The sequence below is a fragment of the Balaenoptera physalus genome, assembly GCF_965194825.1.
Source record: "Balaenoptera physalus genome assembly, chromosome: 6".
Lineage (NCBI taxonomy): Eukaryota > Metazoa > Chordata > Mammalia > Artiodactyla > Balaenopteridae > Balaenoptera > Balaenoptera physalus.
Genome location: NC_138885.1, coordinates 134501561 through 134789918, shown reverse-complemented (window position 1 = coordinate 134789918; position 288358 = coordinate 134501561). Strand labels below are relative to the sequence as shown.

The 288358-nt window shown below is 45.8% G+C and overlaps 2 protein-coding genes and 1 long non-coding RNA gene across 9 annotated transcripts; 1 reads left to right on the top strand and 2 right to left on the bottom strand.

Annotated features, from left to right (window-relative positions):
• Positions 1 to 54246: 54246 nt before the first annotated feature.
• ACKR3 (atypical chemokine receptor 3) lies at positions 54247 to 66573 on the bottom strand. Of its 3 annotated transcripts, none has more exons than XM_082466328.1 (3): positions 66430 to 66546; positions 65185 to 65280; positions 54247 to 56375 (listed from the first exon to the last, which is right to left on the bottom strand). In XM_082466328.1, the coding sequence occupies exon 3, from the start codon at positions 56347 to 56349 to the stop codon at positions 55261 to 55263; it is 1089 nt and encodes a 362-aa protein (XP_082322454.1). In that variant the 5' UTR covers positions 56350 to 56375; positions 65185 to 65280; positions 66430 to 66546; the 3' UTR covers positions 54247 to 55260. The 3 variants fall into 3 exon arrangements, with proteins under 3 accessions (XP_082322454.1, XP_082322453.1, XP_082322452.1); XM_082466327.1 differs by having other exon boundaries at positions 65238 to 65280; XM_082466326.1 differs by lacking the exon at positions 65185 to 65280 and having other exon boundaries at positions 66430 to 66573.
• Positions 66574 to 115066: 48493 nt separating this feature from the next.
• Positions 115067 to 287284, top strand: DRC11 (dynein regulatory complex subunit 11). 5 transcript variants are annotated; one of them, XM_082466347.1, is made up of 19 exons: positions 115070 to 115443; positions 124142 to 124466; positions 127855 to 127974; positions 131767 to 131958; positions 134409 to 134480; positions 154889 to 155094; positions 180753 to 180837; positions 190990 to 191112; positions 205645 to 205720; positions 212790 to 212896; positions 213061 to 213162; positions 232091 to 232158; positions 235891 to 235973; positions 243394 to 243501; positions 247768 to 247967; positions 261902 to 261988; positions 272167 to 272344; positions 279841 to 280079; positions 280815 to 281596. In XM_082466347.1, exons 1-19 carry the CDS (start codon positions 115433 to 115435, stop codon positions 280941 to 280943), a joined length of 2511 nt encoding a protein of 836 aa, XP_082322473.1. In that variant the 5' UTR covers positions 115070 to 115432; the 3' UTR covers positions 280944 to 281596. The 5 variants fall into 5 exon arrangements, with proteins under 5 accessions (XP_082322476.1, XP_082322473.1, XP_082322474.1 ...); XM_082466348.1 differs by lacking the exon at positions 280815 to 281596 and adding an exon at positions 281603 to 281922 and having other exon boundaries at positions 115071 to 115443; XM_082466346.1 differs by lacking the exon at positions 280815 to 281596 and adding an exon at positions 286698 to 287284 and having other exon boundaries at positions 115073 to 115443.
• Positions 226384 to 232069, bottom strand: LOC309663047. Its single transcript, XR_014265089.1, has 2 exons — positions 227581 to 232069; positions 226384 to 227541 (listed from the first exon to the last, which is right to left on the bottom strand). It is a non-coding gene; the product is annotated as an uncharacterized lncRNA (long non-coding RNA).
• Positions 287285 to 288358: the final 1074 nt, after the last annotated feature.

Here is a 288358-nt window from a genome sequence, read left to right as displayed (position 1 = left end):
TCCAGGATGCACTGCGGGTGCGACGACGGATGGGCAGGGCCTCAGCTGAGACGGGCACTGTCCCCAGTGCTGAGACCGCATCACTGCCCCACACGCGTCACGATTGCTCCTAGAGAAAGAGCTAGTCTCCGTGCTTCCTCAGTGAAAAGGATGCAGCCCAGACAGATTCGGCGGCCTGTCAAACTCTGGGCCTGGGCCTGGGCCTGGGGCCAGGGGAACGCTGCCCTCCTGACACACTTCCTCCCCTCATTCCGCCCACTTCGCCGAGAAGATGCTTTCCTGGGCCGAGTCTGTGCTTCTGATTCAGGCCCTGGAGGAGGCCCCGGAGCACAGGGCTGGTGTGCCCAGTGGCTCATGTCACAAAGAAACATGTTACAGACAGCGTTCTGCACGGCCTGAGAATCTTCTCCAAACACACTCTCAGAAAATGCTTTCTGGAGGCCCTTTTTAAAGGCAGGATTTTCTGAGGTTTACAAAAGGATTTGCTGAGAAAGAATGAGCCATCAGATGAGAAGGATAAATGTGTGGATACACGAGATTGATAATCTAGCCATCACACACACACATGCACACGTGCGTGCACATGTGTACACACGCAGGACCTCCTTGTGACTCCTCACCAAGTCACCAGCGGTGGACTCTCTGTTATTCTGACCTGGATTCTCCTTCTTCTTGGCTCTGATGATCCCAGGCCATCTGAGCTGAAATCATTCTGTGTTTAAAACCTTACGACTATCTGAAAAAAATTGGGCAGACTTTGATCTGAAACTGCTCAGATCCCCATTTACATTCATTTTTCACTCGGAGGTTTCTACAAGGCTCAAGTTTGCCAAAGAACTTTTCACAGTGGAAATCTCCTGCCTGCCCTGCGGGCTCAGAGATGACCAGTAGATTAGGAAGTGACCAAGCAGCCCTGCAGCCCCTTTCTCTATTTTTACATTAGTCAGCGTCTGCCCTGCCATGTGGGAAGCATTGCCCTCCCCGCGCTGGAGCCCCTGCTGAACCAGAGCCCCCCGTGTGGCGGAAACGTGGGCACGTGGATGCCCCTTTCCAAGTCAGGGCGTTAACCACCAATCCGTGTCGGGGCCCTTGGCCGCGGCAGCTCTAGAGAGCTCCTGTGAACTGATTTCATTGTGAACTTCACCTAGGCCACTCCAGTAGCTCTCGAACACCCCAGAAAGCATTTGAAAGGCCCTTTCCAGAAGATTCTGATTCACTTGGTGTGGTGGGACTCAGGAGTCCACAGTTTTTAAAATGTCCCATTGTCCAACCGGGGATGGGAACCCCAGGCCATCCTGTGATAAAAGGTGCCAGGAAAGATTGTGCCGACCCCCAGGGTGAACTCTGGCCTTCCTTGGAGCCATGTCACTGTGTCACATCAGCAGGACAGAGGCTGAGGTCAAGGTGCCTGTGGTGTGTTGTTGTAAACCACCTGCTAGTCTTGGGGCTGAATTCATCACCCTATGAATCTACGTACACCCAGGTCAGCCCACAAAGGGTCAGCATGGCTTGTCACCCTCCTCGCAGATTTTTTTATAATAGAACGTTAAAATACTCAAGAATTGCAAACAGTTTTCTCCTTCCTGGCTCAGAGGGTCAGGAGAAGACTGGCTGCCGGGGTGTCTGAGCGAGCGAGGTCCCCGTGGCAAATACCAGACAGCGGCCCCCAGCCTGGGTCTTGAGGTGTCCTCCATAAAGCCCCCGGAAGGGGGAAAACACTGACTGGGAGGGGAGGGGAGGGAAGATAAAGAATAATAACTGGTCCAGGCTCCGAGCCAGACCTACTGTCTCACTTTGTCTTCTCATCATCCCCACGGGAGGAGGGGACCGTGTGTGCCTGTGTCCCAAAGTACCACAAACTGGATAGATGAAAACCACAGTGATTTTCTCACACAGTTCCAGAGGCCAGAAGTCCAAAATCAAGGCAGGCCACGCTCTCTCTAAAGGCGCTAAGGGAGGCTCCTTCCCGCGTCTCCCGGCGGCTGGGGGCTCCGGGTGTCCCCTGGCTTATGGCAGCATCTCTCAGTCTCTGCCTGCGTCCTCGCGTGGCCGTCTTCTCTGCGTGTCTCCCTCTGTCCTCTCCTCTTCTCAGAAGGACCACAATTGACAGTTGTGGATAAAAACTGTCGCCTCCCATATCAGTAAACAAAGGCTGCTGCGGCCATCGAGACAACAGCCACTGCAGCGGCCCCCAGCTGTGCGCCCTGAGGGGAGTCAGGAGGGAGAAACACAGGATACTGGCCGTAGACAGTTAAGGTGCATATCAAAGGAATGATTTCAAATTTTTAATTTTTTTAATTGAAGTATAGCTGATTTACAATGTTGTGTTTATTTCTACTGTACAGCAAAGTGATTCAGTTATACATATATATATTCTTTTACAGATTCTTTTCCACTATACTTTATTACAGGATATTGCATACAGTTCCCCCTGCTCTACAGTAGGACTTTGTTGTTTATTTTATATACAGTCATTTGTACCTAATAAGCCCAGACTCGCGTTTTCCCATATATAGAAAAGTGCTAAATTCATTAACTTGAGATGTCTGGGTTTTCTTTAATTAACAGTAGTCTTTTGATATTTCAACTACCTGGTTTTTGTTGCAAAAATTCCCATAGATCCTGGCTCCTCCCTTTCCTCTTTGGAGAAGTCCCTCAGAACTTTTCTGAGAGGCTGCCTCCTGGGCTTAAGTCCTCAGCGAGCGCACCAAATAAAACATAATTCTCAACTTTTAGGTTGTGCCTTTTTATTTTTTTTTTTCAGTCGACAGGGTCCACATGAACCCAGAATAATCTCTTCTCAAGATCCTTAACTAATTACATCTTCAAAGGCCCTATTTCCAAATAAGGTCACATTCACAGGTACCAGGGCTTGGGGGGGGGGGGTCACTATTAAACCCACTGCAAGGGGATCACCATGTTACCTCTATTTCAGAGATGAGGATATAGGAGGAAAAGTGCAGTAACTGATAAGGGTACAAAACTGGCAATAAGCAGAACACAGAGCTGTTATGCGTGGGCGTGAGTCTGAGTGTTTGTTCTGAAGAAGGAGAAAGAGCACTCCTTTGGGTGATGACACGCAAGGCAAAGTTTAGTCGCCAGATGGCACTGGTTTTGATCCTTCTAGAACCAGGGCGCTTGAGCAGTCTCTGTCTATCCATCGACTGTAGGCCACCCATCCGTGGCATGGCCTCCGGCAGGCGACCACCCTCACCGCCGGGGTCTGTGACGTTGGCCCCAGTGACAGAACCATGAAATAGAAAGATGCCATTTTAGCAAACACACTCACTGGCTTTTATCCCTGAATAAGCAAGGACGCTTCCCATGCTAATTAACCAAGACTCACAGGCAAGGGTCTCACCTGGGGCTCACAAGGCAGCCTTAATTTATGAGGATTGATCATAAATCCTCATTTAATGCGAATCATTCCGCAGCTTGTGGGGAATATGTCACCTGTCACAAGCGCCCCGGGGCTGCGCTTCGCTGCCCCCCGGTGAGTTGAGCCTGATGCTTGGAGAGAAGGCACCCGAACCAGCCTCTGAAAAAATTACAGAAATCTAGGAAGAGACGTCCAAGATCTCCAGATCACTGATCCAAGACTGAAGGAATTACAGTAGAAAATGTGACACTAGCAGGACAGATTCATCAGAGTAGAGGAAGAGGGAAGTGGGAGAGAGAAGAAAATATGGAAAGTTAATTAACCTGCCAAATTTATAATCCTTCACCTGTAATGTAGAGCTAGAACGAGAATGACAGGGAAACAAAGAAGGAGAGGCGTTTCTCACGTGCAAGGGGCACTTAGTAGCTGACCCTCCAATCCCGATACTGGACGTGAAGACACAGGCCAGAGAAATCAGGAGGCAGCCGGCAGTCACCCCGCCCCTCAGGCCAGGCTGCAGGTAGAAGCCGCGCTCCTGACTCAGCTCACCCCGTTACACCCAAAAAACGGGGTTCCCACTAAGAGAGTTGCCAAGTTTCCCTCTGACTTTAATCAACACCAGCTGAGGATTTTGCTTTCTCCCCGAACCAGTAGCTGGTCTCCGAATGTGCTGGCGCAGATCTTAGCGTGGGTGTCAGGTAAGAGATGCTTGGGCTGAGTGGTGTCAGACAGAACTTGGGGTTCACTGTGCAGCTTCTTCTGCAAAGATGCCCCAGCATGAAAGAGCAGAGCCCAGAAATTGGTTTTCAACCGGTTGGAGTGAGCTTCTAATACTATGAAATAAATGCTCCAGAATTTTAGAGACGTGGGAATGATATTCATCCAAAATGCTCTAACATTGCTGGTGGGAGCGCACATTTATAGATCTGATTCGTTTTCCACCACTGACGCCCCATGGACCCTGTTTCTGACAATCTCCTCTGCTCATGCCACGGGGCCATTTTCCAGGCGCCTCACCCGCCCACCACCATGTCCAGACTGATGACTTGTACGTCCTAATCTCCATCCCAACTCCCGCAACTGTCCCAACAGAGCAGATCCCCTTGCTTCCCCTCAGCTGCAAACTTCCTCTTCCAGCTTCGGCTCCTGGTGGGGATATCGGCCCCGCCATCCTTTCAGCCTGACTTAAGGAGGATGTCACCTCCCCGGGGGTTTCAGGCTGGCCCGCGGTCTCCACTTAATCCCCTCCTTGTCTTCCCCTCCTAATTTCTTAACTCATTTGACCCTTTTCTCCCCATCTCCCCACCCTGGCTGAGGTCCTCCCCTCTTTGGAGACTTTCACAGGAAGCCCTTGACCACTGTCTCACCACCCACGTCTCCACTGAGTCCCCCATCCACGGTGCACCCAGGTGGTCGCGGACCCGCCTGAACGCCTTCCCAACCTCTAAGCCCACAGGAGGAGGGACCCTCGGCGTGACCCACAGGCCGTCTGCAAGCCCATCGCCCGCTGTCTTACCCACACCACATCCTAGAAATGCAAACCACCGCATTCCTGCCCTCCACGCTGCCTCAAGGCTCTGCACCTGTTCATCTGCTGGCCCCCCGGCCTGCACTGCCCTTCTCCCCATCACCTTCCTGATCAACTGCATCTTTTAAAAACGCTTTCGTGGATCGTACCTCTGAAGCCTTCTCTGAACGCCCCCTGCCCCACAAGGTCAGTTCATTTACACCACCCTCGCCTCCTGGGGCTGTCTCACACCCCACATGTCATGCTCGTTCACTTTTTGCAGGCCTCCATCCCTCTGCACCATGGCTGGGAGCTCCTTGAGAGAGACCTGTCTTGTGCCTTTCCAAATCCCCAGAGCCCATCACTCTATGTGGCACAGATTTAGGGGTCAAAGCCTCCTGCCCCTCCTCAGGGACACATCGTGTTGACAGCCTGTACCTTTGATATGATGTGATAAAGGGCACTTCAGCTCCTTGGGCTGTGCCACCCAAAACCCACAACCCCAGTCCAGCCATGAGACACAAGGGCAGGCAAACCCAGAGTGAGGGGTGTCCTACCAAACAGCTGACGAGACTCCTTAAAATCCCCCCACACTCAAAAGGGGAAAGCACAGAGAGAACGTCTCCGTAAGTCTGAAACCTGGTCTCCCAGCCAAGATCAGATGCCAGCATCACCAGGGCATCTTGGTTGTGAGGACGAGCAGTAGAGATGCAGTTGCTGTCACCCAGCTGCCTCTGCCTCACCGATCCCAGCCCTGCCGGCACAAGGGCCTATTGTAATAGTGAGTCACCTCCCCCTCCCCAGACTGTCCCATGCTTCTCCTTGCCCTTGGAAAGAAACCCAGAGTCCTCACTCCGGTCTAAAAGACCCTGCTGGGTCTGGCCCTGCCTGCCCCCAAATTTATTTCACTCCCCTCCCTCCCTCCTCTCACCGTGGACCAGCCACACCGGACCCCTACCGGACCCCTTCCGTCCCCCGGACACCCCAAACTCCACCTCTGCTGCCTGCCCTCCCCGACCCCGATATACCTGATCCTTCAAGTCTCCTCTGAACTGTCCCCTCCTCAGAGCGGGCTGCCCTGCCCACCTGGCGAGCAGGTGCCCCTCCAATGCGGGGTTTCACAGCAGCCCTAATCATCTTCCTCGTTTGAGAGGTCCTGCTTACTGGCCGCGTCTGCCACTGACCTGTCAGCCCCTTGACAGCAGGGATCACATATGCCTCATCCAGTAGATCCAGGGCCCAGAAGCTCATTAACACTTACTGAAGGGATGAAGGAACGATGCTGTCCGTAGTTAAATATCATGGAAAGACGGTGAGTTCTGGGGCCAGCTAGACGGGGACCTGAAACAGGACTTCCAGAAAATGTATCTACAGCAGAGCCTCCTTCCCTGTAAAACCCCAGATAAAAGACGCCATGTCACAGGGTTGCAGGGATTAAGTAAGATAAGGGCTTTGAAGAGCCAAGTGCTGTGTCTGGCACGGGGTAAGATGCTCGTTATCCCCTCATTTCTTAAAGAGATGGTTAAGCCAACAGTGCACGTGTTTCAATCCTTTCCCAAACCAACCCCATGGCTGTCATTCTTCCAACCTGCAAAAAGGGCTCATGTTTTAGCTCGACCGTAAGTCATCCAAAATAGCCCATTAAAAAACAAAAAAGTCACCTTTCTACCCTTCTCACGTATCCTGAGTTCCGGAAAGATTCTAACAATACGTTTTGAAGCAAATGTTTCTTTTTCTGCTGGTAGAAAATAAAAGGTGAATTTGAAAGCTCCACTCGGAGGTGAAGGATGGTGAATTCTGTGCCTTTGTGGGTGGAAGCTGCAGTCAAAGGAAGAATCCAGAGAGAAGACGACTCTGAATAGGAAACAGAAAGGGAGAAAATAAGACAATGGCACTCAGTCCTCAGTCCCATCTTTGCTCTGAAACATCCCTCTCGTCCAATTATAAGAAGAAAAAGTCCCTTTCTTGGTGATAATTAGAACACGTCAAAAAAAGGTAAAAATATGGTGGGAAAAGCATAATTTATTGCAGTAAAGAGAAATATCTGTCAAGGAAGACAATGTGCAAAAAGGGCGAGAGAGACAGCCCCCGAAACAATAGTGGCTATGGGAGACTTGAATGGGGACACCAGGCCTGGCACCACCGTGCCCAGGAATAAAAGTAACATTGCACAGCTATTTGCCCCAAAAGAGGACATGTGAAAGTGGTGAAGACCTGCTCCCGCCGGAGACGTGTCACAGCCTTGTGTTGGGGTGCTGGACTGCGCTTGATGGAGCTCTGTGAAGTGAGGGGCGTTGTACACGGCAGTAAAGAGACATCTGGCGAATTCCCTCTCCGAGAGATTGGGACCCGTGGTGCACGAAGCCTCCTTCCCACCGAAGGGCCCTGTGGACGGCTGGCTCATCGCCCTGACAGTGTTCCCTGAGCAGGGTGAGCGTGCAGACGGCAGCAACAGAAGTAACCTCGGGGGCCTTGCTCGCAGCCCTGTAGGCTGCAGCTGAGGAGGGGGAGCTCAGGGCCCAAACCTCTGGCCCCTGAACACACAGGCAGGCCCCCTTGCACACACCACACGGCCTGACTTCTGAACTCCGAGGTTCGAAGCAAGAATCGCTCCCCCTGCCCAGCGATGCTGGGTTAGGAAAGTACCTAAGATCGTGGTGTCGCCAGACAAACAGCCAGTCCCAGACCTCAGCAGAATGACTTCCCTGTGCTGGGTTCTGAGTCACCAGAAAACGCACCACTGTCAGGCTGAAGGTCAGCTGGGGATCCCTCCAGGCTGGATTCTGGAAACGGCAGGCAGGGCAGCACCGGATATGGAGCGCTGCCACGTCCGCTGGGTCATTGGAACAAATCCCAGCTCAGGCGTCTCAGCAGAGGCCATATCCGCGCATGTTAGGGTAAGTGTGCTGGTTGAACGGTGGCCTCCCCGAAAAGACACTCCACATCCTGGAACCTGTAAATGTGACCTGATATGGAAACACGCCTTTGCGTATTTCATCAAATTACGGATCTTGAGATAAGATCAACCTGGATGATCTGGGTGGCCCTAAATCCAACTACAAGTGTCCTTAGAAGAGGAGACGCGGGAGGAGGAGGAGGAGAAAGCCACGTGAAGACAGAGCAGAGCCTGGGGAGGGGCAGCCTCAAGCCAAGGAACGCTGGGCGCCACCGGAAGCTGCAAGCCGCTGCCACGGGAATCTGCCCCAGGACCTCTGGAGGGAGCGCAGCCCTGGGGACACCTTGATTTCAGACTTGCAGCCTCCAGAAGTGTGAGCAGATAAGCACCTATTGTTTGAGCCGCCCAGTTTGTGGTGATTCATTATGGCAGCCCCAGGGAACAAATGCACTCAGTTTCTTTAAGTCCAGCCAGACTCAAAAGGTGGCTCCGCCCCCAGCAGCCACCTGCGGGGACCAGTGGACAATGGTGTGAGGGACGGAAGAAATCTCACGTCAGAACAAGGTCTTTTCCTCCCAGGTCACTCTGGAAACATCAAGGTCAAGTTTTCAAAGATGGCACTGGGCCCTCCCCACCACCTCCGCCGTGGTCCCCGAGCACAGCTGTTCCAGGCCTCCCCTGGCGGCACTGCAGGCTGACATCGCTGCCCCGCCCCACCCCGGCCCTCTCCCAGACTATGGTTGTCGCAGGAGACTGTCCCCTTTACGAAGCGTGAGTCTGTGCGGCGCTCAAAGGCTGGCTGTGCAGGCAGCAGCAGAACTTGCGCAAATAAAGGGCTCCGTTTCCACGAAAAGTTTGGAAAACTCTGGGAGGAATTAAGTCAAACAGGTTTGTTTCTTACCTGTTTCTTCCTCAGAGCGAGCTAAGGACCGCAGTGTCTGTCACGAGGGAGCAGGGTGGGTGCACCGGGCCGAACAGGGACCCCCGCAAATTCACATCCACCCAGAACCTCAGAATGTGATGTTAGTTGGAAATAGGGTCTTTTTGCAGCTGTAATTAGTTAAACTGAGATGAGGACATATGGGATCGTGGTGGGCCCTGATCCAGTGGGACTGGTGTTCTCATAACAAGGAGACAGACACACAGGGGGAGGCCACGGGACCACGGAGACAGAGATCGGAGTCACGCAGCCACAAGCTAAGGAAGCCTGGAGCCACCAGAAGCTGGGAGCGGCCAGGACGGACCCTGCCCTAGAGCCTTCGGAGGGAGTGTGCTGTCACCTTGATTTCACCGTTTCTGGCCGGAACTCTGGGAGAATGAATGTCTGTTGTCTTGAAGCCCCTGGTACCACGTCATGGCGGCCACAGGGAACGAGCACCGTGGGTACCCTCACCCCGTGCTGTGTGATCCTGTGGGGGTGCCAGGTAGGGGCCATGCCTGCTCTCCACTGTCTTCGTCACTCCCTGGCCCTGTGGCCCTGGGAACGTTGCCTGCCCTGCCTCCTCCGTTTCCCCATCTGTGAAATGAAATAATGACGCCCCACAGGGCGATGAAGAGAAAACCATAATTCGAAAAGAGACATGCACCCCAGTGTTCATAGCAGCAGTATTCACAATAGCCAGGACATGGAAGCAGCCTAAGTGTCCATCAATAGACAAATGGATAAAGAAGGTGTGGCACATATATACAAGGGAATATTACTCAGCCATAAAAGAGAATGAAATAATGCCATTTGCAGCCACATGGATGGACCTAGAGATTATCATACTATGTGAAGCGAGTCAGACAGAGAAAGACAAATATCATGTGGTATCACTTACATGTGGAATCTAAAAAAATGATACAAATGAACTTATTTACAAAACAGAAACAGACCCACAGACATAGAAAACAAACCTATGGTTACCAAAGGCGAAAGGTGGAGGGGAGGGATAAATTAGGAATTTGGGATTAACAGATACACATTTCTATATATAAAATAGATAAACCACAAGGACCTATTGTATAGCGTGGGGAACTATATTCAATATTTTGTAATAACCTATATGGGAAATGAATCTGAAAAAGAAAAATCTATATATACATATATAAAACTGAATCACTTTGCTGTAACCTGAAACTAACACAACATTGTAAATCAACTATATTTCAATTAAAAAAAAAAAAGAGTAAAGGAGGTCACGATCTGTAAGGCCTCGGCACAGCACGGGTCCTACACACACCAGACACTCCATCCACGTGCATCACCTGCCCTGCTCCCACGCTCTGGGCTCACAGACCCTCCCCAGGGAGTCCCCAGGGAACCCCAGGGCCCTGGAGCCGCTGCCGTCGTCTTGCTATCGCTCCCTTCGGCCCCTCTGCATCTGGGCTCGGGGCAGAGGGTGCTGACTTCCTCCTGGAACTTTCACATCCCACCGCCACATCTTCATCACTCCCTTCCACCACCCAGCCTCCAGCACGGCCCACTGCCCCGGCTGCCCCCAAGGTCAGCTTCAACACGGCCAGCCGGTGTGGATGGGGCCTCTTTCCCTAAGTACTTTCCTCCAGGGAGGAGACTCCCTCTCGGCCCCTTGCCCAGGCCCCTCCGCTGGATCCAGAAGCCGGGTGTTCAGCACTCGCCATCCTCCTCCAGGTAGGACCAACCTCCCGGTCTGCCCAGGATCGCGGGGCCTCCCAGGACGCAGGACTCCCAGTGCTGAACTAGCATCGTCGCCGCAGATCAGGACCAGCTGTTTACACTCCCCTCCAGCCCTGCCGGGCCCCTGAGTCTGGTAGAAGGTCTGCCCTGATCCCAGAGTCCTAGGTGAGTCAAGTGACCTGGGTCACACCCCCTGCCCACATCATACAAACCCCTCCTGGGGTCACCTTCACCCATCTCCCCAGGGACCCACAGCCCAGAATGAGCAGCGTCAGGAGGGCTTTCTCATTTGGTGAGAAAGTCAGCAAATACTTCCTCAACACTAATCTGGAGACTTTGCTTTCTGGGGTCTCACCTGGTCACCATATCTTCTTCTAATTGACAGTTGGCCCCTTGAGACCCAGCAGCTGCCCGTCAGCACAGGCAAAGCCTCGGGGCATAGCTGCCGATCTGACGCCTTGGTCCCACTGATGTCACTGTAGTGCAAGCTCTTCATCCCCCAAACCCAACATTGACCACTGATGCTATGTGACCCTGCCTCCCCACAGGGAGGGGAAGACTGACCTCAAGGTGGAGGGGTGTGGCCATGCAGGGAGAGGGTGTGAAAGCCACACTCATGGGAGCAGAGGTCAGGCAGATCTGAATCATCCCTCCCCTCCAATCCTAGCATCGCAAGCTGATCCCCAGCACAGCGCACCCCGACTCCCACTGCACGCCCCAATTTCACCTCCCCCAAAGAGCATGACCACATTCGAAGCTTCCCTTTACCCCCTAGCACCCCTCACAGCTCCGTTCCCTCCCAGTTCACTGGGCAGGCGGTGACCCTACAAGGGCAGGGACGGGCTTGGCTCCTAAGGACGCTCCGGGGAAACAAAGGGACAGGGGAAACTTACTGGCCCTGCCCATGATATCTCTCCCATGTTGATTACTTAGTTACGTGGTTCTTTTTCCGTGACACAGAACTGAACTTGAGGGAGAAAATCACACCTGAGTATTTGGGGATCCAGGGCACTGGGGACATACTGTTCGCATGTGAAGGTCGTTGGCTCTCCTGTTGCACCCATTTTACAAATAAGAAAGCTGAGGCTCACAGACAAACCATTTTACCCGGGTCACGCGGCAGGGTCAGCTCTGCGCCTGGGTCTCCTGACTCCTGCCCCTGTGCTCACGCATTCATTTAACAAACATTTATCAAGCGCTGACATGAGCCAGCACAGCTTAGGGGTGGGGTAAGGCAATGAGCAAAGGCACAGAAGCTCCTGCCTTTGGAAGCTTGAGTCCAGTGGGGGGACGGGTCCTGAATAAACAAGCAGGTGCCCATTGGTCCTCGGTAAAGAAGCCCAAAGCAGGGCACGTCCAGGACGGGCCCTCAATGCCTGTCTGCTACACGGATGGTCACAATGTTTCTTAAGCAAAAGAAAGCTGTTCCCTGACACCCCCAAAATCTTACATTGAATTGCAATGAGTAAAGCTGACCCAAGGGGCTCTCTCTGGGTGGGGTGGGACCCTGTACCCCAGCCCAGCCCTCCCCCGGCCCCTGAGGCCTGTCTGGGAAACATCGGGGTCTGTGGGCCCCAGCGGGAAATTCAGTCCAACGGCTGGGATCTCGTTTTACTCCGTGGGCCTCGCGGCCCTGACTTCAGCTGGGAGGCTGGCAGTACCAGGACCCTCCACCGGGCAGGCCCCGCTTTCGGGAGCCGGCCAGATTCCCTAAGCGACCCCCAGGGGCTGCCCCCCGCCGTCCTGCCCACTCCGGGTGCTTCCTTATTGAGACAGAGGCGCTGAGAGCCTGGCACCCCCATAGAGAAGGGGGCCCCCGCCTCGAGGGTGCTTTCCTGGAAATCGATGATGGTGACAAATGGCCCTCTTGTCTAAAAGGCGGCTCAGATGTCTGTAAGGGTGGGCACCCAGGCCATGCCACATTAGTGGGTCCTGAGAACAGGGGGCCGCCTCCCCCGGGCCTTTATTCACAGGCCCACACTCCTTCCGCAGCGGAGACGGATCCAGCCAAGGGGCCAGCGAGGTAGGCGGTTGGTTTCTGGGCCATGGACGGCAGGTTCCCTGGGGACTTAAGAGAAGCTTTTGACTGTGTTTAAGCTGGAGGCTGAACGTGGAGGGGATGCTGAAATGAGGGTGGGAGCTGGGGGGAATCGCCCCAAGTTCACCATTCTCCCCGCCCCCCATCCCCGGGCCCTCCCCACCGCTTCTGTTCATTCCTGGTTTGCTTGAATTCTCTAAACCCTTGTGCTGGCTTCTCTCTGTCTCCCCTTCTCTCTCCTTCCTCTCACTTTTATTATTCCTGCCAGCTCTTTTCCTGGGCTGCATTAAGTGCTCACTCTAGAGTGGCTGGTGAATTGGATTAAAAAGCTGGAAATTATTAAAGGGAAATCAAGGTCGGGAAGCCTGGTCCCGCTGGTGATTGGTTTCCCGATTGTTAACAAATGGGCAGGATGCCATGAGGGCCCCGAGCTAGAAAACGACAAAACTGAGGAGAGGCGTTCTGTCCTGCTGCCAGCAGAGTGGACGCTTGTGCCCGGGCCCCAGCGGCCTGGATGGCCTGGTCTCCCACCTGATGGGCACAGGTGTCGCCCCCTCTCCTTGACACCTTCCCCCGTGCAGGCTCACTGCCCTAAGTTATGTCCCCTCAAACCTCGTGCTGTGCACCCCGATCCCCGACCGCTGGGATCTCCGTGTGACACACCTCCCCAATCACGGGGTGAATGGCCCACCATGTGACATCTCAGGTCAGCTGGGTATGCATTTGCCTCTGCACTATGCCCTCACCTTTGCAACCCAATACCTCCTGCTCCTGACACATGATGGGGGCTCAGCGGGGTTCCTCTTCGACCTCCATCCCCACCCCCCCATCACTCCCATGTGGACCCCTCACCACACTCCATTTCGATCCCCCCTGAGGACGAGGGGCTGTGGCTGCCTCAGCTTTGCCCCCAGGAGCTCCATCAGTGTCCGAGGCCGAATCACTGGATGTCACCCAGTGACATCCTGGGACTCTCCCCAAGCTTCATGGCCCAGTCCTGAAATCAGCATCCGTAACTAAACCACACGCCACCCCACCTCACGCCCTAAATACAGTCGCCAATAAGGCAAAGTCACCAAAAATGCCCAAAAAATTGATTCTAAGACCAAAACCATCCAGAAGACCTTTAGGACAAAGCTGAGAACCCGCCCGAGGTTTGTATTTCCAGCAGGCAAGGCTGCTGCGGCAGAGAAACACTCAATTCCAGAACAAGGAGCCCACCAGGCCCCCATCCCTTTCTCTGCCCGTCCCCTCCTCCCCGAAGTTTCCCCAGAAAGATTTCCAAGTCCTCAACATCCCATTTCACTCCCAGAACCTACCCCCCAACCTGCACAGAGAAGATGACCAGCAGGCTGCAGGGCAAAATGCTGGTTCTGAAAAATGAAGAACGAGGCTACACTCAGACACTGGGAAGGTCCTATCACCCTGGGAATCTCTGCGTAGCTGGGTTCACCTGCCCACGTCTCCCACGTCAGTCCATCAGCGGGATGCGAAGTGATGGACTCTCAGGCTTGGAAGCCCAACCCCACTTCATGCATAAAACTCCTCCACTTGGTCCTAGGGAAGAGCCCGAATGCCTCCTCTTGGATGCCTCCATTGACGGGAGCCTCATCACTACTAATTCACAGTAGGTGCTAATGACCTGGGGGATCTTTATACTGAGCCAGCCGCCAGCTCCTCACCTTGGACCCCCATCTGAAAGCACGTGAAGGGGCCTAACCCAGCTGGCGCTCACACTGGGATGCAGAGGCAGGCCCCTCAGGATCACATCTCAGCACCCTCAGCTCTGTTCACTGCAGAATCCAGCCCATGGTGTCTTTTTGGATCCGGAGTTTGTTTCCAGCAAACTTGAGGTAACACAGAGCCTCCTGTCATTTGAAATTTTAATCAACAGGTCATCCAAATTTGCATCAATGTCCCTGATTACTGGTTGAGCGGATAGGAAGAGGGCAGGGTCAGAAGGCCCTGCACTGGGGGACTTTGGCCAGAGGATGCTGGCTTTGCATCCCAGCCAGAGCGGTCAGACCGACCAGCCACCAGGGAGGAGGAGGGCCCCTGAGGGGCCAAGAGCTGAGGCTGAGGCCCGGCTGCCTGTTCCACGACTGGAAAGGAGCTGAGGCCTAGCGCACAGCTCTGGGGCTGGCTGCACATCCCGGGGGCCTGGAGACCCAGCTGTAAGCCCCCCAGCCCAGGATGAGGCCTCGGGGCCCCAGAAGCTAAGTGCTGCCCTTAGCTCGTCTTAGATGATTGAAGTTCATCCTTTCTTCTTCGCTTTCACTCGGCCTCAACCATGGTTTTCCTTTTTCGTTTATTTTTCACTTCTGTTTTTCTGCATACTATTTTCTACTTATTGTTTTCATTCTTAGTTTAAAGACACGGTCAGGAGGAAGCCGGGGGAGGAGGGTCTGTACCCTCAGCTCTTCTTCTTCCAGGAGCCCCTGGACGGCCCTGCCATCCCCACTGCCACCCCCAGGACCCCCACCTCCCGGGACAAAGCTCCCAGCACCTTCAATGGTGAATCCCTATGAGACGAAATCCCTTCCAGGCCAACAAGGACTTTGCGCAAAGGTAGCACTGGGTCCTGCTGGGGCAGAGGTGCTGCCCCCTCCCTTGACCCTGCGCCACCTGGTCTCTGAGAAGGAACCGACTTAACCCTGCTCTCTGTCTGTGAGCTTGCGGACGCCAGGCGCACCTTGTGAGCCAGTCGGCTGCCCCCGGCTCGTTCAGCCAGGATCTGTCCCGTCTCCAAGTCCATCCGCCAATCTTGTCCATGCGTTGTGAACACCCACTAGGTGCTAAATATCGGAATCTCATGAGGCTGCGTGACTCAGTGGAAGGAACAGAAGTTTGGGTGTGGATTCCCACGGCAGCTCTCCATTTCCCCCACCCCCGTGTGCTCTGGGGCCCACCCACCCGGGCCCACCCACCCTGCGCCCACCCGCCACGTTTGTTGAACGGGGCTGGCGTTGCCATCCATCCACGGTCACTCTACAGAGTGAGATCCCGCTCGTGAACTTCCCGCCACAAGGCCTATCCTGTGTCAGGCGTGAGAGGTGATGTGGGTCATTACGGTTCGGAATATAAAACAGGCGGCGTCCAGGGGAGGAGGAGGTGAATCGCTGGGAGTGTGACCTGCACTGGGGGTGACTGCCAATGTCACAGGGGAAACAGACAGACACCAGACAGATGCCTGGGAAGATGCATGCCCCGTATCCCTCTCCCCAGCCAGAGGTGCGATTCCGTTCTCTTTGGGTCGATTCTGCATCCGGACAGAGAAGGGATTCAAGATTCACGTCGACTCCACTCGGCCCCATGTGTTGCACAGAAGAGAGGACGGGGTGATGGTGGAGGAAGAGGGAACAGCACGTGCACAGGCTGGGGGTGGGAGGGCCCGCGCTGAGCATCCCTGCAGCCCTGCGGACAACGTAGAGGCACCAGCCGCAGATGGGCGGAGACACACATCTCGGCCTGACCCTTCCCCAGCCCAGTAGCCTTCAGAGCTCTTGCTCCGCCCCTTTCTCTTCTTTTATTTTTTTATTTTTTTTAACATCTTTATTGGAGTATAATTGCTTTACAGTGGTGTGTTAGTTTCTGCTTTACAACAAAGTGAATCAGCTATACATATACATATGTTCCCACGTCTCTTCCCTCTTGCATCTCCCTCCCTCCCACCCTCCCTATCCCACCCCTCTAGGTGGTCACAAAGCATGCTTCCCTGGCCGCACTTGGCCATCTCCCCTCCACGCCCGGCGCTGCCGTCCTCGGCCGGGCACTCCGTGGCCCTGACAGTTCACAACTGCTCTCAGTCCTAGAGCAGCGAGACCCGCAGCCTCTGACACTACGGGCGCCCCTCCACCTGCCCGCATGAATTCCCATCCCCTCCGCAACCCCTCCTCTTCCGGATTCTCTCCTAACCTCTTAGATTTTTCCCCCTTGGTTCATTTCTCCGGTCTTTCACCAAGTCCCCGAATCCCCCCTAAACCCTACTCTTCCCCCTGTGTCCCTGAGATAATGACAAAGCCCTTCGCCATCTGGACGAAATCACAGAGGCAGCCCAGGGTCTCCAGGCAGAACCCACTTCTAGCCCCCGACCCCGTCCCTGACTGCTCAGGCTGCTGTAGCAAAGCACCACGGCCCAGGCAGCTTCAACAGAAATGTGTTTTCTCTCAGTCCTGGACTCCAGGAGGCCAAGGTCAAAGTGTCCGCAGGGTTTAGTTCCTCCGGGGCCTCCCTCCTGGGCTCACAAACGGCCACCTTCTCCCTGTGTCCTCGCATTCTTCCCCCTGGATGTCTGTGCTCTAATCTCCTCTTCTTATAAGGACACCAGTCAGATTGGATCAGGACCCACCATAAAGACCTCCTTGTAACTTAATTGCCTCTTTAAGGATTGCCTCCACATACAGTCTGAGGTACTGGGGTTAGGACTTCAACATACAAATTATGGGGGGCACGGTTCAGCCCAGAACATACCCCCTAACTGAGTACCTCACAAAACCGTTCTCTCCCTCCATCCCCTCTGCTCAGCAATGGTCCTTGCAGTATTGCCCGGACGCGGGAACAAATTCCCACCCCCCCCCCACCTCCCAGCCCCCAACCCTCAGCTCCCTAATCCACCTGCCACCCCGCCCCCAGTGCCATGCTGCTCTTGTGTTTAAACATCACTGTTGTAACCCTGTTACCTGCAGGAGAAAAAGATTTATGTCGCTTCACCCTCTGTCCCAGCTGTTTCTCTTCCCCACCCTCTGCTCTGCCCATCTGGCACCCTGAATTGACACAAAAACAAACTCTCAGGCAGGGGTCAGAGCTGCTCTTTCCCTCTCCCTGGACCCCATGCTCCTCTTGTCCCTTACTTCTTTACCTGGAAAACCAAACCACTCCTCTTCCTCCTCCAAGACCCCACCAAGGGGGCATCCTGCCCTCACCCCAAGTTGATGGTCACTCCATCCTCTGTGCACCTGAGTGCTTTATGCAGACCCGTCTCCTGCACGGAGCCGGAGGGAGGCTGTATGCCTCTCTGTCACCCACTCCAGCCGACAGAGAACAAGCCCTTTCCATCTCTGTATTCACTGTGCCTGGCACAGAGCAGACACCCCTAGGTCCTGGATAAACGAACGAATGATTAATTCAGTGAATGAACCTACGGCCTGGGGGCTCCTCCCCTCAGAGTAAACACAGAGCCTTACAGAGAGCTTATTTTGCTCTAACTTACAGTCTCTGAAAAATGAATCACTGTCTCTGAATTCTAAGAAATCCAATATCAAAGCCCCTAACAGGAAGCTGACATGTGCATGTTACAGACCCAGCGGTGGAATTTAAGGAGGTCTGGGCTTCGCAGCATCCTCTGGTCTGCGCGAGCCTCAAAGCCCGGGAATGTTCTTCGGGGAGAACATTCATCCTGCCTGCCGCGGCGTCCACTTAAGGGAATGCCAACCGCTTCACTCCACGTTGATTTTGCAGGCGCGCATAATTACATGTGAAGTGTTCCAGCAGCTCCAGTGAGTAAACAGCAAGGAAAGCCGGCCTCCGTCTGCTGGATGCAGCAAGCAGGACAGGCCGTGCCTTTCATCAGCTGCAAGTCTTGGGTTACAGCTGGAAAGCTGGAACATTTTGGTTCTGTCTCAGAAGCCGGAAAGTTTGGGAAAAAGGGGACATTTTCTGAATAATGAAGAGCTTGTTTGTTGGCGTGAAATCTACTCCTTGGCTTCTAGCAATGAATGCACGCTGCTTTCTAAGTCTCACGTAGTCCCCTTCAGAACGTGGGACAAAACCCAAAGCCTTGAACTTTGCTGCGCTCTCAGTTCTGCACGCCGAATCTCCATCAGTATTCTAGCCCACGTGCCTGCACCTTTCCTCCGGGTTCAATGCCACCTTACACAAAGCTCACATTCTGACGGCGGCCCCGAGCCCCTGGAACACAGCCGGTGGAGCAGCCGACTCTTCGGGCCCTGTTCTCATTCCTGGCACAGGTCACAGCAAGTCCGCATCTCAGCTTCCCACAGGGGTTTACAGAGCCCAGCCTCGGGGAGATGCTGACCCAAGACTATCCACACAGCTCCTGCCCGGTCACTAGCAATGTCCTCATTTATTCATTCGTTCAACAAACCCTTATTGGGCACCTACTCTATGCCAGGCACGGCTCTAGGCGCTGAGGATACTACAGTGAAAAAGTCAAGAAAGATGCCCACGTCCAAATCCCTGTAAGCTGTAGCTGTTCCCTTATGTAGCAGAAGGGACCTTGTGGATGTGAGTAAGACGGAGAGATGTCTCCTGAGATGGAGAGATTCTCCTGGATTATCTGGGTTGGGCCCTAAACGTAATCACAAACATTCTTGTAAGAAGTCTGTTAAAAAATTCTCTGGGGCTTCCCTGGTGGCGCAGTGGTTGAGAATCTGCCGGCCAATGCAGAGGACACGGGTTCGAGCCCTGGTCTGGGAGGATCCCACATGCCGCGGAGCAACTAGGCCCGTGAGCCGCAATTACTGAGCCTGCGCGTCTGGAGCCTGTGGCTCCGCAACAAGAGAGGCCGCGATAGTGAGAGGCCCGCACACCGCGATGAAGAGCGGCCCCCACTTGCCGCAACTAGAGAAAGCCCTCGCACAGAAACGAAGAGCCAACACAGCCATAAATAAATAAATAAATAAATAAAACCTTTAAAAAAAAAAAATTCTCTGATTACTCCAACCTCACAATAAAACCTAAAAAAAAAAACCCAAAATCTATCCACACGTCCTAACTGAGAACAGAGGATTCTATAATCCTAGGAGGAAAGACCACGTTTTCTGTGCTATTTATTGGCTATCTAGATCATGAAGTATGTCAACAAAGGCTCAAAGAAAGAAACAAGAGATGTTATTTTAATACAAGCTTAAAAGGAGAAAAAAGCAAATTGCATTTATGCACATGATTTTCTTCAACATACACACGATAAGCTAAATATATTTCATTAAAAAGAGAAGGAGGCAGAGGGAGCTCTGGCCACAGGAGAGAGAAGGCAGTGTGATGACTGAAGCAGAGGTTGCACGTACCTTGAAGGTGGCAGAAGGGACCACGCGCCAAGAAATACAGGCGGCCTCTAGAAACGGAAAAGGCAAGGAGACAGATCCTCCCCTAAAAGCCTCCAGAAGGAACCAGTCCTATCAGTACCCTGACTTTAGCCCAGTGAAGTCAATTTCGGACTTCTGACTTCTCAAACTGTAAGCAAATAAGTGCGCGTTGTTTTGACTGACTAAGTTTGTGGAGTGTGTTACAGCAGCCATAGGAAACTAATACATACCTTTTCCCTCAAGGAAGCAGAGCAATGATGGAGACTGATGCATGATAGGAGATGGCAGACACCCAAGAACCTTGGCAACGCAGAGGCTCTGCTCAACCGAATTGGTACATGGGAGCTCTTCCTATGGAAAAGGTATGTATTATGCGGATTTCATGGAGCCAGAGTATCCCTGGAAGGCACAACGTGGGCTATCTAATATGCCACCAGGTTTCTAATTTTCATTAATTCACTAATTGGGCAAATGTTACACAGCATATCTCAGTGGGGCACGGTGCTGGTGCAGGGAATGGAGGTGACAAGGACAGCCCTACTGCCTGGCCTTGTGGAGCTCCGGCCATGAGGCTCCCTGCACATGTCCAACCACAGGGACCTCACTCTGACCCAAGGAAGCCCTTTTATCCTCGGACAGCTCACTCTTAGAAAGTTTTAAGGACTCTTTGGAAATTACAATATTTCTTCCAGCCAGTTTGGAGAAAGGCTGCTGCCCGGAGATGAGCGCACTGTCCCAGGGGCTTGTTCTGTGTCTTTATTCCACCATCTACAGGTGTGTGAATGCAACCTGACGCTGAATCACTCACCCCTTGACTTCATTACACCATCCTCCCAAATCCCCAGCCTCTTACACACCTGCCCTCATTCAGACACATCTTCTTTGTACCTACGCAACTGGTTTTCTTGAAGCCAAGTTAATTGTGCTTATGGAATTCCATCTTTTTAGATATGCTCCAGTACTCCTCCCTAACTATACATCCAGCACATTCACAGACTCCTTAGCTATCTGTCATCGGAAAAGTATTTCTTCTATTTTGTGTGTGTGTGGAAGTAGAAACTTCAACAAGATCCCCATGCAGATCATTCCAAGCCCAGGTCTCCCGTCTCGCAGGAATGCCCTGCAAAGACATACATTCAAACGTCCTGCAATCAAATGCCTACCACCCTCCTCGTCTGCCCTCCCAAGGCAGCGCCAGCTTCTTGCCAAGCAAGAAGTGGTTAATGCATCTCCTTGCCTTCCTCTATCTGGAGACCCAGACATCAGCCCTCTGGCGTGCACATTCCATGAGCATTAGGGTACCAGGCAAAACCCTCCCAGGCGGATTCCTTGGAAGATGCATGGAGGCAAAAAGCATGCTAATCAGGAGGCTGGCTTCCAACAAAGATCGGTGAAGCCTGCCTTATCAGTCCTGGGAGCTGCAGCCGGCCGCCCAGCACACTCACCAGCCCTGCCAGCAGAAAACAGACACCGGTAATTAAGGGCATGCCATTTACTAGAGACAAAGAAGAGTATCACCAGAAAGCTGAGTTTGGGAGGACTGAAAGGGCACAATCAACATGTAATTGGGGGGCGACAGCCTCTGTGCCTCCTTGCCAACCCCTCAGCAAAGCATATTCTCGAGCCTTGGGTTTGTGCTGTACTTTGCTCACACGCTGGTCATAGCATAGGAATAAAGAGATGAAGACAACCTCTCTGTAAAAAATAGAGTAAGTTCCCAAAGCCAATCCTTCCACTGCCCAGAAAGAAGCGTTAATACCTTTAGTGCTTCAGTTTTTGTTTTACCTTTGTGTGTTATCTTTATTTTGTGTTTTATCTTTCCAGACCTTTCCAGCTCTGAGTGTAGACACACCGAAAACTATGCTGGACACATGCTAGTGCCTTTGAAATATACATGCGGTTTGTTTGCTTCTTCTCTGCATACATATAACCCACGGGTTATGCACTGTTTTGCCACTCGCTGTTTCCAGGCAACAGTATGGGGTGGGTTTCCTGTCATGTCTGCACGTATAAATTCACTCATTCTTCTTCACGGCAGCCGAGCGCTCCGCTGTAGGGACACATCTGAGATTGCCTCACCATTCCTTCCATGTTGAACGTTTGGGCTGCTTCCAGCGATTTTCTGTCCCGGATGTCTTTGTCAACCTGCCACCTCCGTCATCCTCTGTTGGGGCTGGTGTCCCAGATCCGGCCCCTGAGTCTCCTCCCATCGTTCATCCACAAGCAGCACAGGAAACCATGTGCCACAGCCTGAACACACACTGAGGCCCCCCCACCACGCCGTGGTCCACACAGTGACCTGGACGGATGGTCTCTGCCCAGCCTCTTGGTCATCCACCTGGCCTGCCTCCCCTTCCTGCACTCTCGGCTCCCTGGAGACCTCTGCCGAGACCGTCACGGGTCTGCCCAGGCAGAATGTGCTGCTCCCCGTTTGTAGGACACTTCTCACTGTGTCACCCTCCTTTTGCATCCCAGCCCCCGGCACGGTACCTGGAATACAGCAGGTATTCAGTAAGTATTGTTGAGTGGATGTAAGAATGAATTCACCGGGTTCACACCCACCCACAGACAACGCTCATCTCCTTGTGGTAGACCTCTTTGGGGTCTACATGTTTGTGTTTCCTTTGTCATTATCGGCCACCCCTCAGTGCCACGGCCCTTTAACCAATGAATGTCTATGTTCTTCCAGGTGAAGCTCTTGGTGGTGCTGCAGGAATAGAGGGAGTTTACTGAACTCCCCATGTGCCAGGCAGAGCTCTCTAGGCATCATCTCACCCAGTCTCATCCAGGAGTGACCAAAGGTCCTGGATGGCCAGGTCCAGCTGTACTGGGCTGAACAGTGTCCCTCAAAAATTCATGTCCACCCAGAACCTGTGAACGTGACCTTATTTGTAAATAAGAGTCTTTGCAGGTGTAATCAGGTTAAGTTGAGGTCACGTTGGATTAGGGTAGGCCCCCAATCCAATATGGCTGGTGTTATGGACTGAATGATTTGTCCCCCCAAAATTCATATGTTGAAATCCTGATCCCAAGGTGATGGTATTCGGCGGTGGGGGCTTTGGGAGGGAAAGAGGTCATGAGGGTGGAGCCCCCATGAATGGGATTAGTGCCCTTATAAGAAGAGGTGGGAAACTAGGTGGCTCTCTTCCTGCCACACAAGGATACAATGAGAAGCTGGCCGTCTGTAAGCCGGAAGTAGGTGCTCCCCAGAACCCAACCGTGCTGGCAGCCTGATTTCAGGATTCCAGCCTCCACAACTGAGGTAAATCTGCTGTTCATAAGCCAGCCAGTCTTTGGTACTTTGTTACAGCCACGTGCACAAAGACAATCAGTGTCCTTATACGAAGAGAAGAGTCACACAGAGACACACAGGAGAGAAGCCGTGTGATGCCGGAGTCAGAGATTGACGTGCTGCAGCATCAAGCCAAGGAACCCTGAGGATGGCCAGCAACCCCCAGAAGCTGGAAGAAGCCAGGAAGGCTTCTCCCCTACAGGTTTCAGAGGGTGCATGGCCCTGGGGAACCTTGATTTCAGACTTCCAGCCTCCAGAACTGTGAGACAGTACATTTCGCTGTTTAAGCCACCTGGTTTGTGGCACTTTGTTACAGCAGCCTTAGGAAACAATCCTGCCATCCTTCCTTCCATCCTTTCCTCCTCAGCCAGGCAAGCCAGGGAACCCGATGACACAAAATCCCCCTCCCGTTAGACTGATCACACACAGCCCTGCTACCCTCAGCAGGGGCAGCCACACGCAGAGGCAGCTACATGATTTGCAAAGCCCAGCACAAAATGAACATGCAGGCTCTCTGGTCAAAAGTCTTTTCTTCTGTGGTCTCTCTCTTGACCTATCATGTTAGCTTTTGTTTGATGTTTATGTCCCTCTGGCTTGGGCACAGGGATGTTTGCAGGGTGACTGCAGACCTTCACAGGTGTCTGGTCCCACAACTCAGCACACCTACCCTGGCTCCCCACCCCCGTGCCCTCCCAGACCCTGAGCAGGGGTCGGCGGGGGAAGAGGGACAGGGAGGCAGCAGGGGGTGCACCCACCATTGTCCCATCAGACCCCCATAAAAAACACAAATTCAAAGATAAAACGATGAAGGATTTCAAGACGGCGACTGCAGAGCATCACACCCCAAGGGCAGGGCCCTCCGAGCTCAGGCCCTGTGACTGGCTGGTCACACACGCAGGAGACCAGCCCTGATTAGACCAAACCAAGACCACTCAGAAGAGGACACAACATTTACTGAGTCTATGATGTGCTCAGGCTGAGCAATTTAAAAACCTTATCTCCACCAGGCCCCGGAAAGCCACATGGTGTGATCGTTCCTTTCTCCCAGAAGAGAAAACTAAGGCTCACAGGGCAGAGTAAGGTTTACCTCAGAAGGTTTTTCTGGACTCTGGCGTCATCATTCCCTAAGCGTTCAGCACCCCCTGACAGTCAGGTATCAGCCACCAGCTGGCCCACACCATGGATGGAGAAAGTGGCCTATTTCCAGACAAGGTTGGGGGCAATTTACACTAAAAAGAGATGCGATAAATCCAAAAACCACTGAAACAAGAATAAAAAGACCAGAAGAAAAGAATAAGGTGGGGGAGGCAAATATTTTTCCCAGAAAACCTAAGCTAGGATAAACGACCTCCACCGCAGCACAAACGGCCACCAAGGGAGGACTTGGGACCCGCGCGGCCCTGCTGCGGAAACAGTGTGCTGCCTGGGACCCGTGGGACGGACGCAGAAGAGCATGACGAATTCAAGAATTGGACGATGGCAGTTTTACAAAAAACATGCAGATGTTCCAAATCTGGCCTTTTCATATAATTATGCTTCTTATGAAAACTGAGGGCATGATGTCAAGGTGACTGTTGGTGGGGGGAAGAGGCAACAAGTACAAAGGGCGGAGAGCGCTTTCCCGCAGACCCAGTGTGGACACCCTAATCCCTAAGGACCTGGTGGCCTCTGGAAGGACTAGCGGGGAGTCACCACTTTCGCCCTGGCCCCGGATGCTCCTTGTTGTCCGCGGGGAGGAGATGCAGACACACACGAGCAGCTGGTGTGTGCGTGTTGGATGGCAGGGTCTGTGCCGAGAGCCGACATCCTAGAGGATGCCCTGCTCCCCGCTCCTCCAAAACAGACACCTGTGCACACTACACACACACACAAAATACCTATTTTTTTAAATAAATTTATTTATTTATTTTTATTTATTTATTTTTGGCTGCACTGGGTCTTTGTTGCTGTGCATGGGTTTTCTCTAGTTGCGGCGAGCAGGGGCTACTCTTCGTTGTGGTGCGTGGGCTTCTCATTGCAGTGGCTTCTCTTGTTTCGGAGCACGGGCTTCAGTAGTTGTGGCTCGCGGGCTCCAGAGCGCAGGCTCAGTAGTTGTGGCTCACGGGCCCAGTTGCTCCGCGGCATGTGGGATCTTCCCGGACCAGGGCTCGAACCCATGTCCCCTGCACTGGCAGGCGGATTCTTAACCACCGTGCCACCAAGGAAGCCCCAAAATACCTATTTTAAGTAAAATAAGCAGTTAAAGTAGTCCAAAGAACATTCTCTTCTTTAAAAGGGTGGTGTTTTTGTCTTGGTTGAGATAAAAGTCTGTTACTAACAGAATTGCTTTTGGGCCACATAAAACGTGCCCTTGGCAGGAAGACGCTCATTTGGTGGCCTTGGCAAATGCCGACCTTGGAGAGACTCCTAGAGAAGAAGCAAACCCGGCAGCTCGTGCGATAGACCCGGCTCACCCAGTCAAGCATGGAGGAGAGGCCACCCAGTGTGTCTAGGGGCCCCGGCTGGAGCGCAGAGCTCGGGGCTGAGCGACCGGCTCTAGCAGGCAGTGCCTGCAGGAGACCGTCGGGCTCCCTCCCAGCCCAGCACGGACCAGGGGCGCGCCCACCTCCGACAAGCCCAGTGCCCCCAACTGTAGACGGGAGGATGATGGTGAGAAGGGCTCAATGAACAAATACCAGCGGGTACCCAGCCCAGGGCTGGCTGGAAACACGTCCTCCGAGATATCACTTCCCTCCCGCACCCCTGCGTGCCCGCCTGCACGGTGCACACGCAGTTCTGGTCCCTTGGGAGAAGGCAACGTGGCCATAAAAAGCCGTTTGAGGGAATGGCTCAGCCCGGAGTGGCCTGACTCTTTCACAGGAATCTGTGGTCCCTGGAGGGAAGAGCTGCTGCCCTCCTGGGTCTTTGTAGGCTGAACTCAAGCAAAGAATAATGAGGGACCTTGACTGATTGGAAAACATGACGATGGGTCCTGCTGGTTTTCCTTAAATCCCACTGTTCTGTGGGTGCTGGCAAAGATGGCCCAGAGAGAACTCACATGCTGGAGCTGCAAAACGGGCACCAGTGAGCCAGGGTTGGTGGGTCTACTTCCCAACCAGGTGAGGATGCCCAGTGCTTGGCCAGTGTGGGCAAGCAGCCCCGGGTTCAGTGTCCTGTGGCCTTCCCGTGAAGACTGCAACGCCAGGAAGAACGTGCCCTTCGGAGACACAGGACAGAGGTTCATCAGGCTAAACGGACAGCTTCCAGCTCTGCAGCACGGCAGGAGGGAGAGCCTGGAATTGGGCACAGCTGTTCTGTAGCTCGCGGAGCAGCCTGGATCACGAGGCCCTCGCCTTCCGACCCGGGTGCTGGGAGCAGAGAGCAGGGAGGAGGGCAAGGATCGGCCAGTGGCCTTCTCACATCACGCTGAAGAGGGCCTGCCTGCAGGTCAAGTATGAGCCCAGGGTAAGGACACAGGACACAGGACTCAGGCCACCCTAGAAGTCCTGTGGGAGCCCAGAATGTGGGCCCAACACTAACCCTCCCTTAGCGGGAAGTGGAGACGCAGAGACCCAGCGACTAGGGCTTTTTTTCAAACTGTGTAACTGATCCGAGAGCCTGGGAGCCTCTGGGGATGCTTTAAGAGATCCGGAAGTTTCCAGGACTCACGCAAAGCTGGACTCAGCCCTTACAGGGAGGCAACTGCAGTAAGGTGGCAGGTGAGCAGCCCCTTAGCTTCCGTGGGTGAGACCCTTCATAGCGGAAACCCACGGTTACCCCCAAACTATCTTTCTTAGGGATGTAAAAGAAGACTTGAGCTTGAGTCAATCATTTGTCACTTTCCACAGAGTAAACTGCTCGCCTCGTCTCTTCTGGGCGCTTGTTCTAGGTCCCTCAACGCTCACGTCTTGAGAACCCTGTGCCACACGCAGGTGCCACAGCCGATGGAGAGGTGAGCGAGGTACAAGCCCTGCCCCCTGGGACGTTGAGGTCTAGGACAGAAGGAGGACCAGGAGGTCATCATGGTCTGACACACGGTTAAGGAGCAATGAGCTCCAACCCCATGGCTTCCAAGGCCAGACTCTACCATGCTCAGCAGGCAACGGCCACGTTGTCACGTCCCCAGCTCCCACCCCACGTTTGACCCAATAGGAGAGCCCCCAGCCAACCTCAGGCTTCCTTAGTGCTGGTCCCCTAACACCAAGGTGACCAATGAGCTGCCCCTTCAGGGTCAAGCCCAGCGGATGGGCAACGGCTCCTGCGATCACTGTGCTGAAAGGATTTTGAGCCAGGCCTGCTAGCGGGGGCTGGCAGGGAAGAGAACCAGGACGGATAAGCCGTGCCTGCCACTGACCCCAAGGTGCTCGTGCTGCCACACTTTCACTCCTGACCTGCAGGTGTTTCTGCGCAATAGGTCGGTTTCCCCAGCTTGACTCAAGTGAACGATCCAACTCCATCAGAGCTCCTGTAACTCGGTATCACACTGACTGTCACAGCTTCCCAGTGCAGGCTCCATCCCTCCCAGCTCACCGCTGGCTCTGAGTGAGGAGCAGGAGACCTGCCTGGCCCCGGGCACAGCTCGTGGGAGATTGTTAGCAAAATAAATTTGGACCTGATCTGTTCACTCAAACCATCCACCGCCAAGGAGCAGGCTAGAAGGTTTGGGCTGATTAATCATTGTTGCTGAAGCTGAAGGGAATTAGTTATATAATTCTGAGCAGTTGAACTGTAGTTCCACTGAGCTTTCATCACGAGACCGAAGCGTCAGCAAGGATGCCTTTCACGGGGCTCAGAGGTGTGATTACGCTTTCACGTTCTCTCCACTCGCCTTTGAACTGAGTCCAGTGCCAAAGGCTCACTATCGACTTACATTGTTTTAATAAAACGTTTGTGGAGCCACACACACGAGGATTGCTTTATTGGAAACCCCGATGCCCGCCCCAGGACTGAGGCACCTGCTCTTGGGTGGTACCTTTTGCCCTGGCTGGTTTCCTCAGCCCTCTTCCCAGTGAGGCGCTCTTGTGCAGCCGTCCCTGTCACTCTCTGCCCAAAGCATGGCTTTCCTCGTGGTCTCCTTTCTGTCAAGACGGTCATACATGGGGCTTTGTTCCATTCGCTGTTGCATCGGCCTGTGGCCTTGGTCGTGGTGACCTGAAGAAAGCCCCTTGACCTCATCTTCCTAAATCTGCCCCTTTAAGACCACAGGTTGTCAGCAGATTCTACTTGTGTACCCTTCTGGGTATGTTTTGTTTGCAAGGACATGAAATCTGCCTCCTGATGCTAATTTCTAACATAAGTGTCTACAGCAGACAGATAACCCTCAAATTCCTCAACAGCGCTGGACCCCTGTCACTCTCCCCTTTTCTACACACTATTTTTTTTTTAACTGTTTGGGTTTATTTATTTATTTATTTATTTACTTACTTATTTATTTATTTATTTATTTTTGGCTGCGTTGGGTCTTCGTTTCTGTGCTAGGGCTTTCTCTAGTTGTGGCAAGCTGGGGCCACTCTTCATCGCGGTGCGCGGGCCTCTCACTATCGCGGCCTCTCTTGTTGCGGAGCACAGGCTCCAGACGCGCAGGCTCAGTAGTTGTGGCTCACGGGCCCAGTTGCTCCACGGCATGTGGGATCTTCCCAGACCAGGGCTCGAACCCGTGTCCCCTGCATTGGCAGGCGGATTCTCAACCACTGCGCCACCAGGGAAGCCCTCCGCTTTTCTAAATTAAGCCACATGAGTGCTTGGGGTGCCATCATGGCGTAGGAGTTGGTTTCCCGTTCTTTTGTGACGTTGCACGTATTCGTACATAAAACACATAGAAGGGTGCCTGCCTCTGAATACGTGTTCTGTACGTCTTGACCTCCATCAGCCAGTCACCAACCATCACTCTCTAATTCATCCCAGCTCGCATCAAAAAGAAAACCCAACCCGCGGTCCCGTCGACAGAAGAAGGCCTTAGAATGAAGCAGACCCAGGCACCAAAAGTAGCAACATCACTCCAGGCCGATGGCTGAGCGATCACAAGGATACAGTCTTGCAAGGTGGCCTTGAAAGTAAGAGAGACGCTGGCTGAGAAGCCCTGGTCACACCGCAGGAACCCAAAGAGTTAGGGCTGTTGTCATGGGGGACCCGCTGGCACAAAGGAGCAGTACCTTCTCCTGTTTATTAAAATTCTAGCTCCGTGGCCCGGGAACACTGGTCTCTTCCATCCGTATTCAGGGTTTGTCCCTTGTTAAGTGTTATCTCATTAAGGAGCTGTCATCTAAAAACTTGGTTTATTTTGAAAATCTAGCCCTACACAAACAAATGGGGAATGATGCTGATTGAGTTATTCATCATTTAGCTATTCATCATCATTCATCATTTACTTATTCATTGATTTCCCCGTTTTTTTCTACAACAAATCCCAAGGAGATTATAATATACATAATAACTTCATTTCTTTAAAAATACCAAGCAAAAGTATATAATAAGTCAGGTGAGCTAAGAAAGTGTCGGGGATGAGCTCCGAGTCTTGCATTTAAAGACGGCAGTTTGAGTTCATGGACTTCACCCCCCACCACCACCTTAAACATTCCCACTGAATTCACTTTCAAAATAAGAGAGGAATTCTGTGACTGAGCTGGAAAATGATGCTGGTGTCACCATAGGTAATAAATAACCAGGACTTTCCGTAGGTACGTGGCTGGTGGGACACGGACCCCACCTGTATTGGAGGAGTGACAAAGTCACGCTGTGAAAGAGCATAGGTCAGAATACATTGCTGCAAATATCTTTGAAAAATACAAAATGCCATGGCACCATTGACTATTTCACCATAGCCTGCGTTATTGTTTCAGTTAATGAACTAGTTCAACTAACTGATATGGAGATGTCATCATTTATGTTTCATCAAAATAAAATTAATAAGGAGTCATTGGGTGATTTTTCATGATGAAACGTAAGCAGAAGGTAGCCTTCTCGATCAGCGAACATTAAAAAGCGTAAGCGTAGTTGCTGACAGCTCTGGGTCTTAGACACAAGTGGAATCAATGACTTTTGCACCGTGTTCCATAGCAGTGCCGGATTCTCTCGTAGAGGTGAGGAAGAGGGAAGCCTCGACTTCCTGATTTCCCCCTTAACCAGAGCAGCTTGGATTTCTCTGTATTTGTTTGTGTTTTATTTTACCTGAAAAAGTTACGTATCTGAAAACTGTTACAGCAGCCTTGAACTAATGCGATTGCCTTGTTTACAGATAAGGAAACTGAGGCTGGCCTCCCTGGCACCTGCCTGGACACAGATAAGGAAACCGAGCCTGGCCCAGGACCCAGACTCTCACCCTGACCTGGGATCTTTGCTAAATCCACAGGCAGCAGCCACAAGTCTGAACTTGCCTGCATGTCTGTACCGCTATCAGTCAGAGCCTCCTAGGTTCAGCCTGATCATACCCCTGGGTGATTGGGTGGTTTTATTATAACCAAATATAAAATTATGTATAACAGGGCAGAATCACACAATGCAGGCAGACCTGACATTTTTCTCATAGGACTTGATGAAAAATGGAGTTATGACATTGTTTGAGATTATTCCAGAAAGCAAAATGCAAAACAAACTAGCCTGAGGATACAGCATAGCCCTCGGGGTATGTTAGATCCTCAGAGGCCTTTTGATCTGCTACAAGGTTTGCTATATAATGTCAAGAACTGAAAATGTCAGTGACATCTATTACTGAAGACTATAGGTTTTTTTCTTAATGGTTAGACCCTAGGTTTTTACCTCCTGTTCAGCTTGGAGAAATGTCAGGACACATAGCATGTGAGGCTAGCAAGCCCTAGGAGCGTCTGGGACAGGCTCGCAGACCTAGTATTTCAGATCTCTCATCTGGAATTCATTAGGTGGTAATATTATTAAGCTTCTAGTCAAATAGAAAAAAAACCCCACCGTATTCGTTGGAAATGGAAGGCGTTTGAATGTCAGCAGCCAGGCCCTGCAGCCAGGGACAAGGTTTTCTTGAAAGAAGTGGAAAAGCAGCCAGCCTGTTTTCCTGGCGATTCCACCCTCTTTGCACATGGTTGGAATATGTAGCAACTCTTCACTGGGCAGGGCACTTGACCTCCCCATAAGCCCTGTCTCCTTTGTCATTACCTCAGCCCTGTAGGGTACATAGGACTCCTTTTGGCTGGTCGGAGAAGTTGTGAACTTGGCTGAGGTCCCCCAGCCAAGAAGTGGCAAAGGTGCATCCGGAATGCCACCCTGGGGCTCCTGGCCCAGTGCCCCATCCTGGGTACCCGCCTCCACATCCCTGAGCCACCGAAAGTCTCTGCGGTGGACTGAATTGTGCACCCCCAAATTTATATGTTGAAGCCCTAACCCCCCATGGGACCATATTTGGAGATAAGGTCTCTAGGGAGGTCATTAAAGTTAAATGCGGTCATAAGGGTGGCGTCCTGATTGAGACTGTGGCCTTATCAAAAGAGGAAGAGACCCCAGAGATGCTCTCTTTCTCTCTCCCTTCTCCCCACACACACAAAAGAAAGGCCAAGTGAGGACACAGAGCGAAGCTGTCTACAAGCCAGGAAGCAGGCCCTCGCCAGAAACCAAGTCCACCAGCACCTTGACCTTGGACCTCTGGCTTCCAGAACTGTGAGAAAATAGACGTGTGTTGTTTAACCCCCTCACGTGCGGACTTTGTCGTGGCGGCCTGAGCAGGCTAAGACAGCCGCTCTCACCCAAAGCTATGGGGTGTGAGTAGAAGATCTTAGAGAGGCCAAGGGAAAAGATCCCGGAAGTCAGAGCATGGGGGCCCCTTTCTAAGAGAAAGAGCAAACGAGGGGTCCAGGCTGAGGGCCCAGCAGGGCCGGTCTGTGCGCTCAGGACTCTGTAGAGGTAAGTGCTATGGGGCCTCCGATCTGGGGGTGAATCCACTGAAGGGTGGCCCAGCCACGGCGGGAGGCCATGGGCCCCACTCCTGCAGGCTTGGGGTTACACGGGGACTCCGGACTTACCCCGGCCAGCCTGCCAGGTCAGAGGCAATCCCAGAAGGGACCCAGAGTCAACGGCAGAGGTGGGGCCCTGAAGACCTCCCTGGACTGGACAGTCAGGCCCAGAAAAGCTGCCCTCCTCTCTCCCTTCCAACCAGTGCCAGGAGGGAGCCAGGAGGAGTACCACAGTGCCCCAGGGACATCACCAGGGGTCACGAGGAAGCTGAGGACCAGAGGACGTGGATGAGCCTGGATGGTCCTGTCTGTCCAGGCAAAGCAGGTTCATGTGTTCATGAGACGTCTGCTGAGCCCTGACTACAGGCAAGGACTACAGTGCCCACTGGAGACCCGCGGGGATGGGCTCAAGCACGGGGTGGCGTCTCCTAGGGAACCAGGGCTCCCGGGGAGCTGCCAGCCAACCTTGTAACTGAGACGTGGGCACCTTGGCAGAGAGCAGTGGAGAGCATGGAGGCAGTTGCTAAACGAGGAGTTTGAACTCGTTAAGTGAAGAGGCATCCCTGGGGATTTTCAGGCAGGTGTGAAATGCCTAAATCTGCATTTCAGAAAGGTCACTCAGGTGGCATTTTGGAGAAGGGAAAGGCTGGAGGGGATGAGGCTGGTGGGAAGGTGGTACAATAGTCCAGACAGGGAGCCCCTGGACCAAGGTGGAGATGGCAGAGACGGAGAAAGAGCTGGTGATGGACCAGACGTGCACATCAGGGGATGGGGGTGTGCTTCCAGACCCCCGGGTTTCTGGTTTGAACAACTTGCATGATCAGCAATTAATAAGGCGGGAGCACAGGAGGGCAAGTGGGGACGGTGGAGGCAAGGAGGCTAGCTTGCTTGAGCTCCTGAGGCATCACCATAAAGGTGTCCAGGGGTGGGTGGGACACAGATCTGGGTCTCAGAGGAGAGGTCTAGACTGGATGCATGGAGCCAAGAATCCCTTGACCCATAGATGGCATTTCGGTAAGATGACCTGTTATAGGTGAATTGTGCCCTCATCCAAATTCATGTGTCAAAGGCCTAACCCCTAGTTCCTCAGAACGTAACCGCATTTGGAGAGAGGGCATTTAAAGAGGTGCATAAGTTAAGATGAGGCCGTTAGAGCGGGCCCTACTCTAATCTGACTGGTGTCCTTATAACTAGAACTGTGGACACATGGGGGACCCCAGGGATGCACGTGCACAGAGGAAAGACCGTGTGTGGATGCAGCGAGAAGAGGGCTTTCTGCAAGTCGAAGAGAAAAGTCTCTGCAGAAACCAGCCCTGCCGACACCTTGATCTTGGACTTCCAGCCTCCAGACTGCGAGGAAACAAATTTCTGTTGTTCAAGCCCAGTCTGTGGCACTTGGTTGTGGCAGCCCAAGCAGAGGACGACCAAGGAATCCTGCAGGAAATCAGGACACTAGTGAGATGGAGAGGAAAGGAAGTGCAAATCAAGATGATGGTGGATGGAACCGTGAGAACCAGAGTAGCGTCACGTCAAGTGGACACTTCCTGGTGAGGCCATACACCAGTGAAAAGCAAGAGCTGTTTCTGTGGAGCAGTGGGGACCAGGCCAGACTGGATGGCTGGATGGAGCCAGCGGGAGGGCGGCCCATGGACATAGCAGGAGTAAACAGCCCTTCAAGAGGCTTGGGGTAAAGGGCAGAAACGGTGGGGACAGAGGTGTGATGGGGACCAAGCGCCCAGGGAAGATTTTAAAATTCTGTTTTCTTTTGTTCTTGGTGAAGAGCATGTGTATTATGCGAGAAACTCAAGACTGCTTCTGTGGACAAGGGGTTGTAGCATGTGGCTGGCATAGGACGCATTCTACAAGATCCAGCCAAAGACGTACAGAACGCTCAGCTGGGATGGTGCAGAGAATTTATCGAGGGAACTGTGGGCAGCATTAAAGAAACGAAAAGGGATGCTGAGACACCCAAGGAGAGTCATTAAACATCCAGAGCTGAACAGAAGAGAGAAAGACACGGTGAGGCCCACACCAGGCTTGTCTAGCAGGACCGCATAGGGGAAGGTGCCCAACGAAGTTGTGCATCAGAGGACCTGGCACTTTCGGAGCTGCAGCTTCATCACAGGAGGGTCAGAGAGCAGGGCTGGATGCCTCTGTCACCTCGCATATGCTCCCGGAGGCTCCTAGAGACAAACCCAACCAAGGACCGAGGGCAAGAATGCCAAGCGAAGAGGCCAGAGCGGCCATGCCCCCCGGGTACAGAGCACAGCTGGTCATGGATTTGGGGTTGTTCTGGGTGAATTTTGTCTGCCCAAAAAAAGATACATTGAAGCCCTAACCCCGAGGACCTCAAAATGTGACCTGATTTAGAAACAAGGCTGATGCAGATGTAATGAGTTAAGATGAGGTCACACTGGGGTAGGGTGGGCCCGACTCCAGCCATGACTGGTGTTCATATAAAAAGACAGCTGTGTGAAGCCGGACACACAGGGAGAGCACCGCGTAAAGACGGGGGATTAGATTGAGGATCTAAAAGCCCAGAAACACCAAGGATGGCCACCAAGAACTGGAGCGAAGAGAAAGGAAGGGGATAGATCCTCCCCTAGGGCCTCTGGGGGAGCAAGGCCCTGCTGGTACTTTGGTTTCAACTTCCAGCCTCCAGAACGTTGAAACAATACTTTCCTGTGGTTTTAAAGTACCAGTCTGCGGTATTTTGTGAGGGCAGCCCTGGGAAACTAACACACGGGGATAAAGAGGCGAACAAGCAGATTCAGGGAACAATGATGAACAAAGTTCCTGGCTGGGCTGGAGGGTCATGAACAAAAGGAGAGAAGTAAGGCTTCTTGGGAAGAAAGAGGAGGGGGCAGCGTGGGTGCAGAGAAGGAAATTGAGGGCATGCCCTTCCTTCCCCTGCTTTCTCCAGGGTGTGACAGGCAAGGTCCTCAGCCATGAGTTAGGTGTAGTGGCTGGGGTAGGAGTTAGGGAGCCAGGGAACAGGCAGGGAAGGGACACGAAGGTTTCTGAAGAAGGACGTAGTGGCCGAGTGCCTGCGGGACCTGCCTAGATCCAACTCCATCCCCTTGCCTGGCACCTGTCTTCACAGTCTTGTGATTTTTCTCCAGCGGCTACTAGCCTGGTTTGGGGCGAGATGTGGGCTGTCGGTATCAGCCCACGGTGGGGACTTGCAGTGGGTACACTGCCAAGCAGTGCCGCTTGATAGGACTTTCTGCTGTGAAGGAAATGTTCTCTAAATCTTCACTGTCCAGAGGGAGGGCCACGAGCTATGCCTGGCTACTGAACACTTTAAGTTGCTGGTGCAACTGACAAATGGAATTTGTCTTACTTTCATTAATTCAAATTTAAACCACAGGTGACGCTTGGCTGCCATACTGGATCTGGCATGGGTGAGCTATGGTGGGTGAAGAAAAGGCCAGTTTCAGCCAAGGAGCTGGACCCACAAAGCCCGAGGCCAGGTTGGAGACTCATCCAGACAAAGGAACAGCCTGAAATCATTAGATTCTCTCTTTACTAAATTAACTCCTCAAGGGGAAATTGGCCACTGGCCTAGAAGTTGGTGGGTAATTTTTAGGAGTGAGAGTTGTGTTGAGGTGTGAACCCTGGAAAGTAAAGTCATTCTCTAACATCTTTTCTTAGTTGGCCAAGGTCACCATGCCCTGCAAGTACCTTGTGCTTGTATTATGTGCAAGCAGCTTTCTGAAATGTTTTAAAACTTCCCAGATGTGCTGAAGAGCTTTGTCCTAGAGAAGTTACAGACCTGGTATTTTCATGGTGCTTTATCGTATCCCTGGATCCTTCTCCCAACATTTTAAAGAAAGCTCTTGAGGAGGATAAGACGCCTGTCGATTAATTAAACTCAGTACAAGCCATTTGCCCTCTCCTGGGGCTTATTAAGCCACAGAGATTCCATAAAGAAGCCCCCGAAGGAACTGCAGTGTCTGGAGAAAAATATTTAATCACTTTTCCATTATCCACTAAATTCCTCACTGGTTTTCTTGATGACAAAATGCATTTTTGGAAACTTGGCAGTTTCCTCCCATGACCTTGTTCATCCCCCAATAAACTCTTGAGATCCTTCCATGGGGGACAGTGCTCCCCTGTGTATTACAGGAAAGCAAGCTGGGATGTGGTCTCCAGGCAGAGAGGGGTGCAACCCAGACCTCCAGACTCTTGATCCTGTCCTCTTCCACACGTAATGTTACCTCCTGAGCACCACTGACCCAGACCAAAGCAAAAATATTTTAAATTCACCCCTCTTGTCAAAGTTCTGTCAAATTTCTACCAGGGTGTATGCTCAGATGCAAGAAAAATAAAAGAATTGTAAACAGTCACACGAAAGAATTCTAAGGATACAAGAAAAATAAATGTTGGGAAGTCTGTGCCGTGCCAGCAATGGAAAAATACACACACTGATACCTGCTAGAATCACTGATAAGTGGTCCGCTTATGAGAGTCGGAAACACAGCCACAGGGCCTGGGCACCACGGCTCACAAACGCATGGAGGACACCCAGCTTCCCAGATACTGACAACCGGTCTTCATAAATCTCCGAGTGTAAAGAGGCCAGGGGTCTGCCATGTGTTTCCAAACGATAAAATTCAAAGGATTAATGACAACTTAGCTTCCTAGATTGATTAAAAACAAAAAACAAAAAAAAGCATGCTAATCCTTTGTTTAAGCTGGATGTGGTCTCTGTGCTGCCTGCCCCAGGACCACCCGGTTCTGTGCCCTCTCCGCCCCAGCCCAGGCAGCTGTGGCATGGGGCAAAGTATCCCTTTGTGGTCTGTGAATTTTTCATACGTAGACTCTTCGTGCTCTGGGTTATTTCCCCCTATTTATTCAAACCTAATTGGCAAAAATTCATTCCAAGAACCCTTATTAAATACTGTCATTTCAGAAGTGAGAGTGTAATGGTTATGATGTCATTTGGGGATTTGGAAAAACAACATTTTTTCAAAATCTATGAAGTTAGCCTGCCCTCTTGAAGTTTGGGTGTTATCTCAGTAAAATGAGTATCCCCAGGCAATATTTTTGGAAGGGAAAGGGCTGGTCAACCCGCACACAGGTGACTAAAACAGCAATATTTCTCTCTCACCAAATAGCCCATGAGGTTTCTCTTACTAAAGCAACATCCAAAGCTCGCCTTTGGCTCCTGCTGGTAAAAATCAATTCCAGCAACAGACCGGGGAGCAGGGAGGGTTTCATGATGAATGCACTCATTCTATGTAGAGTGTTTGGTAGCAGAGTTAATTCTCTCATACGCTGCGGAGCCAAAGGTAAGTGATTCTGGCTTGTGAGTTTTGCTCTCAGTAGGAAAAAGAAACCATTTAAAATAATATTTCATGGTTACCTCTTCTGAAAGTTACATGCCAGGTGCTGGGGTGGAGGTGGAATTGGGGAGACCAGCCTGAGGTTGGTTTGGAGGCTGCCGCCTCATCCGTCTGGAGCAATGTCTCCATCACGCGATGCTCATGGAGAAGGCAGGGCGTTGACAACTCGGGTTTTGTTATGATGACTGCTATTATTTACGTATCTGTCCAATACTCAGCCCCCACTGCCAGCCGCTGCTCCCCGCAGAAATACTGCAGGTAATTAGAGACAAGCTTGCCTTCCCGGGGCCGTAGCTGGTAAGTCCTGGCACGATTTATGTTGTTTGGTTTTCACTGAGGAACCCGCAGATAGCTGCTTTCAAAAACCCAGCCTGCCCTGAGGATAGATGTGGTAAGTCTTGGCCAAATTTATGAGAGTTTCATGAAAGCACATAAATCAATCAGCTGGATCTGAATAAGTGAAGTCCCTTTGTTCCTTTGTTCAAAGGGCACGAGTCTCATTCATTCATTCCTTAATTCAGCAAGTATGGATGGATCCTCCTGTGTTCCAGACTCTGGAAGGACCCAAAGACACCGAGGTGAGCGGACAGTCTCCTGTTTAATCGTTCCACTGCCCTCCTCCCAACTCCTTTTAGGTGAAAAATACAGTAGAAGTTGGAGAACACACAAGGGAAACAAAACCCAGACCTATTCTCTTATATGCCATGGTGCTCACAGGTGGGCATGGTTCCCCATGTTCACATCCCTTCTCTGTCACACCTGAGATTGAAGAACAAGCAATGGAGCATCAGGAGGGCCCGGTGCTCAGGGACAGACAGGGAGGATGGCTGCCCTGATGGGGCGTGTGGAGTAGATGCTGATGATTAAGGCCCCTCGGGGAATTCCACCTCCTCCAGGCAGCCCTCAGGAGTCTGTAAGGCAAGCTGGAGCCCCGTCCCTTGGCCCCAGTGTTGTTCCAACAAACTGAGTTAGTTGACTTTGGGGAAATGGCGCCCGATCATGACTTACTCAGGCGCTGGCTAAGACAGAAGGTTACATGAATTGAGTCATCATAGCTGGGGCCAAGAATGTTTTTTATTTTCCCCGCTGTTACCAGTTTTTAAATATGTGGATTCCTCAAATATTATGCACGTAACCACAGGGCTCGGTTCTAGAAACTAATAGCAGAGGGCTGTTAAAATGGAAAAGAACTTTGCATTTGAAATGTAAGAACAAACAACTTCTGGTAAATCTGTTTAAAAAGAAGGATGATGTGGAAAGAATTCTTCTTGAGAGGACCAAGGCTGCAATGCACTCGGCTGCTTCTGGATTAAGTTAGCATCTGCCAAGTTTATGGATGGGGAAATTGAACTAATGGATTGATCCATGTGATAACAATGCACTGAGATGAGTGCGGGGCCCTCCCAGCATTGTGCAAGCCAGTGTACCCCAAGTGCGCTCACCCATCCTCAACTGCCCTTTCACGATAATGTCAAACATTGGAGGAAACGAGAAAGAGACGGCTGTCAGGCAAGGGGAAAGGGGAGCCACCCCTGAAGGGACAAGTGTGCTAGGCTGTGCGTTACCAAATGCAAGTTCATGTGCCTGACGCACCGTCAGGCCAAACAAACCAAAACAGCAGAGTTTGGAGCAGAAAAAGATTTATTGCAGGGCCCTGTAAGGAGAAGGGTGGGTCGTGCCGGAAAAAGCCTGAACTCCCTGAGAGGTTTCAGCAAAGCACTTTTTTTTTTTTTTCCAGTATGAACTTTTAAAGGCAAGGCGAGGAAGGGGCGTGCAGCAGTCCACCTAGGTCAGGTCAGGATGTTCCTGTAAACCTCCAACAGGACAAATGTTATTCTCTTTTCTGCAACTTTGTATATCTATATGAATGTAGAAGTGTTATACCCTTAAAGGTCAGAGCCTTGAGAATAGCCTATCCTGTATATTTCAGGCTCTAGGCAACATTCTTTTACAAAAGGCGCAGAGCCAGCCTGACTAAGCACAGGCAACAGAGCACAAGGGTTAAAGTAAAAGAAACAGATCCAGCATGGAGTCAGATTTGTTCTTCCCCATTACGTGTGTAGTAAGGGTCATTATAGAACTGTCTTAATTGACACTCACCACACACTTTGAGATGGATGTTAGTATGGAATCCATATTCTAGAGGAGAGAATGAAGGCTCAGAAAGGCTGAGTCACTTTGTCCAGAACAAGAGTTTGAATTTAGGTATGTCTGATGTTGCCATCTCTGAACTAGAAAGAAAGCAGCATATGTTTGGCTGGAGGAAGCCAGCCTTGGGGGATGGGCAGTACTTGCTTCCAGAGCTGGGCCGTGAGCTTGGTGGTCCTTCCCAGGGAAATCCGGAATAAAAGTCTGGCCGGCTGAGATCCTGGCTCACAGATCTGAGTTGGCGGGATCCAGGAACACTAGTCTGTTGGTGGCATTTGGCCTATCCTGAAGTCAGGGATATTCGGAGAAACACAGCCCAAGGTGGGGTGAAGCGCACTTCATCTGGCCCAAAGCCAGGCCTGACCCCAGTGATCGTTAGCTCCAAAGCCTTGGGCAGCTTCTTGGAGCTGGATTAAAATCCAAGTGGGTCTGCTCTGACTGCATGTTCCCTCACTGAGGGGAGTGTTGCCAAAAGAGCAGTCATCTCCTGTATTCACGCAATTGCTTATTAAGTCAATGAGCATCTCTTCGGCCTACTGTGTTGCCAGGCTTGGCATGACACCCTGGAGGTACAAAGGAGCAGGAGGGGCCTCCCCAGCTGCCCTTCCCTTGGAATATGATTGAGTGAGAAGCACAGCAAACACACACTCTGCTGAGCCTTCAAATCTATGGGCATTTTGTAGATCAAGTAACCAAAAGTAGGCCCTGCACAGAAGCCAGTAACTCCCCATGGAAACGGCCATCTGTTGAAGGAAGTTCTGATTTGTGATTGGAAAGCAGGAGATAGTTGGCCGCCTCTCGATACAGAACCTTCACAAGGACTCAGGGCCTCTGATTGGGCTCCTCTAAGACAATCTCCCGTTTCAGACATTTCAGGATTTTTCATCAAAAACAGGCCATGTGGTTAGGGTGTCCAGCCTTCATAGCCCACCCTCCCTACGTGGCAGGGGTCTGGCTTCTAAGATTGAGCTTTCTAGCCACATGAGATCGATATTATTTTTATGAACTTCCAGGAAAAAGAATGGTCAGTTTAACAACCTTCAAGTGATCTTAGAAGACCCGACGCAGCTCTCAGAAAGGAAAGACGGGAAAACAAACCACGAAGTAAAAATCAGTGCACTTTCCTTTGCTTAGTTTTAAACCCACCTCTTCATCCTTCCTTCCCTTTGAGTGGAACCCCAAAGGCCCAATTTCCTATTTTCACGTAGTCCTCCTGGGCCGCAATCCTGTTTGGCCTGCAGATAACTTCTGACTTTGGGAAATTCTGTAAAATAAATCTATATATCATCAGGTATATCTGCTCTTGAAACCAAAGACTCAAGGACTTACGCCTAATCCCATAGCTCAGCAAAGAGGGAAGAGGAAACAGAATTCTTTTGCAAATTGGGTTTGGGTTTCTGGCAGCGCTGGGGTTTGCTCTGAGCAGCTGGGCTGAAAGTCTCAGAAAGCCCCCCGGGTCCCCGTACTAGTCTGCCGGGCCCAATTCCTTTTCCTGGCAGCAGCTGGAGGCAGTGGCCTCAAAACCAGCCAGCCCTAGGTTCAAAGTCAGGCTTCCTCCCTTTATATGCCTTGTGTGGGTTCCTTTATACATGAAGCAGTGGTGATAATCACACTCGATCAGGATTCCATGAGATGACGACATTCGGGACGGGCTCAGCCCAGCATCTAGCACCTAGATGGGAGCTTCCTCTCTCTCGTTCCCTCTCAAACTTCAGCCGGCACAGGGCTCTCCTCGGGACCTGGTCACCACGCAATCCACCGTCTTCAGAGGGCTGCTCCCGTGGCACCATTGCTGGAGCTGCCAAAGCACCCAAAGCTTGAACAAAACTGCCAGGAGCTCCTGGTTTTGTGCACCAAGAACACAGGAGGTTTTTTTGTTTTTTCTTTTTTTTTTTTTTAATTAAAGTATAGTTGATTTACAATGTTGGTTTAGTTTCTGCTGTACAGTAAAGTGATTCAGTTATACACCTATATACATTCCTTTTTATATTCTTTCCTGTTATAAACCATGTTTTTGTTAATCGTGTGGGCCTTTATAAGTTGAAGCACATGGAGGTATTTCACCAGGGACTTCCCTGGTGGCGCAGTGGTTGGGAATCTGCCTGCCAATGCAGGGGACATGGGTTTGGGTCCTAGTCCGGGAGGATCCCACATGCCGCGGAGCAGCTGAGCCCGTGTGCCACAACTGCTGAGCCCGCGTGCCACAGCTACTGAGGCCCACACGCTTAGAGCCTGTGCTCTGCAACGGGAGAGGCCAGCACAGTGAGAAGCCCACGCACCGCGACAAAGAGTATCCCCCGCTCGCCGCAACTGGGGAAAGCCCGCACGCAGCAGCGAAGACCCAACACAGCCAAAAATAAATAAATAAATAATTTTTAAAAAAAAAAGAAAAAGAAAAGAAAATCCATAGACTGTTTAATATCTTAGTTTTCAGGTCTCTGAGCGGGAAACCACTGGATGCTGTAGAAACAGGGGTCCCCAACCTCCGGGCCTCGGACTGATACCGGTCTGAGGCCTGTTAGGAATCGGGCCGCACAGCAGGAGGTGAGCGTCGGGTGAGTGAGCAAAGCTTCATCTGCCTCTCCCCATCGCTCGCATTACCCCCTAAACCATCCCCCGCCCTGTCCATGGAAAAATTGTCTTCCACGAAACTGGTCCCTGGTGCCAAAAAGGTTGAAGACCACTGCTGTAGAAGACCAAGTCCAGGGATGCCTGCTAAGGCGGGGCGTCGTAGCCTCCAGGCCCCCTTGGTTATCATTTCTGAATGTATCTAGAGGCCATGGCACAGGGCACCATTGTTTAGTGGGCTTAAACCAATCATGTTCCTGCTTTCACCGTTTGTTGTCACGGCATCTCTCTAAAGGCAGCAGACTGTAGCGTGAAGAGCTTGGGGCTTAGCGGTAAAAGCTCTGACTCTCCTTCTTCTGTTCATTCATCTGTTTATTCAACAGCTCTCCGTTGAGCAACTAGCAAAGAGCCAAGCACAGTGCTGGGCGGTGGGTGTGCAGAGACGATCTGGTTCCTGGTTCAGGGCGCTCACATCTAGCTGGGGACACGGGACACAAAGGAAGGCAGGTCTAAGTGATGCAGGAGCCCAGAGGGACCAGAACTTCTGTGACCACACCAACCCTGTCTTGGGTGTATACATGTATCAGACATTATGCCGTACAGTGAATACACTTTCTCTGAATTAATCCTCAAAACAAGCCCGTGAAAAAGATACCACCTGCATCCCCATGTTATAGTCATCAAAACCAAAGCTCTGAGATGTGTAACTTTCCCAAAGTCACACAGAGACTAATGGAGAGTAAAACCCAGACCTGCTAGACCCCAAAGCTCCAGCATTTGGCAATCCCTTCACATGCTGTTTGTTTCCCCTTGTACCTGAGTTGCCGCCCACACCCCTTTCTGGGTCGTCTGCCATTTAAAACCCCTGAGGCACCTTGATGGTAAGGGTAGCGAGGTAAAATAATTCATGATGCAAAGTATCATTAATAAATTCCTGAGTTTCCTACACAGGGAAGTACTTGGTGAGCTAAGCAAGATTTTGATGCATTTTAAACAGCCCTGAACTTAATGTGAGGCTGAGATATGGTCACTTATTAAACATGATTGTTCAACTGATTTTCAGATTCTTTTGTGCAGCCAGGCTTAACCACGTGAGGTTCATAAGAGCTGCAGAGTCCTGTCTGGCCCGGCTCTCACTCCCCGCGGGGCCACCCAGCCCAGGGTGCTGTTGCTTCCGGATCTACTGTATCACAACTCAGTGGGACCCGATTCCATGAGAATCGGACAGCCCCGTTTTTTGCGGGTCCCTCTGTCCTACACGATGGTTTCAGCACAAGATTCGAGGCAGCCAGGCCCACCTGCCCCACGCACATCCCCTGGCCACTCACGCTCGCCTTAGGGGATGTGGAAACAGGTCTCATTGCCTCCCCCGTTACTAGAGGTGCACGTGGATCAGCTCTAATCCACAAGCTCAGGCTCTTCCTCAAGTGATGGGTCCATGCACTTCTCAGATGTCTCTTCCGGCTTGATTTTCCCAGAGGATGTGGAACACATTTCCCAGGATGGGTGGAAATGCACTAGAAGACTTGCCTGGATATTGTGCAAACCAAGGGTGAATAAACATTCACAGAGGAGACCATCTCCTCCCCCGGCTTCCCAAAGGGAAAGCTACTAATTTAGCAGTTTGGTCTCAGCGCAATCTCACAATTTTAGTGCAGTCTTAGTGCAATCTCACAATTTCACTGCAAGCCACTAATGTACAGTTACTTTCCCATCTGTAAAGTTATAGCCATCTTTTCCAGCCCTTGAAAGGCATGATTGCTCTATCGGGGTCTCTCCTGAGACAATGTTTTCCAAGATGCTCACCCCCAGGGCGGGTCTAAGATGGACTCGTGCCACCACTGACCTCCCCTGTTTGCCTCTGGGGTACTCAGACTGAACACATAGAAAAAACTCAACTGTTGGGCTCTGTGGCCACCAAAATGCTTCTCTGGGCACGTGAGTCCACATCCTAACCTGAGTGATCATCAGATCGCCTGGGAAGTTTTAAGACATAAGGGCTGTGGGGTCCATCCTGGAGTTCCTAAACCAAAACATCCTGGGTGGACCCCAGGAGTCACTTTGGTTTCAGAACTTCCCAGGGAGTGTCCTTGTTGCCAGGCCTGGAAACTCTTCCGTGTTCCATGTGAACACTGCAGGCAAAACCAGCTCTGGAACCAGAAACACATGTTCTGTAAGGAATGGGTTCCATGGCCAAAAAAGCTGAAAGGTTTCCTTCACCCCCAGACTTCCTGAGCCTCAGATACGCCAGGATGCACATGCCGTTCCCACGATGCAAGGCAGCTCTTCCCAAACCTGTGAGATCACAGAACCCCCTTTCTCAAGGAGCACCGGGGCTCCGGTTGGGCTGGGCACCCCTGGAGAAACGCTACCGGCACACAGAGTGCTGGGCATGCATTCATCCCTCATCCCCACGGTTGTATTTGTGCCCTCCAGCCCGCCGGTGACGCCTGGAGTGTAACGCACCTGAAATCCACTACCCCAGGGACAATCCCCCAACCTCAGCTGAGACACCTGCCCTCCTTGTGTCTGTTTCTTCTCTATAAAACAAGTGCTGGCCTGAACCCCAGAGTCTGGCATCCGAGAAGCAGAGTTTGTAACTTGCGATCAAAGAGCCTGGGGCTTTGGGGTTTGGTTTACAAATGAGGGTGATGACGAGGCTGGTCTCCTCATGATTTGTCTCACCCCACGGGGACTCAAACCAGGAAGGTAAATGTGCGGGGTCGCCACAGGAAGCTGAGCCTGGGCAGTCCAGAAACGGTGAGTTGATTAAGGCAGCCTCCAGGCAGGCTACCAGTGGCCACACCTAATCACTCGCTGACTGCTCACGGCCTGCCCCTGGGAATTCCACACCTGCAAGTCTCTCACCCTCGTCAGCTGCTGGGCTGTGTATCCTTCTCCAGCCCCCTTGTTAGCGGTCACCCTGCAGAGCCGGTCTCTCCGCCAGCACCAGGGCCTTTGGTCGCCATCAGGCAGGAGGTTAAGCCCTGAGCGCTAGAGAGGAGATATTCTGGGTTTCAGGATTCCACATGGGCAGTAGTAGAAATAAGGTGGAGTTTTACCCATGCTAGTGTCGGGTATTGGAATTTACTAAAAAGAAAAATATCAACTGCAAGGGAGTGGGCGTGATGGGTGGGAATCAAGAATGTCCCCACCTTCTCCCTGCCAAGGGCAGGAGACTTTGTCAAGTTCAAGGACAGGATTCATTGATTCAGAGTCCGGCCAGGAACAAGGAGCCCATGGCTTTGAGTTGAGTAGAGAGAAGGTAGCATAGAGACCTTGGTAAATGGCGTGTGACCATGTTAATCGTGCTGAAGAGCCATTCAAAGTCCATGAGGCCACCCGGAGATCAGCATCCGGGAGGGAACGGAGCGGAGGTGGTACCCGAGCAGAGGCCAAGGCCACCCAGCCGGAGAGGCTCTGTGGCCAGGCACCGCAAGTGGGAATTAGGATCACAGAGATGATGTAACCACTGCCAGAGACACTGACCAAAGCAGAGACAGGGAGGAAGGGACAGCCTGTCTCCTCCCATGTGCCCACCCTCCTGCTGGGCCCATCCCGTGGCCCAGGGTGGCCAGAAGCCGGCGACCAGGAGTCCCCCGAAGTGTAGTTTGTAGGAGTCACCCCTTCCGTGCAGAACATTTGGAAGGATGACTCTGACATTTGTGTGAAGGGTGAGTTGGAGGGACAGAGATAAACGAACAAATGAAACTAGAAAGGGCTTAAACTGAAGTGACAGCCCCGGTGGGAGAATGATAGGGTGGCTGCAGACCGTGAGGGAAGACAAATTCCTAAGATAGCTATAGCTTGCTTGAACTTGAACTTCCCGTGTGACACAGCAGGTCGACTGCACTGACTCACCCGGCACCACCCCATCTCAGTCAGGGCCCAATCAGGAGAAAAAATGTGAACAGGGAAGGTTTGATGTAAAGAATGATAAACTGTAACAAGGAGTAACTGGCACACCTTCCCAAAACCTCACTACAAGGGCAATAGAGAAAATAAAAAGAAATATAAATACACACATACACGTGTGTATATGGATATACACATATATATCAATATATAAATGTATTCACCTTGACTACTCACTCACCTTTTACTTTCCATCTTCCAAAACTGTAACGAAATCAGAAGGCTTGCAGAGGGAGAAACCAGTAAGAAACAAACCTGTTTATGCCACAAATTCCAAAAAGCCTTAGAAATCTGAGCTGCCAGGTGCCAATGAGAGGGTGATGTGGCCCCGTGGTGTAGTGTGCAACATACAGTTTGCAAGAACCAACTGCTACATTTCCAAGATGTCTGTGAGTCAGCTTTTAAACATGGCCATTATCAAAACTTAAATTATATAAACTTAGAATTTAAAGTATGTTATTAAAAACAAAGATAAAACTCTCAGGATGCATCACTTCCTAATCCTTCTATCACGTTTTGCCACCGTCTGCTCTTGAGGGGACCCCGGTCACTTGTGTCTATGTGAAGAACATGCTGCAAGCATCTCTTCCCGAATCTGCCTTCAGTGACGTCACATGGTAGCTTGAAATGGACCATGATGGGAATATTTACACCACAGGAATCAAGAGACAATAGAAATCAGGGCTGTGTTTTCCTTCCAGAAGGTAGTTATTAAGCATTTACCAAGATGCCACTGCATGAAACTGAAGACATATGATCTTAGATCCCCCCCCCATATCCCGCCCCTACTTCACACTCGGAGACCACCCGTCCCAACCCAGACAGAAGAGTGTGTCTTGTGGGGAAACTGAATCGGGGTCTGGGGAATCGGAGTCTGGGCTTTGGGAACTCAGGCACAGCAGACAGTGGGTACAGGAGGAAGGACTAAAAATAGGGCAGTGAAGCAAAATTGTCCCCCCAGATGGTGAGACTCGCTAACCCCCTTCCCTTGTTTCCTTTCCAGGACGCCACGAATCAGGGTTACACTTCCCACACCGAAGGAGGAAGATCTGGAAAAAGAGACCAGCCTGAGAAGAAAGCCCCACAGCCACTCACCCTCAGGCCGCCGAGGTGAAGCCTCTCGGCCCCGTCAGCTAGTTCTTCCCCAGGGTTCGCTGGCCGCCAGGGTCCCTCAACGCACAGTCAGTCAGACTTTGAGCGTCTCATTGTGAATGGTGACTAGATCACCAAAGATCAGTAGCTATTAGAGAAAGATCCTAATGTGAAAGACAGAAACCCAAACCAGCAAGCAGGCCAACAGGGGGAGAAGGGCTTGGCTGGAGCCCAGCCCGTGGCAGGTCCCACGTGTGCAGGGCTGGGCTGGGGACCAGGACACGGGCTGATGGTGTCCCCATTCCATTCATGGGCAGGAGCATCCCTGCAGTGGGCTGACCGGTGTCCCCACAAAAGACACTGCCACCAGGAGCCTGGGAATGGGGCCTTGTGGGGAAAGGGTCTTTGCCTAGGAGTGTAACCTGCACCTGGAGTCCTCCCTGCCTGAAGCCCCTGTACTCCCACACGCCCAGGCAGTGGCCACGCGCCCTCCGGGGCATCCCTAGCCATCTTACAGACCGGGAACCCCAGAGACCAAGGGCAACAGCATGAGGTTCCACTTAGCTTACAGATCCTGTGTGTGGTGGGGAGAGAATGTGACGGAAACCCTGGGAAAGACTGTCTAGGTGAGACCCTGAGAGCCCAGCTTTAAAAGTGGCCTCCGTGGGCTTCCCTGGTGGCGCAGTGGTTGAGAATCTGCCTGCTAATGCAGGGAACACGGGTTCGAGCCCTGGTCTGGGAAGATCCCACATGCCGCGGAGCAACTAGGCCCGTGAGCCACAATTACTGAGCCTGCGCGTCTGGAGCCTGTGCTCCGCAACAAGAGAAGCTGCGATAGTGAGGCCCGCGCACCGCGATGAAGAGTGGCCCCCGCTCGCCACAACTAGAGAAAGCCCTCGCACAGAAACGAAGACCCAACACAGCCATAAATAAATAAATAAATAAATAAATTTAAAAAAAAAAAAAAAAAAAGTGGCCTCCGTGCCCTCCTCCATGAACCACCAGAGACCCTCCAGCTGCGGTCAGCCTGCAGCAGGGCCGCCGAGCAGGACGGGGGTCCAGGCTCTCTGAGAACAGCCCATTCCTTCTAGAAACACGGGTCTAGTGGTCCATCCTACAGCCGTCAGAGCTAAGCACCCATTCCCCGGAGACTCTGTCCGCTGCCCACGTCCTTGTCCTGAAGCCTCATCTCCTGTTCTCTGGGTGTGGGTGGCCATGATGACCTTGGCTTCTCACCTAGAAACAGGCTCCTATCACACAGAGATTAATGACATCAGTGTGGATTGACTTCTGGACACCTGAGATACCTTCACTTTTCCTGAAAGCATTTACTTTTAACAGGGACGGCATTCCAGAAACCGTCCTGAGGACTGCCGGCCCACATCCGTCCCCTGGGCCTGCCCCCTGGGGTCCTGGCCACCCTCAGGCTGGGAAGGAGGCCCCCTCTTTGTAAACGTTCCCTGGTTCTTCCTGGGAAGGATCACTTCCCCCTCTTGGCTCTGAGCATCTCCAGAAGAGGCCCCTGGGAATCTTCTCAGCATCCTGCCCATGACAGTTTCTCTGCATCGCATTGTGCATCCCCCCTTCCAGGCTGGGAGCATAGAAAAAAAGAAAAACTGGGACTTCCCTGGCGGTCCAGCGGTTAAGACTCCACGCTTCCAATGCAGGGGGCGTGAGTTTGATCCCTGGTCAGGGAACTAAGATCCTACATGCCACGTGGCACAGCCAAAAAAATTTTGTTTTAATTTTTAAAAATTAAAAACAAAAAAAGAAAAACCGAAGCCACAGCTGTCTCTGACATGTTAAAGACAAGCACAGTGCCTGGCGCACAGTGGGCGCTCAGTAAGGCTCATCCGGTCCATGACTGAATGAACACACGCACGGATGGATGAATAAACTAATGGGAACCAGTGTGGAATAAATCACAGGGAAAGATATTCACGGGCTGCACAGCTGGGCAACGGGCGATTTTTCATTGACACTCCAGCTCCGCACGAAATTCCAATTCTCATTAGCACACAGCCTAAAACACAATTCTCACTTTTAACCACGACCCTGAGAAAGGCAACGGTGGGGGAACCTTTAATGCGTTCTTCCTATTGATCACAGCCTCGCAAAAAGGAATGAAAAGCTTAGCTTCAAACACTTTGCTGTGAAAGGCTAAAAGGAAGCAAATTCAGCGTGGTATCGTGAGGCCCGGGTCCCTTTCAGCCACACCGCGGCCACCGACTCGCCGGGTTTGTGACTCGCCCCGTGACATGCCGCCGTGCCAACACACATTCTGAGTCACCCAAGCAGATTTAATGCCCTCGCCACAATGACTCTCTCGGCCTTTTCTTCCAAACATGGTTAAAGGGAAGATTCCGACCTACCTAGGAAAGGATTTTAATCAGTTTAGTTCCGGAAATAACTATGGAAATTCAGATTTTTCCATTCTGCTGCTTCTGAACATTATATTCTAACAAACGGCTGATGAAGCCACCCCCAGCCCCATTTTCTTTTTCCCCAGCCCATCGGGAGAAATGACTTGATTGGCAGCCCTTCTGAATCCCACATGGAAAGGTCTGAGTGAATAAGCATATGAAAAGGCAACAGAAATGAAGCTTTGGAAAATGAGAAAAACACCAAAATCACCCATCACTCTTCACACACCCTACAGATAACCAGGCCCTCCCATGAAGAGCCCTGCGGCTGTTGCCAATTATCTCAGTCCTTGGGAAGCACGACCCTGAGAAATCTAGACAAGGGCGTGTGTACAGTGACCAACTGTACAATGTACGGGTGACCATAAACTCATTTGTAGACTTAAAACAAGCCCGGAAAGTACAGGGTGCACTCGAGGTATGATATTGAAGACATCCCAGGCTGCGTCATAGTTAAGCACTGGGGCAGCATGAAATGAATCATGCAAAAAGCTTGGGAAACGTTTGGGGATTCTTTGGGTGGCTTCCCAGCATTTTACAGCATTCACCCCTTTATCCCGTCACTCAACAGTATTTCCTGGCATACCTGCTCCTTTGACCTTTGCAAGAACCCTTTTATGGAGGTGGAGAAGTCTTTTTTTTTTTTTGGCCTCGCCACGCAGCTTGCAGGATCTTAGTTCCCCGACCAGGGATCGAACCCTCTCCCCCTGCATTGGACGCACGGAGTGTTAACCACTGGACCGCCAGGGAAGTCCTGGAGAAGTCATTCTAAGGGTGTGAAAACTGAGGTTCGTGGAAGAACTGTTGCCGGCATCACAGAGCTATCCAGAGGCAGAATTGAATCTGTCACCCTGGTCTCCTCAAGCAGGCCTGTCACTAACCGTGCTCTTTCTGGGGACTTTAAAACTAAGTGGTGTCAATATTAAATTGAAAGGTAAAACCTCCCAAGGGCACTTCAGATGTTGACTAAAGTTTAATTTGTGTGTGCCTTTTTCACAAGCGTGTCTTTAGCTCTTAACCAGATTTGAAGAAGTAAAATCTCTTCAGGCACCATGAGACTCTTGGTCTGAACCCTGCACAAGGATTGAAGGTATATCTTGCCCTTGCCTGTCAGCTCGCAACCTTCTGCAGAGTTGAGGGGCAAGAAAAGGGAAGCTGAGGGCTCTGAGGGCCCCCTAGGATATACCCTCAGCCCCGGGATTGTCAAAGGGCCCTGCTCCAAGCGGATCGTAGGAAGTCAGTGCATAGCAGCCAGAATTCGTGTGTCTAGTGGTTGGCTTATCCGAAACCAGGGTCCCTCAGTCTCAGCTCTACGGACATCTGGGGCCAGTAATCCTTTGCTGGGGGTCGTCAGTTCATTGTAGGACGCTCTGCAGCTTCCCTGGCCTCCACCCACCAGATGCCGGGAGCATGCCACCCCCAGGGGAGGCAACCAAAAACGTCTCCAGACACTGCCCGACGTCCCCCGGGGACGTAATGGCCCGGTTGTGGCAGATGTGCCTCACTCTTTCAGTCACTGCCCACAGGTGGATATTCTCTCCCCGTATTTCTCTGGAGTGCATTGTTTCTTGCAAAGGAAATGCAGACTGTGCCCCGAGGCTGTGGACAGAGCGGCTCTGGACCTGAGCACGTGCTCCTTGTGCCCTGGGCTGCTGGCGAGCACCTTGCAGAGGCCCTGGAACTGGAGCATCACGAGAACCCTGTGAAGCAGGTACTATTATCATCCGACTTTATGAACGAGGAAACTGAGGATTCCCGAAGACTCCCCAGGACGTCAGTATTGAGGGCTCTTTGGGCCTCGCGGTCAGCTGTCCCCACTCTAGCAGAGGCTCCCACTTCCAGAAGGCAGACCTCAGTGCTGTGGCCCAGACAACGGCTAGACCACCCTAGACGTGACCGTTGAAGCCGTGTCCGTGATGCGTGTGTTAGTGACCCTGTATATGGTAACGAACCCACGTGTGTGCGTGTGTGTGAGTGCATGAGAGCCGACTCTAGGGAAGAAAGCTCAGTATTTTACAGAAATGTCAAGCCACCATCAGTCACTCAGAAAGCAAAAAAAAAAAAAAAAAATTGCTGCAAATACAAACTGCCTACTGTAAGTAATTTAATTTCCTATGAGCCCTTACCTAAACTAGCATCATTCCATATTAAATGTCTCTGGATATTTTAGGATCCTGGCAGGCACTGCTTGTACGTGCACCATCAAGGGTATAAAGGAGCTTTCCTTGGAGGGTCCAAGACCACAGGCAAAGAGGACTAAAGTTTTTTTTAATGCTGAATGGACCTTTTCAAACATTTAGCTCACCGAAAACCATTGCTCTGGAGAGAGGAAATCTCAGGGGCTTGTATCCACACAGAGGCACGCTGGAGCTTGCGACTGAAGGCTGGTCCTTCCAGAAAGGAGCTCTGGGGAACCTTCCTGCACTAATCAAACATCCCACTCACCCCATTCAGGGCAGATGCACGTGTGTCCCCAGATTCTGTGATACTGGGCTTACCTTAGATGGAATGTCTCCTGGACCCCTGGTTGGTGGTCACTGCCCTCACAGGAGGAGCCCAGCAAAGGCAGAATTTCCACATTCCTAAAAAGTTGGGTCACATCCCTGAGCTGCTGTCTCCTGGGGAGACCCTGAGAAAAGGCCAGCTGCGAGTGAGTTAAAATTCCTCGCTGCTCCGTCAGAGATCTGAGCTCAGACATCCATGGGGTCTCATCCCAGTTTGCTGCCAGGCTCCTGCGAGGACTAAAGTCCGTCGGCCAGCAAAGAGTTTTATGCCCAAAGCATTTTCCATCTGGTGTTTTCAGTGGCATTATTTTTCTTCTTCGCTTTCTGGGAACCCAGTAAATTGCTCATACGTTGAACCAAATGGAAAGCATTTATTCCTGACTGACAACAGACTGCCATCAGGGTGGCTTGCGGTGGTCCCGCTGGCCGCTGCCATTTGGAGCAGAGTGCCAGGCGGGAGGGAGGGGAGCGGAAAAGCTTCCCCATCTCGGGCTCCAGGCAAGGCCGCCATGCAGCTGATGGCCGCTTTCCTCCCCAGCCCAGACCCCACCCTACACTGGAGCTCCCGACATCCACATGGGGTCCAAATGCCATCACTTGCTAAATGACTAACAGTGTTATTACTATCTCACGAGGCTGGCACTTTCAAAGATCTTTCCATCACAAAGGATGCCAAAAGAATGGTCCTCGAATGGCAGAATTCAGACTCTGGCCTCTGTGTTTGAGGAGGGCCAGGATCTTCTGCCCAGCCCTTCTTCCCCACCAACGCCCACCTCGTACCCCAAACCTGGCCCATGACCTCTGCCCACTCCACGTCCACATCCGCAAGGTGGACAGAAATTGTTTAAAATATTAACTGATGATACCCCCATGGATATTCTGTACCCTTGACCTGGGCCTCTATCACCACATCTGCAGTGACACCACCCACTACCGCTCCCGAGAAGGATGTTATAGCCAGAGATCAAAGGGAAGGCTTTTGAGTCTGGATAAGCCAGTCTTCAAGCCCCAGGCAGGGCAAAGAAGGGGATTTCTGGAAGGACCAGAGAGACCTTAGTCACTGGAGCATCCCACAGATGGAGCCTGCATCCGGGAGACCCGTAGGGGTCTGCGACACTGTGTGCTGAGCCCTGGGGGGAGACGGCAAATCTACATGATGCGTCTAGATTCAGTTCAGCCTCCCTCCCTCTGCACCTCAGTGCAGGAGGAAGCAGCTGGTGATTCTCCTGGGCTTCAGAGAAGGCAGAAAAGCAGAAAAGAGCCAGGGGCAGCCCCCCAAGTACCTGAGTACACCGTGGTCCAGAGAGGTATGGAACGGCAGAAAGAGACCCTTGAATAGGGCTGTCAGAAGGAGCCCTGCATGAGGACCAGGCAGGCAAGAGGACATCTCAGCAGATGCCGGCAGGGATGGGGGAGGTGGGCATCTCTGAACTGACCAAGATGGGGCCTCAAAATAGAAGTTCAGTTGAATTACTTCTGTTATGCCTGTTGCAGAGCTGAGCTTGGGGTGCAATCAGTGCCCCACTTCGCACTGACTACATGGTATGTTTCTGTCTGAATTTAGGCCACTAGAAAGCACAGAGCAAACTTGCAATCCTTTTCTATTCTCAGGAACCTGTATTTGGGTCATAATCTTCTGCGATTTCACTTTGCCATTCTGCTATCTCTCCTTGATCTTGCTGTCTCACCTACGGTTATGCCGTTATCCCACTATCCACATTATTATTATCTGACCTGAATCCTATTTGGAACAAGGCAAGGCGCATATGGACCGGAGAATATATGTGTGTATCAAGTAGATATTTAATTTATAACCCAGGTTTCAAAACTCTCAGGCATAAAGCCCTCTGAGAAGGGGGACCCTTCCTGCAGGAGGCTGGATCTAAGGCCTGGGGGCTGCAGGGGGCTATCTGCTTTGGGCTAGCGGGGGAGCTGAAATGCACGAGGTGCTTTGCTATAGGATAGCAGCCCCCAAATTCACAGGTGAGATTTGGATCCTGGTCCGGGTCGACCCTTATGTTGGCAAGTAGCTCTCTATGCCCATCGGTCCCATCAGAGGTGGAGCTGGTCAAGGCAGCGTTGGGGCACCAGGTCCTTCTCTGAGCTCCTGCCCAGGCCCAGCTGCTGAAGCCCCCGCTGCTCTTGTGGCCCAGGTAGAGCTGGTGAGGGCACAGCAGGAGCGGCCATTCTGAGAGCGCTCTTTGAAACTACTAGTGAAGTGGGTTTACTTGGTGATGCACAGGCCAGGAATGTAGTCACTGCAAGGCCTGAAGAAGAGGGTCATGGATGGGTTATCTGTTAAGTGAAGAGTCTGTCTTGACCAGAGAAAGAGAAAGAACTTAAACCACAGAACCTCGGCAGGGAAGTTTCCAGGCCCATGTCGTGTGGCCTGGGGGAACACGGGGCATATATGAGGATCAGTTCTGGGACCCAAACCCTTCGGCCGACAGCAGGTGGGGACATTTCTGCACCAACTTTGTGTTGACAGGGGCACCTACCGACCATCTCCCCTCCCTCAAACACAGGGCATGAATTTTAAAAACAGAACAAAACACTCACACTCAAATTTTTCTCCTTTTATATCATTTCATCCAAGTTAATCTCTTGGGCTTTGCCTTTATGGTAGTACTCTTTTCTTTAAACACATTTATTAGGTTGATCATCTATGCTGTAAGTATCTGTATTATTGTCAAACATGCCACCTAATGCCAAACAAGCTTTTAAAACTTAGACCCGAACACCTTTTTAGGAAAAAAAAATCTTTATTTAAAAAAAAATAACTTACAAATGGAAAGAACTCTCTGAAATACAAGGTTTGTTTTGTGCGCCATGTTACAGACTGGAATAGTATTGCTTTCTTTATTTTCAATGTAACTTTACAATAATATTAATGTCACAAACTGCATTACAGAGCAGTTTTCGTTCCATATCCGAGACCGGGCCAAAATACCACACAGATATAAAACTATCGTAAATAAAACATTTCAGCCAAGACTGGCATATATTTATATATATATATTTATATGTGTATATATATATATATTTATATATATATATACTTTCAAAACAGCTAACAATTAATGTCATCCTTAGTCAAAACAGAAGTCAAACTAATCTCAAAACTACAACAATGAATATATGTCAGCATTATACCTCCCATACAATATTTAAAATATATTTAAACTTTCAAATACATTTAGAAGGTACATCAAGAGTGAGAAAAATAAAGTCTTAAGATTTAAATACAAATCACCATATAAAACCTTCAGGGAGCACAGGAAAGTCCTATTTTACAGAAGTGCAGGCAAGCCTGTCCCGCAGCTGGTGTGACAAGCAGTGGGGACTCCTCGGCACATCCCCACATGGTGGGTGCCACTCCGTCGGGACGCACGGCCACGCGACAGACAGCCACATTGGCACGAGAGAGAGAGAAAGGAGCCACAGGGACACACGTTCCCCTTTTCACGCAACTGCGGCATCAAGCCTGAAGCCACTTTGCTTTACTGTGGAAAATGACGCAGCCTGGTGCCCTGCTGGGAGCAAGCACACACGTCCCGGAGGCCGTGCAGAGCGCATCACTTGGTGTTTTGCTCCAAAGCCGAGTACTCGGTCTCCGACACTCGGGAGGCATCGATGAGCTTGGTGAGACCCGTTTTGGCCGAGTACTTGAAGATGAAGGCTTTCATCAGCTCGTACCTGTAGTTGCGGTTGATGAAGCTGTAGAGCACGGGGTTGACGCAGCAATGCACCAGGGACAGGCACTGCGTGACGTGCAGAGCCGTGAACAGGAAGTTCTCCAGCTGGCAGGTGAAGGGGATGTAGTGGAGGATGGAGAAGACGTCCAGCAGCACCACGACGTGGTAGGGGAGCCAGCACACGAGGAAGACCACCACGTAGGAGAAGATGATCTTCCGGCTGCTGTGCTTCTCCTGGTCGCTGGAGGAGGAGATGGCTCGGGCGAGCAGGAAGTAGAAGACGGCAATGATGGAGAAAGGGATGGCGAAGCCCAGGACCACGGAGACCAGCTCCATGCTGATCAGCCACTCCTTGATGCTGTGCTCGGGGTAAAAGGACCGGCAGTAGGTCTCATTGTTCGAAGCGGACGTGACCGTCTTCAGGTAGTAGGTGTCGGGCAGGGACACGCAGAAGGCCAGGAGCCATGCCAGGACACACACGGCGCGGCGCACCATCTTCTTCTTGCGGCTGGAGGTGTTGGTGAAGTAGGCGACAGAGAGGTAGCGGTCCACGCTCATGCACGTAAGGAAGAAGATGCTGCCGAAGAGGTTGATGGAGAAGATGAGGTGAGTGACCTTGCACGTGAGCTCGCCCATGGGCCACTGGTTATGCTGCACGAGGCTGACCACCCAGACCGGGATGGTGACCACCACCCACAGGTCGGCGATGGCCAGGTTCAAGATGTAGCAGTGCGTGTCGTAGCCCGTGGTCTTGGCCTGGATGTTCACCCAGACCACCACGGAGTTGGCGATCATGCCGATCACGAAGATGAAGATGTAAATGAAGGAGAGCGTGTACAGCAGGACGTTCTTGTTGGGCATGTTGGCGCACTGCACAGTATCCACGACGATGCAGTCACTGCTGTTGCACGGCCAGCTGATGTCGGAGAAGTTCCCCGGTTCCGAGTAGTCGAAGACGTGCAGATCCATGGTGTCACGGGCAGCGATCAAACGGCCTACGTGCAAAAGCAAACGAAAGGATGGAAGACCAGAATGGCTCCATTAGCAAACACTCCAGATCTGTAAAACGCTTTCCCAGTGCCCCCGTGTGCTCGGCGGTTTCCCCGTAGCTCCCTAGTATCTTTGCAAAGAAAGGAGAGAAGAAACCAAACATAACAGAATCTGCAAAAGAAAACACACCCAGATTCTACATCCGTGTGAATCTAAATCCATCTCTCTCAAGGAGAGAAACAATGTTTGCTTTCTCTGTCTTTGCAGGGCTGTGTTCTCAAGACATCACCAGCCTGGCTGTGCCCAGGGTGTGAAACCGACACAGTCCAGAGGCCAGAGGAACATCAGGCACTGAGCCCCAGGCCCAGCAGTGCTGAGGCCCAGGGGCCAGCTCATTCTCTGCTGGGGATGGCAGAGCCATCTCACCTACGTCCCCAAGAGCGGCGGGGTGGATCTGTTCCTGGCACTGGTCTATTACAAGTGTCCTGCTCGCCTGTCTCAGGTCCACTGCGGTTTGCAGTCAGGAGGCCCCTGGAGATGTGGGCAGCGTGTGGCACGCCCTGCAGCTTCACTGCACACCAAACCTGCAGCCTCTGACTTTGCCATGTGGTTCACAACTCAGGGCAACCAACCAGCTGTCTCAAAGTGTGGGCCATTGCCTAGTTTTCCATCTTCTATTTGTCCAACTGCTTCAACAGTAACTGGTGCCAAGACCCAAAGCACAAAAACCACCACCTGCTGCATCTCTGGAGGGGCTGACTTTTCTCGTCTTCCCTGCTGACCCGGCATGAAGTCAACACTCTCAACTGTCACCATTTTGACACCCAAGGAGAACCCAGGCCCGAGGCTCCACTATGCCTGGAAATGATTCCCCTACAAACACCAGCTTCGAGAGCTGCCCAGGGCTGGGCTGTCTTCTGCTGACTGGTCCACCCAAGGGCCCTGAAGTCCCTCCACCACCCGCCATGGGATGGCAGCCTCACTGCATGACTACGGGAAGGAAGATGTAAAATGAAACTATTCAACCTGAGGGTGCCCTGATGGGAGTGATCACCTAGAGGTAGGAGTTTGTTCTTCCTTTTCACCTGTTGCAGGTAATGACTGACCATGAGTCAAGCTTATTTGCCAAGTTCATTTAAAGTGGACTCCAGGACTTCCCTGGTGGGGCAGTGGTTAAGAATCCGCCTGCCAATGCAGGGGACACAGGTTCGAGCCCTGGTCCAGGAAGATCCCACATGCCGCGGAGCAACTAAGCCCGTGCGCCACAACTACTGAGCCTGCTCTCTAGAGCCCGCGAGCCACAACTACTGAGCCCACGTGCCACAACTACTGAAGCCCATGCGCCTAGAGCCCATGCTCCGCAACAAGAGAAACCACTGCAATGAGAAGCCTGCACACCACAATGAAGAGTAGCCCCCGCTCGCCGCAACTAGAGAAAGCCCGTGCACAGCAACGAGGACCAAACAGAGCCAAAAATAAATAAATTAATTAATTAAAAAAAAAAAAAAATACAGTGGACTCCAGGCCACATAGAAGAGCTCCCAGAGGATGAGGACTATGGTCCCTGGCTCAGTGCCCAGGTGACCGGGCTAAGGGTCTGCAGAGACCCAGCTGGGAAAGCTCCCATCTGACGATCAGACCTTCCTGGATTGGGATTCGGGTTCCTCACTCATTAGTGTTTAATTTGAGACTAGCTAACCTGTCGTTTGCCACTGCTTTCTCAGGACACCAGCACCCATCTCACGGAGCTACCTAAGAATTCACGGGTCTAAGACAGAACCGAACACAAGAAGAAGCTCAAAACTTCATCCCCGCCCCTCCCCCTCTCTTTACCTATTAGAAAGCACAGGCTCACTTAGCTTTTGCTCCGCGTTCAAAACTGACTCCTCCCAGCTGATGGGCAACGTCCTGCCCTGGAGGGCGACGCAGGAGCCACGCAGAGAGCGCGGTTTGATGCTCTCACCGCCAGACCTCATGAACAGAATCCCAAGAAGTGAGACCGTCTGCTGCCTCCCAGGGCTGCCTCCAAACTCACGGCACAGGACCTGCTCTTCAGTCCCATCTAGGGAGACAGCCCTCAGGCTCCTGTCCCTTCTCCTCTGTGGGTTCTAAGTGGCCGCTGCTTCCCCTCCAGGTGACCTGACCGTGCCTCAGTGTCCCCTGCTGCTGATGGAGACGGCTGGACCTCCCCGGAGGCGGCTGGAACCGCGGGCCCTGCAACCAGGAAGCCTGGTGGTCCTCAGAGTCACCCCGCCAGGAGGACCCTCGGGCCCCGGGACCACCAACTTGTCGCAAGACCTGACCCGTAGCGCGCCCACGCAGAGTCAGCCGGGTCAAGTTAGGACAAATAAACTCCTCGCGTTAAGAGACTCTGGAATGCCCTGTCCTAAGATGCAGCTCCAGGACCCCAAGGGGACATGGACACACAGAGGGCGCCTCTGAGAAGCCAGGGCCCCCCCCACTGCATGGGCCTCAGGGCGGGCAACCACCCCCAGACCAAGCCTGCGAGGTACTACCGCCCCTCCCGCTGCCCGGGCTGCCCACCTGCCTGGAGCTGACCGTGCCCGCTGCACCCCTGACCCCAGCAGAGGGCAACAGAGGATTTGCGCTTTCCTCTCCCGCCTGGCTCTAGCGTGGTGACACTTTTCTCCCATTTCCTTAAAATGAAACACATCTGCAGCATGGCTTCGTTTTATAAAGCGCTTTCACCCCGTGACCTCATCTGACCCGAGTCCCTGCAGAGCAGAGAAGCTCAGCTGGAGAACCAGCCACAGCCCCACAAAGGTGGGCAAAGGCGGCCTGGCCCCTCACTGGGGCTCCTTCGTCTGCCCGCACTGGCACAGCCCTAGCAGGCCTCGGCGGACACAGCCAGAAACCCTGGCGTTTGGGTCATTCACAGGGGCTGGAGGAAAAGGAAGGACCCCCAGCCTTTGTTGGCCTGACTTGGATGCTGTGTCCTCACCTCCGTCTGCGACCCAAGGAGTCACTCCGCTCGCCGGGACACTCTTGTGCCCTGCGGGGCACTGCTCAGTGTGGACAGAGGGACGCATGCACGCAGGGGACCTCGGGGGAATGCCAGGCGTCTGTGTCCCTCTAGGACCCCACTTCTCCCACACAACAGACCGTCCACACTCACACCACGGGAGCTGGGCCAACCCTCGGTGTTCCCTGAGCCGGAGCCGAGGTGGGAAAGGGCTCACGGACCCTGAATCGGTCCTTTGGTTTCTGCCCTCTGGGTGATGAAAATCTGATTTAGTGATCACTGGTCCTCTGAGCCCAAAATGTTACTTGTGAACCAGGCACATCACTCCCTGCAGCCGTCCTTTCCTCTCCCTCCTGGACAGCATGAGGGAATCTTCCAGAAAGGGCTGAGGGGAGAGTAGAGGCTGGGGGGGCTCCGCACTGGAGCTTGAAAGCCCATTGGCCCCACCGATCAATCATCAATCACCGATCATCCATCACCGATCACCCATCAGCCCAGGAGATGAAGCCAGAGGCCCACGCCTTGACCACCAACCTTCTGCTGGGGAACCCACCCACCCCGACCCCAGGGCAGAGGCTCCAGTGGTCCAGAGAAGGAAGGGAAGCACCGAGAGAGGAGGTTAAACAAGCAGTGCAGTAATCCAATCCTTCCCAGATTTAAATGGGAAGCTAAAGAGGAAAAAAAAAAAGAAAGAACGCCAGACGATAGCGTAGCTCTGGTCATTTGTTATTTTACATGCATTCTGTTTTGGAAACAAACAAGGGCTCTTTCCAGAAAAGAGAATATTATGATATAAAGACAATCTGCCATGTTACGTCAAATGTGGTCCGTGGCCGTCTGGGCGCGTGTCCCGGAGGTCTGGCGCTAACGGTGTGCGCCCCTCACCGCCCCACTGCAGACAAGAATCTTCCTAAGTCACTGGCTTAGGTTTTAACAAGTGATGCTCTCGGAGCTCCTGACCCGAACAAAGACGTGACACAGCAGCTACGAAATATCGACCCAGGCCCCTGGTTCCCCAAGGCCTGGCCAAACCTGAGGGAGGAGGGGGTGAGGGAGGCTTCCCACCGACCCCCTGGGGCCACTCAAACCCCCTGAGATCCTGCACCAGAGTCTCATCTCCAGGAAAAGCGGGAGTGGGGATCACCCCATCCACTAGGGGGGCCCCACTGCCTGTGCCAAGCGGGAAGGACCTGCGGGCCTGACACAGACCCCGGGGCCTGGAGCAGATGCCCTCATCCATGGGACCAGACCCCCTCTGCTGGAATAAACCAGCAGTTCCGTTCCCGTCAGCTTGGGCCAGAGCTGAGGAGGGACTTCTGCGTATTAGTCCCACCTGCCCACCGCCTGCCTCCCTGTGGGCCAGGCCCCCCACCAGGGTGGACAGGAGAAGGAGAGGCCACTTCTGACACAGGTCATAACATCTGCATAAAGATTCCTGACGGAAGGCAAAAAACGGGGCTTGGAATAAAAGATTCTTACCGTTCTTTAATTTTACAAGTTCACACGTTCTCCTCTCAAAATATATATTCCCAGGTCCCCAAATGTACATGCAAGAATGTTTACTGAAGCATTATTTATAAACCAGCAAAAAACTAGGGACAACATAAATGTCCACCCATGGAGGACAGCAAACCACTGTCTGGAATATAATACAGCTGTACAAAGAAACAGGAAACCTACTTTTACGCACGTGGAAAGCTACACTTATACACATACCGTAATCTCATGTACGTTAAAAAAAAACAAACCAAAATTATGTGTATTTTTATAGATAAATATATGTGTGTAAAGGAATGGGAAGAAGATCTGTAGTAAGTATAACTTTGGGCTGGGAGTGTGGGATGAGGGGACAAAGGGGGAATTGTAGTTTCTACTCTATACACTTCTGTATGATTTGAAACTTGCCATCAAGAATTCTGTAAATGTGAATAGAGGGAGGAATGTTCCACAGAACAATAAAGGTTCATGGTCCATTTTTTTCTAGACCGGGGAGATCCCACTGAGAACAAAGCAGTAATCATCACTTTTCATTCCCTTTTCCCCAACACGTACTGCTTTATCTCACCGAACCCCCCCCCCCCCTCCAGGGATCACTTCCCATAGATTCCATGCCCAACACCTGCTCCCGGAGAGCATTGCACTTCTGCCGGGACAGGAAGTGGATCTTCCTACAGCCTGAGGATGGAGGACCAGCGTCCGTCCATCCCCCCTCCCCCACCAGCCTGGGGTCTGTAGAGGAACTCATCTGCCACTCGCATCCCCAAATGGTGGAAGGGAGATGCACCACTCATTTCTCAGGCTTATTATTCATCAATCAAGTATCCTTGGTAACCACTGTGCTGCTTCAAGCGGCCTGACACATTCAGCTGCCTCCAAATGGTTGCCCTGAGCTCACCAGGCCAGCTGGGGGCAAAGCCAGAATGAGAATCTCCAAGTTCAGGGTCCCCATGGGGTGGCAGTTTGGCCTGCAAGGAATATGTCCGTTCACTGGCCGAAAGTCACTCCCTCCAGGAGACACACTGCCACGTGTTCAGGTATCTGGCCGGTGTTCCCTAAAACTGCCTTCAGTATGTTTGCAATTTCCAATCACAATCCTGGAAGACCCTTCCCGACCAACCCCTGAGACCCTCCCGTCCCAAATCAATTCCATCCCAAATATCCCCTCTGTTTCTCCCGCCTTCTCCCAGCCCGGCGGCGCATCTCCATTCTGTGTCACTGGGCTATTGGCGTGTCTCCCCTCCTCCTCAAGCTCCCACCCCACGACGTCCTACTCTCTGTGTACACAGCAGCCAGCAATGGCACCTGGACAAAGTAGGTGTTCAATGAATTCAGAGTCAATGAATCGACAGTGAATCAAGCTTCCCCAAGACCAGAAATCTGAGGTTATCAATGGAAATGGAGGCCCAGAAGAGACTTTTCTGAAATCCTCACAGAGCTAAGATAAACATCACTGGTTTCTATGCCCCCAGATGTTTGTGGAGCCCCTTCTGTGAGGGGCACTGCTCTGGGGCGTAACAAACCGGAATCATCACACCCGCCTGCCCCCAGGAACTCGCCAAGTAACCGAGAGGGTCAGGAAGGCAGGAGGGTGGTGCTGGACAGCCCTTGAGCACAATGGTGATGGATTTCCACCCCAGTGGCTGATGGGGACCCCCAAGTAGAAAGGGGGTGGTGGGATGCTCAGTGATATGCCATGAGGAGGGTCACCGAATCTGGCTGCAACAGTCAGGCGGGGCCTGTGCACGCAGGAGCCATCAAGGCCTTGAGCGAGGGACTGGCTTCGGGGCAGAAAAGGGGGAAAGAGGTGACACAAACCACGGAGAAGGCTTGCGCTGGAGGCTGGGTGCAGGTCGGACTGGAGGCAAGTGCCAGGATGCAGTGCCAGGCCGCCCGGGGCACCAGCTCGGACGCCAAGGGGCCCTCTGGGCCCTCCAGGACCTCTGCCTGCAGGTGGCCTTCTTTACTGGTCTTCTGCAATTGGGACTTGTGTCCTCCCAGGGTTGAATTTCACGGAGCAACTCAGTGCTGTCCCAACAAGATCACCCGGCTCGGCTAATCTCGCTGCTGGGCACCTGGAAACTGAGGTCAGACGGGCAGCAGGACCAGCCATCTCAGGGGTGTCGCTGATACCAGCTCTCTTCACTCTCCCCACTCCCCAGGGACTCTCCAGTGGCACTCAGGCCCTGGTCTCCTGTGAAAGCCCTGCCCCTTCTACTACTCAGCCGAGTGCAATTTGCATAAAGAGGGCCCGCATGCTCTCTAAAGGTCATTAGGAAACCGCACATCACTGGGGTTTGTTTCACTTCTTAGCAATCCTGCATTCAATCTACGGGAATGTCCAGGAAAGCTTCAGCCCAAGCTTGGGAGGCCACCTGCTGGGGCTGAGAGCAGAATGGGGGAGGTCTGTCCCCCACCCCGTGTCGCGCAGACAGAACGATGCTGTCCTGACTGCTTATTTTACACGAGTAAAGAATTGCTCTGAATCACTTGAGAACTTAAAAAAATAATATAGAGAGAGAGAGAGAAAGAAAAATCCAAACCCTAATTCACATATGGGCCACCTATTCCCAGAGTCCTCAGACACACTACACATTGACACACAGGGCAGCCTTGTCCACTGTAAGTATTTGGGGAGATAAAACGAACCCCACATCCAGAAACCTGATCTGTTCTATTGTGCTTCGCAGCCCACAGGGAAGCGGTGCTGGACCCAGAAGGGCAGATCCAGAGATTCCCACGGCACAAAGGCTGCCGTCTGGGTTGATGGGTGTAACCAGAGCCCTGATTCCCACCCAGCTCAGGATCAGGATGAGGCAGCCCAGGACAGCCACTCACCTCCAGCTACACACAATGGGGTTCCCAGGAGAACAGGACGCAATCTTAGACAAAATTAAGGGAAGACCCGACAAAGGTTTCTGTTATAATAAGAGAATTGGAAGACGCTAGCTACCTGGCTGGCAGAGCCCTCACCATGCGGTCCCCCTGCGGCCCCCTGCACCTTTATCTGCCCCTTGACCAAGAGCAGTCCAAGGCCACCTGAGGTGGTCTCAGCCCCTCCACCTTTAAATGCTCGGAACAAAAAAAAAGGGGTCAGCTTCCAAACCTACTTGGGGCTCAGCAAAATTTTCACTATGAAAATATGTAATTCTCTCATCACTTTAAGAACCAAGCAACAACGTTTGTTTTTTTCCAATTCTAAGCCAGCAGATTCTTATGTAACCAAAGTATCAAAGTTTCCCTGCAGAAAACCATTAAGTATTCAAAATCAGAGGACTCCCCCTTTTTTCCTTTCTGCTTGCTTGCTTTTACTTTAATAAAACATATGTGTCCCAGAGCTACAATTTCCTGGACTTTAAAAACACTTGACATGACACACAAATTTCCACTTACACACATGCAATTCGATTGGAAGCCCTTCTAATACTGTTTTTGCTCCTGAGTAAAACCAAGTTCCTTGGTTGCCTGTATGAAAAGTACAAATACTTTCTAGCCCCAAATTCCATTCGTGTTCTGTGAAATCACTGAGAACCATCTCAAGTGCTGAGTTACTCTTGGGGCTCACAGAATGACTCCCTTTCAGTCTCAGGTTTGAGTGACCAACTTCCCTCGTGTCTCCTGGAAAACGGGAACCTCTCTGCCTGGAGTGATCACACAAAAAGCCACTGTTCCTGATTAAGTAGTTTTTTTTGTTTGGGTTTTTTTTTTTTTTTTCATCCAGAAAGCCTATACTTTGCCTGTTCTGGACCTGATTAGAAACCATAATACCTTCTCCAGTCTCTCGAGACTTGCTGTTAACATGGGATAACCTCACCTCCGAAGCCCTGACTCAGTTAAGCATCGTCATGCTGCCTCAGCTGTACCTTCTGGAACTTTTTTAAAACTACGATTGCAACGCACACCCCTTTAAAAACATCAGAGGGGCGGCAAAATACAGGCATTTCTCAATTTTCTTTTGCTTTTCTACTCTAATCCCGTGCAGCCCTCCTCCCCCACCCCGGTTTCCAGGAGGTTGTGGCATCAGGCTCTGCAGTTGTGTGCACACTGGAGTGTTTATGGCAGAGACTGGGGAAAAAAGAGCAAATTGTTTCCAAGCTAGAGCTCCCATGTGCAGCTCTGCTTCAGAAAAAGGCTCTGCATCTGGGGAAGCTCAAGGGCTGATGAAAGAAGGGCAAGCAGTTTATCCATTTAAAATCTATGGGAAGTTAAGCACAGACACCAGCAGCCTCCACTTTCCTTTCCAGACAAGCCTATTTGATCTCTGCATTTTCCTGGAATAAATAAAGGGACACAAAGGCAGCATCTGCACATTTAAAAAGAAAAGAAAAAGTTACCACATTGAGATTTTGCAGAATGAAGTTTCAGGGGATGTCAGGGCATCAAATACCTTCAAAGGGCTGTAAACCATTTCAGGGAGGCCTCTTCTACATCTGGAAAACGTAATTATCCTGGTGTGAGCAAATGAATTGAGAGAAAAGAAGGAAGGAAAGAAAAAAGAAGGAAGGAAGGACAGATGGAAGGAAGGAAGAGAGAGAAAGGAAGGAAGGAACGAAGGAAGGAAGAAAGGAAGAAAGAAAGGAAGAAAGAAAGAAAAGAAAGAAAAAGAAAGAAAAAAGAAAGAAAGAAAGGAAGGAAGGAAGAAAGAAAGAAAGAAAGAAAGAAAAAAGGAGACAGCCAGTCTGACTTTTACAACTTCTCATTCTCCCTGGAACTTACAAGTCTTGGCTAACCACCCAACCCTGACCTCACTGCAAAGTTTTTACTTTCCGTCACCCCTCAAACCTTTATGCGGGCTAACAAAATCGAACAAAATTCGTTTTACTTCAAGAGTATAATTAAATTGCAAAATCCTAGACTTGTGTGTGTGCCTTTTTTTTCCAACTGAAGTTGGGTTTAACACCTTCTGAGCGAACAATAGATACTCAAATTAGATCAGGAGGGATGCAGTCAAGAGACAAGACCACCGAGCTGTATTTAACATTCACCCTTATAGCTTCCGGACTTACAAGCTCTGGTAATCCTCCAAAGCAGTGAATTCAAACCCACTCTGGACCCAAAGAGATTCTCAGCCCAGTTTTCTTCTTCGCTCAAGGATGCCTCTTCATAAATGGTACATCTTTCTGGAATTACACATTCACTGCCAATTCTATTTCCCAGTGGATATACCAGAAGCAAAACAGGTAGGCAGTGGTGCCAAGCTGACCCCAATGCCAACTTTGAGCAAGCTGAATGGACAGTCTGCCTTCTTGTGAAGTTCTCTGCTTGCAAATAAACCCCAGATTCCTCAATCCAACAAACACACACACACACACACAGAGTGCCTTCCACTTCAGAAAACTGCCCTTTTTTACTTTCTGCAGCCAAGGTGAAGCCCCAAGTTAACAACCGCACTCTGCAATGCAGCCCTGCGACACGCAGCCTGTGCTTTCAGAAACCAGACCTGCAGACTCTCCACCACCCATCACAGCTTATAAAAAAGAAGAGCTCTGAAAAAGACCATTAGCTTAAGAGCAGAGCCCCTGCCCGCCATCCTCCCTTCCTTTCTAAGCAGGGCTGCTGACCCAGCACAGTTTCCTTACCTCCCGGCTGGGCTCCGCTCCGGCTTAGGGCTCAGGGCTCGCCTTCCCAGCTCCTGCGCTCACTGCCTTAGGGCTGAGCGCTCTGCAGGAAGTGTGAGCTCCCGGGCTTCAGACTTGCGTTATATACACTGCAGGGAGGCGGCCTCTAGATGGCAGCTTTGTAACCCGCATCTCCTCCCTCCCTCCCCCAGCTACCCCCCTCCCTGTGCGTGTGCGCGCGCGCGCACACACACACACACACACACACACATACACGCTTGCATGCACGCACACACTTGCACCCGCGCACACACACCCCTCTTGTAAACCCCGATCTGTCATTTCCGGCCAAGCTCTCCCACACAAGCACACTCTTGGGAAACCCCAGCCTGCCTTCATTTGCAAAGTTTAATGAAGCTACAAGGTCCAGACCCCGGGGGGAGATGTGTCAGCAGAAAAAAAAAAAAAAAAAGGCAAAGAAACCCTAGTGCTTTGCAAAATCATCAAATATTTATCTGGTCTCAGGTATATCTTTAATAATCCCATTAACACCAAGAATTCCTTTGAATGCCTCTTAGCTCTAGGGAAGACTTTGTTCCCAAGACAAATTGCTCTGAACTTCTGAACTTCGGTGTTGATTTATTAAGCCTGGGTTGTCTTTGTTAATTCCTCCAAAACAGAAGTAACAATTTTGGTATGGGAGCAATGAATCCGTACCACAGCATATACACCCGAAGTGAGGGAAAGAGCTTTGTCATAGATTTTAGTAGATTTCATTTAAATACTTTTATTTGTAAAGGACTTTAGGTCCAAAAGCCTTGAAAATCTAATGAAAATGATGTTCTGAAGCACACCCGGTGCCAGGCACACATTACCTGCGTCATATATGTCTTTTGATAATGTCCTTTTCGGAGGTGAATTTAGCAAATATTTCTTTATTTTTATTTTTGAAATCTACATTCTTATCTAGAAGTGGGTAGCTGGAGTTCTGTCCATGGGGGAATTGGACCTAAAAATGTGTTCCATATAATAATCACCTCTCCTGCCCTGTTTAGATAAATCAAGCATAAGACAATGACTTCAACTTTCACTTTTAAAACCGTGCTGAGCTTTTCCCCCCGGTAATGTGCAGGGTTGTGGCTTTTGTTTTGCTTTCTGCTCCTCGTGGCGTTAGTTCTGTGGCTCAACTCCCTGTGCGCTGGCACCCGGTGCTCCCACTCTCACCCCAGCTGAAACTTTTTGAGGTTCTTTTTATACTTCTACTAAAAATACCAGCAGACAGCCAAATGCTCAGTCTGGAGAACTGGGAGGTCAAACTCTCACGCAGCCAGAAGGCCTGGGTTTGCAGAAAGCCCTTAACAAAAGAAATATTTTGTTTAGATGAAACTTCACAGAGCACAGTGGAAGTCACTCCAAAATGGGAGCTAAGAGCACACCTGCTCCGAGGTCTCTCACGGGGGTCTGCCCACCACGTCCCTGCCCATCTGGTCGCTGTCCTTAAGAACTGGCACGGGGCTTCTTCCTGTCCTGTTGCCTGGGCACCCGAAGCCCCATCTCCGAGCTCCCACAGTGAAAGCTGCTGTAAAGCAAAACCTCAGGCAGCTGGGTCGGCGCGCACGCAGGATTTGGGGAGACTGTACGAAAACGCTCGTGACTTTCTCGGTCCTGTTTTCTACCAGCAGGTGACCCTGTGTCTGAGCCTGATGGAAATGTACCTGTGGTGGCCAGAGCAGAGATCTCTTCCGTGACACTGACACCCAGGCTGACTTTCTATTTCTATGAACGTGATCTGTCCCTTAACGCGATTCTCCTTTGGCAGGTTTGGGGGCAAGACTGAAACGCAGGATGGGTTTGAATCTGCTCTCAATTAAGCGTGCTACGTTGAAAAGAAAGCAAGCCTTGCCGAGAAACCCGCGACAGGATGCAGTTGCTGAAGTGCAGGAAGGAAAACGCAAAGTAAATGTAAAAAAAAAAAGAACACTCTTCAGTTCAGACGCTGTAGGGCCCGCGCTCCCCGGGGGCTGGGCTGGGGCCCCCGTCGCAGCACCCGGAGGACGGCAAGGGGCGCGGGAGCCGCGCGGGCACCGGCTGGGTGCAGAGCTGTGCGCATGGGTGCCCCCCGGGACGAGGCCCGCAGCCCTCCCGCGTCTGAGTTCTGCCTGGGTCTCCCCACCCCTGACGGAGAACCCAGTCCTGGGGGAATTGAGAGGGTAAGTAAGCCAATGTTCTGTAAGGGAGCAAGAGTCCATCACCCCAGGACCTAAAATGTCTCTCGGGACGTTTGGAAGTCTGCTCCAGCTGGTGGAAGGATTGCATTTGGAAGGGAAGGTCAGTCTCAGAGGAATGAGTTTGGTTCCCCCACGATGGGAAACTGAGAAGGCAGGAATGGGTGACTATCCCAGCTGACCCAGATTTCATAGTTCCTGGACCTGTTTTGCTCGCCCTGACTACGTAGTGTAGCGGGGGCGGTGAAGGGGTTTTCAGCCAAGCCCCGCCCCCCATCCTTTCCTGTCTATAATCTGCACCTGGGATTTTAGACTCCGCAGAGCAGCCTGTCCCCTCTGGGCTCTGACTTGCCTGCAGATGTGGCACCATCATCCTCCTGCCTTGAAACCCCACCTCACTTTCAGAGGGATCCTGGAGGGCCAGAGTTGGGGCTGGCGGGGTGAGGGCTCCAAGGGAGAACAGTTAGGCTGGAGAGAGCGTGGACCCTGACGCCTGCGAATGTGATCCCAGCTCACCTGCATCTTCGGCCCAAGGGCTGAAGACTGACTCTGCCCAAGGGCGGCTGTTCCGTGCATCCTCAGAGGATCACACAAGGTGTTACGGATTCCTAGAGCCAGCCAGTAGATGTCCTGGCCTGGCGGGAGTCATCTCAGCCAGGACCGGGCATCCCCCCCGGAATAACAGATGCCAACGCCTTCTGTGGGGGAAGGACCTGGAAGGAAAGACAGAGCCCTGCCCGCAAGGGGATGGCGGTCCCAGCCTGGGCTCCATTCAGACAGGCCTGATTTGGAACCTGACTTATACGTCGTATCTCCTTAGGCAACCAACCTCTTTGGAATCTTAGGTTCGGGTCTTTAATTATAATAGAACGTTCTGTTCTCGGCAGGTGCCTCTCAGGATTAAATGAAAAGGTTAGAGGCACCTCGCAGGTGCCAGAAAGGCTAGTTCTCTCCCTCCTCCTCCTCCCCTGGCCCCGGCCAAATTCTGGTGACACAGAGCATTTTTGAAGTTATACAACCCAAGTCTTGCCACATTTTATGAGCTCTTTCATAAAGTTTGGCAAGTTTGCACAATAATAGCTCTGAGTGTGGAACTTTTGCCGGGCTCTGTGCTAAGTGCTGCGTTCTTTCAGTTAATCTTCACAGCAGCCATAAACCTAAAATGTCTCTAGTTTTGTCCGGCTTTTCTAACTGAGGAAACTAAGGCCCAGAGAGAGTGGGCAAACTGCTCTGGATAACTGCCAGTGAATAGAAGTGGGATTCAAACCTGGGTTTGCCCAGCTTCATAGCACATGCTATTACGTGGTACTGCAGAAAGACATACTCTTAAAACAGAAAAACCATTGTAAAACACACATCAGGGTGTGTTCAGTTGGTTCCCTAAAAACAGACTCTCGGATGAGAATTCAGGGCAACTGTTGTATTAAGGATGTGCTCCCAGAAGAACCCGGCAAGGATAGGGGAAAAGACAACCGGAGGTGCAATCTCTAGCTAAGTCTCAGCTGCAGCCTGACCCCTCATGTCTCTCTGAAGCCTAAATTACACCCTAATTTGTCCCAACTCCAGGCAAGGGAGCTGGCTTTTGTGCTCCTATATCCTTCAACCAGTGGATTAGGGCTGCTGGGTGATGGGTGGGGTAATGTAACCCCCATATACTCCCCGTTCTCAACCCGTGTGGGCAAAGCTACTCCAGTAACCCAAGGTCAGTCACTCAAGAGACTTACCCAGTCTCAAGCCTGGGCAGTAAACCCACATCAAGGGTTGGGGAGGGGTGCACAGAACTAGAAAGGGGTCAAGGGGAACTGAGAGAAGCACCGCCAGTGTCCCCCGCACTGGGCATCTGTGGCGTCTGTTGTATCAAGTTTGACCCAAATAAGAGAGTACTCTCTAATCAAGACTCGGACCAACTTGTTTCTACGCCAGGCCCTTCGCACCTGACATTTTCTGTTCTTGGAATGCTCTTTCCAATAATGGTTATATGGCTGCCTCCTTCTCACTATCCTGTTTCAGGCTTGAATAAAATTGCTTTAGAGAAACTTTCACCACTCTAGCCAAAGAATCCTCCCATCCCAGTTACTCTCTCATTATCCTGTTTTCTTCATAACAATCACCATCCAAAGTCATCAGTTTCTTGTTTGTCTTCTCCCCATTAGAGTGTAAATTGCCGCAGGGCAAGAATGTGGCTGTTTTGTTTCAATGCAGTATTCCTGTGGTCCCACTCAGTGCTTGGCCCATGGTAGGTGCTCATAAATATTACCTGAATAAACTCGGAAAAATCTCACTTTTAAATCAGGTTTTCACCTGTCCCATATTTTGCTCACCTTCTGCCTCGTAGAAATGGGGGGAGGGCGGTATTTAGGAAAGATCCCAGGTTAAGTGCTTTGGGGAAACTTAAAACATAAACCTTGAATTAGGAGGTTGAGATTAACATATACACACTACTATATATAAAATAGATAACCAGCATGGACCACTGTATAGCACAGGGAACTATATTCAAGATCTTTTAATAACCTATAAGGGAAAAGAATCTGAAAAAGAATATATATGTGTGTATCTATCTATCTATCTATCTATCTATCTATCTATCTATCTACACACATATGCGTGTGAATTGCTGTGCTATACACCTGAAACTAACACGATATTGTAAATCAACTATACGTCAATTAAAAAAAAAACATAAACCTTGAAAGTGGGCAGAAGACTTGAATAGGTACTTCACACAAAAGGATTTACAGATGACCAATATACATATGAAAAGTGTATGACTTCCTTAGTCATTGGAAAAATACAAATTAAAATCACAGGGCCAGACAACTGGACACCCACCGGAAAGAATAAAATGAAAATGACTGAATGTTAGCAAAGGTGTGGAACCACCAGAATTCTCACACACCAATGCTTCTTAAACTGTATGTGGTGAAGGACCAGCATTCTTTCTTCTTTTTCAATTTCCAGTGCATTTCAGACCAAACTACGGTGCGACTGAGAAGGACTAGTATGGAGCTCCTGCTACCTGGGCCTCATCGTGCAAGTGTGACATCTGCAGTGTCGGTCTTCACTGTCACACAAGGCTGCTGACTGTGGATTTGTATGCCACAGCAATGGCGCATTTCTATAAAAGTGTCTAAATGCTCACTCTCGATTTCTGGACCTACCTCTTTGCAGACTAGTAGCAAATAGCTCACAGCCCACACTTCCAGTGACACGCTGTGCCCTGATGGTGGAGGTGCAAATTGCCACAACCAGTTAGGCAGGATTTACTAAAATTAAACATACACATACCCTCTGACTCGGAAAGTACATTGTAAGATATATACCCAACTTAAAGATGCAATGTTGCAGCAAAAAATATGCCAGAATGTTTATAACAGGACTATTTATAAGAACCCCAAACTAGAAATAACCTGACATTAACAGAAAAGGACATTACAGACCAATATCCCTCATGGACATAGACATGAAATCCTTTAAAAAGCAAATCAAATACAACAATATAGTTATCATGACTACGTGGGGTTTATCCTTGAAAAGCAAGGCTGGTTTAACATTTGAAAATCAATATAATTTAATTCACTAAATTAATAAAATAAAGCATTTGAAAACATTCAAAATCAATTTGTGATAACAACTTTCAGCAATCTGAAAATAAAATGATTTTGATTTAATTCCTCAGTTTGATATAGGACATGTATAAACTTGATATAGGGCATGTGTGAATACTTAAGAGTTAACATCATACTTAATGGTGACAAATTGAACACTTTACATCTAAAATTGAGAACAAGGCAAAGATATCTATTTTTACCATCTCCTTTCGACATTGTACTGATGGTCCTAGCTAGTGCCAATGAGGAAAAAAAGAAAAGAAAGGCAATGGATTGGAAAACAAGATGTAAAACATCCTTTATTGGCAGTTGATGTGATTATTTACATAGAAAATCCTGATTAATCTACAAAACAAATTCAAGAACTAATCAGTGAATTTAGAAAGGCCACAGAATACAAAGTCAGTATAGAAAAGTCAATCGTATTTCTATACATCAGCAGCAAACAATTAGAAAATAAAATTGAAAATTTTCTTTACAGTAGCATCAAAAAACATTTACTACATAGGAACAAATTTAACAAAAGATTTGTGAGACCTCTATACTGAAAACAACAAAAGCAACAGTGAGAGAAATTAAATGAGAGGTATACCATGTTCATGGATTGGGAGACTCAATATTGTTAATACATGAATTCTTCCCAAATTGGTGTGTAGATTCAATGTAGTCCTAACCAAAATCCCAGATGATTCTTTGGTAGAAATTGGCAGGTTGATTTTTACATTTTTATGGAAATTGAAAAGACCTAACCGTATCTAAAACTATCTTGAAAGAATGTTGGAGGACTCATATTTTGTGATTTCATGACTTAATATAAAGCTATGGTGATCAGTCTAGTGTGGTATTGGCATGATAGACAAATAGATCAAGGGAACTAAATAGTCCAAAAATAGACACACATGTACAGTCAACTGATATTCAGCAAAGGTCCCATAGCAATTAGCAAAGTTTAAGAACAATGATATTTACTGTATCATGGTAGAAATCAAATAGTTGTTGTCTATTGGGGTGGGGATTGACTGGAAGGGAATCTTCCGGGGTGAATGGCCATGTTCTATATCTTGATTGGGCTAGTGGTTACATGAGTGTATATATTTATCAAATTTCATCAAACTGTATGCTTAAGATCTGTGATTTTCATTAAATTTTGCCTCAATAAAAAACACAAACTGTGGAATGTATATAAAGTGATATTATTTACATAAAATTTTAAAGCACTCAAAGAAAATTATATATTGTTTGGGGAACTATAGTAAAAGCCTACTTAGATGGAAGAAAGGATATACACCAACCTGAAGACAATGGTTATCTCTGAGGAGAGAAAGAGAAATAGGACGGAGTGGGAAGCAGGAGCACATACACTGTCTCTATAATGTTTTTATTTCTTTAGGCAAAATACTCTCATTTGTTAGATCTTCTTGGTGGGCACATTGGAATATTTTATATTACTTGTTGTTCGCCATGTTTGAAAATTTTCATTCTTAGCTTTTAAAGTTTAAGAAAAGAAAAAAAAATAACTTAAATAGAAAATTCTGAGTGAAGCATTGCTTTCTCTACTTTTACTTCACTGTAAAGTTTGACACAGAAAAGAATGTTTTCTTATCTCTGAGTGAGACCAGGAAACTTCTGCCAGGAGAGTATATCAAAGCATGAAGGGCCTAATGAGATACCAAGCACATCAGGTCAAACCTAAGTCTCGTTTTTCTGAAACTTTGGCAACATTCTAAAGTATTGTGATTTCACAGTCCACAAACTTCAATATAAAGATTTTAGCTTCAAAGCCTTAAAATGATTTCAGCTCAAAAATATCTAAACCTGAAGACAATCAAAGAAGAAACATCTGAGTATATCTAATAAAGTTATTTCAGCTGATATGAGTTTTAAGATTACAAATTTTATATATGCTAATAGGGTTATATATTTTCATTTCCACGTATGTTTGAAAATGCCTCTACAGATCTTAAAACACCATATGAGGTCAAATTAGAATGGGAGACCCTTCCTTTCTCCCTCCTTCTTTCCTTCTTCCCTTCTTCCCTTTCTTCCTCTTTCCTTTTTATTTTTAAATAATTATAAACTTACAGAAAATTTTCAAGTAGAGAACAAAGACTCTTCTTTCCCTGAACCATTTGAGACTGAGCTGCTGACATGATGCCCTATCAATCACCCCCTAAATACTTAATGTGCATTTCTCACAAACAAGGATATTCTCCTTCTTTAACCCAGGGCAGCCACCAAATTCAGAAAAGTAACATCAAGACAGTCCTGCCTCTAAGTCTCCAGAGCCCATTCGAGTTTTGCCAATTTTCCCAATAGCGTCTTGGGTAGAGAAAGGAGTTTCTGAATAGTGTGTTACCCTGAGTCATTATATCTCTTTCCTTGTCAGCCTTGTAGACTGTCCTTACATTTGGGTTTGTCTTATGGTTCCTTGTGATGACATTCAGGTTATGCATTTTTGGCAGGAATCGTACAGAAATGAGGGTGTGTTCTCACTGCAGCCCATCAGGTGGTGAACAATGTTCATTGCTTCCATTACAGTACTGACAGTGTTCACTTTGATCCCTTGATCCCTTGATTCATTACGGTATTGACAGTGTTCACTTTGATCCCTTGATTCAAGAAATGTCTGTCAGACATCTCCACTGTCTTACTCTTTTCTCCTACGTGATTTTGAGGGGACAGACTTTGAATCTATGCAGATATCTCATGCTTCCTCAAACTTCCGGTTTAGTCATTGATTTATTTACATCTCTATGAATTTGTGGTTTCCTCTCTGTGAGTTATAGTCCGTTGCTCTCAGTATTTATTTTGCAGCTAATTGTCCCTGATTTAACCAGTGGGAGCTGGCTTCTGTGTTCTTTTTATAAATCCCTATCATTCTTTGAACGCTTCTTGTTTTCAGGCACAAAAAATGGTCCAGGCTCATCTTGGACTTTCTCTAACCCAGCCTGGAATTGGCTTTCCAAGAAGCCTTAGTGGAAAATGGTATTTAGAAGCCAAAATCTAGGTGCAAAATGTGCTTATTGTGGTATTGCAACTCCCCGGCTCTCTCAGTTGTCAGTCAAGACATACATATGTATGCATAAACACACACACACACACACCTATTCAGACATACATGCACATCAAAATATTTATATACATATATAAATATATAAAATAATTGGTTCTAACACCAACACTTCTAATTCCAATCCAATAGACAGGTTTTATTCAAGTGCTCTCCCTTTCCATATTCAGAACTCCCATCTCCATAGCTGGGAGATTATCCTTATTATAGTTATTTAGTCATCATCCCCTTTATACTAGTCTCTTATTGCTGCTGTAACAATTTACCATAAACTTAGTGCTTAAAAAAACCAAAAATTATTTTTTTACAATTCTGGACATTGTAAGTCTACAATCAACGTGCCCTGGGGGCTTCTCTCCTTCTGGGAGCTTCAGGAGCGACATGCTCCAGAGGGTTCCTGCACGCCTTGGCTCAGGGCCCTTCCTCGCATCACTCCAACCTCTGCTTCCATCCCCCCACCTCCTACTCCTGACTCCAACCTCCTGCCTCTCTCTTACAAGGACCTTGTGGTGACACTGGGCCCACCTGGGGAATCCAGGATCACCTCCCCGTCACAAGATCCTTAATTAATCACATCTGCACAGTCCATGGTGCACACGTAACGTTCACGGGTGTGAGGGATGTGGACATCTTTGGGGGCCTTGTCGCCCCTTCTTCCTCTGGGGTTGGATGTCCTCTTCACCATGTCTGGGCCCCGAGACCTCCTGCAGGGCTGTCCTGTGAGACTGTCTTCCTCCCCCTAGTCTGAGCCTCCATGGCTTCCATGTGGGCCCCACCTAATCAATTTAGGACTGCATTGTTCAGGAAGGAAAAGGAAGAAAAGGGGCAGAGCCAGAGCCTACTTTCTAATACACTTTCCTTATAAGTCATTAACAACTAATTTCTAGAGTTCCTTTTTAAAGTTATGTTCACTTCTACAGAAACCTTATCAAAGAAGTGAACCAATGGCCCTCCTACATCTTTTTTTCTTTAGAAGTCAGGAGGGCTGCAGTTGTTATTCTTTGTTGGTAATTGCCAGGAACCCAACTTGAACTAGTTTAAGCAAAAAAAGGGAAATTTATTGGCTCATGTAACCAAACCAAGGCGAAGAGGGGCCAGAACTGGGCTCAGAGATGGCAGGAACCAGGGGCTCCAATGGCATCAGGACACTTTCCGTTTCCCATCTCTGCTTCTCTCTCATCTTGGATGCTTTCTCCCAGGCTGGAATCAGAGTGGAAGGCTGCTTTTCCAGTTAATAACTTCTTAGTTTCATCACCAGGTGTGAAGAGAGACTTCTCTTCTCTAACTCCAGCTTGAAAAGTCCCATTTCTGATGTAGATCAGGAATTACCCCTTAGGTCAACCACTTTGGCCAAGGAGACGGGGTCATTTATGAATGAAATGGTCCTGCTCCTTCTTGCACGAGCAGAGCACATTTGGAACAGACATTTGTGTGGAGAAATTACCCAGTCTCATACCTGGTAGAGTGAAAAGACTGTGAATGTCAGGGAGGTCATAAGGATGTGTAGTTTACAAGAGGCAGAAGACTTGGAGAAGGACCAAAGCAGGAGGATAAGGTTCAAGTATTTGAAGAGCTGTCAGGTGGAAGACGGAAGATAATCATCTCCAGAACCAGAACCAGTGATGGATGCTTGCTCAGTATGTGGAGGGACTGTCTGACCATCTCAGATGTAGGTAAGCTGCCTCGCCGTGGATGACTCAGAAGCTTGGCAACGCCACGCTGGGGATGTGAGCATTTGGATTCAATAAGACCTTTAAAGTCCCTTCCAAACTTGACGCTCAGTGAGACCCTATTGTAATGCTCATTTATTAATTGCCTCTCAGCTATAGATTCAGCATTTTTGCTTGTCCTGTGAAAATGGATATGACCCCTTTTAATATTTTTTCTTTGCCAGTTAGCCTGATGTTCAGCTTTGTGGGCAGAAGGGGCACGAGGGAGCCTGAAGGAGGCAGGAGGAAGTGTTTTGCTTCCTAGTTTGGGTGCAGCCAGCAGTTTCCCCCAGCACCCCTGGGTGGTTTTTAGCAGAAACCTGGTGGTTTTTTGGTACAAAACCTGGGTAACCTCTGATGAGACGTTTCCTCATGAACAGCTTTCTCCAGAACCCTAGAGCACAGGGTTCTGGTAAGTCCTGATGGGGTATCACCATAGCAACATCTCTGCCACCACGGAGCCCCGGCTGTGCCCTCTTCAGTGAGGTCTGGGTACCAGCCCTGGGGCTCATGGCTGCTCTTTATATCAGACAATCGTATCTTCTTTAGAGTTCTCTTTACTTCTTACTATTCATCTCTCCTTACTCGATCCTCTGTTATATTAATAATTCTTTACATTAGACCTCCCCTGTCCAAGTTGCCTGCGGCTTCTCTCTCCCGTCTGGACCCTGATCAATACACCCACTTTGTTCCCCGTGATGACTTCCCTGATCCCTCCCTTAAGGATTCATCATTCCCTCAAGGATCCAGAGACCTTTTACCTAGATCTATGGGCACAGGCCTCAATCATACTTCACTTTATTTAGGTAAGATGCACAAAGGGTTAATAACCCCTCGAGGGTAAAGGAATGTGTCTTAATCACCTGTTTTCCCAGAATGGAGGAAGGGAAAGGGAGCAGGTATCACAACCGCCTGGGAGCTTTTTCAAACCACACTTTCCTCCTTGAGATTAAGTCCCACTGAAGCTTAAATCCACCGTGGACTCCCAGCCGTGACTCCACACTGCTCCTCAGGACACTGCGTCCTGCCCCCAGAAACAAAAACGCTCCGTGAGTCTCTGTCCTGGACCCTGTCTAACGATGGTACAGAGACTAGATGCGAAAGAATTTTCTAAGCAAAGGCCCACACTAATGCAATAACAATGCAGGACAAATGCCCCAAAATGGCTAGAACAAGTTGAGATGAAATAATTAACATATCACCAAAGAAAACACTTTCTTCTTCTGAAGTCTGTATTTTTTGAGTCACTCCCTCCTCCCTTCACTGTATCAGATGCCCACAAACCAAACTGCCTCTCTCCACAAGCCCAGCATCTGAACACAAGCTGCCAGGGTGGGTGGGGGGAGGCACGGGGGGCTCGCATTCCCCACCTGCAGAGCCAGTTCTGCCGGCCTCTGACCAGCCACGTTTCACGGACTGGGCCATCTAAATACTCTCAAACACGACCAAGGTGAGGGCTTTCCTCTCCACCTCAGATTTTGAGCAGGTACTTCACTATCTGTGCCTTAATTTATTGAACTTGGGGTTCTGCTCTGAGCAGCTGGGTCATTTTCCAACGTCTCCTTGACTGAGACCCTCAGGAATCTGTTTTCTCGCTGTTCTGACTCTTTGTCATTGACTTCTCCATGTGTTGGTCTTTCCACCTCAGGCAGAGCTCTCTTTAAAAGAGAATTATGACTAAACACACCTGTGCCACCCCAGACCCCCAAGCACCGGGAAAGTGCCAAAGGGGCACTTGAAATCAGAATGGGAAGAGACATGCATTGCCTGCTGGAGGTTAAAATGTGTTCCTTCTACAAATGTCCCAAACAATTTGATACCATGAGCCTCACTGGGGGCCCAGGAAGGGAGGGTCCTGTGCAAGTGGCCGGCATGAAGTCCTGTGGACATTGCCGTGGCCCCTCTGCTCCCAGCTCCGGGACCCTTAGTGCTGCGGCTCTGTTACCCCACCCCTTCTGGTCACCTCACCCACATCTTGGTACATAGACCCTCTGTAGACAAACACACTTCATGGTGTCATCACAGTTTATCTTTTCTAATTTTTCAACAATAGCAGACATTTACATTTTTTCTAGATAAAAATCCTCTCCAAAGGAGAAGTTGTTCTGGGGTCACCACAGCCCATGGCAATCAACACGACGCACAGAATAAAACAGAGGAGGAAAAGAGTGGAAGGAAATACACCGAAACTCTACAGGGGGCTTTCTTTGGGTGCTGGGGCCCATGTTAATATGTTCCCTTAGTTCTGATTTTACTAATTTTCTCAGTTGTTCACCACGTAAAATAGAAATGAGTTAAATGAACTGTAGGTCAATGACAGGCAGGTGGAAACGGTCCTTTCTCTCTCCCCAGCCTTTGTCCCCTCCTGCTGCCCTCACACACACCCACGTGGACACGAGTCTTCAGCCAGAGTCCCCTACCAGGGACGTCTCCTCTGCTTCACATCTCACTCAGGGTTTCACAAAGCCCGTTTACATCTTAAAAGATCATCCCCAGTTTGCTCGGGGAAACCTTGAGTCTTCCCCACAAAAATGTAAATACTCTGAATCAAGGTACTGGACGAGAAACCCTGCAGAAAGTTCCACAGGGGGAGGAGACCATGTTTCAGTTACTAAAATGGGGAAGAAGGGAGTCTGAGGATAAGGAGAAAAGCCCGAGTCCAAACACGGGCACCTGAGTCCCACTGCAGGATGAGACCAGCAGCCAGACCAGACGCTGGGCCTCTGAGCCACGGCCGTGGTCTCCCTGACCCCCTGGACAGGGCCAGCCAGCGCAGAGGTGGGATGGGGTCCAGCCTTCCTCAAGGTTCCAGCTGCAGGAATCAGAGAACCAGGGCCCCAGGCATCCCAGCAGATGGAGGTCTTGGAGATCTGGGCTAAAATATAAATCTATGCTGGCTGACACTGAAAATGAGAAGTACTGTACATTATTTCAAACAGCCTAAAATATATTTTGTTGTTTGGAAATATTCCATTCTGCCTTTCAGAAGCCATCATTCTGTGGATTAAGGTGGCAGCAACAGGGAACAGGCGGATAGTCCCCATACAACCCGTTTTGACTTTGGGGTCTGTTAGTGTATGAAAGGGGGTGCCTGATGCCATTCTTCTTCCAGAGACGGTGCACCTGGGGAGGGAGCTGGCAGCACGGACCCCTCCTGTCAGGGCACGACAGCACGTCCGGGTCTGAGGCCTCAGAATTGCATGGGCAAAAGCTTTCTGAGTTCCCCGTGGGAAGCCAGAAGCACGTTTTCCTTCCTGTGGCCACACAGCTGGCGTTGCGGGCAGCTACCTTCAGCTCAAAGTCACGGTGGGGTTCCTAGATACCTGGTCAAGGGGCTTCCCCTGGCCGGGGGGAGGGGCACGAGGGCTCTGGGGCATGAAAAGTCAGCCTCCTGGCGGGGCCCGGGTGAGGAGCCCTGATTCTCTGAGGATGAAGGAGAAGTGGGGTGCCAGTCAGGCAGCCCCTCATCATGTCACCCAGGCCTCTCTGAGATCAGCCCTCAGGTGGGATGTGAGATGCAGAGGCGGACGGTGCCCTGTGAAAGAAGGCACCGAGGGCAGGTGCATCTCCAGTGCTGAGGGACCAGGGAAACCACGGTGGGACCACCCATGGGGAAGAAGACTCTGCCTCCAAAACGGGTAGAGGCTTAGTAATAGGAGGCCAGGAGCACCAGATGCGGATGGACATGACGCGGAATGGCTTTATTTTAACAATAAAAGTGTGATGGCGATAATAAGTAAATCTTTAGTGAGCATCAACTCTTTGACAGAGACTTTTTATTTATCTCTGAACCCTGGTAACAGCCCCACAAAAACTATTAATATACCCATTTTACAGATGGGTATATTAATACTCAGAGAGGCACTGTGCTTTGCCCAAAGCCTTGCCCAGCTATTCAGTCTCTGGCCTGGGTTAGGGAGACTGACTCACTTGGTCTCAGAGAACCCTGCCTTGCCTGGAGCTGGTGTAGGGCTGCGTCTCACCCTTCGAGTGTGACACTGGCCTGAAACAAAACTAAGTAGTCCCCCAGGCATGGATTTCCTCGAAAGGTAATGCTATCAATCAACGTGTATTTTACTGCCCAATGACATGAAGAACGTTGACTCACCAGTTGTAGCTGCACTATTGGAAACTGAGACGTTGTCTCTAACCAGGCTCAGCAGGTCAGCCCACTGGCCTGGCAGACGTGTGGGCCCCAGGATGCCCACCCACCCCCAAATCTCCCACTGGGACCTCATCTGGCAAAGCAGTGCTCCTGGTCCAGCGTTCCGGCCCATTTCACTCCAGCTATAGACATGAGGAAGGATGTTATCGATTTCTCCCTGGCACTTCCCACACTGCACAGCCTGCCTGAGGAATGCCAGGCCCTCTGGTGACCATGGGGATGGGAAAGGACAGGGTACGAAGCAAGAACCCACACTGCTGTGGCTTGGCTGCCTGCTGCAGAGCTGGAGCCTGTGATTATCCACTTTCAGGGTGCACTTGTCAAAAGCCTAATGAGCATCCCCGGTAGACAGTGCTCTGTCTGTCCTCGCCATCACAGTCACAGCACACAAGATTAGATCAGGGACACGAGTCAGGTGGAAAAGTCCTCAGTCACATTAGAGAAATTGATGATTTTCAAACACTATTACCCATTGGTCCTCTAGCTCTCTGGAAATAAGTGGATTGATTCATGGTTCGCATCCAATTGTCTTCTACTGAACACAAGACATAATGTCCACATTCAAAATGCACTCTCCAGGGATGTACCGGGCACGCACCACGATAACATGTACCTGCCACAGCTCTGCAGGCACTCAGGTGTTGGCTCGCTGCCCCCCAGCTGCAGCATAGGCTGGGCATGCACCGTGCACCAATCTCCCGGCACCAGCGGTGACCTTGCTCCTGTTCTCATGCCCAGAACTGCAGCCAAGGGAGGAGTATACTGCCTTGACGAGCATCTTCACTCCATTATGATTTAGTGAAAAATGAAATCACTTGGAAACCTACTGGCAACACGCCTCTCATGGGATCCAGACCCAACAGTTGGTAGAGACACCTCACGGAGAAGAGCCCTTGGGCGGGATAGACCCTCCAGTGTGCTGTGCGTGGGGACCCCAAGGATGGGAGCCTTCTGCCCGTTAAGGAGGGACACAGGGTACCTGAAATCACCCTCCAGGCAAGAGCAAGGGACAGATGGCATGCCAGGAAGGGGTGAATGACAGGGACCCAAAAAGGATGATGGGCAGGTTTACAGACACCAACCAGGGATTGTGAAGCATATGGGGGTCAGCAAAGGTGGAAGCACCCCCTTTCTGCAGCCCTTCAGGCCTGAAGGGTGGGGTCAGGGGTAAGAATGAAGCCTGGAGCAGGCAGAGCTAGAACAGGAGGAGAGAGTTGCTCCATGACCAAGTCATGGGCTCAGACCAACCTCCCACAGACAGAGAGAGCAGGGGCAGAAACACTTCAGCGTTTCAAAAGCATCTCAACTCAATCTTATTGCAAGCCTTTCAAAAGCATCTCAACTCAATCTTATTGCAAAAGAGAAGAACTTATTTCAGATAAACAGAGTTTATCAAAATTTGTCATGGGTTCTTAGTAACTCACTGAAGCTGTCCCATATTTCCTTCCAAAGTTGAACTGAGATAATTAAGGTTCTCTATTGAATTAAACAACTCTAATTGATGACCAAAAGCTGGTCAAGTTAGAGTTTTAAGAATAGCCTATGTGTGCCCTTGCTGTCTGCCTTGAGGCCATATACTCAAAAATGGTAATATGGCCTCTTTAGATACCTGTAAATGAGCTAATTGGCAAGAAACTCATCCAGTAAGTATAAATCACAATTAAATAAATACTGAACTGTGCCAATGTGAATTTTTATTGGCTGTTATGTCAGAAAAACGCCAACATCTGCAAGTCTCCTCAGATAATACTCTCCAGCCTCTCCGTGCATGTGTCACATGGAGCTCCTTTCCCAAGTGGAACGATGGCTCCATCCAGAGGTATGCAGTGTCCTCTCTGCTTCCTCTTGCTGGATCGGTTTGCTCAAAAACATGGGACAGTAGCCAAGGGGTCAGGTCAGGGACCTCCACACACAGCACCACACCCTCCGTGGGGAGGTCAGTTAGGGAGATGGTGAAGAACCTTATCCTCTTGGTCTTGGTCCTGCTTAGAGGGAGAGAAAATACTCCCTGGGATTCATAATAACAGGCCAGACTTATGTGAGTTTGGGGGCTGGCTTCATCCCACTTTTGTGGTCCAAAAACACCTTGGCTGAGAAGTTAGTTTGAAGTAGACCTTCACGCAGGAGCCAGACTGAAGTAAACACAAATCTCTCTGGAAGACAGTGCTCTCAAGCCAGGCCTCAGAGAGTTCCCTGAGATGAAGACCACTGATCATGAGCTCACAACCAAAAGAAACTCAGAAAAATCACGGAATACATGCGCAGACAAGGGACCAGGAATGCTGGATGAGCAGAAAAAAACAAACAGCAAATCCAAACCTGCAGACACAGGTATTAAAATTTTGGGGGACAGACAAGAAAATAAGAATGTAGAAAAATGAAGACATGGAAATGGGAATGAGAAATGAAAAGATATGAAGGGCTAACAGGAATGTCTAAGATGTCTTATGGAAATTCCAGAAGGAGAGACAGAAGAGAATGAGGATGACACAATAATCAGGAAAAATAGTTCTGAATTTTCCAGAAATGATGAAAGACACAAATCCTCAGATTCAGGAAACACAACAATTCTCAAGCAGAATACACACAAAGAGCTCAACACCCAGATATATTATTTTAAAATTTCAGAGCACTAAACACGAAAGAGCTCTCAGAAGCAACCCTCAAAAAAAGACAGAGTACCACAAAACAATGGCAATTAGACTGAAATCTGACTTCTCAGCTATAATAATGGAAGTTAGAAGTCAGTGGGATAATTTCGTTACCATGATCAATCTAGAACTCTCGATTTAGAATTGTCAGCCCGGGATAAATATCCGTTAAGAATGAGTGCAAAATAAAAAACCTTTTGTAGCCACACACTATAAAGTTCAACTGTTTAAGTGCTTTCTAGTATATTTATAGTTGTACAACCACCACCAAAATCCAATTTCAGAACATTTTCATCACCCCAAGAGATACACTTAATTTTAAATTTAGTCTCTACTCAGCCATAAAAAGAATGAAATTTTGCCATTTACAGCAACGTGGCTGGACTTGGAGGGCATTATGCTAAGTGAAACAAGTCAGACAGAGAAAGACAAATACTGTATGATATCACTTATAGGTGGAATCTAAAAAATACAACAAACTAGTGAATATAACAAAAAAGAAGCAGACTCACAGAGACAGAGGACAAACTAGTTGTTACCAGTGGGGTGATAAAAGGAGGGAGGGGCAATATAGGGCTAAGGGATTAAAAATGGATTACTGTGGGATTATATGAAAACATATGTGTGAAACTTTTGAAAATTGTAAACCACTATAGAATTAAAATATTTTATTTAAAAAAATAAAAATTAGTTTCAAGTATTCATTTCCCAAAAAGCATTTGACAATAAAATATCAACCATATATATATATATATATATATATATATATATATATATATATATATACTGTCAAAAATTAATCTTTTGTACTATCAAAGATTGAGTTTTTCACCAACAAACCTTCCTTAAAGGAACTTCTTTAAAGGTTCTACTTCTTGAATATATAAAATGATCTCAGGGGAAAAAAGATCTGATACTCAAGAAGAAAGGATGAGCAAAATAATACAAATAAACTTATTTACAAAACAGAAGCAGACTCACAGACTTAGAGAATGAACTTATGGTCACCAGAGGGGAAGGGTTTGGGGGAGGGATAGTTACAGGCTTTGGGACTGACATGTACACAGGGCTATATTTAAAATGGATAACCAACAAGAAGGACCTTCTGTATAGCACAGGGAACTCTGCTCAACATTCTGTAATGATGTAATTGGGAAAAGAATTTGAAAAAGAATAGATACATGTATACGTATAACTGAATCACTTTGCTGTACACCTGACACTAACCCAGCATTGTTAATCAACTAGACTCCAATATAAAATAAAAAGTTTTTAAAAAAAAAAAGAAAAAAAAAGAGCAAAGAAAATAATAAACTTGTGGGTAAATCTAAAAAAATTCTGATCATATATATTTGGAGCTTATTCCTTCTGGACCAGGAAGATGTATGATTTGCAGATAAGCCTAGGGACAAATTGCTTCTCTGCAGCGCATCTCTTAATTGGGACCTGAACTTCAGGGATTGTGCTTGTACCTTTATGGTGTATGATTTGAAATAAGTTAAAAACAAAAACCAAAAAAGAAGGATAATATTTGTGAATAGTCATTATCTGCGCTGAGAGGCTCTGGGTGATTTTTATTTCCTTCTGTATACTCTAATATGTTTTCCGCATTTTCTAATATGTTTTCCGCATTTTCTAAAATCATCCTTGCAGAGATCTCAGGAGCATGGCCAAGCTGGCGGCCGGAGTGCCCGCTCCAGGGTGAATGGACATCCACCCATCTTTATAGTTTATAAAAATACATAAACCTCTCAGGACGCTTTTACTACCTTAAATCTAATTTCTCACCGTAACCACCAAGAACTGAGCACGTGTTTTATTAAATTTGTAGTGGAAAAGTAGCTGTGTATTAAAATAACCAGATGGAATAGGCCCTGCCCTTGTGCAGGGGAAGACTGATGGAGAGAGACAGAGCAGAGTCTTCACTGGCCCCTGAAGTCAAGAGTCCTCTGTGGGTCGGTGCTGAGAAGACATCCTTCCAGAACGAGCCCCAAAGGAGGCTGGGGCCCCTCAAAAGCATGTCAGTCATCAAAGTCCCCATGTTACCAACGACTGAGAAACAATCTTCATATCACAAATTCAACACATTTAGCCAGTTATCTAGTTTCTCACAGGACCGTGGAGCGTCAGAAGGAAAATTCTGTTGTTTGGTGCTTTGCAATTCACAAAGCACTGCTGTGTAGTTTCTGCAGTCACACAGGTGATGAATCTCTGAAAAGGAAGCAAAACCCTTGTGGTCATAAGATGGCTCCCTCCTCTGCAGTCAGGCTGAAAAATGAGGCCGAGAACAGCTGCTCCATAACTGCACTTCCTTTCCCACATGCTGTAGACTTGGGGCTTTTCAGTTCTCACCATATTGTGTGTCTGAGGCATGTGAAGTGCAACCACAGCAGGCTAAATCACGCAAATAATTTCACAAATAATCATGACTTCTCTTTCTAGTAATGCAAAAGTATTTATTGAAAACACAATACACTCTCCCCATAATGGCTATAAAATAAATTCCCAGAGGTTTTATTTTACATCCCCAGAGAGAAGCGATCCCATCTTACATGCCATGAAATCTTCCTGTTTTATAACCAAGATGCAAAGAGCATTAAACAGTTGCTGTACTGAGACTAAATCCATATGGCAGCCCTCACTCCCCGCTCACTGTTGAAGACAAAAGTGTCTGGGAAGGAAGGAGAAGTAGAATATCAGGCCCAGCTGAACATCCTGACCTTTTATTGGTCTGAACTACACTCAGAAAAGAAATCGATTGTGTCCACTTGCTTGCCTGCACTAAGTCCTCTCTGGAATCCTAATATTGTGCGTGTCTTTACTACCATGTCTTGAACACCATCATGGAAATATGCCTGCGGCTCCCTGGGTCCATTATCATGGGGGGTAAAACATTTTCATTAGCCTCTTCCCTTTTTAAATACAGCACTTACAGAGGGTTCCAAGGACCTACAGACGTGTGCACAAACGCGAAAGAAATACCCAAGTAGAAGCACTGAGAATTGCTATGGCTTTGAGATGGTGAATAAAGAGGGAAGCATGAACGTTGTATTCTCAGGCAGGGTGACAAAAGGAGGGGCTGTGGACACTCAGTAAGGGGGCACTTCAGAGCTGGGAATGATGCCATGGGCACAAATTCCCAAATGTGTTTGAGTGACAGAGCCCCTGAAGGTCAAGGTGTCTGTCTCACATCCTTCAGCTGCTAGAAACAGAAGCCCTCTCAACCTCACTTAAGCTTCCATCAAGGAAGGATGTATAGAATGGATGCAGGACGACCCAGAGAACCCAAAGGAAGCAAGAGTGGCGTCCTGAGGGATTTCAGTAAACAGGAAACACCAGCCCCCTGCGACGCAAGGCTGCTGGGGGGTCACGTGCCTCTTCCACCTCTGCTCTGGTTGCCCGCCACCATCTGCAGACCAGATTTCTCTCCTTTGGAGTGAAAAAGATGTAAAGATGTCCAAGTGTCTTCAGTTAAAAATAAAATAAAACCCATATTGTGTCTTCTAGATTTCTGCCATGCTCTCTAGGTTTCTTAAAATAATAGCCTACATTTTGTACCTCTACTTTCTTCCTAATCTAGCCCAGATCTCTTTTCCAAGCATCAAACCAATATTGACTCCTTCCTTGATGCACCTCAAATTCCTGGATTGAGCCAATCATCGTCCCCCTAAAAACTGTTCCTCCTCGTATTCCCCTGGCTCAGTCATAAGACCAGGACCCGTCAAGCTGGTCAACCCGGAACTCTGGGGGGGAGTTATCCCTCCTCCTCTGTGCAGCCTCTATCACCACTGATCCAGTCTCTGGATCGCTCTGGAATCTGCTGGCAGCTCTATGGTCCCAGATACAAGCCCTGTGCTCCTGCAGTGGCCCCCTCACTCGTCTCCCTGCCTCCAGGCTTGGGGCCATCCCATCCGACGGGCCACCCTGCCACCAAAAGCAGCCATGGAGATGACAAAGCTGCTCCTATCATGACCCACAACACAACGGCGTCCCACTGTCTGCAGCAGCAGTTAGAACCTCTCTGAATCCTAGGCCTCTTGGTGCCCATATAAAGCTATGACCCTTTTCAGGGAAAAAAAAATAGAGAGGTCTGTAACCACTATGTTGAAGAAGCATAATACATGGATACAATAATCTGTTAATTTTATTTGGAGTTCCACTGTGCCTTCAAATTACTCTGGTAGGCTGATTCTTCCCCTGCCCTGAGATGGAATTTGTGTCATGTCCCATCACCGTTCTGGTCACTTTCAACCAATAAAAGTGCCCATACCAGTCAGGAATGGCAATGTCCCGTGTAGTGACGTAATCAAAATATGTGATTTCATTTAAGAGTTCTCTTCCTGGCCAGCGCATGCCTACTACAGGCCAGGCACCTGCTTGGGAGGGCGGGGCCTTCATCTCCCCTCCCCCCAAGATGCATATTTGCCCGTCACCCCTTGGGGATGGGATTGGGACACACAACACATCAACAACCCCCCGAAATCTTCCCTTCGCCTCTAGGCTGGCTTTTCTGTAGCTTCAGTGTGTGCGAAGAATTAAAAGTAATAAAACAGCTTTTGTCTTTATTGTGTGTGTGATTTCAAATCATTTATTTTCAACAAAATTGAGGGAGGACTTGATTTAGCTGTCAGATGATAGAAAATTAAAAATAATACTTGAGAATGGGAACATATACAAGAAATTATTTAGGTGCATAACTATTATAACCATTCTCTCCCTTCTCATCTACTTTTTATGGGAACAAGGTGGTTTTAGCACTTACATCTATATTAGTCCTTCTCAAAATGTGGTCCAAAAACAGCTGGGTCCCTGAGGCTCTTTCAGGTGCCCATCAGATCCTTTCTCCAGCTACAAGTCTGTGTGCAGCCAGATTTTTCTTCATATATTTCGATCAAAACAACATATTACAAAAGATCAAATGTATAAGCAAGTATGAGAATCCAGTTGCCTTTTAAGGAAGGCATTAAAGAGATTTGCAAAAATGGAAAATAATGCCAATATTCTCAGTATTTTTTTGGAAATATAGTCTTCATTAAAAATATGTCCTTTATGGTTATATGTAATGGATTTGTTACTTTTATTTTTCATTTTTTTCATTGCAGTATAGTTGATTAAAAATGTCATGTTAGTTTCAGATATACAGCAAAGTGATTCAGTTTTACATATATATATATATTCTTTTCAGATTCTTTTCCATTATAGGTTATTACAAGGTATTGAATATAGTTCAGTATACAGTAGGACCCTGTTGTTTACCTAAAAACAGCTTTTGTCTTCACCACCTCCAGCATGGAGCCTCAGACTTCACTTTAGAACACGGCGTCCATTTCTTGGAGTCTCAGCTGAAACAGAAACAAAGTGGTTCCATTTCAACACCCTGCTGCACACAATTTCTGAGGCCAACGACACACGAACCCCATCCTTGGTGCCCGCCACTGCACCATGCTCTGGGGCCCAAAGCTCGAGGCTCTTCCTGTGCACTTTCTCTTCCATCTGCCGGAAGCAACCTCCCTTTCCTATCTTCCTGCTCTTCGTTTTATACCCCAAATAGCACCTCGTCCAGAAGGACTCCCTGATCTCCCTTTAGGTTCAGGAAAGCATTTGTCACACTACCCTGTAATCGTTTTACGTCTTGGTCTCCCATGACAGATTTGTACTCCTGGAAGGCAAGAACCATCCTCTTTGTAACCATACTCTTTGCAAACTGTTTAGCACAGGGCCTGTGTGTCGTAGGTCTTAGACAAATAGTTTTCCATAGATAACTTAACTGAAAGACCCACCAGAGGGAACACAAACTATGACCAAAAGTACTGAAGCGTCATGGTGTGCTCTGAGTTTTTTACAAGACACTCTCAAAACGCAGGGGAAGAAATTCCAGGTTGGATTCTCCTACATGAGCGGTGTCCCAGATCACTACTGCTTTCCCTTAAGGTTTATACTGTGTGTAAGAAATGTCATATACTTTTTCACTTATATGTAAACTTAATTCAAACTGAAATGCAACTTCTCTTGAAACACCACAATGCTGCTCAGAACGAAATCTGTACCACTCCTTCCTAACCCGAAACACATGTAAGGAGGATTATAAGTTTCTTGCTGCCAATTTACTCTGATGGCATGAAAGACCCAAGAGATAGTCCAAATGCTATAGGATAATGATAGAACTACAGCTGGTTGGGAAAGTTTCCAATGCTTTTTGAGGATGTGTGCCTCTGTGTAAGTAGGTGTAGCACTTTTGAAAACAGGATCCTTATCTTTTGCAATTGCTGGGGTGAATGAGTGGCTGGAAGGCAGACACGGACTGGGACGCATGGCCCCAGAGCATCCTGCCACTGGTCTCGCCCACCAATTAGATGCCATCTGCAGAGGAACCCTTTCTGGAGATTAGCTCTAAGGTTGTTCTGGGGCCAGATTCCATCATAACGCTCAGGATGATCCCTTACATTAATAGTATACCTGAGTAAATCTGGCCAAAGCAGTGAGATGTCTGTCCCCAGTGTCCTGACATCATGAGTTCTTCCTCACGGCACATAACAGTACACGTGAAATCTCCACCGCTGCCCTATCTCCCCGCCAGCAGCAAAGTTGCCCCGTGATGTACTGGTAAATGTTTAACAACCTGTTCCTTGGGGAAAAAAGTCCTAATTTGTAGCTCTTGCCAATTTCCATAGTGTAAATGCTCCCATCATGGCTGATGGCAAGCTACCAACATGGCATCCGTCACTGAATGTGGAGTTGGGAAGAGAAGCACAAGCTGGTTGGATCCTACATTTTCACCCCTGAGAGGGACCCAGGATTAGCCAATTGCTTATTTGTGCATCTACCCTACAAGCATTAAGCCCTCGCAGGGTCACGGTGCTGTGCTGAGTTGCACAAAAGACAAAGCAGCGGGATCTGCACTGGGTGCTGGGACACGAGCAGACTTTCTCACAAGAAAGTACCAAGGTTTACAAGTATTGACCATTGAAAAATAAATAGAGATTTTTCCCTATACTAAGGTGACTCAGTCATCTTCCTTTAGTTGCACATTTCTGAGCAGGAGACAATGGGGTGGAACCCCAGCTACGGCACACTTGTTACCGATCAGGGTTCTTGGTCTTCCTTAATCGATAGAAATTGATAAGAGGCCAGACGAGAAATTAAGGCGAGGCTTTAATGGGACTTGTCCTCCAGCACAAGGGAGCAAAAACAAGTAACGGTTGCCCTTGATGGCTTTCTGAGGGGGCAGGGAGCTGGTCCCTTAAATGGGGTGAGAGTAGGGGGGATGGGGGTGGTCTGGCTGGAGGGGTAACTTGGATGATCTGCCCACCCCCTTGGTGGTGCTGGGTGCAGGAATCATGCTCAGGACCCTGCTTTTGCTCCTCAGAAATGACAGTTGGGTTTTTTTTATCTTTTTGCATCTTCTTGCCCAAAATTTGCCCCAACTGCGCATACATGCGGTTATTTTTAGTCCCTCATAATTTCTTTGTATTTCTTTGTATTTTTTGCTTGAGGAGAGGAGACATTTGTCCAGGTGCAAGCACTGCAGCAAAGGGTCCCAGGTCCCAGCCTGTCTCAGTATTGCTATAAAGACAGATGTAAGGGTCAAAGAAGCAGAATGTGCCCAGAAATAGGTGCACGTAGGTGTGCTCAATTAATTGTCAACAAAGACACCAATGTAATTCCACGGGAAAGCAGAGTCTTTTCAGTAAACGGTACTGGAAAAATTGGACAATTATGTGGGCGGAAAATGAAGCTCCACCCTTACTTTCTACCATGCTTCCCAGCCTCCAGAACGGCAAAAAACGAATTTCTGTTGTTTATAAGCTACCCAGCCTGTGATAGCTTGTTATATATAGCCCCTTGAATGGAGTAAGGCAGCTAGTAAGAGTGTACAATGGTACAACCATTTTGGAAGACTGGTTGGCAGTTTCTTATAAAGCTAAACTTTACCATTAGCAACTTAACACTTAGGGTTTCACCCAAGAGAAATGAAAATGTATGTCCACAAAATAATTTGTATACTGAAACACAAAGCAGCTTTATTCATAACAGTTGAGAACTGAAAATAACCCGAAGGTCCATCAAGCAGTACATAGATAAACAAAGTGTGGTACTTTCATTCAATAGAAAACTACTCAGTAATAACAAAAAAACAGCAAACTACTGATAGAGGCAACAAAGGGGAAGAATCTCAAAATCATACTGAGTGAGAGAAGTAAGACACAAACAAGAACACTGCATGCTTTGATCTCTGTGAAGTTCTAGAAGCTGAGAGCCCAATAAGATTCCTACAGGCCTGTTAAGAAAGGCTCACCAGCACAGCCTGTTGGGGCCTCCTTTGCCCCGAGCTGGGGTTGCCAGGTTCAGCAAATAAAATTTCAGGACACTCAGTTAAGTTTCAGCTTCAGATAAGCCACAAATAATTTTTTTTAGTATAAGTATGTCCCATGCAATTATTTGGGACATGGGTGGCACGTACATGCATGGGACATACTTTACTAAAAAATGATTCATTTTTCATCTGAAATTCAAATGTAACTAGGCATCCTGTGTTTTATCTGGCATCTCTGCACTGCGGTTTCCTGTGGCCTCTCTAAACGCAAGCCATCTACTGACCGAGAGGCCCCCCCCCCCCAGGCCGGGTCCTCTCTCTCAGGCCCTCCTCAGAGAAGAGAGAAACAAGCCTGCCCTGGCCCTCCCAGCTCGCAGGCCCCAACCATGCTCAGTGCCAGTTCTGCATTTGGTTTCTCAAAGGGTGGAGGGGTGCAAGGCTTGCCCTCCCTCCAAGGATCAGGGGGTTGGGGGGGGAACCCCACCCAGGGAAGGCACGTGGCTTCCCCTGTGATCACAGACGGAGACCAGTCTCTGGCTGGAATGGTTCCTTCTGACCACATTTTCATCATTTCACATTGTGAAAAGGCATTGTTACCATGTTTCTGTTTCATTTTGCTCATTCTTGCCTACTCTGTCTTTCTTTTCAGGGGACATCTAAAGCTCCTGCAACTTTGCAGGACACACTCAATCACAGTTCATCAAGTTGCGGATTACAGCGCACGAGATTTTTAGCCTGTTTCCAAGAAGTCAGACACCAGGTGTGATGTGCCCGGATATTAACTGCACCACACAAGGAAAGGGGGGGTCTGATCTATTCATGTTGCTTTTCATAGTAGGGACAAAAGAGGCCTTTGAGTCAAAATCTGTTAAGAGTGGTTCAGGGAATTATATTTAAAAGAACCATTTTTTAAAAGACTACCTACTTGGAACATAAACACTTTCTTAATAGGTTATTTTTGTTTTCCTAGCCTGACAGCTAAAAGAGGTACAATTTGCAAGAGCTGACTCCCTAAAAGAAGCACATTCACTTGCTTGAAAGAGCATGAGTACGTGTCAGTGAAAGAAAGAAACTAAATTTGTTGAGGAAATTATACCTTCTGGGGAAAGTGCAAAAATAATAATAAAGTAGTAGACAGGAACACTTTGATCATAAAATTATTATGCATTTTTCCCTCTGTAGAATATCACTAACCTTGGCTCATAAATAATAGTAGTAAAAAGATGAAAATGTGAAATTAAAAGCAGGCCACTTCAAAAAAGTGAAACTCATGGAATCTAAAGCCATTCTGAAGGACGGGTTGTAATGCTCTCATTGTGTCCAGAGGTGTTCCAGGGGGCCTGCACCTCTTGTATTTATGTCAGGGTGACCCAACTAAAGTGGCTTTAACACTTGGGGTCATGGATCATTAAGACTCTAATAAAAATTATGAACCTGCTTCCTGGAAAAGTGCACATACACCCATGTGCACACAGCTTTACGGACCGTTTCAAGAGGTTCAGACACTGCCCCTGAATTTATTCACGGAGCCCTGGCCAAGAGTCCCTGTGCTGAGCAAAAACCACGTGTTTACAATTCCCTGCTTCCTTATGACTGATCCCCACGTGGCCTCTCGCACTTAGAGCCGAGGCAGGCTGCCCGCAGGGCTGATCTTTGCCCCCTCCGTCTCCCTTTCAGCAGCTGGCAGTTTCAGTTTCCCAGCACTAGCGTTCCTAGAATGTGATCACAGATCCCAGGATGCTGGCCTCGGTGTTACACTGCCAGGTGACACCCACCGTGCTTTTTCCAAGACATGGAGAGAGCAGAGGCAGTGGAAGTCCCCTGTGCCACTCCCCGCGTGACCCGGGGCCAGTCCCTTGTCTCTTCGAGTTTCTGCATCCCTATCTGTAGATGGGGACGATGACGGTGTCCACCTTAGGGGCTGCAGTGAAGATGACATGACATTATGTATATAAAAGCTCCTGACATGCAGCAGTCACTCCAGAAAGGTTAAGAGGCCATCTATTCCAGCTGTCACATAGTTCAGATATTGATGTCTGCCTTTAACTGTCAGTGTTGCTTCACCCTTGGACAATGATTTGCAAATGGCAAAGCATCTCCATTGGAAATTCATTACTGATAATACTCACAACACCCACGGGATAGGAAAACTCGAGATTAATGCTCCCATTTTACAGGTGAGAAAGTTAAGTCTCAGGTTAAGTGAGTTGGTTCCTCCAGAACCAGACCACCGGGTGGAAACCTGACGTTCCCTCCTCCAGATAAAAAGACACAGGTCACCCACAAGCTACCAGTGAAGTTCGTGACAACCCAGGGGCTACTCAGTCCTGATGCCCGGACCCCCCAAAGGGCCCTGGAGCTGCATTCCAGTCCCTCCTTGAGCCCCAGCCCACATCCTCTCCTCCCACCTTCTCCTGCAGCCGGGTTCCTGCCGGTGCTAGCTGTCGGCACCTCCACCTGCGGCCCCAGGGCTGCCCTGTGCCCGTGACACCTGCCTGGTACACCCATAGCCTAGAAGTACCAGGGAGGGACACCCTGTAGTGAGGTTCCCGACGCGGGGCGCAGGAGCCCCAGGGGACTGCTCCCTCTCCCTCCTCTGGAGGCAGACTCCACGTGGCTCTCAGAGGGTCCTAGGGAATGGGACCCGACAGCCCTCAGTGGTGGCCAGTGTCAGGAAGCACCTAGTCGGGCCCTGCCCTCTCAAACTTCCCTCTCTCCAGGGCCCACACCTGCCCCCTGAGATGACTTCCCCAAATAAACTCCATCCAGCTCTGCTTTCTGGAGGGGAATCCAGGCTGAGACAGGAGCCCACTCTCGGTCTCCGTCTCCCCCCATTGCCTACCCTCCTTCTGTGCCCACCTCTCTCACCTGTCCCTGCTGATGGAGCCCACAGGCCAGTAAGAAAACCTACCTTCGAAAAAGCCACTGCAACTCAGGACTTAGAAGATTGCCGTCCGAAAGTACTGGGTTCCAATGTCAAGATTCCACACCTGACTGCCTGAGACGGCGCTGTCAGCTCTCCCCTTGCCTAAGGAGGCCCCAGCTGAGGCCTGGGCTTTCCTCGATCATGGCCAACCAACTCTGGGGGGCAAAAGCACTGTTCCTAAGCCCCCAACCCAGGGCTTTGGGTCTTTCCACCACAGAGGAGATGCCGGCGAAGGCAGGGGCCTGTGTGAGCTTCCACTAAGCCTGCCTTTCCCTGCTTTGACCACCGGTGGGCTGCCTGCCGCGTTAGCCAGGACCCTGGTCCCCACCCTAGACTGGAATCAGGTCGGGATGGCTGAGTCCTTGCAGACAGAGCCTCCTTCTGGGAGACCCTTGGCTTTCGGTGGGTTCCACACACAGCCCCACATAATCTCCCACACCAAGGCCTGCTCGTCCTGGTTGGCTGCTCCAATGCCAGGCCCATAGCTGCCCTCTATACTTCACACACACTGCTGAGCTCTGCGCATGAAATGTTAGCAGCGTGATGAACCAAAACCATGGTTTTCCCTGGCACAGCTTCTAAAATCCTGCATCACTCCCAATCCCCCTGTTCTAGACACCAACCCAACTCCCTGCTGAGGTTTAGACTCTCTTTCCATCCCCTTCAAGAAGACCTCTAATCATGGGGGAGGACATGCCAGGAAGCACAGCAGGCAGGGCCAAGGCGGCCCCTGCCTTCAGGCTGGTATGTTCCTTGTCTCTGCTCCGCCCACGACTGGAATGGGAATCAGCTCAGCCCTCCAAGTGCTGTGGGTGAGTTTGCTACTATTCACGCTAACTGGTGTTCAATTCATTCTGAAACTCAACAAGCCGGTCACTAAGCTCTGTCTTCTCTCACAGAGAATTCCATACCCTCCACGCTTCTCCGTGGATTTTCTTACAGTTGTGCCTCTGTTCAAAATCAACTTCCCACTAGCCTTTCTCAGCTGATATGCCCACATCAGTGTTGAATTCAGAACCTGTGCCGAGGACTGAAGGAAGACTGACCATATTTCACGTGGGCCGTCCTCACCTTTATGCGGAAGGTTTGAGGATGATATGGCATCTAAGAACCTGTTCAGCTCTGAGCTCCTGATTGCTTTTTGTACTTTCGCTTGAAATTCTGATTTAAGTTTTTTCATTTGGTCAATAATCTTCAGCATTAATTGTATAATTGTTATATCGGGGCTGAATCTGAGATTTTTGTTTGTTTTCTTTTTTTAATTTTTATTGGAATATAGTTGATTTACAATGTTGTGTTAGTTTCAGTTGTACAGCAAAGTGAATCGGTTATACATATACATATATCCACTCTTTTTTTTAGATTCTTTTCCCAAATAGGTCATTACAGAGTACTGAGTAGAGTTCCCTGTGTTATACAGCAGGTCCTTATTAGTTATCTACTTTATATACAGTAGTTGATACTGTGATTTATTTGGCCGTTTTCCTAATATTGAACGTTGCTTTTTTACTGAAAATAAATTTGTACCGAGGGTTCCTCCTCTCTTAGGAGAAATTCCCAGGAGTGAGTAAACAGATTATAATATTCAAAATCACTTCCCTTGGGGGATGGAAGATGTAATTATGTCCTTTGGTTACTCATGGGAGGGAACATTTTTCCTTCTTATTTACTAGTTGTATTTATTCTTGTGAATAATACCCATAATCCTGTGCATTTGTTCACCAACTACTTGATGCGACTCCTACCAATTTGTGTGGATGTCAATGTAACATGGATATTTACTGTTATTTTTCATTTTTGCTTTCCCTCGTGTAAGTTATGATTGTAGACCTGCCTTGACTTTCCAGTTTGGGAGCTATTTCTGGATCCATCTCTGCGGTGAGCATCGCATAAGAGCATCCCGTGAAGGCCTGAAGCAAGTCAAGTTCATCATTTCCTGACTGAGTTCAGATGTTCTTATCCATACAACGGAGAAAGTTGGGAGACGGAGTCTCCTGGTACTGATGTCTGTTCCACCATCTTCTCAGATGCCCATCGTGAAACTTTCTAAACAACATCATTACTGTTTTATAGCCTCATTTTTATTTACTAATTACGTTCTCTCTTATTTAAAAAAACCCATGATCTACCCATTTTTAATGTGTGGGTTAAATTTCGTATTCAATGTTGAGGATCAGTAATAATTCTCTGTACTAAAATTCCTATATTGAGAAGATTCTATTAGAAAAATGAACGAGCCAAAAATGTTTAATACAGATGGCAGCGTATACATGAAATTAATCTGACGCAGTTTGTGAAGAACAGTTTCACCTTGTTGAAAATGATTTGCAGTTTAAACTTAATATATAATATTGGCCTTTCTGATAGCCTTTCTTGTTCTTGAGTAAAGAATCTATTAGAATGTATACTATATTTTATCAAACCTGTGCTTCCTACTTGTGAAAAGCTCTGGACTGGGAAGCTCAGAGTTTACAATCTGAAACCTGACAAAAGAGAAGAGAGTGAAGCACAGAACAGATGAGCACAGGGAAGCAGCTCCATGGGGAGGGAGCAGGTGGGGAGGGCAGCCGACCTTACTCTGGCAGTTTTTCTGGAACTCTGGCCCTCGTCAGGTCCAACTAACCTCGGATTCTGGTTATGTCCTTGAATCTTCTTTTTTTTTTCAGGAAAAATTGTTTATTCTGGTCTCTCCCTAACTCCCAGCACTCATGGTCCTTAGAACTTTGTGATCATATTCAGCAAACTATCAAATACAAATCCAAACCAACGTGAAGGGCCCAGTCTCTGCCAGACACTGTGTCACACAAATAGAAAAATGTTTAAGGGAATAAAAGCCAAGTCTCTTATTTTAAATCCTAGTTGGACAGTCCGAAATAACTTGTGGTGGCATGTACATAGGTAACTTTAGCCTGTAATTTTTATTGCACTGTTAGTTCATGATCAGTCTTCTTCAAATGGGCCACCACTGAACCTTTTTATCAAACCCCTCTTTTTGTGTAAGTTAGTTTGTGCGGGATTCTCTTCCTTTTACCATGCGGTTCCAATAGGAATGTACTTTCCAAGGCTTTGTCAAATGCCATTTCTTATCGTGGGAGGCTCTGGAGTATGAAAGCCTTAGGCTAACTCCACTCCTCGCTAGCTGTGTGACCTTGAGAAAGTCATATGACTTTCATTTCCATATTTATACAATAATAATAATAAGCTTGCCTCGCTGGTATGAAGACTGAGATATACATGAAGAGTGCTCGTAAGCTATAAAATGCTACATAACCCTTTGGTATTATTTTGTCCTCAGAACAATCCTGAGTGTTTTGTAAGGAAAATACCATCACAGCTGTTTTCTGGGTGAGGACCCAAGTGAAGTGGAGCAGGAGGCCCCGCCCAGAGCTTGGTCCACTAAAGCTTGGGCACAGAATCAGGCCTGAACCCCAGGCTGGGCCCTGGTCCAGGCTCTTTCTACAGGCCCACAGTGGTGAGGACCTGGGGAGGTAAGGCAGAAAATGAGTACGTCTGAAGTGATTTGGAGCTTTTCTTTCTGGAGAAAATACAAATCTAAACAGTAGGTTTTAGACATGGCAAGACTCCCTCATCAGACCCTTCCAGGCAGAGAGCCAAGGCATTTCCAGGAATCCCTCTCTGAGTCCCCAGCCAGGGTATTTAGACTATTGGCATTCAGTGCGATTATTGACATGGTTGGGTTGAGTCTGCCATCTTGTTCTTTATTTACTTTTCCTTCCTTTTTCCTCTCATCTTGGAGAGGTCCAAAGACCAAAAGCAGAACAGGCTCCATGATGGAGCTGCCCCAGGAAAGAGACCCCGTCTTAAGAAGGGAGGATGGGAAGGGCTGACACACCCTCAGATTTTTTGGGCTCCAAGGAAACACAGAACACCCACCATCCTGTCCTTTGCCACTCAAACCAAGTTTATCTGATAAAGTTAAAGACATATTTTTGACTTGAGTAAAAAATGATGGTTTTTGTTATTCGAATTGCGGCTGTCAGTTCTATTTTTCTGGTGGCACGAAAAAACATTATTTTGGCAAATGCTTAGAACTCATTTCTTCAAACAATATTTATAAACATTTAGCAAAATGGATTATCTCCTTCTTGTAAACTGGGAAAAGACAGGCAGTCATCACCACAGATCAGAGGCTGCAATGCGAATAGTATATGAAAATATCGCACATGTCTTAGGTTTTGAATGACAGTGACACAAAAGACTTTAAAATTCAAGCACAGATTTTGTGTCTTTTAGACTGTTGCAGCTTTTCCCCAGTCTGTTGCTGGGCAGTCATCACGCTAATATTTGTTAAGAACACCAGGCACGTGTGAATAGGTGACGCTGCTTCAGGATGATTCCGAGGTAAGAAGCACGAAGCATATTCTTGTGCTAATAAGTCAATTCAGTAGAGATTAGCCCCTCCTCAAAGAAATGCAACAATAACTTTAAAGCAAAACATTTTCATTTGCCATAAGTCGTAAAAGAAAAAAGTTCTCATTGTCTATCAATTAATATTACTTTCCGTCATTAACAACATAAATCATTACTGCAATTCCCAGGGCCCAGAAAAACAGAAAAGATACTCCAATAGTCAGACCTTCTAATCACACGTGGGGCAAGATCTCTTCCTTCATATACAAACAAAAAGAAAGAAATGAAGAAGTGATCCAGAGGGAAATATTACAGGCCCCATAACTCTTTAAATTAATGATGGGGGCAGAAGCACGGCTGACTCGGGATCAGCTAGAGAAGTGATCCATCCCAGGCCACCAGGCAGGGACTAAGAATTCAGTGGGAGACAATGAGATGCTAGAGTTTGCAAAAAGGAAAGCAAACCCCAATTTCAGCTTTGTTTGAAGGCTGCGTTAACCCCAAGGCTTTTCGGGTTTGCAGCCAATAAACAGTGCTTGTCGCTAAGCCCACTGGAGTTGGCTTCTCTGCCATTTACAACCTTAAAAAATAAACAACAGCCTCTCGGGAGTTTAGATGAAAGAGAGATTGCTGTAGCTGGGCTGGTAGAAAAGGTCTGTGGCAAGTGCTAGTGTGATTCATCTGGTCTTTGAAGGTCACGGAAGAATGAGGTTAAGTGAAGAAAGGGGAGGGTGAGATCATTTGTGACTGTGGCCAGGAAGGTTTCATTCAGTAAAAGGTCTCAACTTGGTGGAGAAGAAAGAGAATTAAAATTTTGTTCTTCAGAAGGCTTCAATATTAAGAAAACAAACGTGGATGTTCTGGTGGATGGTTTGGTTAATCTTTCACCGAGGAGATGAGAAGCAGCCCTCGTCTGATAAACAGCTTGAGATTCCAAATACTCAACATTGTGAGAATTCATGGGATAAGCTTAGTCTTAAGCACAGCATAAAACACCCACCCAGTGCGGCTACTCTGTAGAGCGACTGAGCATTCTCTCTTTAGTTGTAGAGAGAGATATCCTTCAACTCCACTCCGCTCCACTAGGATATATTCATTCAATCAGAAAAAAATTCTTGTACACATACACAAAGGATCATGGGCCACAATGTCGGTAGGAGCATTGCCTGTATTAGAAAAACTTGGAAACGATCCAAATGTCCCACAAAGAAAGAATGGCCAGATATATTTTTACAGTAACTATATAGCAGTAAAAATGAATGAACTAGAGCTATGAATATTGGATAGAGCTCACAATATAATGCTGAGTGATAAAGGGAAGTCACAGAAGAATATTTACATTATGATATCATTTCAAAAAAATCCAAACTCATGAGAAACTAAAGTTTGTCGATACTGTAAAGAAAAGGAAAAGAATAGAAAGAATAGGTTCATAGTCACCTTGGGGGAAAGGAAGGAAAAGAAGATGATTGGGGAGGATACATTGGGGTCTTCAACTGAATTAGCGATGACATTTTAAATCTCTGGAGTGGGAATCTATGTGCTCATTATGTAATTCTTTACACCTTTTTAGTTGCAGAAGATATGTTATAATAAAATGTCAAAAAAAAAAAAAGAAAAAAGAAAACCCTACCCAACTGGAAACTTCTAGTCTAAGCTGAGAAGTGGTTGATGATTGTCATGGAAAGCACGCCTTGTGTGCCTATATTTAAGAGAAAGGTAACTCTCTCTGAGCCTGGAAAAGGAGAAAGGCTTTCAATAATGCCTCCTAACATGCTACAAGTTCAAACCAGGTCCACATGTCACTCATAATTCCTTCATTCTGCAGATTACGTGGCTCCACCACCGGTATTTATTTTATGCCACGAGCAATAGCCTCGTTGCCAACCCTCGGCGAGCTGATTTCAGCAGCCGTGGGGATGCTGATGGTATCTGTGCCTTACACCACGTGACTGTCAAAAGCCCACCACACCGCCAGATTTCCCTGTAAACCAGATTCACCTCCACTTGGGAGGTTGGCAGCTCCAGGCTAGTGCAGCTCACCCTAAAGGCCACAGGTTACTACTGTGAACTTTTAAAGTATGTCTGTGTTCAGTTTCTTTTTTTTCTCACAGTAAGGCAAAAGTAGTTCAAAATGGTATTGCGTGCCATGATGAAAGCCTCACTTACTCCTGCTCAGAGTATATTGTTTTGTTTTGTTTTAACACAGAAGCGTCTCTAAGAAGGCAGAGACCCTGAAGAGTCACCGCCTTTGGTGACACTTTTCCTGCTGACTGCAGGTAAATGCTCCGTAAAGGAAGCCAGTGAGGTCGGCTGAGGAGGACCCTCCAGGACCGCGGCAGCCCCTCCCCCTGCATGATGCCCGCACTCAGCCTCACAACCTGCTGCTCTTATGGTGGATTATTTTGCCCCTTTATTTTTTGGTGGCACTAAAGTGGTTGCAAAAATGATTAAGGTGCAAACTCTACGGTTGGAAAGGTTCCAAATCGGTAAGGAACAGATATAAAGTACGAAAGAAATGACAAGAGAAGGTGGCATGTGTTAACTTCCTATAAGAAGCTGATGGGTGGACTTCTGGATGGGGACGAGGAGGCAGGTGACGTAGACAGTCTCACTGCAGGCGCATGCGCGAAGGCACACACGAGTCCCAATTCCCTTCTACTTGTGGAAGCTTTGCACGTGCAGGAGTCCGGTCAGTCGTGTAACAACCGCACGTAGGACCAAGGTTTGGAGTAGCATCTGCATTTTACAGAGGCTGCAATTAAAAGACCTAACTCCTAATAATGTCTACTAATTGTTTTCTTTATTAGCCAACGTGGTGGGTTGTTCTTTTGGAATTGAAGTAGAGTTGATTTACAATGTTGTATTACTTTCAGGGGTACAGCAAATGATTCAGATATATATATGTATGAATACATATATGTGTATATCTGTCTATTCTTTTTCAGATTCTTTTCCATTATAGGTTATTATAAGATACTGAATATAGTTCCCCGTGCTATATAGTAGGTCCTTGTTGTCAGAATGGTTTTTTAAAAATCACCTGATTTCATAGCCTGTGGCAGGTAGAATTCTAAGGACTTCAATAGTCACGCCCCCTTATAAGCCCCTCCCCTGAGAGGGGGCAGGCCGGTGCCTGGGATGGGAGAGCCGCCCCCTTGATCAGGTTAGAAGCTATAAGACTCTCTTGCGGCTCCCACAAGAGAGAACCTCTCTGGCTGTCTTTGGAGAAGTAAGCTGCCTGTGCAGTAAGAGGGCCCTGGGGCTGGGACCTGAAGGTGCCTTCCAGGAGCTGAGTCCTGGGGCCTCAGTCCGCACGGCAGGGAGGTGAATTCTGTAACAAGCTGAATGAGCTTGCAGGGGGACCCAGAGCTCCAGCAGGGAACGCAGCCCAGCCAGCACTCACCTTCAGCCTTGCATGACCCTGAGCAGAGACCCCAGCTAAGCCGTGCGGGACCTCTGACCAATAGAAATGGTGAGATACAAAACGGATGCTGTTCAAAGCCACCCGGTGTGTGATCATCATTCCACAACAATAGAAAGTGCATGGAGAGCACATCTTCTGTGATTTTTATCCACTTCTTCTTTTTCTTTTTGCCTTTTCTTCCCATCTGGTCATTTCTTTTCTCCATTTGCTTCTCCCTGAATTCGACACCCATTGTACTGTTTAATAGTAATACAGCCTCCAAATCACACAAAAAAGGAAAGGTGACCCGAGTCCAGCTCCTTTTCTAATTCATCCAGGCCTTGAAACAAGCAGAAATAAAGACAATCCCTCGATGACTTCTGGTTGTGTAGAAAACAGAATTTTATCCTCACCAGAGATCTCTGCATCTCTCTGCAGATGAACTTAAGCGGTTGTCGAGATGCAGGCACCGTCCGGTGCAGGAGGACGGGGGCAAGGCCTTTGTGCTCAGCCCTGACTCTGAGGAAACCAGAACCTCTTTCAGAGTCTGGAGACCTTCAACATCCCACCGCCAGCCAGGGAGATGCGGGTCTGTCGAAACACGAAAATGATAACAACAGACCTGGCCTCACCCAGGCCACCTCACCCTTTTATCCTTTGAGCCATAAATTCAGGCCTCTGGGGCACTTTGATTTTTTCTTGTTCATCCTAATGCCTTTTTAGAGGAATATGGGTGATGGCTTCAAACTCAAGAGGCTTGGGAGGGGAAGCCCTTTCTGGGAGGAGCCGAAGTTTAAAAGTCTGGATATTCTAATGCCAAACCCTTCTGCACAAGGAAACTAGAGACGGACACACATTTCAAATAACTTCTGGATTTGAAACGGAAGATTGGAAGGAGTATTCGTGAACAGTGACGGTAATACATAGATGAAACATTTTAAAAGTTCAAGGAAATAACTGAAAATAGTTTTGACTGCATATCATTCACTTAAATTCTAGATGATTATGATTTCATAGTGTGATATCACGTGATCCACCACTTTTCTGAAACGATTTTCAATTCAATCAGTTACAGTCATAGGAAGGTTATCAGCACTGCAAACGGAGGTGCTGCCGTTTCTTGTTAACTTCCTCTTATAGTTACTCTCTGTGCCATTAAATCTAGATGTAGCTAAAGCATAAAAAGAACAGATGTTAAGAAAATAGTCCTGAAGCAGAAACTATAAAGGAAAAATATTTGGCAAAGAAGCAGTCTCTCAGTTCACTGGAAGAGGAAGCTAAACACAATTATTTGTTAAAATAAACATAATAATTCTGTCCAGCCCTGTTGAATTCATTGGTACTGCACCAGCCCTCCTGCCATAAACAACCATACAACTGGATAAAAGTTGGGGGTGAACTGTTTTTCAGACACTAGGTAGTGAAGAATCGGAGAGAAGGGAAAAGCAAGAGTGGTGGGAATCACCTCCAAGATTAGGTTAAAGAAAGTCTTACTCACCCTCTCTGGCTCACTCGCTCCGATGGAGTCCAGTCCCCATCTGTGAGCCGCCCTATGGAGAGGCCCATATGGAAAACCCAAGAGCCAACACGGAACTGAATCCCTCCGTCCAAAAGCCCAAGAGGAACTTGATCCTGCCGACAACCATGCGACTAAGCTAAGCCAACCCTGCCCCAGCCGAGCCCTCAGATTTGTATTTCGATTAATTTTCAATAGATATATTTTCAATAAATATATTCCATAAATATATTATTTATTTGCAATAAATATATTCAACATAGACTTGTCAGAATACATCAACATCATCTACAAATTAATAAGAAAAAGACAGAAAATTCAATAAAAATCGGTCAAAGATTTCCATAGGCAAATGCTCAAATGGCCAAAGAGGCTTATGAAAGGGTTCTTGGGACCTTTATTTATCAGGGAAATGCAAATTAAAACCACAATAAAATAATAATACCACATTTTCAAAGAAAAAGAAAAAGACAGAAAATACCAAGTATTGGTAAACGTGTAAAGTGATCAAAATTCTTATTGGTAAAATTGAAGAAAATGCTACAACGACTTTGGAAAACTTTTTGGCAGTATCTGCTGAGGTTAGACATACGCATACTCTATGATCCAGCACAGGATGTGCACTAAGAGACACGTAGGAGATTGATCACAGCAGCATTGTTCATAATAACCTCAGCCTGGGAGCAACCCAACTGTCCCTCACAGTAGAATGGATAACCAAACTGCAGTCTGTTCATACGAGGGAAGACTGCACAGCAGTGGAAACAAATTGCGTCTCCGTGCAACAATGTGGATGAACCTCACACTCATAAGTAGGTCAAAGCTACGTTCAAAATAATGCACATCATCTTATCATTCCCACTTATAAAATGTAAAGTCTTCCTTTTAAAGGGAAAAATTAATCTTCGGTGTTCGGCAGTGTTTGCCTTTGGGAAGCAGAGCCAGGATGAGATTAGGAAGGGCTCAGGGAAGCTCTGGAATTTGCCTTTTCTTCTGTGTCTCGATCTATACAAGTGTTTGCAAGCTGAGAAAATTCACTGAGCTGGATGCTTAAGAGTTTCACAGTTTTCAGCACTTATACTTTAAAGTATTTTTTAGATTGTAACTATTATTTTTTATCTGCATTTCACCTGTCAAGACAAAAGAGAAGTATGAAATATTTTTCTTAGCATAAAAAGCATATGGAAACAACTCCCTGGGAATATATCTCAGGCAGGCACATGCCCAAGATGACATTAATATTTAAGCCTTAAGCTCATCTAAGGCTGCTCTGGTTATCTGAACCAGTAAGACGCCTCAGGGAAGAGGACCCCATCCTGAATGCTGTGGGGCCTCTCGTGTCCCAGCCCTGGTACAGGGCAATCCCACATCTCAGGAGGACCGCACTTCTAGGGAGAAAGGATAAACCGAGAAGGGCAAGCAGAGAGACAACTGGAAGACAGATGAAGAAATGCATATAAAAATTCTTACTAGCCTTCTGCCTCATTTTTTTTATTGAAGTACAGTTGATATTCAATATTATATAAGTTACAGCTGTACAATATAGAGATTCACAATTTTTAAAAACTATACTCCATTTATAGTTGTTATAAAATATTGGTCTATGTTCCCTGTGTTGTACAATATATCCTTGTAGCTTACTTGATACATAATAGTTTCTACCTCTTACTCCCCTCCCTGCTTCCCTCTCCTCACTGGTAACCCCTAGTTTGTTCTCTACATCTGTGAGTCTGGAAGACGGATGGTGGAAGGAATGTGCATATAAAAATTCTTACTAGCCTCCTGCTTGATTTTTTAAAAGCAAGATTATATTTCTATTAAGTCTGGCAGTGTAAATTAATTGATTAAGTAGGTGTTTTCTCTGCTGTTAAACTTCATCTTACTGCTGTAGTCAGGGCCATTGGCAATGCAAGTCCCTAAATAAGCCTCATGAATGTACCACTTTTGTTTTATGAACAATGCAGCTGCTATTTGTAATTGGCTCTCTACCCTGGGTACCCAAGAACTATTGTTTCATTATAAGCATTGTGAGAATAAAATAGCAAAAGAGGAGGGAACACGTATGAGAGTCAAATGGAAACAAAACAAAACAAAACAGAAATTGGACAGACACATGCTGGTTATTCAGAAGTAGTATCAAAATATAGGAGACTGTCGTTTTTGAGGAAGGTTTAAGGCTGAATTTATCAATGGCCTGTGGAAATCGTATTCATTTTTAAAGACAGCAGGTGTTAAAACAATGAGAAGTGACCTCCTTTGCACCTGGGTTACAAAAGCTGCCCCAATGTGTGTGAAAAAACAGGATAATAATAATTTGAAAAACATCCTGCCTCCGGCTAGTTCCTTTTTATTTTTTTCTCACACTGGACAGTTTTATTTATAGATAATAAAGGCAGCTTATAAGAATCACACACACATACACACACACACTCTTACACTCATTTCCCAGTGGAAGTGATGTTTATGTGACGTAAAATAGCTTTGGTGTTTGTAGACTCTGTTATCTTTGGAATCCCATCCAGAATGCAATGTTCAGATTGCTCATATCCCTTTTAAATCAGTTTACTAGCATATTCTCAACAAACTCTACCAAATAAGATTTATTTCCAGTCCAAAACATCCTTTGATATGTGATTATAATGGACTAGAGAGAAGCCAAGATTCACAATCAAAACTTCTTGCTGTTTGGGAATGTCGATTCCATCTGCTGGAGGAGTTTGCAACTATCACCGTGGTGAAGTCAGTATTCATTGAACCCCACCTATGGAGCAGGTCTTTGACATCCAAGATTTCTGTGAACCCCCAAATTAGGAATACTGCTAGCTGAGTTGGGGATTTTGAGCAGACACCTAGGCTCTCCCAGGAGCTTAAGGAACAAGCTGCCACACAACAGCATGTGGTTCTAATTTGTGCCAAGTGCTTTACCTACATTATTCACCTAGTCCTTTTCATAATCCTTGGAGGTAAGTGGAACTGTCCCTCTTACAAATTATAACATTCATGGACATTGGGGGTTGGTCATGGAGAGTCAAGATAGGACATATTTCAACACCAGAAGTCTACCAACGCTTACTTTAATAATTATGAATTAATGAAATCCATTCTTGATTCATTTCCAGTTGCGTATGCAAACATAACAAGTTAGCATTTTATCGATTTGCTTTGGTGCAGACATAACATCAGACACAAAAGCTGGCGTGTTACAGTAGAGAGTTTAATATCTGACATTTTAAAATATGCCTCTTCTGTCGAATGACATTTTATACTTAGAAGCATAGAAAATGCTTCTTACAGCTAAGTTGAGAGGAGAAGTCCTTCAAATTCGATTTGAACTTGAGACCTTTTCACGTTTATCCATCCTGCTTCCTCTGCCTGCAGCCCTGCAGGCCCACTTGAGGAACACGTTGGAACTGAACCAAGGTCCACTCTGCTTCCTTCTCAAGGTGACTTCAAGGCTCATCAGGCCAGGGAGGGACCACAGCCCTCACTCCCCAAACTCCGTGGACACCTGCATGCCAGCCTCCTCCCAGGCTAAGGGAACTCGCCTCTGAAAGATGATTCCTGTCCCAGGCGCTCAGTGAGGGGAGTGGGGAAAACTGCCAACAATGCTCAAGCACCGAGTTTGCAGAAAAACATCATGAACTAAACCTCCAGAATCCTAAGTACACAGAGTCGTAACATCCAGTATTCCAGCGCAGGGCAATTCAAAGACCACTAGAGGAAGAGGCTCACCACGGGCTTTGAGTGATGCGGGGTTTGTTCTCACTGAGGCTCAGAAATGGTACGCGAGCTGCTTCAAGTCACCGTGTTAGAAAATGGAAGGATTGGGACGAGGTGTCTGACGGTTCCGATTGTCCACTATTCCATTCATAGTAATAAAGCACCCAGTTTTTATTTTCAAATGAACTATGGGCTTACAATTTGCCTGATTACACTGTAACCTATTTTTTTTTTTTTAATTTATTTTTGGCTGTGTTGGGTCTTCGTTTCTGTGCAAGGGCTTTCTCTAGTTGTGGCAAGCGGGGGCCACTCCTCATCGCGGTGCACGGGCCTCTCACTATCGTGGCCTCTCTTGTTGCGGAGCACAGGCTCCAGACGCGCAGGCTCAGTAGTTGTGGCTCACGGGCCTAGTTGCTCCGCGGCATGTGGGATCTTCCCAGGACTCGAACCCGCGTCCCCTGCATTGGCAGGCGGATTCTCAACCACTGCACCACCAGGGAAGCCCCTGTAACCTATTTTTGAGCATCAGTGGAGCAATTAAAGTATTAAAGGAGAATAAGCGACATCCTGTGCTCTACAGACTAATAAGCATGATCCTCACGCTGGTGGTGTTTCAGGAAATCTGTAACTGGGCAAAGGATGGAAGAGACGCAGCGTGATGCTGGGCAGGTCCCCGCTGAGAGGAACACACGTGTGCTGGTCCCTAGAGATGGATGTGCTGTTTTCTGGGTACATCTGGGGTGCTGTGGGGTTACGGAAAACCCGCAGAGATTTAGCCAAACTGCATTGGGTTGCTGACTCCACTCACGCTTCAAAGGCCAAATTCCATTGTATATATGGCACAAAATTTGCCATTTTAACCAATTTTAAGTATACAATTTGGTGGCCTTAACTACACTGACAATGTTCCACAAACATTAGCACTATTTCCAAAATTGTTCATCACCCCAGACAGAAATTCTGTAATCGTTAAGCAATAACTCTCCACTCCCTCCTCCCCTGCCCCAGCCCCTGGCAACTGCTAATCTATTTTCTGTCTCTATAACTTTGCCTATTCTAGATATTTCATATTAAATGAAATCATACGATATCTGTCCTTTTGTATCTGGCTTATGTCAAGGTTCATCCCTGTTGAGGCACATTTCAGAACGTTATTCTTTTTACGGCTGAATGCTATCCCGCTGTATTTACCCCTCATTGCGTTTATCCACTCATCTGTACTTCTTGACTGTTAATTGGTCTCCCTGCCCCACGATCATGTGAATCCTCTGCTCAAGTGGACCTCCATGGTCTATAGAGTTCAGTCCAACTCCTCTGGCTCCCCCTGAGCACACACACCATCTGGCTGAGGGCTAGGATGCCAAAACTATTCCCAGATCAGATCGAAATGTCCACCATCAGATGAATAGCTCCCCACACTTCTGCCTTTAAGCCTTTGCCCATGTTGCTTCCCCTGCCTGGAATGTTCTCCTTCTGTTTCCTCAGGTCAAAGCCACTTCAAATCCCACCTGCTGCATAACCCCTTCTACTTTCCCAAGGGCACGGTGACCCCTCTCGCTCTTCTAAACTCCCAGGGGACTTGGCACCGTGGCATTTAATCACCTTGGACCGATCTCTCTTCTCCTCTCCTCTTTGAAGGCAGAAGTCACCAGGGTCATCTTTTTTTACTGCCCAGTGTTGAGTACTGGGCTCTGTAGAGAAGGGGCATCAATCAACATCTGCCCAGTTGAGGTCACACATATCAAGAGGACGATGAGTTTTCCCAGAGAGCTGGCAGTTGGATTACGAGGCTGTGTAAAAAGATATGAACATTTTAAATGAAACAAAACACCAATTATTAGGACAAAGCATAGTCACTGTGGAAAAGATACTGATCAATTTAGAGGAAATTACAGAAAGGTGAGTCAGAATAATGATTGGGGCCTCAGATGTCCAGGGAAGCATAGAGTATGGTCACTAAACAAAATGAACTTGGTACTTTCCTGCCAGAAGAGAGAGACTCTAACGCACCTGGGCATGGCAGGAAGGGACTCTGGGATAGACTCGGCAGGACAGAGAGAGGTCAGGGAGGGTGGAGCAGAGCACGGGCCTCCCAGGAAGCCCAGGACTGCTCTGAGTCCTTCAGGGAACTAACCCCCAGGGCCATGTTGCTGTGTCTGGTCAGGCCCCCACCAACACTGCCTGACTGAGAGTTGGAGCCTTTCCTGGACCAGGTGCTTGGTCCAGCTGTAGAGTCCGATCATAGGGTAGAGTGCCTTCCTGCCTTATGTTCTAGTCTTGCTGTCAGTGGGAAGAGCAGAAGGGGGTTGGCTGGCAGAGGAGGAGGGCAAGGAGGCTGGGTCCTCGAGTGACAAGGCGGCCCTGGAAAGCGGGAAGCAGTGCCCCATTCTGATTGGCTAGTGGCTTGCACGCCACCTGGTGGTATGAAAAGGCCCTGCTCCTGGTGGCAGCTGGAGTTGTCCTGGGCTGAGGTTTGGACAGACGAGAGGCTCTGGGGTGTTTTAACTCTGGTGCAGGCCTTTCCGGAGACTCAGGTGTGAGTGAGGACCCAGGTCCCTGGGGCTGGCTGAATTACCATGCTTCACGGGAAAGCAGGGTCCGGTGGAGAGGTTCTCAGTGACTGGTGACTCAGAAAAGAAAAGAAGGTCAGGTTCTGGTCTAGTGAACTTCATGCGGATCCAGAACAGATCATTAAAACGATTTGTGGGTTCTTAGAAAAGGAAGCAGAGACAAGTGGGTTCTCTAAAACAAGGCACACCAGATGACCCTAAGTTTCAGTTTCCATAGTGACTAGCCTAGTAGAAAAGGACAACGCTGCAGATGTAAGAGGGCTGTATACTAGTGACAAACGTGACAGCATCCTTATCGCATGGACTTGTTGAGGACAAAGAGGAGACAGGGTGGCTGGGAAGGTTGATAACTTGTCGACTGATGCTACCTTGGACACATTTCTAGTGCTGTTCTGTCAGTCTGCTCAGCTTTCTCATAGAGAATGTTCTCATTGATGTCCTGGACCAGATTTGAGGGATGACATGGAATTGGATGGAAAGGTGAGCACATGGAATGACAGAGGGCTCAGCAGGTTGACTGTGGTTGACTGTGGCCGCCCAACAATAGATGGAAGGGGTGGGAGCCAAGGTATGGCCCCTGATGGAGTGCCTACCAGCCCCCATGTGGAAGGTTCTGTTTCATCGGTCTATGTCTAAAGGACACCAGTGAACAGAGATACAGAGGGACTGACGGCAGGGGAACTTGAAATCTGGTGTTGAAGAACGTGGTCGTGCTTACTCTGTAATTAAGAAGACTGGCGGGGAGGGGATACATGGGTTTAAATGTGTAAAAGTCTGCTCCTGTAGAAGAGGGGTGTTCTGTTTTGTCCTGGAGCTTTGATGGAAAAGCCGAGACTAATAGTGAGAGCTGTCCAAAACCAGATGGACTTCGTAAAGGGGCCAGGTGGTCCCTCCCGCTGCCAGAGTGTGGGCAAGAAGGGATGCTCAAGAAACAGGAATGTCCTGGGGCCTTGAAGCATCTGAGACAGAAGTAAATCAGACAACCTCTGATGGCTCTTCCAGGCCTGTCATTCCTCCAGGAATGGGATAATGAAGCCTGAGATCATCATTCTCCTGGATGCTTACCTCCTCTACTCCTGGAAGGCAAGATCCGTTCATGCCAGACTCATCTTTTCCTCTTGCACGGTGGGAACCATTGTGCTTTGCATATAACAAGCATCATTTAATATTTGCCCAAATGACTTCACATATATCCAGAGGACCGAGAAGATGAATTTGCCCAGAGACCTGGCAGTCTGATTGTAAGCTGCATAAATTATTAAATACTGAGGACAAAGTCACCTTTTCTACTGTATCTACATAATTAAGTAGCAATGCTTTTTTTCGTAAAGGAAAAGTAGTTTGGGGAATACTCTTCTTAGTAACATTTGTCTCACAGGAAACCAATTTTTAAACAAATATCAGGTAAGGTAGGTGTTGCTACCAACACAAAGATAATGATTAGGGGTGTGGTCTTTAAAGGGAGACTAGCAGGTGGTCCGAATACCAACTCCACCATCAATTGGAGGATGGCCTTGGATACACGGTTACTTAACCTCTCTGAGCCTCAGTTTCCACGTGTGTAAAATGAGCATGAAAATATTACTCAACTCATAAAGTTAGTGGGAAGATTTAATGAATGAATATACATCAGGTCCTAATCTGTCCCTGGCATAGAAAAAGTGGTCAATAAGTGTAGCAACTGGCAGAGCTCATGGGATATAATCAGAGAACAACTATGTTTGTTCTCCTGGTATGCAGAGTTGGGAGACCTTGTTTCACTGTCTTATACTGAGTACCTGCTCTTCCTTTTCACATGACTTGTATCTTTCGATCACTGGATTTCATCATCAAGTGTTTTATTTTCCAGAAGAGCTCATGGGATTTGGCTCATATGGAATGTTGCCTACACAACAGCCCATACTGCCTGATGCGGTTCTTTTATCTACCTCTCTCTCTCTTAATGCAGGTAAATGCTGATTATGACAATAATGGCGGTCACATTTCTCAGCTGGTCCTTTTTCTATCTTGAGATGTTACAGAGTGAGGCTGTAACATCTAGAGCCACTGTAGAGGGAAGCCATCTGACATCCCAGGGATGACAGCTCCAAAAGATAGAAAGACCATCAAAGATTGATGATGTCACTGAGCCACTGAAATAATTGGCTCCAAAATAGCCTCTCCTCTATTCTTGTTAAGGGATATTATAAATCCTCTTATTGTTTAAGCCATTGGACACTGGGTTTTCTATTATTTGCACTTGAAAACATGCCAATTTACGTGAGTGCTGTATTTCCTGAGAGCTTTCATATTCTGGAATATTAACTGCAATGAGCAGAAATATCCTGGTTCACATTTTCCCCCAAGAACTTTTTAAATACCTCTAGCTTTTCATCTGACATTGAAAGCTACTGCGGAGAAATTCGAGGCCAACCAAAGTCTCTGTACCACTTCTCCCTGAAGTTCAATAACATATCCAGGATATCTTAGGTGTTGGTTGTTCTATGTCAGTTTTTCCTGGAACACAGTGAGAACTTTTGATCTGTAAGTTTCATTCTTTTCTTTCAGAAATGTTTCTTTAGATCTTTTAAAAACTTAATTGGAGCTTTCTTTTCCAGGAATATCAACTAAACCTTTCTAATTGCTTAAACATCTGTCTTTTCCTTTTACCTTCACTGCAATTGATTTAAGCTTTTCCTCTAAGTCAGTAATTCAGATGAATTATGCCCAGTCCATTCCTTGGTTTTTCTAATTTAGTTCCTATATTGGACTATTTCTGATTTTCATTTGTTTCATTAGCTATACAATCTTCTTTTCCTTCTAATTATGTTGTTTTATATTCTCTCCCAGCACTTATTCTATTAAACTTCTCTTCTTATTAACTTATTCTATAGTATAAAACACTTGTAAAGAATTTTCTTCTGTTTGGTTACCTTTTCTCCAGGCTAGGTTCTTCACCTGTTCTCACCCATGCTGTAATCCTTTTTTTCCTTCCTCTTTTATTGAAGTATTGGATTTGGATAGTGGATATGCGGCTTCTTATTCATATTTAATATGGATTGCTCTTTGTATATCTTCCAGTTCCTCAAATATAATGTGAGCAAATTCTCCTTGACTGCTTTCTCACTGTATCTGAGTTTGAGAGCTGGAAAATTTTATTTTTATCCACCTTTCTATAGCCTGGATACACGGTAAGGATAAGGGCTGATCCACTGAATCTTTGCAAGGTCTGGGCTCTGCTTTCTCTTCCGAGATTTTGGTAAACTCTTTTACCACCATCCCTCACCCTTCTTGGGAGTATATCATATTCCTGTGACAAAATGTCCTTTGACTTTGAATCTTTGCCTCAGTTCAGTGTAAAGTCCTAAAAAGTGGCAAGCCCTAGTGATTTTTTCTAGTTCCGGAAGGGCCCTGTGGGTGGTAGTGATTGTTTCGACTAGTGATAGTTTTATCTCACCTGGATTTCCCCAGGTGGCTCACTTACCCTACTCACCTTTCATCTCAATTCTCAGATTCCTGTCTTCCTTGTATTGAAAAGTATTAGTGAGAATTCTTGGTACTTTGCCTACTTGGTACTTTCTCTCCCTAGTAGGGATTTTTGAGGGGAGTGGGGATGAGATTAGACGCCATTCTCCACTGCAGGTTTCTATTTCATTGAGTAGCTTTTGAAGTTTATGGCATGAAGTTGTACTTAATTTTTTGTTTGGCTCTCCTTTTCTTTTCCTTCTTTTTTCTTCTTTCTTTCTTTCTTTTTTTTTTTTTTTTTTTACTATTCTTTTGTTCATTTCATTAGTAATTGTGGGAGAAGGGTTGTGTGATCCAGATTTATTCTGTCCTTTTTACGTGTTTGCCCTCTATATACTTTTTCAAGTGCATTAGTTCTGAAAAATGTTCCACTAGAAATGGCAGATTATAAAATTTGCAAGTAAACCTCAACAGTTACCAAAGATGATGAAAGAAGAACAATGCACACAAACACAGTGACTTGCTAATAACTAACACCCACACGGCATCTTATATTTACAACGCACTGTCGCCGTATTTCATTTTAATTTAGCCCCAGAAGGGCAGCATCTGCATCTGCCCTGCACCCCCAGAACCTAAGTCTGCGCTAGCCCAGAGTAGATACCCAGTAAGGTTTCGAAGGAACGAATGACTGTTACCCCACTTTACAGATGGGAAGACTGGGGCTACCATCATCAAGGACCTCGCCCAAGGCTACATATCTGAAGGTGGATGAAAATGGGCAAACGGGAAAGCGGAACAACGGCGTGGAGAACAACGAGCGGGTGGACAGGACCTGGGGCCGATCCCGGGGAACGCTGGGCGGGTCCTCCGGGAGGCGGGTACTAAGCGTGGTTCCTGCGAGGAACCCCGGCCTTCGGCGTTCGGCGTTCGGCGCGGTTGCCAGGGAAACAGCAGGAGGCGGCGCAGGCGCCTAGCGCGAAGGGGGCGGGAGCGCGCCGGCCGAGCGGACCCGCACCGCTCAGGCGTAGCGTCCGTAGCTAGGCTCCGCCTCGCGCCTTCTCGCTGCGGGGCCACAGGAAGGTTCCGGAGCCTGGGGGGTCTAGGCGAGAAGGCTCGAATCCCCCCTCTCGGCGGCTGCGCGCATCCCTGCCTATCGCCTTTCCCTTCCCGAAGTGAAAAGATATCCCCAACCCCAGTCCCTCCCTCCAGAAGGAACTCACCCCAACGCCCTCTGGCGGTGTCCCGACCCCTGCAGCCAGCCGCCCTTCAGAGGACAACAGAACAGCTTCCCAGCGGGCGAGGGGAAGAGGGAAAGTAGCCAGCATGTCGAACGCGTAAGTGATGGGCTGCCGGGCCATAGCCATGGGGTGGGCTCCTCCAGACAGAAAGATAGCCTGCTCTGCTTCTTTTCCGTTTCTTTTCTCCCCCACCTCTTCTTTTTGCAGTTTTAGCAAGTAAAGATACACGTCAGCAGAGAGCATCAGCTTCTGTGGACAGGGAATGCTGTACACTTAGACCTGCCAACTCTCCCGGTGCTGTCCCTGCCCTGCATAGAGATGAGCTCCTCCAGACCCAGTGCTTGTGCCCACTAAGCCCTTGTGGATGTATTTTTGAGGAAGCAGTGTCTATGTTCAGTTCCTTGCCTGCTTTTTTGTTAATCTAACCCAGTAACATACAGTGCTTTGTGAAAACACCCAGGTCCCGATATTTAAGTTAAGAAAGATCTTGAGGAAGCTTTATTGTACCACCTTGCTTTTCACCAAGAAACGCCAGTCAGGTGGCAGTGGCACCAAGGAGTATTCACCCAGCACTGTGCTATTTACACAGCACCAGCCCAGCAGTTATTTCATAATGGTCATCTCAAACGTCTATTCTAGTGCTGACTCTGCAGGCACTGTTCTGAGTGCTTGAATATAGTAACTCATGACTCCCCTGTAATGTAAGAGCCGTTAATATTATTTCCGTTTTACAGATGAGCTAAATAGTTCATATACAGCAAGGACACGGTGTCAACGAGGCCCTGAAGCTCCAACCTGCATTCCAGCTCTCAGTAACCCTGTTTTCCAGGCCAGGAAATAAGAGCAGCGAGGCTAAGGGCTTGCCAGGTTTTGCGGGTGGGGGAGATCAGGAGTTCAGTTTTGGACGTGTTGAGTTTGAAGTGCCTATTGGACATCAAGTGGATATAAGTAGACAACTGACTTGAATTCAGATGAGAGGGCTGTGTATGAAATATAAATTCAACAGCTGTTGGCATAGACGGTCTTTATGAGACATGGGATGAGTGTAGACAGAGGAGAGAACAGGTCCAAGGACTAAGACTCGGTCATGCAATGGCAAGAGATGGAGGAGGAGAGACCAGCAAAGGAATCAAAGGTGTGATCATTGAGAAGGAAACAAGATTGTGGTGCCTTGGAAGCCAGGAGAAAAAGTAGAGTTTCTTGGAGGAGGGAGTTACAGACTCTGTCAAATGCTGCAAGACAAGCCAGATTAGAGCTGAGAATTGACCATGGATTTAGCAGTGTGGAGTCCAGCGGTGACCTTGACCTTCAGGGGGGTGATGGAGTGGAAAGATGGACTAGAATGAATGTAGGAGAGAGAAAGAGGAGAGAAATCATAGACAGCACAGCACTGGCTTTTTAAAGGCATTTCACTGTAGCTGGTGGCAAGGGAAATGGGGTCCAGAGACAGATCTTTTTAAGATAGGAAACAACAGCCTATTTGTTTGCTGAAGGGACTGGCCAGTATAAAGGAAGCGGGATGACATGGGAGGAGGAAGGAGAAGTGGGGTGACATCCTTGCTAGTGGGGGCACGGGCCCCAGCAGACAGAGAAAGGAGCTCAGGTGGTTTATGGCGGGAAGATGAGGCAGGGTAGAGGCTGTTTGATAAAGATGCTGTTCAGTGGGTCGATGTCCTGGTGGGGCCTGGAAAGATGATGTAGATGGTAGATGGTGGTGACACTGAGGGGCCAAGGGCGATACCCTCTGATGAAATGAGGTTCCAAACTACAGGGTGTTGGGGGTGGGAGGGAGAATGGTCTGGAGCTGGAGTGAGGAGCCAGGATCTGGCCCCGCTCCGTGCTGTGGTCAGAGGGCTCTGGGAGGGAGGGAGGGCTGCAGGAGAGGCTGTGTTCTTAGGGGAGAGCCAGACCTCCCTTAGAGCAAGAATGCCAAGGAATATTCCAGAAACAGTACAAACACCTAGACAGTACTGGAAGAATTTGAAGGTTTATCATATATAAAATAACCTGAGGAGAATTCCCATTTTGCAAGATTTTGTATCGAAGTACATGTTTGTGTCTGAATATTTAAGTCTTTTTTTCCCCCTCCGCCCACCTATGCATCATTCCTCCATCCCCCAGTTACAGGAAAACTGCCAAGCTGTAGAAATAACAATCTGGTGTTTTTCAACTGTCATATTCAGTCTTCTGCGCCCACAATCCTCCTAACTTCAATATCTGTAACATTTCTAGGTCATGTGCTGAAGTCTGAAACCAATCGTGTACTTAAAAAAAATTCTAAGTGGTCTCATGGATAAAATACTACCTTCTCTTTACAAGGCACTTTTAAAATTTCAAGAACACTTTCACATCTGTTATCCCATTCCTCAGTAATCCTGTGGGGTGTCCAGGGTAGGTGTCATTATCCAGATTTGCCACTTGAGGAAGTGAAGGCACAAGGTTAAGTGACCCTCCTGAGACTGACTACCTCAAGAGACGGGTTCTGATTTTAAGCTTGGAGCACTTATAGCTTTAAAAACCACCTTGCCATACATACCCCAGAGAAATAAAAACATAGGTCCACACAAAAACGTGTATTGGAATGCTCATAGCAGCATCATTTACAAGAGCCAAAAGGCAGAAACACCCCATGTGTCCATTCACTGATGAGCGAATAAACAAAGTGTGGTATATACATGCAGTGGAACATTATTAGGCAATAAAAAGAAATGAGATAACGACACACACCACAACACAGTGGGCTTTGGAAAAGTTATACTGAGTGAAAGGATCCAGTCACAAAGGGCCACCTGTTATATGATCCCACTTATGTGAAATGTCCAGAATAGGCAAATAAATAGAGACACCTTAGATGAGTGATTGCCAGGGGCTGGGCGGAAGGCGGATAAGGGCAAATAGGGAGTGACAGGCTAGCAGGTATAGGGTTTCTCTTTAGAGTGATGAAAATGTACTGAAATCAGAGAAAGGTGAAGGTTGCACAACTCTGTGAATATGCTAAAAAAAAAAAAACCCGCTGAACTGTGCACTTAAAGAGGGTGAGTTTATGGTATGTGAGTTACATCTCCATAATGGTTCTCTTAAAACATCATCTTGCCACATTCCGTGTCTCAGATCATCTTCATGGGCACCAGCTCAGCGGAAGGATGCTGAGACCTTGGCTTCGAGGCGAGGTGGGGCTCAGGCTGGACTGAGGCTTCGAGGGGCACGGAGGCTGCACTGGCTGGGGGTCCAGGGAGTGACAGGGTTGTAACCAGTGGACACACGTGGAGAGGCAGCAAGGCAGCGGGGGAACTGGAAAGCTGAAGCCAGTCTCCAGGGGAAAGGGTAGCAATGCAGGGTTGCGTGCTCACACAGCTACTTAATACCTCCCCATCAACCAACAACCTTGCCTGGTCTCTCCAACAAGGGTCCCCCGAAAGACAGCAGGTGAGGAAGAAAGAGGCTGCAGCTCAAATGTCAGGACTTGGAAGGATCAAGCCACCAGGATGGTCTTTGGCCAAAAGTTCCAGTTCAGGAGTCAGCTCTGCCCTGGCTCTGGGGGGATTCCTGCCTCTTTGACCCTGGGTAGAAGCCCGGGAGTGCACTGAACTAGGGCAACAAGGCTTCACCAGGCTGGATCTGCCCCAAAGCAAAGTCTTAAATTCTAGGTGTGTCCCATCCATTAATTTGGCTTTTGTTTCCCCTGGTGGAAGCCTCCTTTACCCAAGATCCCTTGCTAATGATTGGTGTGGGTCTTTATGGGATTCAAGTCACCCCCCTGCACCCTATGGAAGCAGCGTCCATGGGTGGCATAACACACCTTAATGCTTGCTGGTGCATTAAATGCTTTGAAGTCTGATAAATATCCTTTATCTTTTATTATCAACTCCACCCCTGCATATAGAAATTATGACTAGATTTATTTACAGAGTTTCCTGGATATTATTACCAAATTCTTGGTAATATTAAATCTGCCTGTCAGTCTCAAGAATCTGCTTTCTTTTTATCTGGTCTCTCCAGGCGGGAGCAGAGACCGCCTTCTGCCTGTTCCAGACCTCTGCAGCTAGCATTCCAGAATTTTCTTCAGCTACGTCTTGTGTGGCTCTCGACATATTTATTCTTGAATGTTTAATATTCTTGATCAGCACTGTGAATGGGGTTTTGTTTTTCATATTTTTTCTCTGCATTTAGTTGTTGGGCCTTTTATCTATGTCTTGCAACTTTGTATTAATTGACTTCTTACATTTTGTTACTGATTTCCTTGGATTTTGCAGAGGTGTCATTTACAAGCAGTTTTTTTCATCTTTTGTATTGATCCCTTTTCCATCTGTTTCATCCTTTTTGTACTTGTGTTTTTTAGCTTTCTGGTGTTTCTCTATTGAAAATATTTATGGTCTCTGGTTTTCAGCATTTTGAAGAGGTTGTCATCATCAGCCTCTTTTGACAGTATTCTTAATCAGGTATATGCCATAAATTAAATTTATTGAGCATCTTCTTGGCATCTGTGAAAATAATCCACAGTTTTTACTGTCTTGTGCGGTATTTCATTCAGCTTTCCTTAATGTTGAACTCTTGTGAATTTCCCAGGTGACCCCCCCCCCTCCTTGGTCAGGGGAACAATGCTTTGGATCTGGCGCTGTGTTTTGTTTGCTGAGTGGAATTTCAGATCCGAGTTCCAAACAAAATTAGCCTGTAATTTTCTTCTTCTGTAATGTTGTCCTGCCAGGTCTAGGCCCTGAGCCCTATTTACTCTGCAGAACGATTGGATTTTCTGTTTTATGGGAACAGGTGTCGAGCCTGGTGGCATGTGGGGCCTGCGTCACCCGTCAGGTCAGTGAACGCCTGGGGTCCCCCGGCCCCCTCTCAGATGCTGGAAGTCTGGGCTTTGGTAAACTAAGAACCTGCTCAGCTGCTTTGTACCCATTTATCATGCAACGAGTGAGATGTCCTGGGCTAAGTGGAATTCTAACTTTTGATAGTAGCTTTTCTCTGTTATAATGAAGTTGTCTATCAGAGTGCTCTTTCACTAGCAGTATTTTTAAAATATTGCCAAGTTGGGAGAAATCTGGTACTTGAACCCGAGGGATGCAGTGCCAGGGCCAATATTTAGCATCCAACCTCAGTGGGGTGCTGGGAGGGAGGAAGAGTTTCGTTTTTAGCTATACATCTTTGTTTCCTTGTGGTATCCAGCACTCCTCTGCCCCAGGATTTGTCCTGACAAACTGGAGGCAGTAAAGGTTCAGAGCCTGAACTCTGGAGCCTGGCTGCCTGGGTGCAAATCCTGCGTTCAAATCACACAACTTCGGGCAGTAACTTCTCTGTGCCTTGGTTTCCTCATCTGTAAACTGGAGTGATAATAATACCCACCTCATAGGGTTTTGAGAACTACATGAGTTAATATATGTGAAGTACTTAGAACAGTGACTGATATGATGTCCGTCATCATCACCAAAACCCTAAAGACTTTTCACATGAAGAGAAGCGTTTCACTTTTGGCCAGGAAGATAAAAATCTCCCATCTCTGCTCTAAGCACATAAAAATGATAGAAACAGCAGAAATTAATACAACGTTGTATATCAGCTATACTTGAATAAAATAATTTTTTTAAAAGTATAGAAATTAGTATAGAAACAGTAACAGATTTAAGTTCATTTCTTGTTTTATGAGCACCAGCATGTCAATAGGTTTAGAAATAAACAAAAGTCCAACGAACTGAGGTTTTGTTAATACTATGATTTCCATATTTATCTTTCTCTAAAATTAAGGATGTTGCTTTGTTCTTAACTTATTCCAAGTACTCAGAATTAACAAAGGAAATGTTTCTTTTGAATTTAAGGTGATTTATTTAGAGAGCAGAGGTAGCTCAATAGAGTCTAGCACAAAAAATGAAGTGACAACACGGTACTAAATTTTGAAAAATGTTCAGAGTATAGCTAAGTGACTTTCCGTATTTAAATAACCTAGTGTATGACATCTAGTTAGTAAACGTTAATTATTTTTAATTTGGAATTTTGATCAATAAAACAAAAAACAAATTATAAAAAAATGATAGAAAAATATTTTTAAGTATTATTTTCATTATTTATCTAAAACTTTTATTTTTTAATATTTTAATTTATATTTTAAATTTATATTTATATACTAATATTAGTATACTTATATTTATATATATATTTATTTTTTATTATATATATTTAATATATATATTTATATATATTAGTATATATTTAATAGTATAATATTAAAGTATAAAATAAAACTAAAATACTTAAAATTGAAAATAAAAAACTTGTTGTTTTTTTTTTTAATCCAAGTTGAAAATCTCTGCACCAGGAGCAGAGTGGAAACCCAGGGCAGTGAGCAGGCCAAACCAGGAGGCCTAGTCGGTTCTGGCACAGGGGTGGGCAGTGCACTCTGGGATTTCAGCCCCTGAAAGACCTGGGACCAGACCCTCCAGGAGGGCTGGAGCTGGACTCCCATGGAATCCGGGGCAGGACCGCCCTTCCCAGCTGGGTCAGAGGCAGAGGGAAGGGCCACAGCCCATTCTGGGTCATAGTGGGAAACCAGCTTTTCAGCCAGAAGGCACGCTGTGGAACATATAAACTCAGAATACATAAAGAAGCCCCACAATTTAGTAGAAAAACAATCTCACGTAAAAACAGGTAAAACAAGTGGATGAACAATTTAAGGAAGAGAAATTGCAGGTGACCAGTTGCACGTGGAAAGATACTGTCTCGGTAGCAACCAGGAAAATGGACACAGAAATCCTATTTCTTACCTGTCATTGTGGCAAACATTATGGTTGTGTGTCTCAGGGCGGTGGCAGGGGCTCTTTTATTTTGGGGAGAGGTGGAGGCGGCAGCGTGGTTTGAATCGTGGTTTCAGCTCAGAATCGTGTAGACCCGGGTTCAGACGCTGACCCCGTCTCTGAGGGACATCATCTCCCTCCCACCCCAGTGGAGCGATGGGAGCCTTCCCCAGGGATGCTTCAAGGATGACACGCAGCATGGAACGCAGCAGGTGGTCAGTTTCAGCGCGAGATGATCACACTTTCTTCCCCACGGGAAGGTGGGGTGCATGCTTGAGGACGGGCAGATAGTGGAGCCGAGGGCCAGAGGGGGTGCCTGGGAATGACCTCGGGGAGGAGGTGAGGGATCCCCAGTGGAACAAGGTGGATTGACCAGCATATTTATCTCCGAATGGCCTCTGAAATGGCAGTAAGAGATTTAAAAGGCTGTAAACACACGAGGGCCAAGAGAACATTTGAGCATTTGACAAGAGACATCAGGAAAATGGAGGAGGAGGGAAAGCAGATTTGGATGAGAGGGGAGAGGTGGGGTAGAGAGCGTGGCCTGCAGGCCAGCAGAGCCCTGGGAAGGTCTTTCAGAGGTTGGGGGGTACTGGTCAGAGATCAGCAGAGGGGGCAACCCCAGAGAGCAGGTGCTAAGCTGCTCCCATCCTGGTGGAAGAGGCCGGTGCAGCAGCCTGGACCCAGGATGCAGGACGCAGGTGGGCGTGGGAACGAGAGGCCGGGCTGACAGCAGAAAGGCAGTGAGAGCCCGCAGCCCCCTGGACCCGCTTGCTTCTCAGGCTGGAGGTTGGAGCCGCCCTCGCCAGTGCATCCTGGGAAGACCCTACAGACAGAGACGGGCATTGGCGGGTTTCGCCCTCATCCCAGGGAGATGGCCAGGATCCTACCCACCCCATCACCCCCGGTTAAGCCCACTGGTTAAGAAGCCCCTTCCCAGACACAATGAACTTCCGTTTAGCTTTTCAGAACTGGGTCTTGGGTATAAAATAGGAGCCAAAAAATCAGCCAAATTTTGAAAGAAAATAAAAGTCTCTGCCATGAGTGCATTGGCCAGAGTCCCAGCAGGAAAAAGAGGGCGTACTCAGCAGGGTGGCTAATAAAGGGACCGGTGACAAAGGTGTGAGCTGAATCTCGGGAAACCAGCAAGCGATGGGGTGGTGCCCTGGGGGTGGCAGGGCTGTCACCACCCTAAGGCTTTGCTAGGAGGAGGATTGTTTGTTGACTCACTGGGGGGCCGCGAGAGAGGGCACATCCCCATCTCACTCTCCCACTCCCCGGGCTCCCGGCTGCACCCTCCACTGAGCGGCTCAAACAAGAGCGGGGAGCCGGCCTCCCCAGCCACAGTCTGCACCTTACTTCCCACGCTCAGTGTTATGGTTCCGGGGTTCGTAGGTGGTGCTTAGAGCTGTAAGTCTTTCATTTCTCACTGCTGTGTATTAGTCTGTTGGTGACTATACTACAATTTATTTATCCATTCTCTTATTGATGGACATTTGGGATATCTCCAGGTCTTTACTTTTATCAAGAAATGCCACTGTGATCATTCTTAATGCAGATTTACAAGAGTCTCTCCAGGGTATAATTGTTCATTCGTAGTTATGCCCATGTTCAACTTTACAAGGTATTTTCCAAAGTATTTGTTCCAATTCGTACTCCACCAGCTGTGTATGTGGACAAATCAGGTAACTATTCTGGTTATCAACTTCCTCATCTTTTAAGTGGGTATAATAATACTGGCTTTACCAGTATACTGAGGAATCACTTCATACCATTTAGGCAAAAGGCTTTTTTAACTGTTTATTTGATGATAATAGCCGTGGTCATATCCAAAACTCACATGCATCACAAAACAGGACATAAGTGGTCTAAAGAGCCTTGCAACTATGCGCAGTGTTCTTAGCTCACACTTATGGTGTGTTACATTTTGTTATACCAGATGCCCAATATGTATGCCTTGCAAAGTAATTTTTTCTTCTTGTATTGTTCACCCTGTCGTCCCTCAGAATGTATAATAAGATGTGGCATCAGACCCAAGAGGCCCTCAATTCTCTGCTTGATAACGAATCTCAGAAGATGATGAAACCACAAAGAAATCAAGTTTTCATCTTCCAGATGTTAGCCACCTTCTACATAAAATATGTGCAGATCTTTAGAAACCTGGAGAACGTCTATGACCAGATAGTCCATCCACAGAAACGCATGCTGATCCGAAAAATCCTGGATGGGGTGATGGGTCGCATCCTGGAGCTGAAGAATGAGATGGTTGAATTGGAATTAACCGAGTTTCATTATTTTGATGATATCTTACAGGATCTAAAGTTGATTCCTGTAAGTACTCAGGGTTCTTTTCATATTAGTTTCTTCTTGTTATAAATAAGATATATAGGCCTGTAACCAATGCTCTGCAGACTTCCTAGTCGTATTTATTTGTTGCATGTTGTATTGAAAGTCGAAGCATAGCCCTTCAATGAAACTATACTGCCGTGGACGAGGATTGGGTTTGCTCAGTTTCTGGTGCAGACAGATCTTTGCACGGTCCTGGGGTCTGCTGGACACCGTTGTTGTGGTCTTACCTGTCACCATGGTGTCTGCCCAGATAGGTTGGAATGGAGTAGGATGAGCCTTTCACAAATATCCTCCCAATTTCCAATAGCCATGCCCCTACTTCTGTTTCCAAAGGAAATCTCTCTCTGGCCTTTGTTTCCCGTCATCTTCTCGATGAGCAGCCGGTTGGTTGCTGGTTCCTAATTCCCAGGAGGATGCATCTCCTCCTTTGCTTTGGGTCAGTGGTGACTCAGGAGATGTATGACAATGGGCCTTTGAGCCTCCGACACCAAAGAAGGGCTCCCTCCCCTTCTCTCTGATGCCCTGAGTACTCCCTGCCGGTACCTGTAACCACAGTGCCCTCCTGTGAGCATTCTGTCCTGCAGCTGCCCTTATGACCACTGCCTGATGCCCGGGATCTCTTCTGGCTGGGTCTGTAGGGGCTGGTGGACACCCCGCTTCAGTGTCAGGAGTCATATGAGTTCAGTCTTCGTTTTGAAATGATCGTTTCCCTAAAATAAAATTAGGAAGAGAAAGTGTTTAGTTTTCTACACGGGGTTTAATATTTCTTCCTTTGGAAAATAGGCTTCTATAAAAGGATGTCCCTCTCTGGGATAAACTTTCCTAGCATTATTACTGCATTTAATCAGAATGGACTAAAGAGAATACCTGGAATGAGTGAAGATGTTGAAGATCGTCTCAAAATGTTCATGTTTCTTGCATTCATGTATAAGAGCGTGGGTTAAAGCACTAGATTTCTTAGATCAGGAGTACTTTACCCACCCCCCAGTGTGAAAATATCAAGAACAACTCAGGACAAACATGAAATAAATAGTCATTAAGTCATAATAATAAATTTAGTTAATAAGGTAATATTCAATTTATTAAAATTCCAAGAATATTAAGTAATACTCCTAAATTTAAGGAATACGCAGTTTATGAAATCTATATCGTGGGCTCCTTCAGTTTTCTCCCTGCTCTTCATCCTGCCTCAGCACCTCTGCGCTGGCTGGTTCATCTTCTTGAAGGTCGTGGCCGTTGAGAAGGATGATGACCGAGTGACATCATCCAGGCAGCCTTCCTGATAGGAGACCGTGAACTGCGTGTTCTGCCAGCCCTGGAGGGTGTTGATGGAGCCGTACGATGACGCTGAGCCCCTGGTGGTTAGGGGGCGCATCACGCAGCCTCAGCACGGGCTCCAGGATCAGTGCCCTTGCCAGCGAGACACACGTGGACCAGCCTCTGGGGATACCTGTGTGGCCCAGTTCTGCATTTCAGGGTGAAAGCTTGACCAACCAGCATCCTCTGTGGCTGGGCCTCTGTGGCTATCACCCACACAGCCCACAGCTCCTGTGTGTTCTGTTGGGCCAGCACGCAGATACTCGTACAGCATGACCACCCCTGACCATAGCTTGTTGGCTCAGGGACGGAGACCTTGGTGGCTGCACTAGCCAGTCCTTCCTTGAGAGATTCTGAAACTGGGACAGAGAGAGACTACTTTCTGTCTCCAATTCTGAACTGTAGTCTCCCAAACTTGTAAGTAGTTGGAGCCTTTGTTCACCCGATGCTCCAAAGGAAGAAGCTTCAGAGAGAAAGAGCGAGACAAATAGAGGGGAGAACAAAGCAGGATCACCAAGAGGAGTAGAAGGAAATGGCAGATTCCTGAAGGCGTCGTCTCCCCTGGACACATCCCTGTTGCTGGCAGACACCCAGCTTTGTTCCTGCCCTTGTTCCAAGAGGTCCCAAATCCTTCCATCAATGTCCCCTTTGGCTAAACTAGCCAGAAGACTGTTTCTTTAGGTCCCCATAACATAGAGAAACACGTAGAGGAGAGAGAGAGATTCTCTGTTCCAACAAATTTACTTTGATTCCACCCCATGGAGAATGGAAACCCCAAGGCATCTGTGATGGGCATAAAATATGTCACAGATGGGATGCAGCAGCAAGCCTGAAGCAAGGGATACCTACATTCCCCTCTCTTGCATTCTCAAGTGCTCTGTTTCCTCACCTTCAAAATTCTAACTGTAACTTTATTGGTCCTACATGGACCTGATAGAGCCACGTCAATAAAGTTTCGTCTTAAAATTTAGAAAAGCACAACACTTGAACATGCTTATTAATAAACAAAAATCACATTAGATAAAAGTGTCATCATTCTCCACTGACTGTCCACACTCACCCACTGGACCCTAGAAGCTCAGTCTTAGTTCACCCCAAACACTCCATTAGCCTAGGAAAGTTTTGGTTTTCAAAAACTGCTGCCACTTCCTGGAAGTCCTGGGTACGCTATTCCACCAAGTCCTAAAGAGACATTCCTGTATGCTAAAATGCTTTTTCAAGGGAAGGCCTATTCAGAATTCTCCAGATTGGGGAGATGTGGGGAGTCACACCAGAATGGGAAAAGGCAGAGCTGATCCTAAGGACCAGAACTTAGCTTCCCCCCAGTCAACTGGTCTACCAGAAGGCAGCCATGAGTGTTCTCATAGAGTAGGACGGTGTTTCTAGATACTAGGGCCAAAGGCCCACCCATATTCTTGAATAACACTTCTACAATCTTGGTTATTGACCTTGGAATGGTAAATATTCATTTGACCTCCACTAATTTGAAATATCTGTACACAAATGAACAGAAGTTTAGATTAGTGTATAAAAACAAGTTTCCTAATAAAGCAAATTAATTTTGTAAATGATTTTTGTAATGGGGTAATTTAGGTCAAAATAAAACCAAATTATTTTTTTAATTGTGACTGTTCATGTACACATGGTCAGTGGTGCTAATAATAAATTATTAGGTTTAATTCAAAGATCTCTATAGCTCAATTCTATGCTATCCTAATTTGCATTATTTTAGGTAAGCTCAGATAATATTATATTTCTTTAAAGAAAATTTGTTAAGCTATCATTGGTTAATTGAGGCCTAATCGATACGAATTACTGGAATTTTACAGTAATGATCAAAATGGGATATGGTTACACTTTCTCCTTTTGACTTTATTTATGTCTCCTTAGCGAGAAGGAACTGTCTTCACACCACTGGCTTCATCACCTCTTAAGTGAGGATGGGAAGTAAAGCGAGTCTCTGATGCCCTTGTCCTAACTGTATATTTTAAATGGATTTGAGTCCTGGAATCATGACCAAAATATTCTTTTGCTTCTTCTTTCTCTTCTCTAGCAACAGTTAGATATCCCCATACCGAAGTATTTTCTGAAGGAGAAGTTGGAAGTAATAAAAGGAAGAGAGAAAATCCTTGCTCAACTATTAGCCGACAGTGGATTAGGCATAACTGAAAAGGTTTGTATATCATTTTAACAAACATTATTCCATAATCTGTAAAACCTCCTTTTCTGCTGCCCCTAATTGTGCAAGAAACAAGAAGACTGTTTTCAATGCGAGGAGCGTGGCACCCTTTCTCCCGTGTTATTCAGTCACTAAGAAATTGCATAACCTTTGGGTGTGCTTTTGACGAGTCATAACTATTCTTTTTTAAGATCAAAACATAGTACTTCGTTGGTTAAATCAGCATCTCTAAGATTGAGTAGGTTATTGACTCAGTTTACTGGTTCATCTCAAAGTCAGCCAGCCTACAGTCAGAAGCAGAATGTTGTTCGTATAAAATAATTAAGTGCTGAGATAACTAGGAGCTAAAAAATTACGACACTCTCTGAAAATGCCGATTGACCTCTTATAACTTCCAGCTGAGTGGCACTTAGATCACCTCGAATGGACTCTCTCTGGGGAAAGCGGGGGAAACCCTTAGAGACTCCCGTGGAAAGTCAAGGGCAGAACCCAGTGGGTGCTCTGGCCCCATTCCTCCTTTATCCCCAGTATGTGTGCGCTGCACCCTTCCCTGTTTCCGCAGCTGTCTTCGCTCTGACCCTCACTGCCTTCTCGTGGATTCTGTGGTCATCTCCGTTCAGCCTTATGGTGGGCAGCCCTCTCCAGAGGGCACTGCCAGATCAACCTGATCAACCCCTCACTGCCTGCAAAGCAGTGCCTCCCGCCTCTGGCTGGTCTTCATGGCCCAAGCATTAAGGCGGCAGCTGAGCATTCACGCGGGGACAGTTCAGAGTGACGGGGACAGTTAGTAGCTATGCTGAGGCTGTGCGTGCAGCCTGGGCGCACAGGGCAAACCGACACCTGCGGTCTTCGGGCAGGTGGGCCCCGTGGGGTACTGCCAGCCTGGGCCATGGTGTGAAGGAAGAGTCCAGGCGCACCCAGGATGGCAGGGGGGAGGGAGAAGCGTGTGCCCTGTCAGCCTGCCGAGGGACATGCACCAGATCAGCACACACGCCACAGCCCGAGCTGTCTGTCCTTTCGCACAGGCAGCGTCGCGCTGCATAGAGGGTTTGCTCTCCTCGCTGTATCCCTGTCAATGTGATGCTAATTCTGCAGAGCCCAGTGGGGCACAACATCCCTGCAGAAACCTTTCTTGACCCACCTCACTCACGACCGCCCCTCCTTCCTGTGCCCCTTCTCCAAACGACCGACCCCCCTTCTACATTCTGCATTCCTTGAAGTGGATTCCTGGGAATCTGGTCTGGGGGTTGTCCAGCCATTCCTTCACCACAGGCTCCTGGGTCTGTGCCGTCTGTCACCGCATCATCACCAGAATGGAGCCCTCCCTCCCCAGGAATCCACCCCAAAGAGGCCCTGGCCCAAAGCGTCGACAGGCAGTGGAGAATCCGCGGAAGATCTCCTAGGGAAGACAGAGAAGGGAGGTTACCTGGCACACCCTGCAGTCAAACCCAAAGATGTCCTCTCTGCCGTTTCTCTGCCCCACTGTCCCTCTCGGTTTGTGTGGGGTCAGCAGCAGGAAGGTTTCTCTCCTCCCTCACTCCGCATCCAGCCCTGGTGGCTCCTTTCTGCTCGTTAGGTCGAGCTGTTCAACTCTGCTCCAGGCCCCGTTTCAGGGGTGCCTAATGCCCCGCAGAACACGGGGCTTCTGAGCAACACCCAGCCATCTGTGTGACTTTCCCATGCCCTTCAGTGTCTCACTGGACCGCCGCTCTCACCTTAAGCTGCTTATTTCTTGCAGATATATGCAGTGTATACCCCAAGAAGAATTTTGATAAGGGAAAATTACTGCCCACTCCTATAGTGGTCATGCTGAATATTTCACTGATGTTCAGAAAATCCTTGTCGGACTGAGTAGATGACACAAAATCCCTCACAAGTATCCCATAGAAGCTGAAATTATTTTTAGAATGACAGTGTGGAATCTAAAGGAAATAGACAATAATAACTAATGTTTGCCAGGCACCTGCTCTGGGCTTAAGGGTTTTTACATACATCAGCTGCTTTAATGCCACCATAATATTCATTTTACCCTCACGTGCAAAACGCATTATTGAAAAGGAGTGCTCACTGCAAATTCGAAGCGGCAGGATCCCCCTGAAAACCAAACCCTGAGTAATTGTTGCGTGAAAGAGCTTCCTCCTATAAGGCTCTAGGTGTCCCCATGCTGAGGGGCAGTGGGTGCTTTCGTGGAAAGAGGGTGGTCCGTCTCGGTCCCAGGGGGCTCCACCCCTGACTAACCGTGGGAACTTGCGTAAATTATTTTACTTTTTTCAGCCTCGGTCTTCTGAAGTGGTCACAGTAATACCTGTCTTGGCAGTTGCTCTGTGAACTTGATGAGAACACATGTGAAAAGCATCTGGCACCTGTAGGTCCTCAGTAAATGTCCCATTTCTCCCCTGCTTGCCCCTTTCTCCGCACCGCCCCCTGTTGCACAGAGAAATGACCGTCCCGGGAAACTTTGGTCCAGGGGATGAATTGGAGCACCTCTACCTGGTCCCACAGTGTCTTTCCCTGGACCCTGATGGGGTGGCCGTCGCTGTCCTCTGAGGCCTGGAAAAAGACTCAGCCCATGATTGAGTGTTTTTCGAATTCAGAAGACCTCTCCCTTCTGCCTCTATCCACTCAGGAGGCTTGGGTGAAACCAGGCCAGGTCCACAGCTTTTCACTCCTTCCAGGAACAACGCCTGAGCTCATGCAGGACCCAGGACGCCCCCAGCAGCCTTGCTCTTGTCCCTCTCCTCAGAAAACAGCACCGCGCCTCGCCGGACCTTGCCTAAACACACCCCACTTGAGATCTCCAAAGACAACATCCTATTGCATGAGCCTGATTTTCTCAGTCTTAATAGTAACCATCACATTCAGATGTTTTAAAGTGCAAGTGTGCAGGTACTGGCACACATTTCCCATATAAAGGTTCTTTTTATTAATTAATTTTTATTGGAGTATAGTTGCTTTGCAAGGTTGTGTTAGCCTCTACTGTACAGCAAAATGAATCAGCCATGCATATACATCTATCCCCTCCCTTTTGGACTTCCCTCCCATTTAGGTCACCACAGTGCATTAAGTAGAGTTCCCTGTGCTATACAGTATGTTCTCATTTATATATAGTATCAGTAGTGTATATATGTCAATCCCAATCTCCCAATTCCTCCCACCACCCCCCTTTTCCCCCTTGGTATCCATACATCAGTTCTCTACGTCTGTGTCTCTACTTCTGCTTTGCCAATAAGTTCATCTATACCATTTTTCTAGATTCCACATGTATGCGTTAATATACGATAAAATTAAATACTCCTAAAATGATTCTAATATTAGTCATATTCACTAGATCATCCTGTAATTGATTTTAAAGTCAGCATTTCACTTCATCTATATTTCACATTTCAAATTCTCATAGTAGATATGTTTTGAATTTGTACATTTCTACTATTAAGTTAATGAAACAGTGACAGCAATTTCAAGTTTATTTCAATCCATTTTATTGGCATTCCTCGTATAATTTGCTGCCAACCTAAAACCTTGTGGAGCTAATTAGTATTTTGTTCAAAACGGTAGAGGAGAGCTTGAGGGGTCCTTAAGTATGGGCCCATGGCGGGAATGTGGCATAGTATCAAAATATACGTATTCACGGGAAAAAATGATTCATATCGAATGGCTATCATACTCTGTATCAGCAGTTTGGAGACTCTCAGCAGGGTGGTGTCAGAAGTTAGCATGTGATGTTTCTGGAATCAGCTGACGTCATGAACATGTTTAAACATTGATTTATCTTAAATGTTTTTGCAGAAATACCCTGTAAAGCCTATCCCCCTAGAAGAGGCTGTTAAATTAATCCAGGTCGCCGAGAGGGCACGGCAAGGGCGCCTAAGAGCCATGTTCATGAAGCAAATCTATCTTCAAGAATACAGAGCAAAGCAAGCCAGGTTACTGGGCGAGAGAGTAGCAGACGTGGGGACTGCTGCACTGTGTATCCAGAAGGTGTGAATGGGGCGCTTTTGGACTTGGGGGCAAGGTGTCTTGACACAGCTGGAGATGCAGACCAGGGGTGGGGGTGAGCTCTGAAACTCAAAATTCCCATGTCCTACCTTTAGTAGGACTGGCCTAAATTCCAGAAGGACTGATTATCTTACCCTTGGGAAACTGTTAAGCAAGCTTCGTTATATTTTTTTAAATTTTGTTATAAATAGGTATGAAACTCAGGCATTTTATTGAAATATTTTTAAAGATCACCGATAACTGTTGGAAAGAATGTTGCTATATAAGTCCTCACTGAATTTTTTAAAATACATTTACATGCAGACGTGGTAATTATAGAAGGGGAACAGAGTTAACACCTGGGAGCTTGCAGAAGCGTGTGCCATTTGCAGAAGCTCCAGTGACCATCACTAATAACCAGAACACAGATGGTCCTTTCAGAAGAGGCCCTTGAAGTTTCCTTCCCTTTGTCAGATGACCACCCTCGAGTTATACCCCATCTTTTTTCAAATTGTGACTAAGGTTGCTCGTGGGAAAATGCAGAAGATGGCAACGTGACACAAGTTAGAGTTAGGTTGGGGAGGAAGTAAGTATAAGGACATAAAGCAGAGCCAGAAGATCAGGAATCTTGTCCCTAATTGTGTTTGAATGGGAGTGGTGGGAATGCTGGGGAGACACAGATGATAGACTATTTTCTTTCAAGTTTCTGTGGGGATATAAGGTTTTTTAATATTTATTTTATTGAAGTATAGTTGATTTACAATGTTGTGTTAATTTCTGCTGTTCAGCAAAATGATTCAGTTATACGTATATATATTCTTTTTCATATTCTTTTCCATTATGGTTTATCTCAGGATATTGGATATAGTCCCCTGTGCTGTACAGTAGGACCTTGCTGTTTATCCATTCTCTACATAATAGTTTGCATCTGCTCATCCCCAGACCATCCCTCCCCACCCCAGCCCTTGGCAACCACAAGTCTGTTCTCTATGGGATATAAAGTTTTAAATGAGCATCTGAGTTCAGAGCTTGAGTTGTACAATTCTTGGATGTTGCTGTGTTGTATTTCTCCATGTTACAGTGGAAATTTTTCTGTTAAAACTCTGAAGTGCCACCCTTAGATTTACCCCCACACTCCTGCAATCTAGAAGTTTCTCTTGAAGAAATACAGGTAGAGGAACCTCACTAACAAAAACTATAGGCTATTTCTTTTTGCTCCCCAGCTTTATTGAGATATATTTGAAATATAACATTGTGTAACTTTAAGGGTACGACATCATGATTTGATATATGTGTGTATTTCAAAGTGATTGCCACAGTAAGGTTACTTAACACATCCATCACCTCACATAATTGCCATTTTTTCTTGTAGTGAGAGCATTTGAGGTCAACTCTCTTAGCAATTTGCAAGTATAAAATACAGTATTGTTAACTATAGTCACCATGCTGTACATGATACCCCCAGAATGTATTCATTTTATAACTGGACGTTTGTGTCCTTTGACCACCTTCACCCATTTCCCTCATCCACTCAGCCCCTGGCAGCCACCGAAGCTACTCTCTATTTCTATACATTTGGTATTTTTACGTTCCATATGTAAGTGAAAGCATAAAGTATTTGTCTTTCTCTCTGTGACTTACTTCTCTTAGCATAATGCCCACCAAATTCATACACATTGTCGCAAATGGCAGGATTTCCTTCCTTTCGTAGCTGAATAATACTTCATTGTATGTGTGCATCACATTTTCTTTATACATTCATCCATCGACAGACACTTAGGTTGTTTCCATATCTTGGCTATTGTGAATAATACTGCAGTGAACATGAGGGCACATGTATCTTTTCAAATTAGTGTTTTCCTTTTCTTCAGATAAACACCCAGGAGTGGAATTTATGGATCATATGGTAGTTCTATTTTTAATTTTTCGAGGAAGCTGCATGCTGTTTTCCATAGTGGATGCACCCAGTTACATTTCCACCAACAGTACAGGAAGGTTCCCTTTTCTCCACATCCTCGCTGACACTTGTCATCTCTTGTCTTTTTGATAACAGCCATCCTAACAGGTGTGAGGCTGTTGCTGGGTCAGCAGTGGACCCTCCAGTTGCTCCCAGGGACAAGGGTGGGTCCTGTCTTGTCCCTGGGTGGACAGAACTGCCTCTAGTACCCCTTGTTCAATAGGGAGGCCCTGGACAAAGGTCCTCATCAGGGTCCACAGTTGGGTCCTGGGAGAGTGGACAATGGTATAGGCCACTTCTGTGATTCATACTTCCTTTAAAAATTTTGCCTGTGATCACGAAAGAAAAAATACTCCATCAACACACACAGGTGCACGACCTTGACCGCATAATCATTACATCATTTGGGATGTGCAGGTTGCATGGGAGAAACAGTATGACCATGTTTTCTTTATTTTTTATGTATTAAAACAAGTAACCATTTATTTATTTATAGGTTTGGCGAGGTTTCCATCAGTGCAAGAGAACTGAAAAAGAGAGAGAAGAGGAGATGATATTCTTGGGTATGGTAAGTTTTCTTATAGACAAATAAGCACCTGGTTTTCTTAAAGGCAATAGAATCTGTAAGACTTGTGTCTTCCTTAGAGAGTTTTTGAGAGAAGAAAGGAAAGCAAAATACATGACCGGTGACTTAAGAGAATGGAATCACCTGTATTATCTAGAAGCCTGCCCCAGGTGATCCAGAGACAGCAGGGTCTTGTCTGTTTACACGTCTGCTGGAATACACGGGCTGCTCCAAAGGTGGGACAAGCTGTGAGCTGCCCACCAATATCAGCTGTGCCCTACACTTTGTTAATATATGTTAGTATTCGTGGTCCTGAGAATGGGTTTGCCCTGATACAGCTGCCTTTTTTTGCGTGATCTCCATGGTGATTACTGAATCAGAGTTGAAAGGGTATATTACTTAGTTACTGCCACAAACTTAGCAGCTGCAACAACACACGTGTGTTACCTCGGTTTCTGTGGGTCAGGAGTCTGGGCTTGACTGAGTCTTCTGCCCAGAGGCTCACGGGCTGCAGTCAAGGTGTTGGCTGAGGATGGGGTCTCATCCTGAGGCTCAACTGGGGAAGGATCTGCTTCCACAGTTGTGTGGTTGTGGGCCGGATTCAGTTCCTGATGGGCTGCCAGACTGAACGCCTCAGTTTTTTTGCCAGTTGTTAGCTGGAGGTAGCCCCCAGCCCCTTGCCAAGTGGGCTTTCCATGTGGCAACTTGCTTCATCAGAGCTGGGGGACGGGGAGCTGCTTACAGTCCCACACAAATGATTATGGAAGTGGTAGGCATCACCTTTGTCCTATTCTGATGGTTATCAGCAAGTCGTAGGGTCCACCCCATGTTTTTTAAGACAAAAGTGATGAAAGTTATAGAGCGATACCCTGAATGTGGGACCAAATGCTATTTTTTCTATTTACAGTAATATCACTGATAAGATCTTCTAATTTACTTTAAATCCTAAGACCTCAGAAAAGAAAATTTAAATAGTCACGTTTTTGGTTGATCCCAGAACTCACTCTTTGCTCTTGCATCACTTTTATAATGGCCTGTTCTAAGTGACAGACGACGTGGTAAATCGTTTTAGAATAGCATATATTCTCCTCCAGCCCCGCATCCTGACTGCTCCACCTGCACTTCGGCCTCTGTGCATCACCTCTGTTGTCAGCACAGAATGGAAAACAGGAATTATTTTGTTTGAGGAAGGGATTCACCTCCGTGGTGCAGACACTTGGAAGAGCGTCTTTCCCTGGTGAAGGGGCGTACGCTCACTGCACCTGTGTGCGGAACCTCAATTGTGACGTCCAGGCTTTATTATCTTAAAAAATATGGTGACTCATATCAGAGTGGCATATATGATTCAAGAAATACCCTGATTTCACCACCTGCATTCTTGATTTCTTTTTGATCTTTGAGTTTCAAAAATAAGTCAACATTAATTTTTAGAATTGAAAACCCCTAGGATCCCAGCCCATCTTTTATTTCTTGGTTGTTGAGGTGCCATGAGAATCAAATGGGTGAGTCCCTGTCAGTTGTTATAGATCTTTATGATTTCAAAACTGTGCTGGGTGCAATATGATTCAGCCATAAAAAGAGGGAAATCTTGACACATGCTACAGCATGGATGAACTTTGAGGACATTATGCTAAGTGAGACAAGCCAGTCACAAAAAGACACATGCTGTATGATTCCATCTTTATGAGGCATCTAAAGTTGTCAAACTCATAGAGACAGGAAGTAGAAGGTTGCCAGGAGCTCAGGGAGGGGCAATGAAGAGTAGTTCAATGGGTATAAAGTTTCAGTTTGCAAAAAAAAAAAGTTTTTCAGATCTGTTGTATAACAATATGAATATACTCAACACTACTGAATGGTATACTTACAAATGGCTAAGGTGATAAATTTTATGTTATGTGGTTTTCACCACAATTTAAAAATTGTTTTTAGTTCACTGAACATGGAAATGTATATTGAGATGGTTCTATAGGAATCATCACTATTCACTAATGGCCAAAAAATACAAGTTAAAAATTAAATGAGATACTGTATTTCATTGAATCTAAGATGTTATTCATTATAAGATACATCATGATCGAAAATAAAGGAAAATGTTCGGGCAAATAAACCAAAACACATCCCTGATTGTAATATACAGCCATCCCTGTATATTTAACATTTCAGATATGTTAAACCATGAAAAATATGTATGTTAGAACTGACGATAGAAGGCAAGTTGTATCTGTCTTATTGGGGGAAAAGTTTTTTTATGTTACATTGGAAAAATCAATATCGTTAAAATAACCACGCTACCCAAGGCAATCTGTAGATTCAGTGCAATCCCTATCAAATTACCAATGGCATTTTTCACAGAACTAGAACAAAAATTTTTTGAATTTATATGGAAACACAAAAGACCTCGAAGAGCCAAAGCAATCTTGAGAAAGAAAGACGGAGCTGGAGGAATCAGACCCCCCTGACTTCAGACTATACTACAAAGCTACAGTAATCAAAACAATATGGTCTTCACACAAAAACAGACACATAGATCAATGGAACGGTATAGAAAGCCCAGAAATAAACCCACGCACCTTGGTTCAATTAATCTATGACAAAGGAGGCAAGAATATACAATGGAGAAAAGACAGTCTCTTCAATAAATGGTGCTGGGAAAACTGGACAGCTACATGTAAAAGCATGAAATTAGAACACTCCCTAACACCATACACAAACATAAACTCAAAATGGATTAAAGACCTAAATGTAAGATCAAGTTATAATTATTGACAAGAGTGTGATGAGATGCTTATTCTCATACACGGTGAGCTAAATTGATTCAGCTTTTCTGAAAGAGGCAACACAATCATTAAAATATATCCTTCCCCCTGAGTTCTAGTTCTAGCTTAAAGAAATCATCAGAAATAAAGGTTTATGTGCATAGACGTTTCCTACAGTGTTGTTTTTAATAACAAAAAATTGGAAATACACAATCCTAGTGTTCTAGAGTAGGGATGGAGTTAAATGATTTATGGTGGACCTACCTTAAAGTAGTGATAGACCACCATTAAAAAAATATGTTTATGACTCATTTTTGATGTGAAAATGCTCAGAGTGAAAATACAGGATTTAGAATTATACATATAATAGGATTTCAACTAAATACATACACACATACATGCACATACAAAGGAAAGAAAGTTTATATCGTGCTCCTTTTTTCATGTCGGAACTTTGGAAGTTTTTTGTTTTAATTGTATTTTCCAAAATGTTTAAATTTTACTGCATTAACTGGAAAAAAAAAGGCACACATTTAAAACTAAAAGCAAACAGCCATAGAATATTATCAATTTTTTCTATTCAGATCTCCAAATTGTTTGGTGTATGTACGGAGGTGGACAGGTTATGATACAGAATTGTTTCTCTGTTCTACCCATTAGAGACACAGAAATATGAGATGTAATGATAAAAGCAATGGTTATCTCCAATTTTCTACTTTAAAAATTAAACTAGCGGTCAGAAGATTCAATCTAAGATAATCTAACTTTAACATGAAATTTTATGTAAGCAGCAGTTTGACTCAACCACTTCCATTTAATTTAATTCAGCCGACATTTACTGAATATGATGCGTAACAGGCCAGAAACTTAGGGAATGGCCAAATGCTATTTTTTTAACCTAAGGTTTTAATGGCTTACATTGGTACCACATAAAGATAGAGTAACATGTTTTTTACTGTAATTTTTCTGTTTTACTTTGTCGTTTGTATATGCTGAGCTCAAATAAAGGAACTCTGTTTTAATGTTTCAGCAGTACAGAGTTTGGATAGTAAAAAGAGGACAGCTTGTCTGTTTCATATTAAATGCGACTTTCTCCAGTTTGCTTTTTTTCCAAGCATGTCTTCTCTTGGTATTACGTGTTCTATGAAATTTTACACCATTGAGAAATATATGGATTCAGTTTTTAAAAGAATGGTATCTTCTGTTTGCTGGCTGATAACCATAAAAATCCATTACCCCAAATCCTGGGAATGTTTTCAATTAACTACATTTTTCACTATATCACTAATTAAGATAGTGTCTACTCATTTTTAAAATTTCATTTTTCCATTATTTTACTTTGTTACATCATATCAGTGTATAAACCATTGACTTCTCTGATCAAAACAGTATTTGTATCTTTGTGGGAAGCTTGACCTATTTCCAGGGGTGACTATTTAGTAACAGAAACGAGAATTAGAGCAAAAGACATCATTATGTCCTCAGTTCCTGACTAAATGTTGCCTTTACCATTGTCAAATAAATTATTTTTTGATATTGCCATTTTAAATATTTATATTCTAAAATCTACAAAGGAAAACAAATAGCACTCTAAAAATTCATGTGCAGTTATTTTAATTGGCAGAGCCAACAGAGTGGATGAAGGAGGACACTTAATGAATGTAATACATTTCATTCTGTGGGTCCCTTTGAAATAATGTGTCGTACAGCCATGACCATGGTGTATTTTATGTTACCCTGAAGCTATCAATGTTTGCATTATAATAAAGAACACTAGGGGACACTTATTAAACACGAAGAACTGTCACTTTGAAATGCATCAGCTAAATCCTCAAAACACCATAGCACCCTGCTCACTTTCAAATTCTAACATGAAACAAGCTACCTTATAGATTATTTTTTGGTCAATAAATTAGACTCATTTCTTATTCACAAGTATCCCCAGGTAGGAGCTTGGGCACGCAATGAATGCTCCCGAAAGGCGGCTCCCTCCTAAGGCTCCCCTTGGTCCGGGGCCCTCAGGGGCTCCTCTTTGGGAACTGCTGTCAAAGCCAAAATGAGTGAAGGATCAAAGTGAAGCGGTCTTTACGATCACACTTTGATTTCAACCCCAAACCATGGCATCCAGCTTGGTCCTGTGCATTATTCATTATATTTGGCTCCAAATGACCTTTGGTTGTTTCTAGAAGCAAATGTATTAAAAAACAGATTTGCCATGATTTATGGGGTTTTGTTTTGCTTTGTTTTAGTTTTATTTTACTTTTTTTTAAATGTTTATTTCAGCTTTTTTTTTTTTTAAACTTTGGGTTTATTTTATTTATTTATTTATTTATTTATTTATTTATGGTTGTGTTGGGTCTTCGTTTCTGTGCAAGGTCTTTCTCTAGTTGCGGCAAGCGGGGGCCACTCTTCATCGCGGTGCGCGGGCCTCTCATTATCGCGGCCTCTCTTGTTGCGGAGCACAGGCTCCAGACGCGCAGGCTCAGTAATTGTGGCTCACGGGCCTTGTTGCTCCGTAGCATGTGGGATCTTTCCAGACCAGGGCTCGAACCCGTGTCCCCTGCATTGGCAGGCAGACTCTCAACCACGGCGCCACCAGGGAAGCCCCTATTTCACTTTTAAATGCAAAAAAAAGGCTGTTTCCCTAAGTGTCTGGGGACAGCAGCATCTTAGAAATGAGTGCACGTCTCCCCTTGGCCTTTGAAGGGTTGGCCTGCCAGGTGGATGGAGAGGCAGGTGTCTGGGGTGGCCCCTCTACCACGTGGGTCGGGGGAGGGGACACTTTGAGCCACTCACTCACCCTCCCCCTGAGCCTCAGTTTCTCCTTCTGTAAGAGCAGGATAGTGCTACCTATTTCACAGAGCTGTTAGAAGGGCTTCCGGACCCAGCCTAGAGCTTAGACGGGTTGCCTTCAAGGAATGGTGGCTGATGGTCATCGTCTTGGAAAATTACATCACTTTGTCCCGATAACTGAATGATTTTGTACAAAGGAAAACTATCACGATGCATCATGACATCTCTATGTAACAAAACAAAATATTTCAAAATAAGTTGTTGCCTAACACATGCATGCCGCTGATTTCAAAATATAAACTAACTTGGCCCTTGTTACTTGCTGCTCGTGTTACCGACCAGGATTCTTAGCCTCCTTAATCAATAGAAATTGATAAGAGGCCCGAAGAAATTCAGGCTAGGCTCTATTGGGGCCCCTGCTGCAGCTGGAGGGGGCGAAAACAAGTAACGGTGCCCTTGCTCACTCCCTGAGTGCGGGCGAGCTGGTTCCTTGTAGGAGGTGAGGGTAGGGGTGTGTCCAGGGGTTGGGCTAGAGAGGTGGCTTAGTTGTTTTGCCCACCCCTTTGGTGGTGTGGTGTGCTGGGGGCATGCTCAGCACCCTGCTTTTGCTCCCGACACCCTGATTTTGCTCCCGGCTCCTCAGAAGTGGCAGTTGGGCTTTGGGTCTTTATGTATCTGGTTGTCCATGATTCGCCCCAACTGTGCATGCACGCAGTTATTTTTAGTCCCTTATAGTTTCTTTGTTTTTTGTTGCTGGAGGAGACGTTTGTCCAGGTGCAAGCACTGCAGCAAAGGGTCCCAGGTCCCAGCCTGTCTCACTCAGATTTATGAACTTGAAATTAGTCTATTAAAAGTGCGATCTGGAAAAGCAGTGCCATTGGAACAGCCCAACAGGGTCCGAGTCTTACCCAGCTGCAGAGGGAGAATTCGGAGATCCCTAGGGCAGCGGGCACTGCCCACCACGTACACTGTGTGTGTTGCACCAGGAACATGTTTGCAAACCAGGAAAAGCAGTGCTCCTGATACAGGCATGCATGAAAGGCTCTTAGGTTGAGCAAGGGAATCAGAGCCCGAGGAGGACACCCTGAATAATTTTTGTGATTCAAAAGTCCACCTCAAGATGCTTTGGGAAAAAAAGAAAACTCACCATTTTCTTTTCTGTTAAATGAGATCTTACAGTCTAGTTGACTGGGAACCTTTAGTTTGATTTTAAGTATTTTCTATTGAAGTATAATTGTCATGCAGGATCATATTAGTTTCAGGTATATATATATCATAGTGATTTGACATTTATGTACATTTTGAAATGGTCACCCCACAAAGTTATTACAATATTATTGACTATATGCCCTATGCTGTGCATTTCACTCCAGTGACTTATTTATTTTATAACTGAGAGTTTGTTTCTCTTAATCCCTTTCACCTACTTCTCCTGGCATCCCCCCCCCGCCCCCCATCCAGTCCCCCTCTCCCCTCTGGCAACCGCTTTGTTCTCTGTAACAATGAGTCTGTTTCGGTTTTGGTTTGATGTCCATGGGTATTGATTTTTAAATTCCACGTATAAGTGAAATCATACGGTATTTGTGTTTCTCTGTCTGACTTATTTCACTTAGCATAATACCCTCCAGGCCCATCCATGTTGCCACAAATGGCAAGATTTCATTCTTTTTTATGGCTGAATAATATTCTCTATGGAGTTAAATGATTTATGGTGGACCTACCTTAAATGGCAAGATTTCAAAAGGCAAGATTTCATTGCCATTAGATGGCAAGATTTCATTCTTTTCTATGGCTGAAGATTTGGCAAGATTTCATTCTTTTTTATGGCTGAATAATATTCCATTGTGTGTGTGTGTGTGTACTATATATATATTCATTTATTCATCTTCTTTATTCATTCATCTATGGACGGACACTTAGGTTGCTTCCATATGTCAGCTATCATAAATAATGCTTCAGTGAACACGTATCTTTTCGAGTGAGTGTTTTTGTTTTTTTCAGATAAATACCCAGAAGTGGGATTGCTGGATGGTATGGTAGTTCTATTTTTAATTATTTGAGGAATCTACACACTGTTTTCCATAGTGGCTGCACCAGTTTACATTCCAGCAGTGTAAAAGGGTTCCCTTTTCTCCATATCCTCACCAACACTTGTTATTTTTTTTGGCTTTTTGATAATTGCCAGTCTGACAGGTGTGAGGTGATATCTCATTGTGGTTTTGATTTTCATTTCCCTGACGATTAGTGATGTTGAGCATCTTTTCATGTGTCTCTGTTGGCTGTCTGTATGTCTTCTTTGGAAAAAGGCCTGTTTATGTCATCTGCTCATTTTTTAATTGGGCTGTTTGTTTTTTGACATTAAATTGTGTAAGTTCTTTATATATTTTGAATATTAACCCTTTATCAGATACATAATTTGCAAGTATTTTCTCCCATTCAGTAGGTGGCCTTTTAGTTTTGTTGATAGTTTCCTTTGCTGTGCAAAAGCATGTAGTCTCATTTGTTTATTTTTGCTTTTGTTGCCCTTGCCTGCAGAGAGAAGTCCAAAATAATATTCAGATTGATGTCGAAGAGTTTACTGCCTTATGTTTTCTTCTAGGAGTTTTATGGTTTCAGGCCTTACATTAAAGTCTTTAATACATTTTTAATTTATTTATTTTTTTAACTCTTTATTTTTTTTTAATTTTTTTATCTTTTTGGCTGTGTTGGTTCTTCGTTGCTGCGCATGGGCTTTCTCTAGTTGCGGCGAGCGGGGCCTGCTCTTCATTGCAGTGTGCGGGCTTCTCACTGCAGTGGCTTCTCTTGTTGTGGAGCACGGACTCTAGGCGCACGGGCTTCAGTAGTTGTGGCGCGCGGGCTCAGTAGTTGTGGCTCAGGGGCTCTAGAGCACAGCCTCAGTAGTTGTGGCGCACAGGCCTAGTTGCTCCGCGGCATGTGGGATCTTCCTGGACCAGGGCTCGAACCCGTGTCCCCTGCATTGGCAGGCAGATTCTTAACCACTGTGCCACCAGGGAAGTCCCTAATTTATTCTTGTATATGGTGTGAGATAGGGGTCCAGTTTCACTTTTTTGCATGTAGCTGTCCAGTTTTCCCACCACCATTTGTTGAAGAGACTGTCTTTTCTCCAATGGATGTTTGTGCCTCCTATGTGTGTCGTAGATTAACTGACCATGTGTGCGTGGGTTTATTTCTGGGAAGTATTTATTGTTATTCTTATTCTGCTTTATTCTTGCCCTGGGTCCCCAGGTCGTCAGAAACTCAATGAGCAAAACAATTCTCTCCCTTTAGTCACCTGATCCCAGGATCCTTTTACCCCTACTCTAGGGCAGGACATTTGCCCTTATTTATCTCAGATTAGGGCCCATTACAAAGTCCTTTACTGCAGCATAGTAGAATGGTTAAGGCCGGGAACTCTGGAGCCAGCCTGCCTGGGTTCAGATTCTGGTTTCACCATTTACTTGCTGTGTGAACTGAGGTGGTGTCTTGGCTTCTTGGTGCCTCGATTTCCACATATGCAAAATGGAGATAGTGCTAGCACCCAGGCAAAGATGTGTGTTAAGTATTAAAGAAATTGGTATCTGTAAAGCATTTAAAATAGTGTCTGACACACTGCACCCTGTGAGCACTAGGTAAGTGTTCACTGTTTTTTTATTTTTAAAGTTTTCTTTTTTTTTTTAATTAATTAATTTATTTATTTATTTTTGGCTGTGTTGGGTCTTCGTTTCTGTGCGAGGGCTTTCTCTAGTTACGGCAAGCAGGGGCCACTCTTCATCGCGGTGCACGGGCCTCTCACTGTCGTGGCCTCTCTTGTTGCGGAGCACAGGCTCCAGATGCGCAGGCTCAGTAGTTGTGGCTCATGGGCCCAGTTGCTCCGCGGCATGTGGGATCTTCCCAGACCAGGGCTCGAACCCGTGTGCCCTGCATTGGCAGGCAGACTCTCAACCACTGCACCACCAAGGAAGCCCCCACTCTTATTTTGTGAAATGGCTTATAATTGTGGGTTTAAATGCTCACATCACTCATATTTAAAAATGCTTATTAAATTGCCATTTTTTATCTATTTAAGTTGGCCAAGATCAAAATGGTTAAGGTCACAATGTTGGCAAGGTGTGGGAAAAAAGGCTCTGTCGTACACTGTTGGGGGGAAGAGTAAAGCAATCCTGCAACCTCTTTGCAAGGCAGCTCAGCAATATCCATTAAAATTACAAATGTATATTTTTGAAAAGTATGATCTATAATACCCGTAAAAAACCATTTTCAGACAAACAATTTTAAGCCAGAAGAAACCTATCAGTGAAGAGATACAAGAAAGCATACAGGGTAAGAGCAGAGATTCTGGAGGTACATGCTTTGGGTCAAAGCCCCAGTGTGCCACTTCCTGGCTGTGTGACCCTGAACAAGTTCTTTGACCTCTCTGTGCCTCAGTTTCTGCATATATAAAATGAAGATAGTAATGGTACTCATACATAGGCTACTTATTATGAGGAATAAATTAGTTAATATTTGTAAACCAGTTAAAATAGTGTCTCGCAAACTTTAAGTGCTGTGGAAGTGTTTATTTTAAAACATTTTTAAAGAATGTAGGACACAAAAGTAGCAAATTTGGCTCCCACCACTAATCGATTACAGGCTCAACTATACAGTTCTATTCCAGCTCTTAATTAAGCAAATCTTAAAACTACTACAAGTTTCTAGAAAGTAGATTTAACGGGCTAGAAATTGCTCTATTTTTAATTGTTTTGCACCCATTTGAAGTTGTGGCATCCTAAAATAAAGATTTACCATAGCTGTAGTATGAGCAGAGGGCAAAAGAAAACCATCGGCCGGCTTCCCTGGTGGTGCAGTGGTTAAGAATCCTCCTGCCAATGCAGGGGACAGAGGTTTGATCCCTGGTCCGGGAAGATCCCACATGCCACAGAGCAACTAAGCCCATGCACCACAACTACTGAGCCTGCACTCTAGAGCTGGCGAGCCACAACTACTGAGCCCATATGCTGCAACTACTGAAGCCCATGTGCCTAGAGCCCGTGCTCCACAACAAGAGAAGCCACCGCAATGAGCAGCCCGTGCACCACAACGAAGAATAGCCCCCGCTCGCGGCAACTAGAGAAAGCCCGCCCACAGCAATGAAGACCCAACGCAGCCAAAAATTAAATAAATAAATAAATAAATTTTTAAAAATTAAAAAAAAAAAAAAGAAAACCATCAGCTCTGACTCTCCCCACAACTTCTTTTCCACTTCTTCTTGCTGGGTTCTTCTTTCTGAGTAGATGTGTTTATATAAACACAGATATACAAGTATAGATATATTACTGTGAAATTAAATGGTGAAACAAAAGAGCTTATTTTTATAAACTGGGGAACGTCCACACACACGCACACGCACGCACACGATCTTAAAACGGACCAACCGAAGAGCAGTTTACTCCACAGCATGAGGCATTCCACGTGTAAAATTAGCGCAGGAAGCGCGCAGCGCAAGCCCATGGGCTGATGGGGCGGCTCTGAGTGCTCCCTAATGATGACTGACCGGGGGCTGTGTGGAGCTGATTAATCTCTGCACTGACCACGGCGGTCATTTGTTGGAATAGACCCTCTCCCTTCCCCTCACTGCTCCCTCCTCGCCTTAAGTTACTACAGTACCCCCAAGACCATGAGCTCCTCCAGGAAGTCGCCAGCATTAAATCACTTATTTGCAAGGGGATTTGTGACTGATAAATTGAACAGATTGTCATTTGGACAAATGTCCATTTTATCTTACTAATTTGACCAAGGATTTTTAAAGGCAAAGCCCATCAAACATTAGATAAGCATTTTAAGTTAATGGACCATGGAGTCCTATTTCTTCACAAACCCAGGAGTCATCATCTTATGTCCTATTTTTACAGCAACATCAATTATTAATATGTATATTTTTGCTGACGGAGGACCATGCTATAAACTTAGGTTTCGTTAACCAGTTCTGGGTCATTAACTGTGGAAAGCTTGTAAATATAATGGTTTATTCACATGGGAAGCCTTCATTAAGATGCATTATTCTACAGCTGATGTATTTCCATATATAGTATATTATTGTGTTCTCTATTTCCCTTTAATATTCGTAATTTATTTTTCAATGAGTTGCTGTTTATGTGGTGAGTTAACAAATTTGAATGCCATATGACCAAAGTTGCTAAACAGGAAAAAGATGTTTTAGCCCAAAGGAAAAGCTACTCATTAACATAAGAATCTAAATATATTATAACCTTCAAATTCAAAAGCAACTAGCGAAAGAAGCTACAAATGACCCCAAATGTATTTTTGTCAGAGAAAGTCTATCTCAAGCAACACGCATGAATACACACATATTAACAGCCCAGCGTGGTGTAATAGGAGAAACACAGACCCGGAGGAATCCAGAAACCTTATTGCCAGCTTCTTCATTCACATAGGATGGCTTGGGAGAGTCATTAAGTGATGGACCTCAGTCCCCATCTGTTCAATGGGATAATCAGGTCCTTACTTCTGTCTCAAATGATGGATGTAACATCAGTAAAGAAATGTAGAGAAAGAAGGTGTGGGACAGAGTGCCATGCCAATTACAAAAAATCTGATGAGCGCTGGGAGACTTCTGTTTCACTTGTAGATCATGGACGTGTTATGAAGTTGGCTGAACACTTTGTGTAGAGCTTTGCCAGGACACCAGTCAGAGTCGCCTACTCATTAATTCACTTTTAGGGATTCAAAGGGGAAAAGGCCCAGCTAAAATATAGTTTGTATGTGTGAATCTATGAAAAAAATATGCTATGATTTACCATAAGAACAATGTAGTGGGGGGATTTCATATGATTCACTGATAAAAAATCATAACATTAAAGCAAGACTTCAAGACAATTTTACACGTTCATCAGAGACAAAGAAATTTGGGTCATTTGTAGCAGAGATGCATTTGAACATCTTCACGAAAACAATGGACTTTAGGGTAGTCATTGGAGAGATCAGATAAAAATCTCTGTGTGAATTATAAACTTCTATTTCATAACACTAGGAATGTAAGACATTACCTGAAAAATATGAGAATTGGATACTTCTTTAAATGATTAAATAAAGGGAATTCTTATCTCTTTATTTTGACACAAAGTAGATAATATAAAGTCATGGCTTTGAGCACATACATCTTGAGTCAATTTAGATCACTGGCTTTTAACATTGTTCTTTAAAATGATTCTGTAATTCTCATTCTAGATCCACTTTTAAAGTAGTTTTAGGGGGTTTTCCCTATCAAGAGTTGTACATTCTCACCTTCTCATTATACTAAACTTAGACAATTTGCTTAGTTTGTTACACATTCTAATACATATTTTTATCAAGTATTATATGTGTGATTTTCTTTTCATTTTTTTCCCACCTGGCTTTATGTCATTAAGTGGATGCTATATTCTGACAGCATCTCAATTGTGGATTCAAGTAGAGAAGTCACAAACCAAAACAATGGTCACATTCCCACCAACAGTGCAAGAGGGTTCCCTTTTCTCCACACCCTCTTCAGCATTTGTTGTTTGTAGATTTTCTGATGATGCCCATTCTAACTGGTGTGAGGTGTTACCTCATTGCAGTTTTGATTTGCATTTCTCTAATAATTAGTGATGTTGAGCAGCTTTTCATGTGCCTGTTGGCCATCTGTATGTCTTTTTTGGAGAAATGTCTATTTAGGTCTTCTGCCCATTTTTTGATTGGGTGGGTTGTTTGTTTTTTTAATATTGAAGTGCATGAGCTGTTTATATATTTTGGAGATTAATCCTTTGTCCATTGATTCATTTGCAAATATTTTCTCCCATTCTGAGGGTTGTCTTTTCATCTTGTTTATAGTTTCCTTTGGTGTGCAAAAGCTTTTAAGTTTCATTAGGTCCCGTTTGTTTATTTTTGTTTTTATTTCCATTACTTTAGGAGGTGGGTCGAAAACGATCTTGCTGTGATTCATGTCAAACAGTGTACTTCCTATGCTTTCCTCTAAGAGTTTTATAGTGTCTGGTCTTACATTTAGGTCTTTAATCCATTTTGAGTTTATTTTTCTGTATGGTGTTAGGGAGTGTTCTAATTTCATTCTTTTACGTGCAGCTGTCCAGTTTTCCCAGCACCACTTATTGAAGAGACTGTGTTTTCTCCATTGTATATCCTTGCCTCCTTTGTCATAGATTAGTTGACCATAGGTCATAAATCAAGCCTTAGGAAATTGAAATCGTATCTAGCATCTTTTCCAACACAACACTATGAGATTAGAAATAAATTACAGGGAAAAAAATGTAAAAAACACAAACACATGGAGGCTAAACAATACGTTACTAAATAACCAAGAGATCACTGAAGAAATCAAAGAGGAAATCAAAAATACCTAGAGACAAATGACAACAAAAACACGGCAATACAAAACCTATGGGATGCAGCAAAAGCAGTTCTAAGAGGGAAGTTTATAGTAATACAATCCTACTTCAAGAAACAAGAAAAATCTCAAATAAACAATCTAACCTTACACCTAAAGGAACTAGAGAAAGAAGAACAAACAAAACCCAAAGTTAGTAGAAGAAAAGAAATAAAGATCAGAGCAGAAATAAATACAAACAAAGAAAACAATAGCAAAGATCAGTAAAACTAAAACCTGGTTCTTTGAGAAGATAAACAAAATTGATAAGCCATTAGCCAGACTCATCAAGAAAAAAAGGGAGAAGACTCAAATCAGTAGGATTAGAAATGAAAAAGGAGAAGTAACAACTGACACTGCAGAAATACAAAGGATCATGAGCGATTACTACAAGCAACTATATGCCAATAAAATGGACAACCTGGAAGAAATGGACAAATTCTTAGAAAAGCATAACCTTCCGAGACTGAACCAGGAAGAAATAGAAAATATAAACAGACCAATCACAAGCACTGAAATTGAGACTGTGATTAAAAATCTTCCAGCAAACAGAAGTCCAGGACCAGATGGCTTCACAGGTGAATTCTATCAAACGTTTAGAAAAGAGCTAACACCCATCCTTCTCAAACTCCTCCAAAAAATTGCAGAGGAGGGAACACTGCCAAACTCATTCTACAAGGCCACCATCACCCTGATACCAAAACGAGACAAAGATACTACAAAAAAAGAAAATTACAGACCAATATCATTGATGAATAAAAATGCAAAAATCCTCAACAAAATACTAGCAAACAGAATCCAACAACACATTAAAAGGATCATACACCATGATCAAGTGGGATTTATTCCAGGGATGCAAGGATTCTTCAATATATGCAAATCAATCAATGTGATACACCATATTAACAAATTGAAGAATAAAAACCATATGATCATCTCAACAGATGCAGAAAAAGCTTTTGACAAAATTCAACACCCATTTATGATAAAAACTCTCCAGAAAGTGGACATAGAGGGAACCTACGTCAACATAATAAAGGCCATATATGACAAACTCACAGCAAACATCATTCTCAATGGTGAAAAACTGAAAGCATTTCCTCTAAGGTCAGGAACAAGACAAGGATGTCCACTCTCACCACTATTATTTAACATAGTTTTGGAAGTCCTAGCCATGGCAATCAGAGAAGAAAAAGAAATAAAAGGAATACTTGGAAAAGAAGAAGTAAAACTGTCACTGTTTGCAGATGACATGATACTATACATAGATAATCCTAAAGATGCCACCAGAAAACTACTAGAGCTAATCAATGAATTTGGTAAAGTTGCAGGATACAAAATTAATGCACAGAAATCTCTTGCATTCCTGTACACTAACAACAAAAGATCAGAAAGAGAAATTAAGGAAACAGTCCCTCTTCTTTTTCTTTATCATCATCATTTTAGGCTTTGCAGGCCATATGGTCCCTGTCCCAACTATTCAGTGTGGCCGTTGTAGTGTGAAAGCCACCATAGACAGTATGTAAATGAATGGGCATGGCTGCGTTCCAATAAAACTTTATTTACGAAAATAAGCAGTGGGCCAGGTTTGAGTCGTGTGCTATAGGTTACCAAACCTTTTTCTAGAGCAGTTAGTTTTTCCTCAAACTTGGATATTATCAGAATCACTTGAAGACTTTCCCAAACTACTAGTTTCTTGCTTCTTCCTCACCCCCAGGATGGAACTGGGAATCCATATTTTTTTTACTGCTTTTCAGAATTTTGAGGAAAAACATGAACTTGGAAAAAATAACTCACTGGTATATTTGGAGATGTGTTGCATCTAAAATAATTTCCCTGAACAAAGTGACTACTAAAAATAAGAAAGGAGCAAATATAATATAAAATAAGAAGGAATTTTGGGAAGATAAGAGCACGCTCAAAAAAGCAGAACAATAATAACCCCTCTAAAATTCTAAATAAATCCAAATAATAAATGGACATAACTCAAAACCAAATTAATTGTGAAAGATAAAGATAGAGAAATCTTCTGTAACATAGTGCAAGCAAGTAAAGGAGAGATGGAAAATACAAGAGAAGAGGTCAGATCAATCTGGTGCTCTGCCATTTATGTAATATTTGTTGCAGGGAGAAAAATGGAGAAAAAGAAATAATAGAAGGAAAATTTACAGAGGAGAAGACATAATTCTTTATATTGAAAGGACCCACCAAATGGAGAATGTGATGAATGAAGAAATGCTCACACCTAGATTCATTTTGATAAACTTTGAAAAGACTAAGTGTAAAGCATCATAAGAGCAGAATAGCTTATCTACAAAGGAACAATCATCAGATTTACAACAAGCTAGTCACTGGCAGCTCTGCCCGTTAGAAGAAGTATCCTCCAGGGTAGCTACTAAACTGCCATTCAAGTGGGAGGGGCCAAATGAGGACATTTTAGAAATGCAAGTACTTAGAATACTTATGGCTGACCATATCCAGTCTGAAAGTTACACTCAAGGACATGCTTCACCACCTAAATGTCCATCAACAGATGAATGGTTAAAGAAGGTGTGCCACATATATACAATGGAATATTACTCAGCCAGAAAAAGGAACGAAATTGTGTCATTTGCAGAGACGTAGATAGACCTAGAGACTGTCATACAGATTGAAGTAAGTCAGAAAGAGAAAAACAAATACCATACGCTAATGCATATATATATGGAATCTAAAAAACAATACTGATGAACCTAGTGGCAGGGCAGGAATAAAGACGCAGATGTAGAGAATGGACTTGAGGACATAGGGTGGGGGAAGGGAAAGCTGGGATGAAGTGAGAGAGTAGCATTGACATATATACACTACCAAATGTAAAATAGATAGCTAGTGGGAAGCAGCCGCATAGCACAGGGAGACCAGCTGGGTGCTTTGTGACCACCTAGAGGGGTGGGATAGGGAGGGTGGAGGGAGACACAAGAGGGAGGGGGTATGGGGATATATGTATACAAATAGCTGATTCACTTTGTTGTACAGCAGCAACTAACACAACTATGTAAAGCAATTATACCCCAATACAGAGGTAAAAAAAAAAAAAAAAAACGGACATGCTTCAGCAAAATGAAAACTGAATAGGAGAAAGAAGACTAAAAAGTGAAACCAAAACAATGGTTAAATTTAAATAGTTACTGGTTTAAAAATTAATCACGATCTGTTATTACACAAAGTTTGAGGGAAAAAGAGTGAACACATGCAGAGGTCCTAGACTTGCTTAAAGAAACAGTAAAAATACTAATGAATTCTAGACATAAATAGAAATATAGGTGGTGATTATGATGTTAAAAATTTCAGAATAACTGGCAGAATATTATAAATAAGATGTATAGTTTCTTAACCACTGCATAGCAAGAATGAACAAAGTTGACTGCATAGACCCAGCAAAAGGTAGGAAAGGAAAAACAAGAAATTGTTTTAGAAAACATAAGATGGCAGAATTAGCTCTGAATATTTTATTTATAGAAATGAATAAAATTCCTCTTTTCTATAATTTTCAGATAGAGTTTTTAATGTACAGTTATATGCTGTTGAAAGGGAGAAACTTGTTGAAAAGTTCAACGCAAAGGGACATAAGAGCTGTGTCAGTGAGTTTGGTTTAACTCGGTAGAATAAGCGCTTGTGTTTATCTTGTTCTTTCTGCCCAGTGGGGAGCGAGGTGAGATCCTGTTCTGAAAGGAAGGATTAAGAGAACAGTGAGACCAATAGCTCCCTCCCTCTGCTTGGCTCTTGCAGCCACACTTACACCTCTTCAGGAGCAGATGGGAGGATTTCTGTCTGCAGAAACTAACCAACTCAAAAGAAAGACATTTGGATACTGATACTCTGATACCTCCAATAAAGCAGCTCTGACCTCACCAGTCAGCAACTCCCCTACACAGCTTCCAGACAGCTCTGGGAGCCTCCCTCCTAAATAAGCGTGAACCACAAAGGGTCACCAGTCACTTAGGAAAGACAGAGACCCAACAGAAAAGAAATTGGAAGAAAAAAAGGGGAAAAATAAAACATAAAAAACAGAATTCTATGGGGCTTCCCTGGTGGCGCAGTGGTTGAGAGTCTGCCTGCCGATGCAGGGGACACGGGTTCGAGCCCTGGTCTGGGAGGGTCCCACATGCCGTGGAGCGACTGGGCCTGTGGGCCACAATTACTGAGCCTGTGGGTCTGGAGCCTGTGCTCCGCAACAGGAGAGGCCACGATGGTGAGAGGCCCCGCACCGCGATGAGGAGTGGCCCCCGGTCGCCGCAACTGGAGGGGGCCCTCGCACAGAAACGAAGACCCAACACAGCCAAAAATAAATAAATTAAAACTAAAGAAATGGCTTTATTTAAAAAAAAAACAAAACAGAATTCTGAAAGTAATAACCTTATGGAAATAAAAGAGGATTATCGAATCCAGAAATTAGAACAAAATGCCCCAAAAAAGGAGAATCAAAGAACAGTTGAAGTGCTGTTGAAGAGTTAAAATATAATAATAGAAACTTCAAAAAATAAAGTTGAAAGAAAAAATTAAGAAAATCTCCTAGAAAATAGCAAAATGACAAAGAGATGGATGAGGGATATGTGTAGAGATGGATGAGGGATACGTGTAAAGATGGATGAGGGGTATGTGTAAAGTTCTGAGAAGAAAAGATCTAAGAAAACAGAGGAAGGAAATTGTAAAGGAACAGTAACCAAAAAAATCCTTGTAACAAAAGGGTATGGATTTTCAGATTTAAAATGGTCCCTGGCTTTAGGTTGTATCCATACCTTGGCTATTGTGAATAATGCTGCAGTGAACAGGGGGGTACAGATATCTTTTTAAGATCTTGATTTCATTTCCTTTGGATGTATACCCAGAAGTGGGATTGCTGGATCATATGGTAGTTCTATTTTTAATTTTTTGAGGAGCCTCCATAGTGTTTTGTATAGTGCCTGCACCAGTTTACATTCCCACCGACAGTGTACAAGGGTTTCAATTTCTCCACATCCATGCCCAACACTTGTCACCTTTTCTCTACTTGATACTGGCCATCCTTTGCTGAATCAGATGATAGTTTTTGGATTCTGGAAGAATCTTTCCTCAGTTTTGCGTGCTATTCACAATGTAAGTGACACAGACACGACACACTTTTATGTTTATCTGCATTATTATTTTCTCTACCGCTTTCTTAAGTCTATACAATCAAATCACAGTAGTAAATCAAGCCCTCATTTGTAGCATTTGCTAATTTCGATGGTGTAAGTATTCCTGTAGCCAACTGCAAGCTGCTAACCCGAATGAACACAGGAAGACACGCACAGAAGTGACAGCATTATTACAGTATTTTCACCTTAGAGATACAACAGACATAATGACATCAAGAGCATAGATGACAATAAAATCCAGTAAAAATAATTATGAAGCGATGAGTTTTTGGTATCGGTAACTTGCGTTGTTAACATAATTTAATCCTAAGTTTATATAATTTAGCATTTAAAAATGACTGTGCCTAACAGCAAGCTTGCAAAATTCCTGAAAATCTATCAACTGGGTCTCATGAGTCATTACAGGCTGGCTCTAGCACACCACTGAATTTGTCCTTAATTTGCTAACTTACCTGGGCTGAATCTCTGAACTCCTTAGAGCTCAGGATCTTTAGCTCATACCTATGATTCCCATGTGTGTTCTTCTTCTCCAAGTCCCTTTTAGTTCTTTCCATCCAAACCCACAAGGTAGCACTTTTATAGATTATTTGACACGGTTCCCTACTGTGACGGACATTACTCTTATCCCACCAACCTCATTTCTTTAGGGGTTCTAAAGAACAGGGATTATGTCTCAAAGTGACTTTGTATTTTCGGTTACCACAACCCTCCACATGTTGCTGGACCAGTGCTGAGCATTTGGTTGGCGTTCTATAGCCAGCCGTTGTTGCCTTTCTGATCAGCAGATGTGGAGAGAGAACATTCTCACAATAAGATGTAATAGCGTGAATGTCTGGAGTCAGCTGAGAATTTCCTGCTCTGGAAGTCTTTAACAATAGAGGGGATGTTTTCAGAGTTGATTTTGGTGTCATTTTTCTTGAAATCAGAACACCCAAACTCTTTTCATCAATTCTTGCTTCATTTACTTTCTAATGCTATATTCTTTTCTCTCCCACTAACCAAGAAGATTTGGAGAACTTTACCTTCTGTAACTTGAATGCTTTTTTGAATGATTTACCAAATAAGCACTTTTTAAGCTAACTACCAGTTTCTGGGAAATAGTACAGAGTGATCCCATACTTCCTCCCCATGGTTGTGAATTACTCCTTCAAGTTCTCCTGCAAGATCTGATTCTTTTGTTCTGTTTGTATTTCTTATGGGTCTTTGGTAGGACACCATTGAAGATACTGACATATTTCATTAGTGTCTAATATTTTTCACCAGCTCTGTAACCTTTATGATCTCAAACCTTTTGGCTTATATTTTCAGAACCCACCTCCTTTGTTTAATGAAGTCAGTGCTGCATTAATCCAGGCTGACAGGGTGACCCACCTGCGGGATAAAGTGCAGGTAAAGCATGAGGAGGAATACAGAGATGCCTTGGTTACAATCAAGGATGACTTGAAACTAATAGAAGGTCCCAACATCAAGGAGAACCTCCAAGATCAGATCCGGCGCTGGTTCATCGAATGCAGGTGAGTGTAGGACATCTGTCCTGGCAGTCTCTTCTGTGGTGGTTGATATTCTTGTGTGTTTTTAAGCACAGAAACATGTTGATATAGATTCATGTGGTTTCCTGGCTTCATTTTAGAAAAGTAGAATGTGAAGGCTAAGAATTTAGGAACTAATTCTTTTTTTAATGAAATTGCTTTTGTTCCTGTTTTTTTTAAAAAAATACAGTCTATGTAATACCTCTATAACCGCATGAAATTGAACATCATGGGTGGATGACACAGCCCCAAGATGGTAGGCTTTCACAGGCCAGGTCTGTCTGAAATCCGAGGGGTCCGGCCACAAGCAATTCATGCTGCCCTTCCTTCTGGGATTTGACCCTAATTGTATGAGGCTTCACAGCCTGTCATGCTCCTTCTCTGTCATAATCCCTTGAAGCAGCTGCTGACTCTGGGACCTGATGCCTGGCCCCCAGGCCTCCCAGGAAATGATGGGAAGGTAGCAGTTCTGGGGACAAGGCATTATGTATATTAAGGCCTTCCTGTATTAAGGGTCTGCCTGTATTAAGGGTCTTCTTTAATGCTCTTAAGTGAAATGTTAAGCAATTTAAAGCTTCTTTTCAAAAGATGGTTTTTGTTTACAAAAGATGTGCTCCTTTATTAGAGAAGTACAGTAGAACAAACACTTGTAGAACACAGTACAAGTTTCCACCCAGTAGAACAAACGCTTTGTAGACAACCCAGTTGGAGCAGCTTTAAAATCTATTTCAAGAGGGGAAGGAAAGAGAGCAGATTGTTGTGATCAGTCCCAGGGCCATGGAAGCAGACTCACCACCTGTTTTCTTTGATGGGTATTGTGCTGTACCACGTTAGGTTCAGAGACACTCAGATTCCAACTTTGATGAGCTCGTCAGGACCAGGGAATTTAACTTGTTGGCAATAGAAAACCAACCTCCTTCTCAAAACATTACATTAAAAGATGTTTAGGGGCTTCCCTGGTGGCGCAGTGGTTGAGAATCTGCCTGCTAATGCAGGGGACACGGGTTCAAGCCCTGGTCTGGGAAGATCCCACATGCCGCGGAGCAACTAAGCCCGTGAGCCACAACTACTGAGCCTGCGCGTCTGGAGCCTGTGCTCCGCAACAAGAGAGGCCGCGATAGTGATAGGCCTGCGCACCGCGATGAAGAGTGGCCCCCGCTCACCGCAAGTGGAGAAAGCCCTCGCACAGAAATGAAGACCCAACACAGCCAAAAATTAATTAATTAATTAATTAATTTTAAAAAAAAAAGATGTTTATATCTGTGGTAGGCAGCCTCCCAGGTGGCCTCCACTGACCCCACCTCTTCCTCTGGTAATGTTCTCCCTTTGAGTGTGATGTAGACCTAGAACTTCACTTCTAAAGAAAAATATATGGGGAACTTCCCTGGTGGACCTGTGGTTAAGACTCCATGCTTCCACTGCAGGGGGCACAGGTTCAATCCCTGGTCAGGGAACTAAGATCCTACATGCTGCACAGCGCAACCAAAAAAAAAAAAAAAAGAATAAAAAGAATATGGCAGGGGACTTCCCTGGTAGTCCAGTGGTAAAGAATCCACCTTACAATGCAGGGGACACGAGTTCGATCCCTGGGCAGGGAACTAAGATCCCACATGCCGCGGGGCAGCTAAGCCCACACGCCACAACTAATGAGCTCACGTGCCTCAACTACAGAGCCCACGTGACCTGGAGCCCTCACGCCACAACTAGAGAAGAGAAAACCCGCACACCACAACTAGAGAGAAGCCCAAGCGCTGCAATGAAAGATCCCATGTGCTGCAATGAAGATCCTGCGTGCCACAACTAAGACCCGACAGAGCCAAAAATAAATTAAATAAATAAATAAATAATAAAAATAAATAAATCTTAAAAAAAAAATACGGCAAAAGCGATGGGGTGGCACTGCCATCTTGCTTGCCTCTTGCCCCCTCACTTGCTTTCACCCCTGGCTTTGAGAGGGGTCAGCTGCTGCCCAGCAGAGGGGCCCCGTGGAAGGAACGGAGGGAGGTTCCTGGTGACAACCAGCAAGGAACTTGGGCCTCCTTCCAGCCTGAGAAGAGCTGAATCTTGTCCACAACCACATGCGTGAACTGGAAGGGCATCCTCCCTGAGGTGAGCCTTCAGATGAGGCTGCAGCCCCAGCCAACACTGTTTGCAGCCTCGTGGGGGACCCCGAGGCAGAGATACCCACCTGAGCCACATCTAGTTCCCTACCCACAGAAACAGTGACACAATAAACATGTGTTGTTTCGGTCACTAAGTGTTGGGGTGTCTTAGCATGCAGCAAGAGATGTCTAACATACATCAATTATTTTACAGTGATTCAGAAAAACTTGAACAGTCATAAACTTCTCTTGTGTTAACTCTGTATAGGATTCTAACATGCTATCTCCTCAATAATACTTAAATTTTATAACAAAGTTTCTTCAGGAATGTTTGATATAACAGTTACATGCTTTTGATTGGGGAGTTCTGTCCTTTATTATATAAATAGAGCTTTTAAATACTTAAGATTTTTTAAAATTCAAAATTGATTAATTTTGTGAGCTTTTCTCTTTATATCGTATTTATCAGGGATATCTTATTGCCAAACGGGATATTTTAAATGAAAGGAATATTTTAAAATGAGAAATTTGACATTGTATTAATTCTGTACTGATAACTGATAATAATAAAGAGATAGAGAAAAGATGCTGATAGGGAGGGAGATATTTATATATGCATATATCCCCTCTTCACTTTATCAGCTTCCTCCTTACTTTTAATTCTGGTGATGGCTTCATGGAGACATAAGATATACATATACGTGTGTGTGTGTGTGTGTGTGTGTGTGTGTGTATATATATATATATATATATATATATACACATACAGGCAGATAGATAGATATCTCAAACTTATCAAATTGTACACTTGAATATGAACAGTTTATTATATATTACACATCCATAAAGCTGTTAGAAATAGATCAAAGATATTACATCAGCAAAGATGTTAGTGTTTGAGTTTTTAAAAAGAGCATGTTTTTTTGTTATTCAAACACCAAAACTCAGTATTCCCATCACTAGCCTTGTTCTCAGACTACCCAGCTACCCCCCTGCCAAACTCCCACTCACAGTATAAGAAAAACTTAATCGGTAACAATTATAGGTAACAGTCTCTTCTGGCTTAAATAGTCTCTTTAAGGTTGACTGTCTATTTTGAGTAAATTTGCAGTCACTTCAGATGCCTCCCTATCGTGAATGTCCCTGTTTTTCTTCCCTTTGTGGCATCTGCCGGCAAAGGGAAGTTACCAACCTTCACAGCATCGGCTGGGGGCCAGCAGAGTGAACAGCATCTGGGCTCGGGCTGTGCCGGCGCCCTGGCTGGTTTCCGCAGGCGGGCGGTGTAGCCATCTGGTCCACGAGGAGAGACCAGGCCACCTGGTCTTTGGGGACTCCCTCCTGTGGCCTGTGGTTTCTGCCACGTGCCCTCAGTCACTGGGCAGCTGCGATTCAGGCCTCTCACTTCCTGAACAGGCCTCATCCCGCTGGGATGCTGGTTCCTTCAGGACCCACACTCCCCAGGAGCATATGGGGTGCCCTTCTCAGGCCTTGGGGGACGGACGGGATCTCTCAGACCCTCCACCAGCAGGTCCCCCCCCCACTCCTGGCTCCGTCCAACCCCATCACATGCTGCACACCCAGGAAGACAAGCACTGCCCAGACGGTCCCTGATGCTCTTCAGCCACTCCGCGTCTCTGCTGCGATCTCAGCACTCATCCCCGCCTCGGCTGAGACCCCTGGAGGATGAGGCCCAAGACGCAGATGGCATCCCCACTTGTCCACCTTCTCCTCCCTTCCCCCACCACTCTGCCTCACCAACTTCTTGTTCAAATCCATCCTCCTTATGAAACCCTCCCTGAGTGCTTCCCTGCAGTTCCTCTCCATCTCCTCCTTGAGCTCTGCCCGCATCTTCCCCTTCCCCCTCCAGGCGATCTGCATGATCACAGAAACTGGAGCCTTGCTTCCTGAGAAATAGCTGTGCAGCCTTGGGCAAGTCTCTTAACCTCTCTGTGCTGTCAGTCTCCTCATCTGTGATACGAGAACCTATTTTGTGGGGTTGTTAAGATATGAGAAACTTCGACCCCAGGATGCAGACCATTATTATTCCTACCGTATTGTGCACATCTGCTCATTCATATGACCCTCCCCCAGATAAATGGCAAGCCCCGTGAGGACAGTGCCTGGTGCTGAGGAGAGAGTGGTGGAGACATTTCCCATCCAAGCAGTGGGTAGTGCAAGCCAGCAGTATTGGCGTTTTCCTTTCTTATCTAATTACATAATTGTGTCTGGAGGAAATATACTCAGCATGATTTTGTGCAATCATGGAAATTTAAGTAGAGAGGCATTGTTTCAAAAGAACTGTCTTCTGATTAAATCACCTTGGTTTATAATTGAAACCTTCATTTTCATAGTTAATGAAGATGATATGCCCTGTGTTCATGAACTTTCCTTATCAGCAGCTTTCCTCCCTTTTCTCAGGACATCAGAGAACAGATGCCCACAACCATGTTTTCTACAAATGAAATAATTCTTTACTTTTAGATAGACTTTTATAATCCAATTTATTGTTAGGTGATATAACAAAGTTGAAAGCACTATGTACAATTATAACTCCAAATAAGCTAAAATATATAAAATATACGTATACACACATATACATATATACAAAGATATATTCACACATGCCTTTAATTTATTAAATATATGTTTGCATATGGATGGGAAATTTCTGGAAGGGTACACTAGAAACTTTGTTAGCATGGCCACCTCTGGGGACAAGAGTAGTGATGTTACTTTTATCTCATATTCTCCTGTACGCTTAGAAGTCTTTCTTTCAATAAGTATTATTTTTATAATGAAAAAGCCTAGTTAAAAATATATTAGAAGAAAAAGAAAGGCAAGAAGTTAATTTGGGATAATCCAAAATAAACATTTGAAATGTTAAAACACCCTAATTTTTTAAAAAGTATATTGATGCAATACCTGCAGAACACTCCTGGAAATTCTTTTGATGAAAGAATAGGGCGCCTTGAGGCTGGCAGTAACTGCGCGTTGCTCCCCCATCTGAGGTGCTGGGAGGGTCATGGGAGGCTCCTGATGGCCTCCTGGGAGCAGCCCCTCCCATTGGCTCTGGGCTTTCTTTGAAGACCCAGCCCTCCTGGCCAGTCCCCTTGAGAACATTCCATCCTGCTGTTACTGACCTGACAATTTGGAGGCTGAGTTAGAGCAGCTCCCATGGGTATGCTCTGTGTAATTCACAGAGACGTAAAGATCCCTCCTTTTGAAGTGATGTAAGGTCGAGGGAGGATTTATTTTCATAATTGGATTACATTTATCTGATTGACTTTGATAAAATCCCTTTCCTTGCTTTTTTAAATCAAAGACAAATAAAAAGCAAATATTGTCTTTTGAAACATGAAACATGATCAGTCTTCAGGATAAATTCCAACAGGACATACAGTGACAACTAAAAAATGACTAGAAGTTACAAATATAAACTCCCACAATTTTGAACACTAATTCTTAGCTGATTTAATCAATACTTGTAGTTGCCAAAAGTTGCCCAGTATTTTATCAAATACTAGGATTTGTGGTTCAAGTTGATTTTTAAATTATTTTAAAGGAAGTCTTTTTTTTTCCAATGTTAAAACTAATACATGCTCATTGTAGAAAATTTACAAGACAGAGTTTAAAGAAGAAAATTTAAATTGTCTATAATTTTAGTAGACAGAGATAGCTACTATAAAAATTTTTGGTAAATTGCCTTCCCGTATTTTTCTCTCATGTATATATTTTAATTACAGTTTTATGAATCCTTTTTCTAATTTTTAAAAATTTAACACTGGGTTTCCCTATGTCCTTAAAATATTTTGCAAAAAGATGTCTTTCATGATTGCTTAACGTTCTGTTGGATGGATGGACTAGCTAATGAATCAGTGATCATCTTTTTAATATTTTGTCAAATTGATAAGAGAACAGTGCTGTCCCTTAGTTTGCATTTATTTTATTATTTGGAAGGGTTGAAAAATCTTTTGGACTTTTTGTCAGTAGCATTTCTTCTGTGAACTGCCCTGTCATTCATATGCTTCCCTTTGTGATGTCTTTTTTCTTAAGTGACCTCTAAAATGTAGTATGTATATATAAAGTAGTTTAACCCTTGCATTAATTTGTGATTACTGCTGTAATGCATGACCACAAACCTGGTGGCTTAAACCAATAGAAATTTATTTTCTTCTCGTTCTGGAAGTCAGGAGTCTGAAATCACGGACTCAGCAGGTCTGTGCTCCCTCTGAAAGCTCTAGGGGAGAGTCGGTTCTTCACATCTTCCGCTTCCGGAGGCTGCCGACACTCCTTGGCTCATGGCTGCATCACTCCAATCTCTGCCTGTGGTCATTTGCCTCCTCCTCTTCTGTGTGTCTCATCTCTCTCTGTTCTTATGAGACACTTATGATTTCATTTAGGGCCCACCAGGATAATCTTATCCCAAGATTCTTAATCACATCTCAAATATAGATATCTTTTTTCTTATGAATAACATTCAGTCTCCAGGGATCAGGACCCAATATCTTTGGTGGCTGTTATTCAGCCCACCACAATCCTCAACAACCCCATGAGATAAGTACTCTTCTTTCTTTCATTCGCTGGCAGCGTTCCTAATGAAGGACAAAACGAGAAGTTTGTAGTACTCTCGATCAGCCCTGTCCAATAGGACTTTCTGCAGTGGTGGAATTGGTCTGATGTGTACTGTCTACTCCAGTAGCCACCAGCCACATACAGCTATTGAGCACTTGAAAGATGGTAGGGTGACTGAGGAGCTGAATCTTTAATTTAATTTAATTTTAATTCATTCAAATTTAAGTTTAGATAACCAAGTGTCATTAGGGGCTACCATATTGTATGGCACAGTCGTGGGGATACTTGTTTCCAGAAAATCTCTTGCTATAATTAATATTTCTTTTGTCTTGGGACCTGTCATAAACCGTCATCTAAGTGTTACGATCCACGGATGAGCTTCATTTTAAAGTATCATAAAGTAACCTCATCCAACCCCTTAGGGTGATAAAGGAGAACCTTGAAGTCCATGGGACTGTGGGCTCTTGTCCCTGAAGATGCAACAGCCTCTCCCCCATTTCCCTCACGAGCATCAGAGCCACCTGAGTAGCTGTCAGCTCTGAAAACTGGGCCGAATCCAGGCCTTTGTGTCTTTGCAATTGGTCCTGTGTGGACCATTTCTCCCCACCTGCATTTTTTAACTTAGTTTGTTGAAACTATGCCTGGCATCCAGCTCACCTTCAACCTAGAGAGAAGTAAGACCCTCAAATGGGGTGACAGCTCTAGGATTGGCCCTGCGGCAGTTCTCCTGGGATTTTAGCAGATTCCTTTTAATCCATGCAATCTTGAGGAATCTGGAAGTGATAGTAAATTACACAGCCTTATTCCATTTTTTAAGCCAACACACAGTCAATGAGAGGTGATGGCTAAGAGGAGGAGCTCTGGGGCTTGGGATGATCTTCGTCCTCAGCAAGGTGAGCCTGACTGCGAAATGAAATGCCAGTGCCTCTTTTTTTTTTTTTTTTTTTTTTTTGCCAGTGCCTCTTAATCTTATGATGTGATGGCATCTATCATGCTCTCTATAATAAACAAATACATTACAAATCACACACACACACACACACACAGGAGGAGTGGTCTGAGAGCCAGGCTGCCTGGGTTCAAGTCCCAGCTCTAGCACTTACAGACTGTGTGTCCTTGAACCAGTTCCTTAACCTCTCTGTGTCTCCATTTCCTCAACTTAAAATGAGGATATTAACAGTATCGACCTCATAGATAGGATAACATAGACTAATACATATAAAGCCCTTAGAGTAATGTGTCGCACATGATACAGCCTCAGTAATTGTTTTAAACGTGTAGGAAGGCCGGCACATTCTCAGACACACAGTTTGCAGTTTGGAAGAGTTGCCATGGCCATAGTGCCCAGCGTTTTCACTCCTGGGTCTGGAGCCTTTATATTCGCAGCCGTAAGCATCTTTTCAAGTGCTGCATCCTGCAGGAGAGACTGGCTGGGGATGGAGGCAGGGGAGGAAGGGCTGCCAGGGCTGGGGGTGGGGATAAAACTGAGGGGTAATAACAGGGTAAGCAGACAAAAATTAGACAGGGTGGAATGTGCTTTTAGTCCCTAGGGTGGGGAAGCCAGGACGTGACATGTCTACAGATCAGCAGCAGACATACATCCTTCCTGGAAGAGGCCTTGGAATGCTTTGTTAATTTTTTTGATTAAAAAAATTAAGATATAATTTAAATGCGGTAAAGTTCACCCTTCTGTGTACAGTTCTGCGGGTTAAGCTTTGTCATTTTAAGGTATGTGGACCTGGAGAGACCTGCAGATTTGTCTCTCGCCTCCACAGTTTATGCCAGTTTAGGGCTCCAGGAGTTTACACTGGAGGGGGCTCAAGAATTATCTGCAAGTGGAGAGAATGGTGCACTCACCACCCAGGAGAGCTCCCGGACATGTGCAGAAATTTGCTGAGGATGGGGATGTGTTCGGAGCGAGGCGGAACGACAGAGTTTCCCATCAGCCTGGAAAAGTGGATGTCTCTTTCGGAAAAGACTTTCGGATCTCTCCCATCCAGCCTCCAATGCTGCCCCCCTGCCAGGACCTCCTGGGCCTGCACCCGCTTCCATCACTGTTCACTCCTTCTGGACTTGCGTACCTGTCTACTGCTCCTCCAAGAGGGACCTCGCCAGGTGCTTCCCACAGATGCTCTTCTGGGATCCCGAGGCTCAGAAAGGCTGAGTGCCTTACTCGGGTTCATGGCTCATGAGAGGTCATTCATACTCCAGTCTCTTGATTCCAAAAGCCATGATGCTCCCACAACGGCAAATGTGTCTCCTCGTTCTGAGCATTCCAGCAACAGAAGGCTCGTCCTGTGTGTCTTGGGCTCCGTGGTCATTTCATAGGAAAAGATGGCAGTTGCCCAAGGCCAAGTTGCTCACTAGGTACCGCCTGGAAACCAGGAGCTTTCCTTGTTCCTGACTCCTTCTCTGTCCCTGCTTCTAAGCCTCTTCCCGCAGAGTGAGGTGATGGTCTGTGTAGGTAAAAGGGAGAAAGGCAGAGAGGAATCGTGGGATTTGAGAAAACTGGCTGACTCCAGTTATTTTACAGGTGACAAAAGGGACTCAGAGGAGTCAGGTAACTTGGCTAAAAACTTGGGTCGCTACGGGCAGAACTAAAACCAGGGTGAGCAGAGGCTTTCTGAAGCCTGATCATTGTGTAAAACGAGATCGGTTCTCAGGGAAAGGTTCAGAATTGTTCGGAGGACTTTTAAGGACATCGGAAAGAAACCACTAGAATGTTCACGATAGATATCTTCCCGGGACTGGGACCACGGCTCTGTTTGTTCTTTTCCTTCGTATTCCAAACTTTCTACATTGAGCATGAGTTACTTTCAGAAAGAAGAAAGAAATTTCAGGAGGACAGGGGGAAAGGGATGGCCAGGGGAGGTGATTAGGGGTCGTTATTTTGAATTCCTTGTGTAATTATATTTTCAGTGAATTCTCAAAAGCAGCTGTGGTCTGTAGAGGAGATGTGAACACATGTGGATTACTCCTATGAGAAGGTGAATAGCTTTTTCTTTTCTGCCATTCGCTTCGGTGGAAAATATGTTAGGTTGAATGGAGGACATAAGAAGAGGTGGGTGAGAAATCAAGGTTATTCACAGAGGCCTTGGGGACAGGTGCACACCTGCGTGAAAACGCGTATTTTGCTGTCAGTCGTTACAGTAAATCAAACTAAGAACACCCAGCAGCTACAGGCTCTCTGGGCTTATCCAGGCACTGGGTCATGGTTCTTTGAGATCCCAATTTCATTTCCTTTGGTTATATACCCAGAAGTGGGATTGCTGGATCACATGGTAACTCTATTTTTAATTTTTTAAGGAACCTCTCATACTGTTTTCCATAATGACTGAACCAATTTACATTCTCACCAACAGTGTTCAAGGGTTCCCTTTTCTCCACATTCTCGTCAACACTTACCTTTCCTCTTCTGATAACAGCCATCCTAACAGATGTGAGGTGACATTTCATTGTTATTTCAATGTACATTTCCCTGATGATTAGTGATGTTGAGCATCTTTTCATGTACCTGTTGGCCACTTGTATGTCTTCTTTGAGAAATATTTATTCACTTCCTTTGCCCATTTTTAAGCCAGGTTATTTGGGGGTCTTCTGCTATCGAGTTGTAGGAGATCTTTATATATTTTGTATATTAGTCCCTTGTCACATGTGTGCTTTGTGAATCCTTTCTCCCATTCTGTAGGCTGCCTTTTCATTTTGTGGATGGTTTCCTTTGCTGCACACAAGTTTTTAGTTTGATGTGCTTCCACCTGTCTATTTTTGCTTTGGTTGCCTGTGTTTTTGGTGTCGAATTTCTAACACGCTCCTGGGAGCTGCTAAGAGTCCTGGTCCTGGGATTATACTTGGAGCAGCCTTGGGCTAGAGGCACTGCCACCCTCTGCACGCCTTCCAGGGAGGTGGGAAAGTGTAGGCAATCGCCTTAAGGAGTGTCAGAAAACCACTGAAAAAATTAAAACCAGTATTATCCTGGGAACGTGAAAGCCCCCAAATCTACTGACTCTCTGCTGAAGTCACTGGAAGCCGCCTCCTTCATAGGTACTTAATACATTGCAAGGCAGGGCAAACTGTTCTTTGGATATGGAGCCTTTGGGTTTGTTTCAGCAGGCTCTTGATTTTTGTGTCGTATGGTGACATATGTCAACACACGTGTTGCTTCAGACAGAAATTATCATGCCTTTATGTTTCATAAATAGGTGTTTGTCACTTGATAGAATTAAGGTCAGAGGATCTTCAGAATTAACCTTTATACTCTAAAGCTTCCCTTTTCTGTAATTCACTCTGTTGCTGTTTATGAAAGATTAATTTTGAAAGTAACGCATGGGAAATGAGTCTAAAATGTAAACATCTGTAAAGTTTCGTTTCCTAAACTTTCTGGACTCTTGAGTTAGGAAGGGCAGTGACTCACTCCTTTAAATGAGGAAGAGTCTATGGATGAATGATGTCTGGGGTTTAGAACTATAGGTGCATGAACAGAAATGGACGGCCGTCTATTTAAATAGAAAATTCTCTGCATTCCTTCCTAAAGTGATTTGTTCTTGCTTGGGTATGAATTTTTTATACAGATAAATATTTCAGACAAAAGGTGAAAATAAAGCATATATATCATTTTCTCAACAAAAGAGTCACCAAAGTCTAAATAATCAATTACATCATCTGTAGTATATTGTTCCTTTGAATAAAAAAAAAAAAGTGAGCGCAGGGCAGGGAGGTTCCTGTAGGATTCAAGCATGAGCAACGATAATACTTTGGAATCAAGAAGGAAGCTTCCTCCTGGAGTAGTAACTGCTAATCATAACCCACTAATAAGTAGAACCATCAATGAATAAATCAGATTTTGTAATGTGCCACTGAGAAATCGCCTTGCTTTGCACTAGACTTTTTCCACCTCTCCTTTGAGAGATGGCAAACCCCTCAGTTTCCCAGCGAGGGCCATGGTAATTAAGTCCATGTGTAGCCAATTGCCTTTATTGAGTGTAAGTGAATTTATAGGCAGCAAGTGACACTTTTGGAGGCTTCTGTGCGATGGCACAAGCTGCTTTCTTTAGAACACAAGAGAAATTTATGAACCTGCTGACATTAATGGAGGTGGTTGGATGACTTGGGGGGGACCAGCCAGAAACCCCTCCCTCCATATATTTTTCATACTTGGTAAAACACAGATAAATCTCTGCCCTGGGCGTCTGAAACGGTGGGACCGTTGAAGCTCAGTGTCAGAGCTCAGGGGAAAAATTTATCATTTTAGTAGTTCTGCTTTCTAAATCACTGCAGACTCTAGAGCTGGTCCTTTTCACGTTTGTGAAAGAATTTTTGACAATATGCATAAATTTTTAATCAGCCCTAACTTTACCAAATGTTCTGTGCTTCACGTTTGCTAGCTGAAACATAGAAGGCATGGGTGTTTTTCTCTTCAGGCTCCCTTAAATAAAAGAATGTAAAGGCAGGTGGGTCTGTTGAAGGTGATTTTTATAAGAAAGTAACATTAATCATTGAATATTCTGTAAGAAATTAACATTGCCCTTCCCCCATTAACATTGTCATATATGAATTATAGCTTCTAGAGCTGAAAGGAACTTTAGAAATTGTCTGATAGACACACATTCCTTACTTTTTAATAACGAATGAATAAACCTAGTTCAACAGCATTGTTTGGAGGAGAGGGAAACGTACCAGCCTCCCACAGTGATGGAGCGATTTGCTCAAATCACACCTCTGATTAGTGGGAGCAGCCCGCTTTATTTTTATTTTTATTTTTTTATTTTTTTGATGCGGACCATTTTCAAAGTCTTTATTGAATTTGTTACAATATTGCTTCTGTTTCATGTTTTTGGGTTTTTTTGTGTTGTTTTTTTTTTTGGCCGCGAGGCATGTGGGATCCTAGCTCCCGACCAGGGATCAAAGCCACACCCCCTGCATTGGAAGGCAAAGACTTAACCACTGGACCACCAGGGAAGTTCTTCCAGCTTTATTACTGGAACCTAAACCACCCGTGTGCTTACCTTGGCCGTCAGCTCAGCTCTGCCTGTGTAAAGTGCCAGGCAGGGGAGCGGAGCCTGCAGGTTCTCGAGTTGCTCCAAGCTTGGTTCTGCTGGGGCAGCCGGTGAAACTTGCTAAGCTTCAGTTTTCTCATCTGAAAAATGTTGACGGCAAAAATAGCACCCACCTCACAGGGCTGTTGGGAGGATTAAAGGAGACCATGATCTCAAGTTATGAGCACATAGTGCTTAAAAAGGAATATATTACCATGGAGGATCCTTTGCAAATCATTTCAATGTGGTCACTAGATCAGGTTATCCAGAAATAACATTGCATTTTAAATAAAGATCCAAGGTCATCTCATTTAAGCCATTCAGTTTATAGGAGAGAACCAGCAGCCAATATAGAACGGAATCTGCCCAGTGGGGTCCTAGGACCTCGCCCTTTCTAGCTGGACAGGCCATTTGACTTGAAGGAGCCGCTGCTACTCGTGAAATCATCAACTTTGCCCAACATATCCCCTGTCTTGAGGCTGATTTTGGTTACGTGATATAAATGACAGTCCAGTAATCTGAAAAGAGAGGAGAAAAATCCTCGGACACAAAATATACCCAAATGCGTTTCTGGTCCCTCCTCTTAACGGCCAGAAGCCCAGGGCCTAGACCTTGCCTCCCTCTGTTCCCTGCCCTTCTCGGTGTCCATGGTAACCTCATCCAGGCTCACAGTGTTCCATTCCATCCCTGTTTGGTTGACTCCCAAATGCGAATCCCCAGCCCGGAGCGCTCGCTCTCCTAAACTCCAGACGTGGGGATCCCACTGCCCACTCAGTATCCCCACAGAGATGCACTTGGGGGGGCGGCATCTCAGGCTCCACACATCCAGAAGTGCACTGGCATCTTATCCTCCCAAACCTGCCCCACACAGCCTCCCACCGCAGCAGATGTGAACCCACACGTCCAGTCTCTTACCGTCACCCCGACTCTTCATCTTCTCTCAGCCCAGCCTGCAGTCGGCCAGAAAATCCCATTGGCTCTACCTTCCAAATATGCCCCAAGCCCACCGACCTCTCAGGCCTCTGACTTCGCCACCACCTGAGGTCTGAGCTGCATCAGCCCCAGCCTGATGAACCCACCTCCCTGCAACCACCCGGGCTCCCCAAAATCTGTTTTCAGGATGATGCCAGTGTATTCACCACCTATTGCTGCGTACGTAACAGTTATCACTCAGACTTACGAACTTAGTGACTTAAAAACCACACCCACTGCAGCTCCCACGGTCTCTGTGGGTCAGGAGTCTGGGCTTAGCTGCATCCTCTGCTCAGGGTCTCACAAGACTGCGGTCAAGTTCTCACCTGCTTCCACGCTCTCCTGGCTGTGGGCAGGGTTCGGCCCCTGAGGACCTCAGTTCTTTGCTGTTGGCTGGAGGCCGCCCCCGGCTCCTTGCCAGGTGGGCCTCTCACCATGGCAGCTTGCTTCACCGAAGCCAGCAAGAGAGAGAGTCTGGGAGAGAGGTGGGGATTACAGCCGTAGAGAGCCATCGGGGAAGTGACGTCCTGTCCTCATGCTTCCTGTGTTCTGTTGGCTACAAGCCAGTCCTGGGTCCCAGCCCCACTCAAAAGGAAGGAGACACACAAAGGTGTGGACACCAAGACACAGAGAACTCAGGGGCTGCCTCAGAGTCTGTGGCCACAGAGAGGAAGAATCATCCTTCCAAAACCTAAGGCAGGTCTTGACCCTGCCTTAAAAAGTGGCTCCCTTTCCTCTCCAGAAAGGCAGGTTCGGGCTCGGTGCCCTGCGGCCACTGACAGTCCTGGCTTTCCTTGGGGCAGCCCAGGGGCACCTCCTTCTTGGAGCGTCGCCGTGACCAGGCCCCGGGAGCCGCCTCCACAGGGACTCTAGTGCCTGGGAGATACGCTTCCACAGTCTCTGCTCCCAGAACTGTCCCCAGTGCATGTTTTGTGGTTTCTTCTAATGAAATCTGGGAGAAGGGAAATTACAGGCTTCCACTTACGTCACTGAATCCTCAGTGTGCAGGCTAGAAAATTATGTGTCATGATTATTGTTCTTGAGTCATTTCCAACTTGTTTGTGTTTTGATTTTTCTGTCTCACTTGTTCTTTCAGATAGGACTTTTAGGTTTCCAAGTCATTCAAAATTAGACACAGGTGTTTATTCCCAGAAATATAAATAGTTCAGTGGTCGGAGAATGCAATATTATGTACATCAGGAAAAACAATATTATCATTTCAGGTCATGCAAAAAAATTATTTGATGAAATGGAACGCCCACTTCTTCTTGAAAAAATTTAAAAACAAAGACAAGGGTTAATTCTTAGCATAATAAAATGTAAGCTGAATAAAAACAAGGATTTTTTTTATCTTCTGTTTACTGCTTTTTCCCTGTGCCTAGTACGGTGTCTGGCACATAGTTCTGAATGAGTGAATGAATGAATGAAACATCAAGTATTCTTTAAAACAAAAGAGAGCTCTACACTTAATGAGGAAACATTATAGGTCGTCCCACAAACGGAAAGGAAAATTTGGATGACTTTGTCCCCTAATAATTAGTGCCGTAATATAAATTATTATCAATATAATGACATCAAAAGGAAACAATATTTTTAAAAATATAGCAAAATGTATTTTTTAAAAAATCAACCACAGACTAAGTATGAAAGAGAAATATATGAAAGTTTAAGAAGTCTATAAATGTTAAAAGGAAGAAATTTTAAAAGACTTGAATAAATGGTGAGACATGCCATATTTCTGGTTAAACAGAAAGATGACATGATTGCTCTGGGTAATTGATAGAGAGGACACAATTTCAATTAAAGTCCCAACAGGATTATTTATTGAACTTGAAAACATAATTATTAAAGTCATTAGGATTAAAATAAGAAAATAAGAACCATAAGGAAGAACAAATGGCACTTTATTTTCAAGAATATTATAAGGAAAAATAAGGTATTGATATAAATGCATTACACTAATATAAAAGCACAAGCATAAATCAGTGAAACAAAGTAGAGAGCCCAGGAACTGACAAACATAAATGGAAATAAATAGCATATGATAAATTAAGTTTAAAAAGTAATAAGAATGGAAAAAATATACTTGCAATAACTAGATTGCCTTAATTGCTAAAGCCAACAAGCAGTCGAAAGCTGAATGGAGAACTTAACTTCCCTAGAGAAAGGTCACAATTTTCTAACTATGGAATCTAAACTGTTTTCCTCTGGCTGTAAAAATGACAAGGTCTTTATAATAATCAAACCCTAAAATAAGACAAAAAAGGAAGTCAACCAAAAATAAAATTTATTTTTTATTGTACATTATTTTACCTTACCATTTTATTTAATTACAAACATGATTTCTATTTGTCATAGCAAGGAAAGCAATACTGAAATATGTACAGAAAAAAATGAATGGTCTCCTCCCTCCAGGCCCTCTCTCTGAGCTAATCCTGGTGGACAGTGCACGCATTCCTCCTGCACCTGCAAACATAAACACAGACGTACAAGGCTCTCCTGTCCCCTTTTCTTTTGATAACCCAGGTCACTCCCCAGCCCAGTCTTTCCCCTTAATAGTCTACCTTTAACATCCCCTCTGTCCACATAGAGCAGACTAGTCTTTATGAGAATTGAATTTATTCATCCACCTAAGTATTTATTAAGTGCTGGTGGTGAAAAGGTAAAGAGGAACAGGTGAAGTCTAGTCCCGATGCTGGATTCCACAGTGGGGCTTTACCATAATTACATAAGCATTCCCCACTGGGTGATTATTTGCAGTCTCTCATTACAGTTTTTATTTTTTACAGCTTTTGCTAGTACAAATGGTGCATCACAAAATATCTCTGCTTTTACTTCAGTAAGGATTCCCAATAGTGGAATTGTTGGGTTAAAAGTTGTGTACATGTGAAAGTATATAACACAAACTTGATAGCTAAAGAATTAAGGAATCCATTGTCTAAGGGTTTATGCAAAGCCAGTCAGTGACTGTGATTAGTAGAGACATCCTGGGCTTCTAGGCAGAATCCCAAGGTTAGAATTGAGGCACTTCTGTAAGGAACCGTTTGCCTTTGGAAAAGTCACTTAGACTCTCGGATTTTCCAACTTCCTCCTTTGCAAAATGGACAAAAGTGCTTAGCTCACAGAATTTCTGTAAGGATGAAATGAGAAACAATTTTTGAAAGGCGTGTGTGAAAACGCTTTGTAAACCTGCCTGCAACAAACACACAGTCGATGATCATTTCTGCTAAGTAAGTGGGTCCAAGAGGTAAGGAGACAGTTACACAAATGCACATGCACATAGCAGTTAGCAAAGTGCCAACCTCAGTAGCAGCTAAAGAAATGCAAATTCAATTTGGGCTTCCATTTTACACCCAAACTTTCATTTTACACCCAAAACCCATAAAGGCATCCGAGGAAGAGGAAAGCCAATGCGTTGGTGTGATAGGTGAAACAGGCTGCAGGGGGCACTCAGAACTGCCTGGTGGGTTTGTGTTTGAATTCTGTTCTTTCCAGGAAGTGACCAGAGCTTTTCTCTGGGTACTTCCATCATGGGTACCGCCTCCCCACCCCCAGCCCCAGAATAATTGGCTGGGACAGGGGGTTGTAGTTATACTGAACTTTAATTCTTCCCATTTAAAATAATGAGCCATCAGCATCCTGCCCAGAGCCTCTTGACTTTCAAGAACAGGTTGCTGCTGTTAGGAGATGCCTGTGAGGTGTGAACTAAGGTCACCTGAATTGATGTGAGTTTTGATGCTCGGACGGGCCAGGCTGGCACCTCGGTGTCTGAGTGCTGTGCCGCAGAGCCCAGGTGCCTGCCTCCAGACCGTGAAGCCATTTTTCAGGCACAAAAAGGAAATGGCAACAACACTGGCTGAGTCACGCAGATGCCGGACAAACGCTACTTGTACAAGATAAAATGTGGGCTACTTCCCACCTCCCTGTGTGAGATGAGGGAGGGGGCAGGTCTGTTTGCCCCTGGCCTCAGACAGGGTGGAGACAGGCTTCCACAGTGCCCCAGGCAGGAGTTCTTCACTTAGGCTACAAGATGTGCAGGACGCATGTCATATCTGCAGGGCCAAAGACAGATTGAAAGCCCAATCATCGACCAAGGGTTTGGATGGAGGTTTGGACCAAGGGTTTGGATGGGGGTTTCGGGACGAAATTAAGTGAGAACAGTTTGGGATCAGATGATGGGATGGCTGGGGATTCAGAGTCATTGCTTTACACACGTGAACCCTGCCTGGAAGCTCCTTCAGGGGAGAGATGGTGCAGGTCCCACTTAAGAGGCGAGGACTTGGAGGCCGTTATCCTAGATAACTTTGATCATGAAATGTGGATGGGATGCTTTCTGAGTCTGTAACTAAGATTGGTATCAATAGAAGAAGCTGGAAGAAATGTCAGATTCCTAGAGCTTTCCAACCCTGGAGCAACTGCCACGTGCCATCACTTAGAAGGCTAATTCTCTGGTGGGGAGGGGGGCTTGATGGCTTCTCAGCTTCTTTCTTTTGTAAGTTTCCAGGAGAAATCCAAATTTAGTGGTAAGGAGGTGTCACTTGTTTTTGAAAAATATTCAACAATCTCTAGTTTGTTGATAAATCTAAAGTTTGATAAATAATATATTTCATATTCAGCATTCCTATTCAAATTTTCCTAAATACTTTTTATTTTACTTTTTTATTTTACTTTATTTTATTTTATTTTCTAACTGACAAAGCAAAAAGACTTTAATGGGAAGGGGTGCCCGGGTGGAGAGCAGTAGGGTAAGGGAACCCAGGAGAACTGCTCTTCCTAAATACTTTTTAGGGAATGGATTTAATGAATACCTGGAAGTTTATCTTTTGGAAATTATACTTAATACTAATTAAATATTGTTCCAAAAAGTGAATTCTTGCTTTTAGAAAAAAATGTAATCCCCATGAGACGTGCCAGCATTTGCTTGGTGGTGACTAAATGGGGACTAGGAGTGCAGAAATGTCTGGTGAATCCTATCTTGTCAAGTTCCAGATCCCTTTCTCAAGCTTTGTGTTCTTGGGTGGTTTTCACCTTTCTTGTTTCTCCTGTTCTGTAGATGCGGGTGAAATGTATATAGTTGAGGTGATTTTTCATGCAGCCGTGTGATGAGATCCATTTTCTGCATCACTTGGTGCATCTGATGGTTTGGATGCCCATTTGAAGAACCTGCTTTGGCCTTGCCTATTGCAGCAATTTGAGGGCAAATGGAAATTAGTTGGTGGCGGGCGGGGGGAGGGAGTGGCACAGCGGGGAGGGTACTAGCCCAAGCCCGCACGTTAACTTTGAAAATCAGCCAGACGATGAAAGTTCAAAGGTAACCAAATGTCTGTGGAATTAAGATTCAAGCTACAATTGAGGGAAAGCTGTGATTTAAATAATCACCATGTACCACGTCAGGATCTTTACCATGTAATGATTTTGCAGAGGATTTTGTGTTAACATTTCCTTTAAGTAGAAAAGAATTCCCGCGTCTATGAAAGTACTTTCCAAATGCACATCCCTCAGCAAGACCTTTGGCTGTGAGATAAGAGGGAACCTACTGTATTTGGTCAAACATGTACTTTACGCAAGGTAGTCAGGGAAGGCCTCTGTGATATGATGCCATTTGAACAAAGCCTTAAAGCGAGTGGGTGTGTGTTTTTTCTCTCTGAACGTGAACACCTGTCTGAGGAGGGGGCATCGGGGTAGACGGAGGAGAAGCTGGAACGATGAGAAGGTGGAGGAGGGCAGGAAGGCAGCAGGGCAGTACCAGGGAAGCTGTAGTAAGTGGAGGAACCAGGTAAATCACCATCTGAACCAGGAGACTTGAAAGAATGAAAGGGGGTGCTGTTGTCAATTACACATAACTGGGCCTGTCCCCAGGAAAGCGGGCCATAAGTTAACCTAATTACGTGAGCGTTGGTTTCATTTGGAGGGAGAGTTTTGGCAAACTCGGAGCAGAGAAACGGCAGGATATGACTTATGTTTTAAAAACATCACTCTGGCTGCTACGTGGAGGGGAGCAGGGGTGCAGAGGGGCAGCAGGGAGACCAGTTAATCCCAGTAACACAAGTACAAGATAAGGATGGCTCGGATCAGTGCGGGTAAGAAAAGTGGTTGGATTCTAGACATAGAATTGGAAGGTAGAACCAGCAGGGTTTGCCGATGGATTGAACTGAGGTGTGAACGAGGGAGACGAGCCCAGGATTCTAGGGTTTTGCCCTTGCAGCAACTGGAAGATGAGTTTCCATGTTCTGAAATGGGGAAGTACAAGAGGAGGGGGAGGTTTGGGAGAGGAGGTGAGCACAAGGGTGGAGGTTGGGGCATTTACGTCTGAGACACTCACTGCACTTCTGAAGGGAGACACTGGGCAGGCAGGTGAGTGTATGAGTGTGTGGTCCAGGGGAGAGACGAAGGCAGGAGACATGGTGATGGGGCGATGAAGCCTGCAGGGGGTGTTTAAAGCCAAGAAGCTACATGAGATCCTAAGGGGTGAGCATGGAAGAGAAGAACCCAAGGGCCGAGCCCGGGGTCCCCCAGCATTTACAGGTGGGAAGGCAAGGTTCTGGCAGAGAAGGCTGAGCAGGTGGTCGGTGGGGGGAGGAGAACTCAGAGGGAAGCCAATCACAAATCATTTCGGGAGGAAGGGAGGGTCTAGAACTCACACTGCTTCCAGGCCACGTCCTGTGAGCCCCTTCTCTGTAAGGCAGAGAAGGAGGTGCCAAATAGACAGAAGAGGGGGAGGTGAGAGATGGAAGGAAGCCAGGAGGATCCCAAGCTGGAAGCCAAGGAAGAGAACCTTCCAGAAAAAAGGACTTTGTCATCTGATGGATCAAGAGAGAGCAACGTGGTAAAACACCCTGGGAAGCCAGCACATCAAACTCACTGATAAACTTGTTTACTTAGTTTGTGGGGGAGATGGAAGCCCAAGATCACGGGGTCAGCAGGGTCGGCTCCTTCCGAGGCTGAAGGGAGAAGCTGCAGATGCCCCCTTCTCCCTGAGTCTCTTCACATCATCTGCCCTCTTGGTGTGTCTGTGTCTGTGCCCTAATCTCCCTTGTTTATAAGGACACCAGTCATATTGGATGAGGGCATCACCTCATCTTAACTAATTCCATCTGCAAGGACCCTATTTCCACAGGCGGTCACGTTCTGAGGTCCCGGGGGCTGGGACTTCAGCCTATGGATTTGGGGAGGGACACAGTTTGGTCCGTAACACCTCGTGGGAACTATTTTAATGGAGCCAGTGAATGTGAAGGACTTGAAAAGCTGGAGTGTGGAGGTGAGCAGGGAGATGCGTGAGAAGCTGGGGTATGAGTATTCACAGACGTAGACCACAAACTGGTGGTTACCAGTGCGGGGGGCATACAGGGGTGGGCAGTGGGAGGTACAAACTACTGGGTGTAAGATGGGCTCAAGGGTGTACTGTACAACACGGGGAATAGAGCCAGTATTTTGTAATAACTATAAATGGAGTGTAACGTTTAAATATTGATTTGAAAAGTTTTAATAAAACAAAACGGAGGATGATAGTTTTCTAAATGAGAGAGGCCTGAGCTTGTTTCAGATGCACAGGGAAGCATCCAGTCATGAGAGAGAAAGGGCCCAGGGGGAGTGGGAGGAATGAGACGGTAGGGGGCCTCGAGACGCACCACCAGGCTGGCCTGGGTCCCGGGAGCAGCCTCCCTTCCACTAATGAGGGTGGGAGAGCCGGAGGGTCTGGGCTGGACCACTGTCCCTGTCCGATGGCAGCTTCGCTCTCCTCCACCCCGCTGCATTTGGGCAGAGCCCTGGTTGGGGGGGCGCGGGGGAAAGGGGAAGGATCCCCTCTGGGCTGAGACCCCATCACTCTGCAATTCCAGGTGTTTGAATAATGTCCATGTTCACACGATGTGTCGGCTCTGAGCTCCGTGGCGGGTTTGACAGGCCTGAACAGACACCCTGGGTGTCCCGGCAAACGTAAACCAGACACTGTTTCCACTTTGAATCTTTCCTGACACCATGTCGTTAGGGGTCTTCGGCTGCTCCCCTAGAGGTCCCCACACGGGCTGTCACCTGCGGTCGATGCGGTCAGCCCCCCGGCTCTTTGCACCTGAAACACCGTGGGAGCCGAAATAGTATTTCCGGTCACTCGTCTCCAAGTATAAGTCATCTGTGCCCTGGAGCTCCCCAGCTCCACACTGTGCCGAGTTCCAAGTGCTGACACGCTCGTCACTTCTCAGCTTCCTTACGCTCAGCAAGAGAGGCGCTGATTGCGTCTGGGTTCCGAGCCTCGTTATTCTGGAGACGGAAGGCCGTGTCCCATCTCTGCCCCAGAGCACAGCTGAGAACGTGGTGGTGAAAAGCCAGCAGCCAAGGAAACGTGAAACAGAATTCGAGAACTGTTTTCTCCCAGCGTGCTGTAAGTGGCGGAGTCTCAGTGCGAACCCCGGGCAGCCTTGGACATCACGAAACAGGGGTGCAGCAGCTGTGGGAACGGAGGTCCCCTTGCCGCAGAGGGAGGGCGTGGGGCGTCGTGAGAACAGAGAAGGGGTGTGTGTGAGAGAAAGAGCTGTCAGGTTAGGCTGTCATTTTCTACATACGAATTTTAAAAGATAGCTTTTAAATGTGTGCCCGACGACAGTTCTTACATTCTTTAAGGATAAGACCTTCAATTTTAAATTATGATTAATTATTTAAACTGTCACTAAAAAACTAAATATATTCATTTATCTATTTGAAATAAATATATTTTTAATAATATATTTGCAAAAAGTACTGTGAAAAATATAAAATTATCAAATCTTACTCTGACGATTGATGGGTAACATAAAAGAGTTCCATTTTAGTAACGGCACATGTGAATCCTTTTTGATTTTAATTTATGTAAGTGTCTAGGTTTGTTTTGAGTCCTCAAAAACACCCAAGCTTTACAATGAAACAATAACACTTTGCAATGGAATTGCTTGTGAAGTTGGTCGTCAAAGGAATAAGGTGAGTGGGTGTGAAGAAGGGAAAGTGCTCTAACTTTTTTTTTTTTTTTTAGGAATTCCTTTATTTTTATTATTTATTTATTTATTTATTTTTAGCTGTGTTGGATCTTCGTTTCTGTGCGAGGGCTTTCTTTAGTTGCGGCAAGTGGGGGCCGCTCTTCATCGCGGTGTGTGGGCCTCTCACCCTCGCAGCCTCTCCTGTTGCGGAGCACAGGCTCCAGACGCCCAGACTCAGTAGTTGTGGCTCATGGGCCCAGTTGCTCCGCGACATGTGGGATCTTCCCAGACCAGGGCTCGAACCCGTGTCCCCTGCATTGGCAGGCAGACTCTCAACCACTGCGCCACCAGGGAGGCCCACGCTCTAACTTTTAATTCAGTTGTATTCCTGGTTTTTATCCAAGATCGTGTAGGCTGAATGATGCACAGATGAGACAGAACACGGTCAGGCACGTTAACAAGGTTTGAGATACGAGTCTCGTAGACAAGCAGGATCTGGGGCCAGATCTGTGCATCTGCCCTGTGGCTGTGGAGTGTGAGCTGCATGAGGACGAGGTCTGACATCTTTTAACCTTCAGATCACTGTCTTCCATTGCAGCATCCAGAATCTAGTTGGTACTAAATAGATGTTTGTTGATTGACTATGTGCATGAATGGATGGATGCCTAGAAGGATGGATGGATGGATGGATGGACGGATGGATGGATGGATGGATGGACGGATGGATGGATGGACGGATGGATGGATGGATGGATGGATGAGTGCATGAGGCCGCTAAAGTAGCTGCAGTCACGGTAGCTCCATTGACAGAATGGCACACATAGTGTGTCACCACCCGACGTCCCCACTGCTGGTGCATATGTCCATAGAACCCCACCCCCCCACCCCAGGCAGTGCACTGTGTTCAGTTCCTTTCAAAGCAGTGCTGAGGAGCTGAGTCACGTGCCTGCTGAATGAGCCCATAGGAGAGTTTCAAGAGACCTGAGAGATTTTTGTCTAGACAGTGATGTAACTGTCCTAAGATGTTTGAGAAGCAGTCTATGAAAGGGATGGGGCCAAAGCCCTGCGGTGGGGACGGTAAGGGAGGTGCTGGCTGCCGACCTCTGCCCGAGGCAGTGGCCGCAATTCAGACCCAGTTCAGAGTCATCGCAGTCCTCACTGTCATGCACCTGCCTTCTTAAAAAGTTCCTTTAACAATATCCTTGAGGACACCGTAAAAAATAATTGTAAGACTCAACCCTTGAATACATAGCTTTTCAAAATTGTACATGAGGAACCTGGAGGTGAGGTGGCTGCCTTCTGCTGCGCCCCAGAGTATGAGGGCCGCTCAGGATGGGCACCTGCCACCTGTCCAGCTTCAGACCGAACCAGACACTTTTTATGGAACCTCATTTTTCCTTGAGAAAACGACTGACACTCTGGCTATTCAGACTCAGGTTTGGGACAACATTTTCTCAAAAATGAACCAAGTGAGCCTGAAGGAAAACAACTGAGGGCATTTGTTGCTAATAACAAAATGCAAGCTTTCTAGCGAAAATTACAATTTTGGAAACCTTGTAGTCACCTCTGTGAGTCTGAGAGCTTCTCGTTACTTAGCTTTGGGGTATGAGATTGGTGGCGTTATTAATGAACATGATTTTTGGTACGATGAAATGTGTAAGCATTGGGAAGGTCCACATACGTCAATGAATCATTAGTTTTGAAATGACCAAGATGTTACAAAGTCACGTTACAAAGTCATGCTGGGGTGAAAGATCTATTCAACGCACAAGGCACGTGGATTTTGATGTGACAGGGAAGGGAAAGTTCTTGATATGCTTTCAGATTCCACATCACCACCAGCCTTTAGGAAGCTACCACTTGTCGAGTTGTGTAGAATCAAAGCAGAATATTCACAGCTATCTAAAAGGTTATTAAAACTCTCCTCTCTTTTCCAATTACACATCCGTGTGAGGCCAGATTTTCTTTCTATACTTCAACCAAAACAACATATTGTAACAGATTGAATACAGAAGCAGATATAAGCATCCTGCTAACTTCCATTAAGCCAGAACAGTAATACTGTTCTAATTTTTTTTGTTCTGGGAAATACAGTCTTCATTAAAAATGTTGTTTATGTGAACACATAACGGGCTTATTATTATTTTTTAATGAAAAATGCATATTTTAGAAATGTGTCAGGTTTAATGTTTAATACAGTAAATATCAATAGCTAGAACTCACATAAACAAAAGCTTTTGGGGATCATCAAAAATTATCAAGGGTGTCAAGAGCAACTAAGGCCAGAAGTTTGAGAACCGCTGTTATAGAGTCATCTGGAGCATGGGCACCTCCTCTAACCCTCAGATTCTGTTCTTCCGTGGATTAATGGAACTAACTTGGTCGTTTTTTCTTTCTATATATGGAAAAAATATAACACTTGTATCCAAGTCAGTTTCTCTTGGAAAAATTAACTTCATTTCCCTTCTGAAATTCCTCAACATTAAATTTCAAAGTCTGCATTTTAAAACATAGAAACTATATGGTTACAGAAAAGAAATTACTATTCGGAACTCTTAACATACGGGGCCTTAGACTTGCTAAAATCTAAAGCATGTATGCGTATTTCATGCACTAGTCCTAAATCTGTAATTCGAACAATGCCATGCTTCTGTTTTATTTCAAAATCCTGTGTTTATCCTAAATTTCAAACAGGAAGAAATAATTTGTGCTTCTGTCTTCATTTTTAATGCAAGCACAGAGTATCTCAATAATTTAAAAAAGCAGAAAATTACAATCTGCTTCAAAGAGAGGTGTGTCTGTCTCACAGTAACAATTGCCTTGAGGAAGGAAACCTGCTCCTGAATGTCACCAGGTCCTTCTGCTTCTTAGAGACCGGATGTCCAGCCAGCAACTAGCAGGGAACACCTGTCCTAATAACTATCACTCATTTCAGTGAACTTGACCAGAGCCAGCTAGTGGGGAATGCAGCAGAGAGGGCTGTGCTCATGGATGTTTATTCTGCCCTTTTTCTTCCTCAGGCACTTAACGGGCACATTTCCTGACTACCCTAAAGAAGAAGAAGGAGGTTCAGCTATTATTTTTTCCAACAAGACGCGACAACAGGTACACATATGCGTGAGAAATGTAAATATATCATAATCGCATTTCTTTAAACTTTAGAGGTAATGACTTTTGCAGTGTTATTAGGTCTTGGTTATTTCCCTACAGATGTTTACCTGGAAATACTTTTGTTGTTTATCAATTAATGTACTTTCAAAATTTTTTAGATGAATTCATGCTTTCTCCTGTCTTTGAAAGCGATGTGACAACACATGAGTCTCATCTTCTTAGTCAGTGATGAGCAGCTTGATTTCAGGAACCCTTTATGTTCTGGTCCCTGCTTGCCTCCCAGTATCATATCCTGTCCCCCTCACCCCATCTTCACACCATCAACTCCAGCGGTCCACTTGCCCGTCCTCCTCACCGCTCATGCTGCTGCACTTTTAGTGCCTTCGTGCATCTCATGCTCTCCCCTCACTCCAGGATGCCTTCTGCCCTTATTCCTCTGCTTAGCTCCTGCTTGCCTGTCAAGACTCAGCTCTTTGCCATATTCATGTTCTTCAAGAGAAACACCCTTGGACCATCTCTGTAGATGCTCCATGATTGACATCCAAAGCTGCTTTTAGAAATGCCTTAATAAACTAGAAATAGGAAAACTCTTCTTAAACTCAGAGTATTTATCATAGAAACCAAGAGAAGATTTGCATTACTCAACAGTGAAACGTTTAGAAGCATGACCATTAAAAGTGAAACTCAAGAAAAGAATAATTGCCATCAGCACTATTAGTTAATACTCTCTGGAAGTTCTAACAAATGCAATAACATAAGAAAAAGAAAAGAAGTTACAGATATTTAAAAAGTGACGATTTTATTATTGTTTTCAGATTATGTGATTATATTCCTAGAAAACACAAACTTATCAAAAAATTATATTGACATATTATGCAGAATTGTACAGAATTATACAGACAAAATTCACTGAAGAAAATGAAAGAAGACATGAATAAATAGACTGATGGTTTGTTTCTCTGGATAGAAAGATTCAATAAAATACAAATACACATTATCTTTCCATTGTTTATACAGTTAATGCAATTCCAATAAAATCAAAACAACTTTTTATTGACAAAATTATTCTCAAGTTTATAGGGAAGAATGAATGCATGACAATATCCAAAAAGTTTATGAAAAAGAGCTGTAATCAAGGGAACTTGCCCTATTCGGTATAAATCAAATTATAAAGTAATTGAGCCATCATGGTACTGGGAAAGGAATAGACAGATAACAGCAATAACAAAAATAGTATGTCATGTGCAGCATTTATTGGACAAATATTCTGTGCCGGGTCCTATGCAAAGAACATTATGTAAATTAACTCATTCAATCCTCCCAACCCACGAAGATCAAGCCATTTGGCCAGATTCACAGTTAATAAGTTGGGGAGCTGAGATTCAAACCCGAATAATCTGACTTCAGGATAGTGTGCTCAGAAATTGATTCAGGTACTAGTTGTAATTCAGAAATATAATCATGACCTAAGTGGAGAAGGATGAACTATGCAATAAATAATATTGGGACAACTGGCTCTCCATTTGAGAACATTAGTTGATCTTTACCTCCCTTAATATACAAAATAAATTTCAGATGCATTAAGTATTTACATGTAAAATATTAAACCACAAATTACCAGTAGAAATTGTTTGATATTTAATAATAATGGGGAGTAATTTTGTAAGTGTATCACCATAGGCAGAAATCATAAAGAGAATAAGCTGATATCTCTGACTAAATGAAACTTAAATAGCAAAAAATATCATAAATGAAATTAAAATCATATGATAAAATGGAGAAAATATTAGCAACGTAGCTGACGTTAGGTATCTTTCATATGTAGAGTTCTTAGAAAGTAATAAGAAAAATCTGAACACCTCAGTAGAAAAGGCAAAAAATATTAAAGTAATTAAAAAGTTTTTTAACTCACAGGAAAGAAATTTAAATATAATGTTACTGTATCTCTTTTCACCTATAGGATTAATAAAATTTTTAACTTGTGATAATAATTGGAGTTGGTGAGCGTGTGGAAAAAAGTCACTCTCACATATTGTGGCTGGATACATAAATTAGCATGACATTTTTTGAGGGCCATGGGCCAAGTAAATATCAAAATATTTACTGTGTATACCCTTTAACCCATAAATGCTCTTCAAGGAATTTATAGTAAGGAAAAAATAAAAACAAGTTGCCATAGATGGGCAACAACAAACTTTTTCCATTAGCAGCAAAATAGTAAATATTTGTGGAACATACAGTCTCTGCAGCAACTACTCAACTCTGCTATTATAACATGAAAGCACAGACAATATGTAAATGAATGGGCATGGCTGTGTTCCAATAAAGCTTTATTTACAAACATGGGCGGCAGGCCAGATTTGGCCCATGGGATGTGGTTTGCTGATACTTGCCATAGGTGACTGAAACAGCTGTTCTTGTCTGCACCGTTCACAGCATTGACAGAGAAGAAACAGGCTAATGTTCGTTACTAGGGAATTAGTTAAGTAGCGTGAAACACTAACTAAGCATCAGTAAAAACCATGCTGTAGATGAGGTTTTGTTGGCACTACTGACCCCACAGTCAGCATCCCTGGCTTCCTCTGCTTCCCCGCCTGAGCCCTCAGGGTCAAGGGGAAGAGCTCTTCTCCCAGCTCCCTGTCAAAAGCCAACACCAGCTCCCAAAGCCTTCTCTCCACCCTCCTGTCCTTCTCCCCTGAACTGTGTGACCACTTAATAACCACCCTCTTGTTGGCAGTTCAAGCCCTCCCTTGAGTGACTGTCATTTTGACGTGATGTTATTTCACTTTTTTACATGTTTAGGTCTTGTCCCTCCAGCTAAATCATCCGGCACAAGTTGTGTCTTGAAAGCCCATGACAAGCAGCCAGACATGTTTCATGTTAGCTTTTAAAGGTAACAATTATAGAACTAAGAATGTTGGTGGAATGTCTAAATTGTCCATCAGAAACTCTCAAAAGTAGAGTTAATGTCCAGTCAAACTAAAAGCAAAAGAAAACTGAAGACGTCTGGTTAATACGTACACTAAAATCAAACAAAGGGAGCCACAAAGCAGCATGACTTTAAAAGGCAGATGATTGAAGAGTCAGCACAGCATCGTGGTGAAGAATCCGAGTTCCACTAGGTCTGCGGCCTTAGGCAAGCGACTTCCCCTCTGCGTCTCAGTTTTCTCATCCACGGATGGAGATGCTAAAAACACCTGCCTCCCTGGGCCGATGCAATAATTAGATGAGATGATACATGTAATGTACTCAGAACAGAGCTTGGCACCCTGAAATCATTCAGAAAGTCTTAGCAGTTGTTACTAATGGGAGGAGAGGGAGGAGGAGGGAGAGGAAGAAAGGAAGAGAAGGAGGAAGGGGAGGGGGAGGAGGCAGAAGAGATAGACCAAACATAATCATTATAACATGCACGTATACAGTCAAATTTATATTTGTAAAAACAAAACAGTGCAAATACTTTTTCTGAAGTGAGCATAATCACATTAATGCCAAGCCCCCCAAAACATGGAATACAAATAGAAGCTCAGATCAGTCTTCCTTATGAGTATAAATGCAAAAATGCAAAGTGAAATATTAGCGAAACACTACAGTCAAGTGGTGTTTATTCCCGAACGCAGCATGGTTGTGTTTTGGATGTTCTGTGAATACATTGCATCATATAAAGAGATCCAAAAGGGAAAACCATAAGCTCATCACTGTGGATGCTGAAAGGGCATTTTACAAATTCAACTCCCTTTCTTGATATTAAAAGGTAGAACAAAAAATGGAATATATGGATAGTTCTTCAACATGACAAAATATTTCTTAGTTCAAAAGTTAATATCATGCTTAATGAAATTCACAAGAAACATTTCCACTGATGTCATGAAAAATACAAGGATGGCCATTATCACCATGGACCCACAGGATCTATTGAACACTTTTACACAAGAGAAAGAATGTAGAGATAGAGAATTGGAATGGAAGAGGGGAAATGGTCACTTTTTGCAGATATGTTCTGTACTTAGAAAAGCAAAGAGAATAAACTGAAAAACACCTTAAACAATATGAGAAGTAAGATGGAGATTTACAAAATTAATATGCAGAAAGAGAAAGCTTTTCTATGTTCAAACAGCAGCTACATAGAAAATATAATAAAAGAGTCCATTTACAATGGCAACAATGACACAAAGGTAAAATATCCAGGAATAAATTTAATAATAAATGTGTGTTCTATGGGAAGAACAGCTTAAAACATTCTGAAGAATGAAAATGAACAGATGGAAAAGCATATTGTGTTCTTAGGTAGGAATACTCAATGTTATAAATACTTCAACACTCCCAAACATCATCTATACATGTAGTACGATCAAAATAAAAATACCAATAGCATTTTATTGGAGTGGGGAGTCAGGGCATGCAGGTGGTGACTAATTTGATTCTAAACTTTAGGTAGAAAGTAAATAACCAGGAATAACTAGTAAAATTCTGAGAATGAAGGGTAATGAGGAGGAACCAGCCCTGCCAGGTATTAAAACATGTTTTTAAGAGCCCATTGATATAGGCAAATGACTAAATGAAAAAGAATAGAAAATCAAGAAATATATCCAAATACACATGGAAATTTAGTGTATAATAAAGAAGCATCTCATCTTTCTTGTAGACGGAAAAGAAAAAGACCATTTAATGAATGGTATTATAATAACCAGGTTGTCAACTGGAAAAGAAAAAAATTAATCTCTATCTCTTGATACTTTACCCCAGAATGATTCCAAATGGATCAAAGATTTAAATGTCAAACAAAACAAAAACACAAAAGAACTAGAAGCAGCCAACAAAGAAATATGTCACAACCTCAGAGTGGGAAAGACCTTTTTACCTCTGTCGCACAACCCAGGAGTCATAGAAGAAAAAAACATAAATTAAACTACATTAAAAAAATTTTTTAACCTGCATGGCAAAACCAACCCCAAGTAAAGTCAAATGACAGATGACACACTGCAAGAATTATTTGTAATGAGTATCACAGATAAGAGATCATTTTTCTAATATATAAAGAGCTCCTACAGCTCTATAAGAAAAAAACTCAATAACCCAATATTTTTAAAGCCAAAGGCTATGAACAGTTCTCAGAAATGAAAATCTAAATGGATTTGAAACATAATAAGAGATGTTCAACATATGAAAAGACAATCAACCTCACACGTATAAGAGAAATGCAAATTAAAGCTACACTGACAGACAAAATTGATAGATTAAACCTCATCAAAATTCAAAACTTTGGGGCTTCAAAAGATGCCATTAAGAAAACGCATAGCACAGGGAGATCAGCTCCATGCTTTGTGACCACCTAGAGGGGTGGGATAGGGAGGGTGGGAGGGAGGGAGACGCAAGAGGGAAGAGAGATGGGAACATATGTATATGTATAACTGATTCACTTTGTTATAAAGCAGAAACTAACACACCATTGTAAAGCAATTATACTCCAATAAAGATGTTTAAAAAAAAAAAAAAAGAAAGCAAATTCACACGATTAAATGCTAATTAGGTGAAAGAACATTAGAGGGTATATAACATTTATTTTCTCCACAAAATTTGCATATCTTTAATGCAAAACACCATGTTTCAATTCTAATTTCAGACTATCATAACATGGAGTTCTTGGTTAATCTAGATGGAATGAAAAAAAAAAAAGATAACTAATGAGAACCTACTGTATAGCACAGAGAACTCTACTCAATGCTCTGTGGTGACCTAAATGAGAAGGAAATCCAAAAAAGAGGGGATATATGTATACCTATAGCTGATTCACTTTGCTGTGCAGTATAAACTAACACAATATTGTAAAGCAACTATACTCCAATTAAAAAACAAAACAAAACAAACAAAGCAAAAGTACAAAACCTTAGTGGACCATAAATACCACTTCCTATGTTGGCAAGAATACAGAATTAAGAAAAATCATTATTAATAATAAAAATACTTAATGTTAATAAAATTTCAATAACATTAATAAAAATTATTAAAATGCCAAAAAAAAAAAAAAGAAAATACAAGAACAGACTGGAAGAAGATATTTGAAAACTTATACTTGATAAAGGATTTGTATCCAGAATGTACAAAGAATTCTTACATCTCAATAATAAGACAAACAGTACAATCAAAAAATGAGCAAAAGACTTGAATAGACAATTCACAAAGGAATATATATGAATAGCTAATAGGCACATGGAAGGATTTTCAACACTGTTAGTCATTAGGAAGATGAAAATTAAAACTATAATAAGGTACCATTTCACAACCACTAGGATGGCTGTAATTAAAAAAAAAAAAAACATAATAACCAATGTTGAGGATGTAGAGAAGAGGCAATCCCCCTACGTGGCTGGTGGGGATGTAAAATGGTGCAGCCACTTTGGAAAACCGGTTTGTCAATTTTTTTTTTTTTTTTTAGTAATTCCTTTATTTTTATTATTCATTTATTTATTTTATTTATTTTTGGCTGTGTTGGGTCTTCGTTTCTGTGCGAGGGCTTTCTCTAGTTGTGGCAAGCGGGGGCCAGTCTTCATCACGGTGCACGGGCCTCTTGTTGCGGAGCACAAGCTCCAGACGCGCAGGCTCAGTAGCTGTGGCTCACGGGCCTAGTTGTTCCGCGGCATGTGGGATCTTCCCAGACCAGGGCTCGAACCCGTGTCCCCTGCATTGGCAGGTGGATTCTCAACCACTGTACCACCAGGGAAGCCCCCAGTTTGTCAATTTTTTAAAAGTTAAATATAAATTTACCAAATGACTCAGCACTTCCACTCTTAGGACTTTATCCAAGAGAAATGAAAACATATGTCCACGCAAAAAAAAATTGTATGTGACTATTCATAGGAGCGTTACTCATAATAGCCAAAAATTTGAAACAACCTAAATATCCATCAGTTGGTGAATGGGTAGGTGAAATGTGGTATATCCATGCAATGGAATATTATTCAGCAATAAAAAAGGAACAAACGATTTATACATGGTATAACTTGGGCGAACCTCAAAAGCATGATGCACAGTGAAAGAAGCCAGACGTGAGAGACCACATAGTATACAATTCTGTTTATATGAAATGTTCAAAAAGAGTAAATCTATGGAAGCAGAAAGTTGATTAGAGCCTGGGGAGAAGGGCAGGAGGGGGAAGACAGATTAACAATTAATGGACATGAGCGGATCTTAGTGGGGTGATGGAAATGTGCTAAAACTGATTTATGGTGATGGTTGCACAACTTGATAAATTTACTAAAAAATGATTGAATTGTACACTTGAAATGGGTAAATGTAAAAAAGGTAAAATATGCTTCAATAAAATTATACATATATTTTCAAAAAGAAAAATAAAACAGATAGAAGGCCAGATTTGACCTTCAGTCCCCTTAGTTTACCAAAAACGTGATGGCTGACTTAATAGGCACTAAAGTGCACCTCTAATTTTGGGAGGTTTTGCTATAGTTGAAGAGCACAAGCAAAATAAATTCCATATTGACACCTAAAAAAAAACCCCCGAAACAAATACAACAACATGCCTTTTTTCACCTGTTCAACTGGCAAACATAAGCGCCGTGTCGGTGAGCATGTGGGGAAACGCGTAGTTGCCCGCATCGCTGGCAGAAGTGTAAATCAGCAGAACCCGGTGGAGGACGTTTGATGGTATTATACATGTATGTGCACGTGATCCAGCGTTTCTCCTTGTAGGAATTATCCTGCAGGTATGCTCGCACACTTGCAAAGTGACATTTGCATGCGTTGATTCATGGCAGCTTTGTGGGTAATAGTAAAAGATTGGAAATAACCTTAATTTCCATTGGTAGGAGAATGGTCAAATAAGTTACGAATGGGGAGGAACCATTTCACTACATGCTCTTTCGTAACTTCTGAAGTGTGGCTGGTGTAAATGTTTTATCTATTGAAAATAGTAAATAAACTGGGTAAAGATCTAGAGGAAACAAACAATGCTGTTGATGTAATCGATACACTGAATTTTATGCTCCACAAATAAGGATTTTATCCTCTTTTCAGATGCATATATACATATATATATATATTCAAGTTTCTGAAAGTTTCCAAACTTCAGAGACCAAAACATGTCCATTTTCCATAAGTGCACCAGAGCATAAAAGTCCTGGAAGCCAGAGTTTGGTTCTATGAGTGGAGCTGAGCTTGATCCCCAAGGAAAACATTGCTAGTCTGATAAGAAGGGACTTTTAATCCTATCTAAAGACACCCTTTTTATTACCAAATAATGTGCACAACATATACGTCACCTCAACTCCCCAGTACCCCCTCGCTGAGCGCCTCCCGCCCCTGCAAAATCTTCATTAGAGCCTAGGGGATGGGTGAGCTTCAGGATGGTGTGGAGTTGGACACATGACTATAGTTTTTTTTTTTAAGTCCAGATGGTGCCTGAATAGCCTGCTTTGTTCATGATAAAGCTGTTTTGAACACTTTTAAAGGTATGAAGTAAGCTCCTAAAAACAACATAGCTATAAATTCAAAAATACAATACTAGAAAATAAACTTCAGCATTTTAGTAAATCACAGTAAGGCATAATCAAAGTAGGCTTGATCACAGGAGGATGGTTTAGTACAACACACTAGGGGTGAAATGATATTAGCCCTTTTTTTTTTTCTTTTAAATTTATTTATTTATTTTTATTTTTGGCTGTGTTGGGTCTTCGTTTCTGTGCGAGGGCTTTCTCTAGTTGCGGCAAGCGGGGGCCACTCTTCATCGGCGGTGCGCGAACCTCTCACTATCGCGGCCTCTCTTGTTCTGGAGCACAGGCTCCAGACGCACAGGCTCTGTAGTTGTGGCTCACGGGCCTAGTTGCTCCGCGGCATGTGGGATCTTCCCAGACCAGGGCTCGAACCCGTGTCCCCTGCATTGGCAGGCAGATTCTCAACCACTGCGCCACCAGGGAAGCCCTAGCCCTTTTTTTAAAGTGCATACCTTGCTCTCCAGAAGTAACCACTGTACTGAATTTGGTGTTTATCATTCCCTTACATTTCTTACATTTTGACTATGTATGTATGCATCCTGAAACTGTAACCATCAAGTGTCATTTTTTTGTTTCACTAGATGCATTTCACACTGAAGGATGAATTTAGAGATATCGTTAGGCATCTTGCCTCTTTACTTTCTACATTATGCAGGTCATCCTGGTTAGCACCTGTTTGAATCCCAGCTCAAGCCACTTAGTAGCTGTGTGTGTTGACCATGTGACTGAACGCTTTGTGCCCCATTTCCCTCATCGATAAAACAGGTCGATAACAGCTTCCGCCCGTGGGCTGTGCTCGGCAGTAAGTGAGCTCGTCTTTGGGAAGCTCTTAGAGCCATGCCTGGCGATCGTTAGTGCTGTGGATGGAAGTGTTGACTTCATTCTAAAGCTGAGGAAACTGAGGCTCAGAGAGGTTACGCCGCTTGTCTCAGTCACATGACCAGTGGTGAGCAGAGCCCGAGGGTCAGACAGGGTATGTGTCCCGTCACGGTCACCATCCTGCCTCCCAGAGTTCACAGTGGGAGAGAGCTCAGTAAATACCTGCTGTACTGAATGGAATTATATAGCTCTTTACAAACTTCCGCTAATTCTCCAGGGACGCTTATCCTATGTGAACCAGGTATTTTTTAACCAATATTTTAAATTCTAGGAGAACAAATGGATTTTCGTAGGAAATACAAATTAAAGCACAGGTGAAAGACACCAGCTCTGAGGAGAGACGCATGATCATATATGCAGTCCAAGCAGGAAACAGCAGGGGTTCCTGGCTGGGATTTGGGGAAGAGGTGTGCGTGGGCCTGGCGCTCGCGCTGCGGCTGAGATGCTGAGGGAGCCGAGACCTCTCCTGGTGTTCGTGGAACCCCTGGGAGCCAGAGCAGCTCTGAACCCGCAGGGAATTGGTTCAGAAATGTCCACCCTCTCTCTCTGTCTGCCCTCCAAGATCCCTCTGCTGCCTCCACTGATGAATCCAACCAAAGGCAGATGGCAGGAGGGAGCCCAGTGATGTTAGGAGGGGTCGGTCTGTGGGCCCAGAGCAGGGCAGAGGAGGGACACTGGCACAAATACTTCCTTCCAGGCAGGAAAAATAGTCCTCATCTCGATCCAACTCTGAAAATGCCACGATGATTTTGTTTTTTACCAGGTTATTGAGGATATTATTGCAAGCCAAGAAGAGGAAGAAAAAAACAAAAAGAAGAAAAAGGAAGAGAAACCCAAAAAAGGCAAAAAAGGAAAGGAAAAGAAAGAAACAAAGGAAAAAAATAAGGTAAGGTATTTGGAATTTTAGAAATTGGGGATTTTTTTGCTTTTTTGCTTTGAATCCGTGGAATAATCTCAAATTTGTTGAGACTGTAGTCACTTGTTTCCTTGGGAACCATGCTATCTACCAGCTGTTTTTCTTTTTTTTCTTCTTTTTTTTTTTTAATGAAAGCCGACACTTTTTTTTCTTATTTGCTATTTATTTTATACATATTCGTGTATATATGTCAACCCCAGTCTCCCAATTCATCCCACCACCACAACCACCCGCCACTTTCCCCCCTTGGTGTCCATACGTTTGTTCTCTGCATCTGTGTCTCTATTTCTGCCCTGCAAACCGGTTCATCTGTACCATTCTTCTAGATTCCACATATATGCGTTAATATACGATATTTGTTTTTCTCTTTCTGACTTACTTCACTCTGTATGACAACCTCTAGGTCCATCCACGACTCTACAAATGACCCAATTTCGTTCCTTTTTTTGGCTGAGTAATATCCATTGTATATATGTACCACATCTTCATTTTTTTTTTTCATGTTGGTCGACAGTTGCCATCTTTTCTATGACTCATAAATACCTATTAGGATAAGGAGTGGTTTCAACAACTCAGATACTTTACATTATTCACAAATGTGATAGCTTTGAATTTTCATTCTTCAAGGTAAATGATTCCACTCATCTTTTCTCAAGGGTAGAGATAAGGAACAGTTCTTGGCAAACTAAGTGACCACTACAAAGTCAAAATAATTGTGTCTGCTTTCACCAAAGAGTGTTCATTTCAGTTCATCACTTCACATCGACATCTTGGACCTGTTTTAACAGGACTTGTTTCTTCCTACCCAAAGGAAAGCAGAGCTCAGAGTCACTGCGGGCCGGGCAAGCCCTGTGCGATGGGGTTGCTGGGTGGTGGGTGGGCCGGGGGGTGCTGCTGTCCTGGGTGCGATCAGAGGGATTTTCACCCTCAAACACGTGGAGAGACCACTGCCAGGGTGGTGGTTCTCTCCGCATCAACTCCTTCTTTGGGAAATGGAATTCAGGCTGAAAGCTAGCGTCATCTGAAAACGTGAATATGTTCACTGTAGCGGCTGGCCCAGACAGATACTGCTTCACAGCTGACCAAAACCCTGATCTGAATCAGAGTGGATCCTGAAAGGCTGTGTCCCTCTGTGACTGTCCAGAAGCAGAGACCCAGCTGTAGCCCGGCTAGCCGTGGCCACGCTCCTCACATTCCGAGGATTCCCACTGACGCTCAGACTCGCAAAGTTCTCTGTGGGAGAAGCAACTCACTGGGGTCTGGTAGATGCATCTGGGACTTTTGGATGCATCACAGTGAGAGAGAAATTGGACGGGCTATGTAGTCAAGGAGTGATTGGACCAAGGAGGCAGAAGTTGTGAGCAAGGGAGAGGGGGGTGATGGTGAATATAAAATGTCAATACCCAAAGTCCACGAAAATGCAAGTGATAAAAGCCAGCCTCTTGTTTAAAATCCTTTGGCTTGATTGAGGCGAACACTGCAGGCGAGGGTCCCTTTCCAGTGGTCACGCCTGCACGGTGATATGCGGAAATCAAGCACCTGCCCCCGCTGTCCTGCCCTCTCTAACTGTGTTCCATTGTTTCGCTGCGTGGACAAAAGAAGAGAGACCCCTCCCCACTCATTTTGAGCACAGCCCACTCCACTGTAGTGGATGCTGAATGGGGCCCCTCTGATGCCCCCTTCAGGACCAAGGGACTCGATCCCCAGCTACCCAGGATGCGGTGCTGACCCCTCACAGTTAGTCCCTCCCCGGGAACTGTTCAGGGTCCAGGGGGGTGCTTCAAGTGAAGTGAGCCGCCGCCACGGGGCACGGGCCTTCAAGGACAGTCACATTAGGGACTTCCCTGGCGGTCCAGTGGTTAAGAGTCTGCGCTTCTATTGCAGGGGGCACGGGTTCAATCCCTGGTCGGGGAACTGAGATCCCGCAGGCCTGCACGGTGCAGCCAAAAATAAATGAATAAATAAATAAACAAATAATTAATTAAATGAAGAAATAGCATCATCTTAGGAAAAAAAAAAAAAAGATAGTCACTTCGGGGTACAAAGACCCAGCCCCTCACCTCCCAGGACAACTCTGAAGGGTTCTCCTAGCTCCTGGGCTCCCTGTGGGATCAGCTACCATTCTCTTGCAATTGCATCCCAGTTCAGCTCCCCCTCTGTCCAGTTCAGCCCCCCCTCTACCCAGTTCAGCTCCGCCTCTGCCCAGTTCAGCTCCCCCTCTACCCAGTTCAGCTCCCCCTTCTACCCAGTTCAGCTCCCCCTCTACCCAGTTCAGCTCCCCCCTCTACCCAGCTCAGCTCCCCCTCTGTCCAGTTCAGCTCCCCCCTCTACCCAGCTCAGCTCCCCCTCTGCCCAGCTCAGCTCCCCCCTCTACCCAGCTCAGCTCCCCCTCTACCCAGTTCAGCCCCCCTTTCTACCCAGTTCAGCTCCTCCTCTACCCAGTTCAGCTCCCCCTCTACCCAGTTCAGCTCCCCCTCTACCCAGTTCAGCTCCCCCTCTACCCAGCTCAGCTCCCCCTCTACCCAGCTCAGCTTCCCCTCTACCCAGTTCAGCTCCCCCTCTGTCCAGCTCAGCTCCCCCTCTGCCCAGCTCAGCTCCCCCTCTGTCCAGCTCAGCTCCCCCTCTGTCCAGCTCAGCTCCCCCTCTGCCCAGTTCAGCTTCCCCTCTGTCCAGCTCAGCTCCCCCTCTGCCCAGTTCAGCTCCCCCTCTACCCAGTTCAGCTCCCCCTCTACCCAATTCAGCCCCCCCCACCCAGTTCAGTTCCCCCTCTACCCAATTCAGCTCCCCCTCTACCCAGTTCAGCCCCCCCTCTGTCCAGTGCCGCTTCTCTCCCTCCCTCCCTTATGCGTGATGTTCCCAACAAAGCACCTGCACGTTCTCCATCTCAGTGTTTCCAGGGAACCCCACCCAAGGGACCAGCTATTGCTCTGTCTCATGGATTTACAAAGCTTTCAACCTTGTTACCTTTGTGATATTTTTAAAAGGGTCTATTTTCCCTTTATGGAGATGAGTTGAAATATTCAGATGTTTTTATATGAGGTCTTTCCCAAGTTTTCTTACTATATATATGGGGCTGGCAATTGATAGATGACCAAGTGTTATAAAAATACTCAAAGAATAACCATACAGCTCTGCTGTTGTGGTTAGGGGTTAGAGTTAGGGGTGAGTCAGTATCTGCAAGTTAAACAAAACTCGTTTCCTCTGTTTCCTGCCTTACCCTCTAACCAGGATGAATAATAGACGTCTTTTTCTACAGGTCAAAATACTAGTTTCCACGCAAGGATTTGAATAGCTGGTCTCAGGAATGCTTCCTGATTCTTTAGGAATGATTTTAGAATAAGACTTTAAAAAGTCAATGGAAAAGGTAATCTGATCTATAAGAAACATACCAACATCATTTAATTGTATCAAGTTTTCGTAGAGATGAACATTTCACATTTTAATAATCACACTGTCACTGTGTAGACCTGTACTTTTCATATAAATTCATTTCTAAGTAATTCTGAAGGATTTTCCCCATCATTTGCAACTACTTCATAAATGCTGATGTACTCAAACTTTGCTTTTTTGTCCAAAACCATTCATCATTAAGTGACTATTTAATAGCTAGTTAGTAAAACACTATCACTCAACAAAGAGCAGATTGTGTAGCAGATAGTTTCAGATTTTTATGGAACAAGCTTCGCTAACAGTGAATTTTAATTTGCAAGTGTCAAACTCACTCATGCATATTTAGAGGAAGAGATGCTTAGAATAAAATTGAAATTCTTCCAGCTGTCCCTTTTCTTAGGCACTGCTTCAAAATTATCTTGCCAGGTGGAGGAGGATTTTAAAAATTAACTGTATCAAGTGAGCTGTCTTTTTGGTTTTGGTTCTTTTTTTCTGGAACAAGTTAGAATTTTAGGGGTGCAGGCAGATCAGTAGGGCAATAGGTGGTCTATGGGTTCCCTGGAAACACTGAGATGGAGAACGTGCCGGTGGTTTTTTGTGAACATCACCTGCAAGGCAGGGAGGGAGAGAAGCAGCACCGGGCAGAGGGGCAGCTGAACTGGGTAGAGGGGGAGCTGAAGTGGGATGCATTTGCAAAGGAGCATAAATATCCAGGGAGTAGCTGTTGGGAGGGGCCTGGAGGGTGAGTGGACCCGAAGGCTGGGCGGGGGCAGTATTCCGGGCAATCTCCAAGCCACAGAACCAGAGAACAACTTCAGAGCGTGGATGACAGGAGGCCAGGATAGGTATGCAGTGTGTGGAGCCCGGAAAGGCTGCAGCAGGCAATGAGTGATCCCTTGGGGGGCCTGGCAGAGACTTCTGCAGAGAGAAGATGGACAGAGAGAAGACCCTATAAAGAGGCTGAAAAGACAAGCTGTAGACTAGGAGAAAGTATTTTCAAATTATATATCTGACAAATAATTTGTATCTAGAATATATAAAGAATTCTCAAAATTCAACAGTAAGAAAAAAAATGTCTTTCTTTTAAATCTTTTGTTTTAAATCCATCTCTAAAAGTATTGAGGATTGCAGATAAGGAGATCCCCTTAAAGGAGGGCTTTGATAGAGGAGATGCTGGTGCCAGAAGGACATTTTCTGCAGACCAATAGCAATTTCTGCAAATATGCTTTCAATAGCAACATAATTTTATTTGCCTCACTCTGGACCTCATGTTGGCTTTAGAAACAAAAATACAGAAAAAGAGCACTCTGTCATCCATCCCTACAATTCTTTTCTCTCTGTTGTTTTTCAATGTTCCGTATGTTCAACCATTTGGAACTATTTTCAGTGGTTTTGTCCTGCCCATAACACATGATCACACGAATACTAAGGAGTCTTCTGTAAGTTTCCTCCAGCCATAAAATGACTTGACTTGGTGCTCACTCCTTCTGGAAAGCTCCTTGGACCTATCCATATGCAGCACGATTAGCTTGAAAAGCTATTGTTTGTCTGCAGTGCCACCCAGCCGCTCTGACCACAGTGCCCCTTGGCCCAAGGAGGTGCTCCACATTGAACCGTGGAGCCAACCACGTCCTTATATAATTTTAGAGTATTTCAAGCCAAATTTTGCACTACTTCACACGGATGGAAAAGTGAGTGTCATGGGTTTCCAGAGGCTGCTATCAGGAATAAGGATTTCATTATGGAAATATACACACTGAGCATCTTCTGTGTCCACTGAAGTGCAGTAAGAGAGGGGATATAAGGAAGTGAGAGGCTTCTGGGCTGTAGAGGCAGGGGCTCGTAACCCAGGGAACACGGACCCTGTGGATACACACCCTGAAATTGTACGGAATTATGCGAGATGCATTCTCCTGGGAAGAAGGTGTATGGGTTTTCTTTGTGTTTTCAAAGGATTTTTCTCTCTAAAAAGCTCAAAAACCACTGCATGCAGGAAGGACATATTGGGTTGTATAAGGGAAGGGCCAAGAGAAGCACTGCAGACCCAGAAGAGAGCGAGGCTCTATGAGCACCGGAAAAGGTGGAGGCTTCCCGGAGGGGGTGGCACCTCAGGAGAGCTACAGGAGTCTACGCACGTCTCCTCATCTCAGGGGAACGAAATCTCCTGGCCGCTGCCCCACCTCGTGTCCTGCACGTGCAATCTCTTCTTCCCGCAGAAGCCAGAGTGACCGGACTCCAGTGTAACTCTGATCAGCACTGCTAACAACGCTTGAAACTCAGGAGCTGTGCAGTAGTTGTTTCTGAAGGAATGAGGAAGTACTCAGGTGAGGACCCTAGGGTGGAAGTGGTGGATGGAAAAACATGGAAAAGCTGCAGGAGATATCGCAAAGGATGACCAGCCTGGTGGCCTGGGTGTTTGAGGAGGAGAAGGAGACCCGGAGTTGAGGTGGCTTCCAAGCGTCTTGAGCAACTGGAACTGGCTTCAGAACCTTGATGGTGGACATCCAGGTAGATGTCCGACAATCAGCTGGAGGTTCAGCACGAACTCAGGTGGGGTCAAGACACGGTGTCGATGCAGGAGTTGCCCCTGTGCAGGAAACCCTAGTGAAGGCGGGAGGATGGATGGGTTTTAGGAAAACCGGTGTGGGTATACGTTGGAGGACCTGGATTACATCCATCTACCAGGGCAGGGGGAAGAGGTGAAACCAACCAGGGAGATGGAAACAGCCTGGCGGCAGGGAGAAATGCAGCACGATGACGCTCCTATTTAATTTTCCACCTGGGTGAATTTCTAGAAGGAGGAAAGGAACGTTTTCCTTCTGTTCCCCTCAGTCCATTCACCGTGAGAAGTGAAAACTAAGAATACGATGGAGGCAGAGTCAGGAGACTCTTTAAAGAGAAGGGACCACTGGTGTCAAATGCCGCAGAACAGTCAAGGAGGAAGCTTGAGAAAGAAAGTGTGGTGATGAGAACATCCCTGGGGCTATTTCAGGAAAGCGGAGCAAGGGCAGGAGGTGCAGAAGGCAGATGACAGGCAGGCAGGGCACTCGGGCTGAGACCTGTGGGCAGCTGGTGGACATACCTCCTTCAAGAAGTTGCAAAATGATGACTTGAGTCGAGAGAGGACTTTAAGATGGGGAAGAACTGTAAATGTACCGGGACAAAGGGGAAAGTGCCTGTGGCCTGGGAGAGCTTAAAATTGTCAGGAGGTGATGCCGAATAGAGTAAGACAAGGTTTCTCTGCAGCGAAGAGCAGCAGAGGAGAAGCCGGGAGAAGCACAGGCATTTGAAGAAGTGAGAAAAGGGTGGAGAAGGGGAGACCGTTGTATTCAAATGGCCTCTGGCTTCTCAGTGTAACAGGAAGCAAGTTTGAAACTGGTGTGACACTGCTCAGCTAAGAAGCACACAGCGAGGCACACGCAAAGACAACAGGCAGGTGGAGAACCCACTCACGCTGGGACCGTCTCGGGCTTCAGTTGCTACAGCTGCCCCACGCCACCAGCTGGGTGTAGCCTGGACCAGAACCAGACCGATGCAGGTGAACTGTGTTCTCTGGACCCTGATTTCCCACACTGTGACTTTCTGGAAAGGTCACAGAGATTTCCTTCCAGGAGAAGTAGGCACTAAAGACGGGAGGATCCCAGGATTCCCCTGCTGGCCTGGCCCTACCCTGCAAAGGCTCATCTAATTAGCATATCAAGCAATATATAACGTCACTCAAGCAGTACATGTTCAATGGAGAGGGGAAAAAAATCACTGATTAGCAGAAAGAGAAAAATAAATAGAAGTTGCCCTTGCACCCATGACCCAAAGTTAATGGTCATTAACATGTTGGTGTATATACCCTTCCAGAAATTTCTTTATGCATGTGTATGTGTGTGTATATATATATATATATATATATATATATATATATATATATATATATATATATATGTAGTAAGATACATTATTGCTAGTAACTGTTAATTGTCACATCCTGATATCTATCTATCTATCTATATATATATAGTTTCTTAAGATACATTATTTCTAGTAACTGTTAATTGTCACGTCCTGTGGAGATGTGAAGTCAAGATAAAGGTAAGGATTCTGAGCTGGAGCATGTCAGTTAAGCTATGAGAAGGCTGAGTGTTAGCTCGAGCTAAGTCTTCTTAAAGGGCAGAGAGGTCAGCCAGGTGGACAGAGGTAAGAGTGGCTCCCCCAGCAAAGGGGGCCTGTGAGGACTACAGAGGTGGGTGCAGAGCCGGAATGGTGGTGAGTGGGTTGGGGAAGGAGACAAGTTGGTGGTCTGGATGGCCCGAGGGAGAAAGTCGTATATTCCACAATAATAGCCAGGAAGCTCCTTCTGACAGAAATTAAACCTAGATATCCGCAGAGAAAATTGGGACAGATGTATTGAGGACATAGCTATACATTTTTAGACTTCAAATTGTAGGTTTTGTCAGATCTGCCATACATCTTTCATGTGGGAAGGCCAAAAAGGTTGAGTAACTGATTCTCCAGTCTCAATGGAATGTGAGAGCAGAAAAGGCAAATGACATTCTAAACTCAAGCTTGAAAACAGTTATGAGATGATGAAGTATTTTTACAAGTCAAATTTCATGAGATATCACATTATCATGCATTTTTATTTTAAAAGGCAGTTTTTAACGATGATAGCTTCTGGGCTGATTTTTTTCACTTCTGGATCTAAAAGAGGATTATAATTTCACTCTCAGCTCAGTGGGAAGTAATCAGCCTCTTCCCAGTCACAGCAACCTCACTCCTACCCCAGGACAGAGACCCTAGGGGAACCATCAGATAATCTGAAAGGCACAAGTGATCAGTCTGACATTTGGACCTGTATGTTAATAGGTATATGCTGAAACACATACCCCCGTTTAAGAAACGGAACAGGGACTTTCCAAGAGGTCCAGTGGTTAAGACTCAGCGCTTCCACTCCAGGGAGCACGGGTTCGAGCCCTGGTCGGGGAACTAAGATCCCACGTGCTGCATGGTGTGGCCGAAAAAATTTTTTAAAAAAACGGAACAGATGTGACCCTACTTGAATTTTGACACTTACCCACTAATGTGAAGTGCCAACCGTCCCTCCACCCACAGACCACTTCAGATGCACACGTTGGCTCATAGAAAATTTCAACAGGGCTTCTGTTCGTCTGAGTCTCTCTTTAAGCCAGGCTGGAAATGATCCTAATGGTTAACATTTGGGGAGGGGCGTGGGCAGGCACACTGTTTACCTCTGTCCACTCTCCTAACTTCACCAAGACAAATACCTAGGATACGATATTTGACAATGAAAAATCTTTTGGAATCCTCTGCGTTTTTCTCTGTATCGCTATCTCGTTGATGATGATTAAGGAAAAAAATTGTGTTGTATAAGGACCCATGTCACACAATAGATGGAAACTTACTAAAAATTGTCAGTTTCAGTACATTGACGTTATAAATATGTTCTAAAAATCAAATCGAGGGGCGTCCACCGGTTTATTCTTACTAAGAAACTGCTTTGTCCTTAATGACTTATGACGGATTGGGTCATGACAAGAAAGTGGGGAGCTGATCTGAGAATAGCCAGCTGCCCGAAAAGAACCTCCGTGTGGCGGAGCTTCCTAGTGGGACCGAGAGGCCAGGCAGGCAGGTCTCACTGCTGCTAGATGCGATGTTTGAGGCATCCTGGAGAAAGAGCGGCCCAGAGGCCGGAGCTGTGGCAATGGCTCAATTTGCAAAAAGAGAAGAAAGCCAGATGCCACAGACCACAGATCACGGCACCAGGTGCGACCATGCAGAGGACAGAGAGCCCATGACTCAACCCTCTGAGTGAGGCTGGGAGGTGAGAACACGACTCTCTCGTCTGTTTGGTGAGTCAGCAAGTGTGGAAGGCAATGGAGACATAAAATGAATGAGACATAATAGACACCGCCCTCCAGGAGCATAACGTCAGTTCAGAGACCAAAGGTAAGAAATTGGCATTTATTAGCAATAAAAATACAAAGCCATCAGTACAATCTCAAGGTAGGAGAAACCCGTCTACATGGGACATACATGGAAAAGTCAGGAGGACTTGTCAGCTGTCTGACTCGTGGTGTGATGGAAACATCCGGAAGGCCGGCCACCTTCACGTTCAGGCCAAGAAGGAAGCTGACCATGGCTCCGCCTGTAACCATTAGACCACTGGGCACCTGGCTGACTAGAACATATCCGTCCATAGGAGAGAACCAGGAGGTGGAACTATCTGGAAGTCTCTTTCTGAGATGTAGGTAAAGGAGCCAAGAAGGTTTCACTGTGAGCTGACTTTGGGCTTGACGAGGATTTGGATTCTCTGACGCTCCCGGAGGACGAACCGGGTCTCATCTGATGGAAAGAGGGCTTCTGTTAACCTGTGGTCCTTGCTCTAGCGGTCGATTAGAATAGCACAGAATGGGCTGGTTCTAAGAAAATGTCCGTTCCCCATTCGAGGAGATTCTCATTTCCCTGGTCTGGGGTAGAACTGGGGTATTGGAGGTCTTTTCTTTTATGCTCTCCACTGGGTTAAGTAAAAAGAAAGTGTTTTCTAACAGTGGAGTTGGGCTGCCTCTGGAAGAAGTGAGTGTCGGAATGTGGGCCAGGGCTGTCCAAGGTCTTGTTCGCCTGAGCAGGCAGGCCAGAGGGCAAGGGGCTGGGCTGCACTGGAGGAGGGGGGTGGGAAGGCGACTCCCAGTTTCCACGGGGGAAAATATATATCTGACAGTCACAGTCACGGGGAAGCTCAGGACCCAGGAGTCACCTAGTAAGAGGTGACACTGGCAGATATCAGGAAGAGGGATGGTGGTGTGACATCAAGGGGTGTCCCAAGGCACGGTCAGTGAGAATCTGCGAATCCCAGTGCAGGAGATCCCAGAGGCAGACCCCAAAGGTAGAGCCTGAAGGATGCACCCTTGTAACCCCAGCACCTAGAAATTTCCACACGCGTTAAGTGCTCAGGAAATATTTACAAGTAAACAAGATAAGGTCATAAAGCTGGTAAACTAGCCCCCCCCACACACACACACAAAAAACTCAAGACAAAATAAAGTTCAGTGGCACCCAAAGAAGGCATATGAATTAAAAGTTAATACTATGTTTCACCTACTCAGCTGGCAAAACTTTTTTATCATTATAATTATGCTGTAACTGACAGACATCACCTATGCATATAAATAAAGAAAAAGAAAAATGAAAGGTTCATTGGATAAAGGTGACAGTGATGCAGCTGATTATTTCCTTGGATTTTTAAAATCTCTATCGCATTGTTGCAATGGTGTCTTTTCTACAATTAATAAGCATTTTTGCAAAACATGCAACATGGCTCTGGCATTAGCTCGCAGGAGGAGCTGGGGTGAGCCAGCCCCCCTCTCTGGACATCCCTGGCTGGCGTCTGCACAGAGCAGATCCTCAGTGATATTTATAACATTTCTGAACAAATGGAAAGGCTGGACATATCTAAGACGCTGTTTCTTTATTTTTTTTTTAGTACATTTATTTATTTTATTTATTTTTATCTTTGGCTGCATTGTGTCTCCGTTGCTGTGTGCAGGCTTTCTCTAGTTGTGGCGAGCGGGGACTACTCTTGGTTGCGTTGTGTGTGGGCTTCTCATTGCGATGGCTTCTCTTGTTGCGGAGCACGGGCTCTAGGTGCGTGGGCTTCAGTAGTTGTGGCTCACGGGCTCAGTAGTTGTGGCTCGCGGGCTCAGTAGTTGTGGCTCACGGGCTCTAGAGCGCAGGCTCAGTAGTTGTGGCGCACGGGCTTAGTTGCTCTGCGGCATGTGGGATCTTCCCAGACCAGGGCTTGAACCCGAGTCCCCTGCATTGGCAGGCAGATTCTCAACCACTGCGCCACCAAGGAAGCCCTAAGACGCTGTTTCTTATTGGGACTCACTGGGTCTTCTGGGTGGCAACACCAGCTCGCTCAGGTCAGCAGACAATGAGATGGAGTCAGGGCACGTGGAGGGCTTAGGACCTGGCAGGCGTGGGCTGGAGCTGGGAGTTGCAGGACCCAGGTCCACCAGGACCAGCTCCTCTGTCCACCCCCTTCTCTAAAGAAGGCCGTGTGGTGGCTGGGACCCGCGTTCTCACGTTGCTGCCAGCTGGCCGGTCCACCTGTGTGTTCCCGCGCCAGTGCAGAGGGAGCCAATGCGGCTGGCCAGTCCAGCTCCTCGGGGTCAGGCTGCTCCAGGAGAGGCGCATCTCTCTGGTTAGACACTCTCCAGCCACTCGGCTGAGCTGGGAGTTGTGGCCGAGAAGTTTCCATCAGAAAGGGATGTTGGTCAAGGCAGGCACCATTGACAGGTGCAGCTGTACTTGTATGAACCCTTCACAGTGAAAGATTCAGAAAAAAAAAGTGACTTTGGAGTTGAGAGGGTAAAACCTCCTCATGGAATTTCTCTCTCCCAGTAATTGTCAAAATGAGCAAGATATTAAGTGTTTAAAACAGCAACCAAAGGAAAGGATATGTCCAATTAACTATTGACCAAAGGAAGAAATATCTCTAAAAAGGAAAGCAGACGTGTTCCATCGTGCTTTCTCTCTGGTTAAAAGGTGTCTCCTGTGACGGCCAGTTACGTCATTACCACGTGGAAAGTCGTGGGAACCGCTAACGTCCGCTGTCATTCTGTGTAATCGGGATCAGATGTTTCCAAAACTGGTCTTACAGTGTTTTACTCCCTTTGAGAACTTGATATTTATTATAGAAATAAAGCTGTACAAATAGATCTATAAATCTTATTTTTACTTACATGCGTTAAACGCCTAGAGAGCAGGCCTGATGCTGGTTCCATATAGGGTACAAAATATCAGCAAGACGGAATCCTTCTCCATGGGGGCCCACAGCCCAAGAGAGCAGCTAAGACAGGCACACAAATAGCCAATAATATGCACAGAGAAACAGGCGCCAGGAAAGATAAGCAGATCCTACTGAGCCAGGGGAGAGTCTTCTTGACCTGGGAGAATCCAGGACGGCTTCACAGAGGAGGGGATAGTTGCCTCAGACCTAAGATGAATTTTCCACAGAAGAAGATGGGAAAATGAATTCTGGTCCAAGAGAGGTGGGCACCCTGACCCCCTCCAGCCTGTGCCCGTGCTCCAGCCAGAGTCATGACCCGACAAGCAGATCCATTCGTGCCAGGCTCCTGCGGGGACCCCCAGGTGGCTGCCCTGCTCTCAGACCAAGTTCACACTCTCTGAGGAGCACGGCTCATGGGCCTTCCAAAGTCCGTCCCCTCTCTACATCTGCGTCTCTTTCTCTCTGTCTGTCTGCTTGGCCCTGTTCCGTACGCCCCTCCCCTACTAACTTCCAGTTACCAAAGGCAACACGGCCTTCCAGCTCAGACTCACACGAACTGGTCCCTCTGCCGAAAGCGCTTCCACGATGCTCCCTCCCTGGAACAGCACTCCTCCCCCTCCCTTTCCCTTCCCCCTCCTCCTCCACCTCTACCCATGAAGGCGCACACCCACCACCTATAGGGGCTCCCAGAGGCCAAATACAGGACGATCTGAGTATCCAAAACCAAAAGAGCAACAACATGTCCGTCAGCAGCACACTGACTGAAAAATACAAAAGATCCGTGAATGCTTAGTGATACCTGGAGAGAGAGAGGCGGGGAGAGAGATGAGTAATATCTCTGAGAGTATCAATTAGCTATTTCAGGTGCCCCTTTCTGTCTGTGAATCATCTGTGTCCTCCAAGGACATGCCTTTTTCCAACACTGGTCTTCTCCGCGCTTCTCGGGCTGATTCTTCTCGAATGACTGGGTGTCCTGGGCTGTGTGAGTGAGTGGGGCTCCTTCCCCCGTGAGCTCTGATTTCCTGTGGGTCCTGGAAGGTGGGTCAGTTGCTCCACAGGCGTGGAGGCCCCAGGATTTCTGGGTCCAGGTTCTCCCCCCGGGTCTGCAAGGCGGGTGGCCCCTCGAGGAGGCTGTGATAGCCCCCGCGTGTTTCGTGAGCCATGGTGCGGGCAGGTCTCCCGTGTCACCCCACCCCCGCGGGGGTCAGAGTCCTCCCGCCACCCTGACTTCCTCCTGGGAGCTCCCATCGCTCTCGTGAGCTCGTCTCACGTGTCTTCCCGACTGCCACGTGGAGTAGGGGAGGAGAGGTAGGCGGGGATCTGGTACCCGGGCGCTGCCGAACCACGGCACGTGGCGCGTCAGGTCCCAGAAATGGCACGTCCTGTGCCCAGACTCACCAGAGGCGCTCACCATCTTATTGCCGCTCCTCCTTCAAGCTGTACAGAGAGCAATTTGATTGCTTTGGAAACTCCTCATGGACATCGTGTAGACCAGCATCCCTCCTTTTGCCCTTTGTGGGGTGACAGTAACCAGGATTTGGGTCATCGGGCACCTGACTCTTAATACAGTACAAACATTATTGCCCAGAAACGTCAGACGGGCCTTTGCGAGGTATGGCTCTTCACGACGCGGAACAGCCCTGGTGGTGTAGGGCAAAGGGGACTTCTGCCGGGGGTCGGGGCAGACCCTCCAGCTGCAGTGGCCGGTGTCCCTGCAGCTCCCATCTGGCTGCACAGAGGCAGCCGGGACCAAGGGTGGCGTGGCCAGGCTCTCTCTGCAGCGGGGGCCCAGGGCAGGGAGGCTGGCAGGACCTCCAGCTCAGGCTGGGGCTCAGGACTGGCTTCCTGGCCCAGGGAGGGGACAGGCAAGCCAAGAAAGGAGCAGCCCGGGTGCTCCTACAAACCACCACCTGACAAGTGGCGGAGCAGAACACAGACGGAGAGCAGCAGCAAATCTGGGTCACGGCAACGTGGCGAAGGAGGTGGCAGGACTTGGGCGGGCATCAGCTTTCAGAGCAAGGAAGGAGCAGAGCATCAGAGGACAGGACCAAACTCGGGGTGGGGTACCCCAGGGAGCCCGAAGGCAGACCCAAGTCTCCAGACCATCCCCGCCCTGGTCGGTGGACACAGCACTCCCTGCTCAGACTGGTCAGCAGGGAAACTGCCCAGGTGGGCAGACGCCCCACAAACCAGAAAAGAGTCTACGTGCTTTTCTGTAGTCACAGCAACCACGATGTACGTGCCTTTCACTGTCTGATCACGACAGATAAACTCTGCCTGTAATTAACAAGTGTATTATTCTGCTTTCACAGGAAGAAGGTGAGGGCTGGAAAATGTCACCGAGTGTTTTCCTTCATATGATGGAAGAAGGAAATAACGTATACAAAGGTCAGTTTAGCAGAATAGGCGTGCTGACTGAGGTGGCCCTGTCCACCCAGTGTGGCCTCAGCCTCTGTTGGGCAGAATTTGCTGCCCAATCATGAGAGGCTGCAGACATGCAATTCACAGCCAAGACCTTCTGTCCATCTCTATTAAAATTCCTTTGGGTGGCTTCAAGGCATATAACTGGTAAAAGAGGAAGATGAGAACCTAATCTAAACCTCTGTTCTGTTTTAAACCCTTAAGACTTCAGCTGAACATTCTCTTGCTAGGAATGAAAGGGAAGAAGGATTTTCCCTGGATTGTTTAAATTAAGAAAATCAATGCCGTATGTACAGTAAAATGTTTTAATCCTATTAGACTAAGACTCGTGCCTGAACACTGACACCTAAATCTTTTCTCCCATGTTCAGCATACTTAGCAGAGTATGATCTGGCTCATTCGTCAAGTGTATGGATTGGTCTTTGAGATACTCTCATTATACTTTACTGGAACGGTTTTCCAATTCCTGTGGTTCCACCCCACCCTCACAACAAATCCCAACACAGAATGACCTGCCAAGGTGACCCTGGTCATCAGTGTTATTTGGAAATTACTGAAAAATGCAATAAGGGCGTGAAGCAGAATATTTCCAAACTCCAGTCACATGCGTGCCTTCTTCCTGATTCTGGTCTTAGGTGGACAGCACCGGTACTATTATTTACTTAATATCTATTTTTAATTGACGCACGGTTTTTACCCCAATTAATTGAGCCTCATCCTCAGCAACTATATCAAAAGTCGTTGCAGGTTTGATATGCCGGTTCTATAAAATAAGAATGTCTGTGGACTTCCCCCCGGCAGTCCAGTGGTTAAGACTCCACACTTCCACTGCAAGGGGAGCGGGTTCGGTCCCTGGTCAGGGAACTAACATCCTGCATGCCGTGCAGTGTGGCCAAAAAAAAAAGAATGTCCGTGTACCTCCTGAAATTCTTTCACTTACCACTAGTGGCAAGGGTCCCACTCTACCTGAGATGCTGAACGAAGACAGAAGCGCAGGGAAAGGATGACCCCAGCAGGATTTAGCGACTGCTTTAATTGGTGAAGAAGGAGGTCAAAGTGTAAATTAACATTGATTAGGTGCCCAAGACACAGAAGGCTTTGTGTTTTCGTTCCCATCTTACTTACCTTTATAACAACCAGGAGCGGTAAACATCACTTACCCATGATCAGCAGATCTGATCTTCTATCAGGTCTACTGATAGAAGACCTGCCATCATTCACGTTTGAGAACATCAACTGTTTTTCTTTTCCATTATGGTTTATTACAGGATATTGAATATAGTTCCCTGTGCTATATACAGTAGGACCTTGTTGTGTATCCATTCTATATAGTTTGCATCTGCTGACCCCAAACTCCCACTCCAACCCTCCCCCATCCCCACCACCCCCTTGGCAGCCACAAGTCTGTTCTCTATGTCTGTGAGTCTGTTTCTCTTTTGAAGATTAGTTCATTTGTGTCATATTTTAGATTCCACACATAAGTGATATCATATGGTATTTGTCTTTCTCTTTCTGACTTACTTCACTCAGTATAATAATCTCTAGGTCCATCCATGTAGCTGCAAATGGCATCATTGCATTCTTTTTTTATGGCTGAGTAGTATTCCATTGTATATATGTACCACATCTTCTTTATCCGTTGCTCTGTCGATGGATATTTAATTTGTTTCCATGTCTTGGCTATTGTAAATAGTGCTGCAATGAACACTGGGGTGCAAGTATCTTTTCAAATTACAGTTTTGTCCAGATATATGCCCAGGAGTGGGATTGCAGGATCATATGGCAACTCTGTTTTTCAGTTTTTTGAGGAACCTCCATGCTGTTCTCTATAGCGGCTGCACCAACTGACATTCCCACCAAGATAATACCAACTCTGTAACAAACAGTGGTGCCAAGCAATCCCTATCAAAGCATCCATTCACTTACATATTCACTCAACAAACATTGATTGACTGCAATGTGCAGGTGCAGTGCTAGCCTGGAGCTACAAAGCTGGCGCATGCCACCAGCAGGCTCACAACACACCAGGTGCTGTGGCGGTAGGTGGGTGGGGACAGCGGCACAAGTTGGATGGCTTGTTAGGCTGGCCCTAGCTGCCTCCGAGGGACCCAGCTAGGAATCGCAGTAAGTCACAGGCCTGGCTGGGGTGCCCCCGGAACTCAGGGCTGTGTCCCAGACAATAGCTGCCATTTGTTAAGACACCACTTCACATGACTTCATGTATTGGTCTGTACACACTGTCTTTTGTTTCGTATTCTGCATATCTATCACCAACCTTCGAGATAATTTTCCAGGCCTTCGAACGCATTAGGTAACTGACCGGCTCCTCTTCTTCTGAACACCTCCCTTCTGGAGCCCTGCCAGCTGTCCTCCTTGGGGCTTCCTTTGCCTTCTGTGACTGTCACCCCTTCATTTTCCTGTTACTCCCTCATTTTGGTGGAGCCTGTCCTACTGGGTGTCCTGAGAGGGGCTGCCAGTGGGGAGTTTTAGGTGCCAGGTACATCTCAATACACTCACACTCGGGATTTGGAAGGCCTGGCTCCCTTGACCTCTGATGTAACTACATGGAGAAAGAAAGAAAAGTGGAGAAGAGCAAACTTCTCACCTACCTTAACAGGGAGTCAGGAGCCCATGTCCAAAATTGATGAATCAAGAAGCAGCAGTATAAGCGTATCATCTAGACATTGGGAGAGGAACAGAGAAACAACCAGAAGAGCCCACGTGAAGCTAGATCACTTCACACCCTCCTCCCGTGGGCCCTGTGCTCTTCCTCCCACAAGCTGCTCACACTCCCACCTCAGGGCTGTCGTACTTTCTGTTCCCCTTGCCTTCAATGCTTGTCCCTTCAGGCCTTCTCCCACCTCACCTGTGCCCGCCCCTGACCCCACTTTACTCACCTCCCTGTGACTTCCGTGTGTGTGTTTGCTGTCTCCCCGCGAGAGGGGGGGGGCCAGGTCCATGAGGGCAGGGCATGAATTTCATAATTTACAAATAGATCAGATTTATGAATGAATCTGAATCTAGTCAATGCATTTTTGAGTGAATGAATGTGGGAATAAATGCCACTGGACAGTGTAACTGGAAGGCAGAGTTTTTTTATTATAATCTTTTCAATACTCTGACTTTAAAATAAGGTGCCTGCATTATTTTGATAAAAACAGTAATTAATTTGGGGGACATCTAATGTTCCCATGGGAAGCCTGCGGACCCACCCAGCAAAGCTCTTGAAACGACCCACACCTAGTGTGTAATATCTGATTCCATCAAGACTAAGAAAACACAAGCCACTCGGGAGCAGGAAACATGAAGCGTGATTTTCCTAGTTGGCTGTTGGGGCATTTGATGAGTTACCTGTCCAGTCTTCGGTAATTTACAGAAATTAAATGTTTTCATCTGAGAATTCTTTTCATAAAAACCAAAGGTTTTCCTTCTCAGACGAAACATTAGCATTTTAATCACTGAGATTAAGCCCCCTCCTCGTCACCCCTCAACCTGCAAAAGCTGCCGCAGCTCCCACTTTCCCAATTCTGGGATAAAAGCTCATTCTCTGCTGTAGGAAAGAGCGGGCAGTTGTTTTCCTTTGAGAGCCATGAATAGCTTCCTGCAATTAGAAATGTCCATGAAATTCTTGAAGGGATTGAGAAGTGCCCTGTGCAAAAGTGTCATGAGAAAAACAAAGTTGCAGTGGAAAACTAGGTCCATTTACATGAACTAGAGTGAAACCGGGAAAGGCTGCTACGAACTGTTTTATCTGTAAAATAGTTACAGCTCCAGAAATGGGAATGTCACGAGGTGCCACTGCTTTTACATAAATAATCACATCTTGCTTTCCTTTCTGTTGAATATTCTGTGTTCCTTTCATTATGAAACACATGGCTTCCCAGTCTTAGTAAATCTATCCCGTGAAAAAGCAGTGTAGCTTCCTTTAAATAACAAAGCAGTTTTGCTCTAAAAGATCTTAGTGAAACAGGTGGGTTTTGCTGTGGGAGAAGATTTAGTCATCATACAAGGGGGAAATCTGCTAGAAAAGAGTTGTTATTAGTGAATAGCACGTTTTAACACAGTTATAGTATTTTCAAGGGGGAAAGCTTACAATTTTAAACCCATAAAAAAGAAGCGTTATATTATTCCTGCATTTCAAAGTTTTCCACAGTCTAAGCTTATGTAAATTTCAGAAAAACGTACAGAGAAGGCGCAGTTGCCTTCAAGCCCGTGAGCCAGCCTCTCCTTTGTGTACTCACACCTTACAAGCTCACTGCAAAATCCCCCTTCTCGGGAGGGACAGGTATTCAGGCCAGAGCAGAAACTGAGGTCACCCTCAGACAGGCATACAGGAGGCACACCCCCAAACCTCTCCTGCCGTATCAGCCCGTCCCATCGTCTGAGCCCTAGCGGCTGGGCCACCTCTCACGTGGCCACCCTGCTGGAGAAGGACATGTGGGTGAATCAATTCTATGAAAATTTTACCCCTTCTGTGATGTGTTTCTTGTCTATTTCTTATAAATCCACACTAGCCACCCTAGAAAAGGTTTGGGTTCTTTCATCATCCTCATTTTCAAAAATCTGCCCCTGAAACTTTTTATCACCCGTAGGTTTCTCCTTGCTATCTTCCTGGCACAGACTGTGACCAGCCAAGGATTGGCCGTGACCAGGCCGCACTGCCCTTGGTTTGCTGGTGGGAGGCCGGTGGGCCTAAGAGCCCTCGCCGGGCCTGGAATCCAGACAGGCCGACCCCTCTGCCCAGCTAACTCTCCAGGAAGTGAGCCAGGCCTGACCTGTGTGCGCCCATCACCTTGTGGTGCCCCTTCTCACTTCCAGAAATCTCCATGCCAGCCTCTGGGAGCAGCGTCAGGGTCTCCAGCCTGTGGCTTGTGGACCCGACCCACCCTTTCGGGAAACTGGAGCTGCACACCCGCATCCCGTCTTGCTCCCCTTGCGTCCTGTGTGGTCCTGACTCGGACCCCTAAGAGGACATGCCCAGCGGTCCTCAGCGTCCTCACTTCCACTTGCTCTCTGGGCACAAGTGTTTTTAGAGTAGCTGCTGTCCTGCCTGGTTCCTCGCCCCTCGAGAGGCGGAGATTGTTGACAAGGAAAGGGAAGAAAGACTGAGACCAGCAGCTGGAAAGTGGTAGCATGGGGGATCCACCTGACGGGGCTTCCACCTGGCTGGAGCCCTCCGGGCGATGCCCTTGCCCAGTCGCCCGTTCTTGTGCATCTGCATCTCGTCGCCCTTTTGCTCCATCTCCCCAGGATCTGCAGCCATTCCTGGCTCACACCACGTCCCATCCCTTCTCCTCTCCTTTCTCGTTGCTTCCGCTCATCCCCGGCCTCCGTGATTTACGTGGAGATTCCACCCTCCTCTCTCATCTGTTTGCCCACTTGACTCTCCGAGAATCTTCTGTGCTGTCCGCCTTCACAGTTGACACCTCTCGCTCCCTGTGCGCCCGGACGTGTGTTTCTGCCTGTGACCGTGACCGTCCTCTATGGCTTGTCCTCTAATGCCACCCTTCTTGGTCAGCTGTGTCGGGGGGCACAGTCCTGGCTAGTCTCAGGATCCTGTGTGGTGCTCGTAGGAGAGGCCATGCTTGAGAAACTTCCATCCCATCGTTCACCGCCTGCCATCTAGGCCCCGCACGACCCCCTTTCTTCCCAAGCCATAGCCATTGTCAGACGGAGGTGGGGAAACCCCTGCCTGGGGCCCCGTGGCCCTCGGTTGCCTTCCCGAGTTTTGAACAGCATCAGTGCTCCAGGGATGCGTTCCCGGCAAAGTGGCCCAGCTGAGTGGTGGTTGCAGGTTTTGTTCCAGAAATTTTCCATCACATTCTGAACACAAATTCAAGGAAGAGATCTCATTTCCCAAACTGGCAAGTCTTTTTCCCCTGGGAGATCCCCCAATCCCACAGCCAGGATCCAGTGATCTGCACCTCTGTGCAATTTGGAACTCCCTTTCTGAGAAAACAAGTTTATTTCCATTTATTCCAGTGATACAAAATTACCCTTATTTCCTCTAGAGTCATATTTCTCTAACCATCCTCCTAACTGCCAGGCAAAAGGGAAATGTAAAATATGTATGATTTCAAAAACATCCAAAAAGTGATACAAAAATAGAGCCGTTGAATTAGGGGCGAGTAGTGGGTCCTTGTGGGTTCAGTGTTGGCTTTTACTAGGAGCCAGGGTAAATTACTGGTGAGTTGAACTAGCAACAAAATCTCTCCTATTTTAGCGAGTCATTTGAATAATAAAAATAATGTAAAACGTATTACAGAAACAGTCGTCTATAACTGTATAATCCCACAATTAACATACTATTTTTTACACGTGTTTAATCGTATGGAAGAATGCTGTTTGTTTCATACTTTTTTATTGGATCTTTTCACATGAGCAGTTTCCTTCTTTATTTTTTAGATATTATACAGGCACAATCCTTCTGTTTGGGAAGTGGAGAAGGAGGTAGAGCAGAAAACTGAGGTTGTGTTACATATCACAAAACTGCGTTCCTTCATGTCAGCCACAAAGGAATGGGCACTTGCCGTCTACCTCTACAAGGATTAAATCATGTGCTCTGCAGCTGCTGACTTGCAACACCCCCTGAAAGGAGTTCAGGGTGGAGAGCTGACATGGGGCCCTCTGTGCTCTGGGAGAAACTGGCAGAACAGGTCTTCAGAATAGTTAGATATTTTCAGGAGCCAATTTTATGAGCCCAATTCTTGTATCTCCTCCTATCTAGAAAAGCACTAAAATCCTTCATGGTGACGACTGCTCCTCGTGACTAGCAGAAACCTTCTGCAAAAAAATATGTGCTCGATTGCGTGTACTCCCCCTTCACCAAAATCACATATATGCTAACCTGACCCCCTACCTCTTTAGAGCAGTTTCTCAGAGCTATCTGAGACGCTGTCTCCCGGGCTATAGTCCTCATTTTGCCCCAAATAAAACTTGACTCACAACTCTCATGGTGTACATTTTTTTTAAGTCGACATTAGTCTTCACGCTGAAAAAATTTCCTTTTCTTTTTCTTTATCCTTCTGGAGTACAGACCTGTGGAAGAATAAAGATGAATCGTGGAATGTCCCCCAGGGCTATGATCCCGAACTGATCAAAGAGGACAAACGGAAAGAATTGGAGTCGGAGATCCGGCTGCAGGTAAGACTGCTTTTATGCTGGAGTCCCGGTAAGTCAGTCACTGCAGTGCTTTGTTACAATTTCCTGTTAATAACCTACCCAGAATTTAAGCTATTTTTAACTTCACAAAGAAAACACAAGTCATGCGAAGTCACCTAAACCTAGGGTCTTTTGTATTCACCTAGGTTGACGAGCTGATGAGACAGGAACTAAAAAACTTAAAACTAGCTGTGAACAGAGAGAAGGAATTATCGGGCAAAACAGGAAGGAAGAAAGGAAGTAAAAAGGTGAGTGGTTCTTTTTTTTTTTAATTATTTATTTATGGCTGTGTTGGGTCTTCGTTTCTGTGCAAGGGCTTTTCTTTCTAGTTGCGGCAAGCGGGGGCCACTCTTCATCGCGGTGTGCGGGCCTCTCACTATCGTGGCCTCTCTTGTTGCGGAGCACAGGCTCCAGACGTGCAGGCTCAGTAGTTGTGGCTCACGGGCCCAGTTGCTCCGCGGCATGTGGGATCTTCCCAGACCAGGGCTCGAACCCGTGTCCCCTACATTGGCAGGCAGATTCTCAACCACTGTGCCACCAAGGAAGCCCCAGGTGAGTGGTTCTTATGCACGGGAAGCAGAGGGCAGATCCAAACCGTGACTAGAAGCCCGGCCCCCGCGGGTAGTGGCCCGTCCAGGCGTGCTGCCCGCGGACCCTGGCTGTCCCAGGCTGATTCTCCGGGAAACGTGCCTACCTTTGGTGAATTTACCTTGGTCCACCAGGTAGCCCTCAGGGTTGTGGGCTCATAAATGAGATAAATCCAACAGTCTGGGAGTAACTTTCCCAGTCCACCATCACTGCAGATCCGTGGTACCCAAGCCCCACAAGTGGGATGAGACCTATCGGAGGAGCTGGGGCATGTGCCTCAAATGCCCACCCGTCTCTCCCTGTAGAAGATCTGTAGGGGAAGCCAGTGGCAATGAGCAGGTTCCCTGTGAGTCGGGGAATCCGATGAATTGAATTTTCAGTTGCCACCCATCCGTCTCAAGAGTGGTTTCGAGTAGCCAGTTGGATTCCAATATTCCATGTTCACATACTAGGGTCCTGTGAGATAATAGAAAATATACGTATTGGTCTCTGCCCCTGGTTGTTGGCAGGGAGCTCCTGGAACCCTTGTAAATTCCTAAGTGATAAGCACACTGGGAGCGTCTTTTGTCACAATGAGGCAATGCTGGGTGGGCTTCTAGATGGCTCCCAGGTGGGAGCTGGTTACAGGGAAGACCAAGCCATGATTAGAAGCCTGGAATTCTCAGCTCCACCCACCCACATTCTCTAGAGAGGGGACAGAAGATGGAAATGGAGTTAATAATTGATCAAGCCCACATGAGGAAGCTTCCATGAAACCCCAATAATAATGGGATTTGGAGAGTTTCCAGGTGGGTTAACACATCCACATACTGGGAGGGTAACACACCCCAATTTCACAGGGGCAGAAGCTCCTGCACTCAGGGCCCTCCCAGACCTTGCCCTACACACCTCTTCATCTGGTTGTTCTTCTGTATCCTTTATCATATCCTTTAATGAACTGGTAGATGGAAGTAAGTGTTTCCCTGAGTTCTGTGAACCACTCTCACAAATTAATCAAACCTGAGGAGGGGTTTGTAGCCGGTTGGTGAGAAACATAGGTGACAACCTGGACTTGGCAAGTGGCATCGGAAGTGGGGTGGGGAGCAGTCTGGTGGGACATCACCCTTAACCTGTGGGATCTGACTCTATCTCCAGGTAGACAGTGTCAGAATTGAGTTACATTGCAGGACCCCCAGCTGGTGTTGCAGAAAACTGCTTGGCGGGGGAGAGCCCCGCACATCTGGCATCAGAAGTGTTGTGAACATGGTCCACTTCGATCCAGAGCCAGCCCTACCTCTGGGGCCAGGATACTCCAGGCAGAGGAGCTGGCAGGGTTGTGGGCAGCCTGTGCCCTTTGAAGGCTTTCTCAAGTTTCCATGGTCCATCAACTCTTCCTGGGACTCACTCCCTCAGAGTTTATCACACTCCCAGCTACATAGTGACTAGTTTCACCAGCCCAGGGGCTGTATGGGTTTTTGTGTTGACTTTACAGTTTACAGTTTAACTCTGACTCTGAATGTCCTTCATGGGCCTCTACTGAGGCTCCATCTCTGTAGCCCACTGAGGGCTCTCTATAGGCTATTCCCTCATCAGTAGGAAATAAATATGCCACCCATTGACCCTATTAATGAATTTCACGTCTTCAGAAAGTGATACTTTAATGACTGAACATGGAAATCAAGCCAGACAAAACGGGAAATGAAACCAGGAGGTGACTGTACCCCTTCAGCTGAGAATAGCCTTCCTCCTCTTACCCAACAACTGATCATCAGTCTGGCCCAAGGGCACCCTCTGTACTGCTGCCCCCTCTCACTCCTTACAGCCTGGTGTCTGCCCTCACCATGTCCTAACTCATGACATGTCACAGGGTGAGAAATTGCTATGAATTTCTCTCTTGGAATTAAACTGGTTGAACACACAATAGATGCACTCAGGGTACCCCAATAGATTGATGGTAATTGTGTAACTGTAGAGTTTTCAATTCTCATAATTCCAATCCAAACGACCTTGGGAGACATAAATATGATTTAATTTCGTAAGCTGAAACTTAATTAACTATACTAAATCCTCTCCTTAAGAAGACCATTAGCAGAAGGGGAATGGGCAACCTTGAACATAGAAAAGGGGAAAGAGGACTCAGAGGGATAGAATTTGGCAGTATTATTCCAGAATTATCCAGAAACAGTGACTTGGTCAGAGATTATACAGCAGCCTGAGTGCTCCTTTTGAAATATAAATATGACCTTAGCACTCCATGCTGAAACCCTTCAATGACACCCCAGTTCCCCCAAGGATAAAGATGACAGGCTTACAAGGCCATGACCAACCTCGCCAGTGTCCTCTTCTTCAGGCTCATCACCCACCTCTCCTCCCTGGCTGCACTCCAGCACCCTGACCTTCCTCTTTGTGCCTCAAACACCCTGTGCTCCCTCCCACCACAGGGCCTTTGCACATGCTGTTCCCTCTCAAGAACTGTCTTTACCCCCACACCCTCAGTCCCCAGTGTAGTTAACCCCTATTCATCCCTGGGGTCTCAGTCCTAGCCCTTCTTCCTCAGGAAAGCCTTTTGGGACCTCCAAAGTAAGTCTGGTTGCTACACATACACTTGACGCTGAGTACCATGTCTTCCTGGTGCTTTATCACAGTTTTAATGTTACATTTACTGGTGAGATCATTTTGTTTGTATTTGCCTTCCCAAATCTACTGAAGGGCCATGAGTCCAGCGACTATGTGACTGTCTTTTCTGCTCACGTTTGTAACCTTTTCTGGCACATAGCAAGTCCTCAGCACATAATATTGAATGAATTAATTAATCAAATCTAGATCCTATGCAGATTGACCCCTATAGGCTAAATAAGTGCCTCAAGACGTCACAGTATGGCATAGGTAGCAATTCAGTGCATCCAGCCACCTCCTTGCTTATTCCATACTCAACAAGCAACCTTCTGATGGGTTATTGTAGTTTCATGTTCATTTTCTTACAAGAAGGAAGGCTACAGAGTCTGTTTCCCTTGGCAATTATATTTCACATTATAATTTAATCTACTTACATTGCAGTCTATTCCACCTTCTCTTGTGATTTAGAGATCCAAAATCAGATCTTGGGAGACATATCATCTTTACTGATTGTTTCATTTAATATTATTTATTGAGCACTATATGCCAGGTACAGTTCAAGGCATTTGAGGTACAGAAGATAACAAGACAGACAAAGAGTCTGTACTTGCAAAAACAAGTTTGCAGATATGCAGGACTGTGAATCAACCCTGGATGTGCTGTCACCCCCATTATGACATCACTGAGTGAGGTCCTGACTCTAAGAGGCCATCTCTCTCTCTCGAGCTCCTCTCTTGTTCTAATCACAAAATCTTTAAGGACATAGGAGTTCCTGAAGTGGCCATGAAGCTCCTTGCGGATAAGATTCTTGACTGGCTCTATTTTTTGCATTCCTGAGTGCTAGCATATATAAATGAAAAAAAAATGCCATATTTAAATAGAAATTTAGAATCTACGTTTAAAAGAAACAAATAAACATTCTACAGTTGAAAAATATGGTATCCAAAAATAAGAAGTCTTCTAACTGGTTTAACAACAGCATAGACATAGCAAAAGGCAGGTTGACCTCAAAAACAAGTCAATAGGAAATCCAAACTGCAGTACAGAAAAAACAAATACTATGAAAAACAGAACAGAGAAGAAGAGAGGTTTGAGACATGGTCAAAAGTTGTAACATATGTGTAATTAGAATTTGCCCCAAAAGAGGAGAATGGAACAGAAGCAATACATGAAAAAGTAATGTTTGTGAATTTTCCAAATCAGATGAAATACACACAAATTCAAGACCTTACTGAGGTCCAAGAAGGATGATTACAAAGAAAACCACATCTAGACACATCACAGTCAAAATAGTGAAAGTCAAAGATAAAAGGCAAACTCTTACTAGATTTTTTTAAAAGGTACATTTCCTTCAGGATAACAAAAAATAAGAAAGACTACTAAGTCTCTCAACAGAAACCATGGAAGCCAGAAGGAAGTGCGAATAGCATCTTTAGAGACTGGAAAGAAATAACTGCCAACCTAGAACTCTATACCCAGTGAAAATATCCTTCAAAAATGAAAATAAAATAGAGACAAACAAAATCTGATTTGACTTAGCAGCAGCAGACCCATAATATGGAAATACTAAAAGGATATTCTTCAGGCTGAAGGAAAATAATCCCATATGAGAGAACAGAAGTGTAAGAAGGAATAATCAGTTCTTCAAAATGTAAAATTTGGGCAAGTATAAAAAGCTAACTATTCTTAAAATATTCTGGTTTTTAAAGCAAGAATAAGGGTCTGTACCATACATACAAAGAAAATATATAACAGCAGCAGCAGAAAAGTTGGGTAGGAGTAAACAGACTTGTGAGATTGCTGCATTGTTCAGAGAGCCAAAAAGAGCTAATTTAAGGTAAATTGTAATAAATCAATGATGTATTTTATAATTTTTTAAGTCATACTAAAATGTATAGCAAAAAAGTAATAGTGAAGATGAGCAGAAAAATTTTAAATAATTAATCAAAAAGAATACAGGAAAGGAAAAATAGGAATAAAAAGCAAAGAAAATTAATAAATAATAAAAAGAAAGCAAATATGAATTTGATAGAATTAAATCCAATTAATTTAATACATAATTACCTAAAATGTAAGTGGACTAAATGTTCTATTTTAAAAGACAATGATTGCCAGGCTGGAAAAAAACAAAACTAAATGCTATTTATAGGAAACACACTTTAGGGCTTCCCTGGTGGCGCAGTGGTTGAGAGTCTGCCTGCCAATGAAGGGGACACGGGTTCGAGCCCTGATCTGGGAAGATCCCACATGCCGCGGAGCAACTGGGCCCGTGAGCCACAACTACTGAGCCTGTGCGTCTGGAGCTTGTGCTCCGCAACAAGAGGCCGCAACAGTGAGAGGCCCGCGCACCGCGATGAAGAGTGGCCCCTGCTCGCCGCAACTAGAGAAAGCCCTCACACAGAAACGAAGACCCAACACAGCCAAAAATAAATAAATAAATAAATAAATTTATTTTTTTAAAAAAAGAAACACACTTTAAACATAACAAATAGATATGTTGAAAATAAACTGTAAACTATAGATGGTAAACTGTAAACCATCAAAGGACTAGCCAAAAGATAGCTAGTGTAACTCAGTATCAGACAAAACAGGCTTTAGTTAATAACCACCCTGCACCATCCAAACACCACAGAAAAAATGTGGCCCCACTCCAGTGCACACCAGCAAAGGTTGCATGGGGAGCCTAGACTTCTTCCCTCATGAAGACATAGGAGACAACCCAACACCCTCACTGGAGTGGTGTCAGAGAAGATCAAATAAGGAACAAAGACTTTCATTCCTGCCCATTGGTTGTGAAGCCTTCCCATCCACTATGTCAGTGGAGGCCACATGGGGAATCTATCTGGACTCCACCCCTCAACCAGTGATAACAAGGCACCACTCCCTCCCTGCTGGGATGGATCAGAGGAGACCTAGTGGAGAGTCAGGACTTCACCAGTCCCCAGTGGTAACAAGGCCACCTTCACCTCAGTGTGAGTGGAGACCACATGGAGAGCCAGAACTCCCACCCCCACCCAGAAATATAAGGAGCCCCTCCCACAGTGGATTGGGGAACCTAGACTTCTACCTTCCTGGCAGTAACAGTACAACACACACACACACACACACACACACACATTATTCCCCTTCCAGAGCAGTGTCAGAGAGAGTTAAAACAAGAGATTTAAATTAAATTCAGTGTCTCATAACATAATACAAAAATGTTTAGGTTTTATTGAAAGTCACTCATCATACAAGAACCTGGAAGATCTCAGACTGAAGGAAAACAGACAATAGATGCCAAGTCTGAAGTGTCAGAGATGTTAGAATTACCTGACAAACATGTTAAGGCAGCCATGATTAAAATGCTTCAATGAGTAATTATAAAGCTGCTAGATACAAATGAAAAAAAAAAAACAGAAAGCCTCAGCAAAAAAGTAGAAGATATAAAGAAGAACCAAATGGAAATTTTAGAACTTAAAAGTACAGTATGCAAAATGCTGGATGAGCTCAGCAGCAGAATAGAGGAGACAGAGGAAAGAATCAGTGAATTGGAAGATAGAACAATAGAAATTACCCAATCTGAACAGCAGAGAAAATCAACTGGAAAAAAAAAAAAAGCTAAACAGAGAATTAGGAACTATGAGACTATTAAAAAAAATCTTATATTCATGGCATCAGAATCTCAGAAGGAGAAGAGAAAGAAGATGAGGCTGAAAAAGCACTTCAAGAAAGAATGGTTGAAATCTTCCCAAATTTGACAGGAGATATAAACCTGCAGATTTAAGAAGCTAAATGAATACCCAACAGGATAAATCCAAAGATATCTGATCTGAGACACATCGTAACTAAGCTTCTAACTACAGAAGACAAAGAAAAAATCTAGAAAGCAGCCAGAGAAAAAAATGACCCTTTACCTATAGGAGAAAAACACCTTAAATGACTGTGCATTGCACACCAGAAACTGAGATGGAAAGAAAGGGCACAGTACTTTTTCAAGTGCTGAAATAAAATAACTGCCAACCAGAATCTATACCCAGCAAAAATATTCTTCAACTGTGAAAAAGAAATCAAGATATTTTCAGATGAAGGAGAACTAAGAGAATTTTTCACCAGCAGATTCACCCTGAGAGAATTTCTAAAGGAACTTCTTTAAATGGAAAGAAAATGGTTCAAAAAAAAAAAAAAACCCTGGAGCATCAGAAAGGAAGAAATAACTTGGTAACCAAAAATATAGATAATCTGGGTATCAGTGAAATCACAAAACACTCCATGTCATGGACCTCCTGGGTACTTCAGAAATACTAGAGGTGGCAGGTGCTCAGTGATATAACCAAGGATCATCTACCTCGGGAGTCTCAAACTCAAATGCCTTCAGTGTCAGTCAAGTTCCATAAATGAGAGAAGCAGGCAGAGGACTGTGATGAACTAAACAGCATACATGACTCAGCTCTGGCCAGTGATTGCCAGGCGGGAAGGCAGGCCCTGTCCTGCCAGATCTTCCAACTTGTCAAGAAAAGCCAGAAATCCTAACACAACATTGTAAATCAACTATACTCCAATAAAAATTAATATATATATATATATGTAAATAGAATAGGCTTTTCTTCCCTTTCTAAATTATGTTATTTGATTGAAGCAAAAATTATGACACTGTTTGACTTGGTTGTCAGTGATGCAGAGGAAATATTTAAGACAATATTACAAATGACAGGGGATGGGTAAAGGCATGTAAAGGGAATTAAGATTTTTCTACTTCACTCAAAATGTGACATGAGTAGACTCTGATTCACTATGAATATATAATGTAACACCCAGAGGAACCACTAGTAAAGTATACAAAGAGATACAGTCAACACTATCAAATGAAATTCTAAAAACTGGTCAAGTCACCTACAGGATGACAGGAAAAAGCAAATAAATAAAAAATATAACAAAAAAATAAATAAAATGGTAGACAAGTCCTAATATATCAATAATTACATTAAATGCAAATAGTCTAAATACACCAATTAAAAGAGAGTAGCAAAGTAGATTTAAAAACATGACCCAACTATATGCTGTCTTCAGGAACCTCATTTGATATATAATGATATAAGCAGGTTGTAAGTAAAAGGATGGAAAAAATATATCATGCAAACAATCAAAAGAAAGCAGGAATGGCTATTCTAGTATCACATAAAGTAGATTTCAGAGCCAAGAAAATTATCAAAGTCAGGGAAGAACTTATATATGATAAAAGAGCCAATCCATCGAAGACAAATTAATCCTAAATGTGCATACACCAAACAACAGAACTATAATATATAGGAAGCAAAAACCAATAGAACTGAAAGGAAAAACAGACAAATCCACAATTATAGTTGGATTCATTCTCAAGAACTGATAGAATACTAGACAGAAAATCATCAGCAAGGATACTGAAGAACTCAACAACGCCATCGACAAACAGAGTCTAATTGAAATTTATAGAACACTCCACCCAAAAAACAGAATACATATTCTTTGCAAGTGCCCACAGAATGCGTTCCAAGACGGACCTTATCTTGTGCCATTAAACAAATCTCGACATATGGAAAAGAAATGAAATCATGGAGAGTGCATTCCCCTACCACAATGGAATCAAACTAGAAATCAATAACAGAAAAATAATAAGAAAATCTCCAAACACATGGAAACTAAACAGCATACTTCTAATTCATAGGACAAAGAAGAAACAAGAGAACTCAAAACATATAATGAAAATACAAGATATCAAAAATATCTGGGACACAAATAAAGTAGTCCTGAGAGGGAAATTCATAGCACTAAACACATACACTAGAAAAAGAGGAAAAAGTTCAAATCCGTCATCTAAGCTCCCACCTTCAGAACTTCAGAACCTAGAAAAAGAAGAGCAAAAGAAAAAAAAAACCCACAAAGTGAGCAGAAAGAAGAAAAAGATAAGAGCAGAAATCAGTGAAATAGAAAACAGAAAAACAATAGGGAAGTCAGTGAAACAGAGCTGCCTCTTTGAAAATTATCAACAAAATTGACAAACCTCTAGTAAGACTGACAAAGAAAAAAAGGAGTCACATATTACCAACATTAGGAATGAAACAAGAGGTATCACTACTGACTGCAGATATCAAAAGAATAATAAAGGGATACTACAAACAACTCTACACACAAAATTTGACAACTTACACGAAGTGAACACACTATTCCTAAAAATACAAACTATTACAACTCATTTAATATGAAATAGATAAATTGACTAGCCCTACATCTATTAAGGAAGTTGAATTGTAATTGAAACAATTCCCCAGGTAGAATCTCCAGGGCCAGATGGTTTCAGTGGAGAATTCTACCAAATATTCAAAGGTAAATTAACACCAATTCTACACAGTCATTTCCAAAATAGAAGAAACACTTCCCAACCCATTTTATAACAAGCTAGTGTTACCCATAAGTGAAAACCAGACAGAGGCAGTACAAAAAAAAAAAAGAAAAATATAGGCCAATATCCCTCATGAATATAGATACAAAAATTCTTAAAATATTTTCAAATAGGATGCAAAAGTAAAGAGAATTATAAACCATGACCAAGTGGGGTTTATTCCAGGAATGCAAGCCTAGTTCAATATTTGAAAATCAACAATGGAATAAACTATGTTAACAGACTAAAGGAGAAAAAAATCACATGATCATGTCAATTGATGCAGAAAAAGCATTTGACACAATTTAACGCTCACCCATGATAAATCTCTCAGAAAAATTAGAGAACTTCCATGACTTGATAAAGAGAATCTACAAAAACACCTACAGCTAACCTTCTACTTAACAGTGAAAGACTAAATGCTTTTCTCCTAAGACTGGGAATAAGGCAAGTGTGTCCACTCAGTGCACTTTTATTGAACATAGTGCTAGACGTTTTAGCCAGTGCAGTAGGACAAGCAAAGGAAATAAAAAAAATAAACAGTCCCTATTTGCAGATGACATGATTGTCACTTAGAAAATCTCAACAAATCTACAAAAACTCCTAGAAATAAAAAGTGAGTTCAGCAAGGTCATAGGGTACAAGGGGAACATATAAAAATCAATCATATTTCTGTTTACTAGCAATGAACAGATGGACACCAAGATTAAAAATATAATATCTCTTAAAATCACTCAAAAATGAAATACTTAGGTGTAAAGCTAACAAAACATGTGTAGGACTTGTATGCTAAAACTACACCATGCTGATGAAAGAAATCAAAGAAGATCTAAATAGATAAACATACTATGCATATGGATTGGAAAACAAAATGTAAAGATGTCAATTCTTTCCACATCAATGTATAAGATTAATCCAATTCTTATCAAAATCCCAGAAAGATAGTTTATAAACATAGACAAGATAATCCTAAAATTTATATGGTAAGACAATGAATCTAGAATTGCTAAAATGATTTTTTAAAAGAGGAGTAAAGTAAAAAGAATCCATCTACCTAATTTCAAGGTTTATTATACAGCTACAGTAATCAAGACTGTTTGCTATTGGTAGAGGGTTAAACTGTAGATCAATGAAACAAAACAAACAGACAACTGAGACATAGTCTCACACAAATAGGCCTGACTGATTTTTGACAAAGGTGCAAATGCAGTTCAGGGGAGGAAGGATAACCTTTTCAATAAATGGTGGTGCAGCAACTGGACATCCACAGATCAAAAAAAAAAAAAAAAAAAAAATGAACCTTGAGCTAAGTCTCACATATTGTACAAAAAATAACTCAAAACAGATCATGGACTTAGATGTAAAATGTAAAGCTGTAAGTTTTAGAAAAAATATATAGGAAAAGATCTTTGGGATGTAAGACTAGCAAAGAGTTCTTAAAATTAACACTGCAAGCACAAATCCATTAGAGGAAAATTTGAACTTCATCAGAGTTAAAACTCTTTGCTCTGTGAAAGACCCTGTTAAGAGGGTGAAAAGACAAGCTACAAACTGGGACAAAACATTTGTAAAGCACATATCTGACGAAGAGCTAGTATGTAGAACATGCAAGGAACTCTCAAAACTCAACAATTAGAAAACAAAACAATCCGATTATAAAATGGATAAGAGACATGGAGACATTTCACCCAAGTGAATGTACAGAGGGAAAAAGAGCACAGAAAAGGTGTCCAACATTGTTAGCCATTAGAGAAATGCAAATTAAAACCACAGAGAAATCACTTCATACCCATGAGGATGGCTAAAATAAAAGCAATGGAAACACCAACTGCCTAAGATAATAGGGGACAAACTAGATCACTTTTACATGATTGGTAGGAGTGTAAAATGGTATGACCACTCTGCACAAAATTTGGCATTTCTTAAAAAAAATAAACATACAACTACCACAGAACCCAGCAATTGCACTCATGAGCATTTATCCCAGAGAAATGAAAATTTACACACACACACACACACACACACACACACACAGACATTTGTTGCACCTTAATCAATTCATGATAGCCCAAAACTAGAAACAGCCATTAAAAAAAAAAAAGAACAAACTATTCATGCATACAATGACCTGGACAAATTTCCTGAGAATTATGATGAATAAAAAGCAAGAAAGTAACATACTGTGTGATTCTGCTGATAGAACATTCCTGAAAGGACAAAACTGTAGAAACAGAACAGATTAGAGGTTTCTAGTAAAGCTGGACTGGCTGTGGGAGGGAAGCGAGGGTTACTCTGAAAGAGCAATTGGAAGGACCCTTGGGGTGATCGAAACATCCTGGATCTCAGCTGTATCAGTATCAAGTCAAGATCCTGGTTGTGACCTTGTGAGAAAGTTCTGCCTGATGTTACCCTTAGGAGAAACCTGCTAAATGTTACATCTCTCCATAGCAATTCTTACAGCTGCATGTGAATCCACCATTATCTCAAAATAAGAACTTTAAATTTTAAAATACTGAAAAACATGGAAGTATAGCTATGTGCAACCGCATATGTGAATCTTGGAATTGTAACACTGATTGGAGGAAGCCAGACCTAAAAGAGTTTATGGGGTGCGGAGTCAAGATGGCGGACTAGGAGGACACGGAATTCACATCTCCTCACAACTAGGGCACCTACCAGGCACTGGTGGGGGACCACGGACACCTGAGGGGACGGGAGGAATCCCCAGCGACCGGGTAGGACGTGGGGGCGGGGAGTGAAGGGAGAGGAGAAGTGGAGGCGGGACGGGACTGGCGTCCCTGAGGGGTGGCTGGGGGAGGGGAAGGGAAGGGATCCCATGCCCGAAGGGGGAAATTGGGGGACCATTGGGAGGACATAGGATCAAAAGGGAGCATGGCCAGGTTTCCCATGCCCACTTGGGACCCCGGGGGCCTGCTGAGATCCCGGGCCTGATCCTCTGCCCACCGAGGCCCCCTCCAGCCGCGTGGGTCCTGAGGGAGTTGGAGGGAGGGAAGGGGGAGCAAAAGTAAAGGCCGGACCTCCGGGACCCCTGAGGGGTGGCTGGGGGAGGGGAGGAGTTCCTACACCCAGCGGGACCCACCCATGGTTAGGGGTCCAGCAGCGATGGAGGAGACCCTGGGGGAGACAGTCGTGGAGGGGCATGAAGGAATGGAAGGGAACGGGGCCAGTGCTTTCCCTGTCCACTCAGGTAGCAGGGAGCCTGTTGGGCTCCTGGGCCTAATCCTCTGCCCTCAGAGCCTCCCTCTTGCCACACAGAGCCCAAGCCCCGCCCCTACACCTCCACCCAGGGCCCCACCTCTACACTCGGAGACCCCCTCTGAGAACCCCTCCAACACGCTGGGCCTAAACCCCACCCACACACCCTCACTCAGGGCCCTACCTCCAAACTCTGGAACTCCACATTCCAGAGACCCTCCTTCTGATGTGCTGCTTCTCCCCTTCTGCACAGGTCCTAAGCAGAGGCCCTGCCCCATGCTTGAACGTCACCCCCCACCTGCCTAGGCCCCGCCCCACCCAAAACCCCACCCCTGCATAAGTTCCACCCCCCACCTAAACTCCGCCCCCACAGCCAAGGCTTTTGGTTTTTTCCTCTTTTCAATTGGAGTTCTGTTTAACCTTGTTGATTCATTGTTGTTGATTCTTTTATATTTTTATTTTTCCTAATCTTTTACTTTTCTAATTTTATTTCATTCTTTGTACTTTGTTATTGTTCTCTCCTTTTGGCTTGTTTCCCACCCAAACTTTTTCTTTTTTTCTTTTTTCTGTTGTGGTTTTATTTTATCTTGTTGCAGTTGTTTCAACTGTAGTTTTATTTTTCCTAATATATATTTTATCTTTCTAATTTCATTTTGTTTTTTATTCTTTGATATTGTACTGCTCCTTTTTTTCTTTTCTCTCTTTCTTTCTTTTTTTTTTTTAACCACGCCACAAAGCTTGTGGGCTCAAGGTCGGGCTCAAGTTCCTGTGATGGGAGCTCCAAGTCCAAATCGCTGGACTAACAGAGAACTTCAGACCCCAGGGAATATCAATCAGAGTGAGGGCTCCCAGAGGTCCTCATCTCAGCACCAAGACCCAGCTCTATCCAACTGCCTGCAAACTCCAGTGATGGACGTCTCAGGCCAAACAACCAGTAAGATAGGAATACAGCACCACCCATCAAAAAAAAAATGAACCAACAAAAAAATATGTTACAGACGAAGGAGCAAGGTAAAAACCTACAAGATGAAATAAATGAAGACGAAATAGGCAACCTGCCTGAAAATGAATTCAGAGTAATGATAGTAAAGATCCAAAATATCGGAAACAGAATTGAGAAAATACAAGAAACATGCAACAGGGATCTAGAAGAACTAAAGAGAAAACAAAGAGTGATGAACAACACAATTACTGAAATTAAAAATATTCTAGAAGGAATCAGTAACAGAATAACTGAGGAAGAAGACAGATAAGTGAGCTGGAAGATAAAATGGTGGAAATAACTGCCAGGGCGCAGAATAAAGAAAAAAGAATGAAAAGAATTGAGGACAATCTCAGAGACCTCTGGGACAACATTAAACTCACCAACATTCAGATTATAGGGGTCCCAGAAGAAGAAGAGAAAAAGAAAGGGTCTGAGTAAATATTTGAAGAGACTACAGTCGAAAACTTCCCTAACATGGAAAAGGAAATAGTCAATCAAGTCCAGGAAGCACAGAGAGTACCATACCGGATAAACCCAAAGAGAAACATGCCAAGACACATATTAATCAAACTATTAAAAATTAAATACAAAGAAAAAATATTAAAAGAGGCAAGGGAAAAGCAACAAATAATATATAAGGGAATCCTCATAAGGGTAACAGCTGATCTTTCAGCAGAAACTCTGCAAGCCAGAAGGGAGTGGCAGGACATATTTAAAGTGATGAAAGAGAAAAACCTACAAACAAGATTACTCTACCCAGCAAGGATCTCATTCAGATTTGATGGAGAAATTAAAACCTTTACAGACAAGCAAAAGTTAAGGGAATTCAGCACCACCAAACCAGCTCTACAACAAATGCTAAAGGAACTTCTCTAGGTAGGAAACACAAGGGAAGGAAAAGACCTACAATAACAAACCCAAAACAATTAAGAAAATGGTAATAGGAACATACATATTGATAATTACCTTAAATGTAAATGGATTAAAAGCTCCAGCCAAAATACATAGACTGGCTGAATGGATACAAAAACAAGACCCATACATATGCTGTCTACAAGAGACCCACTTCAGACCTAGGAACACATACAGACTGAAAGTGAGGGGATGGAAAAAGATACTCCATGCAAATGGAAATCAAAAGAAAGCTGGAGTAGCAATTCTCATATCAGACAAAATAGACTTTAAAAAAAAAGACTATTACAAGAGACAAAGAAGGACACTACAGGATGATCAAGGGATCAATCCAAGAAGAAGATATAACAATTGTAAGTATTTATGCATCCAACATAGGAGCACCTCAATACATAAGGCAAATGCTAACAGCCATAAAAGGGGAAATCGACAGTAACACAATAAGAGTAGGGGACTTTAACACCCCACTTTCACGAATGGACAGATCACCAAAAATGAAAATAAATAAGGAAACACAAGCTTTAAATGACACATTAAGCAAGAAGGACTTAATTGATATTTATAGGACACTCCATCCAAAAACAACAGAATACACTTTCTTCTCAGGTGCTCACAGAACATTCTCCAGGACAGACCATAGGTTGGGTCACAAATCAAGCCTTGGTAAACTTAAGAAAATTGAAAGCGTATCAAGTATCTTTTCCGATCACAATGCTATGAGACCAGATATTAATTACAGGAAAAAAACTGTAAAAAATACAAACACAGGGAGGCTAAACAATACACTACTAAATAACCAAGAGATCACTGAAGAAATCAAAGAAGGAACAAAAAATACCTAGAAACAAATGACAATGAAAACACGACCCAAAACCTATGGGATGCAGCAAAAGCAGTTCTAAGAGGGAAGTTTATAGCAATACAATCCTACCTCAAGAAACAAGAAACATCTCAAATAAACAACCTAAGCTTACACCTAAAGCAATTAGAGAAAGAAGAACTAAAAAACAACCCAAGTTAGCAGAAGGAAAGAAATCATAAAGATCAGATCAGAAATAAATGAAAAAGAAATGAAGGAAATAATAGCAAAAATCAATAAAACTGAAAGCTGGTTCTTTGTGAAGATAAACAAAATTGATAAACCATTAGCCAGAATCATCAAGAAAAAAAGGGAGAAGACTCAAATCAATAGAATTAGAAATGAAACAGGAGAAGTAACAACTGACACTTCAGAGATACAAAGGATCATGAGAGATTATTACAAGCAACTATATGCCAATAAAATGGACAACGTGGAAGAAATGGACAAATTCTTAGAAAAACACAACTTCCGAGACTGAACCAGGAAGAAATAGAAAATATAAACAGACCAGTCACAAGCACTGAAATTGAAACTGTGATTAAAAATCTTCCAACAAACAAAAGTCCAGGACCAGATGGACTCATAGGCAAATTCTACCCAATATTTAGAGAAGAGCTAACACCTATCCTTCTCAAACTCCTTCAAAATATAGCAGAGGGAGGAACACTCCCAAACTCATTCTATGAGGCCACCATTACCCTGATATCAAAACCAGACAAAGATGTCACAAAGAAAGAAAACTACAGGCCAATATCTCTGATGCAAAAACATAGATGCAAAAATCCTCAACAAAATACTAGCAAACAGAATCCAACAGCACATTAAAAGGATCATACACCATGATCCAGTGGGGTTTATCCCAGAAATGCAAGGATTTTTCAATATATTCAAATCAATCAATGTGATACACCATATTAACAAATTGAAGGAGAAAAACCATATGATCATCTCAATAGATGCACAAAAAGCTTTTGACAAAATTCAACACCCATTTATGATAAAAACTCTCCAGAAAGTAGGCATAGAGGGACCCTACCTCAACATAATAAAGTCCACATATGACAAACCCACAGCCAACATCATTCTCAATGGTGAAAAACTGAAACCATTTCCTCTAAGATCAAGAACAAGACACAGTTGCCCACTCTCACCACTGTTACTCAAAATAGTTTTGGAAGTCCTAGCCATGGCAATCAGAGAAGAAAAAGAAATAAAAGGAATCCAAATTGGAAAAGAAGTAAAATTGTCACTGTTTGCAGATGACATGATACTATACATAGAGAATTCTAAAGATGCTACCAGAAAACTACTAGACCTAATCAATGAATTTGGTAGAGTAGCAGGATACAAAATTAATGCACAGAAATCTCTTGCATTCCTATACACTAATGATGAAAAATCTGAAAGAGAAATTAAGGAAACACTCCCATTTACCATTGCAACAAAAAGAATAAAATACCTAGGAATAAACCTACCTAAGGAGACAAAAGACCTGTATGCAGAAAACTATAAGACACTGATGAAACAAATTAAAGTTGATACAAACAGATGGAGAGATATACCATGTTCTTGGATTGGAAGAATCAACATTGTGAAAATGACTATACTACCCAAAGGAATCTACAGATTCAATGCAATCCCTATCAAAATGCCAATGGCATTTTTCCATTGGTATGAACCAAAAATTTCACAATTTGTATAGAGACATTTCTCCAAAGAAGATATACAGATTGCCAACAAACACATGAAAGGATGCTCAACATCACTAATCATTAGAGAAATGAAAATCAAAAGTACAATGAGGTATCCCCTCACACCGGTCAGAATGGCTATCATCAAAAAGTCTACAAACAATAAATGCTGGAGAGGGTGTGGAGGAAAGGGAACCCTCTTGCACTGTTGGTGGGAATGTAAATTGATGCAGCCACTATGGAGAACAGTATGGAGGTTCCTTAAAAAACTAAAAATAGAACTACCATATGACCCAGCAATCCCACTACTGGGCATATACCCTGAGAAAACCATAATTCAAAAGGAGTCATGTACCACAATGTTCATTGCAGCTCTGTTTACAATAGCCAGGATATGGAAGCAACCTAAGTGTCCATAGACAGATGAATGGATAAAGAAGATGTGGCACATATTTAATGGAATATTACTCAGCCATAAAAAGAAATGAAATTGAGTAATTTGTAGTGAGGTGGATGGACCTAGAGTCTGTCATACAGAGTGAAGTAAGTCAGAAAAACAAATACTGTATGCTAACACATATATATGGAATCAAAAAAAAAAAATGGTTCTGATGAACCTAGGGGCAGGACAGGAATAAAGACACAGACGTAGAGAATGGACTTGAGGACACAGGGAGCGAGAAGGGTAAGCTGAGATGAAGTGAGAGAGTAGCATTGACATATATACACTACCAAATGTGTAATAGATAGCTAGTGGGAAGCAGCTGCATAGCACAGGGAGATCAGCTCTGTGCTTTGCAACCACCTAGAGGGGTGGGATAAGGAGGATGAGAGGGAGATGCAAGAGGGAGGGGATATAGGGATATACATATGCATATAGCTGATTCACTTTGTTATACAGCAGAAACTAACACAACACTGTAAAGCAATTATACTCCAATAAAGATGTTAAATTTGAAAAAAAAAAGAGTTTATATTGTAAGATTCCATGTTCAAGAACAGGCGATGCAAATCCCCAGAGAAGTCAGAGTGGTGGTTACCTACAGACCGGAAAGCAGTGTGAGAGAGAATTCAGGAATGGTGAAAATATGTTCTGTATTTTCAACTGGGTGGTAGTTATATGGTTATATGTAAAAATTAAATGTAAAATGTTAATCAACCTGATGTGGGTATACTTTATGTACATTATACTGCAATAAAAACAATGAATGAAAGCATGAATGAAATGAAAGAATGAATGGGGAAAGGGACATGCAAGAGTGAAAGATGATGGAGCATTAAGAAAGAACCTGGAGGGAGTCCTTTGTGATGGGGAGCAAGAGTCACCTGAGGAGGCCTGAGATAGAAGATGAGACAACAAAGGAAGAAAGGGGCCAGGCTGCGGAATTTTAACTTTATCCTGTGGGCAATGGGGAGGTACTGGTGGAGATTTTAGACAGAATAGTGCAGCGATCAGCACTGCTTTAACGGACCACATTGTGAGCACTGCCCTCCAGCCGGCACAAGGATCTGAGTGCAAAGCCCTTTGGGAACCAAAGTTGGATGTTTGCCTCACTCTTTGGGCTCCAGGTTTGGGACCTGATGCTAACAGAGGGGTGATCAGATACCAAAGAAAAGCACAGCTTGATTGCCTGTGCACTCGGCACTCTCATCCTTTGTAGTAAGCATCCCAGGGCCCAGAAGAAGAACCAGAATGCTCGGGGCCTGTTGGGACAGTCCATGCAGGTTTCAGAGTGGCCACCTCACTTGCCAGTCCCTATGTTCATGAAGTAAGTGTTGCAGCTCCATGTACCACAGTTGACTTCCCACCTCCCATTCCCCTACGCCACCAACCAAAATCAGCTTTCTTAGCTAATTTCTGGAGCTCATTTTTCTTGTTTGCACGAAGCTTGTTTTTACTAAATGGGTTTTTTTTTCCATTTTCTTCCAGAAGAATAAAAAGGAGAAAGGCAAAAAATGGAAAGTGGGGAAGAAGGATAAAGACCCAACGGCTGACAGGTGAGGGGTGCACACTGGGGTGGGGGGCACCCCAGAAAAGAGCATAGGGCGTGGCCTGAGTCCTCGGCCTGGTCTGGGAAAGGCAACCCCCCCACTGCTCTGTACACCACACCCCTTCATCCTGGAAGAGTATGGTGGGGGAAAGCACGGAGACTTCTCTGCAGTCCTGCATGCAGGCCAGCATCAGTGGAGAGGGGGGGCCTGGAAGGCAGACTCAGGCCCCATCGCTTCTAAGGCCATGTGACTTTTTTTAAGTTTTAAAATTCGTGGGGTTCTCAAGAAATTTTTTTGAGAAATAGCATCCTGCTACAGCTTTTGAGGGAACGCTGAGGCTTGCCGTCCTTGAGGGCAGAGACAGTTCAGATTACATGCCCGCCCCTGGGCCCGGCCCGCTGAGGCCCTTCCTAAATGCTCCTTGAAGGAAAGGATGAGGATTTGTCTCATTGTAAAAGGATACTTCCATTTCCTTGAGCGTCATCGGCTGAACTTTGATATTAACGAATAATTATAAATGCTCATTTTTAAGCTGAAATGGGCTTCAGTGCTTTACTATTGGAAATAAATAGGGCCTAGGTTTTCAAACATTTTCAAAGATTTAATTAAAATCCCTAGGAAGTGAATGTCAGAAATCATTTTTTTTTAAAGATTTATCGATTGATTGATTGATTGCTATGTTGGGTCTTCATTTCTGTGCGAGGGCTTTGTCTAGTTGCGGCAAGCGGGGGCCACTCTTCATCGCGGTGCGTGGGCCTCTCACTATCGCGGCCTCTCTTGTTGCGGAGCACAGGCTCCAGACGCACAGGCTCAGTAGTTGTGGCTCACGGGCCCAGTTGCTCCGCGGTATGTGGGATCTTCCCAGACCAGGGCTCGAACCCGTGTCCCCTGCATTAGCAGGCAGATTCTCAACCACTGCGCCACCAGGGAAGCCCTCAGAAATCATTTTGAATGTATACCTTTTTTCCCATGGGTTTGTTAATGGGTAACAGGTGTTGCTCCCTGTTTGGGGTGTTCCCTTGTTCCCCTTTTGGTGCGCTGATACAGTCCCAAACTCTGCTTGAAAGAAGACCCACGAGAGAGGAAGCCGGCTTGGAACCATCCACAGGAGAAGTGGGGACCAGAGCACCCCAGAGCTGGTGCACACGCCCAGGGCCCTGGCAGGCAGCCTCTGGAGAGACACCCAGCCTTGGTGTGGGCTTTGGCTCTGGGGAGAAAAGGCTCCCACAGGATATCGCTAGAGGGAGGAGCTGCAGGCTTCCTCACATGACGTTCCACTGTTTAGGGAGAAGTTCAAGGTCAAGAGCTTTGGCTGACAGCTACCTGGTCAGCATTCTGAGATTCAGGTGCTCAGTTCCTGGGGAGGAACCCATCTACCGATGCACCAACACTGACACCCCCTCGGGGGCATGTTGTAGTCCCTTCCCTGGAGGAAGGTCCAGCCCCTGCCTACCCGCAGGGCCACTGCTGTCTTTCAGTGACTTTCACATGCCACTTTTCTCCTTTGTCCTTACCTCAGTCTTTCAGGAGAAGAAGATTCTGCTAAGTGTCTTATTGAGTGACCACCCAGAGCTAAACTCAAATCTGCCCAGATGAGCTGACCACTAAGTTAAAATTATCTATTCACATTCTCTGCATTTAAAGAGTCGCTTAACTGAATACAATTCTGCTTTAACAACACAGAGCACACACGTGTGGCTCATGGACCGTGTCTGTTAGCCAATGAATGTGTTCTTTGCATATGTTTCTTTACAGTTGAACTATTATAAATGAGCTACAGCAATTCTCTAGTGAAATGAAGAAAGACCAGTAGTATTTTATTCACTTTTATACCCAAAAGTGCAAAAATACCTGATCATCTTATTCCTGGAAGACTTTTCATTTTAATTTTAAAGACTCTATTTTATTCATTAAGTGGGATTCAGTAAATGGGCTAGTTCTCTGCCAAGACACTGTAAGACAACTTATGTTTCTCTCATCCAGTTAGTATAAACCTTAAATTAGTATTTTTATCATAGTTTATAAGGTGGTTTTATTTTATTTATTTACTTTTTTTTTTTTTTTCCCCCATCACAAAACTACTCAACAGTGTGCTGACAGTCAAGGTATTCAAGGGACATTCCATGCTCCCTGCCATTCACAGGGATTGTTATTTTGAGTATTGTAATGGCCTCCTGAAAAATCAATTTAAATAGACTTATCACTCTTAGCTCCCTCATCTATCTCTTCCTGGTCACTGTATGTGGCTGTGCTCAGAAAGGGACCATCTCTTCTCAGCCACTTCCTGGTTAATGATTAGGATGATCTATTATTAGTTTACAATTTGGGATTCCTCCCTGACCATTCTTGGGCATGATGCTTTTCTGTTCACTCAAGGCAGGCTGGTAGGTTGGCTGTCCAGAAAAAAGGGGGCCTAGGGCTTTCAAACTGGCTCAGCCATATAAGGTAGCCATATAAGGTAGTTTTAGAGTTGAAATTTTTTATTCTGTAGCAAGATTTTATTTCACTGGAAAGATCCAAATATAGATTTGTGTTCCCGGAGTCTTAAGATATTTGGTTTGGATTATTTTAGAGAATCTTATTCAATTTTATTTTAATATTTTATGCATATATTTATGTTAAATGAATATTCAAGTCAAAACACTACAGTTGATACTGCCTTGGTATAGGTCAGATACTGTCATCCCAAATTCCATTACAATTAAAACTTTCTTAATTCTCAGCTGAGGGCACACTATTTTAAATATATTTGATAGAATAAAATTTCAGTCAACCAAAGACTGGAGTCATTGAATTAACATCTATCCCGATGGTATTTGGCTTGAATCTCACTGATGTTCTTGAGTCTCTTTTAATCACACTAACTTGGATCATTGAACAATCAAAGAACAGTGTAAAAATAGTTATATTTACAATTCTTCAGTCTAAAGAAAGACTGGGGTTGAACCAAAGCATCAGGCCCCTAAAAATGAAAAGGGAAAAGACAAAACATCTCGAAGGACTCTGCTGAACTGTATTTGAGCATGATCTATCTGAATTCCAGCAAGCCAAGCCCCAGTTAATTTCATTGGGAGTTTCATTCATTAAGTGGGATACTATCTCCATTTTTTTCCTCAAGTAGTATAAATTACCACTATGCTGGCTACATGCCCAAGGCCCCCTTAGAGAAGAGGTTTTGTCATCTGTAAACACTATGGAAGAGTATAACATCCTCCTAAAAAATTATAATATTTTGTCTTTCATATTAAAATGATTTCCATTATAAGCCTTTGTTTTTTATAGATATTTCTTTTAAACTATTATGCTATGGAGTTAAAAGGAAATGTCAATTTCACGAAGGATTGATGATTTATTACAGCTTGCAGATGCTAACTGAATATATAATTATGGCCCCGTTATGTTACTATTATTGGGTAATTTCTAATTCATATTTGTGCCATCATGAAGGCTGATGAAAGGGCAGACTGCAGGAGTTATAGCTGGTCTCAGATGCCCAAAGATATAATTCTTATTAATGGGAAACATCAGGTATACCCATGGACGAGTGCAAGTATTGTTTTTAAAAAGCCTAATTTATCCCCAAATTGTAGTAACACTTCAAAAATCAATTTATTTGCATACATTCAAATGTACTTTGAATGAGATCTGGTTAAAGTTCTCTGAGTATGTGATGATTAACATCAGTACTGCTGATTTGATGTGTTTGCTCACAGAATAGATGGTCTGCTTTATCCCCAGGACCATCGAATCTCTGTATAAGGAACTAGTGGAAGAAGGCTTACTGATCCAGGCTCTGAAGGTCAACCTCTCTGATTACATTGGTAAAGTACACAAAGAATAATGCATGTACGTGTCACATATGTATGTCACCCCTTGGGTTTTGAGGACCCAACAGCCAGAAGTATGTTTCATCTGTGCTTTTGTCCAACCTAAAATCTGGCCCTTAGTGGCTTGCAGTAAATGTTTGTTGGATTGAATTGATTTGAGTTCATTCTGTGCTGTGACCTAATGGGTCCAGCTCTCTCCCCTAATGTGGTAGAAGCAGGTTTCCAAACCTACTAGCAAGGTTCCCGGAGGCATTCTTTGTGGCTTAAGCTGAATTGAGGAAATGAGGAATTGTTCATGCGCTCTGGTTATCAAAATGCCCTAGGGGGCAGCCCCTGGTACTTCCAACACAGAGTCCTCACAGGAGAAATTCCTTCCAGAATTCCATCTAGGGGCCACCACAGGAGTAGTTGGGAGGAAAAAGAGGGCACATTTGCTATCACCATCTTCAGCTAATGTTTTTCTCTTAATTTTTAAAAAATACCATGAGGATCTGAAAACATATTTAAAGCTTAAAATTCTTGATACTCCTACCACCCTAATGCAGATATCATTTTCACTTTCATACATCTACAGTCAACTGAGGACATTCGCCTATGTAACCACGAAAAGATAATCACACTCAGAAAATTTAACATTAATGTCGTACTGTTTCCACTAGGTAATATCTAGTTAATAATCAATTTTCCCGATAGTCCTAATAAAGTCCTTTGTAACTGTTTGTCTTTCTCAATCCCAAATGCAGTCAGGGATCACAGATGTGATGGTCACATCTTCTTCGTCCCCTTTCATTCCTTTAATCAGCACCAATTTACAGGCTTTTCCAGTCCTTCACAACATTGACATTTTTAAAGAGTCTGAGCTGTTTTACAGACTCTCCTTCAACTGAATTGGTTTGATGGTTTGATGGTTTCCTCCTGACTTGATTCATGTTAAACATTTTTGACAGGAAAACTACAGGTAATATCGTGTCCTTCTCAGTCTTTCACATTGAGGGCACAAAAATGACGCTTTGTCCCATCACTAGTGATGTTAAGTTTAATCACTGGCGAAGGTGCTGTTCCACAGATTTCTCCATTGTAAAGCTCCATTTTCCCCTTTGTAATCAATGAATAATCTGTGGGGGATAGTTTGAGGCTCTGGAGATTCTGTTCCCAACCATCTTAAAGGTTTAGGCATCCGCCGATGACGTCTGCCTGCATCAGTTTTTGCTATGGTGGTTGTAAAGTGGGAATATTCTATTTCTGTCTCCTCTTCTAGCAGGTACCATCGTTCTGGAGAGATTTCCCTCCCATCCTCCTTTTAAAATTGTTTTGGTATTAGAGTAGACACATGGATTCTCTCTTTTTAAAATTGTATTATAACCCATTTCCGAGTTATTCATTCCAGTGTTTACACTGACCCAGTTTTGGCCTGCAGGAGCAAAAAGGCTGACATTTTCCTTGGATCAAAAAATGATCACTTTAATCCCTTTGAAATAAAGCCACATTTCCTTCTCAGGGGCTTGGAGGAGCATATTTCCTAATGGTGTAAGATTTTACCAGAAAATGTACTGGAATATCTGTTGGGTTTCTGTTTATTTTATGTGTTTCTTATTCAAGTACTGCAGGGTTTTCTCCTGGATTGCCTTGATTATGTTCAGTTAATTCTGTTCATATGGAAAAATAACACTTTTAGCAGAACACTACCTCTTTACTTACGATTGGGATCTCTGAGTGCTCTCTCTCTCCTTGTCTGGTTTCTTCCTTCATATCATGTCTTTTTTGCTTATCACTGAATTCCTAGTTTTTAGTACAGTGCCTAGCACATGGTAGAGTCTCAGAGAATTAATGGACATATTTCTCATCTTCTTACTAATTTCTTATCCATCTTGGACTTCCTCACTGATCTCTTTGTCAGTTTCCAGGCAGCATCTTGAAGATGCTTAAGGTCAAAGCAAATGAATCAACCTCTTAAGAGTGACCTCAAATGTAAATGACCAGTCTAGCAAAATCAGTCAAATCGCCACAAGGATTGGCTCCCTTTGGTCTTTTCCCCGTTGTCTTCTTTTTCCCAGTTAAGATCCTTAGCTTGAAAAGATGGCAGTGGATCTTCCCAGATCCCCACATAAAAATAGACAAAGCAACTAGATGGCGAAAGCAAACACCTGTGGACAACATTAACACAAAAACGAGATAACCAAGTTTCCCCTCAAAGCCCAAAGTGCAAGCCATTGGGGACAAAAAACAAAAGAACCCCAAAATAGCCAGCAAGCACTCACTGGAAAGCACAGCAGACCAGGGTAGTAACTGCAGCTGGAATTGAGAGGGGTTTGCCCACTTCAACAGCAGGTGCGTGAAAATGGATAGAATCAGAAAGTATGAACGGGCGAGAACAGTCCAACCTCTGGACGCTCTTGAAATTGACCCTCCCAAGACACGGCCTTATACTGAGAAGAAACTCTTGGGAGTAGAACCACAATTGAATAAGAACAACAGAGATGAGGGAGAGAAAAGGTCCAGAATAAATTGGGGGAGGGGAACAGGACAAGGACATCTCAAAAAGCAAGCCACCATACTAATAACGTATATGAAAACAACAGAAGAGGGGACTCTATGAAATTTAAAAAGCTACCCTGACCCAAGCTATCTTCTAAACATACAGGAATATTAACTCATATAAATTTTAGCAATGGAAAATGTCAAGGTCAAAGCCCATGCCAGATGTCTATTAAAAAAGAAAGAATAAGGAGCAAAGTATCATCACAAAAAGACACGCCCACAAAGCAGACATAACTGGAACCTACTCTTTCAAACCAAGCTAATATACATTAAGAAAATTATAGAAGATATGTAAGAACACATAAAATGGAATTAGAAAAGTGCAGAAATGAGTTACACAAAATTCCAGGAATATTTTAAATAAAGGAGAAAAATCGTTTTAGGACAAAACTAAATTGCAATGAATACAAGAATGAATAAAGTCCACAAACCATGCTTTAAGAGAAATGAAATGTGAAAGACAGAAATTTTTTTAAAAATAAAACTAGAAATGAAGAACAAGATTAAAAGGTTTCAAAAGAAAGTAACAAGTACTAAAGGTAGGCAAAGAAAATTCACATAGGCAGGCAAAGATAATACACATCCCTGAAGAAGAAAACCAAAGCCAAGGAACAGAACAAATACTAAGAATTTTTATTCATGAAAAATTTCCTAAAACAGAAATGCAAACCACATAATGAATGATCACACTTTGTATGTGAGAATATCAACTCCAATTGACCAACACCAAGATGTATTCTAATAAAAGTACCAGACCTTAAAGTAAAGGGGAAAAAGAAACCTTGGGGCATTACCCCTCCTCCTTTTCCAGCCGGCCCAAAGCTGGACAAGCAGGGCAATGTGGGTGTTGGCTGTGCCTCAGCAACTCCCCCTGCAGGTGGGGACGGAGCACAAACCCTCAGACTCAGAACGTGGCCGCATGGTTTGGACATTCTCCACAGCCCAGGAACCCTGTATTCACAGCCAGCCCGGCTCAGCAGTGCCGGGACACGAGTTGTCTGGGGGGCTTCCACTCTTTTCTAAACACCACTCAAATCCAAATACGCACTAGAATCACAGCAGTTAGGGCTGAAAGAGACTTGGAAGGCAGGAAACTCAAGTTCGTAATGTCTGGTTCCCCCAAGGCCCAGCCCCCAACTCCCCCCACCCCCAGTTTCTTGCTCTGTCCCTGCGCACCTGCCCAGCTCGGAGCGCTGACCCTGTGCCCAGGAACCAGCTCCCGCCACCAGCTTGGGTATGCAAGAAATAGCACATTTTCTTATTCTTTAAGTCACCATAACTTAGCATCACGAGGGCTAAACTTACAAGGTTATTCAAATTCAATCCTTCTTACAAGCCTCCACCCCTGCCCCCAGGTACCATCAAGGTCCCCGATTCCCAAATGGTGCCTGGAGGCTGGGGAGAGATTCTGGGCACTGGCGCCCTCCAAGACCCCTTGGTGCCTGCAGGGGCCACTCATGCCTGCCTGGGGCCCTCTCCCAGCGAGGGGCTCTCTCCCCTGCTCCCTTGTCCTCCGTGCCACCAGGACACAGGGCTGATGCCCACCGACCAGAGACCCACTGACCAGCTGTCCCGCCCAGGCTGGGAATGTCTCCTCCCTCCTGCCTCTGAAGCTCCCACCCTCTGGGTCGCTGGTCCTTTCTGTAATCTTTCTGTGCCTCAGTTTCCAGAATTATGAGGATAATAACAGCAACGGCCTCACTAAATTGCTGAGACAATTTAATGAGTGAGGAAATGGAGCCCTCGAGGGCGTGCTGGCACAGAGCTAGCTAGCTGTCCGCCTGTGTTGCTGCAGTGGTGATCTCACCTATCCTTCCGCGGGCTCAGGGTTTGCCAGCCAGAGGGCTTGTGACTTCCTGGTGCCTCCGTGCCCCTCCCTCCCTGTGCACATCGCAGAAGCACGAGGCACCTAGGTCGGCCACTGCTCAAGGGGAAAATACAGAGGGAACAAACACAGCCAATACTCCCCTAAATTACCTGGCTCTGCCTATGGTTCTGGAGCTGCTGCGTACGGTGGGAACATTGACACCCAGGCCAGGGCTGGTGCTTCTCACTTTCTCCTTGGCATCCAAGGCCTGTCCTAAGAACAAGAAGATTCAACGGGTTCCCCAAAATCCCACCTTAGAAGACTTGACTTAGACATTACATGTGAAAAACATCTGAAGCTTCGGAATACCTGGGCCCCAGGGTGCATAATCTTGGCAGAGCTGTTGCAACAGAAAGTTAACCTGAGAAGTTTCTCTGTCGACCACATTCTGGAAGCTGGTAGCCTGCATCCAACATACATTTTTATTGTATAAACAATTCAGGAACCTGGATTGTAACCACGTAGCATGCGTCACCGTGCTCTTCATCATCAGAAGATGCTCTGTGCAGCCTTGGCAGTGCCCGGGGCAGAGCTGGCATGTCCTGGTGCAGGTGGGAGGCCCCAAGTCCTACGAGCATTGTCTGCTGACTTGAGGCCTCCTGTGTTCTCTCACTCCTTTTCTTTGAGTAACTTTTTTAAGAGGCTGTTATTTTTTATCAGTTGTTCTGTTCTTTATTCTCTTTTCAATGCTGTGTGGGGTAGAATGGAAATGTTAGAAGCTGATTTCACCTTGATTTCTCAAATATTTTTATTTCTCATTTTTTAAGTGTGCGCGTATGTTCCTTTTCTCTACAATTAGTTCCTCCTTCTGTGTTCATTTGCTAGGGCTGCTGTAACAAGTACCACAGTAGGGCAGCTTAAACAGCAGAAAATTACTCTCTCCCAGTTCTGGAGGCCAGAAGTCCAACGCCACGGTGTCAGCAGTGTTGGTTCCTTCTGGAGGCTCTGAGAAGGAATCTTTTGGCTGTAGCCTCAGAGCCCCTTCAAGCCCCCACCTCTGTCCTGCTCCCTGGACCTGTCAATCCTCCCCTGCCGGGATGCTGAGCTGCCCTGGGGCTCACGTGGCCTAAACTGACCTCTTCCTCTGTCCATCCCTCGGTGGTTTGCTGGCAGTCGTTGGCGATCCTTGGCTTCTGCTGTATCACCCCATCTCTGCCTTCATCCTCACGTGAACTCCTCCCTGTGTGTGTGTCTGTGTCCAAACTCCCCCTTTTTATAAAGGACACCAGTCATATTGGATTAGGACCCACCCTAATAACCTCAGTTTAATTAATTATGTCTGCAATGATCCTATTTCCAAATAAGGTTACATTCTGAGATACTGGAGGTTAGGCTTTGACATACGGATTTTTAAGGGGACACAATCCTACCCATAACACAGTCCTGTTTCTTTTCCCGCTGTTGTCCTAGGTTTCCTTGCCCTTTTTCATGCTTTCTATCTCCAACATCTTTTCATCTGCTGTTTCCTTCTTCCCTCGCTCGTGGAAGACCTGGTGTCTGTGCAGGGAATCCTGAAGTCTCTAAATTCTGAATGAGTCCATGGGAAGGGCTTATGGCTTCCATGCTGGGCAATAGCAAAACGTAGTAACACACTTTCAGAATGAGTCTCCTCACTTGGCAAAGGGTCGTTCCTTCTATCAGAACCAACACCCACCAGTTCAATTTCCTTTGTCTAAGTAGGGACTAGAAAATATGGCACATTTGGGTATTAACTTGGATTTACTTAAGCAGGAAAATGGGGTCACTTTTATGCCCCCCCTAATGTCATGTTTACAGCAATAACTGCTGGATTTAACGGTGGCTGCAGGATCCCTTCCTGCTCTAGTGAAGGCGAAATGAACCGCTCTTCTATTTATTACCTGCTCATTAAAAAGCGTGCAGATCGGAAGCCATAATAGACGCTTTCATTATCACTCATTTCCCTCACCAAGACCATTGCCCTTGCCAAGGACTTTTTTTCACGCGGAGGCTTTGAAAGGCTGTGGCCCACAACAAAACAGCAATCATTATCTGGATTTTAACTCTCATTTCCTTAGCATTTGAAAATGCTTTAAAGCCCTTGATATTTTCAGGATTTCATAGACACCTACATGTATTTCTTCAGTGTTTTCATACACACATAAAGGCATTTGTTGTACATATATAACATTGAAAGCTCTGCAAGATCTGTACTTGCTATGAAAAGAAAAAGTCAGGAAAAAAAACATCAAGAGATTGTGATTCGTTTTTCGAATATTTTTCCTTCAGATTCAGGTACAGATCAAGAGAGAATCACATGAGCATGTAAAAGTCCATCCTCATGACAAATGAAGGCAGCAAAACTAATTTTCGTGGTGACCTTATCTAAATTAGTTAGAAAATAACACTTCAGATTTATGACTAGTTACAATTAAGCTCTTTGATGCCTTCTAATTAAACCTGTAAAGATTTATTTCGATATTATTCCTTTGGTAATCCTTTAAAAATGATAAAAATGTTAATGAATATCACCCTCAAAAGGAGATATTTCTATTTATCCTAAATTAGACTTAGATCCTACCTTTCAAATGATTGCATTTCAGGTTCAGATTTACACGGCTTCAATACAAATTTCACATCCATCTTAAGTAAGTTATTTTTAAAGTTTGTGCAAATGTTAGACATAATCTCTTGGAACAGAAATTAAACCAAACCTGCCGTATTTTAGTTTACTTTGTATGTTCTTCATCTTAGAACTTTGCTCTTCACATATTCAACATCCGAAGGTTATTCTTTAAAATACTGGGAGGTTAGTATCATACTCAACATAATTCCCAGTTATTGTAGTGAGTATAGAAATGTTTTTGTGGCTGGACAGTTTTTCTTCAAGCCTTTATCTGAGAAGTTCTTTATAATGACTCTCCATAATAGAGTGTATTTGCTCAGAAATGTTCAATTTGTATCCTATGTTAGTTTTGCAAGTGTCCAGATTATGCAACTCAGAGTAGCGTAGTTTCCCATTCATTTGTCCTCTATTTCTTTTCTCCCCAGGTGAGTACAGCTACTTGGGGACTACTCTTCGCCAGATGTCCACAGAACCCATGCCTTCCCTCCTGGATGTCCGACAGCTAATCACCCTGTATGGGATCCTGCCACTAGGTAAGGACTCCACTTGCCCTGTTGTGCCTTTGCTAGAAGCAGGCGTGTGTGCTCGTGTCTTCCTGGTCGTCATCGGTGTGCATTGCGGCTTACCTCTTCTACTGAGAATTGTGAGTGAGGGTCGTTCTGCTGGGCTAGAGCATCCTGGAGCACAGAAAGGTACCGCCCGGGAAGCATATCTGTAGTGCCCTTGAATGTCTGGTTAGCATTCTGAAGGTCCTGGAAGCTGTCATCTGGAGAGATGATAACCGAGGCAAGCACCTGCGATTCAAAGTGACCAAATTAGGGCTTCCCCGGTGGCGCAGTGGTTGAGAATCTGCCTGCCAATGCAGGGGACACGGGTTCGAGCCCTGGTCTGGGAGGATCCCACATGCCGCGGAGCAACTGGGCCCGTGAGCCACAACTACTGAGCCTGCGCGTCTGGAGCCTGTGCTCCGCAACGAGAGAGGCCGCGATAGTGAGAGGCCCGCGCACCACGATGAAGAGTGGCCCCCGCTTGCCGCAACTAGAGAAAGCCCTCGCACAGAAACGAAGACCCAACACAGCCAAAAATAAATAATAAATAAATAATAAATAAATTTTTTTTTAAAAACAAAAAAACAAAAGTGACCAAATTAGACAAAGGCTGAGGTTAGGCTTACCTGTTACACACAGGCTCTGCCACTGGGTCCTTAACAGAGCCGGCCCTTCAGGAGTCAGTGAAAGTGTATTTCTTGGATCTAAAGAATCAAGGCTCTGCCAATTTCCACGGAGATTCAATCACGGTTGTTCAGACAGATGGACCAGAGTCTGCAGGAAAGTCGGGGCTCTCGGTAACAGATACCTGCCCCTCTCGTTCACTTTTATTTATGTTTTCATGACTGCGTCACCTGGGCAGGGGCAGGAACTCCAGCCAGCCGTGCTCTGATGACCGTTCTGAACTAGAAATCGCATTTTGTTTGTTTAATTTGCTTTAAAGTGAGATGGGAATCGTTTGGACACTTCTCATCTAATTCCACGTTGACTTAAATAAGAACTTAAACCTATTGGCAAGGAATAGTTCATTCTTCTTTCAACTTCATGTCAGAAGCAGTCCATAGAATAGGGGTCAACATAAATAAAATACATATATAACACAAATATATAATACTTGGGGATCAACATAATTTGGGGTCAACAAAATCAATTTGCAATATTTAACGGGGTCCGTGTAAATAAACAGATTAGCCCTCAAACTTCATCACAGAGTGATGGAAGGCAGTAGAGCCGAGAACATCAAGAGGTGTCAAGATTTTAAGGGAACTCCTCACAAGTGAGCATGTGGTGTGTCTGCATCCTCCGCTGGCAGATACAAGGTGATGGGTGTCGTCTCCAAGCTGACTTGAGGGTTCTGGAAGAAGCGTGCCCGGGAGGCATCCCACCCGGACCCTCCTTTTGTCAATGAGAAACCTGAAGTCTCCCTCATGGCTGACCTCCCCAGGCCCCGGAGGCAGCGGGGCGTTTGTTCTCATGACCTGTTCATGAGTTTGCACTGTACAAACAAGTCAGACAGAGAAGTTCGCCCACACGGCAGCCTGCCAGGGCTTCGTCTGAATTTCATACGTCTATACTAGTATCCGGTCACAAAAGGGAATGTGTTTGTTGGTCTGATTATCCAGGTCGCCACTGCCAGGACTAGCCAAGGCGGCCACTTGGAAGAGGGCACTGAGGACACACCGCAAGGCCACTTCCCACCCTGCCCGGCAGCAAAGCTCCCACCGGCCCCCAGGGTTCCAGGAGCCTCAGCCAGGTCTCCCAGGACGAGGTGTGAACTTTCAAAGCAGTAAGGGCAGTAAGGGAATGCCCAGGAAGCATCTGGTCAGCATTCACCCGCTCACTGCCCCCCAGCCCAGAAATATCACTGTCCCCGCAGCGTGGAGGGAGAGAGGAAGGCGAGGGGGGAGGGCGCTCATGGTGCAGAAGCTGCGTTTTATGTGCGGTTTCATCGTCCAGCAGAGGTGGCCATTGAGCAGCTCTCACGGATGAGTAAGCCTTTCCATGATGTTGAGGAACTTTCTCCAAGTCCGGGGTCAGAAGGGGCAGAGCTGGGCTTAGGACACGGAACACTGGCTTCCTTGTGACTCTTTAATCCTCGGAAAGTTGAAAAGGGTGAACGCACAAAAGCCTGGAAATTTCCTCTGTCTCTTAGCAATTCTAGGCAATTTTTAAAACTGCCCTTGAAAGGCGAGATGAGCAGCTAGAGCCATGGACGCCGTGGCAGATTTGTCCCCAGCGACTCCCCGGCCCCTCCCTGCCCTGCCGTCTGATGAGCTCTCCAGAGGCCAGCGAGGCCCCAGTGCAGAGGCCTTTCTGGGCCACCCTCTCCCCCTCTGCACGACGCTGGTGACCACCCCCTTCCTTCTGGAAAGTCACATCCCTGGGGTAGATGACGTGTCCGGGCCTCCCCCGCCTGTGCCCCTTCCCTCCTGCTGCCCCTCCCCTCCTGCTGCCCCTCCCCCAGTTCTGTCCTCAGCGCTGTTCTCCCCTCCCTCCACCCCTTCCGGAACTCTCCTGGCCCCCAGGCTTCGGCCGCCGCTCTAACCCTCATCATCTTCCAGGGACCCCGACAGCTGGTACCACTCTCCGCCCCACCCCCTTGCTGACCCCAGCTACCTCGCCAGCCAGAATCATCTGCCCCCCCCCACCAGGACCTGACCTTCTGCTCCAGGCTGTGGTCACTGCGTCCCCCTACTTGTGTCCTTCTCAGACGCCCCCTTCCACTCTGCCCGTTCTTCACCGGCCAGCCCAGACGCAGCCCCTCTCTCTGAAGTCTGGCCTGACTCACCCCCATGCACCCACCTCATCCCCCCAATGGGAAGTCCTTTCTTCCCTGAATCTCTGTCTCTCTCACGGATCTTAGCACGGATCTTTTCCTCCCCTTCTAGTTACTTCTTCAGTTTAGCTCCCCCCGGCCATAAACTCTTTACAGCAAATCCTGTTTCTATCACATGCGCATCCCCAGTGGCCCCCAGCCGAGGCCACAGACTGAGCCTTCAGTATCCGGGTGATGAACGGGAGACGGGAAGAATGGCGTGTCTCTGCTGTCGTGGAAAATGAGTTCTGCTTCACCATAACACATTGCCATTTCCCACACTAACCACAATGGAAGCGTGCCCGTTTAGCTTCATTTTAAAGAGAACTTGCTCAAAACTACTTTCCAAGTTTTTGCGGAGTGTAGTCAGTAACTATAAAAATTGTTCCTAATGATTAGATAAATTCCCTAAGTCTTGTCAATCACACAAGAAAAAAGAAAGAGAAGCACAATAATAATTAGAATGTTGATTTGTTTACAGCTGATCCAGAAGAGCCCAGCAGTTGACCAAAAGCAAATTAGTGCGATAGCCGATGTTCCAATCACAGCCTTCTACAGGATTTCATTCTGTTCACTCTCTAATTACTTAGTGCCGACATGTGCTCTGCTCGTGTTCAGGATGATGGAAGAAATCAAGCCCGAGTTCCAATCTGGGCTCGCAGGAGATGGGCGATGAGGTTGAAAGCACAGGGCAGGGACTTCTGAGGGACCTAATAATTCACGTCGTTTATTATCAAGGGTTAGGTTGACTCTGCCCCTACCGACAGACTAGAAACCAGGACAGACGAAACCAACAGGGACCTACTGCGTAGCACAGGGAACTCTGCTCAATATTCTATAATAACGTATACGAGAAAAGAACATGGAAAAGAATAGGTACGTGTATATGTGTAACTGAATCACTTTGTTGTATGCCTGAAACCAACACAACATGGTTAATCAACTATACTCCAATATAAAGTAAAAATTAAGAAAAAAAAGCCAGGCTACTGCTGCCTGGATCTTGTTTTTTCCCCCTTTTCCCCCGCATCTTCCCGTGCATCGTACATTCGTCTTCCCGAGCCTTCAAAGGCTGTAGTGCTGCTGAGAAGCAGAGAAACCCCCAGCCCCTTCCCCCAAAATGCCAGAGGTTAGTTACTGCAGGAATTTTCTCTAAAATTATGAGTGTGGGGGGAATGCTGGGGTGAGGGGTGAGAGAGAAGCAATGTATTGAACGCCCAAGGAGACCTGACAGCTCCACCTTGACATACAAATCAAAGGTGTCACGGAGCTGGCTGAGACAGGAGGCATGCCCCTGGTGAGAAATGCCTTCCACACATCCATCACTGTTGCCGAGACTGGGGTCATGCCACGGAGTCATGGCCTTGAGGAGTCCCCGTCTAAGAACCACTTATTTTCTTGGCGGGATCTTAGAGCCTCTGCCTCTGCCTTTTTAGGTTCTGAAGCAGTGCATGAGAAAGCTCCTTCGGTGAAATCCCTGCTCTTGGCTGGTCCGTCTGGGGTGGGGAAGAAGTTGCTGGTCCATGCCATCTGTACCGAAACGGGAGCCAACCTCTTCAACTTGTCCGCAGCTAACATTGCCGGGAAATACCCGGGCAAAAATGGCCTCCAGATGATGCTACACGTCGTCCTCAAGGTATCTGTCACATTTCTTGATCTCCGGTTCTCGTCCTTCTTTCAAATTGCATTTTCAAATGCTGCAGTTAATCTCCTTAAGCCAGCTAGCACAGACCCTCACAGATCATTTCCTTAGGCAGACATGCACATCCCTCTTAAACTTCCCCATTGCATCCTCCTGTAAATTGCTTTATTATTGCATCTGGCTGAGCGTCCAACAAGCAGACACAGCTTCTCTCTTTGCGTAAACGCCCTCCTGTGCCATTCAGATCAGCCTCCTTCTGCCACAGGAGTCCTTCCTGCAGTGTTCACAGGTCTCGTTAAAAATTCAATCCTTTTCCAGCCCACCTCCCTCCAATAATGGCATCAGATATTTGCATCTGGGGGTATTTTTTTTCTCACGTGGCATAAATTGAAGTCAGCTGCTCACACAGGAAATAAAGGAGGAACCCACAGGAAGCTAAGCTGACCGCAGTAGTGTAGATATTCAATTACATCCCAGTGCCAGAGGATGCCACGTCCTCGAAGGTGCATACACAGCCCAGCACTGTGATCTTAGATAAGCTCTTCACCTCCCTGGGTCTCTGTTTTATCGTCACTGAAATGAAGGAGTCAAACCAAATGATACTGTCAGCCCTAAAAGCAATGATTCTCTGATATAGTTTAGATGTAGATGATGATGGTGATGGATGATGAGGAAGATACATCGATGGATGGTGGATGGATAGTTAGATGATAGATAATAGATAGATGGATAGATAGAGACACAATATACATATGTACACTTGAGGATTACCGAGTTTTAGAGCATTCTGATACTCAGTATTTATATTTGATATTAAAACTTCACAGGATTTCATTTTCAGTTGTTCGAGTCCCTCAAGGTTGTCCTTAGGCTGTTCAGTTCATTTTGCTAGCATGCCCGATAAGCCAGCTTTTACTATATCAAAATGGACATGGAGCAAGGACTGTCCGGTACCTGGGGCTAGATGTTAGCTCTGCATCTGCTTTCAGGGGAGATGGTTACACACGAGCAGCCGCTCATAGAAATGGTTCCTTTTCCGTCTCCTCCTAACAGCCCCAGGGAGGAAGTGATGGCAGCGGGGTTTCCTCTCCCAGCCACATGGACCCCACGCTGTGCAAGCTAGGACATCGCCCCCTACTTTCGTCCCTTGCTTGTCCTGAAGGAATCCATGGAGAGAGAAGTTTGAGGAGCTGGGAGGCGAGAAGAAGAAGGAGGGTGGGGAATAAAGAGCGAGCATTAAGCTGTTTAATAGAGCGCCTCATACACGCTAAGTGCTCCACGTCTTGTGTCATTGTATTTAATCTTCACAGCAGCCCAGTGAAGAGTTCATTCTCATCCCCATTTTACAGATAAAGAAACTGGGGCTCTGAGAGGTTAAGTAACTTGCCCAAGGCCACTGAGATCAAGTGGCTGAGCACGGTCCAAACCTAGACCCTTCTCTTCCTGACCATCCTGCACTATTTTTATTAAGGTAAAATTTATATACAGTGACATGCACAGATCTGAAATATGCATTTTAAGTGTGAGCTTTGAAGAAACGGATACAGCTGTGTCACCACCATCTTCATGTGCTTTTTGGTCCTTGTATAACTTCTTTTTTGAAATGTCTGTTCAAGTCATTTGCCTACTCTTCACTGGACTGCTGGTCTTGAGATTTGGAAGAGTTCTTTATATATTCTGGTTACAAGTTCTTTGTGGGACACACATATTGCAAATGTTTCCTCTCACTCTGTGACTTGCTTTTTCGTTTTCTAATTTTTTTGTTGTTTACTTGTCCTATCAGTTACTGAGAGGGGGTATTAAAGCCTCCAACTATGATTGTGAAATTCTTTATTTCTCCTTTTAGTTCTGTTGGGTTTTGCCTCACATATGCTGAAGCTCTGGTATGCATAAGATGTATCCACACTTAGGATGTGATGTCTTCCTGATGGGTTATTTTATCATTATGAAATGTCCCTTTTTGTCTCTAATAACACTCCCTATCTTGAAGTCTACCCAGTCTGATATTAATGGTGCCACACCAGCTTTCTTTATACTCTTTTATTTTCAATGTCTTTATAGTTAAAATGCCTTTTTGTGGATAGCACATACTTGAGTCTTGCTTTCTTATCCAATCTGACAATATCTACCATTGAATTGGAGTGTTTGCTCCCTTTACAATTATTCACATGGTTGAGTTAGGTCTCCCGTTTTGCTGTGTGTTCTCCATTTGTCCCATTTCTTTTTTCTTCTTCCGTTTCTCCTTCTTTTGGGTAAACTCAGTACTTTTTATTACTTTATTTGAATTCCTCTATTGTCTTTTTAGCAATGACTCATTTTTCAGTGATTGCTCTACGAATTACAATAGTCATTTTTAACTTAACACAGTCTACATAGTATTAATATTGTACTATTTTCCTTAAAATGTGAGAATCTTACAATATAATCCATTTATTATCCCTTGTCCTTTATGATTTTATCATACATTTTATATCTAGAAATGTCAACAACACAATAGAGTGTTATTATTTTTGCATTGAATAGTCATTTGTCTTTTAAAGAAATTCAGCAGAAAAGTTTAATATTTCATACTTACCCACACATTTACCATTTTAAGTGCTCTTCATTCCTTTCTGCCAATCCAGGTTTCCATTTGGTGTCATTTCCCTTTCAGCTGCAGAAATTCCTTTACATTTCTTTTAGTGCAGGTCTGCTGGCAACAAGTTTTCTCAGCTTTCATTTTATTTTTAAATGTTTTTACATTGCCTCCATTTTTGAAGGATATTTTTGATGGATATAGAATTCTGGGTTGACACATTTTTCTTTCAGCACTTTAAAAATGTTATTACATTGTCTCTGTGACTGCATTATTTCTGATGAAAAGTTGTCAGAAATTCGAATTATTGATCTCTTGTGTGTAATGTGTCAATATTCTCTGAATGGTTTTAAGATTTTCTCTTTATCTTTGTTTTCATTCACTTGGCTATAAGGTGTCTAGATATTTTTGTTTGTTCTTTGTACTTTAACTGCTTGTGGCTCACTGTGCTCATTGAAACTGTAAATACATGTTTTAAGCCAAATTTGGGAAATTTGAGCCATTATTTCCTCAAATATTTTTTCTGCCTCACTTTCTCTCTTCTCCTTCTGAGATATATATATATATACATATATATATATATTTGACTGCTTCATATTGTTCCACAAGTCACTGAGGTTCTGTCTCTCTAGTTTCCACATTGGATAATTTCTATTAATCTACATTCAAGTTTACCTACCCTTTCTTCTACTATCTCCAATCTGCTATTAAACCTATCTTGTGGATTATTTTTTTGTGTTTCTGACATTTTGCTTTTCAGTTCTAGGATTTAAATTTGCTTATTCTTTTTTTTTTTTAAGTTATTTATTTATTTATTATTTATTTATCTATTCATGGCTGTGTTGGGTCTTCGTTTCTGTGCGAGGGCTTTCTCTAGTTGCGGCAAGCAGGGGCCACTCTTCATTGCGGTGCGCGGGCCTCTCACTATCGCGGCCTCTCTTGTTGCGGAGCACAGGCTCCAGACGTGCAGGCTCAGCAATTGTGGCTCACGGGCCCAGCCGCTCCGCGGCATGTGGGATCTTCCCAGACCAGGGCTCGAACCCGCGTCCCCTGCATTGGCAGGCAGACTCTCAACCACTGCGCCACCAGGGAAGTCCCTAAATTTGCTTATTCTTATAGGTCTCTATTTCTCTGTTGTAATTCTCCATCTGTTCATTCAATGTAGCTATCTTTTCTTTTAAGTCCTTGAACTCAGTAGTTGCCTTATAGTCCTTATCTGCTAATTCCAATATTGTGTCACCTTGGGGTTTGTTTCTATTTGTTTTTTCTTGACTATGTGTCACATGTTTCTGTTTCCTCATATGATTAATAATTTTTTATTGTACATTAGACATTGTGGATGATACGTTGTTGACACTCTGAAGCATGCTAGGCTTGGTTCTATCAGGCAGTTAAGTTGCTGGCTGATCAGCTTGAACTTGCAGAGGTTTCGTTTTCTATTTTGTTAGTGTGGGTCTGTTTTGAGTTCGCCCTTAGTCCTGGAACCTTGTCTTTACTTTGAGGTCTAAAAGGACAGCTTGAGGTGTTTACCAAGCTCTTTTAACTTGGCAGAAGCTAAGGTATGTGCTCAATTATTTTAGTGTTCCAGCTGTTGCTTTCCACTGAGCTTCTTGGAATCTTCCCCCATGCATGCACACTTGCAAGGTTACCCAATAATTTGAAGATGAGCTGGAATTTGAAGCCCAGCAACCTGACTTGTGGCCTCTGTGTACTTAACCACCAAGCTCAAAGCACTAAGTTCTTCAGAGGAAAAGTAAGAGAAACCCATCCTCTTGCCCAAAAGAACACCTAAATGCACTCATTCTAAATGCTGAATTTTGTTGACATTGTCAAGTAACCAACAGAAGCACATGAGTATAAAAATATTGGCATTTCGTGAGCATCTGTATATCACAGACCTTACACTTCTGTTTTAACTCACTAACTCCTCACAACAACCTTATGAGGTGAGCACTATTGTTATCCCCATTTTGCTGATCAGAAAACTGAGGTACAGAGCATTTAAGTGACTTTCCTGGGTTGCAATGCCGTGACGTGAGCCTGGTCAGTCTAGGTGCAGAGGCTCCAGGTCTAACAGCTGCATTATTCAGCCTCTGAATTAAGCCGCTCTTCTCCAGCCACCAAATGGCCCAATCGCTCAGACTCCAGGACAGAGCCAAGGACATGATCATGATGTTCTCACTCTCCAGAAATTATTTGCTCCTGCCACTGAGAGGTTTGTCTTGATATCAGTCAAGCTATCTTTGCATTAATTAGAATCACTGCAGACTGACATTAGGTGGACCACAAAGTGCTGGATGTCAGATTATCAACATGTGGAACAGTACTTGCATCCACCTAGGCCACTCCACGTTGGAGGGCCTGACACACACCTCATTAAGCTTCACCTTTATTGTGTATATAGCTGATTAATGAAAGACCAAGAGGTCTCTGGAGTGGAAGTCATTCAATTAAAGATCACGTACAGTGAGCCACTGTGTCCTGGCAGGACTGACGGAGCAGCTATCTGCATTGCAAAGAGGTATTTGCCTTTAATTAACCAAAGGAAAGTGGGATTTTATGGCTGTGCTGGTGAATCAGTGGCAGGAAGCTCCAGTGCGGTCCTGTTATGTGGGCCGGGGCCGCAGCAGCTTGAGGGCAGCAAAATATGGATCTGAGAGGCATTTGCTGGAGAAGGTGAAATAACAGAAGGGCCCAATTACTCATCACATCTTCTTATAAAGAATTCCTCTGACTGAATTAATCTCGGCAGAGCAAAGAATGCAACGCCTAGGAAACATCATAATTTCACTTCTGGCTGGAGGCGTCTGCTTCGCCCACAACACCCCGTGCACGTGAAAACATGCTGGCGAAACAAGTTTCTGATCTGTTTCCCAAGCACAAGTTCAAATCTGTTTTGTTCTCATTATTTTGGGAGGGTTCCTTTATTTTACACGCGATAACTCTAATGCATTCCTTTAAGAAATGCCTTTACCGTACCAGTTAACAAATGTTATTTAAAATTCTCTCGTCTAGTAAAGCTATATGTGGAAAGGAATATACATCTATTTAGCTAGGAAATATTAGAAATACATCTAACAATTAAGAAACATGGGATAAATGATTAATATTTAATAGGTGTTTTGCAGACAAAAGAAGTTATCAAGGCAGGGTGCCAGCCTCCTCAGGTGTTTATGATGGTCAAGCAGGGGATGGAGAAGCAGGGAAGACTCGTTGTCTGGCCAGAAGTTTTATACACACTTTCCCTTTTCATTGCCCCAATCCCTGATGAGGCAGGAATTAATGTCTCCATTTTACAGACCAGAAAACTGAGGCTCAGAATGCTTAATTCAACCAAAAATACAAGAGAACTAAGGGGCTGGCATCTGGATTTAAGCCTAGATCTGACTCCAGAGCCATTACCTGGCCCCCAGCTGGCCTCTGGGAGAGTGAAGGCTGTGTCGTGCCCGGCCTTGTGAAAGCTATGCCCTCGTGGTGGCCCGAGCGCAAGGCCATTCCTGGGCCAGAGTGTCAGCTTACCCTTTTCAGCGTGAGACATTTCAGCGTGAGAAGGTGAAGAAACTGGAGGCTGTAGCGTCCCATTGGCAGCTCCCGCGGCACCCCACGCCCTCCCGATTTCCCCCTTCCCTGACCCTCCAGACCGCCCGTGAGAAGGCGGAGGGGAGGCCAGCAGCACCCCGGAGAGCAGGACAGAGCAGAGCATCCTAATCCTGAGCTCTGGGTCCTGGGGGAGATGGTCCCTTCCTCCCTGGGGTCCTGGCTTCCTCCCTTTCCTCCTTTGTCAGAGGTCTGGCCACTGAGGGCTGGACTCAGAGGGAGACCTAAGAGAGCAGGGCTCACGAGGCCGCCCAGCCGGTGTCTGGGCCACGTGGCCCGTACTGGCCTGCGAATCCAGACAATAGGGAGCTGAGGTGCTCCTCGTGCCTCAGCACCACCCACCAGGGCTCCATGCTGGGCTCACAGCCAACGGCCCGTGGCAGCTGGCCAAGGGATTTTGCCCAGATGTGCTGGTGTAAACAGCTGGCCCAGGAGTCAGCAGATGGGGAGCCCAGGCAATTACATCTCTGTAGCTCGTGGAGACTTGTACTCCTGGTTAATAACCCAGACAAAGACATCATGGCTATCCGTGGATGATCTTTAAAAAAAACACACAGATGTACAGTAAATGTAATAAATATGTCAGTCCCGCCTTTTCAAGGTGAAATTCAGTAAGGGTAAAGCAGAGACCTACACCTGACCCCCCAAAACAGAGCTGCTGAAATGAGAGAGGGGGTAAGAGAGGAGGGGGAGAGGAGAGGGAAACAGAGAAACAGAATTTAGCCGCTTTCGTGCAGCCTCAGGTGTGGCAATAAAGGGACTGGGGGCTGCTGCCCATGAGCCCTGAGTGGGCTGCTATCAGAAAGCTGGGTCCCCTCCCGCTGGGTCGTGTAGACGGTTTCAGGTTGAAGAAGGGAGCACACGTAGGCAGCAAAACCTTTTTTTTTTACTACAGACTTCCCATTTTAGAGCGGTTTCAGGTTCACAGCAAAACCGAGCAGCGGTCAGAGCATGCACACGCCCCCACAGAGGATGGGCGGCCGGGCTGGCGGGTCCCAACCCCGGATGCCCCGGGGGGCCACCTGCAGTGAGGTGTGTGCAGACGCGCTGTGGGCTGTACGGCACGTAAGCGTGGCTGCATCTGCTCTTGTTCCGTGGTGGGTAATGGGGACGGGGTCCATGTCACAGGCATTAAAGAATTTTTAACCAGTTTGGAAACGCTTAGAGCGGGGAGTGCCCTACATGTGGCTAAAAGGTGCATGGGGAGGGTGACCACGGCCTTGCACCCAGGCGTTAACCCCTGTGCTTCCCAAAGTTGGCACAGAGTCAGGGCGGGTGGGCGTGAATCCATTAGTTCTAATGGATTAGCTGGGAGTAGGCTGGGAAGAGGGGGTCCCAGGGGAAAGTCTGGATGATCCGTAAGCGTGACACCTGTCGCCATCCAGACACCATCCCCTCGAATTCCACCTGATCATCAGCAATGGTATCAGTGGGCTCCTGGCACCAGCGCTGACCTGGTTCCCCCATGTCACCTTTCCCAGTCCATCAGCTGTGCCTCCCTCCTGGTCCTCTCCTCTGCCTCAGTTTACCTTCCTTTCCATACAGGGTCAGCCCAGCCAGGCTGCTGACTCTAATCCACCTCTGCTCTTCCTGTGATTGTCATTCACAGTTTGTCCCAACTCACAGCCAGCAAGGACTTGAAGTAACTCCTACAATCACATAAAACATAATGCAAGGAAATAGAAATTTTGAAAATATCATTTGTAAGTAATGGAAATAGAGAACAAAATGTCTTCACATATTAAATGGAAACAGAATCCGAGTGACTATAGTTCAGAAAGCTAAGACCCCCCCCCAAATAACCGCCCCCCCAGCTCCTCCCCAGCATGGCAGCACCTCGCTGACGGCTGCCTGACTGCCCAGCAGCTCCCATTCAGACACAGGAGGCCACACACTCTGCAGGCAGGGACCATGTTTCCCAGACGTCCCTGCCTGTCACCACAGATGCTCAGCAAAATCTGTGTGGGTTGGATAGATGGAAGGGCGTACGGACAGATGGATAGGTGGATGGATGGTCCTTTTCAGTTTGGTAAACTAAGACACAACCACTGAAAAACGGAGCTGGGTTTTCCTGGGGTTCTCTGTGACAAACAAAATAGGACCCTTTCAGAAAGAACTTCCAAAGCTTCCAAGGGTCATTTGGGCAGATCTAATTAGTAATTCAAGCGTGCCAAACACAAACTGGTTTTCATTGTTGAGCCATTATATCCCAACCAAGAGAATCTAATTCCGATGGCGGATGTTTGACAGCATTTCTTTGGAGAACACAAAAGATCAAATCCATAAAACTCACATGGATGGAGAAGTAACTGTTTGCTAGACCTTCCCAGAATTTGAAAAAGCACATTTTGGTTGAAACGCATCTTTATTCGGGAATTGATATTCAATAGGACTACAGAGCCCTCTACTGGCGGTTTAAATAAACTATCCCCTGTAACTTCTGGAAACTTCCATTACGAATTAATTACATTTAATTGCCCATGACCTCAAACTATCTGTGGGTAATTTAAACAAAGCCTTTTCATTGCTAAGTGAAAATTAAAATAGCAAAGGATACCATTTTTCATTAACAAATTGGCAAAGAGTTTTTTATGGTTAATACTTGTTGAGGAGAAGAGAGTAGAAAAACAGATCCACTTATTTGTGGCTGGAGAGAGTGTGAACAGAGGGCCTCCGGGACGGCAGGTGGACCACACGGGTGAGAATGTGAAGAGCTGGCAGACCCTCCGACCGACTAGCTTCATGGACCCAAAAGCACCCATCTAAGTGCTGTTTGGTTTAGCAAGAAGGAGGAAAGCCATCCAAATGTTTAAAAAAACGGGTTAGATCAATAAATGATGAGACCCCTTGCTAAAATGATGTTGGAGAAATAAATTTCGTGCGAAGTGAACAAGAATATAAAGCAGTGTGTGACGAACAGTCTCGTGCTTGCAAGTATGGATACTGAGAAAGATCTGTAAAGACAGGACAGGTCTGATGCGTTTCCTCAGTGGAGGGGCAGAGGGTGTTTATGCCTGTCTGAATATGTATTCTGAAATTTTTACTAACCAATGCTGCTTTTGCAAGACAAGAAGAAAGGACTGGGACTTCCCTGGTGGCACAGTGGATAAGACTCTGCGCTCCCAATGCTGGGAGCCCGGGTTCGATCCCTGCTCAGGGAACTAGATCCCACATGCATGCCGCAACTAAGAGTTCGCGTGCCGCAACTGAGGAGCACATGTGCTGCAACTAAGGAGCCCACATGCTGCAACTATGGAGCCTGCCTGCCACAACTAAGACCCCATGTAACCAAATAAATTAATAAATAAATATTAAAAAAAAAAAAAACGGACTGTATTTCCAGGGCACACGTTTTCAAAGCTCAGCCTTGCCTGCCTGATGCCTCCGTGGCTGTGCCTTGACTCTCCAGCACCTGCCTGGCCCACAGGCATCCTTCCCCTCGCCGTGGCTGTGAAGCAGGGATGGCGTCTCCCCTGAAGGTCATCCTCTCCCGCCTTACTTCCCCACCCAATGCCATCTCTAAACTCTGCCAATGTTTCCTGTCTCTGTCCCATGCGCTCCTCAGCTCCCTGTCGCCTGGCTTCTGTCCCCTCCACACCCTGCCAAGGCCACCAGTGACCTCCTGGTTGCCAGACCCTTGGGCCAGCACTGGCCGCCGTCGCCCACCCCTCACTGCCTTCCACCTTCCCTGGGCTGCAGGACGGCTCCCTCTTCTGTGCCCCTTTGTTCTCTCGGGGGCTTCTCTTCCTTCTCTCTTCCATCAACATCTTCACCCTGTGGTCCCCACTCCGCAGCCCTGGTCTCGCTTCCTCCCCTCTCCCCCTTTCCTTGAGAATCCTCTCCATCCATTCCCATGGCTCTGCTGCCATCCTCAGAGCCCTTTCCAGCCCCCCACCTCCCTCCTGCCCCCCAGACCCAGCAGTCCTCCCGCCTGGACGTCCAGCTGCCCTGGGGCTCCCCTGGCCTAACCTGACCTCATCCTTTCATCAAGTCCCCTTGTTGGATTCCTGGGCCATCGTCCTCCTATCCTCCAGGCCTCCCAGCGTTGGAGACCCCCTACTTCCTCATCCCTCACCCAACCATCACCAGGTCTCGCAGATCCTAAATGCCCCTCACATCCGTCTCCTGCCCTCCCCACCACTCCTCTGCCCCAGATCTCACCTCCTCTTCCTCCAAAAGCCTCCGAACCCTCTCCCTGCCTCCAGCCTCACCTCTCACCACTCCATCTGCACACACACCCCCATCTCTTTCCCAGTCTCCGGGGAGCAGTCATGCTTCACACCCTACCAGAGGGATTTTCCTCTAACACAACCAGCATCAAAGGTCACGATTCAAGACCCTTACAGACTCTCCACAGCTTCCAGGGTAGAAGCAAACTCCGTAGCACGGCTAAGGCCTTTGTGACACCTTCCAGAATGACCCCGAGCAGCCCCATGTGGGCACACCTAGCCCTGCACCTTGGCTCCTGTCCTGAGCATGGCAGATGCATCCCCTTCTCCAGGCTCTGGGACCTTCTGGAAACCATTGGAAGGTCTGTCTCCTTTAACCCTCGTTGACAGTCTCCATTCCTACTTAGCCCCCTCATCCACTTCTCCCTCTTTCTGTCATCGGTGGTCCTTGCTGACACCCCATTTTCCTTGTGCCCCCCTCCCAGCTACACATCTGCCCGCCACTTCTATCGGTGGGCTCCTTGATGTCAGGGACCCCAGCACCTACCCCAGTGCCCGGCACATCAAAGCCCCTCTATCAATGTTGTGAATGAAAAATGAGAGAATGGCTTTCATTCTACATGATGGACCCAAAATAATAAAACCAGACTTTCTTCTCCATGACAGCCTTTCAACTATTTGAAATCAGCTCACTTGCCCCCTTGAGTCTTCTTTTCCCCAAGGAAAAGAGCCTCAGCTCCTTCCATTCTTCCTGGTGGGAGAGGTGTTCGGCCTGGGAGGGCCCAGCTTTCTGTACCCCTCTTCTCTGCCCAGAACTGACCAAGGTCACCAGACGTCCCCTGACCAGGCATGCCACTGAGGAAGGTCAGGGAAATAGAGATTCATGCTCTGGAGGACAAGACAGTGATGGTCTTAGAGCCCTTCTTCCTATTAGAGTGAAAGGTGATAGAGGAGGACACGGGCCAAGGGTAAGGAGATGCTTTGGAATAGGCATCTTCTCTCCATGGCAACGTGGGAACCTGCTGCCTGGATGATAGTGCTGGCCTGGGGGTGTCGGGCCGACCCAGGGCTTACTCTGGGCTCCACATTTCTCTGTGCCGGGGGAGGAGGGGATTTTACTCACTTCTTTCTCCACCTCGGCACCTTATGTGTAAAGGGGAGTCGGGTGGGACGCGCTTGCCTCCGCATGGGGTACATGGAAAGGGAGTAGCAGTGGCGTCCTAGATCTCAAGGCAATTTGCAAATGACCATTCTTTGTATTGTTATCGTCAAAGAACTCACTTGGGAAGTGTTTTCTGCTCATTTGATAATCACTGAGCCCTTCCAAACCATGTGGCCACCCAGGCCCTCTGCACAGCCCTGGGAACCCCAGAGCAGGTGACAGTCCTGAGGAAGGAATTCCTTCGCAGGTGCGTGTTAGAAACACAGGAAGTGTGGAATTCCCCCACCGCTCAGAGAGAGAGCTCAAGTTCAGGGAACAATCCTTAGCGGTCCCATTCAATGGAATGGTGTGGCCAGGTTTTCAGAACAACTTTAAATAAGGTGCGAGAAATAAGACTGCTGCTGTCAAAATTATCCCAAACTAATAAGATGCCTGTGTGTCAAGTCCATCTATGTAGCTTACCTTGTTAAAAGCGGAAAGAGAAAAGGAACGCTGGAATACTTGGTACTCACATCTGCAATTTCCATTAAGAACAGCTGGATCTAGAGAAAAGAGGCACACAAATAAGAGCCATGGAAGATGCGGTGTTTGCCAGATGGACACAGGAGAGGCCGGTCTGCTGCCTCGGTGAGCGCGCGAGTCAGCCTGAGACAGGAGACAGCTGCTTATGTGAAAACTGTGTTTCCATTGGTTTCCGTTCTAAAGCTAAGATTTTCAAGAGGGATTGAAAAGAATCAGATTTTTGCCTTTGCTATTATAAAGTATCTTTTTTCAGAGAAGCTGAAAACCTTTTATGTACAGTATCTCATTTGCTTATTTTCTTTGGGGGCCGGAAGCAGGGAAGCTTTTGACTTAAACCCAAAATAGCTTTTAGTGGCACAATGGTTCCTTGGAGCCTGCCCCTCTGACACTTGAGTGGGTCCCTCTGACTGCAGTGGGCAAGACAGCTGGAAAGAAGTTGGGGGTTAAAGTCAGGAGCTGAGAGAATGGATGCACTGATGTGGCTGAAAGAGATTAGGAGGGGGGATGGAGACTTGAGGATGGTTAGACATGGGAGGTGGGGCAAGGGAGGGTGCTCAAGCATCTGGCTGGAGGAAGTGAGAGGACCGAGGACATGGCCATGCCTCCAGCACAGACCCGGCAGCCATCGATCAGCCTGGCCTCGCATCCTGCTTCTGCCACTTTCTAGCTGTGTGACCTTGGACAGGTCATGTAGTGTCTTTGAGCCTCAGTTTCACCATCTGTAAACAGGGATGATAATAATGCTACATGCTACATAGGGCTGTAGTGAGCTCACATGAGGTATCACAGGTGACACCCTCCAAGCAGAGGAAGTGCTGGTCTGTGCTGGCCGTAATCTTGCGTGTGATGCCCTGTACAATGTGTGTGGCCCGGGCCTGTCTCGCTCACTATTTTGATTGCTCCACGCCAAGCTGCCTCGGGTACTGGGATTGAAACTTGTGATTCTGAATTCTTAAACTCTGTGGCTCAGGGCCTAAAGAATAACGCTGACCATAGAGTGGTTGGCTGGTACCGTTTCCTCTCTGAACGTCCTGGCATCCTGGCGTGTGTGGGACTGGAATACAGCCAGACTGGGGTTCGGAGTGGCAAGGGGATCAAGCTGAATCCACTTTTGTCTTTGAACGCGCATAATCTGCTTCCCTTGGTACATAGTGCTGGCGGAAGCAGACTCAGCCAGTGTTCCCGGTGATTTTTCCATCATTTATTAAATGTCTGCCTTGGTTTAAGAATCATACCTGCTGCCTTAATGATGTTTAAAGAAATACAAAAATAGGAGTACGTAACACTGCATTCGCTGTGGCTGGAGACCGCTTTTATCTGTCACCATTTTGCACAAAGCGCAAATTGTTGCAAAAATACCCGAACTCTGCTCTCATGGGGGCGCTTTGAAGAGATTGTTAGGTGCGTGGCAATTATTCATGGGCCCACGGTAAGTCCCAGCGCTGTCACGAAGCCCCGCTCGCCCTGGAGGGGCTCAGAGCCACCTTCCAGAGGAAACCACGGCCACAAAGGCGCAGCCACACGGAGACGAACAAATGGCATCATGGGGGCCCTGGTGCTAAAACAGCTTTTCTCGAAATGAGCAAACTTGAATCAACCTGGGAGCGGGGCCGTAGGCTGTAATTAAAACTCCTGGCCCAATTCCCTTCGTTTGCAGCAGAAAACTATTGGCTTATTTCAAGCCAAACTGAGTCAAGGCTCGGGGTCCTGGAACAGATCGCACAGACCCCCAGCGCACCTGCCCACAGGTGGGAGAGGGCCGGGCAGCGCCCCCATCCGGCTGTGAAGGAGGCCACAGGCCGCATGCGCAGTGCAGCCCCGCGAGTCCCCCCCCGCCGTCCCCTGGGGTCAAGTGTGCACCCCAGAGGGAAATGCATTTACAACCCACCATTCCTCCTTGCAGGTGGCCCGCCAGCTCCAGCCCTCCGTGGTGTGGATTGGAGACACCGAGAAAACCTTCTACAAGAAAGTCCCCAGCGCCGAAAGGAAGGTGAGGGCTTCTCATTTCTTAATGCGGCCCTTCCCCTCCTCCAAAGTGGCCCCGTACCAGGGACTACCTCGATTTTTCAAGACGGTCTTGCTTTTTCAAGGGAGGAAGGAAACGGAGGGGCGTCTCTCTGCCTTAAGCCCTTGTCTGCATTTGAAAGGATCCAGTGTCTGATTTTACGAGGCATAATTTAGAAGAAATGAAAAAAAGTATGGAGAAGGGGGGAGGGGAGCGTTAAACCCAAACCTACCGATTCAGGGGTAAGAAACAATTGAGAGAACTCCGCTCAGTTACAGCAAATGGCACACATAGGAGTTATTATTAGGATTTCCTATTGTTCATCATAATAAATAGCAAAAGGGCTGCAATTTATGAACAAAGACCGTCCATAGAACTGCCAAGCGCCCCACATTGGGTGTCCCCGGGGAGTCTTCTGTCAATTGCTTCCTTCCTCCTTTTCTCTCCTTTCAATGGCTCCCCTCCCCCGCACTTCCCCCTGCAAATCACCAGCAAATTTCCCACAAGTTAAAAAAAATTTGCAGATACACATGATTGTTATTCCACATCAATTTGCACCAAAGCAAATAGTGGTTAACTGTGAATTTCTGATTAAATTCATAAGGATTTTAATCACTTTTGCTCCTTATGTATTATACATCATTTTTAGCAGGTAGAGATGATTTGGATAAAGAATGAAAGCTGAATCTTTTCTTCCCCAAATGAGCCTTGATTGCCCTGTCATTTTAGCAGCTCTTAAGAGGACTCATTTATTATTTGATCTGGGAATCTGGTAGGTAGCTCCCTCTGCTGGCGAAGTTGGTACGTTAAAAAAAAAGTCCACATACAGTAAAGCAACTATACTCCAATGAAAATTAATTTTAAAAAAACAACAAAATAAAATGAATCTTTTAAAAGGCCACATACATGCGAACTTGAAGGCAGCAGTTACTACGATAAATCTAAAGAGGTGCAAGGCAGTGTGTAATCCAAGGTGTCACACACTTCACGTCACCAGCTTTGTCTCATTAATGGGCGAGGGCTCTCCCACTGGACATCAGCCTGGAGAATGAGAATTCAGGACATGTATGTTCCAGCCCTGCTTTGCCCTTCATCTTAGTTGGCTGTGTGTCCCTGAGCAAGCAAGTAATTTAACCTCTCTGAGCATCCACTTCTTTAACTATCTAATTAAAGGGCTCCAGAGAGAACAGCCTCTGAGTTCGTGAAGCCCCTCTCGAATTCTCTCCCATGACCCCCTCGAGCTGTCGGTTTGTCGCCAACAATTACGTCTGCTCGTCTGTACCCCTCAGTGGGTCGAGGGTAAGAGGGATGGACATGCCCGTTTGAGAGAGCCAGAGGGGCCCTGGGGGAAGGGCTGGTGGGCTTTGAGGGAGAGTCAGGCAGGGAACGAAATGTGAGTTCAGTAGACGCCCCCCCTAAGGGGAGTCACTGTGAAAGAGCAGGGAGCCGGCAAAGGAGAGTCTCCAGAACACTCCCCTGAATAGGCCCTTCCTTGCTGACCCCGAGATGTTCTCTCCAGCACAATCTCTGATTCCCACAAATACAGTCACGGACTAGTCATTCCTGCAGAAAATGAAGGCCTTTGGTGGCACAGTCTTTGTTTTGGACAAATCGGACATTTATTCTGTCCACCTCTGCATTAGAAGAGTCTGTCGTCCGTCCGGGGAATTAACTGCACTGAGGACTGAATCACAACCTGGGAAAATCCCAGGATGCCTGATGAATACAAGCAGAAGGGTCCCTGGGTCCCCAAATGTCCAGAGGCCAGCTGGGGGCCTGAGCCAGCCCAGGCACAGACAGAGCTGCAAGGGGCAGGCACACCCCTGCAGCAGTGCAGGGGCCCCAGCTCCAGTGCCCCGGCCAGGGGAGAGCACGGTGGGCAGAGAACCGCTGCCTGTGCATCCTCCAGCTCGACGTCCTGGGCCTGCCCCTCGGAGAGCAGGCCTGCAGGGTTCCTGCTGCCTTCCTGCCTCTGGGGCCAGCGCTGGGCCAGCTCTCCTCTCCTTCCCACCCCACCTCCAGCCTCTGACTCCTGTCCTTACCCAAGTCCCTCAGCCTCCAGGGCCTGGGGCAGTCATGAGCATCGGACGTCCAAGCTCTGGAGGTGACCACCAAATTCCAAGGGCAGCAGCTGCATCCGCCAACGAGAGGCACCAGGAGGTAGCACGACCGGTTCCACATTGCATCACCTGGCCATCCAGGAACCCGGCGTCCTTACTGCCACCCAGCCCAGCCTCCGTCCCAAAGGCTCCCCCGATCCCCAAGGTGCTGAAACCTAGAGAAGAATGTCCACCTGCAGAGAAACCACCACCTACAGCCACGACACAGAGCACTCCCGGCGTCCGCCCAGGGCGGATTGGAGGGATTCCAGGAACGCTCTTCGAAAAAAACTCTCACCCACAATGACTAGCTCCACCCTCGAGGCCTCCACCTCTGGGCTCAGGCCCTTTAGGAGGTACAGTGTGGAGGCTTGTGCAGTCATAAGGAGGGAGGCAACGGAGAAGGCCAGGTGGCAGCGATGGCTCCTGGGTGCAGAGTCGGGCACAGGGACCCCTAGGGCTGCTGCAACAGGCAGAGGACACCCAGGGGGCACAACGCGTAGGTCAGGAAGCTCCTAGCACCCTGGGAGGGAGGCGGCCTTCCCATGTTTTGCAGGAGAGGACAAAGGCCCGAGAGGGCGCACAGCTGGTCAAGTACAGTTCTGGGACTCAGAGGCAGGACCCCCTCTCCCTGCCTGGATGCAGGTCCAGTGTTAGCACTGGCTTCCCAGCTGACCCTCCACGCTTCTACTACACCTGCGTCCTCCCTCCTCCCCTCTTCAACCCCCAGGCTACTTTAAACCACATCCTGAAGACTGCCCGTGGGGCCCTCAGATCTTAGAGGCAAATGTGTCAGGCTCCGGAGTCCCCTGGACCCTGACCACCCCTGCCCTCCACGTGGTCCTCAACACCCAGCCCCCAGGGACTTGGCAGATGCCTGGACAGCGCCCTCCCCCGCCCCTCCCAGGAGGAGGGCCCTCGTTTCCACCCTCTGAGGCTGGAGCCGTGGTCAGCTGTTGGTGTGTGAGGCGAATGCGGTAAGGAATGAGGCAGGACGGGCTGCTGCTGCGTTTTCTGCTCCATTACCCCCATGACTCCCTCCAGCAGGAGCCCTGCCCACATGACAGTAGGGCCTCCGCGAGGGAAGCGCTGTCTGGGTTGGAGCTGGCTGCTGCTGTGGTTTAGTGGAGCTGGCCGCAGAAAAGCAAATGGAAACTGCCGCATGGGTGTTAGACACTAATTTGAAATTGCCCACAATGATAAGGTGGTGTGGGGCTGGCAGGTCCAGCGGTCGGGGCGGCTGAGAAGGTTGCCAGGTGATGGTGGGGATGTTGGCTGACATGATGGATGAACACACCAGTCTCATGCGTAATGGACGCGGCTCTGAACCGGAACAGGGGTGGCCCAAGTGCAGAAGAGTGTTGGCTGAATGTACTCACCTTTCATTTCCATCCCCTCCTGATGGGACTCGCCATCAGTGAAGATGTCACTCTGGACGCGGCCCAGGATCAACATTTGTTATCCAAACAGGCTAATTAAGTTCGGTCATCCCTGCCATTGTCAGGAGACACAGACAGCGATATCATCTCCTGCCTCAGAACAGGCAGGACTGCACCACTGTCACCATGGCAACCAGGCTGCTGGGGATGGGCTCAGACCTTGCAAGCGTGTGTCTGCCCCCACAGAGTAGTAGTCTCCAGTCTCACCAGGGTCCTGGGGTCAGTCCTTCTTCCACCAGTCTTTGGGCAGCTCCATGTGCACCCCACACATGCCCCAGTCGCCCCTACCACCTTGCGTTGTTCTCCATCAAGCTTCTTAAAAGACTATTCTCACCATCCCCGCTCACCCTTCAACCCGCCACTGTCCACTTGATGCTCTCCAGCTCCATGGAAACTGCTCTCACAAAGTTCTTTGAAATCCATTTCGCCAGTGGGCCCCAGCTTGTAAAACTCTGTCCTCCCTTAGCCCCCATAGCCTTCTCCTGGTCTCCTCAGACCCCACCAACACTTTCTTCTGTGTCTCCTCCATGCACTTCTACCCACCCCTTAAATACACTGGTGCTCACTGAGATTCCATCTCAGGCCCACAGACCTTTTTGCTCTCCTCGCCCTCCTTGGGTACCAGCTTAACAAATCACCCCTAAGCCAACGAGTGCCCCCACTCCATCCCCAGCCTGCAGCTCTCCCCTGAGGCTCAGGTGCAATCACCCGGCATCACCCAGAATCACCCATGGGATACCTCCTCCACAATGCTGCCAACTCAGGCAGGGCCTGTCCAAACTCCTCCTCCATCACCACCTACCACATGACCCTGCCCCTCCTCCTGCCTTTTCAAAGGGTTACGTTTTTAGTATAACAACTTTTCATAAGAGAGCTTTGGATCCACCCTGGTAAAATGAATTCTGAATATCTCCAAACTCTCCAAGCCTTGTCTAAATGCAGTGGATTTTTTCCTGGCACAGATGTAGATATTCCTATAAGGAATATTCTTCCAGAATCTCAGCAGAGGTCTTTCCTCAGTGGCATGAGGCCTAGGAGGCAGCTCCTCAGAGATGAGCAATTGACGTCTTATCCAGTGCAGTGGAAACTGGGGGAGATTTTTACACCGTCATTTTCATCTCCGTTGGCAATATTGCTAGTTTCCTTCAAATCATAAAGCCCCCAGTTTTTATGACTCTCCCCTTTAGAAACCTTTCTCTTCAATAGAGCAGACCTAGCATTGATTTCCTACCAGCACTTATATTTCAAGCACTTGTCAGACAGACACATTATGCCATATACCCCTCATGGCATCCCTCCAGGTTAGGACCTATGATTATTCCCATTTCTCAGATGCAGGGACTAAGGCTCAGAGAAGCTGAGTAACCTGCCCAAGGTCACACATCTGTTAAGAGCAGAGCCAAGACTGGGATCAGATCTGTCTGACCCAAAGCCTGTGCACTGAACCATTTGCTACATCATCTGCCTGTTATTATGGAGTTTTTTTCCTTGAGCTTTTCATTTTTGCACAGAGCCCGACCCCTGAGGGAAGTTCAGTAGCAAAGTCGAGGCCCACCAAACATGCCTCCCTATCCTAGGCAGCCCAGAAGCATGGGTCTGAGCAAAGGCAGGTTTCTGCAAAGACCTGGGGTAGGGGTTGGGGAGCCGCCCCTTCGAGAGCAGGTTTCCATCCTTATGCCCATTTCCGGGATTTCAGGGAGTCTCATTCTGGGTCATCCCTCTCCTGTGCTTTGCCCTCTTTTAAGCTCTTCTGTTGTCCCCAACCCCCATTCATGCTTCCTGGGTGGAGTCCTGCAGGGCCATTGTTCCCTCCTGATGGAGCCAAGCAGCCTCTGGACTTCTGTGAGGGCAGGAGGAAATGATCAGAAGCTGCCTGGTGATCTGGCTTCAGGCCCAGCCTGTGAGATTTATTTTGCTGTAAAAATCCCATCTCTTCCTCTGCTGTGAGTTACATTACAGAACGTCCCTTTAAACTGAATCCAACAACACAGAAAAAGGATTGTACACCGTGACCAAGTGGGATTTATCCCAGGCTTAACATCCAAAACTCAATTAATGTAATATACTATATCATTAAAAATAAAGGACAGACACCACACCGTCCTCTCTACAGATGCAGAAAAAGCATTTGACAAAATACAACACCCCTTCATGATTAAAAAAATAGAAAGAAAAGGAAACTTCCTCAGCCTGATAAAGGGCAGCTACAAAAAAATCCACAGCTGACATCATCCTTAATGGTAAAAGACTGGATGTTTTCCCCTTAAGAGCACCTCTTCTATCCAGCATTATATTGGAGGTTCTCACCAGGGCAATCAGGGAAGAAAATTAAGTAAGGCATCCATATTGAAAAGGAAGAAATAAAACTATATTTGCAGATGACATGATCTTGTATACAGAAAATCCTAAGGAATTCACTAAAGCAGTATTAGAACTAACAAACTAGTTCAGCAAGGTTGTAGGATAGGATATAAGATCAATATACAAAAAGCAACATTTCTATACACTGGCAATGAAAAAATTAAAATTAGAATTAAGAAAACAATTCCATTTATAATAACATCCAAAAAATCGGAATAAACTTAACAAAAGAAGTGCAAGACTTTACTCTGAAGGCTACAAAAACACTGTTGAAAAAAGTTAATGAAGACCTCAATAAACAGAAAGATACATCATGTTCATGGATTGAAAAACTTATTGTTAAGATGGCAAGAATCCCCAAATTGATCTACAGATTCAACACAATCCCCATCAAAATTCCAGCGACCTTAGTTGCAGAAATTGACAAGCTGATCCTAAAATCCATATGGAAATTCAAAGGACCCAGAATAGCCAAAACAATCTTGAAAAAGAATGGAGTTGGAGAACTCACACTTCCCAGTTTCAAAACTTACCATAAAGCTGCAGCAGTCAGGACAGTGTGGTACTGGCCTAAGGAGAGACATATGGACCAATGGAATAGAACTGGTCCAGAAATAAGCCCTCACATTTACAAAAAAATTGACTTTTTTGACAGAAGTGCCAAGACAATTCAATGGAGAAAGAATAGTCTTTTCAACAAATGCTGCTAGGACAATTGGATTGCCACCTGCAAAAGAATGAAGTTGGACCCCTACCTCGCACAGTTAACCAACAATGCACCACAGACCTAAAAGCAAGAGCTAAAACTATAAAACCCTTAGAAGAAAATAGAGACATAAACCTCTGTGACCTTGGATTAAGCAGTGGTGTCTTGGATACAACATCAGGAGTACAAGCAACGGAAGAAAACTTAAACTGAATTCATCAAAACTGAAAACTTTTTGCTGTAAAAGACATCAACAAGAAAATGAAAAGACAACTCGGAATGGGAGAAAATATTTGCAAGTCATTAATCTGACAAGGGACCTGTATCTAGAACATATAAATGACTCTTACAACTCAATATTAGAAAGACAAGTAACCAATTTAAAAACTGGGCAAAGGATCTGAATACACATTTTTCCAAAGAAGGTATACAAATGGCCATTAAGCACCTGAAAAGATGCTAACATCTTTAGCCTCCAGGGAAGTAAAAGTCAAAACCACAATCCGATACCACTTCACACCCACTAGGTTGGCTAAATAAAAGGAAAAAGTAAGAAAAACAGACAATAACAAGTGTTGGTAAGGGTCCAGAGAAACTTAAATCTTCTGCTCTCTGCTAGGATTGTAAAATGGTGCAGACACTTTAGAAAACAGTCTGGCATTTCTTTAAAAGGTTAAACATAGAGTAACCGTAAGACCTAGCAATTCAATTCCTCTGTACATACCCAAGAGATATGAAAACATTAGTCCATACAAATCTTATACACAGATGTTCATAGCAGCATTATTCACAACAGCCAAAAAGCGTAAGAAAAACAAATGTCCATCAACTGATGAGTAGATAAATAAAATGTGGCATAACCATACAATGGATATCATTCAGCAATTAAAATGAAGTACTGGGCTTCCCTCGTGGTGCAGTGGTTGAGAATCTGCCTGCCAATGCGGGGGACACGGGTTCGAGCCCTGGTCTGGGAAGATCCCACATGCCGTGGAGCAACTAGGCCCGTGAGCCACAACTACTGAGCCTGTGCGTCTGGAGCCTGTGCTCCGCAACAGGAGAGGCCGTGATAGTGAGAGGCCTGTGCACCACGATGAAGAGTGGCCCCCGCTTGCCGCAACTAGAGAAAGCCCTTGCGCAGAAACGAAGACCCAACACAGCCAAAAATAAATAAATAGATAAATAAAAATTAAAAAAAAAAAATGAAGTACTAAAACACGCCACAACATGGGTGAACCTCGAAAATGTTATCCTAAATGAAAGAAGCCACACACACACATAGAGACACATATTGAATGATTCTATTTATGAAATATCCAGAATATACAAATCTGTAGAGACAGAAAGTAGATTAGTGATTGCCTAGGATTGCAGAAGGAGGTTGGGGGAAAATGGGCAGTGACTGCTAATGGTTGGGGTCTTTTGGTGGTAACGAACATGAAAACGTTCTAAAATTAATTGTGGTGTTGGTTGCACAACTCTGAATATACTAAAAACCACTGAATCATACATTTTATTTTTTTAATATTTTAATTTTATTGGTGAATCATACATTTTAAATAGGTGAATTATATGGTATATGAATTATATCTCAAGAAAGCTGATCTATACCATAATAATGATATAAACATAATAATAGATAACATAATATAATAATAATAGATATTTTAAGTCTCCTTTGCAGCCCTCAATCGCTATAGGCCCCTAAACAGGAAGGGAGTTGGGGGTGGGGCAAGCAAGGCCCCCCGCACATCCCCTCTGAAAGGCAGGGTCCCCAGAACAGGGGGAGGAGCAAGGTTCTGGAGTCACTAACTCCGTGCTGGCAGCTGGGGACCGGCTCATGAACTCTGGGTCACGGACATCGCTTGGCCTCCTTGTGCCTCAGGCCGGCATCTCCGGAGTGAGGGTGAGGACGGGTCCCTCTCCTGGGGTGGCTGCGAGGATAAGGTGAGAAGGTTCATGTCAGGCACCGAGGGAGACCCCTGGAACACAGGAAACACGCAGTAGATGCTACCAGTACTACAGAAGCAGCCTGGGCGTAAGAAGTAATGAGCAAGGCAGACGGGCCGGGAAGTAACAAGCTGCCCTGTCCTGGAAGGTCAAGGCAAGCCCCCAACCTCATGCCTCATTGGAGCCAAAAGTTTCTGCAACTTCCCACTGGGCTTTCCTCTGAACGGGCCCTCGGCCCGGCGTCTTGCTCTTTCTCATCCAGTATCTTCCCTGCACCCCGTCAATCCAGACATGGACCTGGGCCTTTCTGTTGGTCAAACAAAAGGAAGGAGGAAGGGGCGCGACACTGGGCCCCCTGCATGGCCACAGCCCATTCCCTCCCCCTTCCCTCCCCGGCGTCACCCACCCAGCTCACACCCGCCCTGCGGACCACACTCCTAACCCCACCCTCCCCGCCTCTGCCCAGCAGGCTGCTGTCCCAGGTCTGACTCTCAATTCCACGGGGCAGCCAAAGGGCCTCCCAGGGAACAGATTCCCCAGCACACGAGTGTCCTTGTCCCAAAGGCCCTGCAGCCGTGCACAGCTCTGTCACCCCCCTGCCTCCAGTTTCCTGCCATTCGCTTTTATTCTCGAGCGTGGAATTTATCCCACGCCCGCTCCCTTCCCTAGATGTTGCCAGCCCCTTCCTGCGGGCAGATGTGCGGCGCTGTCGTCCGGCCAGGTGTGCAGGACACACAGGGCCAAACAACAGGCGACCTCATCTCTATAGAGTAGCTCACATGTGCTGGGGCGGTTCCAGGAAAGCCCCAGGATAGGTGGGATCTTTAACTCTCTGGCTCAATTGCCCCTGAGCCAAATGGGAGCAAAAAAGGCCCAGATTGTTCTTGGGTGTCTCTGTGGAGGTACCCCCCCATCACCCCTAGCCACTTCGTCTTCTCTTGCTGCACTAGTTGTGGTTGATTTAAAGCCCGTGCGTTGCCATGGCAACGTGGCCAAATCTGCCACGCCCCCCCCACCCCACCCAGAGGCCAGAAGTTATCCTGCCTCGGGTACCTCAAGCCTTGCTCCTGTCCCTCATTAGTGCTGAGATTATACTGAAATAATACAGGTTCAAACTACATCCAAACTGCTTCAGAGAGAAGTTTCACACTCTTATGTAACCAGCTGTTTTCAGATCTGAGATCCAAGACCTTGGTCCTCATTGTCACGGCCGTCGGCAAAGGAAATCTTGAGTTCACCTTCAAAACAGCTCAGAGGAACACACTGGAAACCAATTCTCAATCCCAGCCAGCTTCCTTCCGCTTGGAAATCCGCCCTGTTTCCCATTCTTAGGGTTAAGATGCTAGAACGTTCGGTCAGGTGCTTCCTTCCTTCCCCCTTTCCAAATCTGAACACCGGATTTAAGGAGAGGAAGCGCCAGCACCTCAGACCATGCAAACCAGGAACCACGTCCCGAGACCCGACCCGGAACAAACTCTAAGCCAGTGTCTTTGGGCATCACTTTTTAACAAATGTTTGCCACAGTGCATCCAAGGCTATATTTTCTTTTGTTCTTAATTCTTGTTTTCTTTATGTGGGCTCATTTTTTTCCCTCTCTCTTCCTCCCAGATGGAACCTAAGCGCCTGAAAAAACAGCTTCCCAAAATCCTGAAACTCCTGAAACCAGATGACAGGATTCTGATTGTGGGGACAACACAGCGGCCTTTTGATGCTGAACTTCAACCTTTTTGCAAAGTTTATCAAAAAATTATTTTGGTTCCCAGACCAGACTATGCTTCCAGATATGGCAAGTACCCGTCACCCCTTCCAGTATGCGGTAACCGAGGCTGGGCCGTCCGGTGTGGGCTTGCAGGCATGTGGGCTTGAGCCGAGAGGGTGGCCTTCGTCACCCAGTGACCATCAGAAGGTGATGTAAGTCCCAGTGCCCCAGGACGTCAGCCGAACTCCAAGCCGTAAACATAAACAGCAGGCCCCAAGATCAATAGATCTCTGTTCTGTTGTTAACATAATTCTTTTTACCCAAGACAAAAGGAAACTGGCCAGGGATTATTATTTTGAGCCCTGAAGGAGACAAAAGCCCCTGTGGGTGAGAATTTTCTTTTGACAGGTAGATTAGGGTCACTCAGCTTGTCCCCGTGGTGGTGATGTCTTTCCCATGCAACAGCATTTCTTTTCACCTGGTCGATTTTTTTTTCCAGGCTCAAAATACTAGTCCAAGAGAATGTTGATTTACTTAAACACTAAATACAACAAGAGCTTACTTTTTTCCATTTTTTCCCTTGGATAGACAGATTCAAAATCACTTCTTTTGAAACCTATTTTTAAATGGGAACAATACAAAAAAGTGACCCTGGGAGGCAGTGCAGTGAAATTGGGAAGAGCCGTGGCACATGGGTTCTGACGAGACCTGGTTCTGATCCTGCCTCTCCCACCGAATAGCTGATGACCTTGAGAAGTAGGCTGACATTCTGAGCCTCCATTTTCTCAGCTATAGAGTAGGAGAAATGGTCAGTTCACAGGGCTGTGGTGACCCTTATATGAGATGGCTAGAATGCCCAGCACCATCTCAGCTCCCGGAGAGCACAGGTGGAGGGGGAGAAGGCGGTGATGGTGGGCGTGGAGGAGGAATATTTAAATGGCAGGTTGGTAAATGGCCCAGGGAGCCGGCAGTGGTGCTGGTGGTGCTTTCCATTATCGATTGCTGTGTGACAGACCTCCCCAGTGGCTTGAAACCACAAAGTACGCCTCTCATGATTCTGAGGGGCCACTGGGCTCAGCGGGGGACTTCTCCCCGAGGTGTTTCATGATGGCGCAGTAAATGGCGGCTGGGACTCCAGTCATCTGAAGACTGGACAGGGCTCGACATCCAATACCATTCCCTCCAGGACTGTGTTGTTGCTGGCTGTCAGCTGGGAGCTCAGCTGGGGCTGGTGATCAGACCTCCTATACCTGGCCCCTCCCCATGGCCTTCCACAGCACGGCAGCTAGGTCCCCAAGGGGAACATCCTAAGGGGAAATGTTTCAAGAGGTTGAGGCAAAAGCTGGAAGGATCCTTGTGACCCAGCTGCAGAAGTCACACAGAGTCACTTTCACCACACTCTGCTGGTCAAGAGAAAGTCACAGGGCCAGCCCAAGTTCAAGGACAGTGGGCTACACAGCATGTGAATACCAAAGGTGTGACTCATTGAGGGGTCGTCTTGGCTGCCCATGGTAGTGGTGGTAGTGGTAGATTTGGTTTAGAGATGATGACGGTGGTGTTGGAAATGGTGGTGATGGTGACCGCAGCCTGGAAGTGATGGAGATGCTGGTGGTCATGACTGCAGCCTGGTGGTGATGGAGATGGTGGTGGTCATGACCACAGCATGGTGGTGATGGAGATGGTGGTGGTCATGACTGCAGCCTGGGGGTGATGGAGATGATGGTGGTCATGACCGCAGCCTGAGGGTGATGGAGATGATGGTGGTCGTGACCACAGCCTGGTGGTGATCGAGATGATGGTGGTCGTGACCGCAGCCTGGGGGTGATGGAGATGCTGGTGGTCATGGTGGCGGTCGTGGTAGAGGACAAGGCGGTAGCAATGATGTGGTAGCCATGGTGCATTGCTGATAATAATAAAAACTATTAGGTCAGACTTGGTTTCTATTAATCCTTCATTAGTCACAATAGCACCACCAAAACAGAGAGGATATATGGTCCTTTCTGGTTGATCTTAAGTTCCTGGTCAGTGTGATTTGCTAGAAGAACAACCCTTTACTCCCCATACATTGTAAGCTCTTAGCTTATTAGCCACTCCGTTTGCCATATGCATTCGTTTCTGTCTTGATAAAGTGTGATCATAATCACAATGTTATATGCAAAGCACAGGAAGACTTTGGGCCCAGTTATTTCTCCACCCATCTAGGGACTTCTCCATCTTCTGGGGCCTACAAGCCCTCCACTGGATCCTTTGCAACCAGCCAGCATCAAAGGAAAAGAAAGAAAGATAGTATAAATGATATCTCAGGAGATTTAGGGACCAGACTGAGGAGGGGCCAACAGTTCTTCTAGCCACATTGGCCAGAATGAGTCACGAGGCCCCACCAAGGTTCAAGGGGGCAGGGATGTGTAGTTTAGCCAAGGAAGGAGTCAACACAGAGATGGGTGAGCACCAGCGTTCTCTGCCCACTACAGAGGATTCCACGCTCCTGGCTTCATCAGAGCTTTCCCACTCTCATGCCCCTTGGTTAGATTCTCTGTGTCTCTCTGTCTCTCTGTTTCTCTGTCTCTCTCTCTCTCTCTCTCTCTCTCTCTCTGTATTGTATATATATTTTAAGCTATCTTAATGGAATAAGGTAGAGTATTATTAATTTTCAGGGGCTAGAACATTATTCTTGACTTTGAACAGTTTCGATTGTTTGACAGAACCATAGGCCCTTTCAAAATGAAGCTATTGATGTATAACAAGGACAGTTGTGTTCTTCTGATAAAGTGCCAAGCCTCTCTAGGTAGTCAGATCACAAGACAGATTCCAACTTGAATCCCCTCACGGCAGCTTCGTGGGAGAGGAAGGAGGAAGCATCCCTTCACCTGTGAACGGATGATAAACCTGCAGCAGTGGTCATCTTGGGCCCAGGGCTCTGTCCACTCAACCACATGTGTCTCACATATTTCTTTCTCGGTGGGTGATTTGTTCAGGCTGCCATTCTCGCCAACGTCATAAATGCTGCCCAGCGTTTCCTCCAGTGACCTTGAAGTTACCATAGCCACAGTGTCTGGGACATCTATCTTAAAGAAAGACTATTCCTGTCTTTGCAATGATCAAAAACGGTCTCTTGGGGCTTCCCTGGTGGCGCAGTGGTTGAGAATCTGCCTGCCAATGCAGGGGACACGGGTTCGAGCCCTGGTCTGGGAGGATCCCACATGCCGCGGAGCAACTAGGCCCGTGAGCCACAATTGCTGAGCCTGCGCATCTGGAGCCTGTGCTCCGCAACAAGAGAGGCCACGATAGTGAGAGGCCCGCGCACTGCGATGAAGAGTGGCCCCCGCTTGCTGCAACTAGAGAAAGCCCTCGCACAGAAATGAAGACCCAACACAGCCATAAAAAAAAAAAAAAAAAAAACGGTCTCTTGCAGCCTGTAAAGCCTGGGCTGCAAATCCATAACTTGGGCCCTTGCTTGTCCATCTGTCTGTTGGCAGCAGAGGGCCAAAGGTGCATGGAACACTCACGATCCAACGTCTCAGATTCTCCAGGCGGTGCGGGGGAGTGACGGGGCTGAGAAGAGAAGGGTAGATCAGCCAGAGGAAACACGGTCCTTAAGGTTTACCAAATATAATTCAACATCTACCTCCTTTCCCCAAATCAAGCAGTTTCCTTCAAAATGTCTCTGCAAAGAAAATCCACCCCCAGGTTGATTAATGCCATGTCTAGTCCCCAGAAATCCCTTTGGGCTTCCTTCTCTCCACGTTCCTCATGCCTCCCCCTGCCTCTCTTCCCCGGGCTCTGTTCCGCTAATAACCCGATTCATCACAGGCCCCCCACCTTGGACCCTGTGTCTGCTCAGAGGGGTCCAGCCCATGTCTTTCTTTTTTTTTTTTTTTAACATCTTTATTGGGGTACAACTGCTTTACAATGCTGTGTTAGTTTCTGCTTTATAACAAAGTGAATCAGCTATACATATATATACATTCCCATATCTCCTCCCTCTTGTGTCTCCCTCCCACCCTCCCTATCCCACCCCTCTAGGTGGACACAGCACCGAGCTGATCTCCCTGTGCTATGCAGCTGCTTCCCACTAGCTATCTGTTTTACGTTTGGTAGTGTATATATGTCCATGCCACTCTCTCACTTCGCCCCAGCTTACCCTTCCCCCCCCCATGTCCTCAAGTCCATTCTCTACATCTGCGTCTTTATTCCTGTCCTGCCCCTAGGTTCTTCAGAATCTTTTTTTTTTAGATTCCATATATATGTGTTAGCATACGGTATTTGTTTTTCTGTTTCTGACTTACTTCACTCTGTATGACAGACTCTAGGTCCATCCACCTCACTACAAATAACTCAATTTCGTTTCTTTTTATCAGCCCATGTCTTTCGATTTTTCTGGAATTCTAGACTGCGGAGGCCTGAAGCTTATCCAAATCACATTATTCACCCTCTTGTGCTTTTGCAAAATCCCAAATAAAAATGAATTTTAAGAGACTATGTCATCTCAAGCACTAGCCAGGATAGAATCAATTGGGAATGCCAAAAGCAGAGAAGGGGCCCCAAAGACCAGATTCCTTTCAGCCTAAAGAAGGGGAAGGGGATGTAGATTAGTCTGAAGAACTGAGAAGCCCTCTACATCCGAGAAAGGAAGGTAAAACACGGCAGTAGGTCCAGAGAGCCCCTCAGCTGCCTTGAACCGTTCTGTAACCCTGGCCTCTGGTCCTCACGGCCACGCCCATTGCCAGCCCCCAAGCCTGTTGTGCGTTTGTGCCCACCCCCCCCTCCCCCGCTGGACCAAAGGCTTGGCAGCCTGCTCGTGGCTCCAGTACTGGCTGTGGGGCTCCCACTGCAATGAGCCACCAGGCTGGAGCTCCCTCCACGCCTGACTCCCCTCTTTGCCCCAGAGCAGCTATTTAAGGGCCAAGAACCCATGATCTGGTGGCTTTGTAAAAGCAGTAGAAGCTGTTCTTTTAAAGGCTAGTAAGTCTAGTTCATCAAGCATGAGAAGGAAGTCAAGCCTGATTCTCTCTCCCCTTCTCTGGATCTGGAGATGGCTGGGGGCAAGTGGGCAAGTCCCACCACAGCTGTGACTGCACCACCATTAAAAAATGATGAGCTTGGGGAAGTCATCAATGTTTTAGGTATTTTGACGAAGCTTGACCAAGACTTTACACAAATATCATACATGTTCAGTGTCAATAGGGTGTTTACATGTCCACACTAGACCAGAGTAATTGTCGTTTTTTGCATCACTATTTTTTTATTGGAGTATAGTTGATCTACAATATCGTGTTAGTTTCGGGTATACAGCACAGTGATTCAGTTGTATGTATATATGTATATTCTTTTCCAGATTCTTTTCCCTTATGTGTTATTACAAAATATTGAGTAGACGTCTCTGTGCTATACAGTAAGTCCTTGTTGGTTATCTGCTTTATATATAGTAGTGTGTATCTGTTAATCCCGACGTCTGCGTCACTATTACTGAATCTTTACTTGCAGGGATTTTTGTGTTAAAATACAGGGAGGCTGTGACTTTCATAGCTTAACAGGGAGGCATGGGAGAGCCGATATTTGTCGCTGGGAAGCCCTTAGCCCTACTGTTTGTCCCCTCCACGCTGCAGGTAGGAATTTCACCCACGGGTGCCCAAGTCTGAAGCTGCTCTGGGTTCCCAGCCTGGGGTATCTACCGGGTCCTCAGGTTTAGGGGTTCTCACCAGTGACTGTCCCATAAAACATGTTCCCTTCTCAGCTCCCAGAATCACCACTCAGACCTGTTCGCACGGCTTCTAGATGTTATGAATGAGGACAGGAAACAGACGACATCCCAAGGGATGGAGTCATCTGGTTGTTCTTGTTGCTGTGTGTTTTTACCACGGGTTGTGTCTCCTGATGTCTAACTCTACAACAGTTGTATTTAGATAAGGGTAACCCTCCCCTGCTCCAATCCGTCTTTTACACAGATATGCTTAGAAATACTCTGTAGTTTATTTTGTGTTAGCTTTTATCATTGATGTTTTACTGAGCATTAGGAAACTTTGGTACAAAGTGGAATGACTTGATAGTAATAAAATTACAGAAATAACAGTAATAAAGCTACAGAAGAGAAAGTGTCCACCGTATGCCAGAACAGTTTCTTCCAAGTGATTTGTACACATTCTTGTCCTTATTTCTCATAGCAGCTTGAGAAGTAAATCTTTCTACTCCTACTTTTACCTTAGATGGGTTCAGGTTCAAATAAACCCACCAAGGAAGTAACAGTGTAGACGCAAGAGGAAGATGTTGCTTCAGGCAAATTTGGGGGCCCCCGTGGCCCTTGCTGGTCTTATTGCAGCTTTCAGCCCTTGATGGCTAACCTTCCACCGTTGGAAGACACCACAGGCCCCATGATAACATGTACCCCTTCCCAGCAACTCAGCTCACCTTGGGGCCAAGAATCCCCCACCAAGGAGGATAGTGGAGGCGCATTGTTGGAATAACTCGTGGCCCCAAAAGCCAGACTCTGATGTGGGTCCTAGTTACGTTCCAAGTCATTCTATCCCTTGACAGTCATTGGACCTTTTCATTTCATCAGGTATTTTTGGATCAATGTATTTGGACGATGCAGTCATGTCACACACCTGATGGTGCTCAGATCATGCAGTAATCTTCAGTTTTTAAAAACTGTTTCAGATATTCCTCAAAGAAGGTCAAAATGCTCTAGAGACATCTGGCCAAATCTTCTCAGTGCCGCGGGTGGTTCTGATACGGAAGACCTTACCCCTGCCTGCATCCTTCCTCACTGTCTTCATAGAACTAAACACACCACAGCAAGTCTCATTTATTTCCCCGGAGCCTCTCTTGACAGAATAGACATAGTTCTCGAAGTGTAATCTCGTCTCAAATGTTGTATGGGGACCATCCTATCTCTAAGGTTAAGTAAACATCAGGGATAATTTCATAATTCATCTTCACAGCGTCCCTGTGTTCTAAGTGAAATCTCCCGGTTACCCCGGGTCCCACTGACCCACACAACAACAGGACGCCCATCTGGTAGATCTGTTAATCTGTGCATGTTTTTCCATTGTTGGGGGCAGAGAATAAAGGGTCCAGTTGCTCTGTCTAATAGGACATGTGGGACAGTGTCTTACACCCAACGGGAACTGAGCGCTGCCATAGCTGATAGAAATTGGACTCTGCATTCCAATTCCACACATAAAAATCATGTAAGAAATGAACTTTATAGCTCAAACAAGTCAAACTCCTACTTAGCCAAATGCCATAGACACCCACGTAAATTTCCAATTTTGGAAGATTTTGAACATCTTTGAAGGTACCGCCCTAAAACTATACTGACCCTAGTTAATTTTTCCTTGTCAATTCAAGGGGCTCGTAGTCTGTAGACCTCAGGGCCATCGATGTGCATCCCTTACGGTTGAAAATCACTCGGGGCAGAGCATTTGGTTCTGTGGCTTCCTGCTCATTTGAATTACAAATTGGAGCAGACCTCCGGTGCTCTCCTTTCTTGGTGAGCCGCAGCTTTGTCCTGGGAACTGGATTAATGCTGCTTTCTCTGTGGTGACTCCTGTTCTCTGTCTTTTCCATCATTTTGGATACAACAGTTTTGTGGAAAGAGATCATTCAGCGCAACGGCGGAGTCATCACTGATGCCTTGAGTATCAGTTGCCTGGCAAAGATCAGCGACGGCTTCACGCAGGGACACATCGTCCAAGTGGTGAAGGAGGTGCTCACGGAGCGGAGAATCCGGCAGCAATCTCGCAAGCCGCTCACCGCCCTCGAGTTCGTCACATCTCTCACCAGCATGAGTCCCGTCTACCAAGAGGAAGAAGAAAGCTTTAAGGTAAACGCAACGCCTATCTGGCCAGGTCCTAGCAGCAAACACTTGTCACGTCACCTCCTCCCTCCAATCTCCTGGGTTTCATGCATTTGGACTCTACCATACCCAGTAAAATTTAGAAACTTGAAATTTGGGGGCCACAATATTTTTCTGGCCTTAGCAGGAAAGCACATGTCTTCCAAATTTTCGGAAAATTGTGATCCATGACCTTATAAATGAACAGCCAAATTGCAGAATTGAGTAGCAGCTTCAAAACCATTGGATTTGCACACATACACACACACACACACACACACACACACACACACACGTCTCTTGATTCTCACTGGTTTTTACTTCATAATCACATAATGGAACAAGTTTTACATAGAAAAAAACATTCCCTAAACAGTGTACTTCCAGCCAATGCTGCTTTTGCCCCATATTTGTGCTGGTACACTTCATCTTCCAGTACACTTGCGATAGGAAATCACAAGAAAATTCGCCAACATTTAGTTTTCATATTTTTGAACACACTCTGATATGTTCACAGAACTTTTTAGACCTGGAGGAAACTCTGAGAATTAACTCTTCCATATCCCTCGATATGGGAGGAAAAGAACTAGCCAAGGGTGATGTGCCTTTTCCAGGCACAATCCGTTTTAGAGCCTTCGGCCCCAAGGCCCAGGCCAGCAGGCAACCCCTCCAAATCCTTTTAATAAGAATGAGTACAGCTGTGTTCTCTTTCTGAACATAAAGGTAGTTTTCTTGGCCAACTGGAAACAAAAGGGAGGAAAACTGTATCCATGCAATTATATCCACCACCATCTTGGCCATGCAGTCACCGGAAAGAGAGCTGGAATTCCCGTTCAAGCCTCTTGTCTCTGAAAGCCTGCTTGGGATTAGGAAAATTCCCTCTACAACGTGTCACTTTTCCACCAACTGTAGAAACTCTTTCCCTTCTGCTTTGCTGCTGATGCTTCAATGAAGGTTGAAAATAGTCTCAATACTGATCCCCAAAATAATGATCTGCACGAGGGTTGACAAACTTTTTCCAAAAAGGGCCAGATAACAAATATTTTAGGCTTTGAGAGCTATGCAATCTCTGTCACAACTGTTAAACTCTGCATCATGGCACAAAAGCATCCAGACAGAGAACATAAATGACTAAGTATGACTGAGTTCCAATAAAACTTTATTTGCAAAAACTTTATTTGCAGACCAGATTTGGCCCATCAGCCATAGTTTCCTGACCCCTGCTCTAGAAAAACTCAAAAGAAATATTTCCAACTCCAGCCTGGAGATTTTGCCAAGTGTCTGAATCAGTATACTTGTTAACTATTTAAACCTTGTTAGTATTAATTGCAAATATTCATCCTCTTCAAGCGATATATCCTTTTCAGAAATCCCTAGGTTATTTCTCCTTTCTAAAATAATGTTTCTCCTTATTTTGAGGAACTAAGCTTAGGTGTTAAAATCTATGCTTTCTCTTAGCTGGGTTTTTAACTTTCTGAAATGATCTCTAGAAGTTTTTCTATCTGTTACAGGTGCTTGAGGTCCAATAACTGGAACCGATCACACTAATCAAAACAAGGAAATGCTACCATTTTATAACCTGGGATGAGAAAGCATATGCTTCTCACATCCATTCTTGGCACATTTGATCACTTTTTTCATTTTTCAGGGAAACGGAATCATTTTACCACCATCACCACTAACCCCATCCCCCCCATCCATTTCTTTTTTTTTTTTTTAACGTCTTTATTGGAATATAATTGCTTTATAACGGTATGTTAGTTTCCGCTTTATAGCAAAGTGAATCAGCTATACATATACATATATCCCCGTATCCCCTCCCTCTTGTGTCTCCCTCCCACCCTCCCTATCCCACCCCTCTAGGTGGTCACAAAGCACCTACCTGATCTCCCTGTGCTATGCAGCTGCTTCCCACTAGCTATCTGTTTTACATTTGGTAGTGTATATATGTCCATGCTACTCTCTCACTTCGTCCCAGCTTACCCTCCCCCATCCCCGTGTCCTCAAGTCCATTCTCTGCGTCTGCGTTTTTATACCTGTCCTGCCCCTAGGTTCTTCAGAACCTTTTTTTTTTTTTTAGATTCCATATATATGTGTTAGCGTACAGTATTTGTTTTTCTGTTTCTGACTTACTTCACTCTGTATGACAGACTCTAGGTCCATCCACCTCACTACAAATAACTCAATTTTGTTTCTTTTTATGGCTGAGTAATATTCCATTGTATATATGTGCCACATCTTCTTTATCCATTCATCTGTAGATGGATACTTAGGTTGCTTCCACGTCCTGGCTATTGTAAATAGAGCTGCAATGAACATTGTGGTACATGACTCTTTTTGAATTATGGTTTTCTCAGGGTATATGCCCAGTAGTCAGATTGCTGGGTCCTTTGGTACTTCTGTTTTTAGAAGTGGACATAGTAGCCATGTCAATTTTGGGTCGTCGTGTTTTGGGTCGTCGTGTTTTCATTGTCATTTGTTTCTAGGTATTTTTTGATTTCCTCTTTGATTTCTTCAGTGATCTCTTGCTTATTTAGTAGTGTATTGTTTAGCCTCTATGTGTTTGTATTTTCTACAGATTTTTTCCCATAATTGATGTCTAGTCACATAGCATTGTGGTCAGAAAAGATACTTGATACAATTTCAGTTTTCTTAAATTTACCAAGGCTTGATTTGTGACCCAATATATGATCTGTCCTGGAGAATGTTCCATGAGCACTTGAGAAGAAAGTGTATTCTGTTGTTTTTGGATGGAATGTCCTATAAATATCAATTAAGTCCATCTTGTTTAATGTATCATTTAAAGCTTGTGTTTCCTTATTTATTTTCATTTTGGATGATCTGTCCATTGGCAAAAGTGGGGTGTTAAAGTCCCCTACTATGATTGTGTTACTGTCGATTTCCCCTTTTATGGCTGTTAGCATTTGCCTTATGTATTGAGGTGCTCCTATGTTGGGTGCATAAATATTTACAATTGTTATATCTTCTTCTTGGATTGGTCCCTTGATCATTATGTAGTGTCCTTCTTTGTCTATTATAATAGTCTTTATTTTAGAGTCTATTTTGTCTGATATGAGAATTGCCACTCCAGCTTTCTTTTGATTTCCATTTGCATGGAATATCTTTTTCCATCCCCTCACTTTCAGTCTGTATGTGTCCCTAGGTCAGAAGTGGGTCTCTTGTTGACAGCATATGTATGGGTCTTGTTTTTGTATCCATTCAGCCAGTCTATGTCTTTTGGTTGGAGCATTTAATCCATTTACATTTAAGGTAGTTATCGATATGTATGCTCCTATTACCATTTTCTTAATTGTTTTGGGTTCGTTATTGTAGGTCTTCTTCTCTTGTGTTTCCTACCAAGAGAAGTTCCTTTAGCATTTGTTGTATAGCTGAATTTTGTGGTGCTGAATTCTCTTAGCTTTTCCTTGTCTGTAAAGGTTTTAATTTCTCCATAGAATCTGAATGAGATCCTTGCTGGTTAGCGTAATCTTGGTTGTAGGTTTTTCCCTTTCATCACTTTAAATATGTCCTGCCACTCCCTTCTGGCTTGTAGAGTTTCTGCGGACCCCACATCCATTTCTGCTTCCTGTCGTATCTCCAGGACTTGGCACAGCGCCTTGTCCCACCTAGATGTTCAGTTAACTTGTTTAGTGGCAAATGGATTGAGCAGATGGATAGATGGAATGAAACTGTCACTCTGCCGAATAATGTGATTCCATGGCTGTAGTTGCTGGTAATCAGGTCTATCATTTTCACCCTGAGGAATTTCACCCAGCTGTGCTTCTGACAATGTGTCAGACTAGGGTCTTGCAGATTCTCCAAACACATGTACCTGCACAATGGACATGATGGAGAAAATATTGCATGATAATGATGTAATAGTTATAATAGTGTTAGCTAATACTTATGAGTACTTATGTACCAGACACACAGTTAGACTCAGTTAGACCACACCATTTACCCTATTTTGCAGATGGGGAAACTGAGTTATAGTAAGGTGTAGTAGGCAGAATATTGGCTCCCCAAAGAGGCCTACATCCGAGTCCCTGGAACCTGGGCCTGTGTTAGGTTACATGGCAAAGGGGAATTAAGGTTTCAGATGGAATAAGTTTGCTAATCAGCTGACCTTAAGACAGATTACCCTGAATTATCCTTGTGAGTCCAGTGTAATCATAAAAGTTAGAAGAGGGCACAAGAAGAGAAACCAGAGAGATGGCAGCGTGAGGAATCATTGAGACTCCAGGTAGCACAACAGTGCTAGCTCGAAGGTAGAGATGGTGCCACAAGCCAGGAAAGCCAGTGGCCACTGGAAACTACAAAAGACAAGGGGACAGATTCTGCCCTGGAGCTCCAGAAAGGAACACAGCCTGCAGACACCTTGATTTTAGCCCCATGAGACCCATTTTGGACTTCTGATCTACAGAACTATAAGATAATGTGTTTTTTTAAGCCATGTGGTAATTTGCTGCAGCAGCCAAAACAAAACAAACAAACAAACAAAAACCACAAGAGGCAAAATGACTTGTTCCAGGTCACACAGCTTAAAAGGAGTAGAGCTAAAATTCAAATCTCACTCCAAAGCCAATTTTGTTGACCATATTCCATACTGTGCCTCAGTAAATTAGGAGTCCATCACCTTAAGTACTTGGCCACCTCACCTTATGTTGAAAGGTGAGTCAATGCTAAAAGAAGAATGAGAAAATCCCCAAGTGCCAGAAACAAAGATAAATCTCAAACACATGGACAACCAGATGCCTGGCATGTAGCATAGAGAGAAATAAATGATAGAAAACAAAAAAAGATTAGGAGTTGTAGAAGATAAAATGACAAATCTGCTGCTTCTATGACTGGATCTTTGATATCCCAGTATCACCAAGGAGCATTAGCTTCTAAACACCCTATAAGTCCTGGTTCTGGATGTGGGTTTAGAGAACCACGTGGAAGCAAGTGCATTACTGCTAGGGAGGTAGGTATAATGAGAGAGAGAGAGAGAGAGAGACCAAAACAAATCTGCAAATCAAAATTCCAAAACATTTTAGGAAATCTAGTGTTACATACAATCTTCAAACAAAAATGATTAAAAGACAATAGTTTAAACAAAAACATTTAGATTAATATGATTAAGATGGTCAAGAAAATAAATGAAGACATAACTTCCATTAGAGATGCACACAAAGTTCTGAAACAAAGACAGGCAGAAATGGAATAAAAACAGATAATTAAGAAAAAAAATCACAAAAAGAAAGCTTTGAAATGAAAAATAAGGTAACTAACATAAAAAGCCAAAAATAAAAGAGGTGTGAACACTAGACTAGACATGGTCAAAGAGCAAATTATCAGACTGGAGGATGGTCCTGGGGAGCTCCCCCCAGAAGGCAACATAGAAAAATAAAAACATAAAACCTATAAACTGCAAGTAAGAACCTTTGAAGACACTGACACCCAACTAATAGCAGTTCTGGAAGAAGAGAAGAAATGTCAGAGAAACAATTATTTGAAGAAATACTTGCTGAGAATTTTCCTTAATTAAAGACATGACTTCTTAGGTTAAAAACAAACTCCACATGACCAGCAGAACACATGAAACAAATCTACACCTACATGCATTATTGTGAACCTAAGAACAAGGCAACAAGCCAGTCTTAAGATACCAGATTACCTTCAAAGAAGCAATTGGGAGATCAGACATCTCCTTGGCAAAAATAGACACCAGAAGAAAGTGAGAGTGCATCTGCAAAGTGCTGAGGAAAAATAACTGTCTACCTAAAATTTATATCCAGCTAAACTAACATCCAAGAGATCAGAAAAAATAAAGACACTTTAAGACACACAAAGACTGAGATAGTGTCCTACTCACACATTTCAGAGTGCAGTTTGGAAATATCAAGTAAAATTGAAGATGTTCATGACCTACAACCCAAGAATTCTATTTCTGTGTATATGCCCCACAGAAGTTTTCTCATTTGTGTATAAGGAGATATAAAAATTGTGAATTTCAACACGGTTCATAATAACAAAATATTGGAAATGACCTATCTGTCCGTTAATGGGAGAATTGATAAATAACTTGTAGCATAGTCATTTAATGAAATATTATAACCACAGAGCTTGTAAACCAAAGTGTTTCTCAGATTTCAAATGTGAAAGTTGAGAAAAGTGTCATCACAGGGCCAGTTGCAACCATTAAGTGCTTTGGAGTATTTTGGCTCCAATATTTCTGCCATGTTTTTAACAGTATCCCTCAGTCCAGCTGCTGGTGGCCTTGTCTGAAGCATGGGGAGCCATTCACATTACCAAGAAAACCCACACCTTCGGGATAGAGCAAGATTCCCAGGAAGTCAGGTGACTTAGTTGGGAAGGGTCGTTGGTTAGATCTGGCCAGTGATCCTCCTTAACTGTTAACTCCTTGAGATAGAAGTTTCAAATTGTATAGAAATAGAGGTTGGTAAACCCACGTAGAAAGAATTTGTATTGAACATACATTAAATGCCCAACATTTAATGGCTGCTTGCCCCCTTCCGTTCAGTGAGCTTTTCTTTATTTTTAAGGGCACACTAGTGAATTCACATCATTTTGATATTTTCCTGAACGTCTGTTCGATTTCAGGACTGGTACGCCAAGACCCCTATGGGTAAAAAGCGAGCCTTGGCATTAAAAGGAGATAACAAAGAAAATGAAAAGGACAAAGGAAAAGAGAAGGAGAAGAAAGGGAAAAAGGAGAAAAAGAAAAAGTAATGCCTCTCTGAGGAGCCAGGGATGGAGGTGGGCCCGACTCTCCAGGGAGGAGATTGACCATTGCCTGTCTGAAGACCCACACTGATGCCCTACGTCCACCAGCCCTGCCCTCTCTCAGTTAGATCTTTGTAGGCTGACCACCAAGTTAGTTGTACATAACAAATGTTTCTAGAGCTTGTAATTATTTCTTAATCTATATAAAGTTTGTATATAAGCAAAACTCACTCTTCACACACTCCACAATCTATCCCAGTTGGACACGTCATCTCATCGGTACTAGTTGCTAAATTTAAATTTTGATAGTTAGAAAATAATCTGGCAACTAGTAAATTCAGTCATCAGTACTACTAGCTTTATATTAATAATCTGTATATTATCTCGCACATATTTTAATAAATTAATTCTTTGCTCTATTCATATATTCTATATAATGGAGTAAAAACTTTTTCTTGGACTGACTCAGTAATTTGGTTTCTGGAGCTAAAAAGAATCTTTTAAATGAATGCTTTCAATCTTCTGACTTTGAAGATGGGGAAACTAAGGCCCAGGGTCCCACAGCTAATATTTGGAACATTGGGACTAAGTCATTGCCTCTTAATTCCTGGGTTCCTGCTCTTGAGAAGCACTGGAGCGCTGGCAGGCCAATGGCTAGATGAAAACTACGACCCAAAAAGGGGGTGAAAATAGGAGAAGAGAAACTCTAAATAAAGAAGTAAGAAATACTAAGAAAGAGAAAGATTAAAGAATAGAAAGGTGAGGGTCAAAAGATAAATTTCAATTTTGTAAGAATATGAAAGGTTACTTGGTGGCATATTGTAAGTAACCCCCTTCTAAATTGTGGTGAGAACACAGTCAAAGGAAGGAGACAAATTGAGGTGGGATAAATTTATTGGAATTTAATTCAAATGAACTATTGGGCAGTTTTTGGTTACACCACAGAAAGTTCTACAGTCTCCTACTCCGTAGACCAAGCTAGATCTCCAGGCTTTCCTGGGATTTTCATTGGGTTAGATCTTTAATGCCCAAAACTACCAGTGGTTCCCAGCTGTCTTCTGGCCACCAGCACATACCCCTCAGCCTGTGTCTGTACAGGACATGAACACAAATTAGGACAGAAAGAGACAGCCCCAGGCCCCCGTGCTCTGCATGTGCTCTGTACAAACTGGAAAACCATCCCTCAGAGTCTGTCCTCTTGAACAAGCTCCACTTTCCCAGTGCCCCGCCGTAGATTTGCCTTCTCATACCAAAGGAACCCCAATTTCTGCAGACTGTCTGCCTGCCCTCCCCTTACCCACCCCAGACTGTGTCTGGTCAAGGCTCAAAGTGGCCTGAGAGGTGGGCGGACTCCCCATCCTAAGCTCAGGGAGCAGTGAAATGTTCGTCTCTCCAGGGTGGTCCACGGAGACCCTTTCTTTCACATGTCACGGGAGCAGACTCTTGGTTTTGACCCAAGCTGAGAGCTCCAAGGCTCTAGGGTTTGGTGTTCATTGCAAAATAGTAGGATCTGGATTGTAAAGCAATGAAAATCATGA

What these genes read in the sequence shown, in the direction of transcription:
- ACKR3 (XM_082466326.1), bottom strand. Translation starts at nt 56,349, where the DNA reads ATGGATCTGCACGTCTTCGACTACTCGGAACCGGGGAACTTCTCCGAC.
- DRC11 (XM_082466346.1), top strand. An exon ending in CGCTGGTTCATCGAATGCAG is followed by an intron (nt 155,095 to 180,752) that starts GTGAGTGTAGGA and finishes TTTCTTCCTCAG; the next exon opens with GCACTTAACGGGCACATTTC. An exon ending in AGGAAATAACGTATACAAAG is followed by an intron (nt 205,721 to 212,789) that starts GTCAGTTTAGCA and finishes TCTGGAGTACAG; the next exon opens with ACCTGTGGAAGAATAAAGAT.